The sequence below is a fragment of the Notamacropus eugenii genome, chromosome 6, assembly GCF_028372415.1.
Source record: "Notamacropus eugenii isolate mMacEug1 chromosome 6, mMacEug1.pri_v2, whole genome shotgun sequence".
NCBI classification, from domain to species: Eukaryota; Metazoa; Chordata; class Mammalia; order Diprotodontia; family Macropodidae; genus Notamacropus; species Notamacropus eugenii.
In genome coordinates this window covers 298,311,882-298,582,045 of record NC_092877.1, presented here as the reverse complement: position 1 = coordinate 298,582,045, position 270,164 = coordinate 298,311,882, and the positions used below count along the sequence as shown (strand labels likewise).

General features: G+C 39.0%; 2 protein-coding genes and 1 pseudogene across 3 annotated transcripts; 1 reads left to right on the top strand and 2 right to left on the bottom strand.

The window, feature by feature from the left end:
* Positions 1-25,485: 25,485 nt before the first annotated feature.
* On the bottom strand, positions 25,486-28,656 carry LOC140509618 (ribosomal protein eL22-like pseudogene; annotated as a pseudogene).
* Positions 28,657-32,683: 4,027 nt separating this feature from the next.
* SUMO1 (small ubiquitin like modifier 1) lies at positions 32,684-76,184 on the top strand. Its single transcript, XM_072617304.1, has 5 exons — positions 32,684-33,039; positions 62,326-62,400; positions 66,515-66,592; positions 74,874-74,945; positions 75,337-76,184. The coding sequence occupies exons 1-5, from the start codon at positions 33,028-33,030 to the stop codon at positions 75,403-75,405; spliced, it is 306 nt and encodes a 101-aa protein (XP_072473405.1). The 5' UTR covers positions 32,684-33,027; the 3' UTR covers positions 75,406-76,184.
* KIAA2012 (KIAA2012 ortholog) lies at positions 75,414-235,631 on the bottom strand. 2 transcript variants are annotated; one of them, XM_072617302.1, is made up of 25 exons: positions 234,819-235,631; positions 233,040-233,309; positions 212,568-212,730; positions 210,792-210,956; positions 205,320-205,477; positions 203,616-203,805; positions 202,313-202,443; positions 198,996-199,158; positions 195,660-195,806; positions 188,003-188,158; positions 186,012-186,140; positions 175,154-175,222; positions 157,731-157,807; positions 138,447-138,518; positions 128,144-128,216; positions 127,835-128,026; positions 106,304-106,397; positions 105,154-105,331; positions 103,810-103,927; positions 102,344-102,666; positions 90,219-90,421; positions 85,709-85,881; positions 84,608-84,827; positions 82,195-82,357; positions 75,414-78,047 (listed from the first exon to the last, which is right to left on the bottom strand). In XM_072617302.1, exons 1-24 carry the CDS (start codon positions 234,903-234,905, stop codon positions 82,198-82,200), a joined length of 3,711 nt encoding a protein of 1,236 aa, XP_072473403.1. In that variant the 5' UTR covers positions 234,906-235,631; the 3' UTR covers positions 75,414-78,047; positions 82,195-82,197. The 2 variants fall into 2 exon arrangements, with proteins under 2 accessions (XP_072473403.1, XP_072473404.1); XM_072617303.1 differs by lacking the exon at positions 210,792-210,956.
* Between the last annotated feature and the right edge of the window lie 34,533 nt (positions 235,632-270,164).

Sequence of the window (270,164 nt, the reverse complement as noted above, 5' to 3'; positions counted from 1 at the left end):
AACAGAACACTTTACATTTGATCCTGGAGATAATAGGGAGCCACTAGAGTTTATTGTATGTAACATGATAAGAGCTACACTTTAGGAAAATCACTTTGGCAGTTAAGTGGAGGATGGGTTGGAATGGGGAGAGACTTAAGGCAGGAAGACCAATTGAAAGACTTTTGGAACCTTTCACTCTGAATAACTCATCACTACCTCTACTAGACTTTCTCATAGAAGGGACAGACCCAACCCCAGCCCAGGTACTTCTACAGTGCCCCTACAATAGAAACTATGAACTCTCCTCATCTTCCACCCACTACTAACCATATGGCTTGTCCTTTTTCAGTCTTTATCCTTGTAATAATTAGTGGCCATTTCCAAGAAAATTGTCCCTTATCCCTTCCTCATGCTCTTTCATTCACACAGTTCTCAATCCGACCCTACTCATATCTTAATCCAACCCTTCCCACCCCTTCCTCTGGAATTCCTATTTAATACTGAACAAATTCTCCTTCCTGCACTTCTTTTCTTGTATGTTTTCCATCTTTAAAGCCCTTGTTAAGACCTGGCTCCTTTCTGAGACACTTCAGCTCTGATTATCCTCTCCGGCACTGATTGTACTTCCTCTCTCTCTCTCTCTCTCTCTCTCTCTCTCTCTCTCTCTCTCTCTCTCAACACACACATACTCAGTGGTTTGGAGGAAGAGTCAGAATATTCCTTGCTTCCCATTTTCACTTTCATACTTTCCCTCTATCTCCTTCACTCAGTAACCTGCCCTCTTTGGAAATCTACACAATTAAAATTTTCTACGCCATCAAAATTTTGATAACTGTAGTATACTGCCTCTCTAGTTATTCCATTGTACTTTTTCAAGGAGATCAACCCCAGGCTGACATCTTCACTTCTTCTCCAGCTCCTTTTCCTATACTTGGATACTTTAATATTCTTTAATATACTTTAATATTCATGTAGATGTGCATTTAAACTTCCTAATCTCCCATTTCCTTGAATTCTCTAAGTCCCATGACCTATTCTTTCATACCATTTAGCCACAAATGATATGCACTAGCTCTTGCCATTATTCACAAGGGTTCTATTTCTCTAATTAGAAACTCTCTCTCTGTCTGACCATAATTTTCTATCATTCCATTTCTCCTGCTTTTTCCCTCTTACATATATTCTTTGCTGTCATGAACATTTCCATTCACTCTACCCTTCGGTACTTTCTCAGATCATGATCTCTGATTTGACTTCATTCCCTTCCCTCTTCATTCTCAACCCCAAAATCAGCCATTTAAACTCTACCGTGTTCTTTGCTTTTGAAGCCCTTGTCCCTGTGTCCTACTCATTTTTCATCAAATTTCAGCATTGGATTAGTTTCACCATTTATTTCCTCCACTTCTCAAGAGCTTTCTTGCCTGGGTCCATTACAGATTCATGTCATTCATCCTCAAATGGGCCCTTGCTGCATTAAGGTAGTCCTTTTATTCCTCTCTAATGGATTCCTCATTCCTCCTAAAAGCTATTGCAACATTTTCTTCCCTCCTACAATTCTTCACACCTCCTCTTCTTTCTCAAGCTGAAGACCTTGTCTCTGATATTACTAAAAATACTGCAGCTATTCAGTATGAGCTCCCTCTTCTCCCATTTTCTTAATTTCAAAACCCTTTGACATCCTCATTTCCCCTTGATGAAGGCCAACCCTTCTACATGTGCACTTGATGCCAATTTTTTTCCCTAACGGATTACATTGTCAATAACTTGTTCCCCTTTCAGATCTTTAACATCTCTATCAACTGGTTCCTTTCTTACTGCCCTTCAAATATGTCCAAATCTCTTCTATCCTTAGAAAATCTTCATTAGACACTACCTTCCCCTTATATTATTCTGTATCTCTTTCCCTTTCTTAGATTCCTTGCAACACCTATCTACACTTGCTGCCTCCATTTTCACTCCTCTCACTCTTCAATCGTTTGCAATCTTATTTCTGACATTACTTAATCTGAAACTACTTTCTCAAAAGTTAGCAGGCATCTCCTGTAATGGAGTTTGGAGCATGCCCATAGTTTCTCAGATGGCATTTCCACACGAAGGACAATAGGGAAAACAAGCCATCTCGTAATAAGAATTGTCATGAAGTATAAGGGAATCTCCTATTCTTGGGTAGCTCATTTACTGGTAAAGGAAGTAGAGCCTATGATCTTGTGAGCTCAAAAGGTGTAGAGAGCTTCTCACATCTTATCTTTCTGGAGTTTGGGTTTGCAACTAGCAAACCATCTGTTCCGTAAGGAGCAAGGCCCAGTGGTGGCTCAGATACCCAAAATTAACACAATACTCCCAGTGAGATCTAGTGAGAAGAGAGTACAGAGAAGCTACAACCTCCTTATTCCTGGAAGCTATGCCTGTTTTAATGTAGCCCATGATCGCATTAGTTTTTTGGCTGCTACATCATACTATTGCCTAATAAATAACCTTACAAAGTCCTCTGAAATGCGTAGATTTTTGTTTTCAGACAGACTACTGTCTAATTATAACTTTTCTCTCTTGTGAAGCCAATTTTTGTTTCCTAGTACAGTTTACATTTATCCCTCTAACCAAAGTCTCAGCAGAGTGAACATGTGACTTTCTTGATACATGTATACAACTTCACCAAGAGTGAGAAGTTTGGGTATGAGCCATGCCTGTCTATTATTAACTTTTGGTTTGGAATCTCTGAAGAAGGAGATACTGCAGGAACTCACAATCAGTACATCTCTCAGCTGAGAAAGAAGCTAAAGGAAGCTTACCACCTAGCTAAGATTTCAAGCCAGAAAAATGCTCAAATAAATAATTAAATGTATGATGCCCAAGTTTATTGTTGAGACTTTCAACATGGTGACAGTTTTACTATGAAATTTTGATGTTCATTGGACACACAAGTTACATCAATGGAAACTCACTCCATACCTAGTTTTGAAGAGACTGGCCAGCTTACCTGTTTACAAAATAGTCCCAGAGCTTGGGGGAGGTGGGGGTGGGGGTGGGGTCCTGTAAAGATAGTCTAATACAATTACTTATTGCTAATAGATGAATTGGTTGAACTTTGTGAGGAGCAAGTTGAGAATGATAAATATTTATTACATTGGAATCTAAGTGAAAGATGCCACCTTCCAGTCCTGCAAAGATAATAGTTCATAATTGTATTTCAAGCGAAGACGCTTTGTATGCTATATTCCAACAACTAGTTCAAATAATGGGGGGGAATGAACCCAGAGATAATACCTTTTTTCCCTAGTACTTTTGCTATATAGATTTCTAGGTACAGATTTTTCTTTTGTAACATTACTTACCAGTTTGAGATCTCTATGAATTCAGATTTAGGAAGGCAGGACCCCTAGATTTGATTATAATTATGATTAGTCCATACCAACAGCTAGCACTGGAGTAGGGCAGATAGGTCAGTAGGTCTCAAGAGAGTGAATGTCCAATAAATCCTTTATACAGCCTTCCTGGTAACTCCACTTTCCTCAACTGCTTTGCTTGACTTCAACTCCATGGAATAATATGGAGTTTTGCTTTGTACTTCCTGGCCACCCTGAACCCCATTTTTCAGTTTTCTTTTGTGTATGGTCTCTTTAAGTCCTAAATCCCTACAGATTATACACATTGTAAGCTCCTTTATCGAATATCCCTTTTTTTCTATGAGAATAGTCATCGCTAGTTTCCCTTCCCACCACAGAAGAAAGATTTTTTCCCTTTCTTCTTTTCCAGTCTTTACATTTTTGCCTCCTTGCCTAAATTTCCTGTAGGCTTTCTTTTTACTGAGAGACTATTGGAGTTAGTTTCCCTTCATTGTTATTTTTTGACTTGATTTCCATATATCACATATTGATCTTTATTTTCCCCTCTCCCTTTTTATGTACCTTCCTATTCTGTAATTTTTTCTAACCAAAACCATTGATTCACCTGTAGATGTAAGGTTTAGTCCATGACGTTTCATGTCTATTTCTTCACCATGACTTCCCTGTTGTTATTATTCTTAGTGGCAGTATTTATTTATTACCCTTCTAGTATTTTTGCTACCTGAGGTTTTTTTAAGAAGCACATAATTTCTTCAGATATATTTTTTTTTCCAGGAATGTTTTGAACACCTCTTTGTTTATTGAATATCCACTATTTTCATTAATGGTTAGGCTAAGATTTGCAGGGTAGGCCATCTTTGGTTGCATCTTGAGCTCCTTTGCTCTACGAAACACGATTACATTTCATTCTGCATTTTCTGATAAGTACAGAATAATGTGTTATTTGAATTTCCTTTCCTTTGTATTTGAATTTCTTTCTTCTGATTCCATGTAGAGTTTGTTTTTTCCCAATGTAATTGTTAAATTTAAGCACTATATGTCTTGGAATTTGCTGTATATTTTTTCTTTCTGGAGGCAATTTATGAGTTTTTTTTTTTCAATTTGGGCTTTATTTTCTGTGTTGAGAAGTTCTGGACTGTTTCTTATAGTATTTCTTACTTTTACTTTTTACTCAGGTTTTTTGACTTGTATTCTTCTGAGGGCCCTGTAATCCTTAAATTATCTCTACAAATACTGTTTTCAAATTTTTTACTTTTACTTGTTATTCAGGTTTTTTGACTTATGTTCTTCTGAGGGTCCTGTAATCCTTAAATTATCTCTACAAATCCTGTTTTCAAGATTATTTTTACTTATTTGGTATCATGCTTACTATTAAAGTTGTTTTTTTGTTTCGCTTCTCGCAGATTGTCCTTCACTTCTGTGCATTTGAATTCCTAATCATTTATTGTCTCTTGTTTCTTGAATGAGACTTGCTAGCATGGATTCAAATTTTTCTATTCTGTGAATTTTTTTTTGATGTTCAGGCTCCAAATTCTGCTTTCAAAATTCTTATTTCTCTTTTACATCATCCAGGAACATCCTGCTGTGGCTCCATGCATTCTTCACAATTCACTGAGTCCTCTCCCTCATCAGGTGTTGATTCATTTTCCTTTGTCTTGCAATACTCATTCACAGATGCCATAGTTCTTATATTATTGATATCTTACTAGATTTAGAGGCTATTTCACTTTCTGTTATTTATAACTTACCTGTCAATTTATCTGCTCATACTCAAGGTCTTTAATTGAGTCCCTTACTCCTGAGATCTTTGGTAATTTCTGTCTTCTTACTTTGCTGTCCACCACTGCTCACTTTTTGACTCCCTTCCCTTTGATAGTAGTTTCCCAGGGGACTAAAGCTCAAAACTCTCAGCTCCCCCCTAGGCTGGCAGATTCATGGTTCACCAGCCTAATCTCTGCTCCAAGTGACTTTTGGAGTTGTAGAACTGGCCCCTGTTGGATGTAGGACTCATTCCCTCAGATTTTTATGGAGTGCCACATAGTCTTCCACCCATGTGTCTTGCCCCTCTGTTCCTTAGTTCTCTGTCCAAGCTCTGTTGCAGTCTAGAACACTATAGCTTGCTGCTGTCATGCTTCTCACTGCTGGCTCAGACTGAATTTATTTCTTCTGTTTGGATCTCTGTGGCACTTAATGGGGTGGGGAGGTTTGAGACATAGAGTTGAGTTCTATTGCAAATGTGTGGATTGGCTTGCACAGCCCTGCTACATGAGTATGGTGAGCTGTGGTGGAGGTGGTGGCTGAGTAAGCCATTAGAGGTTAGGAGTTAGCCTTCTCTGTTGTTCATTCATTGAGTTTTTGCCTTGTTTGTATCCTTAGTTGTCTAGACTGTGGAGGCAGCCAAAATGGCTTTATCTCTGGTTCATAATTCCTGTTTTGGAGAGGCTTGAGAGAGTATGAGGATCAGAGGAAAAGCTAATCTTTTATCTTGTTGGTCATGTGATCTGGAAGATAGGCATCCCTCACCCCTTCCCCAATTTTATTGTTTTTAACTATCTTTACTAATTAGGTAAGCATACTAGAAGGAAAAGAAATGTTGGTTGAATTGGATTGACTTGAAGACCCCTCTTGCCTATATCAGAGGGCAGTAAAGAGTGGAGTTTGGGGAATAAGCCCAGAAGGAGTATTGTATTCTACTCTTCCTCCTCACTGACCATGTCATTACACAGACTGGTATAATAACAAACAGTGCATTCAGCTAGGAGCTGAAATAGGACAAATTAGACACTTTAAGGAAAGGTAGTTTTATGGAGCATGAACTTTTAGGGAAGGAGAGTAGTGTAGGTTAGTTTTCGATGATCACCATTTTCTCCTGGAATTGGTGCACTTGCAATGGACAGGAAGCTGTATAATAGGCTAGAGAGAGTGTAAGGGCTGAATACTACTGTCTCAGGATTGACTGTCTTTCTATAATTTTTCACTGCCTTTGAGTTTCATACTTTCCATTCACCATTAATAGGGTTGTAGCATTCAATTGCTGCTGTTGAAAGTGAGCTTTCTGATCACCATGTGGGCAAACTGACTTTGAGAGTCACTTCTGAGTGGTTATGCAAGAGTTAGGGAAAGGGGAACTATTTGCCATCAGACTGAGGTTTTTGGAAACCAGACTGTGGATGTGATGTAGATATTGAAGTAGAGTCAGAGACCTGAGCTCAAGGAGGAAAGAAGACTCTACTGCTTAAAACTAGATGTTAAAGAGGGACAATATTCTTTTATTGCTCTCCTCCTAATTTTCTTTGATATGGTTGATGATTTGAAGCTATGGTCCTGGAATGTACCATCTCCTCCCCTTTTCCTCGTATTTGTAGGAACAAGTGGTTTGGAAATACCTTTCTGCAGCCCTGAATATTTGGAAGGGCAAGGAAGAAGAGGTTTTGGAAGCTATACAGCTCCATGTAGGAATTACTAATCATTTTATTTCCATTTTCAGTATAACCATACCATATTGATTTTCTGAGTCCTGGGAATGTTGGGAGATTATGACTATATAGAGGAGAATCCAAATGTTGGGTAGGGGAAGCTATGGACTTCCCTTTTTAACATTTAGTTTTTTATTTTATTTTGTTCTCAATTACATGTAAATTTTTAAACTTTTTTTATTCTCCTTCCTCTCCTTGAGAAGGCAAGATATAGATTATATATGTATAGTCACACAAAACATATTTCCATATTAATCATATTGTAAAAGAAAACAGATAAAAAAATAAAAAAAATAAAATTTAAAAAGTATGCTTGATCTGGTTTCAGACTCCATCAGTTCTGTCACTGAAGGTGGCTAGCATTTTTCCTCATAAGTCCTTCAGAATTGTCTCAAATCATAGCATTGCTGAGAAAAGCTAAGTCCTTCACATTTGATCATGATACAGTGTTGCTGTTACTGTGTACAAAGTTCTCTTGGTTCTGTTCGCTTCACTCAGTATCAGTTCATATAAGTCATTTCAGGTTTTCCTAAAATCATCCTGCTCATCATTTAGCACAATAGTATTCCTTCACAATCATATGCTACAACTTGTTCAACCATTCTCTAGTTGATGTGCATTGCCTCAGTCTCCAATTCTTTGTCATCACAACAAGAGCAGCTATAAATATTTTCCTTTTGGTCTTTGATCTCTTTAGGATACAGACCCAGTAGTAGTACTGCTGGATTAAATGTTATGCACAGTTTGATAGCCTTTTTTAAAAAATGTATTTACTTTTAGTTTTCAATATTCACTTCCATAAGATTTTGAATTCTAAATTTTCTATTCCTCCCTCCTCTCTCCCTTTTCCAAGATGACATGCAACCTAATATAGGCTCTACATACACATTGATATTGAACACATTTTTACATTAGTCATGTTGTAAAGACTGATTAGAAGCAATGAGAGGAACTATGAGAAAGAAGAAATAGAAAGAGTGAGCCAATAGTATGCTTCTATCTGCATTCTGACTCCATAGTTCTTTCTCTGGATGTGGATAGCATTTTCAATTATGAGTCTTTTGGAGCTGTCTTAGATCCTTGCATTGTTGAGAAGAGCTAAGTCTATCAAAGGTAGTCATTGAACAATGTTGATGTTACTGTGTACAATGTTCTCCTGGTTCTGCTCACTTCACTCATCATAGGTTCATTCAAATCTTTCCAGGTTTTTCTGAAGTCTGTCTGCTCATCATTTCTTATGGAACAATAGTATTCCATTACATTCCTATACCACAACTTGTTCAGCCATTCCCCAATTGATGGGCACTGCCTCAATTTCCAATTCTTGGCCACCACAAAAAGAACTGCTATAAATATTTTTAAACAGGTGGGTTCTCTTCCCAATTTTATGATCTCTTTGGGATACAGACATAGAAGTGGTATATATGAATCAAAAGGTATGTACAATTTTATATCCCTTTGGGCATAGTTCCAAATTGCTCTCCAGAATGGTTGGATCAGTTCACAATTACACCAACAATGTATTTTTCCCACATCCTCCCCAAGATTTATTATTTTTCTGTCATATTAGCCAATCTGATAGGTGTGATGTGGTACCACAGAGTTGTTTTAATTTGCATTTCTTTCATCAGTAGTAATTTAGAGCATTTTTTCATATGACTATAAATAGCTTTGTATTTTTTGTCTGAAAGCTTCCTGTTTGTATCCTTTGACTATTTGTCAATTGGGGAATGACTTGTGTTATTATAAATTTGACTTAGTTATCCATTTTTCATTTCATAATGTTCTCTATCTCTTGTTTGGTCATAAATCCCTCCATTCTCCATAAATCTGACAAATAAACTATTCTTTGCTCCCCTAATTTGTTTATAATATCAGCCTTCATACCTAGATTGTGTTTGGACTTTATTTGGTATATAGTGTCAAGTGTTGATCTATGCACAGTTTCCACCATATTTTTTTTCCCAGCACTGTTTTTGTCAAACAGTGAGTTCTTATTCCAGAAACTGGGGTCCCTGCGTTTATCAAACAGTAGACTGCTATAGTCATTGACTACTATGTCTTGTGTACCTAACTATTCCACTGATCTACCCCTATATTTCTTAGCCAGTACCAAATATTTTTTATGATTGCTGCTTTACAATACAGTTTAAAATCTGGTATGGCTAGGTTTTCTTCCCTAGCATTTCTTTTCATTAATTCCCTTGATATTTTGGACTTTTTGCTCTCCCAGATGAATTTTGATATTATTTTTTCTAGCCCTATAAAATAATTTTTGGTAGTTTGATTGGCATGGCACTGAATAAGTAAATTACTTTAGGTAGCATTGTCATTTTTATTATATTAGCTCAGCCTAACCATGAGTAATATCTCTCCAGTTGTTTAGATGTGACTTTATTTGTGTGAAAAGCATTTTGTAATTGTGTTCATACAGTTCTTAGCTTTGTCTTCGCAGGTAGACTCCCAAATATTTTATATTGTCTGCAGTTATTTTAAATGAAATTTCTCGGGAGCCAAGATGGCGGAGTAGAAAGATGCACATACACATAGCTCCGAAGCCACAACCCATAGAACATCTGTAAAGAGGAACTCATGGTGAATTCTGGAGCAGTAGAGGCCATAGAACAGTGGAGCGAAGGAGATTTCTGCTCCAGAGGGACCTGCAAACTTCTCGCAAAAGGTCCTTCACGCCATGGACTGGGCGCCGGAACTGGGAGCCGAGTACAGCCCTGCCGCACCCGCGGCACCAAGAGGAGCAGATCCGAGCAGGCTTCAGGGACGGGATCTCCAGCGGCCACGCGGGTCCCTCCACCCACAGGTGACAGGGGTCGGTGAGAGGGTCTCTTTGGCGGGTCGAGAGGGGAGTGGGGTGCCCCCATAACTCAGGCCCCCTTGGGAGGCAGCAGCTGAGGCAGCGGCAGACCAGGGCTCCCCAAGCAGACAGGAGCCTGGATCCATTGTTGAAGGTCTCTGCATAAACCCCAGGAGGGAACTGAGCCTGAGAGGTGGCCCTGCCCCCACCTGAGCACCTGAACTTAATCTCACACTGAATAGCAGCCCCGCCCCTGCGGAACCCCTGAGGCTGGGAAGCAGCATTTGAATCTCAGACCCCAAGCTCTGGCTGGGAGGATCAGGAGGCGAGGTGGGTGTGAGAAGAATATTCAGAGGTCAAGTCACTGGCTGGAAAAATGCCCAGAAAAGGAAAAAGAAATAAGACTATAGATGTTGGGGGTGTAAGCTCAGTTCCATGTGGACAGTCTCGGACGGGTAAAGGTGAGGACTTCTAAACCTTAGAGTTCTCATGAGGCCCCCCAGGAAACAGCAGGGAATTGAGGAGTGAGATCTCGTGTATTTCCGCCTCTTCCCGTGAGAACGTGATGGGAGAGAGCATCCCTGCCCTCGAGACTGGCCCGGATCTGGGCACACCTATTGTAATCTAACAGGCACAGTATTCAGGTGCAAACTATGCGGCAGGAGAGCTTAAGTAGGGTCAGGAAAGCCCGAAGGCGTTGTTAGCGCTGAGGGGCCCTTACAGGACAGAAGGCCCCTTTTCCTCTCTTCGCTCTTCCCTCCCCCCTCTCTCCCCACTTCCACTTCTGCTTTCATTCTCTTACTGTAAGATCTTTGCCTCCTTGGGAGATTTCTCTCTCTCTCCTAAGGAAGAGTTCCCCCTGCACATGTAACCAGGACCCTGAATAAAGCCTAACCCTTGTTCGACTCCGGAAAGTCTCTTCTCTCATACGTTTATCCGGTTTGGCCAGCTGAAGACCTGCGATAGGTAAGGTAAGACTCGGGTAGCCCTCAGGCCTCTAGGCCTGGCATATAGAAGGTTACTTTCTTGGTGAACAGGCATTTCCTCCCTTCCTTTCTGATGAGGAAGAACAATGCTTACCATCAGGCAAAGACACAGAAGTCAAGGCTTCTGTATCCCAGCCCACCCAATGGGCTCAGGCCATGGAAGAGCTCAAAAAGGATTTTGAAAATCAAGTTAGAGAGGTGGAGGAAAAACTGGGAAGAGAAATGAGAGAGATGCAGGTAAAGCATGAAAAGCAGGTCCACACACTGCTAAAGGAGACCCAAAAAAATGCTGAAGAAAATAACACCTTGAAATATAGGCTAACTAAATTGGCAAAAGAGGTTCAAAAAGCCAATGAGGAGAAGAATGCTTTCAAAAGCAGAATTAGCCAAATGGAAAAGGAGATTCAAAAGCTCACTGAAGAAAATAGTTCTTTCAAAATTAGAATGGAACAGATGGAGGCTAATGACTTTATGAGAAACCAAGAAATCACAAAACAAAACCAAAAGAATGAAAAAATGGAAGATAATGTGAAATATCTCATTGGAAAAATAACTGACCTGGAAAATAGATCCAGGAAAGACAATTTAAAAATTATGGGACTACCTGAAAGCCATGATCAAAAAAAGAGCCTAGACATCATCTTTCATGAAATTATCAAGGAAAACTGCCCTGAGATTCTAGAACCAGAGGGCAAAATAAATATTCAAGGAATCCACAGAACACCTCCTGAAAGAGATCCAAAAAGAGAAACTCCTAGGAACATTGTGGCCAAATTCCAGAGTTCCCAGGCCAAGGAGAAAATATTGCAAGCAGCTAGGAAGAAACAATTCAAGTATTGTGGAAATACAATCAGGATAACACAAGATCTAGCAGCTTCTACATTAAGGGATCGAAGGGCATGGAATAGCATATTCCAGAAGTCAAAGGAACTAGGACTAAAACCAAGAATCACCTACCCAGCAAAAATGAGTATAATACTTCAGGGGAAAAATCAGTCTTTCAGTGAAATAGAGGACTTTCAAGCATTCTTGATGAAAAGACCAGAGCTGAAAAGAAAATTTGACTTTCAAACACAAGAATGAAGAGAAGCATGAAAAGGTGAACAGCAAAGAGAAGTCATAAGGGACTTACTAAAGTTGAACTGTTTACATTCCTACATGGAAAGACAATATTTGTAACTCTTGAAACTTTTCAGTATCTGGGTACTGGGTGGGATTACACACACACACATGCACACACACACACACACACACACACACACACACACACATAGAGACAGAGTGCACAGAGTGAATTGAAGAGGATGGGATCATATCTTAAAAAAATGAAATCAAGCAGTGAGAGAGAAATGTATTGGGAGGAGAAAGGGAGAAATGGAATGGGGCAAATTATCTCTCATAAAAGAAGCAAGCAAAAGACTTATTAGTGGAGAGATAAAGAGGGGAGGTGAGAGAAAAACATGAAGTTTACTCTCATCACATTCCACTAAAGGAAAGAATAAAATGCACACTCATTTTGGTATGAAAACCTATCTTACAATACAGGAAAGTGGGGGATAAGGGGATAAGCAGGGTGGGGGGGATGATGGAAGGGAGGGCATGGGGAGGAGAGTGCAATTCAAGGTCGACACTCATGGGGAGGGACAGGATCAAAAGAGAATAGAAGTAATGGGGGACAGGATAGGATGGAGGGAAATATAGTTAGTCTTATACAACACAACTATTATGGAAGTCATTTGCAAAACTACACAGATTTGGCCTATATTGAATTGCTTGCCTTCCAAAGGGAAGGGGTGGGGAGGGAGGGAGGGAGGTAAAGAAGTTGGAACTCAAAGTGTCAGGAACAACTGTCGAGTAATGTTCTTGCCACTAGGAAATAAGAAATACAGGTAAAGGGGTATAGAAAGTTATCTGGCCCTACAGGACAAAAGAGAAGATGGAGACAAGGGCAGAGAGGGATGATAGAAGAGAGAGCAGATTGGTCACAGGGGCAATTAGAAAGCTTGGGTTTGGGGGGGGAGGGGATAAAAGGGGAGAAAATTTGGAACCCAAAATTTTGTTAAAATGAATGTCAAAGAAAGAAAGGAAGGAAGGAAGAAAGAAAGGAAGAAAGAAAGAAAGAAAGAAAGAAAGAAAGAAAGAAAGAAAGAAAGAAAGAAAGAAAGAAAGAAAGAAAGAAAAAAATTTCTCTGTCCCTTGCTGCTGGACTTTGTTGGTATAGAAATGTTGATGATTTATGTGGGTTTATTTTATATTCTGCAACTTTGCTGAAGTAGTTAATTATTCCCTCTAGTTTTTTAGTTGATTTCCTGGGATTCTCTAAGCATACCATTATATCATCTACAGAGAGTGATAGTTTTATTTCATTACCTATTCTAATTCTTTCAGTTTCTTTTTCTTCTCTTATTGCTATAGCTAACATTTGTACTGTATTGAATAATAGTTGTTTCATAATGGACATTCTTGCATCACCCCTGATCTTATTGCAAAGGCTTCTAGCTTATCCCCATTACATGGAATTCATATTTTTAGGAGCTTTTCATATCATCTGCTAGTTAAGTTCCAAACTTGTCCAATAATGGGTTTAAATTCTTGAGCACTGCCCCTTGAAGCTAGGCTCAGGCTGAGGCAATGCCTAAGTTGTGTAGGTGCCCTCTGGTGACTGAAGGGAATAAGACAACTGTATGGGAGTTTTTGGGGTTTTTTTGGCTACCGTATATCTCTCACTCAAATATCTTTGCCAAGAAAACCACAAATAGGGTCTAGCAGAGTCTGACACAGCTGAAAAATGACTGAATAATAACGAAAATATAGTATATCCTTTCATCCGAGCTAATTGATATCAAATGGTTAGTCACTATTAGAAGCAATCAGTATTGCACTCTGAATGGAAGGGGACTCATGACCTATAAAACTAGCACCTCCAACCCCTCTGGGTTGTCATTTTATAGCTGGGGAACCAGAATTCCTGAGGAAGTGGAATTTGGGAAAGTGAGCCCAAATGAGTGGGGGATGGAATCAGATATTTCTTAAGTTCTACTCTTGTTCTATATTTACTAAATTTTATTCTAGTGTAGCTTAGAGGTATCAAACACCTGGATAGCCCACAACATTCCTGAGTGAATCCTGAACCAGAGTAATATGGAACTGGGAAATATTTATAAAAATAAATAAAAATACAGTAAAACATATTGTTAGATACAGTTTTCTAAGGCAATGTGCGGTGGCAGGGATCTTTTTATTTGGTTTAGTGACCTGTTTTTATTTAAGTTTGATATAGCTGGTATAGACCAAAATACCTGAAGACAAATATGTTGTTGATTAGTCCAAATAATCCTTTCAGGTGAGTACTTTTCTCCTATTGGTGTCATAGAATAGCAGTAACTCAGGCCATTGGGGAACCATTTAACATAATAGGGTTATATTTTACAATAATAAATGGGCTGACCATAAATTGGAGAGTGGCTGAAGAAGTTGTGGTATGTGATTATGATGGAATGCTATTATACTATAGGAAATGATGAGCAGGATGCTCTTAGGAAAACCTGGGAAGCCTTGCATGGGCTGATGCAAAATAAAATGCAAAGTGTATAAAGTAATAGCTATATTGTTAGATAATCAGCTGTGAATGACTTAACTATTCTCAGCAATACAACAATCCAAGACAACTCTGAAGGACTTATGATGAAGCATACTTTTTTACTTATTTTTCTTGAGGTTTTTTTGATCTATATTTTCTTTCACAACATGACTATTCTGAATATGTTTTACATGACTACACATGTAGAACTTATATCAAATTGCATGCCTTCTTAATGGGGTGAGGGATAGAGAGGAAGGGAGAGAATCTAGAACTCAAAGTTTTAAAAACAAATGTCAAAAATTGTTTTTACATGCAACTAGGAAAAAATAAAATACTAAATAAAAGCTTAAAAATATATTAAATGATTATATGGGATAAAATGACATCAAGCCTTTGCAATCTGTACCAGTAAAAGGAAATCAACAATGAGAGGTTAACAGTTATCTAAATATCTAAGGATCTGATTCAATAAAATATCTATTAAGCACCTAACTATTCATCAAACATTTATGAAGAACCCACTGACTATTCAACAAACATCTATTAACCACAATATCTATGCTTAATAGAAAGCACTTAGTAAAGTACTCTATCCTTCTATCAATCTACTATATATAGGCTGCTGGCAGTAAGAGGAAAAATTCAAGTTTGGAGAAAGTTTGGCATAAGACCCAATAAAGCCAGATTCCAAAAGCAGAAAGATGAAAACGGAAAGAGGACAAAAGACAAAAGAAAATGAAAGAGATCTTTTAGCTTTGATATGAAATGCCATGCCATTTTCTTCACTGCTGAAAAGAGAGCTTCAAATCTGGGCACATCTCAGTCTCTGAAATGTTATATGAGGAATTATAAATAGCAGTAAAGAAAACAAAAGTGGGCACAGCACTGGACCAAATCATTTTCACAATCAATAAAATAATATAAATGAAATAAAACATTCACAAAGGAAACATGTACAAGAAGTAACAAAATTCCAAGGGCCCAGAGGTATTCATTCTCAAGATATCAAAAAGAGGAAGGAAGATACTGAAATTGGGAAGAAAAAAAATAGATGGTATTACTATAAAAAAATGTGACCAAAAGAATATCAGTAATTAGTAACCAACATATCTACTTCCTCACCTCTACAAAATTTTTATGAGCATAATCTGTGCACCCAATGAAAGTATCATTGATAAAAATAAAATTATTAAGTTTTTGCAAAAAAAAAATATGTATATATATATTAAATGGGCTGAAGGCTAAACTTTCTTGTGGTTAACATAAAAGAGCCAAATTATCTGGGTTGTAGTCTTGACTGTCACTACCTTAGGGAATATACAATCTCTCTCTGCCTCAGTTTCCTCAAATATAAAATAAGCAGATTGGTCTAGATGATTTTTAAGGTCTTTTTTAGTTTTAAGACTTGATATTTCTATATCTATTCAACTAATATATTGGACTAGCCACAGGTTTTCCTTACACAGTGATAAAAGTTGCTGAGATTACATTGTATTTTTTTCTTTTCCTTAAAATTTAGTTATTTTTACAAATTTTTTTCTTTTCTTTTTTTATGTGTAAAGATAGTTTTCAACATTCATTTAAAAAATTTATTTAGTATTTAATTTTTTCCCAGTTACATGCAAATAACACTTTTTAACATTTGTTTTTAAAACTTTGGGTTCCAAATTCTCTCCCTTCTTCCATCCCCTTTACCCCATTGAGCAGGCAAGCAATTCCATATAGGTTATATATGTGTAGTCATGCAAAACATATCCATAGTAGTCATGTTGTGAAAGAAAACATACTTTAAAAACAAATCAAGAAAAATAAAGTGGAAAAATCCTAAAAGTTGCTTTAATCTGTATTCAGATACTATCAGTTCTTTCTCCGGGGATGGATAGCATTTTTCATCCTAATTCTTTTAGAGTTGTCATGAATTGTTGTATTGTTTAGGGTAGCTAAGTCATTTACAGCTGATCATCCTACAATATTGCTGTTACTTTTTACCCATTGCATTTCACTTTACATCAACCCATGTAGGTCTTTCTAAGTTTTTCTGAGAGCATCCTGCTCATCATTTCTTATAGTACAATAGTATTCCAACACAATTACATACCACCACTTATTTAGCCATTCTTTAATTGATGTATATCCCCTTAATCTCCAATTCTTTACCCCCAGAAAACAGGTGCTATAAATTTTTTTTGAACATATAGGTTCTTTTCTTTTTCATTTTCTATCTCTTTTGCGATACAGATCTACTAGTGGTATTACTAGGTCAAAGGGTATGCATGGTTTTATAGCCCTTTGGGCATAGTTCCAGATTGCTCTATAGAATAGTTTAATCAATTCATAACTCCAACAACAGTACATTAATGACTCATTTTTCCAACTTTTGTCATTTAACTTTTCTGTTCTATAATCTAATAGGTATGAGATGGAATTGTTTTAACTTGCATTTCTTCAATCATTAGTGAGTTAGAATATTTTCTCATATGGCTATAGATAGCTTTACTTACTTCATCTGAAAACTGATACTCTCTTTTGGTCATTTTTGAATTGGGGAACGCTCTCATTTTTATAAATTTGGCACAGTTCTCTATATATTTGAGAAATAAGGTCTTTATCAGAGAAGCTTGCTTAAAATTTTTTTTTCACAGTTACTATTGCTAACTGTATTTCCCTCCATCTTATTACCCCTATCCTCGTTTATTCTATTCATTCTCTTTTTTCACCTTCCTCAAAAGTGTTTTGCTTCTGATTACCCCTTCCTCCATTCTGCCCTTCTTTCTGTCACCCTCCCCCTTCTCTTATCTCCTCCCTCTTCTCTTATTTCCTCCCTCTATTATTTTCCTGTACATGTAAAAACAATTTTTAACATTCTCAAAATTCATTTTTTATAAGTTTTTGAGTTCCAAATTCCTCCCTCTCCTCCCTCCTCACAAAGATGACAAACAATCTGATATTGGTTATACATTTAAATGAAAAGATCTTTCTCATTCATTAATAGGCCCATGTGATCTGCTTAAATCACCTGGAAGCCTAAGTCACATGTGGTAGGAGGAGCTTGCTGAGTGGGTAGAACAGGAAGGGTGGAGCAGAACTGGGAGGAAGTTAGTGAGAGCAGTTGAGGAGGAGGAGAAAGATTGCAGGCTGGCAGGCACAGCAAAGCTTGTGAGTGTTTGCTTATGGGAAGGCCCCAGCAGGGGTCAGAGGCTTGGGAATGCCTTTGTCCCCTGCAGTGCTACTGTGTATTGACTTCTTGGCTGCTATGACTGATTTGGCTTTCTGGTTTTGGAATTTGGCTTTCTGGTGTCTGAATAAATGTTTCTCTTCTATATGGAGAGTCTTTTATACTTTGTAATTCAGAACTACACCAGCATATTCATAGCCATCCTGAGTGCTGTGAATATTGCCTGAGTGATACATTTGGTGTCACGAAGAGGATCGAGGGTATAAAATCTCTATTTGGGGCAGAAAGCATTTAGAGGAAGAAATGTTTATCCTACCATGAGAGGATTTACCTTATTCCTCCCTAGCAAGGGGAATGGGCTAAAAGCACCAGGCCCCATGAAAACTGGAAACCAAGGTTACAGGAGGGGGAACCTAGAGATTTGGAAAGGTGTTTGCAAGGAATACCAATAAACCCAGGGAAAGAGCTGGCAGGGATATGTGGGAGAGACTGGATTTTATTAACAGGTTACTGTATTATGTGTAAAAGTAGAGATGAGCTACTGAAGCAAAAAATTCAGATGGAAAATGAGTTACCTAGTTTGCATGAGAATTCTCAGTGTTTGGGCTCTCCTTTAAAAGAGCAAGTTGAGGGGAGTCTTAGGTGGAAGAAAAGGCTGTCCATTTAGCTCAGAAGAAGCAGGAGACTGACAAAAGAAGTGTGCATATGACCTTTGTACAGACCTAACCTAGTTGCCACAGCAGTGACTGTCAGGAGAGGGTATGGGAGGAAAGTATAAGGAAGTCAGAGCAAGAAAATGAAACAATGTTAGAGGGAGAAGTTTTTGAGGCAGAAGCATGCCCAATACTAAGGCAGAAACAGGAGAACCAAGGTAACACAGTGTTTAGGGAAATAATTGATGGTTTTACTCAGTAGGAGGTCAGATATTTTGAGTGAATTCATTCAAAAGATGGAAGAATTGTTAATATCTTGGATGCTGAGAATCAGTGATGAAGGGGCTGGAGGAATATCTATAGATGGCATGGATTGCTTGAAATTTACAGGTATTAGAGTCCTTTTGTACAGCAAGCTTTTAGAGATTACAATCTACAAGGAGGTAACAATACGACTGTTAGCATTGACTATGGAAGGATGCAGTAGGCAGTATCCTACTGACTCTTTGTAGCCTAGTGGAGCTAGACCCTGGTATTCAATTAGGGACTGTATAAGAAAGTTAAAGGAGGAGGTAACGAAGACTGCCATAATGAAAGGAAATACAGATGCATACTATGATACCCCCTTAGCAGTTTGCCATAGGAATATAAAAGTGAAGATGGCTCCTCTTGCTTACAAGCACATAATTTTGACTCTAATAATTGGGGAACTAGGGTATCCTCTTTTGGAGGTGCTGGACAAGCTGTCTCAGTTAAGTGACTTAGGGGACTAGGGAAAAGATAAATTTCCTTGAGAGAGAAGAGTATATAGTCAGTGAATTCAAAATCACAATAGATTGACAAGGAAAGAATTGGTTATTGCTCTGTTGAGAGCAGGGGTAGATTTTGGAAGCATAGATGGTATTTTAACTAAAGAACTATACAGAATATACAGAGAAAAGGAACTTGATATTAGACAAAATAGAGAAGTAAGAACTACCCCTACAGATCCTCCTGAACCCTTGTACCAAAGTTTGTTTCACCTTCAGGGAGAATAGAAAATTGACCGAGCTCTAGCTCAGATTAAAGAAATACACAGACAGGATTACAGTCCCCATATCAATCTGACCATATATTGGAAAAATGGATCAAATATTGTAACTAGGGTATTAATAGATATTGGGACAGAGGCCTCCCTTGTATATGGGAATAAATTTAAACATGGAACTCCTATCACCATCACAGAACTGGGAAAGGCTGAAATATTAGCCAGACAAGTCAAACTAATGATGAAAGTTGGACAATTACTTAAGAAAGAATATGCCATGGTAATTGTACCCATTCCTGAGTACATCATTGGAATAGATCTATTGAAAAGTATGGTTTTAAATTTACCTGAGGGGAAATACCAATTTGCAATAAGGAAGATAAGAATCAATACAGTTTTAATGGGTAAAATAAAAATAGACCCAATCACTTTACCTGAACCTTCTAAAGTAATTACTTTAAGGCAATATCATATGCCAGGTAGGCAAGATGAAATTACCAATACTATAAAGGAATATGTTGAGGCAAGAGTGTTAGTCCCTATAACCATTTGATGGAATAATCCTGTCTGGCCAGTATGAAAGTCAGATGGGACATGGAGGATGACAATGGAGAGTAGACAATTGAATAAGGTGACTCCTCCCTTTTATTCTGCTGTTCCAGACACCATTAACTTAATTGAAAGGATCCAGAAATATGATAGGACTTGGTACACAGTTATTGATTTAGCTAATGCTTTCTTTACCATCCCAGCAGATTCTAAACAATGAGATTAATTTGCTTTCACTTGGCAGGGCTGGCAATATACTTTTACATGCTTGCTCCAAGGATATATGCATAGCCCCACTATTTGTCATAGGATTGTGGCTGAACATTTGGATGAATTAGAGCTACCTGGTGTACAGCTTACCCACTACATAAATGATATTATGTACAGTGAAAAAATGTAAAAGAAATGGAGAAGAGTTTGATGCTTTTAATTGAGTATATGAAAAACAAAAGGTAGGAAATTAAGCCTGCAAAGATTCAAGGGCCATTTCAAACTGTAAAATTTTGGGGTATACAATGGAATCAAGCTACAAGAGATTCGCAAACCCAACAAAAGATTCAGGATTTTCCTATCCCCACCAATAAGAAAGAAGCCCAAAGGTTTATAGGATTATTTGGATGTTGGTGACATCACATACCACATGTAGGACAAACTTTGAAACCCTTATATAAAATTACTAGGAAAAAATATGAATTTGATTGGGTACTTCAGCAGAGTAAGCTTTTGACAAAGCAAAGTCCGCTATACAATTGGCCATAGATTTATAGCACATGCAAAGTGACCTGGTGGAATTGTAAGTGATTATACAGGACGAATATGCAAACTAGAGTTTATGGCAAAAACAACAAAGCTGAAATGTACCTTTAGGATTTTGGTCTAGGAAACTCCCTTCATCTGGAGTTCAATATACCCTTTTTGAAAAGCAGTTGTTAGCTGTATATTTGGCTTTGGTAGAGACTGAACAGCTGACTTTAGGCCATGAGGTAATATTAAGACATGGAATTCTGATTATGACCTGGGTTATGAGTACCCCAGCTTCTCATAGAATTGGATATGCATAGGAGACTAGCATAATTAAATGGAAATGGTATATTCAAAATAGATCTAAAACAGGCAAAACTGGAGTTTCTGCTTTACATGAATCTATACCAAACATAGATATTGAGGGCAATGATACACCCTCTGAACCAATGCAACAGTTGCTACAGTCCTTGGTAAAATGGAATGAAGGATATGGTGGATTAACTGAAGAACAAAAGAGACATGCATAGTTTACTGATGGGACACCAAAATATTTGGGCCACAAACGAAGTTGGAAAGTAGAAGACTATAACCCATGTACTAGGTGGACTTTGGAACGTACTGGAGTAGGTAGAAGTAGTTAATATGCTGAACTTATGGCAGCTATCTAAACAGAACAAGGAGGACAGTATCATATATTCACTGATTCATGGGAGGTAGCTAATGGGTTAGCTACATGGATTCCCATGTGGAAAAATCAAAATTGGGAAATTCATGGCAAACAAGTCTGGGGCAAAGAATTATAGGAAAACATATAGGACATGTCTTTGGTAACTAATTTGTCAGTTTTTCATGTAGATACTCATGTGGCCCTCACCACACCAGAATGTGAGTACAGTGCACACGCTGATTGACTAGTAAAGATCACTACTCAACATATTGTCCCTACTCTGATACCAACTGATGATCTGGTACTAGCAAAATGGGTCCATCAAACAGCTGGCCATTTAGGGATCCAGACCACACACCAGTGGGCACAAGACCAAGGTATTAGTATCTCTCATTCATTGTTAAACAAATAGCAAAGGAATGTTATATATATCAATTGGAAAAGGAACGAACTGTTCCATGGGTAGTAACTGGAGAGAAAGCAAGGGAAAAGTACCAGCCCAAATTTGGCAAACAGATTATATTGAACCCCTACCCCAAGATAAAGGATGCAAATTTATCAGTACTTTCAGATGCACTAGTGGCTTGTCCCTATAAGAATGTGACCCAGAAAAACACCTGTAAAACTTTAGATGTCATAAGTCTATATTATGGAACCCCGGTGCAGAGTCAAAGTGACAATAGGTCACATTTTAAAGGTAATGAAATGAAGAGATATTGTGTATTAAACAACATAGAATGGATATATTATATTCTATATTATCTGCAAACATCTGGGTTAATTGAAAGAATGAATGGATTATTGAAACAACAGTTAAGGAAATTAAGTTCTAATAATTCTTATCAACATCAGAAAGATAATTTGTTCATTGCTTTATGTAATTTGAATAATACACCTTTGGGACAAAGTACGCCTCTAGCCAGAATGATGACCTCAAATATGCAAATTAGAAAGCAACAAACACATAAGATCTCAAATGTTGAAAATTGGGCTGTGAGGTCAAATGTCCCAGCACCTGGTTTGGCAGGATTTTATTTACATTGTTTAGAAGACTTTTGGTAAGATAGAAAAGAAATAAGAAAAATTTCTATTGGAATATGTATGAGAATCCCTAAAAATCATTTTAGGTGGATATTGCCTAAATTACAATCAGCAGCTCAAGGAATACATGACTGGAGTGATAGATTCTAATTATCAAGGAGAAATTATTGTGACATTCCAAAATTTAGGTGATGAACCCATGTAGTTTTCCAAAAATGATAGAATTGTTCAAGTGATTATTATTCCTTGTGAAACAATACCCCTTCTGAAAAGTGACCCTCCTAAAATAACTAGCAGGGGAAATGAATGATTGGGTTCTACTGAAAGAATAAAATTGGGAGCTAAAGTATAGGTAAAATGGAAGCCAGATGACATTCCAAAGGCTGCAGATATTATAGTACACAGGAAAGATAATAGCATAACTGTTGTTTATTCAGAAGAAGATGATTACCAAATTGTACCCTTAACTCATATATTCTACTGTGAATGAGGCTATGATAGTGGGTTCCTGCACTCCAGAAGCAAGGTTGACCCTATGCCTGCCCTGCTTCTGCTTATTGTCTCCTTGTTTCTTTTTGTCTTTTTATCTGTTAAACTTTTTTCTAGATTTGTTTCCTGTAGGTCTAATACCCTGCACCTGTGATGCCTGATTGCTTAAGCCAGATGTTACCCCTGTCCGCAACTGTGATGTGTCTTCTCTGAAACTGGTGTCAGCCAAGCTCCAGATGCCAGCTAAAGAACTGACCTCTTGAATGGGACCTCTTGGGATAGGGACAGATCTACATCCAATTTCAGCAGGAAGTAGCTATGGAAGAAGAGACCTTTGCCCCTTAACCCAAGATTTTGGGTCCTATTTATTCAAGGGGGGAATGATGGAGAGCTTGTACTCAAGTCCCACCCTAAGATATTGTTTTATATGCTTATTTTCTGTTATCCCTTTTACAATTCTGTTGATACCCTTGCCCCACCAACCTATGTAATGAATATGTAAGATCTTGGGGCCAAATGTAATGACAATTTCCCATTCATTAACAGGCCCATGTGACCTGCTTAAATCACCTGGAAGCCTAAGTCACATGTGGTGGGAGGAGCTTGCTGAATGGGTGGAACAGGAAGGGTGGAGCAGAGCTGGGAGGAAGTTAGTGAGAGCAGTTGAGGAAGAGGAGAGAGGATACAAGCTAGCAGGCACTACAAAGCTTGTGAGTGTATGCTTGTGGGAAAGCCCCAGCACAGTGGGGGAGGCTTGGGAATACCTTTGTCTCCTGCAGTGCTAATGTGTATTGACTTCTTGGCTACTATGACTGATTTGGCTTTCTGGTTTTGGGATTGGACTTTCTGATGTCTGAATAAATGTTTTTCTTCTGCTGCTTTCTATATGAAGAGTCTTTTATACTTTGTAATTTAGAACTACACCAGCATATTCATAGCCATCCTCAGTGCTATGAATATTGCCTAGGTGATGCTTTGTGCAATCATGCTAAACATATTTTCACATTTGTTATGTTGTGAAAAAAGAAACAGAACCCAAAAAAGTGAAAATAGTATGCATTAATCTGCATTGAGAGTCTACAGTTCTTTTTCTGGATGTGGATAGCATTTTCTGTCATGAGTCTTTTGGAATTGTTCTGGATCATTGTATTGCTGAGAAGAGCCACTTCAGTCATAGCTGATCACTGCACAGTGTTGCTGTTACTGTGTCTGAAGGACAACAACAGCAACTATTACTCTTGTGTATAATGTTCTCCTGGTTCTTATCACTTCACTAAGCATCAGTTCATGTGAGTCTTTTCAGGTTTTTCTGAAACCATCCCCTTCTAGCACATTAGTGTTTCATTTCATTCATACCACAACTTGTTCGGCCATTCCCCAATTGATGAGCATTCCCTCAATTTCCAATTCTTGGTCACCACAAAAAGAGCTGCTATAATTATTTTTGTACCTGTGTATTGTGAAGGCAATATTTACAGCACTTCTGGTGACTATGAATATACTGGTATAGTTTTCCATTGCAAAGTATAATAGACTCTTCATAAAGAAGGCAGAAGAAAAACATTTATTCAGATACCAGAAAGCCAAATCCCAAAACCATAAAGCCAAATCAGTTATAGTAACCAAGAAGTTAATATACATTAGCGCTGCAAGGGACAAAGACATTCCTAAGCTTCCCCCACCCTGCTGGGGCCTTTCCACAAACAAATACTCATGAGCCTAGCTTTCTGCTTGTGCTCTTTCTCCCTCTGTTCTAGCTTCTCTCAAAAACTTCCTCTCAGTTCTGTTCCATACTTCCTGTTCTACCCATTCAGCAAGCTCCTCCCACCATACGTGACTTAGGCTTCCCTGTGATTTAAGCAGGTCACATTTAAGCAGTTTCCATTAATAGATTAATGAATTTGAAAGATCTTCCCATTTAAATTAGCATTACAACTTTTAGGCTCTTTTCCATTTTTTATGGTCTCTTTGGGATACAGACCTAGAAATGGTATTACTGGGTCAAAGGGTATGCACAGATTTAAAGCCCTTTGGGCATAGTTCCATATTGCTCTCCAGAATGGCTGACTCAGTTCACAACTCCACCAACAATGTATGTATCTCAATTTCCCCACATCTTCCCCAGCATTTATTGTTTTCCTTTACTGTCATATTAGTCAATCTGATAGGTTTGAGGTGGTACCTTGGAATTATTTTAATTTGCATTTCTCTTATCAATAGTGATTTAGAGTATTTTTTCATATGACTATAGATAGCTTTAATTTCTTCATCCAAGTACTGCCTGTTCCCATCCTTTCACCATTTATCATTTGGGGAATCACTTGAATTTTTATAAATTTGACTAAGTTCTCTATATATTTGAGAAATGAGATTTTAATAAAAAACTCTGGCTGTAAAGATTGTTTCCCAGATTTCTATTTTCCTTCCAATCTTGGGTGCATTGGTTTTGTTTGTGCAAAACCCTTTTAATTTAATGTAATCAGAATTAGACATTTTGTACTTCATAATGTTCTCTATCTCTTATTTGGTCATAAATTCTTCCCTTCTTCATAGATCTGTCAAGTAAACTATTCCTTGCTCTCCTCAATTGCTTATAGTATCACCCTTTATGTCTATATCATGTATTCATTTTGACCTTATCTTGGTATATGCTGTGAGATATTGGTCTATGCATTACACTTTCAAAAGAGAAAAGGATATAACTTTATAACAGTGAAAATAAGTGTACAAATGCCACTGAGTACATAGTAATCTAATAATTTTGTAAAGTTATAATATAGCAACTAGAAAAGTTTTTAATGAAATGCAATATGTAGTGTAAAAGAAACTGCAGAGAATAGTTTCTTTCCAGACTTGACTCTAGCATCACCTTCTATATCAGTTGAGTATTAAACTCAAATAGAAGCAACTTCCTGAAGGATGTATATCAATTTAGAAAACCACAAGTTAACATCAGCAATGTTGTATTTCATTTTTATTTATTTTGTTAAACATTTACAAATTACATTTTAATCTGGTTCTGAGACCAAGGGGTCATGGATTTGACAACTCTATTCTACATGAACTTCCCAACTACTCATACCTTCTCACAATTTCTAAATTACCTATTATTTATTCTGCATAAACCCATATATGTATATGTTATTTCTCCCAATTGTATATAAGGTCCCTGAGGAAAGGGACTATTCCACTTTTTCTTCATGTCCCCAGCACCTAGCATAGTGTTTAGCATTTAATAACAATTGATGAACAAATGGTAGCTGATTGACTGACTAAAGGAACTTTCAGGCACAGTTAAAACTTTAAATAATAGTCTTTTTACAATGCTCATATAGCTACTTCCAGAGAAAGGCTGACTACATCTCCTCCTGAATGTTTTAGCATATGTCAGAAGGCTAAGGTATCTCATCTTTATTTTTTAAGCTCAAGCCCCCATTCTAGAACGTTTTCTTCCCACTGTTAACAGCCAGTGATTAGAGCCTCAGTTTCATTTAACTAATTAACATAAATTTGCTTTCACAAAAGGATGTTTACACTAAAGATGGAGCAAAACCAGAAGTTGGAAGCATTATTATCTCCCCTCCCCCAATGCCTAGGTGTTAAATTATCTCTATGTTACCTAAGTCCTTCAGTCGTTGCAGAGTGGGCTCAGACTTAAAGCAGCTTTAACCTAGCATTTGTCTCAAATTCATTTCCAAATACAGCATGGCCGGTGGGTGGATGAGTCTGCATAGACTTTGCTCCTCAGTGTTTATTTTCCCAAACTTCTTGGTGTGGACTCTAACTCCCAGACTTCTGGTGGCTCATTCTTTTGATATTTTGGAGCTCATCATGCCAAAGCTATCTCCATCATTCTTCAGGAAGGAATAAATTAACACAGAGAGAAGCATCCATATGTTCTCTGCTTCAGGTCAACTCTAGGGGAGTTGGTGAATTGGGCCTGAGGTCTTTTTCCAGCCTTGAAGGACACAGCAGCTCCTCTTCTTCCTCCAGAGACAGCCAAGCAATTGAAGGGCCAGCTCCAAGACTTGTCATTACTAATGTCTTTGAAAGCACACCAGTTCTGACAGTCCTATTCCTCATTATGTGGTGAGCAGACAAGAACCAGCTCCGCAAGTCTGTACATGCTCCAACTCAGGGAACGGGGCACTTCCATCACATTTCAACTTGCCTTTCCAGAAGCAGACTTCTCAGCCTCTTCTTTGTGAAGTATTGCATCATTCCCCATCCCTTATACTAACAAAGATGGGCAAACTGGCATTTTTTCTTCATAGAAACTGGGAGCTCTGAGTGTAGAGTAGGGAGTTCTTAATGTTTTTATGTACCTGTTCTCAGAATAATGTTTTTAAATGCTTAAAAATATAGGATTACAAAGGAAACTAATGGCATTGAAATAAATACTTTTTCCCCCGTCCAAATTCAGAAATATCCTGAAATCTATCTATGGACTCCCCCAAAAAGAGATCCCCAGTTTAAGATCTGATCTAGAGGGTATTCAGTTAAGAAAAATTTCAATATTGTGTTCAATTAAAATTTTTTGTAAAGGTAATTCTTTTATTTTCTAATGATTCCCTTTAAATTTTAAATTTCAGGAGTCCAGGAATTGTCCAAAGTCTATTTTTTTTTTGTGTCTCCAGTCACATTTAGTCCAAATGTGGCCAGATAATCCATAAGTATTTGTAGAATTGATTTAAACCTGCTCTGATGTGAGACTATTAAAAGCTAAGAAACTGCCTTGAACTTGAACGTACTAGTAGAATCCAGTCATGACTTTAGTTTGATATGAGAATTTTAAAAAGAAAACTTCTTTGTCCTCTTTTTCTCCCTAACTTATAGTTTGTGTGATTTGCATTGAACAATCAGTTCACAAAATCAACGTATTTTTGAACTGAAAATGTTCATAGAATTGAATGCTTATTAAATGTCCCTTTTATTTTATCTTTAAAATGATTTTAATTAAGGTCTTAGAAGGAGATTATCTTGAGATTTACTAATTTTTGGTTTATTACTAGATAAGTGGTTATTTTCCCTTACTCAGAATTTGTACCTGTTTAATTGTTGTTCCATCTCTAAACAGAATCAACGTAGAGACTAGAAAACCACATGAGAACCTGGACATAGTATTGTTTGTTTCACTACAGAGCAAAGCTCAATATAACATCTTTTAATCTGCCAACGTTTTGTCTTTTTCTCCTCTTTTCTACTGCTTTTAGTGTACCATATCATTCATGGATATTTCTTAAATTTCATTTGGGGGCAGAAGAGCTACTCTGGTCTTGAAGATACAATTTTAATTACCTAATCATTTCTTTATCAGTGCATAGGGTGCTAAACCAGGAGTTGGCCTGGGAAAATCTGTTACCTTGATCCTTTAAATTTTTTTTTTCTTTTTTAAAAAATTATTTATTTGTTTTCAATTTTCTTTTTCTTTTTTTTAAACATTGATTTAAGTTTTATTTGCCAATAAATTAAAGTATATTCATGTTTTATTCTTTTGGACACTTTTAAAATTCAAAGTCCCTAAGAAAAGGGCTCAGCTTCCCATTTAATCTTCAGATTCAGAACCTTCCTCATCTTGACTAATCTGGAAATAATGAAGTTTGTAAGTCTCCTTGTCAGATGCAACCACATGAAGCCAATCACGAAGATTGTACTTCTAAAGATATTTGTTGGTAAGATATTTTAAGTATCGTTTAGAAAATTGCTTCTCAGACACAATGGTGATCTTATTCTTGAAGCGTTCAATATGAACAACATTCCCTAGGTTCCCCGTTTTTCCATTGACTAACTTTCTCTTTCAAGAATTGCTCAAAATTTCCAGAATCAAAGATTCCATCTTTAACTGGATGAGTAAGGTCAAGGTTAAACTTCCAAGTTGATCTCTTAACCTTTTTATCTTTTGGCAGCGCCATCTTAGACATGCCCGTCATGAGAAATGCTTGTTTTCAATTTTCAACAATCACTTCCATAAGTTTTAAATTTTTTCCCCTCCCTCTCTTTTCTTTTCCCAAGATAACATGCAATCTTATATCAGCTCTACACATACATTCTTATTATGCACATTTTCACATTAGTCATGTTGCATAAAGAATGAAAATAAATGGGAGAAACCATGAGAAAAACATAACCTAACAAAAGAGAAAATAGTCTGCTTTATTTTACATTCTGACTCCATAGTTCTTTCTCTGGATATGGATGGCATTTTGCATCATGAGTCCTTTGGAAATGTTTTAGGTCCTTGCCTTGCTGTGGAGGACTAAGTCTATCAAAAACAGTCCTTTATCAAAAACAGTCCTCATACACTGTGGCTGTTACTGTGTATAATGTTCTCCTGGTTCTGCTCACTTTACTGAGCATCAGTTCACAAAAATCTATCCAGGTATTTCTGAAGTTTGTCCATTCATCATTTCTTTTTTAAAAATTTAATTAATTTATTTGTTTTCAGTTTTCAACAATCACTTCCATAAGTCTTAAATTTTCTCCCCTTCCCTCTCCCCCTCCTCCCTGAGACGGCATGCAGTCTTATATGGGTTCTACACAAACATTCTTATTAAACACTTTTCACATTAGTTATGTTGCACAGAAGAATTAAAACAAATGGGAGAAACCATGAAAAACAAAACATAACACAAGAGAAAAGAGGCTCCTTCATTCTGTATTCTGATTCCATAGTTTTTTCTCTGGCTGTGGATGGCATTTTTGCCTCAGGAGTCTTTTGAGGATGTTTTAGGTCCTTGCATTGTTGTTTAGGCTTAAGGGTTTAAGGGCTTAGTTTATCAGAAACAGTCTTGTCACACTGTGGCTGTTACTGTGTATAATGTTCTGGTTCTGCTCATTTCACTCAGCATCAGTTCATATAAGTCTTTCCAGGTTTTTCTGAAGCTCAACTGTTCTTCATTTTTTATAGTGCAATAGTATTCCATTATATTCATATACCACAACTAGTTCAGCCATTCCCCAATTGATGGGCATTCCCTCGATTTTCAGGCCACCACAAAAAGAGCTGCTATAAATATTTTTGTACATGTGGGACCTTTCCTCATTTTTATGATCTCGGGATACAGACCTAGAAGTGATATTGCTGGGTCAAATGGTATGTACATTTTTGTAGCCCTTTGGGCATAGTTCCAAATTGCTCTTCAGAGTGGTTGAATCAGTTCACAGCTCCACCAACAATGAATTCGTGTTCCAACTCTCCCACATCTTCTCCAACATTTATCATCTTCCTATTTTGTCATATTTAGCCAATCTGATAGGTGTGATGTGGTACCTCAGAGTTGTTTTGATTCTCATCTCTTTAATCAATAGGGATTTAGAGCACTTTTCATATGACTATAGATAGCTTTAACTTCTTCCTCTGAAAACTGCCTGTTCATATCCTTTGACCATTTATCAGTTAGGAAATCACTTGTATTCTTGTAATTTGACTCAGTTCTCTATATATTTTAGAATTAAGGCCTTTACCTCAGACACTAGTTGTAAAAATTCTTTCCTAGTTGTCTGCTTCCCTGCTAATTTTGGTTGCATTGGGTTTGCTTGTGCAAAAACTTTTCAATTTAATGTAATCACAATTATCCATTTTGCACTTCATAATGTTCTCAGTCTCTTGTCATAAATTTCTCCATTCTCCATAAATCTGACAAATCTACTATCCCTTGTGTTCCTAATTTGTTTATAGTATCAGCCTTTATACCTAGATCATGTACCCATTTGAACTTTATTCTTGTACACGGTGTCAGGCATTGGTCTATGCCCAGTTTCTGCCACACTATTTTCTAGTTTTTCCGGCAGTTTTTGTCAAACAGTGAATTCTTATCCCAGAAGCTGGTGTCCCTGGGTTTATGAAACAGTAGACTGTGATAGTTATTGACTACTGTGTTACGTGTGCCCACCTATTCCACTGATCTACCTTTCTATTTCTTAGCCAGTACTAAGTGGTTTTGATGATTGCTGCTTTATAATACAATTTAAGATCTGGTATGTCTAGGCCACCTTCCCTAGCATTTCTTCTCATTAATTCCCTTGATATTCTGGACCTTTTATTCTTCCAGATGGATTGATATTATTTTTTCTAGATCTATAAAATAGTTTTTTGGTAGTTTGATTGGTATGGCACTGAATAAGTAAATTAATTTAGGTAGAATTGTCATTTTTATTATATTAGCTCAGCTTACCCAGGAGCCACTGATGTTTTTCCGATTGTTTAGATCTGACTTTATTTGTGTGAAGTGTTTTGTAATTGTGTTCATACAGTCGCAGGGTTTGTTTTGGCTGGTAGACTCTCAAATAAAAATTAAAAAAAAAATTTTATTTTCAGTTCCAAATTTTCTCCTTCCCTGCTATCCCTCCCTCACCAATCGAGAAGGCAACAAATGTGATACCTATTATACATATGAAGTCATACAAAACATTTCTACTGTTAGTCATGTTGTGTGTGGAGGGGGAGCAAGAAAAATTAAGAGGAAAAATATGCTTTAATCTGCAATGAATCCATTAGTTCTGTCTCTGAAGGTGGATAGCAGTTTTCATCATGAGTCCTTTGGTATTGTCATAGATCATTGCACTGAGCAGAGTAGCTAACTTTTACACAATTGATTATTGCTTTTAATTAATATCGTTATTGTGTACAACGGTCTTCTGATTCTGCTTATTTCCTTTTGTATCAGTTGATATGTTTCCTCTTCATAAAATAGTGTCTGAGGCCAGATTTGAGATGAGTTGTCCTGACTCTATCCACTGGGCCACCCAGCTGCCCTAGGCATGTTCTGTCAAATTAGAAAAATTTCCAATCCAAATCTAGGACTAGATAATGCTTTTATCAGAAGACCTACCTCACTAAGGTCCCAGAATGATGTCTCCTAGGTGGTGGATTTCCTCTCTTTCTCCAGAAATTTAGATCATCCTTTAAGAACTGTGATCAGAATGAATAGAGGAAATACTCACAGAGAGATGGTCCTAGGTCCTAAAATAGGATACCTTCACATCTTAATGAATTACTCCTTCCAGGATTATTCTTATTTTGAAAAGAAACTCTTGAAATGTCTCAACCCAACCCTTCCCACTCTTCCGTTTGGAGGAAGGAAAGCAGGAATAGAAGGGAATAGTCTTGTTGCAGTCTGTTCTCATCAGATCTCTCTGGGGATAATGTTTAGTGTTGGAATCACAATTTAATGTCATCGATAAGCTGGAATGGATTGAGATGAGGGCAACCAGTATAGTCAAGGATCATGAATCAATGTCATTTCAGGAGAGGAGCCTCGGGAAAACTCGGGGGGCCCTAAGTACAAAGAAAGGCACCCCACGCACCCCCTGCAAAGGGCATAACCAGGAAGTAAATCTGGACTTGCCAGGAAAAACTCCTCATCGTTAGTGCTACCCAAAAGTGGAATGGGCCACCTTGCCTCTGACGGTCTTCACGCCGAGGCGCTGCCAGGTGCACGGGATGGACCAGATGGCCCTAACCCTCGACCTGCGTGACTCTGAAAGTAGTCTTCCTAACCCGTTCAAAGCTGCTCCTCGGAGGCTCACAGGTGGGGCCGGGGCCTTCTTAGAGAGAAGGAAGGAGCCCCGGCTGGAGACCTGGAGCTCAGAGGCGTTCAAGGTCATCCGGTCCAGGCCTTTCCTTTCATGAAACAAGGAAACTGAGTCCCAGGAAAGGCACGCATGCCTTCCCCAGGCCAGCAACCCCTGCATTTGAACCCGGGGCTCTCGGCCAGCCGAGCGAGCTGGGCTCTGGGCTCCGATCCCAGCACCGGGCGCCATCTCCAGACGTGGTGCCTTTTCCCCGCCAGTGTCCCGTGCCAGCCTTTGCGGATGGCGCTCGAGGCCGGCCTAGCGCCCGGTCTCCGAGCTCCCCTCCGCTCTGCCCCGTACAGCGCGTCTGTGTGTCTCGTTTGCACACGGCGTTAGGCTGAGCGCGCCGAGGGGCGAGGCTGCCTGCGCCGCCTTTGTACACCCTCTCCACTCCCAGCGCCACGCCTGGCGCGTAGCAGGCCCCGGGACGTGCCCGCAGACGGGCCCCCTCGGACGAGCCCCTGCGCTTCTCTGGGCCTCGGCTTCCCCACGTGTAACGGAAGGGAGAGGCGCGGAGCTAGGTCTACAGTCCCACAATGCGGATCTCATCACCCTGCCCCAACGGGCGGCGGGCCGTGGCCTCTCGGGTCAGGGCTCGATGCAGCCGTCCGGCCCGAGCCGCAGGCAAGGACCCGGGCCGCGGCGATCGGGCCCAGCGTGACCTCACCCGGGCCACCCCGCGGGGTCGGTTCGATACACTCCCCCCACACCAAGCCCCTCTTCCCGCTTCTCCCGCCGCCCCCTCTAACTCTTCGCTCCTTTTCTGGGCGGGGAACGGAAGTGACGTCAGGCGCATCGGAAGTCTCTGCCGCCGCGGTGTTGTGCTGTGGGGAAGAGAGGGACAGCTTTAGAAACCCGGGAGAGTGATTCTCGCCCTTCCGAGGCCGGTATCGCGCCGAAACCCCCGGAGAGAAGCAGCCGTCGCCATGTCTGACCAGGTAGGAAGCTTAGGGCAGCGGCTTGACGGGCAGTCGGACGCGGGGCCTGCGATCTCGCGGCCCCTCCGGGCCCGCGGCCGGACCGGGAATGGGGGCGGGGAGGAGAGGGCACAGGAGACAGGGGAGGGGGCGGCGGGCGCGGGGCCGGCGGCCAGCCAGGGTCGGCGTCTGGCACCCGAACGTCCGGGGCCCGGCCTCGCGAAGCCGGAGCCTCCTCGCCCCCTGCGAGAAGTCCGTGCACTTCCCCGTGACCCGGGGCGCCCGAGGCACGTCGGGTCGCCGGCCCCGCGGACCGGGTGTCAGCCAGCCCCGGAGCCGTGCCCATCGCCCTGGCTCAGGCCCCCGGGGAGCGTCCGGGCCCCGCAGAACCCAATCGCGCCTGACGGCGGCCGCGGGCGCCTAGGCCCCGGTTATATAACGGGAGAGGGAGCTCGCCGCGGCGGCCGGCAGGGCCTCGGGGGGTCGGGGGGGGCGGCCTGAGCGCGGATTCCCCTTCGGATGCCGGGGACGCGGCGGCGGCGGGGGCTGCCAGGTCGCCCGGAGCCCGGCAGCGCCGGCTGCAGCCTGGCGCCTGGGCCCGCGACAGGGCCGGGCCCCCGCGTCCGCGCCGAGCTCGGGCTTTTTCTCTCCGGATCCTTTTTCCGGTGGATGGGGTGGATGGGGTGGATGGGGGTGGCGGCGGCTCCCCTTGTTCCGTGAACTTTTCCTGTTTGTACTTCGGAGTGGTTCGGCGTTTCCGCGGACTGGGAGCCCCGGCTCGCCCCCCGCAGCCCTTTCCTAGGCATGGGCCTAGCGATGACTGCTGTTTGCGGCCGCCCCGGAGTAAAACAAAAGGACCGGACCCGAGGAGCTTCCCGCGGCTTTCCCCAGCTCCCACAGTCAGGATGCCCGGGCCAGTGTGTGTGGGCTCGGGGTCCGAGCGGAATCTTTGCGGGGGAGCCTTGCCACCCTTGCCTTGTGTTTGGGGCTGGTTTACAGTGCACTTGGTGAGGTCCGGAGTACTCGATTGATTAATGTCAAATGGAGAAATCGAGAGTCAGGTTGCTTGGATGAAAGAAAACCCTAAGATTTTTCTTTCATTTCAAAACACTGCGGCAGGGTTGGAATTTTAAATTTGGCAAACTTATCCACGTGTCTGTTTATTTGTCAGTTCTGTGCAGCATTGCTTGAGGGGAAATCCATCGGATTTTAGGAAATCGAGACATTTGGAAACATTTTTGTTATAAAAAGCAAGCCGCTATTTAGGTTAGCTCTGGGTGGTACTCAGCACTTTAATAGGCATCTGAATACCATTATAACGTATCTCATTAAATTGTTTATTCAGTTACTAGTTAGAGAATATATGTAAAATATGTTAGCAGTCTTTTGTTTGACATTTAAACATGGGAAATGTGTCAAATTTCTTATGTAGAAGTATTTTTGGGGGATGAATGAAGGAAGCAGACAAGCATTTATTAAGCACCTGCTATGTGCCAGGGGATTTACAAGATTTATGATACTCACAACAACCCTGGGAGGTAAATGCCGTCGTTATCTCTCATTTTACCGTGGAGGAAACTGAACTAAGGCAGACAGGTTAAGTCTCTTGGCCAGGATTACCGAGCTGATAAAAAGTCCTAAGGCCAGTTTCAGTTCAGGTTTTCTGGTTCTAGGTGCAGTGCTTTGTGTGCTGCGACACCTTGCAGCCTCAGAATAGAAAAGAATTGAGAAAATAAAAATTACCGTATCTTATCCAGAATAAAGTAGGCAAGTGTTATGAAATATAGGTAATTCCTTAGAAGCTAGGAGGTAAATTAGTAGTTTGAGATTAGAAATTTGAATTGTCTTCATCAGATAACATTTATTAAAAGACGAAAGATCTGATTTTAAAAAAGTTGAAATACCCTCAGGATTTAAAATCAAGAGCAGGAGCCCTAAAGTTTTCTAGTACAGTACCATTCAGTTTGTAGAATATCGTGCACAGTATCTGTTCAGAAATTCTACATTAAGTCCTGTTGGAAAGGCATATTTTTTAGGAACCTTTCAGTTATTATCAGTCATAATAGGAAAACTAAGGAATAGTTCTTACATTTCTACCTTTAAAATCAGAAAAGTTAAACTTTTTTTTAGTAAATAGTATTTTATTTTTTCCAAGTCCGTGTAAAGATAGTATTCAACATTCATTTTTATAAAGTTTTGAGTTCCAAATTTTTCTCCCTCCCTCTTTCTTTTCCTTTACCCCCTCCCCAAGACTGCAAGCAATCTGATATAGGTTATACATGTGCAGTCATGGCAACATTTCCATATTAGTCATGTTGTGAAAGAAGAAACAGAACAAAAAGGAAAAGCCACAAAAAACAGCAAAGTGAAAATGTGCTTCATTCTGCATTTAGACTCCATATTTCTTTCTCTGAATGTGGGTAGCATTTTCTGTCATGAGTCTTTTGGAATGTCTTGGATCTATTTTATGTTACTGAGAAGAGCTAAGTCAATCATAGTTGATCATCACATGGTATTACTGTTACTGTGTACAATGTCCTGGTTCTGATCACTTCACTCAGCATCAATTCATGTAAGATTTTCCAGGTTTTTCTGAAATCTGCCTGCTCATCATTTCTTGTAACACAATAGTATTCCATTATATTCACATACCACAACTCATTCAGCCATTGCCCAGTGGATGGGCATCCCCTCAATTTCCAATTCTTTGCCACCACAAAAAGAGCTGCTATAAATATTTTTGTGCTTGTTGGACCTTTCCCCCTTTTTATGATCTCTTTGGGCTGCAGACCTGGTGGTGGTGTATTGCTGGATCTACGGGTATGCACAGTTTGATTGCCCTCCAGAATTGGATCAGTTCACTACTCTACCAACAAATTTTTCCCACATCTTCTCCAGCATTTATCATTTTCCTTTTCTCTTGTATTAGCCAGTCTGATAGGTGTGACATGGTACCTCAGAATTGTTTTAATTTACATTTCTGTAATCAGTAGTGATTTGGAGCATTTATTCATATGACTATAGAGAAAAATTAAATTGTTAAAAAAGTTTATTGGGGTAGCTGTCATCACAGAGAGCAAATTACTTGCTTTTGGAGATAAAGTGAAACTCCTTTATATTGGAGATGTTAAGGAAAGCGACTGACACCCATATAGTGTGAATTTAGGAATCTCCAAATGATCACTGGATAATCACTGGGGAAAAAATGCTTTCTGGGTCACTGCATGGAAGAACCATTGTCTGCAATGACTGTAATGACCTTGATTTTTATGCTGTTTTAATTGTATTTTTCCATAAACCATCTGATCCTCCCCAACCTCAGTGTAGGATCATAAACTTGGAACTATGTGAGTACTTAAAGCTTCTCTGTTCTAGCCCCTACCTAATTTTTCAGATGAGGCACTTGAAGTCCAGAGAGGTTCAAAGACTTGCCCAAAGGTCCCAAAGTAGCAAACTGGGATCAGAACAAGTTATCTCCCTCCAGAGCCAGTCTCTTTCCATTATAACATTATACCTCTTAAAAGTCGACTGAAGTCCTCTATTAAAGCAGAACAACACAAAAAGATCTAGAAGTTGTTACATGGAAATGGAATTTTATTTCTTCATCTGTTAAAGGAGGGCTTTTGGACTTTGTCATTTCTAAGGTTCTTTTTCTTTTTTTCAAAAATTATTTTATTTGTTTTCTACAATCACTTCCATATATCTTAGATTTTTCCCCCTCGTTCCCCCTCCTTCCCCGAGACGGCCTGCAATCTTATATGGATTCTACACATACATTCTTATTAAGTACATTTTCACCTTAGTCATATTGCATAGAAGAATTAAAATGAATGGGAGAAACCATAAAACAAAACAGAGCAAAACATAATGCAAGAGAAAATGGTCTGCTTCATTCTGTGATCCAGTTCCATAGTTCTTTCCCTGGATGTGGAAGGCATTTTGCCTCAAGAGTCCATTGGGAATTTTTTAGATCCTTGCATTGCTGTGAAGGGCTAAGTCTACCAGAAAAATTCCTCTTACACTGTGGTTGTTGCTGTGTACAAAGTTCTCCTGGTTCTGCCCCTTTCACTCAGCATCAGTAAGGTTTTTCAATTGTGATGCTTTCTGAACATCCTTGGAAAGATTGAGGCAAGAGTGATTTCAGTACATCACACCCTTCATCCTAAGAGATGCAGACCACTAATTTTCTTTTCCTGTTTGATTACAAAGACGTCCAACATCAACTGTTTTGTTTCATTATTGCTGATGTATTGTTAACAGAGTGACATTGCAACAAAAGGATGTCTGGTGGAATTTGTTATACCAGAATTTTATCTGTGGATGTTACTTTTGGGGTGGAGTATCATTTGATTTGAATCTATTTTTAAGGATTTTCCTTATGTGTCATTAATGTATCTTCCAAAATGAAATTTCTTTCCTCCACAGAAGATTCAGGTATACCATGTAATCATTTTTTTCCCTGTGGGGATAGTAATATTCCTGCCAGTGTTCTTTATAGCTGTCTAATAATTGTTTATGCTACTTATCTTAGTAGGATTAGCTTGAAGTTGGAATGTTGAATTGATTCGTGAATGAAAATTTGCCAGTTATGTTTTGTATGTATAGGAACACAAGTATATCAGAATTTAGCTGTTATTTGAGCATGTAGTTAAGGTAATACTGAAAAATTACATTGTTGAACTCAAAATCTTTATACATAGGCTTCTTTGGGGCAAGGAAAATTTTTCACCTTTTTTCCTGCATGAGGCAAACTCAGGAGTTGCCACTTAGAGCTGCAGGTTGTAATTACAAGCTAGTCTGAAGAAACATCTAGTTAAAGTAGTCATTAATAGCATTTTGGAACCTGAATACAGAGGTCATTTTTATATCACTAGTGTAAGAGAGGTGAATAGTTCATTTTGGAAGTCTAAGACATGAAGGAGTTTAAGTATCTTGTATTTTGCCAGGTACAGCATTGATACCGAAGCTCAAATGAAATAAGATGTTAAATGCTTAGCAAACTTTAAAATGCTATTTAGTGTCAATTATTACCATTTTTGTTACCTTCTTTTTCAGTAATAAAATAGGGAGGGTACCTGGAAAGAAATGAGGCAGCAGGCATAGATTTTTGTACATGTGGGTCCTTTTTTCTTTTCTTTTATCTCTTTAGGATATGGACCTAGTAGTGGTCAAAGAGCATGCACAATTTGAGAGACCTTTAGATATAGTTTCATATTGCTCTCCATAATGGTTGGATTAGTACATAACTCTACCAACAGTGTATTAGTGTCCCACCATTGGCAGAATTGGAAGTTTTATGTGTAAATTTGCTAATTGAAGGTATGGGAACTATGAAATCTTAAAAAAAAAAGGAGAGAAAAAAGATAACCAAGCATAGAATTTATGGAATACCCAACTTAAGGAACAAAAAGCTTATAAAGACATGGAAAGAGCCATAGGATCATAGCTTTAGAGCTGAAAGCTCTTAGACCTTTTAGAAGTCATTTTATAGGTGAAGAAACTGATACTTAGAGAGTTTAAATCACTGGTCCAATGTGAACGGGTGTGTGCACATCTATTTCTAAAGACAGAAGTGGCTCTGGGGCTGGAATCCTGGTCTTCTGGCTCCCAGTCCAGTGGATTCTACAACATCAAAGGTTATGTGATTAAGTAAATGCTCATGGGTCACTAGACTGTGCTTTGTTAAATGTTATAGAGTGCTTTACCACATTTTGGAGACTGTATGAAAACAGTTGATTGTTTCTGAAGATCAAATTTAAGAAAAAATAATGACAGTCAAGCCACGTGAACTAGGAAGGGGAGAAAAAGGAATGGTATGTGAATGGAGATATGTTTGGCCCCCAGTCACTCTTCCACAGTGATGTTGGTGGAGTATATGAAAAAGGGGCAGGGCAATCTAACAATTGACACTCTAAATGTATAATCTTTTGCTTATAACCAGTAAATTGATATGTCATCGGAATAATTGAGTATCATCAGTGTTATTGACATCTTGTAATTAAAAAAATAGAAGACACAAGGAAGTTGCAGTTACATGAAAGGAAGGTTCTCCTTGGAAAGACAATTATCCAAAGACAGTAAAAGGTACCATATCCTGGTACATTTGGTCATCTCATCTGGCATTGCTTGTGATAATGACCATATGCAAAAAGAACACCACAGAACTCATTGTAACTTGTGTCCCAGTAGACCTGGATTCAAACCCTATCTCTTGTGGCCTACTACTTGTGACCTTGGGCAAATCATTTAAAATCTCTCTGAGCCTGAGTATCTTTCTCCATAAAACAAGGGGGTTGAACATGATGGCCACCTCCTAGGTATACCTTTCAGCTTTAGATCTATGATCCTAAGCCTTCTCCTATAAATCCTTCCTTAGAGAACCTACTTAGTGCACTAGAGGAATGTCTTTAGTTCTTTTAAAACTCCCAGGGGATTTGCATTGCACTCAGACTATCTCCTGTATGACTGTTCCCTCTCTTTTTCTGATCATACATTTCCTAGATATTTTTATAGCACTAATTGCATGCAAGTCACATGTATTCATTATGTATCTTTCCATTGCATTTTGGGTCATATGAAATTTTACTTCTTTGATTTGGTGGCCCATCATATGTAGCTATGTAAAATTTCTTGGAGAATTTTGGTATAAAATATAGGTTTTGGTGTCAGCTTGACATTGGGATTTTGAATTTTTAATTGTTCAAGGTTCAGTTTCCCAAATTTATGATCCTCCTCCCCCACCCCCACTCCCCACTTTTTAATTTTGAGGCTAGCTTATTTGTCTGTTATGGTGTCTGTCCAATAATAAGAGCTATAATAGTTAGCATTTATATAGCCCTGGTTTGCAAAGTGCTTCACAAATAATATCTTATTTGATCCTCACAACAACCCTGTGAGGGAACTATTATTATTACTATTATTATTTCCATTTTACAGATGAGTAGACTGAACTCAGTAAACAGATTAAATGACTTCTCTAAGGTCACACAGCTAGTAAATGTCTGAGGCCAGATTTAAACTTAGGTCTTCCTGATCCAGGCCCAGCACTAAACCTTCTGCATCACCTAGCTGTCCAAGACTGATCAATCTTGATCTGTCAAGTTTTCTCTCCTCCCTGCCTCCCCCATGCATTGCCAACACATATTGTACTGACTGTGACATAGTCTGTACAGTGATTTTTTTTTATCTATTTGATTTTTCCCCAGTGGATTATTAGATTTTATTTTTGATTGGTTGTGGATTTCATCTTATGATCCTATATAATTCTCATGGAGGAGGCCTTGTACTCTGTAACTTCCTGCAGTTAGCACAGTGTCATTTCAAATATAGCACTGGAAGGAGCTCACTATCTTTAGGAAAATTCTATTTGGACTCTATACAGGACAAAAGATCATAGATGGAAACCTGTCCTCAGTGATATAATATAGTGTCCAGCCTGCTTTTTGTATAGATGAGGAAACTGAAACCAGAGAGGTTAAGTATCTTGCCCAGAGACACATAACAACAAAACAAAGCCTTGATGTTTTTTGTAATCAGCAAAATTTTGCCTTCCCTTCCCTCCTTTCCCCCATTGACAATGAAAGCAAAACCAGACCTTTTACATATTATGTTACAAGCAGATGTGTAGTGAAGCAAAACAAATTTCTTAATTAGCCATGTTCACTGTGCACTATTGAGTACTTCACTTTTCTATCAGAAGGTTGGTAGCATGTCTCATCCTTAGTCCTCTGGAACTGTGGTTAGTCAGTATGCTGATCAGTCCCTAGTTTTTCAGAATTGTTTCTCTTTACTATGTTGTTATCTTTGTATCTGGTTCTGTTCCTTTCACTCTACGTCACTTCATACGAATCTTCCCAAGTTTCTCTGAAATCATCCTTTTCATCAATTCTTACAGCACATTCCATCATATTTATATATTCAGACCATTATTTATTCACCCATTCCCCAGTCTGTGGGTACCTCAGATTGCCATTCTTTGCCACCTGTATAAATATAAATAAATATATTTATATATATAAATAAATATAAAATTTCATGACCCAAAATGCAATGGAAAGATACGTAATGAATACATGTGACTTATAAATATATTATGTTCTTAGTTTATTTTGCTCACAATAGACCCCTCTCTTAATCTACTCTCTAATCCCCCCTTCTTCCCTTTGCCATCCACTTCCTTGTTGAGTAAAATGTATTTTTGTGCTGTGTGTTTGTGTGTGTGTGTGTGTATGTGTGTGTTTTCTCTTTCCTCCTTTGACTGGTTCACATGAGAGTGAGGTTTAAAGGTCAACCACTTCCCCTCCCCTTTTATGTTTGTGTAGATGCCTACTTGTGCATATTGATTATGTGAAATCATTTTCCCTAAACTTTATTTCTTTCATGTCAGCCCCCACACCCCCCAGGTGCATTCCCTTTCCCCTGTTTCTCTTCTCTTAAAATCATCAAGACATAACAGAAGAGAAGCCTTCTCAGTCCTTTCATCTTATTAGACTCCTGTGACCGTTGATGATAGGGTTCAGAGAAGACACATGCATCATCTCCTCATGTAAGAATGTAATCGGTTTATCCTTGTTTATTCTTTCATCATTGTTCATTCCTGTTTACCCTTTTATATTTCTCTTAACTTCTGTGTTTTGAACTTCTAGGTTTCTTCATAGCTCTCACTGGGGAGTCTTTTGTTTCATTAAAGGTCCATTTCTACCCCCCACCCCCAAATACGATTATACTACTCTGTTTTACTGAGCAATTTATTTTTAACTATAAGCTTATGTATCTTTTATTTTCTGGAATGTGATATTCCAAATTCTCTTCTCCTTTATAGTGGAGGCTGCTAAATTGTGTTTGATCCTTACTGTGATTTCTTGGTGCTTGAAGTTTTTTTTCTGGGTGCTTACAGTATTTTTTCTTCGAATTGGAAGTTTTGGATTTAGGATGTAATATTCCTTAGGGTTTCTTTCAAAAAGTGACTCGTGGATTCTTTCTACTATTTGTGCTCTGTTTCTAAGAGATCTGTGCAGTTTTCTTTTAAGATCTCTTGAAATAAGATGTCTAGATTCTTTTTATTCATCACTTTCAGGTGGTCCAATGATTCTTAAATTTTTTTTCTCCTTGATCTTTTTTCCGGGTCCGTTTTGCTATGAGATACCTACGTCAGCGGTCAGCAAACTATGGCGTGGGGGTCAAATCTAACCCTCTGCCTGTTTTTATATATCCTGTGAGCCAAGATTGGTTTTTATATTTTTAATATACAAACCAGTGGTGGGGTAGATTTGGCCTATCAACAGAAGGTAGTTCATCTGTTCTTACTTCACATTTTATTCTACTTCCTCAGTGGTTTGACTTTTTTTTTTTTTTTTTTAACGTTTTTCGTTGTTTCATAGCGTCATTTGGTCCATTCTAATTTTCAGGGAGTGTTAGTGCTTGCACAGGTTTATGTAACTCTTGCGCCAAACTGCTCATTTCTTTTCCAGTTCTTTCTTCCATAGCTCTCATTTCTTTTCTGATTTTTTTCCTCTAGCACTCTCATTTCTTTTTATTAAAAACACTTTTTAATGTTTTTAAAAACTCATCTCCTCCAGAAATTGTAGTTGAATTTGTGTCCAAGCTGTTGCTCTTGGACGCATTGCTTAAAGATGTTTTGGAGTTGGCTCTTCTACTGGGTTTTTTGACCTGAGTATCTGTCACCATAATAACTTTTTGTTTATTATGTCAGTGTCCTTCCTGACTTCAACCTTGTTGTTAGGGCTTGGCTTTGTTCATTTCTGGAGGGAAGCTCTGAGCTAGTCCTTTTAAGCTGCTTTCTTGGGATAATGAATGTTGTATCATTCCAGAATCTCAAGGGACAGCTTGACTGGGGACCTGCAAGCTTTCTGTGCTCCCGCAGTGCTGTGATCCAGGGCAAAGTGTGATCACTTCCCCCCACCCAATCCCCAGCTCTGCAAGTTCCTGAACTCCCTTTGGGTCTGTACAATATTAGGCTGCTGTTAGATCCAGGCTCTGGCGTATCAGCCAGCTGGGAAACTATTTGTTCAATGTGACAGAACTATAAGCTTGTGTTTAGATTTCTGTCTTGGTTATTCCAATTCTGCAGGCTTCAGGCTGCTAGAAGCTGAAACTGAGACCCCATCCTGGTTCAAGCCACGTGGTGCTCTGTTTCTGAGCTTGCCCTTTTCTCTGCACATAGAGTAGGGCCTGCCACTGTTCTTTACTTTGGATGCCGGTTCCCTCCTCAGTCTGACCTATATACATAACCCACTGGGTAGTGGACGACAGTTGCCAGAAGGCACCTGTTACTGTCTTGATGGCCTGCTATGGGTCTGGGACTTATTTTTTTTTTTAAATTAATTAATTTGTTTTCAGTTTTCTATGATCACGTCTATATATCTTAGATTTTTTTTCCCCTTCCCTCTCCCTCTTTCCTTCATCCCTTTCTCCCTCCCTCCCTCCTCCCTCCCTGGGATGGTGTGCAATCTTATTTAGGTTCTACACGTACGTTCTTACTAAATATTATTAATTAGTTATTATTACTAATTATTGAATTAGTCATGTTGCGTAGAAGAATTAAAATGAATGGGAGAAACCATAAAAAACAAAACATAACACAAGAGAAAATGGTCTGCTTCATTCTGCAGTCCAATTCCATAGTTCTTTCTCTGGATGTGGAAGGCACTTTGCATTGAGTCCATTGGTAATTTTTTAGGTCTTTGCATTTCTGTGATGGGCTAAGTCTACCAGAAAAATTCCTCCCACACTGTGGTCGTTGCTGTGTACAAAGTTCTCCTGGTTCTGCCCCTTTCACTCAGCATCAGTTCACGTAAGTCCTTCCTGGGACTTCTTTTGCCAGGGTGCACAGCCTCTCCTTGTGCCAGACTTAGTTCTCAGGGTCCATAGACCTCTCTATACTGATTGGGGTTAGAAAAGTGACTCACTGACTTGGATTTCCCCGTCAGGGTTTGGTCTGGTATGTTTTCTAGATTTGTTTTAATGAGCTGGGGGGATGAGGAGGAGCTTGTAGTATTGCTTACTGCTACTCTCGCATCTTGACTGTACCTCATTCTTTCTTTTCTACTGCACTCTGCTTTTACTGCAGTGGTGAATACCTTCAATGAACATACATTTCCCTGGTTTTTGCTTTGTGTAGTGGTACAAATCAGAATCATTGAACAAAGTTATCTCTGGTTGTGTTTTTCGTGGAAGCTTGTATTATAATTGCTGCATAAGAGACGTTTTGAGAGATGTTAAGGCTATGTTTTGTTCTGTTGAGTCAAATGCTTTTAAAAATAATCAAAAACTAAGGATTATGTCTGCCATATGGCACTTATTGTTATTGCCAAATTGTCTAATTGACAATATTATCTAATTGCTTATATTATCTTTTCTTTTTTTTTTTTATTTAACTTTTAACATTCATTTTCACAAAACTTTGGGTTACAAATTTTCTCCCCTTTTATCCCCTCCCCCCCCCCAAACCCAAGCTTTCTAATTGCCCCTGTGACCAATCTGCTCTCTCTTCTATCATCCCTCTCTGCCCTTGTCTCCATCTTCTCTTTTGTCCTGTAGGGCCAGATAGCTTTCTTTACCCCTTTACCTGTATTTCTTATTTCCTAGTGGTAAGGACATTACAGTTGATCCTAACACTTTGAGTTCCTACTTCTTTACCTCCCTCCCTCTCCACCCCTTCCCTTTGGAAGGCAAGCAATTCAATATAGGCCAAATCTGTGTAGTTTTGCAAATGACTTCCATAATAGTTGTGTTGTATAGGACTAACTATATTTCCCTCCATCCTATCCTGTCCCCCATTACTTCTATTCTCTTTTGATCCTATCCCTCCCATGAGTGTCGACCTTGAATTGCATTCTCCTCCCCATGCCCTCCCTTCTATCATCCCCCCCACCCTGCTTGTCCCCTTGTCCCCCACTTTCCTGTATTGTGAGATAGGTTTTCCTACCAAAATGAGTGTGCATTTTATTCTTTCCTTTAGTGGAATGTGATGAGAGTAGACTTCATGTTTTTCTCTCACCTCCCCTCTTTATCCCTCCACTAATGAGTCTTTTGCTTGCCTCTTTTATGAGAGATAATTTGCCCCATTCAATTTCTCCCTTTCTCCTCCCCATATATTTCTCTCACTGCTTGATTTCATTTTTTTTTTTAAGATATGATCCCATCCTCTTCAATTCACTCTCTGCACTCTGTCTCTGTGTATGTGTGCGTGTGTGCATGTGTGTGTGTGTACTCCCACCCAGTACCCAGATACTGAAATGTTTCAAGAGTTACAAATATTGTCTTTCCATGTAGGAATGTAAACAGTTCAACTTTAGTAAGTCCCTTATGACTTCTCTTTGCTGTTCACCTTTTCATGGTTCTCTTCATTCTTGTGTTTGAAAGTCAACTTTTCTTTTCAGCTCTGGTCTTTTCATCAAGAATGCTTGAAAATCCTCTATTTCATTAAAAGACCATTTTTTCCCCTGAAGTATTATACTCATTTTTGCTGGGTAGGTGATTCTTGGTTTTAGTCCTAGTTCCTTTGACTTCTGGAATATCGTATTCCATGCCCTTCGATCCCTTAATGTAGAGGGTGCTAGATCTTGTGTTATCCTGATTGTATTTCCACAATACTTGAATTGTTTCTTCCTAGCTGCTTGCAATATTTTCTCCTTGGCCTGGGAACTCTGGAATTTGGCCACAATGTTCCTAGGAGTTTCTCTTTTTGGATCTCTTTCAGGAGGTGTTCTGTGGATTCCTTGAATATTTATTTTGCCCTCTGGTTCTAGAATCTCTGGGCAGTTTTCCTTGATAATTTCATGGAAGATGATGTCTAGGCTCTTCTTTTGATCATGGCTTTCAGGTAGTCCCAAAATTTTTAAATTGTCTCTCCTGAATCTATTTTCCAGGTCAGTTGTTTTTCCAGTGAGATATTTCACATTATCTTCCATTTTTCCATTCTTCTCTCTTTGTTCTGTGATATCATGCTTTCTCATAAAGTCCTTAGCCTCCATCTGTGCCATTCTAATTTTGAAAGAACTATTTTCTTCAGTGAGCTTTTGAATCTCCTTTTCCATTTGGCTAATTCTGCTTTTGAAAGCATTCTTCTCCTCATTGGCTTCTTGAACCTCTTTTGCCAATTGAGTTAGGCTAGTTTTCAAGGTGTTAATTTCTTCAACATTTTTTTGGTTCTCCTTTAGCAGGGAGCTGATCTGCTTTTCATGCTTTTCTTTCATCTCTCTCATTTCTCTTCCCAGTTTTTCTCCACCTCTCTAACTTGATTTTCAAAATTCCTTTTGAGCTCTTCCATGGCCTGAGCCCATTGGGTGGGCTGGGACACAGAAGCCTTGATTTCTGTGTCTTTGCCTGATGGTAAGCATTGTTCTTCCTCATCAGAAAGGAAGGGAGGAAATGTCTGTTCTCCAAGAAAGTAGCCTTCAATAGTCTTATTTCTTTTGCCTTTTCTGGGCATTTTTCCAGCCAGTGACTTGACCTTTGAATATTCTCCTCACACCCACCTCGCCTCCTGGTCCTCCCAGCCAGTGTTTGGGGACTGAGATTCAAATGCTGCTTCCAGCCTTAGGGCTTTTGGCAGGGGCAGGGCTGCTATTCAGTGTGAGATTAAGTTCAGGTGGTCAGGTCAGGGCAGGGCCACCTCTCAGGCTCAGTTCCCTCAGGGGGTTTATGTACAGACCTTCCACAATGGATCCAGGCTTCCTCCCGCTTGGGGAGCCCCGTTCTGCAGCCGCCTCTCAGCTTCTACCTCCTGGGGGGGCCCGAATCATGGGGGCACCCCACTCCCCTCTTAACCCGCCAAAGAGACTCTCTCACCGACCCCCGTCACCTGTGGGCGGAGGGACTTGTGCGGCCGCTGGAGATCCCGTCCCTGAAGCCCGCTCGGATCTTTTCCTCTCAGTGCCACGGCCACTGCAGGGCTGTACTCAGCTCCCAGTCCCGGCGCCCAGTCCGCAGCGCGAAGGACCCCCCCCGCGAGAGATTTGCAGGTCTCTCCGGAACAGAAATCTCCCTCGCTCCAATGTTCTGTGGCCTCTGGGTGCAGAATTCGCTGTGAGTTGCTCCCCTGTAGCCGATCTGTGGGTTGTGGGTTCAGAGCTATGTGTATGTGCGTCTTTCTACTCCGCCATCTTGGCTCTGCCCTCTTATATTATTTTTTCACTGACAGAACTTCCATAGTGGTAATGGTGGTTTGTAAAAGGGCTGGAGTTTGTTAATAATCACTTTTTTATTAAAAGCAAAGTTTACTAAATATTTTAATTTGTATTCCAACATCTGTTGTAAAGGATGAAGTAGAACAATCCTATGAAGAACTTGCCTCCTAACTGTGTTTCTTATTTCAGAATGAATGTGGATACTGGAGAGGATAAAAAGATTTGGTTTCAGGTTAACAAATGTTTTAGTCGATAGTTTATAAAAGTTAGCACCACACAGCTGTGCAGACCTCTTTGAAAATTTACTAATTTGCCTGTCTCAATTCATTCACTTTTTTTTTTTTTTTGAGGCAATTGGCGTTGAGTGACTTACCCAGGGTCACATAGCTAGTAAGTGTCTGAGGTCAGATTTGAACATGGGTTGTCCTGCCTCCATGGCTGGTGCTCTATCTTCTACCTGCCCCTCATCACTCATGTCTTGGGCCCTAACTGGGTCCTCTAGTTTCTTAACTCAACATGATTTCATTAGCTCCCTTGGATTCAGCTGCACCATGTCTGGTACATAAATGCTTCTTGACTTATCTTTATGCAGATGCCTCATGGATCTGTGTATTTATCCTTAGTTTCTTCCTCTCTTGATTTTTAGTCCTGCCTCACTAACTGCTTATTGAGCACTTACAGAACAATATTCATTATCTTTATACCTAAATCCTACCTTTTCCTCCTTGTTTCTGTCAAGAGTGCCACCACTCTTCATTGGTTTGCATACTTGGAATCATCCTGGACTCTCACTCTCCAACACCTCATCTCTGTTCAATTGCTTGTGTCCTCTCAGTTCTATTTTTGTAATCTCTCTTGGAATTACACCCTTCTCTTTGTGGGGGTGGCCACTGCTCTGGTTCAAGCTCTTGATGCCTTATGCCTGGACTGTGGCAGCAGGTTCTTACTTGGCCTCCTCACGTTGGGTCTCTCCTTGCAGACCTTGCAGCCTGACTTCAGCCAGCCTTTTCTTTTTTATTGTATATTGCTTTTCTGCTTGTGCACTTCCAGTGAAACTGGCTTATTTAGGTCACACACTTCCAGTTTTCTACCTTTTTGTCTTTGAACAGGGTGTCCCTCATACCTGGAATTCACTTCTTTCTTACAGCTGCCTTTTAGCAGACAGTATGAGTAATTATTATTCCTGAAAGTCTCAGCTCATGTCACCTTCTTTCCTAGAGGCCTCTTAGGAGGCCCTAGCCACCCTAGTTGCTAGTGAACTCCCCCTTGGAAAGTACTTTGTTTTTCTATGTATTTTGTATTATTTTATCTGTGTACTTAATTGTTTTCTGCTGTCATGAATGTTAGCTCCTTGAAGGCAGAAACTGTTATACTTGTGTCTTTTGTATCCTAAGTGTCCATTGCATCATCCATTGCACAGTACTTGGCACAAAAAAAACCCCAAAGCACTTAAATACTCACTGAGTTGTATTGCATTGAATGACTGAACATAATGTGAAGCATGGTCTCAGCTTCCATGACTGGTGACCAAAAGGGAGCTTGAAGTTATAAGAAGAGGATGGAGAGGGTGGGGATTGCTGTCAAAGTTGATGGCTGAGTAAAAAGTGGTGATCCCATCTCCTGGGGAGGTTGAACTTGAATTGGATGAGTTGAGTAGTCAAGTGAAATTCCTAGAAAAATGATGAAGCCTGCACAGAAGACTCTTCCAAACTACTTTTTGTAGAGCAAGCAACCTCTCAGTTGCTAGCCTTTGAGTCCTCGGAAGCACAAGTTCTCTATTACTTTATTGTTTTGAGGCTAAGAAGGGGAGTTAAGGGAGTAGAACTAGTTCATTTACATTTCAGTGACAATTAGGATTGGAGGCAGCTAAGTGGCTCGGTGAATAGAGGGCTGGCCTGGAGTCAGAAAGACTCGAGTTCTAATTTGGTCTCAAGTACCTACTAGCTTTGTGACTGTGGTCAAGTCGTGTTTGCCTTACTCTACTGGAGAAAGAAATGGCAAACTACTCCAATATCTTTGCCAAGAGAACATTGTGGATAGTACAGTCCACAGTGTTACAAAGAGTAGGACACAACTGAACAACAACATAGAAGAATAAGGATTAGTTTGTAGGAAATAGACTTTGAAGAATTTTTGTAGCTTGAATCTTTTATTTTTTTCCTACTTTAAAATCCTGCTTCCTTGTTTTGTAACCAGGAAGAGCACTTAGAGGGAAAAATCCTGTTGCTTATTGGTAAGGGTGGCAGAGTCAGAAATCAGTCTTCCATTTCCATGTAAAGCTTGGGAGGAGAATTAGCCAGGTAGATAAGCAAAAGGGTAGTGTCAGGGAACCAGAGAGCACAGGTGTGATCTTCTGGGGTCCTGCAGGAGGAAAGAAAGTGTGGCATGGGGAGCTGGCCCAGGATTAAGAAGTGGCTCCAGGAGGCAAATACCGATTGATAGTATATATGTCTGTCCACCTTAGAATCCAGTAAGTTTTTCCCCAGTGAGGAGACTTTATGTTGTATGGCAGAGGGATAAAAGAGCTAGTATTAAGAAAGAAGCACACACCAGTTTATAAAATATATTCTGAGTAGTCAGAATAGAGTGATGAGGTATGTTACTCATTGTTGTATCTCTTTAGCCAGAACTCAGACAAATTTGAATTTCTAAGCTCATAGCAAATAAGAGAGAGGGTAAGGATTTGCTTCTGAAAGTTTACACTGATAGCAAGGAAGGGGAGAGAAAAACTATAAAAAGCAAAAAACACAGCAATCTGGATTCATTTACTATGGTCTAGGAATATACAACTTTAAATACTTAAACAGATTCCAAGGACATCACTGTATTAAAACCACAGTATGGTACAATTATACTACGTTTATAATGTGCAGCCAGGTGGTGCACTGGGTAGAGTCTGGGCAGCTTATCTTCTTGAGTTCAAATTGGGCCTCAGACATGTAGTAGTTGTAAGATCCTAGGCAAGTCACTTAACCCCGTTTGCCTCAGTTTCCTAATCTGTAAAATGAACTAGAGAAGAAAAGAGCAAACCAGTCTAGTATTTTTTGCCAAGAAGACTTCAAATGGGGTCATGAACAGTCAGACATGACTGAAATGACTGAACAGCAGTAACAAACATAATGTGTAATTGGTGTTTGTAATTGTAATCTTAAATCATTAAGAAATTATGGTTATTATTCTTGAAGAAGGCAGGGAAATATGTATTTTGTAATATATTTTAGAAGAATGATCATTCTTCTATACAAAGAATACAAAAAGAGGATTGTATATGAAAGCGTAACTATTCTATACCATAGGTTAAAAAAAGTATTAACTCAGCTTGTTACTTTCAAAATTGTCCTGCTCATCATCAGTACTTTTCTGTGGACTTTTGAAGAGTTTTAAATGGCCTTTTTTTCCTTTAGCATCACCAAACTTCCCTTCAACCCCCACACCCTAATTAAAAACAAGACCAAAAATATCTTATAACAGATAAGCATAGTAAAGCAGACCCCCACACAATGGCTATGTCTGTGTACTTTGAGTCTGCCACTTCTCTGTCAGGGGGCTGATGAACTTTGCCTCATTATAGGTCCTCTGGACATGCAGTTGGCTTTGATCAGAGTTATTAAATCTTGCAAAATTTCTTTTTTTACTATGCTATTATCGTATAAATTGCTCTTTTTTTGTCCACTTTATTCTGTTACCAGTTTCCACTTCCTAGAATTCTCTGAAATTATCTCTTACCATTTTTGTAGTGTAGTAATATTCCATTACTCTCACATACCACAATTTGTTCATCCATTCTCTAAATAATGGGTACCATCTTAGTTTCCAGTTGTTTGCTTTTCATTATTTCCTTTTCATCCTCCTTTTGGGAGTTTTGCTTGGGATTCTTCCTTTGCCAATATTATCTTCCTATCCCTTCCAGTTTCTCTATAGAGTTTGATATATGTGTGTTTGTCAATAATTATTAAATGCTTACTATTTGCCAGGCACTTTGTTCAGTTCTGGGAATACAAAGAAAGTGATCTGTAATCTCATTGGTCTGGATAGTGCCTTCCCTGATGCAAATCACAAGAATGCCTGGGCATCTCATGTCATTCTTGTCTGTGTCCTCTTGTATTGCTTGAGCAAGCCCATCTACCTAACTGGAGGTCTTCCAGGGGAGAACTCAGACTGTCCACCCAGGTGACTGGTTTTCATAAAGCTGTGTAATCTATAAAAAAAAAACAAAAAACAAACCCTCATTTTCAATTGCAGTTATGTTGAAATTCAATATTCCCATCCCCAAATCATTAGAATATAGCCACTCTGGTGTTAACAAATTAATGAACAATTATTTATTAAGTGTCATTCTGTGCCTGACACTGTATTAGGTGCTGAGAATGCAGGTACATAAGTAAGACAGTCTCTGCCCTCAAGGAGCTTACATTCCTTCCAGTCAATCAGTAAACATTTATTAAACACCTATTGTGTGCCAGTTACTTTGCTAAGTGCTAGGGATAAAAAAAAGAAGGAAAGCACAGTCTTTGCCCTGAAGGAGCTCGAAAACGAATGGGGGGGGAGGGGAATACAGCAAGCAAACATATACAAAAAACTATACAGAAGATATATAAGAAATACCAAGCATAAGGAAGGCATTAGAATTAAGAGGGATTGGGAAAGGCTTCTTGTAGAAGTTGAGTTTTTGGTGGAACTTGAAGACAGTAAAGCAAGGAGGGAGAGCTTTCCGGATATGGGACACAGCCAGACAAAACATCTGGAGGCAAGAGATGAAGTGTCTTGTTTGAAGCAACAACTAGGAGGCCAGTGTCACTGATTCAGAGAGTATGTGTGGGGTTGGGGGTGTATGATGTAAGAACATTGGAAAGGTAGATGGGCCAGGTTATGAAGGACTTTGAACAACAGAGGATTTTTAAATTTCATCCTGCAGATGATAGCAAGGTACAGTGGTTTATTGAATATGGGGTGACATCGTTGGTGTGTTTGTGTGTGTGTGTGTGTGTGTGTGTGTGTGTGTCTTCCTCCTTTTCTGATTCAAATAAGAATGATCTTACATTTTCCACCCCTTCTTTCATGTTTGTATACTCTTATTCTCATGAATCCTCACTGTGAGAAATGATAATTTCCACTATCTCCTTCTTCTTTCTGCAATAGATTATTCACTTTACCCTGCTTTTTTCCTTAGAACAGAACCAGTTGATCCCCAGGTCCTCTGTTTTTAATTAACTCCCTCAATATCCTTTGGAGACATTCAGGATCTGGAGGGGCCCTTGTTTCTTCTCTCTCATGTTAGCCCTTCCTTTGTCATTTTACAACCCTAAAAATTGCTCTACCCTTCTAAATTCTCTTGAATCTTATGTTTGTGTTTCAGAATTCCTTTTCAGCTTTGGGTTTTTTTTTTTATCAAGAATACTTCAAAGCCTTCTATTTCATTAATGATCCATCTTTTCCCCCTATAGAATTATACTTATCATTGCAGGAAAAGTTATTCTTGGTTGTTAGCCTTTGTTTTTTGGAATATTATATTCTATGATCTCATTTCTGTAATAGTAGAAGCTGCTAGTTCTTTTGTGATACTTTGGTTCTTGGTACTTGAATTCTTTCTAGCTGCTTTCTGGCTGCTTGCAATATTTTTTCTTTAGTTTTAACACTCAGGATTTTGGCTGTGATGTTTCCTGGGAGCTTCCTTTTGTGGTTTCAGGAAGTGATTAGATTATTTATATTTTTATTTAACCCTCTTGTTCTTTTCTTCCTCCCCCCTTCCTTTTTTTTCTTTTCCTTTTTCTCTTTATATTTTTAGTTCTTTCCCTTTTCCCTTTATATTTTCAGTCTTTTTATTTGTTCTAATATTTCTTTCAGTCTCATGAGATCTTTGAATTCTCTTTGATCTATCCCAGTTTTCATGGAGTTTATTACTTGATTAAGGTTTATCACTTTCATTTCTAAGCTATTTTCTCCTAATTCTTTTCTCCAGAAATTTTGCTTCATTAAAAAAAAAAATCTCTTGCTTTACTTTCTAGGTCCTTTTTCACATTGTGGAAAATCTATTTTTGGAGATCTGTTTTTCCTTCTAGTTTCTGTTTGCAGTTGTTACCAAGCGAATTCTTTTAGATGGAATTTTTGGTTATCTTGTTCTGTTATAAATTTAATAGCTCTCCCTATCTTCTTGTGTTTACTCATCTCTCTAGCTACAATCAAGCTCTGCCCCTCCTGTGTGCTTTTGGTTGGGGTGATCAGCCCTGCTTGATCACATGGATTCTGGCACTGACCTCCATCCTAACTCAGGGTTAGGCTTCCCCTGGATCTGTGAAGTTGAGAATAAATGTTAAATTTTCAGGTACCTCTAGCATTTCAGGATGTGAATGCTAGGGGACCTACTGATGAGTTTCTGAACAGCTGAGGACTTTCCTATAGTAGCTCTCTATTCTCACTATTTTCATATACAGAAATTTGCTGGAACCATTTGTCTATCAGTCTGTTTTTCTTAGTTGTGGTAGGAGGCTACATTTGTTTGAGCTAGGATGGAATTTTCTGGTGTCCCCTTTCAGTATTGCCATTGGGTGTCTGGCTGATATTTTGTGTAGTCCTGGAGTGGAGAAAGTTACTTTCTGTAGTTTCACGTTGAATTTCTTGAACATTATGAGATCTGATGTAATTTTTAGGTTTTTGCTAGAGTGGGTCTGCCTGCCTCTGTATAGGCCAGAAGTCTCATGTGTTGAATATTTTTGGAGATAAAGTACTGCATAAATGGCAAAGTTTTTGCATAACAAAAAAAATACAGCTAAAATTAGAAGGAAACAGTTAACAGGGAAAAGAAAATCCTGCAGCAAGTTTATTTGATAAAAGTCTCATAGCCAAGATATATAAGAAATTGATTAAGCATCTCCAAAAAGATAAATTGTTAAAAGTTAAAAAAAATAGGGTTTTCAGAGAAAGAATTCAAACTATCAGTAACCATTTGAAAAAAAAATACTCCAAATCACTCATAATGAGAGAATTATACACTAAAGTTACTCTGAGGTTCTACTTCATTCACATCGGATTGGTAGAAATGACAAAAAAGGTAAAATGTTAGTTGTTGAAAATTGTTACTTGTGGGGAAACAGGATACAGGTACAACATTGGTGGAATTGTAAATATATTCGACTATTCTGCAGAACAATTTAGAATTATGCCACAAAAGTCACTAAACCCCTTGATAACCAGAAATGTAGATGTGAGAAGAAAAGGATCTATATGTACAAAAATAATTTATAGCATCTATGTTTGTTATACTAGTGAACAGGAAACTAAGGGAATACCTATCAACTGGGAAATGGCTGAACACATTCTAGTGTATGAATATAATAGAATATTATTGTTTTGTAAGAAACGATGAAAGGACCATTTTCATCCATACGTGGGAAAGCTTGTATGAACTGATACAGAGTGGAGTGAGCAGATCTGGAAAACAATTTATACAGCAGGAGCAGGGAAACTGATCCAAGTGTGCTACTCATTTCCTGACTGAGGGGGTGACAGACCCTGTGCAGAGTGAGACTTCTTATTGGACTTGGGCCACGGTAGAAATTTGCTTTGCCTGATTGTACTTATTTGTGAAAGGGTTTCTTCTCTCCTCTCCCTCTGTTCTCCTTTGGAGTAGAAGGAATAAGGTAAAAATAAGGGAATAAGAAGGAAAACAGTATTACTGAAGCATTAAAAAAAAAACCAAAACAAATGCATAGAAGAGAACAGAAAGAAGGTCAGAAAGAAGCACAAACAGGACAGGTTCAGAGCTACATGTTGAATTTATTATGAATTTGAAAGAAAAGCAAACTGTATACATAATACAGGCTCATAGTCTGATAAACTATACTTTTCAGAACTGCAAATGTTCATGTGGATATTTAAGTTAAGAATAATGTTTTAAAAAGTCAACAAAGATGGTGAATCAGTTTATTATCAATTCAACAGATATTTCATCAAATTCAAGCTTTTATTAAGCACTTAAAATGTATAAGGTGCAAGTACAACTAGAAAATAGATACTTGTACCTGCCTATGTAGAGTTTTTAGGGGAAAGCTATTTCTTCAGTACATTTTTTTTTAAATTTTTGACCACTGCCTCCCTCACTCTTCCCTCCCTTCTTTCAGCCTCCCTCCCTTTCACTCCCCTTTTCCCTTATTACTTCCCTCCCTTTTCTTTCTCCCTTCCCCTCCTACTGCCTATAGAGCTTGTTGTATTTCTATACTTAACTGAGATTGTTGTACCTTCCTTGAATCCAATCAGATGAGAGTAACTCATCTCCCTGCCCCCTTTCTCTCTTGTGCCTCTTCTTGTGATGGAATGTATTTTTTTTGCCTCCTCCTTTTCACATCTCCCATTACAATCCCTTTGCACCCCTTAAATCACATTTGTTATCATCACATCATTTAATTTATACCCGCTCCCTCTATCTATGTATATCCCTTTTATATTTCATAATAAACATATAATTCTCAAGATTAACAAGTATCATCTTCCCTTATAGGGATGTAAACAGTTTGCCCATATTGAGTAATATTGAGTAATTGGTAATTGCTATCTCCCTCCCCTTGTTTTCCTTGAAGAGCCCAGAGAATATCTCCCCCAGGATAAATTCTGGAACAATGGGAGCAGCAGAAGGGGTGAGCAGTCTCTTAGCCCAAGAGGCTGGGAAGATCGCTAAGGTGATGGAAGGGGACCAGTGCAAGATCAGGACAGCCCCACCTCAGCAAACCGGGAGAAGAGCTCCAGGGGGGTGGAGCCTGCAATTGCCAACATCAGGCCCCCCAGGCCCCCAGCCGTGCCTTGGCACCCCAGTGGAATCAGGAAGACACTAGTGTAGACAGAATAGCCAACCGCTGAGCTTGCTTATGCTGTAGCTCAGCAGAGGAGAGGTCCTGTGGCCAGACCATCTCTCTCTCCCCTACACTTAACAAGCTAGCTCTAGGGTAACTGAGAGAAAACCCCAAAAGACCTCACCTGGCCTCAGCCATGTATATATATGTCATATATATGATGTATATATACGTGTATATATAATATATATACATATATGCGTATATATACGTGTGTGTGTGTGTGTGTGTGTGTGTGTGTGTGTGTGTGTGTGTGTGTGTACCAGCTCAGCACCGGTTAAGCTGCAGCATTTTGGTTTCCAGCTGAAAGAAACAGAGACCATAACACACAAAACTTCAAGTTTTAGGCACAAAAACTGTGGGACAGAGCCCCCTGCGCCCCAGACACAGAGATCTACTTTAAAAGCCAGGAAAAGGCTGATTATCGTGAGTAAGAAGCAAAGCAGAAAAGAACAAATCATAGAATCTTTCTGTGGGGATAAGGATCAAAATACAAATACCAAAGAGAGACTGTACTCCCATCTGAAACTTCAGAAAGGAATAGGAACTGATCTGAAACACAAAGAGCCTTCTTGGAAGAAGTCAGGAAGAATTTTAAAAGCCAAATTAGAAAAATAGAAGAAAAACTGACCAATGACTTTAAAAATATGAAAAGAGAAATCACAGAAGAATTTAAAAGAAAAATTGGACTAATGGAAAAGGAAGTACAAAACCTAACTGGAAAAAATAACTCCTTAAAAAGAACAATTGGACAGATGGAAAAGGAGATGCAAAAGTTAACTGAAGAAAATAATTTGATAAAAATTAGAATCTAGCAAGTAGAAGCTAATGAATCTATGAGACATCAAGAATCAGTCAAACAGAATCTGAAGAATGAAGAGATAGAAGAAAATGTAAATTATCTAATTGGAGAAACAACTAACCTGGAAAGTAGATCCAGGAGAGAAAATCTAAGGATTATTGGTCTACCAGAAAGCCATGATGAAACAAAAGACCCTGGACAAAATTATCCAAGAAATGATCAAGGAAAATTGCCCAGCAGTCCTAGATCTAGAGGGCAAAATAGTCATCGAAAGAATCCACTGTTCACCTCTTGAAAGGGACCCCAAACTAAAAACACCGGGGAATATTGTTGCCAAATTCCAGAACTATCAAGTAAAGGAGAAAATACTGCAGACAGCCAGAAAGAAACCATTCAGATATCGAAGAGCTGCAGTCAGGATCACACAGGGACTTGCAGCTTCTACATTAAAAGATCGAAGGCATTGGAATATGATATTCCATAAGGCAAAGGAGCTGGGACTACAATCAAGGATTAATTACCCAGCAAAGTTGAGCATAATATTTCAGGCAAGGAGATTGATGTTCAGTGAAATAAGGGCTTTCCAGACCTTCCTGATGAAAAGGCCAGAGCTCAATAGAAAATCTGATCTTCAAATACAAGTCTTAAGAGAGGCATAAAAAGGTAAACAGGGGGAAAAAAAAACTTCAGTACTTTTGAAAAAAACAAACTATCTTTTGTTTTTATATCCCCCTAAGTCATTCCATATAACAAAGAATATTTGAGTTTCTTTTTAAAAAGTTTTGACCAGTGTAATGATTTCATGTAGTTCTCAGTGATCTTATTACAAGAGATGGGTTGTTTCATTCTTATTAAGAGCTTCCAATGAGGATGTTACCTTTGCTGATGTAAAATGGCAACTGTTAGGCAGTTCTTGGAGTATTTCCTGTTTCACTGGGAGGTTGGGTGTCTTACCTAGAGTCACATTGGCTTGGAGAGGTGGGTCTTGAGTCCTGATCTTCTTGGCTTCCTGATTGAGTTCTATCTACTACCTCACAGCTATCTCTTCATTGAAATTATTTATATAAATTTATCACAGTCTTTCCAAATGGCTAGATGAACTCTGGGAAGTCCCTTTCTACTATATAGATCTATGTTCTATTAAAACATTCATTTTCCTAAGCATTCTTTTGAGTTAGAATGTCCATATAGAAACTTGACCAAAATGTGACTGAACATTTAGAATTGTCAGATAAAATCTTTTGGGTTATACGTAGGAATTTGAAATTGGAAATTTCATAATGGCCTTAATTATTATGTTAATTATTTTGAGACTTACTTTGAAATATTAAAAATTTGAGCTTTGATGGTTAAGTTTTTGCCATGCTTGTGTAGTCACAGGACTTTTATAATGTTGTAAGTGTTGTAAAATGTTAACATTGTTACAAATTCAGTAAAATAAGAACTTCATTAATATCTTTTGTTTTTACATTGCCTACATTTCCTGTCTTTCCCTGAAAGCAGTCTCTTATAACAAAGGAGAATAAAGAAGAAAAAAATCAGTTTAGCAAAACTAATATGATCATACCTCTGTTTTTGGATGATTGTTTTGGTAATTTTGAATATACATCAGAGTTTATAAAGGATATTTAACATTACATAGGTATTTAGATACAGATTCTTCTGTACATGAAATACCTTACTGGAAGGTCAGCACCTTTGTTAAAAGACTTGCCTGCCAAAAGGACAAAACTAGAAGGAGTTAGAAAGACCTTAGACATGATCTAATACAATCCTTTCCTTTTATAGATAATGTAACTAAGGCTCAGAAAAGTTAAAAGTCATATAACTTGTTAGTGCTAAAGTTAATCCTAAAATTAAACTGTCTGAAAGATGTAGATGACATAAAGGTCCCATTGTGATTCTTGTTTATTGATTATGAAGAAACATTTATTTGGTAGATTTATAAGCTCTTTTATAAGGAGTCTTTCATTCATGTGTTGAGATCGTTTAGGATTCTTTGGAAGGTGTAATGATGGAAATAATACTTTGCAGTGACTCTCTGATAATAAAAATCAGGTGAGGCATGAAACAGGAAGATATGTATATTTGCCAAAAATATTTGCCAATGCAGATTTCTTTGTTGGATAGGGATTCCCTGTGGATGTATGCTTGTGGAGTGTACTGTGTTGATTACATCAAGACTCAAGACATTGCAGAGCCTCATGAAAAAGATCACTTAAAGGCGTTTGTCCTGTCCATTCACACAGAAAAAAACAAATGGATGAACAGTATCTATTGCCCAAATTTCAAGATGAATCAGAATAGAGATCTAGGGTTTTCCAATAGTGTGCATGTCTGGGAGAGATACTACAGATGGAAAGTGAGTGGGTCCCAAAGTTGAAAAGGAAGAGTGCTCTGAATTGCTTTTGGGAAATTGCATAGGATTTTGATTGACCCCAGGCTTTCCATAACAGCATGATGTTACTGCATGACAGTAAGACCTGGGTCATGACAAACTCTGAAGAACTAAAGATGAGTATCAAACAGAAAACAGTGAGAGGGCTCCTTGGGGCTGTGATCATGTAACCAGTGGGGAACTACAAAAAAAAAACAGGAGTAAAGGATACCAAGGAATCATATGACAGGGAAGATGGACTTGTAATGTGGTGAGAGCAAAGTGCGACAGATGAATGGCCAGGGTGCTCATTTGGTCTTCTTTCAAGGACATGGACAGAAGTCACCCATGAATGTGATTTTGATTGTTGGAGGGAGCTCTGAAATTGGCTAAATCACAGATCCACTTGAATATTGAATGCCAGCTTGTGAATTTGAGGAGAAAACAATATTAAATTGAACAACTTTTTTGTAATTGTTTTAAAATGTTAATAATGTTAAAAAATTTACACATCTTAAATTTCATAGCAACATTTTTATATACTATTAACTTCCTATCAAAATATCATGTTTAAAATAAAATTACATCAACAATCAGGTTTATATATTTACTAATTGTTCTTACCTAATGCATAGCATCATTCTTTTGGTGTTTAGTTTCTGAGGATATTATGAGTAAAGTCTTGAGAGAAGAAAGAATTTTTAGGAAATTTGGGGAAAAGTATCCTCTTTGTTGCATTGTAAAAGATTATTATTTGTTACCGTAAATACCAGAGTAAATTGATGAAAACTGTAGCATTCTGGACCCTGCTTGGAAATTCAAGACTACACCTCACATATTCTTGTGAAATTCAAATATATTTCTTGTTACTCTCAGTAATTTAATGTAATAAATTTGATGAGATCTTTAGTTGATTATAATTCATAACTGTAGGTATAAAATAAAACTTTTATTTTGTGATGTTATACAGTGGTTACTGTTTTACCTTCTACTTCAGTAGGTTGAATGAAATAGGATCAGAATGGATATCAAAGGTCAGAGCAGGTAGTGAGGTCCAGAGTCCAGGTTTTCTGGCAAGACCCATGGTATTAAGTGGGTATCAGAAATTGTAGCCATGTAGGTTATCACTGTAGGGTGTAGCTATGTAAGTGTCAGAGTTGATAGTGACAGTCCTGGAGCCAGGAAGGCTCATCTTCTTGAGTTCAAACCTAGCCTCACAACTATTTGCCTCAGTTTCCTCATTGTAAAATGAGCTGGAGAAGGAAATGACAAACCACTGCAGTATCTTTGCCAAGAAAACCTCAAATGGGGTCACAAAGAGTCGGACACGATTGAAACAACTAAGCAGAATGACTCAGAACTAAGTAGGCAAGCTAAAATCAGGGTAATGCATGGGTGAGTCGTAAAAGTCAAGAAAAGTAGACAAACTGAGTAAGCACAGTGGAATCAGGAAGATTTAATTGAAGTCAAGAGAAAAATAAACACAGGTCTGTAAAATCAATCAGAAATAACATTTATAGAAGTTGAAGGACACAAAGGTCTTTATACAGGAAATCAGATTGGAGGTGACAAAGAGAAGATGACCTTTATAACTTAGACAGCATTTTGCTGTTTCAGCAATTTTTTTATTCTTTCAGACCATACAGTAGCTAATTGACAAGTGTAGTTTAGAGCTTGCAAGTGAAAATAAGTGAGAATACTTGGCTTACAGAAGGGAGAAAGAGGAAGGGGAGAAGGGACGATTCCTGTCTGTTACATCGTACAGTTTTAGTTTATTTTATTGGGCAGGTTAGTTAGCCTCTTAATGCCCCAGTGATTCCATTTTAACGTCCTCTTTTTCATAAGGTAAGAACTGAGTCATGTGAGGTGAATGTGCCAAGATAATATTCTGAATATTTTCTAAGTTTATATTCTTAGCTTTCAGGTCAAACACTATATCAACTAAAAAGGTTACTTTTATCTGCTGTGCCATTTTGCTGCAGTCAGCAAAAATTCAGAACACTGCAGCATGACAAGCAGGCAGGGGTTCATACTCATCAAGCCAGTTCTGTGATTTAAGCTGTTTTTATTATAGATACACAAGAGCTACAGTTTGTCTATTATAGTCTGTTAATTCTTGAATGTAAACATTTTGTTCTTTGTAAGATTTATTGGTTTAATGTCATTAGCATGAAGCAAGTGGATATATCCCATGTTTAGACTATGGTATATAGTTAGATTTTAGGGGAGAAGTGTTTGTTAAATTTCTGAAGAAGCAATGAAGGGTAGAAGAACATATATTTAAGTTTAAATGACTGAATAATATGGTGGTCAGAAAGTTTGTGGTTAGAGAACATAGGAATGACATTTCTAATGAAATAGTGAATTCTCTCATTAATTTGTATATAGTGCTTTCAAATAAATGCAAGAGATTCATTTCCTAAATGAATCATTTACTTAACTGCAGTGCATCATGATGAAGCTGTTTCTCATAATTCTGTTCATTTCCTTCCTAGTCGTCTTTTGTTTGGGATTCATATTTTATCTCTCTTTTCTACTCACCTTTCTAAACAAATTGGATTCTCCCTAATGATTTCTTTTATTGTATATCTATTTTGGTATCTATTCAATTCTTGATAATCAGCACCTTTACAGGGAGCACTGGTATATATACTGGTAGATAATCTCAAAGCAGTTTTTCTTTGACTTTGTAATGGATGTCCCTATTTTGGCAGCAGATTTTCCTTCTCAGTCTTGTTTTATTTTTATTAATATTAAGGTTAAGTGAGCATACACAGCCTGACCATGTAGCTAGTTGTGAGTTATAATCATGGTTGTCAGTGAGGGGAATATGACATAGGATTAAAAATATGAATGATATAGAATAATGTGAATAATAAAAAGTTGACTATATTTAAAAAAAACTATTCATAGAAACAAAACTATCATTTCTTCATTTCCCTTTCCTCCCTCAAATTAGTGCTTTAGATTAAACCAAATTAGACTCACTATCATTTTTTTGGACTGATTTCACATGCCAGAAGAAAGCTAATTGTATTTTCCAGTACAGAGTTTCTGCTGTAAGGAAAGATAATGGTTACTTTTCAGTAGAAAATGAGAAAATTACCATATTTTATTTTATTTTATTTTTTGTAGGAAGCAAAGCCCTCTGCTGAGGACTTGGGGGAAAAGAAAGAAGGAGAATACATTAAACTTAAAGTCATTGGACAGGTGAGTACCATCATTTACCCAATCTATCTGATGATCATGACCTCCTGTCCTTTCATTTCTTTTTTTTTTTTTTTAATTCCTCTTAAACCTATTTATTCTTATAGAGATCTGCAGTCTACAATCCCTTTTGGCCTCTCTTGGCTTCCTTAGCTGTCGTCTTCACTGATCTACTTAATACTGTCCTCTCCCTTTGAATTCTTTGCTTTCTCTTCATATCACCATTCGTACTTTGCTGTATCCAGCCCCTGGCTTAACCCCACCATACCTTTTCCACTCTTACTAGGGTGGGGGAACTATTGAATGGAGCCTGGGGAAATCACACAACTCTTCTTACTGGAATTTTTATAGCTTTATCTAAAATTTTAGTTTGTCAGGCCTTTCCAGGCCTTTTATTATTCTCTGATTAACTTTACCACAAAAGTTCCACACCTCCTTTTTACTTCTTACATTTTATGCCATCCTTTCACCCCCTTCATTTTAGTAGAGGACCTCACCTCATACTTAAGGAAAATATAGGTAATCCATTGTGAGTTCCTTCTTTTCCACTGTTTAACATGTCAGAGCCTTTTTTATCATTGTTCATTTTCCTTCTTTGCTTATTTCTTGCCAAAACCAAGGGCTCTATTTTTGCGTTTTATATTGTTTCTTCCTAAAAGATCATCTCCTTTTTTTCTAATCTTTAATTTCTTCTTACTTGTTGATTATTCCCTGCTGCCTGGAAGTACACCCAGTTCTTCTTCTGTGCCTGGTACACAGTAGGCATTTAATAAACATTTGTTGACTCTATCCCTCCAAAAATTTTCACTGACTCTGCTGTCCTCTTGACCTGTTGTCCTGAAAGTCTCTTCTCTTTTATGGCACAGTTCCTGAAAAAGGTCTGTATACGATTGACTCTATTTACTTACCTCTGTTGCCTTTCAATCCCATGCAGTCTGGTTTATGATATTACCACTCAACTGAAGGTACTTGCTCTAGTGATTTTTTAATTGTTAAATCCTGATAGCCTTTCTCAATCTTCATTCTTCTCAACTTCTCTGTAACTTTTTGTGCTTGACTGTTTCATCCCCTTGGATTCTCTCTTCTTTTGGCTTTTGTGGCACTACTCTCTCGATTCTCCTCTGACCTATTTGACTGCTGTTTCCTAATTCATATCTCACTTCCAACTATTTGCCACTGAGGCATTTAGGGTTAGGGTTAGGGTTTGGGTTTCTGGCCTGGGCCCCTTTCATACATTTTCTTGGTGATCTCATCCACTGCCATTGGTTAAATTATCATCTCCATGTAGATGGCTCCCAAATCTATATATCCAGCCTTAACCTCTCTTCTGAGTTCTAATCTTAAATCACCAGCTGCTTGTTAGAACTTCCTACCTGGTTGTTATGTAAACAGCTCAAACTCAACATGTCCATACAGAATTCATTATCTTCTGAAATCTACTCCAAACTTCCCTGCTTTCATTGAAGGCATCACCATCCTTTCAGTCTTCTAGGTTCATGGTATTGAAGTTATTCTTAACTGTTTTTTTAACTTAACTGCTCTTAACTCTTCTCTATCTTCCTCCCCATATCTATTCAGTTGCCAAATCTTGTCAATTCTACCTTACATTTCTCTCCCTCATTTTTTTTCCCACATGATCACCACCCTAGTTCAAGCCCTTATCTCCACTTACTTGCATTATTGCAATGGCCTCTTAAGGTCTCGCAGCTTCTGATCTTTACCTTCTCTAATTCATCTTCCACACAGCTGCCAAAATAATCTTCCTAAAGATTTTATCATTGTTATTATCTGATAGAAAAAATCTTCAGTGACTCCTTATTTATTGCCTTTGGATAACTCTGCTGCTTGGCATTTATAGTGGACAAAGAGCCAAGATTTTGACTAATGCTAGGAAACACAGATTGTTTCTAATTTTTCATTATTATATCAAAGCATCTATGAACATTTTTTGTGCAGAGAGATATTTTTTCTTTTAGTAATACACAGTCCTAAAAATGTGATCACTGGCTCAAGTGTTATGATAAGTATTGAAAGTTGTTCTCATGTCTACTAGTAATGTAATAGTAAGCCTGTTTTCCTGTAGTTCACCAACGTTGAATTTTTCTTTTTCTTTGAAAACCTGTTTACAGTGAGTGATCCTGTGTGCTTTCTTTATCTGGCTCATGTTTTGATGGGTATAAAGTAGTACAAAAGAGTTATTTTAATTTCCATTTCTCTGAGAGTTTGAACAGTTTTCAAGTAATTGTTAACTACTTGTGTTTCTTCCTTTGAGAATTATCTGTTCATATTCTATTTAAAAAACATTTAATGATCAAGGGATTGGTAGGATTCTAGAATTTAAAGCTGGAAGAGACTTTGGAGATCATTCGATTTATTTCATCACTTAATAGATTAGGAGACTGAGGCTCAGAAAGATTGAGGAACTTGTCCAAAGTGGCAGAACCATCATTGAACCCTGATCTTCCAGAGCCAGTTTTCTTTCTACTATAGCATATGCATTCTTATAAATTTGTATCAGTATCATGATTGAGAATGTCAGATTTTTATCAGGTAACATTTACCACAAAATCCCTCCCCAATCTACCTTTAAATATATTTTGGTGATATTTCTCTTTATTGTACAAGTGCTCTTACATAGTCATTCATCCATTTTTGTCTAGTAAATTTCTTTTACTTTTTGGTACAGTTTTCCTTTCCAAAATTGGGATAACCAAATTATTTCTCTTCTCCCATTTTAATGTTTCTCTCTCTTTTTATAAGATCATATATCAGTTGGAGTTTATTGAAATAGATGGTATGAATTGTGGGCCTAAACTTTTTTGTCCTGCTTTGATTTCCTTAGTGATAATACTCAGCTGTTCTTTTCTCTAGTTTATAATCTTGGGTTTATCAAATAGGATTTTGTTTTGCATGTTTTTTGGTTCTAAGGTTTTTGTTTCATTGACTTACTTTTCTGCTTGTTATGCAAAATCAAATAGGTTTTTTTCTTGCTCAAAAATTTTTATTTTAATCATTCTTTTCTTTTTAAATTTTGAGTTCTAAATTGTTTCCCTCCCTTCCCCCCACCCTCTCCCTCACCCACTGAGAAGTCAAGCAACATATTACCATATTAGCTATATTTAAAAAATAGAGTGAGAAGATTATATACTTTACTTTGCACTTCATTTTGCATATTTTGAGGTCATCAGTTGTTTCTGGAGGTGGGATAGCATTCTCCCATCAGCAGTCCTTTGGTGTTGTCTTGCATCGCCATATTGAGTAGCCAAGTCTTTCATAGTTGGTCATCATTACAGCATTGCTGTTAGAGTGTACAATGATCTTCCAGTTATTCTCACTTCATTTTGCATAAGTTCATATAGGTCTTGCCATGCTTTTCTGAAACCACTCCCTCCTCATTTCTAATCCTACGTCACCGACTGCCTGTATGTTAAGTAAATGGCTGAAACTCAGCATGTCCATACAGAGCTCATTATCTTCTGAAAGGCAGTAGTAGTCCATCACAATCGTACCACAACTTGTTCAGCCATTCCCCAATTGATGAACATTCCCTCAATTTCCGATTCTCTGCCACCACAAAAAGATACTATAAATCTTTTTGTACGTATAGGTCCTTTTTCTTTGATCTCTTTGGAATACAGGCCTAGTAGTAGTATTTTTAGGTCAAAGGGTATGCACAGTTTTAGTTTCAAATTATTTTTTTAGAATGGTTGGATCAATTCACGTCTCTATCAACAGTGTATTAGTGCACCTGTCTTTCCTCATCTCCTGCATTTGTCATTTCTGATAGGTATGAGATGAGTACCAAATAGTTTTGATAATTTTTTTTGCTTTATTTTGCAATCTAGTACTGTAAAACTTCTCTCCCCCCATCAGCCATCTTATTTTTCTTCATGGTTTCCCCTTAATATTCCCCCTTCATTTTTTAAGAAGAGATAAAGATTCACATTGGGGTAGCTTTTCAGGGGGTGGAGTGAGATGTGATTAGGAACTATGTTTACAAAGCCATTTATAAATATTTTTGAAGCATTAGTGAAAATATTACTTGCAATAAAATCATTTGGGACCAAATAAAAGAAGCCAAATAAAAAGAAGTAACTTTTTTCTTTTCTGTTCTTAGGACAGCAGTGAAATTCACTTCAAGGTGAAAATGACAACACATCTCAAGAAACTCAAAGAATCATACTGTCAAAGACAGGTTTGTATAGTACAATATAGTACAATTTCTTTTTATCAGGAAAAAAACTTTTAAAATTGTTTGAGAAAGAATAACTATAGGAAAAATTGTTTCCTTTCATTCCTTTAGCGATTAATAACTTGGGAAGGACACTAGCATTACTTTTGCCGTATTTGCTGGGATTTACTTGATGTGGGCCATTTTTTGTTGAGAATTTATAATAAAAGTGAAATTTTGAAATGTTAAGTGCTATTCAAATGCTAGGTATTAAATCATAACTAATTATTAAATTTTCTATATGTTGGCTCACTGATGCATTTAAAACTAAAGATAATTTTATTCTTAGTTTTTGGAATAGAATTTCTTAAGGCTTATACTTTTTTAGGTCTACCTGTTAGATTTAAGTGTTTATACTTTGAGTTGGTTATCCTCTACATAGCCCCAAGGATCACTACTTAATGAGTTGTATAATATTTGTTAGTGAAACTACCAATACTAACTGATACTACTATATTAACTCTAGATGTTTAAAGTCTAATGAAAATTTTGGTGCCAGATATTCAGAAATACTTGTATTTCCAGTATATATCTTGTTATTGGATCTATAGTTGATTTCTTTAGAGTACATTTTCTTTAGAAGTGTTTCCATAATTTTTAGGAGATAAATGGGCTTGGTAACTTGAATAAATGAAATTGTTTAGATGGCTAGTGAGCGTGACTCAATTTAATCAGTTATATTATAAAACTTCATCTTCGGTGTTCTGTATTACCTTGTGTAAATTCTTCATAAGTCATTTATATAGAGAGAATTCACAGAAGGAAAGGTAAGAAAAGTGGATAGACCTATTGGAAATGTCATTTCTGTTTACGTTAAAGAACTAGTTGTTAGGACAGAATCCTATTCATTCAGAATTTGTGATGAAGCAATTTACGCAGTATTACTAGGTTAGTTATTTACTTCCATAGTATGGAAAGGTCTGAAAAAACAACCTAGTCTCTAGAGTCAAGGATGATAGCTGTTTAAAATGTTGATTAAAACAAATACTTTTTAATCATCCATATCAACATGCAGTAAATGACATCCTAATTAAATGTATTCTTATTTGCTTAAAGCAGATTATTTAATGCCTTCTAGCAGGTTTCTAGTTTAGTTAATATGTGTATTCTGGTACTAAAACTTATTCCTTCTAAAACTATTTTGTAATTCATGCTTTTAAGTCAAACTAGGATCGCTCCCATTACTTCAAAAGAGTAAAAGCTTTTACTATGTTATCAGCCTAAGTGAAATTGAATTTCACCCATCCAGCTTGTACTTATTCATAGATGTTGGATGTGTTTCGGTTTTCTTTTAAAATTTTATTTACTCATCAATCCATACACAACTCTATAGTTTCAGCACACAAGTGCTTAATAAATACTTATCAATTTAAGGTTTTGAGGGAAAGTCACTTTTTGGGGGCTTGGTTTCTTCAAGTAAAATAAAAGTATTTGAGTAGGTGATCACTTAGATCCCTTCCGCTCTAAATCCTGTGATCTTCCGACATTTTCTTGTTCCCGTATTGTTTGAAGTTATGATTAATTTCTATGTGCATTCAAATAAACCAAATTTTAAATCAATTTTTTTGAGAAAATTTTAAATGATATTTAGAGCTAAGTGGGACTATCTATCTAATCTAGACTCCCTGCTATAGTTGTCAAGTAGTCATCATCTTTTAAATGCCATAGTGTTTTTAACTTTACAAAGCACTTTATGTACATCATCTCATTTGTTCTCCACAACAATCCTGTGAGATAGAAATTGCGGCTGAAAAACAGCTATTTTACATATTACTCACAAAATAGTAGTTCTTTGTCCACCAAAACATGTTTCACTTTTATAGTTTTATCAATATTACAAATGCATTCATTTAAATTGTAGTGCAGCAGAAGAATATTAGCGTGGGAGACACAGGATCTCAATCTAAATCCTTGCTTCCTGATTGACTTTGGGAAAGAGAATGAGTTCCTTCTAATTTGAAACCTATGAGCTTATCACTAGACAAAACACATACATGCGTGCGTACACACACACACACACGTGCGCGCACACACACACATACAGTGTTCTTCATTGCTTTTTTTGTGTTATATCCTGATTAATGAATATAATAACAAATAGTTCAGCAGAATCTGTCTTTCATTTTAGAGTTACAGAAATAAAGTCAGTTAGATTTTTTCTTCCAAACATAAAAATTTTTTTTAGTGTTTACTTTGCCCCCAATTACATGTAAAAACAATTTTTAACATTCATTTTTTAAAAATTTGAGTTCCAAATTCTCTCCCCCTATTGAGAAGGCAAGCAGTTTGATGTGTTAACACTTGTGCAATGAGGCAAAACATTTCCATATCAGTTATGTGGTTTTAAGAAAACATAACCACAACCTCCCCCTCTCCCCCAGAAATAAAAGTATGTTTTGATCTGTACAGACTCCATTAGTTCTTTCTCTGGGGATGGATAGCATTTTTCCATCCTTAGTCCTTCAGAGTTGTCTTGGATCATTGTGTTGCTGAGAAAAGCTAAATCTTTCACTGTCCGTCATGGTACAGTATTGCTGTTACTGTGTACAGTGTTCTCCTGGTTCTCCTCATCTCACTTTGTCATCAGTTCATGTCTTTCCAGGTTTTTTGAGAGCATCCTGCTTATCATTTCTTATAGCACAAAAGAATTCCATTGCAATCATATACAGCAATTTGTTTAGTCATTCCCCACTTGATGGGCATCCCCTCAATTTCCAATTCTTTGCCACCAGAAAAGAACTGCTATAAATATTTTTGTACATATAGGCCCGTTTCTTTTTTGTTTTTAATCTCTTTGGTATACAGACCTAGTAGTGATATTGGTGGGTCAAAGGGTTTGCATGGTTTTATAGCCCATTGGGCATAGTTGCAAATTGTTCTCTAGAATGGTTGAATCAGTTCACAATTCCACCAACAGTGTTAGTGTCTCAATTTTCCTACATCTCCTTCACCATTTGTCATTTACCTTTCCTGTAATATTAGTCAATCTTATAGGTGTGAGGGGATACCTCAGAATTGCTTTAATTTGCATTTCTCTAGTCAATAGTGATTTAGAGCACTTTTTCATATAACTGTCAATAAACTTCCTCTTCATATTCTTTGCCCATTTATCAATTGGGGAATGGCTCTTATTTTTATAAATTTGACTCCATTTTTTATATATTTGAGAAATGAGGCCTTTATCAGAAAAACTTGCTTAAGCCCCCCCTCCCCCCATCCTGTTTCCCTAGTTTATTCTTCTTTCTCTCCCTTACACCCTCTCCCCTCCTCCACCCGCCCACATCTCTGTGTCCAGTGTTCCATCCCTTCCTTCCTCCTCCCCCCTGACTGCGGTTAAGGAGATTTTCAAAGTTTTTATCCCTCTTACAGGCAGTATCATTATTCTTCTTTAATCTGTGAGAAAATTGAAAAACAAGTTACATAGCATGCCTAGGGTCTTAGTACGACAACTAGACTTGAAATCAAGTTTTATGACTTCATGACCAATGAAGTGGTTCTTTCCACTATTCCATACTGTTTATTTTAATTACATGTGACTGAATTCCAAAATGAGGAGGAATTATAACTTTTGGTTATTGGGATGTTTCATAATTATTTCTGTAATTCAGTGGATTTATTGATGTGTGTAATCCTTCCAACACTAAAGATTGCAAACTATCCATAACTTCATTGTCCTCGAAGTGTTCACCTAATATAATAGGGACTTGCTTCTAAATCTTAAAGAGTCAGCATGTGCAGTAGAAAAGGAATGAGATTGAAGTCAGAGGACCTGGTCAAATTTGAGTTTTATCACTTTCAAGCTGTGTGACCTTGGTCAAATCTGTTACATCTGTAATTCTTATATTGATCTAGTAAAAGAAGCAACATTCTGTTTTTAGGATTAAGAAAAACACCTTAATTTATAGAATACTACTTATTTCATAGGTTTTTTTTTGTTGTTGAGGAGAGTGTTGCATGTAACTTAAAAGACTATACACAAATGTACATTATTTTTATTTCTATTGTTTATATTCAGAAATGAGCATTTAACCTGGAAATCCATGTTCAGTTGAGTTGGTACCTTCCAGTTTTCCAGATTTTCCTTTATTTAAATAAGAAACTGAGACTTTTACAGTTCTGTTTTTCCATAACTTGATCATCCATCCATGATGCAAAGGAGGAACAAATTCTCCTATTTATGGTTTTAAAATAGAACATTCTTCACTTAGTGTATATACATTTTTGGTTTCTCCTTGAGAAGGAATTTTTCCCTCTTCCCATGGTGGTCTTGGGTGAGAAAAAAATGTACATTTGATTGCTTCTGGGCAAGTCATTTGGCTTCCAGGAAAGACAGTATAGAAGCACTCCGAAAAAAAATGTTCCTCAACTTTGTTGTAGGTTTAGACCCATTTATATTTTAAAACAAAATTTCTGATTTAATGTAATCCATTTTCCACCTATCACTATCATTACCTATCTGGATGCCTCTGACTGTCTTCTCTCAACAGTCTTGTCAGATTGTCATAATTAGGTTTATTTTTTAATTTCTATTAGCCCTTCTTGTGCTGATTTTTGCTACAGGAGGATTCTTCTTTTGAATTGGCAGTCTGTACAATTACGGTTCTTTAACACTGGTCGTTGGGCAGCTAGGTGGTTACGGTGAATAGAGTGCTGGGCTTGGACTCATCTTCAGGAGTTCAAATCCGGTCTCAGACACTTACTAGCTGTGTGACCCTGGGCAAGTTACTCAACCCTGTTTGCCTCAGTTTCCTCATCTGTAAAATTGGCTAGAGAAGGAAGTGGCAAGTCACTCCAGTATCTTTGCCAAGAAAAATCCCAGCGGGGTCAGAAAGAGTTGGACATGATTGAAAAATGACTAAACAATAACCTCTACCACCCTCGTCACCTGGGATTGGCAGCCTTCATTTTGCCAGCTCTCTTTCATAGGAAACATGCTTTCTACAGGTTGTTGCTTCTTTGATATTTCTTTTTTTTTCTTCCTCAGTGCCACTCAGCTAATGAGATGACCCCTTCCCAACTAGCTCAGCCTCTCTCCTTGGCCCAGCATCCATTCAAGCAGATCTGCTGACTGCAGGGCCAACAATGGCAAGAAGGGGAGGGGGAGATGTCTTCGCTAACCTTTCTGCAGGCTTCTCTAGTCTTAGAGCTGGTTTCCTAGGCAGCAGCCCCAGCCTCAGCCCCATTTCCCCAGCAGCTCCTTTCTGAGGGAATATCCAGGAGAATTAGAGTCTTACTCTGAAATAGAGCTAAATCTTATTTTAGCTTCTTATGTTCCCTGAAGCCCACCATTCTTTCCTACATATGTTATCTTTCTCTCCAGGGTTTAATAATTGTTGTAGCTCTCATGTTCACGTAGTAATATTATCCACACTCTGCCTCTGCTGAAAGCAGTATTTGAGGGGCGAGCTAGTGCAGGAGAGAAACAGCGTGGCTTATGTAAAGAGCGCTGGACTGTACAGGTCATGTACACGATGAGGATAATAGCCCTTGTCTCCCAGCTTCATAGGGTTTTTGTGAGGAAAATCCTTTGTAAACCTTAAAGCACTGTAGAAATATGTATGGTTATTATTGAGATCTGGGGAAGTCCACTATAAAGTCCTGGCTTAGCCTTCTTAGGCAAAAGAGAAAGGGGGAAGAGGGGATAGTAGGGTGGGGATTGGGTGATAATGGCAGCCAGCTGACATTTATGTAGCACGTTACAAACATAACTGTTTTGACTCTCACAATAACCTTGCACTGTTGTGAACTCCATTTTACAGATGAGGAAACCGAGGCAGACAGAACGAAACTGTTCAGCAAAAATATATATATAGTTATATATTTATTATATATTATATATATACATATATACCTATATGTACATATGTAACAATAACATACAATACACATATTTTCATTATATATGTATTATATATTAATAACATACAATATATATTATATAATATAACCTAAAATACGAAAAAAAAACCCTGACATTTTATACAGTGTTCCATACCCCCAATTTCCCATTGTTGCCACTAAGAAAAACCTTTAGAGAACTTCAAAAGGACATAGATTTGTTTCAGGGAAGGGAAAGTTGTGATTTGAGGAGGGGGGAGGGAGAAGTTGTCCAGGAGAAAGAAACCTTGGTTGGAATTTTCAGGAGGTGATTGTGGAAATGGAAGTGGGCTCACCAGTTCCTGGCGCTCTTGGCTCCTGCTGAGAAATGTACAACAATTGGTTTCCTAGTTTTATGCCCCTAACTCCATGAGGCAAGATTTTTCCACCCTCAGCCCCTGCGCCTCTTTGAGCCACTTCTTTAGTCCTGGATCTCCACTTGCTTAGAATTAGGAATGTCCTCATGGTTGGGGGAAGTGGGAAGGAGGGAAGGGCAGTCTCCTGCTCTGGTGAAAGAGAATGTGTTCCTCGCACACCAAATTGAAATTATGAATGCATTTTCCTGAAGAAATAGAACTATGTAGTTGTATTTTTAGTACAGCAGTAAGATTCAGTTATATCAAGGGCTAAGTAGGTTTTTGTGAGCTGACATAGGAACTTTAACCACCATTCACAAAAATGCATTCTGAGTTGCAAATACACAGGAATAAGTGTAAACTTTTTGGAAGACAGCCTGTTCAGACAAAATGAGTTCATTAATAGGGATTCAGTTTGGACAAATAAGTTAATATGATTAGTTTTAGGATGGTGACAATTGAGTTTTAATTTTTAAATATTTTAATAATGTTGGTATATTGTTGGTTATATGAGTCCGTAATGGGAAATAAATATTTTTAAACAAAGTATTAGCTTGTTAATTGGTAGCTTAACTCTGAAAGGAAAAAAATTTAGCAGATCTTTCTCATTTTTTATCTCTACACTGGAAAAAAATTGTAATATATTAACTTGTCAGTAACCAAGGGCAATTGATACTGTTTTCCTTTATTGCTGTAAAAAAAGTTTTCAAGGAAAGCCACAGAGCAAAGATGAAAATTGAGCCTCAATCCCAAATAGAACACAGCTAAGCAAGGAGAAGCATTTAATGCACAAAGGTCGCCTTTCTAAAAAGCTACAGCTTTTGAGAGCTGGTTCCATTTTTCTTTTTCATGACTTAGGATGTGTTTTCAGTGATTCTCAGACTTTAGACAATTCTTGTTTTTGTATGAAATGAATAGGAAGCTAAATTTATCAGAACCATGTAATAATGAGATTTCTTCACCCAAAACCCTAGAAAATAAATATTTGCATAGTGAATCCTGTTTTTCCATTGACTTCCATTGTACTTTAGAGTTTTATTTCTACTTCTGCCTTTGTCAGTTTACTTTCATTTAATTCTTTTGTGTGTCCCCTATAATTCATATGGATAATCAATTTACACGATCTCAGATTCATTTAAATGCATATATGTATTAAAATTTAATATAAAAAGCATACATAAAATCAAATCATGTAATTAAAGCACATATATGTTTAAATAAAAGAATTTTTTTTTTTTAAATATAAAGATCGCATGGTATAGTGGGTAGAGAGCTCGTCTCAGAGTCAGAGAAGACTCTGGTCCAAGTTTCACCTCAGACACATTCTGGTATGTGATCCTGGCCTTGTTCTTTAAGACTGTAAATCACAGAACCAGTGCTGATCTTCATCGGCTAAAGTAGTTTGCTCACTGGTGTGGATCCAAAATATATATTAAGTATATAGACCCAAAATATATTAAAATAGAGTCAGTATCTTTTTTTTTTTTTTAATAATCCTCTTTGACCTTATGGGTCTTGAATGTATAACTAGCCACAGTAGCTACGCCACTACCTTAGGTTATTAAGTAGGAATTCCTAGCCTAAAGATATTTTCTTGTTTGTAGATGATGTAAGTAGTCACTAATTTGCACCAGATAGCAAGTAATGTGTTCATTCTTTCCTCTCAGCTATTGTTAATTCTAATGTCTAATTTGATTGGGAGTGGTGTCTAGGTCACCAGGGCCTTTCTATAGCTCAGCTGGCAGCTGTTGGAAGACACTTAGGTCTGCTTAAAGTAAAATTTGCCTATAATGTTGGGAGTTTCTGAGTTTGACTTTTTACTAACATTGTGTTCCCTTCATTGCAAGGAGTATTCTTTTTGAGTATGTCAATGTTACAGTTTTAATTTTATGGCTGATTAGTTCTCTGCAACTTATTGGAGAATCAGAGTTTGTAATTTTATGTGAGAAACACTTAAAGCTAATGTGCTTTTCTAAATACCTCTTTTCAAAAACTTTTTTTTTTTTTTTTAGGGTGTTCCAATGAACTCACTCAGGTTTCTCTTTGAAGGTCAGAGAATTGCTGATAATCATACTCCAAAAGAGGTGAGTACAGTCTTTACTGGGAATGACCAAGTAAAATTTATTTTAAAGCTCTTTTATACTAAAATGTAATTTAAATTGTGATGACAGAGCAATTTTTTTGAATGAAGTTCCCTATTTATTTCTTTCAGAAAATACTATTTTTTAAAATACGGAGATATAATCATAAAGCTATGAGTTTGTTTGTATACTTAGCTACATCTGGCTCCTTTGGTGAACATGGCCAAATATTCCTCTAGTATGGCATGTTCAGCAGTGAGACTGTGGTTCAGTTCTATATCTTTACACATTTAGAAAATAGGTAGAAGAAATTTATATAATGCCATTAATTAAATTCAATTTAAAAATAGCTCTTTGTCCTACTATTAAATTACATTTTTCTTTTTTCCCACAGCTGGGCATGGAGGAAGAAGATGTGATTGAAGTTTATCAGGAACAGACAGGGGGTCATTCAGCAGTTTAGATCATCTGTTTTTTTTTTTCCTTTTCCCTTAATCCTTTTTTATTTTTAAACAATAGTTCTTTTGTAATGTGGTGTTTGACACTGAATTGAAACTGGCACCCTATCTCTGGGAGTCTTACTTTCAAAGTCTGGTATTTTGAATTCTAGTGCTCATTATACACTATCATTTGTTTTCATTGTGCTGAACTCTTGTGATCAAGCCGCAGCTCCCTTCCTACTTCCCTACCATCTTTTTTGAAATACGTGTATGTACATACATGCCACATTCACTAGGACTGTGCATTGCAGGCTTGAAGGTGATAAGATCTGCCAGAGCGAGTGTTCTAAATGACTTTCATATTGACCCTGAAGTTCTGGTGTGTCATTGCTTCACTCCTGGACTATAACTTTCAGTGGGCGATGGAAGTTTTTCAGAGGACTGAACTGTGGAAAAATGATGTTTCCTTAATTTGAAGCTACTTTTTAACAAATCTGATGGCCTGGACCAGAAGAGGAATATCAGGTTGGAAATGGAGATGATAGATCAGGTTACAGTCATGACTAACTCCAGAGGTGCTTCACTGAAGAGACAAACCATTTTACGATTTTAAATCTTGTCAGAAGAACCCAGAAAAGTTACTAATTTTCCATTAGCAATTAATAAAGGTATTGATGCAGAAATGTATGTAGCAGACCACTGCTATCTTTTGACTTTATTGTACTTTTTGGCCTGGGACATGGGTTTTAAATGGACATTATCTGTACCAGCTTCATTAAAATAAACAAAATATTTGTAAAAATTGTATTAATGTTCTTTTTCTTTTCAGATTTGCAGAAAAACTAAAAACAAACATGCCAGACAATTATTCTTAACAGTACAGTAGACATCTATTAATTTTGAGTCTAAATAGTCATGTTCTTCAGTACTCTGTTGTGATTGTTGTCATATTAAACCTACATCACCAGACTGTGAAATACCTTCTGAATCTGCCTACAAATACTAAATTGTGTCCAATGTAGCTTCTGTGTTAAGTATGTTATTGTATTCTGATTTTTTAAAAATTGGGTCTGTCTACATAGTAATTTTTCAGCTAACCAGAAATAGTACCTTTCCCAGTTCTAGATAAGTGGGAGTTTGCTGTAAATAATGAATGATGCTCCAAAGTCTTATGTAAATCCTTAATCTATAGTGATAATTTTAATACTCTTTTTAACACAGATTGTTTCCTGCTAAGTTAAAGTCTGCTATACTTATAGATTGTATACCTTTCTTTGATTTTTTTTCTTTTAGTCATTTGAAAGATTGACACTTTGTATAAAATTAAAAAAAAAAACAACTTGTTTCAGATTAGAGGACTGTTTTCCTGTGATCCATTCAACACACACAAAAAAATGTTTATAACATCTCATTTCATGTTGAGCTTGATTCTAAGTCACGTTAACCTTCCAGATTTGACAGGTAAAAATCAGCTGAACACGCTTGAAAAAAACAGATGAAGTGTTTTGGGCAATAGCTGAGCTTCAAACTTTTCTGCTATGAAGTACGCATTTCATAAACTATTATCTCACATATTCTACTAAACTCAGTTAATTGGAAAACAAAGGAATTGAACCATTTTGCCACATTAATATATTCCTGTATCTATGACTTTAGAAAACTTAGTTTTCTTCACACATACATAATATCTGAATAAGTTATTAGAGAATCGAATGCTGAACTGTTCGTTTAGCACCTGTAATTAAATACTTGGCAAAGTATTAAACTGTTATATAAGAAAGAATTAAACCATGTTTTTTAAAGCATAGAATTGTATCTTTTAAAGTCTCAATTGGTAATCTCAGTTGAATAATTTAACTATTTGGAAACAATACATTATTTTGCTACATTCAGGACTCGTATTTTGAATGTTTTGATATGCTGGGCAGTGGAAGGAAATTTCTTGATTTTAACTTAGGTGATCCTTCTCAAGACTTATTGTACGTTGACCCTGTGGTTAGATTTCAGGTGTATGTATTTGGTGTATTAAGGAGAAAATAAATTTCAGTGTAAACAGTTTGTAAAATGAAAGAGGAATTGGTTTTTCCTTAATTCTGTTTTGCTTGGTTGATTCATTTCACTGGCCCCTTCATAAAGTAGCACAAACCAGAGACAGGCTGTTTAGATCTACCTTTTCTATTTCTCAGTGTAGGGGCCATGAAGCCATACATATTGTCTGACCTGTTTTCTGGTCTGATCTACCTAAAGCAAGGTTGTCAGTAAAATAACAACATCATATTGAAAATTATGATTGCCCAGTAGTAACGTAACCTAGCAGCAATGTTAACTTCCATGTGTACACTATTAATTCCTCTTCAATTTGAGACTGTCACAGGAAAAAAGTCCTTGTGTAGGAATAGCATTGTAGAGGAAATGACATGCAGAAATGAACCTTAAAAAGAACATGTAATATAATCCCCAGATCACCTTTCCTTGAGGCTTTTACTCATTTGTTTGGAATGGCCTTAATGAATGAGGCGTCAGGTCTGTTCAGTGACAAATAATTTCCATTTGACCTCTACTTAAAATTTCTTTTTAGCATCTCTTCAGTTCAGGCATAGAAGAAGATCTGGATTTATGGTCACTTGAGCTTTAACTTCGTATAAGGAGTAGATTAAGAAGAATTCTAAAGAAAGACATACACATACATAGAAAATGCATACACATGTATAAACCTTATCTAATTCTCTATTTTATATAGGACATAAATTCATATTCTCTTTGGAGCACCTATTTTTTTAAGATGGAACTTCGAATGAGTCCCTTTTGGGCTCCACACATAGAAGAACATTTTGTCCAACATTAGAATGAACTGCCTCATGAAATTTTGTACTTGTAAGTAGAAGTGTTAAAGTTGTGGTGGGAATACCTCTGCTTAGGGATAGTATAGAAGGGATTCCAGCACTGGGTGGGCAGTGGGACTAGATGACCTCAAAGACCCCTGCCAGTTTGTAAGATTCTATATGATACCTAAAGTCCCAACTTCTACAAGAAGCCTTTCCCAGTCCTCTTTAATCTTGGTGCCTTCGCTCTGAGATTATTCGCAACATACTCTGTGTACATATATAGCTTTTTTGCATGCCATCTTCTACCTAAGAAAGTGAACTTGAGAGCAGGGACTGCCTGTTGCTTTTCTTTGTATTCTAGTGTTTAGTGCAGTTCCTGGCACATAGTAGATGCTTAATAAATGCTAATTGAGTTTATTTTCTCCTATTTTTTTTAGGAAGGATGGCAATTCCAAGAACACTTAGAAGGTACTTTAAAGTGACCTTCTACCAGTAGTAATGAAAATCTGATTTAGTGGCATATTAATGAATATTAGACAATTAAAGGTGTCAATTACAGTGTTCCTGTGGACTTTAGTTACCCGAGTTTCTTTATAATGATAGACTTCTAATGTCATGAGCCTGGACAAAACTCATTACTCCTTGAGCATTTGGGGGCTGAAGACTTCTAGGTTTCCCTTAAATATCCTATGGTACACAAATAGAGCAGAGCATTTCCTTATAAAATCAAGCTTAGAAAAAGTACCCTAAACATTCCTGCTTTTGACCAGAGTTTAGTAGGTTAATGGGGTCCAATGGGGCATAACAAAGACTGTCAACAATGTTATTTAAAAAGAAAGGCATTTTTTTTTTCTGAATTAGCTCCCAGGTATGATCTTAGAAGGTTTAATTAAATATGGATGCAAAGCAAAAAAGTGTCTATAGACACTAAAGTAAATTAACAAGGGCGAAGGGGGTTGGTACCAGTGTGTATCTTTGTAAAACACTCTTGCTTTCAATAGATTTCCCATAGCCATTCAATGTAATTTGATTTACAAATTTCACCTACATGTAATTTTTCAAGATTACATTTACAGAATAAAGCATATAATGGTAGTGGCCAGAGGTCAATTTTTCTGACTGAGCAGGTAGAATTAGCAATTATAGGACATCCAAAGTGCCAATTACTAATAGAGATATGTAAGCTGTAAAGATCTGACCATTACAAGCTGTAGTGTGGCTAACCCTTTCGTATTTTTGGGATTAGACTACTACAATATCTTGATAACATTTTGCCTCCTCTCAACCCAGTTCAGCCAGTAATACTCTTTAAAAGTGCCTAGTATGTGCAGAACATTGTATAAGTTACTAGGATACTAAGATAAAACAATGCTTCCTGCTCTCAAAGAGCTTGTTTTCTCTGATCCATTATTCATATTGATTGCATTTAGACTAATTTCATATATTGATCTGATTTTTTTGTTCTCCAAAACACTGAAGTGAGTCCTTAATAGTAAACTTTAAGTTCCTTAGCTTAGCATTCAAGACCTTTTACAATCTTGGTTGCACTCTACCTTTCCAGCTTAATAAGCGTTTATTAAGTCCCTACTATATGTCAAACATTGCTAGGTTTAGGGGATATGAAGGTAAAAATGAAACTACCTGCCTTCAAATTTTGTATTCTATGGGGAGAGAGGACATGTATAGATATAGGTCTACAAACAAAACCAGTACAAGGTAATTTGGAGGATGAGGCAATGAAGGATATCTGAGTTGAGTTTGACGAATACTAGGAACCGAAAAGTGAAGTGGACGCAATGCATCCCTGCACGAAGGCAGATGTGTGAAATGGAGTGCCATGTATGAGGAATGGTAAGGCAAATTTGAATATAGAGGGTATGTGGAGGGTTGGGGCCAGATTGGGAAGACTAAATGCCAGAGAAGTTTATATTTGATTCAAAAATTATTAAGGAGACCCTGGAGTTTCTAGTCAGACCTGTACTTCAGGAATATCATTTTGATAACTTTATGAAGGAGCCCTGGCCTCTTGAGATATGATTTCGTATCACCAGCTGCATTTTGGATATCTCCAACTAGATATCCTATAGACATCTCAAACTTGACATGTCCAAAATCTTCCCCAGCCTACCTGTCTTCTGAGCTTCCATATTACTGCCGAGAGCACTACAATCCTTCCAGTCATCCAGATTCAAAACCTAAGTGTCATCCTCGACTTCTCACCCCACATACCTAATCCATTGCCAAATCTTGTCACTTCCGGCATCTCATCTACATCCCTTTCTGCACACACAGAACCACCTTCATTCAGGCCTTCATCATCTCTTATCTAGAATGTTTAATTGTTCTCCCTCTTCTCTATTCAGTTACCAAGGTGAATTTTCAAAAGTGGAGGCCTGACCATAACCCCTATATGCACATGGACATGAGAGCATGTCTGTGCACATGCACACACACATACACTCAATATATTTAAGGGACAACCTATGATCTCCATGATCAAATAGAAAGTCCTTTGTTTGACATTGGAAGTTCTTCATAACATGACACCTTTCCAGTCTACTTAAACTTTATTCCCTACACACAATCTGCTATCTGCCTACATTGGTCTTACTTACTGTTTCTTCTACACATTTTATCTTTTATCCCTGAGGCTGAAGTTTACCATGCTCCTGACCTTTAAGATTCAGTTGAAATTCCAGGTTCTACAAGGTATCTTTCCTGGTGCAGCTGATAGGGCAAGGCCTTTTTTTTTTTGTATCCCCGGTAGTTGGCTTAGTGTCTGACATATAGTAAGTGTTTAACTGAATGAGAGAGAAAATGAAAATGACTGGACACATACCCCTGGAGGAGAGAGGATGGGATATTTAGGGCATAAATATAAGGGTTGCTTTTCTTGAGAAGGGCCATCTCTTTTTCAGACACTGGAATAAAGGAGGAAAGAATTTGGATGACGGCAGAAGGTTTTGAGATGCAGAGTAGAAGAGAAGGTAAAAAGTCTCAGTGGCTGCATAGAATATGAAAGAGGTCTTCTGACGGGACTAGGGCAAAGTTTGGGAACAGCCACAGTGGAGAATCTGTCAGGAAAAGTAAAAGGATGACCTTCCTGCAGTGAGTTCAGAAATCTCTCCAACTGAGTTACTTGCCGTCCTTAATATATGTTTATACTTTTCTACTTGGCTCACACTCTTCCCGTTACTATGGACATCTCCCCTTCTACTTATTGAATTCCCGCTTGCTAAAGCTTTGAGCTACTCTGAGAAACCTTTCCTGATTTTGTGCCCCATCCCAGTCTCCTTCCTGACCCCCGCCCCTAGAAGGTGGCCATCTTCCCTTGGACTGATTGAGGGTGTTACTTTATTTTTTGTCCCAACTGAAATTTCATTGGTATGAGGAACTCCTGTGGTGTGGAAACTCCCCCACCTCTGGTAACTTGCAATTCAAATGTAATTTATAGTCTTAGAGAATTGCCTGGGGGTACTGAGACATTAAATGAGTTGCTGGTGGCCATACTGTAAATGTTAGAAGCTTGACTTAAATCCAGGTCTTCTTGATTCTAGCCCTCTATCCAATACATCGTGCTATCCCTCATTCTTTATTTTTGTTTAAAAAACACAAATCTTGGATGAGTTAACAGCAAAGTTACATATAGACGCTTAACAAGGATGCATAATGCATTGATGAGCACAGCTCTCCAGGTCTCCGATAAGGATACATGCCCAGATTGGTAGCAAGAGTCATCCGCACAAAAGTGAGGAGTTTGTCAGGTCCAAAGAGCTTGCTGTCTCATGGATTATTTTGTACCATAGTTTATATGATACCCTGCTCAGTGAGGGCAAAGACTATGTTGTGTAAACTTATCTACCTTAGTACAATTTATGCAGTATGTTTTGAATGGATTGGCCAATTAAGGTAGAACTCATAATTTGACATCTACTTCAAAAGGAAAATGGAACCCAACCTTGTCATCGTTCCCACGTCCCAACTTACTTCTCATTTTTCTTTTCTAATAGCCTCAGAACCAGATATTTGTAGCAACTGGAAATAAGAGTAGACCCATGGTCGGGAAATGCTCTGAATATGCTTCAGTTCATTGGCTTCCCTTAATAACTCTTCACTGAAGTGCTGGTGTGCCTCCAAAGCTGCCTTCTCCCTGAGGAGACAAACCCCCTAGGATCACAATACTGATTCAGCACTGGGAAAGCAAGTGGCATTTCTTGGCCCAACCACCACCCCAGAACTGGGACTTCACATACTCCATTTCCAGTGTCTTAGGCTTGTGGCAATCTGTCATTGACTTCCTAGCTTCCTTGGTAAAAGGAGGTGTATACCTTCACGCACAACCACAGTTAAGAGTGACCTGTTGACCCAGGGAATACCTTGCCCAAAGTCACATTAGTTAGTTATATAAGGATTCTAGAGAGTATGTCTAATACTCTCCATCACCCCATAATCCCTTTGGTTAGCAGCCTTATTGTTTCTGCTTTCATGTGTTCTGATTGAGAGCTGCCCATAGATGATTATGCTTCTCTTAGAAATGTTTCCTTGTATCTTAATACTGGAATATAATGCTGAATTCTGAAGGTTTATTATTGGTTGGAGAAGTCTTGGAGAGGAGTTTCTTTGGCTCCTATCTCTTTCTGTACTACCATATACCTTGAAATTGTATCCTTTACCTATATTCATATCAAGCCATGGAGTGAATTTAAAGTAATGTACATATCACAGTTTTGTGGCAGCTAGGTGGCACAGAAGATAGAGTTCTAGGCCTGGGGTCAGGAAGTCTCATCTTCCTGAGTTCAACTCTGGCCTCAGACTCTTACTAGCTGTGTGACCCTGGGCAAGTCACTCCATTTGCCTCAGTTATCTCATTTGTAAAATGAGCTGGAGAAGGAAATGGCAAACCACTGCAGTATTTTTACCGAGAAAACCTCAAATGGTGTCATGCAGAGTTGGACATGACTGAACAAACCAATATAAGGGAATGTTTTCCAAATTCTGCTTCTTATGTCTCAATTTTGACATTGTATGTAGGGCAACTGCCTACAGCTATGCCTATGGGCAGGGCATAAGGTCTTTTTTCCACCTCAATCCTGAGATATGATAAGAGATGCTCTGAAGCTAGCTGCCTGAGGCACTATGGACAGCAGAAAGGAATTTACTTACTCTTACCCAAATATCAAGCAGACCTTGGGTACCCAAGTGGTGAAAAATATAGACTTCCTCCTTCAGGGACTTGAAGCTGCCAATCTAGAGAAGTGTCCTGGAGGCAGCAGTTAAGCCAAGAAGCAGCAGATGACAGTGGTCTCCCTTACCTTGGCAGCCTTATCTGGGACTTCCCCAACTCTCAAGGGCAGGGGTAGGAGGTTGGCACAAACATGCCATTTCCTCTCCATATGGTCTGTCATCTGGTTCTAACAGTCCATCTGTAACTGAAATATGAGCCCTCTGGTGGACCTGCTTAATTAACCCTTCAGTACTTCAGTCCTGATCACAAGAAAAATCAGACTAATCCTCTTAAGGACATAAAGTGAATAGGTTGTATTGTCTTTGTTGGACCCTGACCAGTCATCTGGGACTATTTTAAAGTGTGCAAGTAATTCAGCTATTTGGTACGTGGGTGCCTCTCCCATTCTACTATCTTGTGTTTTCCCTGGATACCAAGATTTCTTAGCAGAACTCTCTCCCCTGGTTAAAATTCCTGATGGCCAACATGAATATGTCACCACTTGTTTCTCTCTGAGCTTTCCTGAACTAGGTAGTAGGTCTTATTTCATTTATGTTTCAGGGACATGCTGGCTGTGAGTCTCCCTATATTTTCCATCTCCTGAGACTCCTAAATTAGTGGGTTAGCAGGGTTCTCACCCAGATATTAGCAAAAAGCCTTGTTTGGTGATATATCATACACATGCTAGAAATGCCACCTGCTGCTGCTTTGCTGAATTGCTGTTAGACCGCTTCTCTTCTTCCCAATGGCAATGTTTTAGTTTCTTTTGAGGCAGTTTATGCTTGAGTTAGTTTAGCCCTTTTGTGAGCTAGGCCCATAGCTGTCCCCCTTCTCCACCCCCCAGCAAATAATTCCCCAAGTCTGTCTTTTTAACAACTTGATAACCCACTCCTAGCAACCCTAAGGAAGAAGGGTGAAACTGGACACCTCTGCCTCTGCGTTCCAGCCCCCCTCCATGCCCGGCCACTTACCTACCCACTGTCACTGAGCGTTCCAGGGAGATCTCTCCCATGGGAATCCAAAATCTTAGGGAGGTGTCAAAAACCTGACTTCCAAGTTTTGCCTGGCTGAATCTAAATATCAAAAGATGCTTTTCCCCTCCAAAATCTTGGCAAATTTAGGACTAATAATTGAGGCCCCTGCTCCCTTTCCTCTGAGTCACCCAGTAACAAGTACCTTTCGAGTTGCTTGGCTTTTTTCAAGGCGTTCTCCAAAGCCCATCTAGCCATTTCCTCTTCTTTCTGCTTTTTTGCCTCAGCATCCCGTCTGGCTTTCTCTTCTTCTTCTTCCTTCCTCCTCTGGTACTCCAGGCGCTCCTCCTTGGCCATTTCCATCAACCTCTTCTGTTCTTCCTCAAGCTGCCTTTCCAACTCCTTTTGCCTTTGCTTCTCTGCCTCTGAGGGACAGGAAACAGCATTGATAATATTAATGACTATTTCATTTTGGACAACAACCTTGTAAAGTAGACGCTGCGGAGAGTATCCTCATTTTCAGATAATGAGACTGAGGTTTAGAGAAGATAAATGACTTGCCCTTTGTCACAGATCTAGTAATTATCAAAAAACAATTGCAAGCATTCGTAATCACTATCAGAGGTACCTAAGTGGTGGGCCTAGAGTCGGGAAGACCTGAATTCATATCCAGCCTCAGATATTAGCTGTGGGACCCTGGGCAAGTCACTTAACCTGTGCCTAAATTTCTTCCAAATGGAGATAATAGAAGAAACTACCTCTCAGGGTGGTTGGAAAGATCAAATGAGATATTGGTGCTATAAATATTTCACTTCAACATCAGGTATGAAATTACCAGAGACCCTTGAAAAGTTCAGCAATTTGGGATCATGGGATTTTAGGAACTTGAGTACCATTCATTGATTTACGTACCAGCATGTTGTCAACTTTTGGGAATTAACCTGAGTTGAATAAAACAAGCCAATTTAGGTGATTATTGGACAAAGAGGGAGATAACAGAAGGCAGCCTGTGGAGCTCTTTTCACATCAGTTTTTTCTTTTCCTTTTGAACCAGTCTTCCAATCAGTGCTGTCTATAGCACATACAAACAAACATAGTACAAGGCAGGAGAAGTGGGAGTACAGATCACAAGTCAGTGGGGCAGGGAGGAAAGATAACATTTCCGGCTTAAATTATTATATTATATTAATTATATTTATTATTGTATATACAATTGTGATTTCAAATCCTGCATGAATGATCCTGGGGATACCCTGCAAAGAGACTTTCCTCGGGGTTGCTCTGTTTCAAGGAGATAGGCTCCCACCTGCCCTTTTGGCTTCTTCCTCCTGCCTTTTCCTCTGTATCTCTTGCATCCTCCTGCGGAATTCCTCCTGCTGCTGCTTGGCACGGGCCAGAGCTGCTTGCTCTTGCTGCAGCCGCCTCCTCTCCTTCTCCTCCTGCTGTTGCCGCTCGTCTTCCAGTCTCTGTTTCTCTAAACTGAAAAATGCGAGTCTCAGAAAATGGAGGGAGAGGGATCAAGACGCTTCAATGGAACGCGCCCGTGTGAAAACACCTACTGTGTGCCAGGCCCATCCATGGAGAATGCACAGACAGCAACAGGAAAAAATGAGTCCCTCCCCTCTAGTGTCTTTTATTCATCTGGAAGATTCCTTGATAGTGCAGCCCCGGATTGTGGCTATGCTTTTTGCAAACCAAACCTGATATCCTGTCTATAGCATCATTTTTTCCCAATTTTTTCCAGAGTGAGAATCCTTTCTCTTGTCAAAACATTTCCCTGAACCCCATTTTATTAATTCTGTTATTATTATTCATTGATGAAAAATGCATCAAAGCAAACTACTATGAATTAGTATTAATTACTAATGAATTCATCATTACTATGAATTCATCAATTCTTGTAAGTGCATTTTTATTTTTCCTTTTAGAAGCCCAAATGAAACTCTGAATGATATTAACATTTAAAAGTGGAGTCACTCTCATCTATGAGGTTGGCTTTGCCTTCATATGATTTAAGGAGTGCCAAAAAGGCCTCCTCCCCTGGAATTCTACCAAGTAAAAATCCTTTGGAGTTTGTAATTAACTTCTTTTAAGATATTAATCTGGCTTTCAACCTCACGCTGAAAACACTTTCTCAGAATTTATCAGTGATCTCAATTGTCAAACCTGATGGCTTCTACCAAATCCTCATTCTTCTTGGTCTCTCAGAAGCTTTGGGCACTGTTGATCACTTTCTCTCCTTGAATGCTTTCTCATCTGTTGGTTTTTGTGACACTATCCTCTGTTTTCTTTTTACTTCTCTCACAATTTCTTCCCTTTCTCCTTTTCTGACTCCCCCAGGTCCCACTCCCTAACCATGGCTGTCTTCCAAGACTGTCCTGAACCCTTGTCTTTATTTTCTCTATATTCTCTTATTTGGTGATCTCATCAGCTCTCCTATATAGGTTTAATAATCATTTTTGTGTATATGACTCCCAGGTCATATGACTCTGAAGCTTTAGTCCAACCCCCACACTACCCACTGCCTTTTAGACGTTTCAGACTAAATGTTTCCTAGGCATCTCAAAGTCAACAAGCCCCAAACACAACTTGTTATATCTCCTTCCTCCCCTGTCTCTTGTTTCTGTACTTATCTATTTCTGCTGAGGGCATTACCACCTTTTCAGTTACCAGTTATGCCTGCCTACAGCCTTCCTTAATTTTTCATTCTCCACCTCACATATCCAATCATTTGTTAAATCTTGGGACTTCTCCCTTTAAAACACCTCTTGTGTTTGTCCCCTTCTTTCTACTCACACAAGGTTATTCCGTGGGGTTACTGATGCTCAGACCCTCATCACCTTTTGCCTGGATTATTGCAATAGACTCTCTTTTGTTCTAATTTTTCTACTTAATAGTATTTTTTCCAATTACCTGTAAAGATAGTTTTCAACATTTACTTTTCTAAGATTTTGAGTTCCAAATTTTTTTTCCTTCTCTCCTTTCCCCCCTCCCCAAGATGGCATGCAATCTGACATAGGCTATACATGTACAATCATATTAAACATTTCTGCATTAGTCATGTTGTGAAAGAAGAATCAAAACAAAAGGGAAAAATTGCAAGAAAGAAAAAAAGAGAGAAAATGATTTGCTTCAATCTGCATTCAGACTCCATAGTTCTTTCTCTGGAAAGCTTTTTCCATCATGAGTCTTTGGGAATTGTCTTAGATCCTTGAATGCAATAGCTTCCTAATTGGTTTCTCTTTCTCTGGTGTTTTCCCCTTTCCAATCCATCTTCCACACAGCTACCAAAATGAGATTCCTAAAGCATCAAGTCAGACTTTGACATTCTTCCTGCTCAAGAAACTCTAGTTGTCTCCCTAGTACCTCTAGAATCAAATACAAATGTCTTTCTCTGGCATTTAAAACCTTTTACAACGTGGCTCCAACCTACCTTTCCAGGCTTATGACACATCACTCCCCTTCATACTCTGTATGTTCCAGCAAAAGTAACCTGTTATTGTTCCTTATACGCCATACTCTATTTCCTGCCTTTGTGGAGTCTGATTCTCAAGCTTAGAATGTATTCCCTCCTCAAAATCACCACTTTGAATCCCTAACTTAAATGCTGCCTGCTACCCTAGAGGTTTCTAAACTTATTTGGCCTACTACCCTTTAAAAAAAATTACTCAAAGCCAGCTTGGAAATCTATTTTCTTTAAGCCTTTAATGCTTTTTTAAAATTTGCATCATTTCAAAAAATATATATTTTTTAAAAATGATGCATCTTAAATTTAATAATTTATTGTAAATTTGTGTGTTTTTTCCTGCATTGAAATTTTGATGATGTAATATTGCATCATGTAACCATATAGTATCGTATTGTAAACAAGTCATTATGTGCACATATTACTGCTGAAGCATGCTGGACTTCCTAACAATGCCCAACAGGCTTGCCTGCCAACACTTGCTTGTTAAGGCTTGTTGGAAGACTTGACTACTGATTGGTTATAACTTGCATTTTGTGTGTTTATCTGGAAAATAACGTAATCACTGTGACTTTCTGTTACATAACAGATGAAAATGTACGAATGGTTTTTCAAAATTCTCTTCTTTCCTTCTGCTTCCACCTCTCACTTATTTTTAATTCAGTGCTCCCCAATTGCAACTGAGGTGACTACCACCCACCTGGATTGTTTCAGTGCCTCCCAGGGGGTGGTATCAACCACTTTGGGAACCTCTGCAACACAAAACTTTTCCTGTCTCCTTCTACTTTCTTACTAGCACCTTTCCACCCTGAAATTCTCCTACATTTACTTTGTATGTATTATGTTTTCTCATATGTATATAAATTTTTTGCCTCTAAAAAATTAAATTTGGTGAGGGCAGGGACTCCTTCTGACATCCTTTCTTTTTTGTCTGTATTTTCAGCACGATGCCTGGTACATAGTAGGCACTTTGTAAATACTTATTGATTGATTGATTGATCAGTTTCAAGGACTTGAGTTCAAAATCAGCCCCAGACACTTACTAGCTGTGTGTCCTTGAACAAGTCACTTAACCTGTATTTACCACAGTTTCCTCAACTGTAAAATGGGGATAATAATAGCACCTACCCAACCAGGGATGTTGTGAAGATTAAATGAGATAATATTTGTAAAGTGCTTAGCACAGGTTTCCTCACATAGTAGGTGCTTTATAAATTCTAACTATTGTTAGCTATCATATGATTTCTCTATAAAAGTGTGGTTTCTATTAGGTAGCCTTTCAGGGTCATCTCCTTAATCTAGAGCTAACTTTCCTAATATTACAAACACCCACAAAATATTAATACAGGATTGAACAGAAGTAAGTTATTCCTCTCCATACCCTAAAGAGCTCTTCTATCACTAAAATGAGGCCCTGATTCCAGGGTGTCTTGGTCCCCCAAAGAGTCTTCATGAAAAGAGTTCTCTCTGTGAAGGGTTTCACAGTTCTTTGTAAACTTCTTTAGCATTTAGAATTACTAGGGTCCAATGGGTGAATGGAAGCTGTTGGACCTTAAGACATCATCTCCTCTTTTATTCCTCTTTTTGGAAGGACATCACAGAAGCTATGCCAATCAGATGGTAATCTAAACTTTTTTAGAGGTCTACCAAGAAGGAGATTCCGCAACTTTTTTTTAGTCACCCATTCTAGCACTTAGTGGTAATGACGATGTCTTTCTAAGAGATGTTGTGGCACCGTGAGAAGAATACTGGACATGAAGCTCTAGGTTTTCCTCCTGGCTCTGCTCTACCCCTCAGTTTCCTTCTCCCCTGTGCAATGGAGATAAGAGTACCTGTACTTTGTAACTCAGAGGTTGTTGGGACTATAAGATACTCTACTAAATGGGAGCTATGAGTAGCTAGGTGGCTCAGTGCATAGAACATTGGACCTGGAGTCAGGAAGACTTACTGAGTTCAAATCCAACCTCAGACATTTACTATCTGTGTGACCCTGGGCAAATCATTTAACCCAGTTTGTCTCAGTTTCCTCATCTGTAAAATGAGCTGGAGAAGGAAATGGAAAACTACTCCAGTATCTTTGTCAAGAAAAGCCCAAATGGGGTCATGAAGAGTCGGACACAACTGAGCAACAGCAACAAAAAAAGGGGGCGCTATCACTACTAGTACCCTAAGTTGGTCGTTAGGTTCTCTTGGGATAGAGACAAATCACAGCCCTTTACTCCACGGAAAGAGCCAAGAACTCAGACTTCATGAGGTTGTTGCCAAGTCATCCCTTGTCCTTCTGCTTCCTACCCGCCCCCCACCCCCGCCCGCCATGTTGTAACCAGCCTGGTACATGAGGCCAACCAACCGCTTCTCCTCAGCTCTCCTCAGCTGCTCCTGCTCCAGCTCCTCCTTTAACTTCTCCAGCCTCTGTTGCTCTTCTAGCTCTTGCCTTTTCCTCTCCTCCTTCTCCTTTCTCCTCCTTTCCACCTGTTGGAGCCTCATCTCTGCCCTTTCTGCGAGGATCTTCTCCCTGGGCACTCTCTCCTGCTGCTGCTCGACAGGGAGGGCCTGGGAGAGCACAAGAGAGAAGCAATGGGGCAGCAGGTCATTCACCTGCAAGTTATTCTTCCAAGATCTTCCTTTCCCGGTCTATGTCAGGCTGACTGTGAGGGCATCCTTGGGGAGATGCAGTGGATGGGCCCACCTTACACACCAGCCTGGTGCACCTCACATGCCGTGCGCACAGCCAGATTCGACAAGAACTTCAGAGGGTCAAAGAATGAGAGCTGGAAGGGATCCCTTCATTTTACAGAGGAAAAAATTTGAGGCCCAGGGACTTTAAGTGACTTGGCCAGAGACTCCGAGAAGGTAAATGGCAGAGGAAAGATCTGAACCCAGGGCCTCTGGTTCTAGAAGCAGGCAGTGTTCTTGCCTCTACACCACAATGTCTTCTATTTACTGATATACACACATATGCACATGTGTGCATAGGTATACACATACAATACATACACATACCGCATATATATACATACATACATTATGCCCATATACTTGCACACACAGATAGATATACTCATGTGCACATAGGTATATATACACAACACACACATGTATCACACATGTAGATATACACACGTATGCATAGGTATACTTACCATACATTTTATATATACATGTACATATTATATAATAAATGATCTATGTAATAGATCACATATTAATATGCACACAGACACATACAGTAATTACACACACATATAACATGTGCAATGTGTATCTTGTATGCCACCCATATGCACACACATACATATACAACATATACATACATGTGTGTATACATACATACATGCATATGCATAATCTATGACACTAGACTAGGCATTGGGGATATGGAGACAAAAAATGAAAAGCTTACGTTGTATTCTGGAAACAACAGGTATGCATATCAGTGGGTACAGAATAAATATATTCAAAGTAAATACAAGGTAATGGGGAGGGGGCCCTCTCTGCTGGGGAGACTAGGAAAGGACTCTTGCAGGAGGTGACGCTCAAGCTGAGCTTTGAAGAAAGCTAAGGATTTTAAAAGGTGTGGGCAAGGAAGAGGTGTGTTCCAGACATAAAGGAGCAGCCTGCGGAGTTAGGAAATGGGATGTAGCAGGAGAAAACAAAAAGCGGGCTGAGAATAGGAAGAAGAACATGTGGGTGGCTCCCCAGAAGCAAGCTCCCCGTTTTCTATTGGGGTCTCCTAGAGGCACTGCTCCCGCTTCCAAGTACTTTGTGAATCTGCAGTCCTGAAACTGCAGCTCAGAGGCTTCAGCCTGTGTTTATTCTCAGCAGTCAGCTGGAGAAAAGAATTAGTTCAAAACAAGGGCATTTACTGGAACGTAAAGAAGGAAACAGTAATAAAAGTAGCAATGTGTTCTCTCCATGAGACCCGGGACTCCTTTGCCCACAAATACACCCAGAATCGAAGAAGGGAGAGGACAAAATAAAGGTCACAAGTAGAGAGGCCAAGACGCACAGGTGCGTCTGACCAAGGTCATGTCCCTGATGCTGCCCAACCAGCTCTAGGGTTGCTCCTTCTGCTGCCCTTGGTCTTGGAGTCTCCTCTGGATGCTTCTGGTGTTTCCTGGTTATGGCCTCCCCTGTTCTAGATTCTGGCTCAACCAAAAGTCTTGACTAGGGTGGTGCTGTGTTCTTTTACCCAGCATGTTTAGAAAAAACCCCCCCAAATTATCCTTATTCTAGGACCAGCAGAACCTTTTCCACTTTGCTCCCTCGGAGTCTTGCCTCTGAGGACAAATATTGAGCAAAAGATTCTCAACTCCTGGCACCAACTTTGCTGGAACAAAGAGAATGGTTGTCTAGGAAAGCTAATGCCCTTGTGCCTTTCCATTCACTCTTTATTGAACTGAAGAGTCTTAGCAAACTCCATGTTTCCTAGTTCTTAGACAACCTGAAATTTAATTGCATTCTGTGACTCTTCAAACCTGCCATAGCTTGTAGCCTGGGAGAAGTTCACTCACTTCTGAATACATGATGATACAAATTAAAAAAAAAAACATTTTACAAAATTCTCATAGGTTATAACTTGTCTTGGTGCGTATAAAGGCCTGCCCTAGCTTATAGATAACTGGAAAAGAAAAAAAATATAAGAATAGCCCCCCCACACACACAAAAAAAGAAAAAGTTAAAAATAAGCTTCCCCTTTCTTAGGGAAAGTCTGGTTCTAAATGAGCTCCCAAATGAGGCATTTTTAATAAGAATTAGGGACCTGAGGTTGAAGTTGGAAGTCCTTGGTAAAACAAAATCCTCTAGGCTGTTTATTCAGGCCATCCATAAATTTCTCTCTTGGATCCCCATAAAATCATAAAACATTCCAAATTGAAATCTAGCCAAACATTTCTCCAGTGGATCCTTGCAACTACACAGGGCACCTGAAATTTCTCCAATGGATCCCTGTAACACATTAGGCATTCCAAATGGAAGTCTGAACTCATACCATACTAGGATAAGTAGGCTAGCTAGAGAAGAAATCAGACAACCTCGGAAAAGGACCCACTATGTTTGGAGCTTCCAAGAAAGGTAATTAAATACTTGGGTCAATATGTTCAGAGTTTGTAGGCCATTAGACAGACCTTACCCTACAGATCTTCAGTCCATAAGGCACTTGGACAAATTGTCCATACCCATTTTATAATACAAGCATCTAACTGTGCTTAAAAATAAAATTAAAAAAAAATTTAGCTTGGCTGAGTGAATCCCCACAGAATGCTCTTAATACCTTTATGTCTTAAGTCATGAGATACTTCTTTAACTAGAGTCCTCTCTGTGGCTCTGGAATCATTTCTATGTACCCAAAGCCAAGGATAGAACATATACTACTCATAGCCCCTTCCATATTCATAATGGACATCATGCAACAAGTATTAGTACTTAAGAATTAAACCATGCAAAAGTTATTGCAAAGCACCTGCTCTGATTTATAAAGAAAGCACATCAGAAAACTGACTAATTACCTGAAAACTAAAGAAAATACCAAGAGATCCCCTTCTCACCTGGTTGTACTCAGGAAGACATGCATAGGAAAAAGGTAAAAACAAAAAGCCAGTTTCCAAGAGCTCAGAGTTTCTTCAAAAGCTAGGTCCTTTCCCCAGAGTTGATTTCTAAGAGCCCATAGTCCCCAGAGTAGGGCCAGTTTGCTTTTGAAAGGCCACAGATCTGTGTGGCAGGATCCTTAATTAGCCAGTTACTGGAAGTTTTACATGTCTTATCCAGTGGTCATCCAATTCACTCGCATGTCATGGCATCACCTCCCTGATGTCATGGTCTTCTTCAAGAACGTAAGACAAGCAGCAACAATTCTATTATGTTATTAAAGGACACTTCTTATATTCTGTTATTGGGTTATTTAGGAAAATTCCACTCTAATAAGAGACTTACTACCTTGATTATGTCTTCTACCCTAACAATTCTGGAAAGAGATGTTAAGATCAGATTGTGAAAGTTTTTAAATGCCAAAAGCAAGCAGACCCTTCCTTCCCTGCAGCCTTTTCAAAGGCAGACTGTCATAGACATAAAGACCATGGTCATAAAACCAGAAGATGCATAAAAAAGTGTTCTTTAGAGACTTTTCTTTGCCAACACAAAGACAATTCCTTGGGTTGGAATCAAGGTGTGAACAAGTTTGGCATCAAGTTCCAGGCCAAATCCAAAGGTGATGGATCAGGATTTCTACCTGACCTTTAATTCAAAATCAGCATCAAATGAACACCTATTATGTGCAAAGCACAAAGCCTAGGTGGAGGGGCTACAAAGACAAATTTAAAATAGTCTTTGCCCTCGACGAACTTATATTCTGTGGGATCTTCTTTGAAGATAGACCTCTCATAACTTTGAAAAGAGAGAAAATGTCCTGGAAGTCTGGTATTCTTTTTTTTCTTATGAACAGAATTTTTATTATGATTATGAACATGTGAAAGCAAATCTATAATGCTATTATAAATATACTCAGGTTAAGAGATCATTTCCCAGTGGTGTCCTCAGTGATGCTTACGTATACAAGATGTGACATTGTCAGCAATGTTTTCTTGCAACAGAAATAAAAATTTCTACATTATAAATGTAGGTGGTCAGTAAATCTTAATTTTTCTTTAAAATCACCTATTCACTTCTTTTTCAAATATATTTTATTTTCCTTCCAATTACGTGTTGAAAAGGTTTCTTAAACTTTTTCTTTCAAAGTTTTGCGTTCCAAGTTCTATCTCTCTCTTCCTTTCTCCTCTCCCCCCTCCCAGAGATAGTAAACAGATATAGGTTATACATGTACAATCATGTAAAACATTTCCATATTAGTCATTTTGTACAAGAAGACTCAAAGAAAAGAGAAAGATTGAAAGTGGAAAATAGCACACTTTGGTCTGTAGTCAAACTATCAATTCTTTCTCTGCATGCAGATATCATGCTTCAGTCCTTTGGAATTTTCTTGGTCTTTATATTGCTGAGAATAACTAAATCATTAACAGTTCTTCATTGTACAATATTGCTGTTCCTGTGTATAACGTTCTCCTGGTTCTGCTGATTTCACTTGGCATCAATTCATGTAAGTCTTTCCAGGTTTTTCTGAAATCATCCTGCTTGTCAGGATGCACAATAATATTCCATTACAATTATGAAGTCTGGTATCCTTTATAGCCTGTTATCTCATCAGAAGAGTTTTCTTACTCATATTTTCTGGAACCCAGATCTAAAATGACCAGTCTAGAGCTGCCTTGGAAGGGTTTATTTATTATGTCTCAGGCATATTACAAAGGATACCTTGAAAAGTTTGAAAACTTCTTAGGACTTCTTATGCACTTAGAGTCTCAGCTAATTTTACCAGCTCTTTTGTTTAGATTTTTTGCAGCTTTTTTCCTTTAAAACAAAAATTAAAAAAAAAAAAAGAATACTGTCTTTTCAGAATATTTATCACTTGGACCATTAATAAAACATAGCTGGCTATTTATCAATGTCTGTAGAAATCTTAGAGGTGATTTAAAAGAAATCTTAAATCATCAAATCATAAGGCATGTAAGACCATGAACCAGAATAACAAAATGATAATAACATATTTACATTTTTTACAATTTACAAACACTTTTATAACAACCCTGGAAGGCAAGTAGTATAAGTATTTTTATATCCATTTTTTAGGAGAAATCAAATCTCAGAGACATTATGACTCCCATAATCACACAGATAGTAGGCTTACTAGTCAGTAGTAGAGTCAAGATTCAGCTATGCCAATTTTTTAAAAAATATTTTTAGTTTCAAATACTCTTCCTCCCCCACTCACTGAGAAGGCAAGAAGAATAAAATCCATTACAGATATGATTAATCATGCAAAACAAATTTCCTCAGTAGCCATATCCCCCCTAAAAAAAACCCAATAAAAAGAAAGAAATAGAAAATATGCTTCAATCTTCACCTAGCCCATCAGTTTTCTCCAATACTTGGCACATAGTAAGTGCTATTTAAATGTTAGTTATTATTATTACTGTTACCTGGAGGTGGATACAATGTTTAATCATGAGTCCTTTGGAATTTTTTTGGTTATTGGGCTGATCAATATCAATGTTGATTATCTTTATAATACCACTATTACTGTTTCAATATTTTTTTGTTCTGCTCATTTGATTTTGCATCAGTTCAAATAGATCTTCCCAGATTTTTCTAAAACTACCCCCTTCATCACTTTACAGCACAATAGTATTCTGTCCCATTCATCCATTATAACTTATTTAGCCATTCCCCAATTGATTAGCACCTCCTCAGTTTCCAATTCTTTGCCACCAAAAAAAAGAACTACTATAAGTATTTTTGTACATATGGATCCTATTATTCTTTCTTTTATCTCTTTAGCTCTTCGTAGCAGTATCTTTGGGTCAAAGAATATGCACAGTTTAATAGTTTTTTGGACATAGTTCCAAATTGCTTTCCAGAATGGCTGGACTAATTCACAGCTCTACGGACAGTGCTTTAGTATACCTATTTCCCCAAATCCTCTCCATCATTTGTCATTTTCCTCTTTTTTTCTTGTCATCTTAGCATAATTCAATTCTGGGCCTCATAATCACTTGTTTACTCTGCTATGCTGAAAACCAAATCGTTTTCAAGTGGAAGAAACAAGAGAGAACGACATCACATCATCCCCTCGAATTTAATCTATGAATGTGAATTTTTCATTAGGAAGAGGAATGACCAAAACACTATCTAAAAGGTGTTTGTAAAATCTGGTTAGATTAAGAAGTGTATCTGAAATTAATTTCCAAGTTATTGCTTTATAAAATTATTATTTAATAAAATCTGTACTTATTTGAGTCAAATATGGGCAAAGAAAAGCCACTTGAATATTCCATACTGCCATATTTACCCATGGAGAGAGGGTTTGTGCCCTTATTTAGAGGGGGAAGTCCTCCTATATGCAGTTCTCAAGGCCCATTTGTTGCTGTAGCTTTCAAGTTGTAGACCCTTTAGATAAAGTGATTAGAGACTTTTGTACAAAGGATTTTCAATTCATCAATACTCTACAGTTACTGTTATTTTGAAAGGCATAGTAGTACCGTAGAGATACGGCAGACCATCAGAAGATGTCAGTCACGTCTCTGACACTTACCTCCTGTGACACTTTGGGCAAATTTCTTAACCTCTTTATGCCTTAATTTCTTCATTAACAAAATGAGTAATAATACTTGCCCTATATACCCCACAGGCTTTGAGGGGATGATCCAAAATAAGTGATGTATGCAAAAGTACTTTGTGAACTCTAAAGGGCTATAGAAAGGTGAACTATTTGTTATGACTGTCATTATTATGACTATTTGAAGTTGAGAATAGTAAATATGTCTGCACACAGCACTTGTTTGGTAAATACTATTAACTAAGTTCTATTTTGTAAACTCTTTGCATTAAAGAGAAAAAAGTTGAAAATGCAGCTCTTCTTTTCCCCCCTAAGTTAGGCTAAGAGAAGACTTTTTTAGTCATTTTCCCAAATCTTCAGGCTTTTCCACCTCTACCTCAGAAGCCTCACCCCAAGGTATGCTGGAGCCAAGCCCTAACCTGTGAGACTTCATTGTTAAATTCTCAGTGTGAGTCATTTATGCCTTAGAAATTGGAAGTCCTAAAAATCAGGGCTTGATTTATTATTTTGCTGATTTTCTAGACATAAGAAAGTTTTAGTAATTCAGATTAAACTTGAAAAAGTGTTTGTGAATGCATTTTTCTTTTGAGCCTGATTGTTAAATATTTATCAGCACACCTCTGTATTGCTCTGTAAACAAGGTTTGAGGTCAGCAAGAGTACAGTAAAAGGCTCAGGAAATGAAATCATCTCCAGTCTGGAGTGACTGTAGGCTAACTACCACCACCACCACCAACCACCACCATCAAAACAACTGGCATTTACATAGACCTTTAGAATTTGCAAAGTGCTTTACTCTAGGCTATCAACAACAGTAACAACAGGCATTTGTATAAAACTTAAAGGTTCAGAAAGTGTCATATATGTTATCTATTTTGAGCCTCACTATACGCCCTGGTGCCCTCTCCTCAGATTGTCAAGTTCCTTTTTGGAGCTTCCACTTGAGAGACCAGTTGCGTTCTCTTCTTGGACCTTCCCTTCACTTCTGATTCTTCAGTCTCTCTAGTGAAAGTGCTTTGAAGGTAGGGATTGTCTTTCTTTTTGTTTGTATTTGTATTATCAGAGTTTAGCATAGCATCTGGCACACAGTAAGCACTTAGTACAGGCATACCTTGAAGATATTATGCGTTTGGTTCCAGAGCACCACAATAAAGAAAATATAGCAACGAAGTGACTTACATAAAGTTTTGGTTTCCCAGTGCATATAAAAGTTAGGTTTACACCATACTGCACTAGTAAGAGTGCAATAGTACTATGTAAAAAAACCCCAGTGTACATATATTAATTTAAAAAATGCTTTATGGGTGAAAAATGCTAAGTATCCCCTTAGCTTTCTGCTAGTTGTAATTTTTTTGGTGGTGAAAGATCTTGCCTCCGTGTTGATGGATGTTGCCTGACCAGGGTGGTGGTTGCTGAACGTTGAGATGGCTGTGGCAATTAAAATAAGACAACAATGGAGTTTGCCATATCAATTGATTCTTCCTTTCACTTGAATACTTGAGAGGCCATTATAAGGTTATTAACTGGTCTAATTTCAATACTGTTGTATCTCAGGGAATAGAGAGGCCGCAGGAAAGACAGAGAAAGATGATTGGCAGAGCAGTCAGCATGCACACATTTATCAATAAGTCTGTAGTCTTACATGACTGTGGTTTGTAGTGCCCCCAAACAATGATAATAGTACCATCAAAGATCACTGATTGAGTAGCTAATATGACAAAAAAGGAAACTTATAAATGTTGGGGGGATATGGAAAAACTGAAACACTAATGCAATGTTGGTGGAGTTGTGAAATGATCCAACCATTCTGGAGAACAATTTAAATCTATGCTCAAAGTGCTATAAAACTGTGTATATATATCCTTTGATCCAGCAATATCACTGCTAAGTTTGCATCCCAAGGAGATGAAAAAAGGGAAAAGGACCTATTTGAACAAAAATACTCATAGCAGTTCTTTTTGCGGTGGCTAAGAGTTGGAAATCAATTGAGGAAATGACTGAACAAGCTGTGGTATATGATTGCGATGGAATATTATTGTGCTGTAGAAAATGATGAGCAGAATGTCGTCAGAAAAACCTGAAAAGCTTTATATGAACTGATGCAAAGGGAAGTGAGAGGAACCAGGAGAACACTGTACACAGTAACAGCAATATTGTATGATGAAGAACTGTGAATAACTTAGCTATTCTCAACAATATAATGATCCAAGATAATCCCAAAGGACTCATGATGAAGCATGCTATCTGTCTCCAGAGAAAGAACTGATATTGTCTGAATACAGACTGAAACATACTATATTTCAATTTTTAAAAAAATTTTAATTATATTTTCTATTTGTTTCTTTTGGTTTTTGAGTCTTTTTTTTTTGACAAAATGACTAATGTGGAAATGTTTTACATGATTGAACATATATATCAGATTGCTTACCATCTTAGGGAGGGGGAGGTGTAGAATTAGGAACTCAAAAATATTAAAAATTGGTTTAACATGTAATTGAGGAAAAAATAAAATAAACACAAAAGATTAAAAAAAGAATCACTGATCACAGATTACTGTAACAGATATAATAATAACAGAAGCTTGAAATATTGTGAGAATTACCAAAATGACACAGAGACACAAGGTAAGTATGTGCTGTAGGAAAAGTGGAGTTGATAGAATTGCCTGATGCAGGATTTCCACAAATCTTCAATTTGCAATAAGTGCAATGTTGCAAAGGGCAATAAAATGAGGTATGCCTGCAAATGCTTTCTCTGTCTTTCTATTTTGAGCCTCTGTTATTTAACCTGTAAAATGGAGAGACCAATCAACCAACACTGATTAAGCTCCGGATATGATCCAGGCATTATGCTTGGTGTGGGGGATGCAAATACAAAAATAGGACAGCATCTGTCCTCCAGAAACTTCCATTCTGCTGAATGAACACTAAAATTCAGAAAGCAGCATGGCACAATAAATGGAGTGCCAGTCTTGGCAAGTTGGATTCAAATCATATTCCTCACGTTTATTAGCTATGTGACTTTGGATGACTCATTTGGTTGGACTTCTCTGAGTCTCAATTTCCTCATCCATAAAATGAAAATAATATTACTAATAATACCTGTATATATAATAATACATAGAGGCCATATCTTGATCCCTTCTGTTAGTACCTAACAGAGTTTTTGTGAGGCTCAAATAAGATAGTGTTTGTAAAGTGTTTACCACTAAAGCTCTTTATAAATGTCTATCTCTTCAGACTTTAGAAACCTCTAAGTTATGGTCTCTCAGATCTCAAGATCTGACTCCAAAATACTACATTTAGGGACTCTCTCACTGCTTCTTTCTTATTTTCTGACTGCATAGACCACATAATTTATGCAATATTTTGAATGGGATGCCATGGAGGGGCATCAAATATCACTGATAAAAGTGAGATATACAAAATATCTAAAACTGACACAAATGTGTAACACTAAGAATCATTCCTCAGTAGAGAACGTAGTCAAAGGTAAGAACAAGAAAATTTCAAGAGAATTGAAAATTACAAATGATCACATGAAAATATGCAGGGAGGTGGCGCAGTGGATAGAGTGCCCATCTTCCTGAATTCAAATCTGACCTCAATGATTGCTGTTTGTCCTTCATTCTCAAAGGTATCATACATATCATATTATGTAATCTTTGACTAATGAAATCAGGAAGATGATGCCTTAAATTGCAAGTGACTTGTATTTAAGTGAGGCAGACCTGTGCAAAGTCCTCAGCCCCACACTCTCCTCTAGAGCTATCAGACTCTAGTGGGATCCTGGTGATAGCCCGGTATGTAGTGGGAGACCTTGGCCTTTTTAAGCTGTTCTTGATATCACTTTGGAATTATGCAAGAAAAATGACTTAACTGTCCACACCCTTTGATCTAAGGACCCCATTATTGAACCCGGAAAAGTCAAAGATAGAAACAAAATTCTAATATATACCAAAATATTCATACCAATGCTCTTTGTCTTACTAAAGAACTAGAAACTAAATGGGTGCCCATCAGTTGAGAAATGGATGAAAAAAAACATATGGCATGTGAATATGATAGATTATTATTATAAAGTAAGAAATGGTAGATATGATAAATTTGGAAGATTTGTTTGCACTGATGCAGAGTGAAATAAGCAGGACTGAGAGAAAAATATATCCAAAGATTAGTAACTAACTCATTGTAGGTGTTAATTAAATATTGATTGATTGATTAATTATTGATTGACAGCAACATAAGTGGAAAGCTCACTTTGAGGAAGCTGAACTCTGAGTACCTGAAAATCAATATTACTCCTGGGAACAGATAATGAAAGGCACCTCCCCTATCATGGCAGTAAGGACAGAATAAGTTCAGAAGGTTTTGCTCAATGATTTTTCCTTGTCACAAAGGGAGGGGAAGAGGGTGGAAGTTTAGAAAGACTGATGAAAAGATAAAAAGCATCCAGAAAAACCTATTTAAAATAAAAATTTTAAAATGATGGGGAAAAATCTTTATCATCTCAGATAAATTTTGCTTTAGTTTGGCATTATAAGGCCTTTCTCAGTTTAGTTCCTGCCTACTTTTCTAGCATTTCACATTACTTTCCATCATATAACTTTGTGCTCCAGCCAAACACTACTGTACTCTCTGTTCCCTACGTTCTACATGAGGAAGAATTGTACAGAGTGCTGGGTGTGGAGTCAGAAGATTCTGGTTCAAATCTCAGCTCTGCCACTTGATTTTTGTGTGACTTTGGATCCATCATGTTACCTCTCTGTAAAGTAAGGGAGTTGGAGTAGATGGCCCTGAAGCTTCCTTGCAGCTCTAAATGACATCTGTGTCTGCAAGGTCTGTCTTTCCTCACCTCCATATTTCAGAATCTTTTTCACCCATTTGAGACTAAGTTCAATTGTGAAGTCTATGACATTAGAGCACATGTCTGGATTCTCCCAAGTCCAGGTCCCCAAGGCTGAAGGTACTTTCTCTTCCCCTAATTTTCCTGGAGAACTTTGTGTGGCATCTTCCTTCCCTCTCCCAAATCCTCAGAAACTCCCCATACCACTTTCCCTTATGGTGCATTTCTCTGTTCATGTTATATTCTGCCCAGTAGAATGTAAGGTCAATGAAAGAAGGAATTAGGTTGTTTTTCATCTTAATTTCACCAGCCTCCAGTGTTGTGCCCTACACAGAAGTAATAGTAAAGGCAATACTGGATGCAGAGTCAGATGAAAGTACTTTTCTCTTTCCAGAGTTCCATCGATATATGAAGAGAGATTCTAGCCCCCATGCTCTGTGAGAATTAGAAAACACCAATTCTTACCTGGGAAGTATCAGCACTTTTGTCTTTTTCAGAACCTGTATTTTCTTTGAAAGTTATGGACTGGATAGGATATAATCTTTCATCTCTGGAAACTTGACTTTCAGGAGTTTGATATTTTGGAGGAAGCATAAATTCCTGTGAGCTGTAGCTTGAGAGAGAGCCTTCTTCATCAAATTCATCCCCAGTGGATAAAGAGTTACTTAGCTCTGCCCCTCCCCCCAGAGTCCTTTCCTTCTGCTCCACCTCTTTCTTCTTGGCTCTTGGCTTTGTTTTCTTGGAGACTGAGGTTGTCTTATTTTCAATTTTTTGTATCTTTTGCTTTCCTGTAGACACACAATCAAGATGTAGGTAATCAATCAATCATTAAGCAGTTAGTAAGTACCTACTATATACCTGGCACTATGTTAAGATCTGGGGATACAGAACAAAGTGAATCTTTGGCCTTGAGTAGTTTCAGTCTAGCTGGAAAAGAAAACATATTTAAAAGCTTTCATACCTTAAAACAACATTAAGATTTTTATGACACCCTATATTAGGTACAAACAAGAGATAGAAGGCGATTTTTTTGGGGAAAAGGCACTAGCAGTTGTAGAGATCAAGGAAGGTTTCGTAAGGAGATGGAATTTGAGCCAAGTCTTGAAAAAAAATAGCCTAGGGATTTTAAGAGGTGGAGGTAAAGAGGGAATGCATTCCAGGCAAGGTTCATGGCTAGTACAAAAAAAGCATCGATATGAAAAGAATACCATATATGAGAAGCAGTGACAAGGCTAATTTGGCTAGATTGCATACATCTCTTCCACATTTCAGGAGTTATAGGTATGACACCCCTGAGATCTGGAAAATCTGCCTAAAATTTGTTGGTCCTCCCTTTGTACCAGAGAAGTCTGAATTATTATGGCATTAAAAGATAAAATACATTGATATAATATAATACTATAAATGTATTTTATGCATTTCTGAGTTTCTAAAGTTTTTCTGTGTCCTCTGTTGACTTTTGCATGTTGTCATGCTTCTGCAAAACTCCCCCCAAATTCCCACTTAGTTTCTTATGCTGATCCAAGATATAGCAGAACCGGGATGGGGAAAGTCATGATGTTGAAGGCATAATTGTAGTTTATAGGGAGGAGAGTAATGTGTAGTAAAGCTAGAAGGTTAGGGTAGGGCCAGGTCAAGAAAGGCTTTAAATGATGAATAAAGGAATTTTTATTTGAAAGATACAGTCAATTCACCCCAAGTATCATGCCTATTAGTCAACTGAAATTCAGCAGGCTTGCTATCAGAAATGTCTCCTTTCACCTCGAGAGTGAGATGAAGGGCAGTGTTCTCGAGGGAGTGGTCCTGTTGAGAAGCTCTCCAGAGAACGGTTCTCTTGGGTTGGATGCCAATTCTCTTCAGAACCTTCTACATACTAAGGATCTTCCATTCCACCAAGTTTTATTTTTTTCTTTATGTACGTATTTCCTTACCTCCAACAACCTCTGCTTTGTTATGGGACTTTTCTCTTTTGTCAGCATTAGGAGGAGCCTTAGCCTTGTTTACCTCATTTCTTTTCCTCCTATTGGTTTTCTCAGGTATCTGTCTCTCCTGGAGAAGAAAAATCAAAGGAAAAGAAATATTGAGAGACAGAGATACTTCTGTTAGCTGGAGTGGGGAGGTTTAGGTGAAGTAATGGGAGCAGGTTATGTTTGAAAGGCAATCCCCATATTGGGGACTTTAAGACTGGTGAGATAAACAGGCAATATTCAGTTTGGGGTTTAGGACAAAAAGCGGTATCCTATAGAGGTAGGGGCTAGGGAAGAGATTTGAATATGGTCCATTTCCTTCTGATTTTTTAATTAATTTAATTTTTAGTTCTCATTTTTTAAAGGGAGTTATTGGACTGCATCACTAGTGTCCTCTCAATGTCTGTTTCCGATGATGATGGCATCATATTCCCCCAAAGTGGACCAGAAGTTCCACCTATATCACAGGGTTGTGAACAAAGTACTTTGTCAACCATAAAGCTTTATAAAAATAAGAGCTGTGATGATGATGATGATAACGATGCTGATGATGGATCTGAACACCAGCCTGGCTAAGTGCAGAGGGCCATATTGCAAGAAGTATGGTCACTAGGTGCTATAGGCAAAGAACTTGCTCATCCATAAAATGAAGATAATACAGCATCTATTTTCCCAGGATTGTTGTGAAGATCAAATGAGATAGTAATTCTAAAGTACTTAACGTAGTTCCTGGCACAGAATAAATGCTGAACCATGTGCCTGGCACTGTGCTAAGCGCTTTACAAACCTTTACTACATATTATACTCCCCTCTACACACTACAGTCCAGCCTATGATGCAGGTGGTATATGATTACCCCAGTTTTACAGATGAGGAAACTGAGGCCCAGAGAATTTAAAGCACTTGCTCATCATGGTAAGATCAGTCCAAGCTTGTGCTCTACTTTCATAACCCTTGAGGATTCAGGGTCCACACCATGATGAGACATCACAGTGGGTCATGGAGACTATTGCTACTATTTATTAAATTTTTTCTAATCGGGGCAAGTAGCTTTCAAGGCTACAGCATCCCATATCTCCCCAAAGCACGCTTTCCTGGATTCATACTTAGGAACAGGGAAGCCCTTCTATAAAAGATGAATTTTTCTGGAAATTCCAAGCAAAAGACATTAACTTAGTTGTGGCTGGAGGGCTCCTGAAAGCTTCACCTTTCTCTGTGATGGAAGTTACTATGAAGGTTCTTCATAGAGGAAGAAAAGAAGAAGGTAGGACTCAGCCTTAGCCTTTGGACCAGTCCTCAGATACTTACAGGGCTGATGCTTTCTGCAGCCAGCTTGCTGAGCTTTGGGGAAGCATCTTTCCTTTTTGTACTTTTTGACAGAGGTTGCTTCTCAGTAGGATTTTTCTTAGTTCCCACCATCTTTGGTGCCACTGGGGCATTTCCTGGAGGTCTTGTGACATGGTGCAGCAGTTCATTATCTCCACCTCTGTGAAAACCAATGGGGCTTTCCTCAAAGGAGAGTTCTCTGGCTGGAACTAGGACACTCCCCTTCTCTTAATCCTCCTTTAGCTAAGAAGCTTTAACGGAGCTGATCCTTCACTTTCTGGATTCTTCCTGTAAGCCTTGACCCTCACGGGGCAGGGGAGGTGCTATATTCTGAGTGTTAGTTAATCAAGCACACAGTTTGTGCCTTTCCCAGGGCAGCTGGGACAATTTTCAATGAAATTCCTCAGATAGCTGCCTCACGCCACTGAGCTATCTCCTCTATTTGCTTCCAGAGAAAGCAAATCTTCTTTCTGTGCTCTGAATAGCCTTCCCAGACTCCTTTGCAGGTGCAAGTTTTTGAGTCACAGAATTTGCATCTACTCAGCTCCCAAAGCTAGACTCTGTGAGAGAACAAAGGGAGAACAGAACCCAGGTTCTAGGAAGTGCCAGGTGCCCAGGTGGGAGGTGGGGATGGGAAACCTTCACCAGTTACCCTGCTCTTGCCCCGAATGGCTTTGGGTTACTTTGTCACATCACTTTTCCCCTAGTTTAAGGAGTTTTTCTTCTTTAACATAGTGTCTTCTCTTAGGAAAGGACAACGAGAAGAGAGAGACAGGTGCTAATTTGAGGATTTTCTATATAAATTTTACATTGTTTCTATTGATTTTCCATTAGCAGCAATTCTGAGAGTAGTTTCTGCTGATGGAAAGAGGATCCTTCGGAGATCCCCTCTGGCTTTTACTCTCTGTCCACTAGACACAAAGAATAGAGGCTTCCCTAGCAAATAAATCCTCCTGGTGGGACTGTCCAATCATCTTTTATTCCAAGGCTAGAATTTAATTCTAGGAGTGTAACTGTTTGTTTAGTTGTGTTTTTTTTTATGTGCCTCATCTCATAGCAACTAGGAAAAAAATGCAAACTGAAAAACAAAAGGAAGGAGAAGCCAAGGCCATTGTTTTCTTTATAAACTTACAGTTCTTTGCTGGTTTCTGCACAAGGGATCAGGTTTTGTTCCAACCCTGAAGTGCCAAGTGATCCAGAGGTTCCACCCCTCTGCTTATCTATGTCTGTGAACACAAAGAGTATCCTTAATCTGCAGGAAGGACCCAAAGAAGGCATTACAATTATATTTGCTGGATATTTGGGGGAGGGGGGCAGGAGTATCATACTCAATAGGGACCCTTGTAGGGTCCTATGCAATAAGATCCTCAATAGGACCTTGTGTTGGGCCTGGGCTCGCTCCTTCCTTCTTTTCTTCCTTTTTTCTTCTTTTCTTCCTTCCTTCCTTCCTTCCTTCCTTCCTTCTTTCCTTCCTTCCTTCCTTCCTTCCTTCCTTCCTTCCTTCTTTCCTTCCTTCTTTCCTTCCTTCCTTCCTTCCTTCCTTCCTTCCTTCCTTCCTTCCTTCCTTCCTTCCTTCCTTCCTTCCTTCCTTCCTTCCTTCCTTCCTTCCTTTCTTCTTTGAATTGGGTTAAGTGACTTGTGTAGGATCACCCAGCTAGTAAGTGTCTGAGGCTCAATTTTAATTCAGGTCCTCCTGACTCCAGGGCCAGTGTACCACCTAGTGTGGGGCAGCTAGGTGGTGCAGTGGATAGAGCACCAGTGCAGGAGTCAGGAGGACCTGAGTTCAAATCTCACCTCAGACATTTGAGACTCACTAGCTGTGTGGCCTTGGGCAAGTCACTTAACCCCAATTGCCTCATCCTGGGTCATCTCCAGTCATCCTGATGGATGTTACTGAATTCAGATGACTCTGAAGAAGTGAGGCTGGTGATCAGCACAGCCCTCACTCAAAACAAAGTCAAGTGCAAGTCATGTCACCATTTCTCTGATGGCATGGTCTTCTTTGGCAACGAAGGACGAACACACACACACACACACACACACACACCGCCTAGTGTATCCACTGAACCACTTAGCTGCCCCCTGCTTCTTATATCTGGAAGATGTCCAATGAATTAATGTGAAATCCCAAAATTTGAGATGGAGTAGCCTTTACTTTGAAGTTCCTAAGTTTCTACCTACCCTAACTCCTCCCCCAGAGCTTTATATTTACTGTTTTCTTTATAGGTTCTTGGTGGTATTTCTATGGAATAAAACCATTCTACGACGTTATTACTTTTCTAGAATAGCGAATTATGGTTTGCTGGTCAGAATGAATCTGTTATTATGGTTCCAGCTAAGTATGTCACATAACCTGTATTTAAAAAAAATATGATAGAATTCTCTTCACTTGGCTATTCTCAGCAATGCAGTAATCCAAGACAATCCCAAAGGACTCACGATGAAAAAATGGTATCCGCCTCCAGAGAAAGAACTATGTGGGCTGAATTTAGACTAAAGCATACAAAAAAAATGATATGATTCTGTAATGGTGCATTTTTACATAAGTCTAGATAAGCTATAGATGAATTTTGTCTGCAAAACACAACTATATCAACAAGCGTTTATTAAAGATATACTATGTGTCAGGCACTGTGCAAAGGTGCTTGTCTCTCCATTCCCTTCCCCATTTTTCCTTTCCAATAATCCAATCATTTTCACATTCTCTATGAGGACAACTCTCAGGTATGTAGTTCCAAACCATCAGTGGGTTAGTCCTTCATCTCCACTTAGTCACTTAGTCTTTTTAGGTCCTCTCAAACTTAACAAATCTAAAATTGAACTCATTACATGTGCCCTCAAAACCAGTTCTTTTCTCCTCTCTCTGTCACTGTTACTTGGTCTCAGAATCTTGTGTCACTCTTTCTCTTGACTCTCAGATCTAATAAACTTCCATAGTCTACCTGTTCTTCCTTATCCATTCTTTTCTTTCTTTTCTCATTCTACCTACTAGTCCTGATCTTTTGTTGTAGGTCATATCTGAAATACTTCAATAACTAGTCTCCAATCTCTTTCTCTTTCAGTTCATCCTACACACAACTACCATCTCAGTCTTCCTGGATGACTACTTTGGGTTATCATCACAAGAGTGGTTGTGTGGTATAGTGGATGTCACTCAAAAGACCTAGGTTTGAATGCTTTCTTCTAACATTTCCTGATTGTATGATCATATAATTGTATTATCATCTTTAATTCTTTAGTTTCCTCACTTGTAAAAAGAGCTGTAGTAGTTGTGGGAAAGTGCTTTGTAGACCTCAAAGATTCATGTGAATTATTTTTTATTATGCCATGTACCTATTTCAAAAATTTTTGGAGGATTCCTACTGCCTATGAAATAAACTCTTTAGCTTTATCATAATTACTGCCTCCTCGTATAACTAAGTTAGTTCCAATTTACATTTCCAACCTGACCTCCCACTAGGTCCCTCTCTTCCATTCCAATCAGAGTGGTCTATTGACTGCCCCCCCTTCCCTGAAAGTACCTTCCTTTTGCATTTTTGTCTCCATGTTATTGTTCATATTTTGCTTCACCATTCCCCTTCCCCATTGTCATTTAAGTGAGATAATGTTTATAAAGATGTTTGCAAACTTTGAAGCACTATATAAAAGCAAGCCATCATCATGATCATTCCTCCTTCCAATGTTCTCTTATTCTTTCTCACTATTACTTACTATCCATCCTTCAAGCCCTGGCTAATGCTTCACTTTTTCTGTGAAACCTTCTCTGACCATTCTGGCCCATGGTAGCAATCTTTTCCTTCTTTTTATTTTTTCATTATCTGCCCCAACTCATTTGATGCATCATATAATGTACTTATAATTGTGATTCACTTTTTGGGATGGATATTCTCTCCCTCTAACCTAGCTGTAAATCTTCTTGAAGGAAGAGCTATGGTATTGGGGTATGATGGGAGGATCACTGAATTAATTAAAACCTCAGCTTTCTCATTTACAAGCTTTTTGACCTTGGATAAGTCACTTAACTTCTGTTTTCTGGTCTACACAATTGATATAACAATGCTGGCATTGCCAACCTCACAAGATTATGGTGAGACTCAAAGAGACAATGCACATAAAAGACTATAAATGGTGAACCACTATATGAATATGAACTGTTATTATATACCAGGGAATACTATTGTGTGATTGCTTTGTAATTCTGGATTTATTTTCATATTAAAAGATTAGTTATATTGGAAGACAGCATGGATGAATGAGAACAGTTAAGTATTGTGAGAAATTCAGATGCTAACTCTGGGAAGTTTTCTGTCTTTTACTTGGAAGGAACAGGGAGAGCTAAGTCAGAGAAAACTGTTCATTCTTCTACTTTGGACTCTGGGATGGGGCATCACTTCACCAGCAGAGGGTACTGTTGCACTAGACATGGGCTCTCAAGCTAACTTGAAAAGATTACTTTGAGGGATAACCACAATGTTTTGGATAAGGATAAAATCACGAGAAGACCCACATTTGGGCAGTCGAAAAAAAGAGCCCAATGACGGCTTTAGCAAATAAAGGCACAAGCCAACACAATGACACTGATAACACTAACTTGTAGGTCTCAGCTGTGTTTTGGGTGTTGGCTATTTGTTGTTGTTGTTGTTGTGGATTTCAGTCTTCATAAAAATTAGAATCTTGGCCTTGAGGAAAGCAAAGAGTTTCTCTTTAAAAACAAAATCAATTGCACAGAAATGATCTCATGGGCTAGCCTGCTGGGTTAGATTCAGAGCTGGAGGATTCCATTTAGTCCAGGCCCTCCCAGAAAATTCAATAGCTTGTTTGGGGTCGCACAGATTGTAAACGATAGAAACAGGGTTTGAACCCAGAGCATAAGATTATAGATTTAGAACTTTAAGGGCATTTAGAGGTTATCTAACCTTCTCATTTCACAGATGAAGACCCTAGGACCAGGTGAAATGATTTGTCTAAGGTCACAGAACTGGGATTTGAATTCAGGTCCTGTTTAGAATTCTTTCAATTGGACTATACGGTTCCTCGGTATCTTTGGCTGCAGTATTAAAAAAATCCCAGGTTGGACTTGGGGTATCTTGATGACTCTAAAAGTTTTCAAAGTATTCAGCCACCCAACATCCAAGAGACCAAAGAAGGGACAGAAGCAGAAGGAAAGTTAACATTTTACATTTGTCATAAACCAGTGACAATCCTTGGACTGTAAATTCCTTGAGCATAGGGACTGGATTTTGTCTCTTTTTATATTCCCAGAACTCAGCACATAGTAGGTTCTTAATAAATGTTGATCGATTAGTTGATCACTTCTCTGGCCTGACCCCTCAAATCCAGTGGCCACCTTCCAGATTTATCTCTTCTATAACCAGGACTTAAGATGAGTTATAATAATTATGCAAAGAGCTCAGTATGAACCTGTTGTGTGTGTATGTGTGTGTGTTGTTTTGCTACATGCCAGTGGAGAGTATACTATATTATGGCTCTGAGGCAGATAGGTTTGGAAAGTGGAAGTCCTCTGTCCCCTTGGAGTGGACATTTATAAGGTACTGTAAGATTTGCAAAGCATTCAATAAATGTTATCTGTTATAAAAACCCTGAGGCAAGAATCATAGGATACATTATCCCCATGTTAAAGAGGAGGAAAATGAGGTAGGATTCAAACCTAGGTCTCTCCCATCTCTGGATTCAGCACTCTTTCTCTGTACCTTGTGGTCCCTCCAAAGTAAGTGCTATATGATTTGGAGTCAGAGTTAGTGCAGTGGAAAGAACTCTCCTTTTAGGAAACAGAGGCTGTGGGTTCAAATCCCACCACTTATTACTTGTGTGACCTTGAGCAAATCACTTCACTCCTCTGTCCTCACTTTCCTTATCTCCAAATGAGGAGTTTGACCTAGATGGTTTCCCTTCCAGCTCCGTCTCTATAGACCTGTGAGAATTATATTCCTTGTTCTGGGAGAGGACTAACATGCCATCTTAGACATTTATAATTCTACCAAATGATGCCCCACAAAGGATTCCAAAGTGTAATTAGGGAAGAAATGGAGGAAGCAAATGTTTAGTGTGTTTTGGTTTCCTAAAGTACTAAATGTTACCAGGCATTCAACTGAACACACTTATTAAATACCTATAATGTTTAGGTGTCTGAAGCTACTTAGATGAAAAATGACATCATTCCTGCTCTCAAGGAATTTGTTATCTACTAGAGGGATGAGACATATAAACAAATAACTATTAAGATGTATGAAGGAGAGGTCAAACAGAGAGGTGTGAGTGATCACGGACAGAGGATCAGAATCTTATGGAGATAGCCCTGAACCCGGAATCTAAAAAAAAGAGAAAGTTTTCAGTGGGTAGAGTAATATGATACAGGTATGTTACAGAATGGGGGGATGGCACTGCACAAAGGTTATATCAAGGTGGCTCATTTCATTTTGTCCTAAAATTAATATTTCATCGTCAGATTTAGATCTGTAGCAGAACACAGAGTATCTGAAAAGAAAAAGTATGAAAATAGGGTTGAAGCCAGACCATGGAAAGTTTTGAATGGCAGAGTAAGGAGTTTGTGTGGGTTTTGGAAACCCACCAGTGGTTTTTGAGCAGCAATGATAAAGCCAGTCTGGTGTGTTAGGAAGGTTACTTTGGCAATAGTGGGAAAGATAAATAGGAGATAGGAGGCATCAGAGTCAAGGAGACCAGTCAGGAGACTATTGCAATAATCTGGGCCACATGTGAAAGAGATTACAGATAGAAGCACCAATTGACTGAATGGGAGAGATGAGGGAAATAGAGGAGTACAAAATAGAGTCCCTCAAATATTGAGCCCAGGCACTGGTAAGGATGGTGCCAGCAGTAGAAATAAGGAATTTAGGTGAATGTGTGGACTTGGGGATAAGAACTTGAGTTTAGTTTTGGACATGTTGAGCTTGAGGTGCTGGTGAGTTATCTAGATGAAAATGGATTGCATGTGATTGGAAATCTGAGACTGAGTTGGTGATGGAGATTGAGATTTAGAAGTCATCTGTACAGAGGTGAAGTTAATGCCATGGGAATGGATGAGATCACTAAAGGGGAGAGAGAATGGAGGGAGAAAAGAAGAAACACTGGAAAGGAGAGCTCAGACACATACCAAGGATAGTTAGGCATCCAATATCAACCATGAAAGAGGAGACCCTTATCTAATTTCAGGTTTTTGAGCTATAGAATTGGGAAATTGTTAGCCCAGTGATTCTGCCCTTCCCTGTTACGAACTGTGCATTTTTATATGTCTGGTTCTGCCCCTTATAAAATACTTCCAGAGTTCAAAATAAGCACTCCAGTCTCAGTATTTACTGAATAGATTAAGGGAAGAACTTTTTGAAGACTTTGTTCTTAGCCAGATGGTAAGGAATTCTTTCAAATATGTTTTGCTTCTTGATTTGGGAACTGCTCCAGGCAGGAGAAAGGCCTCTAAGATGGTGCTTTCTCCTGTCTTTTTAACTAAAATTTTCCTCTCTAGGATGCAATACATTCTTAGAGTTACAAAGTATTAAATGTTAGAAAGCTAAAGGTTTCAGATTTTTAAAATTTCTAGCCTTTCAATTAAGTCTTGGCCTTTGCTTTTATACCCTGATGTATAGCAAGAAATCTTGGGCTTTGTGATGGGGGACTGTCACTGGAAAGAAAAGAATAAAAAGGTGGCAATACATACAGAGAGTGGACCCCTGGCATCCGGCAGTAGGGGGAGTACCAAGGACTGAATTCTGTATGACTGTTGTGGGCTGACTAACAAGAGATTCTATGGGGGATGAGTTCAGAAGGGAGCAGGCAGGCCTAGCCCATGCTGTGTGGAAAGGTGTGCTTGAAGAACTTCCCTGGGGAGCTGGAGCCATGGGGAGCTGGAGGAGGTGGAGGCATTTAACTAACAAATGCTGCAGAACTAAAGATAAGAGAAATAAACTCCCTTCCTCATGCTCTGCTGGGAGCACACAGACAACACAGCACCATTTCCTTTAGTGGAACCGGCAGCAGGAGAGACAGCTGGTGTTTTCTCAGCTGTAGTTCGTATTACCCAGAAACTAAACTGGTCACAGGACACCCAGGAAAAGCTAGGCTTGTCTAGTCCCACAGTCTCCCTAAAATCCAATTCCCCCTCCCTAAAATTCCCTCTCCAATCTCCTTCTGCTCTATAGCCCTTTGCTCTTGGATTTTCCACCTAGATTCTCCTCTGTTTTATAGGTCAAGTGATGAAATTTCCCCAAATTGTTTCTATTTCCCATTCTTTACAGGAGGAATCCCCAAGAAATGCAGAATTTCCTCCTGATATAAGAAAATAAGTAGAATGATCTCTTGAGTAAACTAATGGAATTCACCCTTGTTAATAGTTTATTTAGTAGGTCTAGACTAACTGTAGCAGGGAAGAGAATATACACCTATGAATTTAAGCGTGGATGATATTGGATTATACTAGTGTTCATGTCCAATCTCCAGGAAATCTCACCTAGTCTGTGCTGTGTGCTATTGAAAGTCTTCCTATTTACCTTTAATCTTAAGGTTTATAATATTAAATGTGATAATGTATTATATAGAAGGGGCAGCTAGGTGGCACAGTGGGTAGAGTGCCAAGACAAGAGTCAGGAAGACCTGACCTTAGACACTTATTAGCTGTGTGACCCTGGGCAAGTCACTTCACCCTCTTTGTCTCAGTTTCTTCATCTATAAAATGAACTGGAGAAGGAAATGGCGAACCACTCCAGTATCTTTGCCAGGGAAGTCCCAAATGGGGTCGCAAAGAAACAGACACAACTGAAAAACAAGTAGAATTTCATATTTGGAAAAAATCACAGTGACTTGTGGATTTGGAGCTGGGGAGACATGAGTTCAAATCCTGCCTGAGACACTTAAACTGTGTGACCCTAGGCATGTCGTTTAACCTGCTTGCTTCAGTTTCCTCATCTATAAAATGAGCTGGAGAAGGAAATGGCAAACCACTCTAGTATCTTGGCCAAGAGAACTCCAAATAGGGTTACCAAGAGTCAGAAACAACTGAAATGACCTTACGTTATTTTATATAAAGTGCTATATACATGCTAACTATTTTTATTAAACATTTTATCCCTCAAGTCTCTTTACTCTCCATTTCACCCTCTCCATGGATGCAATTAGTGCAATTAGTAAAGGGCGGGTTTGATGAAGACATTGACACTCAGTTAAACTCTAGGGGCTTCCTATTACCTTACTTAGGCCAGGCACTCTTAACCTGAGGTCTGTGAATTTAGCTCATCTATGTGGGTGTGTGTATATGCATGTATAAGTAAAACTCTCTATATAAATGGAAGTGTTATATGTATATATGTATATATAGGTAATTGCATATGTATATAGATTGAACACTATATTTCAGTACTTTTGATTTCTTTTGTAATCTTGTGTATTTTATTTCATGCTTTAAAAAATATTATACTGAGAAGGTATTTTGTTGGGGATTATAATGAGGAGGGATTTGCAAAGGGGTCCATGACAAAAAATGGTTAAGAACTCCTGTGTAGGGTCAAATAGAAATTTCTCTGGTATTTAAAGCTCTTCACAACCTGGCTCCAGACTTCTTTGCTAGGTCTGTTATACATCACTCTTGTTCATACACAAGGCAGTACAGTCAAACTGACCACCTTGCTTTTCCTCAAAAGAAAACACAACATCTTCCCCACAGTTGACCTCCTATCAGTGGAATGGATTCCTTCCTCACCTTACTTAGTCCATTAGATCCCTAGGTGCCTTCAAAACTCATCTCCAGCACCAGCTCCTATAGGAGACTATCTAGAGCAGCTTGGCAAAAAAGGATCAATATCGCTACTTCCTTTGCCAATGGCCTCATTTGCATTGTAAGTAGCAGAGAGAAGGTCACCTTCATCTGGACTCTTACCTAGGTATAAAAGGAGAGCCAGCAATCCCTGTGGAGTGAGATATTGCAAATGAATTGGAGATGCTCTTTTGAGGTACCTCTGATTCCCTTTTCTTCTTCTCACAGCAGATTTAAAAGAAACCCCATTCCCCCAGGTGCAAAGCAAGGGGATTGATCAAAGAGGAAGCTGCACCTGAAGGTATGAGTTGGAATGAGTGGTGCCAGCAACACAGGGATAGGGGCCACCCAAGAGGAAGTAACTGGTCACTTGCTAACCAGCCTTTCACCATATACCACAGACACCCCAAGACATGAACAAACCCTCTATTAAAAAATGGACTTGTTATCTTCTCTAATTGAATGGAAACTTCCTGAGGGTAGACACTGGTTTTGCTCTTTGTCTTTTTATCCCCAGTGCCTGGCACATAGTAAGCTTATTGATGCCATGTCTAAAACAGAACTCATCATCTTTCCTTTCCCAAACCTACTCACACACTAAACTATGTTCTCAAATATTTTGGTTTAAGAATCTCTTTACACTCTTCAAAATGAGTGAGGATCACCCATGAGCTTTTGTTTATGTGGATTAGATTATGTATCACATTAGAAATGGAAATTATTATGTATTAGTATTATGAAAATAATTTTGGTTTCATGGACCACATGGAAGGGTTTTGGAGGCTCTCATTGGTCCTCAGACCACATTTTGAGGACTTCTCCTCCAAACTATCTTATTTCTGTCAAGGACATTACCAGCTGTATAAACTCAGAGTCATCCTTGGTCCTTCCCTCTTCCTTACTTCCATCATTGACCAAGTCTTTTGATTCTATATCCATAATATCTTTCAAATCCATCTCTTTCTCTCTATTCAAACAGTCTGTATCCTAGCTTAGGTCCTTATCACCTCTCACCTGGAAAGAAAGTGAGTTCCAGTCAATTTAGAAATGACCGAATAAACGTATTTACTATTGTGATAGTAAATAATGAGGGTCCAGTGAAGCCTGGGGAAGCTTTTTTAAAACTAATTCAATGTGAAGCAAAGGGAACAATGTACACAATGATTACAGTAATGTAAATGGAGACAACAATGAATCTTGCTACATTCTGGTTTAATATATAACCCAGGGCTCCTAACACTGTGTCATCATAGTTAAAAAAAATTAAACAGTCCCTGCTTTCTATAGGTTTACATTTGATTGAATGGCTATGACCCATCTTGGTCCAGGAGAAGAGATGATGAAACACTTCCCTACTGTGTGTGGGGAAATATGGAGGTAGAATGTCTCATATATTATCAGATAAAGTCACTGTTAATTGGTTTTGCTTAACTGTTTTTCTTTTTCCTTTTTTTTCCTTTTTTTCAAGGGACAATGAGAGGAGAAAGAATATATATAATCGGAAATGTGAAAACAAAAGGCATTAATAAAACTTTTAGAAAAGTTGCTAGCTGTTGCTTGAAATTGACATTCAGTTCCTTGCCTTCAATACATTTTCACAATCCCTCCCTCATGGCTAGACTGTATTGCCCCCAAATCATGGTTTCTTGGAATCTTGTACTGTGTCTTCAAGGTTCAGCTGAAGTATCACCTTGGTGCAGTGGATAGTCACTAAGCCTGGAGTCAGAAGGATTCCAACCTCAAATCTGGCCTCGGACGCTTCCTAATTGTGTGATGACTGTCTGCCTCATTTTACTCAACTGTAGAATGGTGATAATAATGGCATCTATCACTCAGGGTAGATGTTGTGAGGATCGAGCGAGATAAAAAGTGTCAAGCTCATAGCACAGTGTCTGGCATAGTAAGAGCTATTATTACTCTTATTATTTTCTGATTCCTTCTAGTAATTAAGGCTCTCTTTCTCCTCAAATTACCTCTTGAATATGGATCTGTATACATGTTGTATCTCTCCCTTCCCCGGTGAAATATAAACTTCTTGAGGGTAGGTAATATTTCATTTTTGTCATTCTATTTCTAGCAACTCAGATGGTACCTTGTACCCAGGAGGCACTAAATGTTTATTGAATTGCTGTGGAGCTGAATTCATTAAGGAGCATCTAGGTAAGTACTGGACCCAGGGTCAGGAAGAGTCATCTTCATGAGTTCAAATCTGGCCTCAGACACTTACTAGCTGTTTGAATCTGGGCAAGTCATTTAACCCTGTCTGCCTCAGTTCCTCCTCTGTAAAATGAGCTGGAGGAGGAAATGGCAAACCATTTAACAATTCCTTTCTATACCGGCATGCTCTTTGAATTCTTAGGTAAAAGCTGACTCTGACTGGCTCAGTTCTAAGTGTTAGCCAAATAGAAGTAGCAGAGAAAAGAACTTTGGATTCAGAATCAGGAAAGGAACCTGGGTTCTAGTCTCAGTTTTGATTTTTCCTTCCTACACGACTTTGTGCAAATCACTAAATTTGTCAGAGATTAATTTTCCTTATCTGAACAATGCACTATCTGTACTACCAATATCATAAGGTTGTGAGGAAAGCCCCTTTTAAAACCTGAAAATGCTAAATAAATGTGAGTAGTTATTAGTAGTGAAATGGTTGTGGTAAAAACTGTGCTCTGATCTAACCAATCATTCAACAAGCATTTTGAAACATCTACTGTGTATATCAGGCATTGTGCTACATGATAGGGATACAAAGATGGTGGAGACTCCAGAAGCTTAGCAAAGAGGTCATCTCAGTTATCAGTCATACATAGGAGAGGTCTCATGAGAACCTGGGGTGGGTAGGAGAAGAATTGGGAAGCAGCAGGAATTTAATAATAGAAGTATTCTTAGAATCAAAGACCTGGAGGAGACTATAAAGAACATATAGATGTGCAATAAAGATGATGATGATGTGGGTGGTGGAATCTCTTTCCCTGAAGACTCGATGAAACACGCTCTTACTGGCATTGTGATGTTTTAGGATTAATGTTTATGACAGCTGAATCTTGGTGGAAGTGGATGGAAAAATATGGGCAGCCAGATGACACAACCGTAACATTTCTTTCTATTTTGCATCGCCTTCTCCCATCCTTACCCCCAGCCCCGGAATTTCTACTTATTCCTCATGATGTATGGGATTAGACACAAGTCTGGTGTGTCTGTTGCAAAGCCATCCAGACTGACTACACGGTGGCAGGGAGGTGATGGATGCGGAGACTTTCACAATGGAGGAAGGAAAATGTCCTCAGAACCCTAGTAACAATGTAATGGAATCACCTCTTTCATATTCTGTGTCCAGAGTCTGACTGACTCTTCAGTAGGCGATAGAGCTCAGAGGAGAGTGGAGACAGGGGAATTGATTTTGCTTGCTTATAAATTCACAATGAAAACCCAGAAGATGCCAACAACTTACACCATGAGGGGTACATTTGCACAGTGGAGTGCACTCAGCCAGGCGGCCCCTAAGTAAGATCAATGATCCTCAAGTGATGCTGTTGAAAGCCCCTACAGCTCTGTCCTTTAAGAAATTATGAGGCAAAATTTCAGGGGTTTGTGTTCTTCAAGTGCAATGGAAAACATTTAAAAAAGGAAATGAAAAACACCTCAGCTTCTCTTAGTGGACAAGACTACAGAGACTGTGCTGGGATTTGTGACTGAGGTGGAGAGAGGGACCAGAGAGATAGCACTAAAAGAAACAAGTGGAGATAAATTACATGGCTTGAGGGTCCCAGATCTGAGAGGCCCTGAAACAGGGGCAGAATGTCAGTCACTTTCTCTGCCTATAAAGGTCCAGAATCTCAGGGAGTATAAGAATAGATGCAGTAATGGTCAGGCAGACTTCCTACCACCTCAGCAAAACTTATCAGGTTCTTTCCCTCCCTGCCTGGAAGCTTGCTCATTAGTGACCTTCTGCACAATAAATAGGCCACCCCAAACCAAATGTTTTTAACTGGCCCTGCTGCATTCTGAGTGGTTTGTGCCTGGTGAGGTGATCATTTGCTTCGTGCTAGGGCTGGGGATACTGCTACCTTATGCAAATTCAGGCTGCTGCAGGCTTGAGCTAGAGAGAGGCCCCCTTGATTAAAGGGGCCCAGGGAGATAAACAGATGGAGATGGTGGGATGCTGAATCCCCACAGAGGCCTTTCCTTCTCTAATGCCAGAACAAACCCAATTTAAAAAGTAAAGGAACCGTCATCTAATTAACTCACAAGGAAATGAAGACTCTCTTGACTAGCTGTAACTCATAACTACTGAAATATATCACACACATACATATGTTTGTGTCCTTAATCAGTGGCTTAAAAAAACATGGAAAAAATTAAATTGAATAATTGCTGCATTCAAGTAAATAAACCCTGGAAGGGGAACCTAGAAAATAAACAGTAGCAGTCATATGATAATTTGTTTGTAGGAACTGGGAATGTTTGTCTGGGAGAAGAGAAGTCTCATGGAGGTACATGATAGCTCCCTTTGAGCCCTTGAAGGACCATCCTGTGAAAGGGTTTCAGTTCGTTCTGTTTGGCCTTAGAGAGTGGAACCAGGAGCAGCGGGTAGAAGTTGCCAAGAGGCAAATTTGGGCTTACTGAAAAATTTCCTCATGATTGGAGCAGTCCCACAGTGGAATGGGAAGCCTCAGGAGATGGTGGTGGGGGCTCCCCCTTACTTGAGATCTATAAGTAGAGTCTGGAGGGCCACTTATCAGGTGTGTGTGTGGGGGGATGACTGCTAGGGTCTCCTTCCAACCCTCAAATTCAGTGATACTGAATTTCTTTTCTTTCCTTTTTTTGAAGAACAAAAAAGACTTTAATAGAAAGGAAGCCTAAATGAATGTCTTTTCTTTTCTTTCTCCTTATGGGCTGAGGAGAGGAGGATTCCTTGAGGCAAGCTGATAGGATAAAAAAGAGCATTGGATAGGGAGCTGGGATGCTTTGGGTTACCCAGAGCTCCAGTTGTGATCCTGGACAACTGACTTAACTTTATTGAGCCTTGGTGTCCCCATCTGTAAACTGGGAATGACAACATTTGCCCTGCCCATCTCAAAGGGTGCTGTTTTGTGAGGAGAATGCTTTGTAAACCTTAAAATACCACATAGTTTTCATCATTATTATTCTTTTGATTCAGTACAGCAGGAAATTATCAAATACTTGGAAGGAGGACAGATGACCTTCTTTAGACCTCCAAATCAGTGCTGGAACTGAGGTCTTTTGCTGAAAATCTGCATTCAAGATTCATATAAATAGCAAAGATTTGTGTCAGTGTTTTTGGAAGTGTTTTGGGATGCTGTAAAGTACTCTATTTAGATCCTTGCCTAATTTAAAATTGCAAAATTACCTTAAAATGGCCCTCAAGGCCTAAGGAAAATTTGATCCTAAAATCAATGAATATATTCTGACAGCCCATTATTTAGATCTGGAAGGAAACTCAGAGGTCATCAAGGCATAGGATCATTGGCTTAGAGTTGAAAGTGACCTTCGAGGCCATCTATCTAGCACACGAATCAACTAAAGCCCGTGGAGGATGTCCAAGGTAACCTGTATGGCAAGCAGCAGAACCAAGATGAATCCAGGACCTCGGACTCTAAACCAGATGCTCTTTTCACTGTGCTACATCTCTTCTCTTTAAAACACTTCACTTTTCAGATGAAGAAACTGAGGCCTGGAAGGGTTCAATGACTTACCCAGGATCACAAAAGTATTAACTGTCAGAGTCAGGATTTAAACTCAGGTCTTCAAGTCCAGATGCAGCATTCTGCCCACTGTTTGATGGGGCTTGTGATCCATTGCAAGCATTAAACTCTAGCACTTGGGCTGAACAAATGTCTGTAGTTCATTCTTTACCAGGAAATTTCACTGTGACCAACTTCATGGAATAAAGCCAGCCTATGGCTCTGTTTCCATGAGATAGAAAGTTTGTTTTGATCAACGTTGTTAAATTCATCAAATGTTTTGGGTTGCACAACCTCCAAATGTACTTGGCTAAGCACTTGAGTTATTAGTATTTAAAAACCTGCATATTTAATGTACTAGAAAATATGTGTAAGGACTTTTGCTTGCTGGTGTCATTCTACTCTGAGTTTGGAGGTGACAGGACCATCACATATCAGCCTGTAATATCACATACCTGTATAAAAGCCTGAGCAGCCACAGTTGTCAGGATAATATGATGCTGTTTTATCTGTAGCAGTAGGATGCCTGGATCATTTTGGAGTAGTTTAAATATATTTTTAAAAGTTATTTATTTTTCCTTGAGGCTAGAAAGTTGTGGCTTAAAAATGGTAACATATGAACAGTAAATAGATTAAGCTCTGTGGGAAGTCATAAATTTATGATATCATTGTTAACATAGTCAGGACCAGGGGTAGACAAGATAAGCTGCCAAATGGGACCCTTTTTAATATGACTTTGTTAAATGCACATATTTGTAATGACAGAAAATCTGGTTCTCCATGGTACATGTGTATTTGTTGGTATCATATTAAATCATGTGTTACAGTGAAGCCTTAAAGTCTCCTGTAAGACATAGGGAATAATGTTGTCAAACCTTGGTTAAATAGGCTAATGCCTTGCCCTGGTTGCGTGGTAAGATATCTTCCCACCTCATCTTCCGAAAGAGATAGGATGTGTTAACAATGCTTATCTGCAAGTCCTTCAAAATTCTGCGTCCACATTCTCTGCCAGCGTGTTACACACAATGCTCCAGGGAGGGATTCCTCTCCTGGGAAACCATTCATAGGATCTTGAAGCAAGTAGCCAAAAGATTGTGGTGTTAGTTTGAATCTCTTTCAATAAAATAGTCATGGCCTTCCTCAAGAAACCAAGAGGAGTGTTTAAGAAGGACTTATAAATCCATGGAATTCAGGGAAATTTCTATTTCATCTATCAAAAATGACTTCTAAAATTCAGAATGTAATTTTAAGCACTAATCTTAAAGGAATAGTAAAGTTATAGGGGATGTAGGAAAAAAGGCACATTATTGGTGGATCTATGAATTGATCTAGTATTCTGGAAAGCAAGTAGGCTACCTAGGTGACCAGAAGTTCTATATACCCTTTGACCCAGAGATCCCAGTGCTTTGACCAGGTTGGTTAAAGACAGAAAGAAAAGGCTCATGTATAACAAATGTTCATAGTACCAAGGAAAAGACCTACTTGTAAAAAAAAGTTATAGCAACTCTTTTTGTGGTGGCTAAGAATTGGAAATCAAAGGGATGCCCATCAATTGAGGAATGGCTGAAGAAACTGTGGTATATGATTGTAATGGAATATTATTATGCTATAAGAAATGACAAGCAGGATGATTTCAGAAAAATCTGGACTTACATGAACTGATGCATAGTGAAGTAAACAGAACCAGGAGAATATTGTACATAGTAACAGCAATATTGTTTGAAGAACTGTGAATGACAGCTGTTCTCAGCAATACAACGATTCAACACAATCCCAAAGGACTAATGATGATGTCTGCTATCCACCTCCAGAGAAAACTGATATTGACTGAATACAGACCGCAGCATGCTATTTTTCATTTTTTTTCTTTTATTCAAGTCTTCTTATACAAAATGACTAATATAGAAATGTTTTACATAATTGCAAATGTGTAAGTTAAATATGATTGCTTACTATCTCAGGGAAGGGAGAGGAAAGGGATAGAATTTGGAACTCAAAATTTTAAATAAAAATGTTTAATAATAACAGAAAAAATGTTCATAGAATCATTCTTTATGGTAGCAAAGAATTGCAAATGAAGTAGCAGATGTTCATTCATTGGGAGAATGGCTAAACAAGTTGTGGCTCATGAATATAATGAAATATATGACTATATATAATGAATATAATGGAATGAATTGATACAAAGTAAAACAGAATCAGGAAAATAAGATGCATAATGACTAGCAAAAAGCAAGTGGAAAAACAGCCACAAAAAGAAACTGAACTTTGTAATTATAATGATCAAAGTTGGACCCAAGGGATAAGAAAATTGAGTCTGATTCCTTTCTTTGTAGAGCTGGGAAGATATGGATGTGGAACAATGCATATATTGTCAGATTCAGTTGATATATTGGTTGCTTTGACTGACTTGCTTTTTTTCTCTTCTTTTTTAAAATTCATTATTATGGGGATGGTTATGTGGATAGGGAAGGGGAGGGAGAAATACTCAGAAGTAAAAACGACCAAAAGACAAAAGATATCAATAAAAATGAAAACAAAAACCAATATTCCTAAAGATATAGACACACAAGAATTCTTGTGAAGATGACAGAATCAAATTACAAATAAGTCTTTTTCCTTTTGGGTTTCCTTGATAAGACTTACCAATTCTAAAACCCAAATATGACCTTGAAAAGAAATGGGGAAAGAAAAGAAAAAAAATGGAGCAGTAGCAGGGCCCCTGGTTAGATTAGAGGAAAAAAATTAATGAGCAAAAGACATTGTTTTCTCTGGCCAGTGGTATATGGCATAGAGAAACAGGTCTAGGGGGGATCCTGGTCTGGAAAACATTCAGAGAAAACAGGAAGAGGCATACTTGATTCACTGCTTTGTCCACGAGGACAAAAAAAAAAAAAAAAAGGAAGTCCTTTCTGAATCTTCCCTATATCCTTCCTATTAATTTATGTCTACTCAGATTGTATGGAGTTTATCTTCCTACTTGCTAGTCTGTGCTTTATTTCTATTAAGAGTTGAGTGTAAAGTTACATATTCTTCATTTTTACGTCTAGGCCACTTCTTCTGGTAATTGTTGACTTTGTAAAAAGTAATAGATCAGTTTTTTAACTGAGATGGTCCAACGCATGTTAGCAAAAGAAATATGCTTCCTCAATCCAGTCACATAGCCATTTTGTCTAGAGGTGTGTGTGTGTGTGTGTGTGTGTGTGTGTGTGTGTGTGTGTGTGTGTGTGTGTGTGGTATGTGTAGGATACATTGTTTCATTTCTCTTCCAAATAGCTAAAGGGCAACAAGATATCTATCATAGGTTCATAGTGTTTAGATACACAAGGGACTTTACAGATCATGTTATCAATGTTCATAATGTTAAGAACTTCCCAATAGAAGGGTCATACTGACTATTTCAAAGATGGGCAAATTAAGGCCTGAGTGGCTAAATAACTTGTTCTGGATATTCATTGTCTATAAACATCATAACCCAGAGATACTCGGTGAGCACCAGATCATCTCTAGGGCAGAGTCATTACTAGCCATTTTTGTCCTTAGGGTGTGTATATTTTTAGAGTCATGGTATAAACACACCCTCAAGCACAGTTACAGAGGCCAGCGATGGAGGTTGGGGAGGGATGGACTGACCCAGAGGGCTGGGGTATGTATGCTATATTTTCCTATTATAACTAGTCATCCTTGCTTTGTGGTTCAGTTATTTCAATTTTGCCTGACTCTTTGTGACCTAATTTGGGGTTTTCTTGACAAAGATATGGAGCTATTTGCCATTTCCTTCTCAGGCTCATTTTACAGATAAGGAAACTGAAGCAAACAGGGTTAAGTAACTTGCCTAGGGTCACACAGCTTATAAGATTCTGAGGTCAGATTTGAACTCAGGAAAATATCTTGACTTCAGGTCTGGTGCTCTATTCACCATGCTACCTACCTGCCCCATTATCCTTGCTGACTATATACTAAGTTCTGTTGTTTTTTCACTGGTGGAGGCCTACAGGCACTACCTAATTCTTGGCACCTTGGGACAAAGCCCCATTGACTCCACTAGTTATACAAGTCTTCTAGAGGGTCTGTCCCAACTCTAAAAATCTATGATTCCTTAAGTTATCTCATCATTTTATTTTTATTCCTGTACCACACAGAAGATGAGACAGAATTCTAATATTACAAATTAAATAAACATCTGTTATTTACTTGCTGTGATTAAGATGTTGGAAATTTGTCAAGGGTATTTGATTATGGAAACTTTCTATACCAGGGTAGATTGCAACCAATCTATAATTTGTGCATATGTCTCAGAGAATTTCCTGGGATTCAGAAAGAGTAAATTGTCTGCAATCACCCAGCTATTAAATGTGTGGATTTGATCCCAGGTCTTCTAAGTTTAATACTCTAAACACCATGCCACATGGCTTTTCTGGCACTAAGGATGCAAAGACAAAAAATAAAGGATCCCTCACGCAAGAAACTTAACATTATGTAAGTGACATGGAGGGACTAGTAATGAAAGACCAGTCCTTGGAATGTGTGCAAGAGGCCGAGCCTGTACATTCCAAAGTGCATGCTTATGTGAAATGGGCTGGGGCTGCCCTTAGTTCAGGACATGCACAAGTATTCTAGGACTGGTTATTGAGAGGTGAAGAATGGTGGCTGAGCAGAGCTGAGAGTATGTTCAAAAGGCTCCACTGGAGAAATTGGCTCTTTCCTTCCTGCTGGCCATTCAGCATAAGGATGAGTCTCTGAGCTCTGGTTGACCCAATTTCCAAACATGAAACAGGCACAGAATTCCCTATATATTCTGCCATTCGGGGACAGAGCCCCATTTGAAATTTCCATATCATCCTTCACTTCCAGAAGAACGCTCACCCCCTTGCACAAGCTCCTAGAACTGAACCCTCATTGGCCAATCTCCCCATTTACAGTAATACTAGGGGGTAGCAAATATATACAGAAAAATAAAGGCAACTGAAGGAGGTAGAAGGCACTAACAATTCAGGGATTCCAGGATGTTTATGGAAGGGATGATGATACATGAGATGAGTCTGAAAGAGGATGAAGATTTGATGAGGAAAGAGTGAATCCCATGAATGGAAGAGGCCTTCTGCAACCTCATGGAAGTACAGAATGGAGTGTTCAGTATGGAGAAATCTAGCTTTGAAGAGTGCATAAAGGGGGAATGATGTGAAATATGGGTGAGAAGGTAGATTAGTGCCATGTTGTAAAGGGCCTTTAAAATCAGCCTGAGTAATTTTTGTTTTATTGTGGAAGTAACAGGGAGTCACTGAATATTTTTGAGTGGGGGAATTATAATCAGACTTATACTCATAAAGGTAATTTTGGCAGTGGTGTGAAGGCTAGTTTGGAAAGGGGAGAGAATGGAAGCAAGGAGACTTAATTAGGAGGCAGTCATATAGTAGTTCAGATGAGTGGTACTGAGGGTTTTGGCAGTGTGAGTAAAGAGAAGGGGGTGGATTCAAGATGAAGCAGATGTGGTGGACGTAAATTTGACAAAATTTGGCAACTGATCAAATGTGGGAGTAAAGGTCAAAGATGACTGTGGTATGTCACAAACCTGAGTGACTGGAAGGATGGTGGTGCCTTCAAAGCAAATAAGGAAGTTTGGAAAGAGGGTGGGAACTGCCAGCATGGTGCAGAAATTATCTAAACTTCAGTACTATTTTTCAATTTAAGAGTTAAACATACTAGCCATCTTACTGGTATTAGAGACCATGCTTTGGGGGCTTTAACCCACTTAGGTTTCTCCTGGGGATCTGCTGTCTAGATTGGTGAGTACCTCACCTGGTCCATTATTATGGATAGCCTTGACCAGCCTTTGTTTCCTACTCCTCAGGTTATCTTCTTCTAGCCACCTAGCAGCCCTCCTCCTTTCCCCGCCATTTTTTAGGATCTGGAACCATAACCAAATCAATACTGCCATTAACTTCTCCAATCTGCTCCTTCTAGCTCCACTCACCATACCTGTCAACTTTGAAAGCAAAATACTTTTCCTTGGCCACCAATCCCTCGTTTGTGCTGTCTGTCTCATTAGAATAGAAATTCCTTGAGGTCAGGGACTATTACTACTTTTATATTTGTATCCTCAGAGCTTAGTATGGTGCTTGGCACGTAATAAACACATCATAAATGTTATTCATTTATTCATTCATTCAGTACCAGGGCTTTAGTGGAAAAAAAATCACCTTGCTATTCTGACAGTTGCCTAATTCTACAGGGTGTCTTCATGCAGTTTTAACCTTTATTTGCATAAAACTGCATGAAGAATTTTGAAACACCTTCTGCATTAACTTAATACCATATTCTTAACAGAACATGTTTATTGTTGAGTCACATCCTTGGCCTCTGGCTGCTACCAAAAGGGAATCTAGAACCACTGTGAGACTCAAGATCTAGACTTGGTGGGATATGGAGGACCCATAGCTACCCTGGGTGATACTTCTATATGACTTCTTACTGATCCTTTGGCTTGGAAGTTACTCAATGGGGCGGGGTTGCCAAGCAGCCTGATCTTGGGATAAAGCTCTAGTTCTAGAGACATGAACTGGGACAAAGAGTCCAGGGATTTGATCTCTAACTTTCCAAGAACAAAAGAATCCTCTTTCATTTCCATAAGGCATCTGAATGAACTATTTCTGTGTATTCCATTTGGGCAGTGTGGTAGGAGCAATATTTTACCAGGTAGTCTAGGCTCATTTTTCCTTAAAAGGTTTCGAAACCATTCCCAAGTTTTATTTAGCTCAGAGGAACAAGGCTCTGACTATTAATATGGCTTCCTGGTGGCCTAAGTACAAGAACCAGTGTCCAACCATTCAGCAGCCCCTCCTTTGGGCTTCTGATCAGCAGACCCTCATGGCCAGTACAGAGTCAGGGATTGACTCAGCTGAGTCAATGTGGCATCCTTTCTGATATTCTTTCACTGATATAGTTAAGTAAATCTCCTTTTGCTAAATTAGTAAGATGGTCTATAAGTATCTCATTTTATTCTGATTTCAAACCTGAAGCACTCTATTGACCAGAATCAGGCCCAGCCTACAATAGGTAGCATACAGTCTACAAAAGGGAATTATTTGAGCCCCTGTCCACAGACCCAAGCCTACAGTAAATAAAGGGAAAAATAGGAGTCCTTCTTGAAATGGGTACCCTGGGTTAACTGATTAGCTTTTACCTTTTGTTGCACTTCCATCAACTTGAGGCTTGGACTTCTCTGTTTCCAGGACAGAAAGGGATCCTGCCTGTGGCTCCAGGGGCAAGGGAGCATATCCATCTTGTGCTGGTCTCTGGTGTTCTGGAAATGTATCAGCATTTGAACACGGTTCCTTAGTCTGCATTCTAACTTTCATCTCACTTTCTCCATTTCCTAAGAGAGATCATGGAAGGGTAAGTGGTAGGCGGCATAAGTACTGTACCTTTAACAATATAAATTAATTCACAATCTGTAGTGCTAAAGTCAGGAAATAAGAATGACTAATCCTACCAAGATCATGCTGATTGTTTTCTTTAATGGTTCTGGAGTGTCTTCTCTGATATTCTTGTCCTTTTGCTTTTTCCTGTTAAGTTAATAATGAGATAAAGAACATAGAAATATAGCATTTATATGGTGCTTTAAGGTTTGCAAAGTTCTCTGTATAGGTTATCTCATTTCATCCTCACAATGGTGCTGGGAGGGAGGTGCTAGTACTATCATTTTCATTTTACACAGGAGAAAGCAGGTTTGTTCAGGGTCAGATAGCAAGTAAGTATCCGAGGTGGGATTTGATCTCAGGCCTTGCTGACTCTAGCTGCATCTAGACCCATTGTGTCACTTAGCTACCCTTCCTCACAGCCTATATTTTTTGCAAATCTTTCTACTATAACAGGTTGCCTTCTCTTTCCCTGAGGCATGGAAAATCCCCCTCAAACTTAACTCCCTAAGCTCCCCAAATCCTTCCAACATTCTCTGAAGACTTGGTCTTTGGTCATGTGAAAGCTCAAGATAATGATCCAAATAACTGGGGATAAAAATTCCATCTGGCTTGAAATTAGCGAGAATTTCCCCTTTAATTATCTGGATTATTACTGAGTTTCCTACTTCACTTTGCTAATGAAAGCCTGACTTTTACCTGGAGGTCTCCTCTAGCCTGTCCTCGCCGTTAAGTGATGCTTTTTCCACTTTATTGCCAAATTCAGAGGCTACTGTGGATAGGAATGCTTAATTAGCAGCTAACTTGATATTTCTCATCTTAATATCTCCTTTGAGTTTCCTCACTTGGTTTGCTATCATTCTGCATGTTTCTTTAGTTATTAGTTCATTCAGCATTCACAGATGATAAAATTTTCTGACTTAAGGGTTGAAATTTGGTAAGGGAGATATATATTTATCTGTCTCTTATTTTTCTCAGTTTTGCTGGTTAAAGATGGAGCAGATGTATTCTACTGGCATATCTGCTTTTGTATGTAGCAAATATAGCTTGAATTTTCTTAGTTGTGGGTTCCTGAAAGTTATCCTGGGTTTAAGGCACATTTTAGGTGAGTATCCATTCAAAACCACAGCTTGTGAGCCCCTTCCACTATTTCTCTAGCCTATCTGAATTTCTCAGATCACTTACACATTCATCATCTTACTTAATCCTCACAATCCTACCTTGAAATAATAAGGTCAGTATTAGGTATGTAAATGGATATGAAAGCCTAAAGCGACATGTAAATGTGAATTAGTATAACCATTCCAAGTCCCACAATCTGTTCTCTTATTCTCTTACATAGAGTCCAAACTGAGAACTCTATTCAAAGCAAAAAGAATTTTTTTCAACAGAGTAGAAAGATCATTGACCAGGATCATCCTACACTGTGAGATCTTTGAGGTCCAGGGTTAGCTTTTGCATGTCTTTGTATCCCCAGTGCTTAGCACAATGCCTGGTACACAGTAGGCACTTCATAAATGTTTATTGATTAACACACTCTGACACAGATTCTCATGCCATTAGCAGGAGAGGAAACCTATGGAGAGAATACGTAGAGCCGTACCACTTCGTACTCTTTTCTGCCTCCAAATCCCCATTACTGATGTTATCCTCTGAGATGCTTTCCCTGTCCAGCTGTGAACTGCTTTCTCCTCTGATGTGTGAGCGGCTGGCATCATTTGCTGGACTATTTTCTTCCTTTTGCTACCATCTATTGATTCTCTGCTTAGCTGCTACCATTTATTTCTTCTCCTTTACTATAGAGCATATATTATGGATATTAAGTATCCTCTCCTCAAAAAAGCAAAGGTTACAGTATTAATTTTACTTCTAACCCAAAACTTCCAGACCAATAATCACGTCTAGAAAACTATTAAGGACTCTTAGGTTCAATTGGTCTTTTGAGTTCATTTGTACATGTCTTAGCAATCGCTCCTCCAGGCTTGCCTGCTCTTTGGGGAAGGGTGAGAAAATTCCACTCATCCTCCATCATGACCCTGGCTGCCAGTCCTAAGGTCATGCAAATTACCCTCTATCTTCATTTAGCAAGACGGGGAGGACAGAGTGGAGCTGGTGACTTTTGTCCCACAATCCTAATGGCACTACATCAATGCTCTCCCTACAGAAGGAATCATATATGATTTTAACATGTGTGTGTGGGAGACTCCTTGTTGGAGCAGAGCCTTTAAGGCTAAAGTCTTCCTCAGTGAACTGAATTTTACTTTCAGGTCTTTCCTCCCATTATAGACAAGGGAGATAGAACAATAAATAGTGTGTCATGACAGTGGCTGCTCCCATTGAGAGAAGAGACAGACTGAGTTAAGGTCAGATTCTTCTCAAAAACTGGAAAAGACTGGAAATCTAAAGCTAGAAAACTTTAACTTCTCATAGATTCTGATAAACTTTTTATTTTAATATCTAACATCTGCACGATGCTTTAGATACTTCTCAAATAACTTTTATAACCATTATCTCACTAAATTCCCAGAATACTACCTTGAAATAGTTAGGTCAGTATCATGTATGTAAAAGGTTCTGAAAAATTAAATGATACATAACCATTCCAGGCCCCTTTCCTAACACCTGACAGCTAGGAGGTGTGTCAGATTTGTTTTCTCAGAATTAGTTTAGTTAAGTTTGGAGAAGCTCTTCTCCAACTAACTGGCCATTTGTTGTTGGGGCAACCATTTAAATAAAGGAAGATATGAAATGACCTGAGATGTCTCTCTGCGGGTCTTGAAGACCCTTGCAAGAAATCCTTTTACTCATCTCCCAATTGGTAAAGATGGAGAACTGAATTTCTGGGTTAGTGCTAGTCCTTAGGCTGAGAGGTAGGAGATAGAGAAATATTGACTTCTGTGTTGATAGGGTTTGGTAGTTTAGGGAACTGAATAGAAATGTTAAATTGGGTCTAGGAATTGAATAGAATATATGCTTATATCTATTAAAGTCAGTTTGCTGGTGCAGTGGATAGAGTACCAGTATTGAAGTCAGGAAGACTCATTTTCCTGAGTTCAAATCTGGTCTCAGACACTTACTAGCTGTATGACCTTGGGCAAGTCACTTAGCCCTGTTTGCTTTAGTTCTTCATCAGTAAAATGAGCTAGAGAAGGAAGTAGAAAACCATTCCTGTACCTTTGCCAAAAAAAATCCCCAAACGAGGTCAGGAAGAGTTGGACACAACTGAACGACAACAATGTCTGTGTCATAAAATTAATACTTTTACTTTTATTACCTTTGCTTTAATCCCATTAAATGCTTATGTCCTTGAACTAGAAGTAAACCAATTAGGAAGCATAACAGAGTAAAGGGTAGAAATGTGTTTTCCTAGAATAGAACCTATGAGCTATTGATCTGGTTGTATAATTCACACTAACCCTAGACCAAAGAGAGAAAAGAGTTTGGGTCCACAAAGGCAGCCAGCATTCTGAGAACCCATTGGGATTTAGCAAATGTCCCAGAGAGCCCTCTGGTGTTGGATGTTATGCATGACAAGTGGGACTGACAATTGTTGAATAGGACCGGTCATCACTCATATCATGCTAGAACCTCACAGTTTTTAGACCATCTAGAAATATAAACTTAACTGTTAGGACTCTAAATGTGAGATCCAGGTTTAGTAGGCAATAATCTGATATAATACTGGGAGAAGTGAATTACATAAATCTTGATACTCTCCCTATAAATGAAATAAAAGATGCCATAGAAATGTTTGATTGGGAAAAGAAGTGGGTCTGTCATATAGTAAGAACCAGTGGATAGTCCAAGTGTTAAGCTCCTTAAACATCCATCACTCTAACTCCATGGGATTAATAGGAGCTTCAGAATCCTATGTGTACCCTGAACAAAACTTTGGGCATGGTATATCAGAGGCTTATATCTGGCCATTCAATCACCCAAAGCTCTGTTTCTTCCACACCACTCTTTACCCACCTAAAAAATTAATCATGAAAGCATTTCTAACTACCCCTAAGAAGTAAAATATTCTGTCCCGGGTCTAATTCACTAGTACAGTGATTCAGGCTTGGGGTTAAATGCAGTAAACATGAAACAAATAACAGAGAACACAATTTCTAAGATAGTAATTCAGACAAAATGCCAACTCAAGCACTGGCCACACTAAGGGAGAGAAGCTTTCTCCTTGGTATGTCTGAAAACAACTTCTCATGGTCTGGACCTTTTATGCCTCAGGTAGAAAGGAAACAAACCAGTCACAATCCTGAGGATGGTATCCGTTCTCCCTTAAAGAGAACCGGGCCCAACTTACACAAAACACTGATTCTTTCACAGAGTGTAGTTATTGAGGTTTTCTTCATCACCTTTCTGAGATGTCTTTCAGACATCTTGAGAACCAGTCCCTCAAAACTCTCAAAACACTGTTCCCTCCATCACCAACCTTTTATCTCTGGGTATTTGGCCTTCCCATCTTTTTGATGAATGCCATTTCTTGAATTTTTTTTTTCTTATTTTCTTGAATGTTTTCAAGAATGCCATTTCTACTTTGTTGGAAAGCATATCAAGGACTATGATGAGGAGGCTTGTTGTTCATTTATGGAGAAAAGGGTTTGTTCTAGAGATATTTGCAGACACTTTACATTTTTATCTGTTCCTTGTCCTACTTCCATCTTTAAATGCCCTTAAAATAATCTGGCTTTGTTGAAACTCTCTTGAAAATTTCTGTAAATTCGGTTTTTCTCCCTACTGTTCAATGAGGTAATACCACTCATAATCCTTCTTTTGTTCTCAAGGAGATTTTTGCAAATGAGTTTGTGTTCTGAATGGGTACTGCTCTTGGCTACCATCTTTCCTGCTCATCTGGAACACCAACAGTCAATTAATAGAGGTGATTTGCAGGCTTTTTTTTTGTTTTTGTTTTATCTTTGGGACAATTGATTTACCTTGGATAAGCTTCCTTGGAAAATGAAAGCTATTTTTTTTTAATATTTTAAATTGGGCTTAAGGCATTTTTGATATGTTTGTTTTTACATTAGCTATTGCTTTTGATAAGTTACTCTACGTACTTAGTACTCTAAGTAGTTAGGTACTTAGTACAACCACCGAGCCTAAAGCTTTCCGGTGAAGTTAAAGCCTGTTCCTGATTTCACGTACAACACTGACATTGAATTTTCTTTGGTCTCTGGGCAAGAACCCTAGGCTTGAAATCAAGGGGAACTTAAGCCTTACCTCTGATAACAGATATGACCTTGAGCAAATACTTTAACCGTCTATGAGCTACTTTCCCCATCTGTAAAATGGGATTGATGATAATAATAATACTCATAGTACCTACTTCATGGATTTGGTGTGAGGATCCAATGAAATAATATCCATAAATTCCTTTTATATAACTCGAAAGCAGTCTTTAATTGTTAACTATTATTTAAGGCTTCACCTAATCATAGCTGGCATTTATAGAGGATTTCAGGGTTTAAAAGTGTTGTACATGTATGATTTTCTTTGATCTTCACAGCAGCTCTGTGCATACTATTATTAGCACCTCCATTTTACAGAAGGGGAAGCTGAGGACAAGAGAAGTGACTTATCCAGGGTCTTATAGCTATGAAATATTTGAGGTAAAATTTGAACTCAGGTTTTCCTGAGTCCAAGTCCAGTGCTCTTATCCATTGTACCCCCTAGTCATCTAAGGGTTCAGGAATTCCTAGTGAGGAAAACAGTAGATACTTTGAGGGAGTGATCCAAAAAGGAGGGGTGATCTACTGGACAAAGAACTTAACTGTGGATCAAGAGACCTGTGGGCTGCTCCATCACTGATGGATGGTAAGACCTTTGACAAATAATAATTTCTGAGCCTAAAATTTGTTTGCTATAAAATGGGTATGATGACATCCTACTGAGAGTGAAGTGGACAGAGTACTAGACATAGAATCAGGAAGACCTGGTTCAAAGTCTGCCTTGGAATCTGTTGGCTGTGTAACCCCAGGCAAGTAACAATCTCTCTAAGACTCAGTTTTCTCATTTGTAAAATAGGGATAATAATACTCATACTACTTATCCCAAGAGCCATTCTGAAGATCAAATGACATCATGCATGTAAAGTGCCTTCCAAACCTTGAGACACGTATGTGTTGGCTGTTATTATAATTACCTCATGCATAATGGGTTTTTAATAAGTATTTTTGAAGGAATGTGATTTGCATACAGTAGACATTTAATGTTTTTTGAACTAAATTGAGTGAATAAGTGAAAACACAGAAAGTTTATACACATCAAGTATTTTCATCTGTACAGAGCTTATTTAGAAATCCTTGAGAATAAGTCTAGAACAGAGCAAATGTTTAACAAATGCTTGCTGATTGCTTTGTGTAAACTTCATCTCGGACCCTAGGTGTGACTGTGACTCTCCTCTCTGAGCTAGTTTCCTCATCTGTAAAATCAGGATTTTGATGAACTGGGTGTGATTAATTAGATATTATGACTGGCTCTATAATAATATATGTGGGCAGCTAGGTAGCACAGTGGATAGAGTACTGGGCCTGGAGTCAGGAAGACCTTTGTTCTAATCTGGCCTTGGATACTTATAGCTGTGTGATCCTAGGCAAATCACTTAATCCTATTTGCCTCAGTTTCCTCATCTGTAAAATGAATTGGAAAAGGAAATGGCAAACCATTCCAATATCCAAGGAAAGCCCAAATGGGATCACAAAGAATTGGATATGACTGGAATGACTGGATAACAACAAAAATGTAATACTATCTTGCCGCTCGGAGTGCCAACTAGGATTCTGCAAATATCAAGAGAGACAGAGCGTCACCAAGGTAAGCAGGAAGTTCTAGAATTCATAGAATTTCCTCAGGTGAATAAGATCATAGATTTGGATCTGGAACAAACTTCATTTTACAGAGGAAAGAATTGAGGACCAGAGAGGATAAGGGACTTTTACAGCTCCCTATAGGCGATAAGTAACTGAGCCAGGATTTGCAATCTGGTCTTTTGACTTCCAAGATCATTCATTTCAACACACATTATTTTACAAAGGAGGGAACATCCCGGTTTGCAGTCTCAGAGACATCCTCAATTTCTTCACTTTGCCTCACTGCACAGTTTCAGTTCCTTGCCAAGTCTTGCCTTTTCTACCTCCATGACAAATCTTACAACCAACCATGTTTTCCCTTCTCTGGACTCATATCATAATTGCCCTTGTTCAGGCCCTTGTCACCTCTTGCCTGAATTGCTGCTGTAGCCTCCTACCTGGTTGCTTCCATGATTTAAGCTCTCTAATCCATTCTACACACAAAAGCCAAAGGGATAATCTGAAAACACAGAACTGACCCTGTCACTCCCTCATTCAGAAAAAGACTCTCCTGGCCTTTTTTTATCGTCTCTAGGAGAAAATATAATCTCCTCTGTATGGCTTATGAAGCTTTTCACAGCCTGGCTCTAGAATACTTCCCTGGATTTATTACATGTCAATCCCTTTCACACATTCTACATTCCAGTCAAACTGGCCTATTTGCTTATTCCTCACACGTGACATCCATTCTCTCATTTCTGTGCCTTTGTACAGACAAGAAAGGTGCTTTTTTTATAACCTCCCTGCATTCTAAGCTCTATTTTCCTTCAAAGCTCAGCTCAAGCATTGCCTTTCTCAATCCCTTGGTGCAGTGCTCCATTCCAAAATTCCTTTGTATTTCATGTCTCTCAGTCTCGTCGGTCATTTCTGCCTTTGTAATATCTCTTGGACAATTTCTCTCTTTGGATGTCGCCTGGTCCAGCCCTTCATCTTCTCATACCTAGATTCTTGAAGTAGTCTGCTGGTTGTTCTCTCTGCCTCAAGTCTCTCTCCTCTCCAGCCCATCCTCCATTCAGGTGTCATATTCATCTTCTTAAAATGCAGGTCTCACCACATCACCTTCTCTTTCAATGAACTCCATTGGCCCCTTGTTACCTCTACTGTCAAACAGAACATCTTTTGTTTGACTGTTAACATTCTTCATGACACAGCTTCTTCCTAATCTTTTCCAGTCTTTAATACTTTACTCCCCTCCATTTACTGTTCAATCTAGTGATATTGACCACCATGACAGTCCCTCTCCCTCTTTTGGGCAAGTTCACTGACTATCCCCCATGCCAGGAATTCTCTGTCCTTTTCTCCTGACTTCTTTGACTTCCTTCAGGTCCTCGCTAAAATCCCCCTTCTACGAGAAGCCTTTTAAATCACCCTGAGTGCTTATGCTTTCGCTCTGTTGATTCTCCCCAGTTTTCTCTGTATGTAGTATGTTTGTACATAATTGTTTGCATATTAAACTGTGACCCCCTCAAAGACAGTAGGGACCGTTTTTGTATCTTTCTTTGTGTCTCTAGTACTTAGCATAGTGCCTGAACATAGGAGACTTTAATAAATGCCTGTCAACTGACTCATTAATAAAGTTAAATTAATATTAATAAAGGAGGCAGCTAGGTGGCTCAGTGTATCGAGCTCTGGGCCTGGAGTCAGGAAGACCTGAGTTCAAATCCAGCCTCAGACACTTAATAGCTATGTGACCCTGGGCAAGTTGTTTGACCCTGTTTACCTTAATTTCCTCATCTGTAAAATAAACTAGAGAAGGAAATGGCAAACTGCTCCCCTATCTTTGCCAAGAAAACCTCATGGACAGTATGGTCCACAGGGTTATGAAGAATCAGACATGACTGAACGAAAACAATAATATTAATAAAGTTAAAGTTAGCGGCAGAGATCAAATTAGAACCCAGACTGACAGTCTAGTGCAAGGGTGGGGAACCAGCAGCCTCGAGGCCACATGTGACCTTGTAGGTCCTCTGGTGAGGCTTTTTGACTGAGTCCAAGTTTTATAGGACAAATCCTTTTATTAAAGGAATTTATTCTGTGAAGTTTTCACAGAATTTAGTCAAAGGGCCACACTTGAGGCCTCATATGGCCTCAAGGTCACAGGTTTCCCTCTCCTGGTCTAATGCTTTCTGCGGTATGTCTTCACTATGTTACTCGGAATAAAACACTTCCACTTGGATTGTTTTCTGAACCTAGTTAGAATCCAAAGCTCTACCAAAAAGGAAATTGTCATTATCCTTCATTTTACCTGCAGTAAAACCAAGGTCACGGTAGAGAAAAATCTTCTTAAGTGTTACTTGTTTTTGGTTATACTCACACCTATTATTTACTGAACAACTCCAGGTTATACATTAGTTTAGAGGGGTTCAGATGGAGTGAATCAGATGCATTAGATGAGTTGACTATACACAGAACAAAGAACTCAGCACCTCCTCAGGTTTTTTAGCCTGAATCACCAGCTGGCACCATCCTCAAGACGTTTAAAAGGTTTGGGTCCTTAATGATTCTATTTCAGGGAATTTAGAATGTCAGGAGCCTAGCCTGTCTTACAAGGTCCTTTCCAGCTTTAAATCTATGATTCTGTGATTCTGAGAGAAAAGAGGCAGCAATAGATTTCATCTGGTTCCACCATCATTATCACCAGAGTGGGACCAGATCCTCTGATTTCCAGATCCATTTCTGTGTGGCACAGAGCCCGACTCTACATAACCCCATTTGGATACTCTTGGCAGAGAGACTGGAGTGGTTTGCCATTTCCTTCCCTAGCTTATTTTACAGATGAAGAAACTGAGGCAAACAGAGTAGATAGGCGGTATAGTGGACGGAGTGCTGGAGGTGGAGTCAGAAAAACTTGAGTTTGAATCCTGCCTCAGGAACTTATCAGTTGTGTGACCCATGGACAAGTTCCTTAACCTTTGCCTGCCTCAGTTTCTTCAACTGTAAAAGAAAGATGATAATAGCACCTATCTCACAGGGTGGCTGGTAGGATCAAATGAGATAATACATATGAAGCTCTTTGCAAACCTCAAGCATCCTATAAAGGTTAGCTATTATTATTATATAGTGCCCCATCATTTTGTCACTTTACTCTCCACCCCTCCCTGCATCAGGAAAACCATGCATTTCAAGAGAGGCCTACAAAGTATTAAGAATTATTGTAGCTATTGTTAAGATCAGCAAATGCCCCCTTCTTAGGAGGTGGTTTATGATTTCCCACTTCCTTGTCCTCTACCAGACAAATCCAGACATTTCCTTGATCTGTACCCAACAGGTGATGCTGATTACCAGCCTAATTCATCCTTTCTTGATGTGCTATAAACTGCCTGTTTTTGTGTGTGTTCTTTCTGATAAAACAGGAGATCTGAGGGCTTCTGAAGCTGTTTTGATTCAGTACAGGAATGTAGTAACTGAAATTCCTGTATGTGTGGATATAAAACCCCTAGTATTCTCAGTGTGAGATCACCTTCAGTAACGGCATAATGTCAATGTACTGTTCACTCATGTAAAATTCTTTCCTGTTTGAACATACCAGCTCTTTATTTATAAAACTTTGAGACTCCCATGTCTTCAGCACAGCTGCCTCCAAGGACTGAAGGGCTCCCTGGGAAGAGAAACAGAACGCCTGACTTTCAGAGAAATGATATACAGCAGGACAAGAGCTAGTCTACATCCCCAAATATTTATAGAAACCAATTTTCATCATTGAAATGCAAATGGGAGTGCACATTTTAACCACTGAAGGCACATAAGAACCTAAGCATGAAACAGAGAAAGTTGAGCTTGGCTGCATTGCTATCCATAGAGGCTGGAGTGGGGAAGGTAGGGAGAGGGAAGAGAAGGTAGATAGGGATCTGGTCTAAGGGACCATCTTATAGGTTAGGCTGCCTTCTAAGAAGATCCTCTTGGTACCACAATGGCCACCCAGTATGACTTTGACTCTGTAGGAAAAAGGGTCATTGTAAAGTCTCAGCTGGATATGTAATGACCAGTCTTGACCCCAGAGAATAGATGATGAAGAATACCACCTCTAGAGATGTGGGGAATTGTGGGTGCAAGCACCAGAAAGAGTTGCTATGCTGGTTAGTTTTGCTAAGTGGTTTCTTACAAAGCTTACAGTGAGTTACTACTCATTGCATTGGGGTAAGGAAGTATAACTAGATATGACTATGCTATAAAAACAAATGTCATCAATAAAACATTTAAATAAAACATCAATAAAACATAAAAAAAATTAGCTTGTCGAGAGGGCAAGGATAGGATAGTGGAGCCCTAGGAAGGTCCACTATAATTATTCAGGGACTATGTGCCACTTTGTACTTAATCATCCTTAGTTGTTTTCCCATGTTAGTCCATAAAATATGGCATATGGATATATAGTGGAAAGACTTTGAATTTGACCTAGGAGAAGCTCTGGCTTCTAATTTCTGTGTTTACTAGCTGAATGATCATGGACAAGTCACCGAATCTCTTTGAGCCGCAATTCCTTCATCTGTAAATGGGTGATTCTCATATCTCCCTATTTCATGGGGTTGTGAGGATCAGATGAGATAATGTTGGTAAAGTGCTACATAAATACCCGTTGCTATTGCTGTTATTATGTTGTGACTCAAAGCAACTTGGGAATGTTATCCCTACTTTACGGAGGGCCAAAGTAGCCCTGGAAACTCACCTCAAGTCATGAATTGAATCACATTTGTAGCCAGGCAGAATACATCACACCTCTAAGGCCAGGTTGCTTTCCTGTTTCCACCAATGTAAAAATGGCATCACTTTTCAAAGGTTGGAAAGGTCATTAGAAGTCACCATATTCAATTCCTTCATTTTACAGATGAGGAAACTGAGGCCAAAGGAATTTAAGTGACTTGCCAAGTAGTAAGTGGGAGAGCTGAGTTTGAACCCAGACCTTCTGATTTCACATCCATTTCTCTGTCCATGGTATCATACTGCCAATATAACAATTGTATCCCAGGGGTAAAAGCTATACATAATGATCAGCCTCAGGTGGACTTGGCTAGGGAGGGAGGGTAGGGAAGAAACAGAGATTTATGGGAAATTTGCATCAACAACCAGAGGACAGTCTTACCCACAGTATTATTCTCTTAATTCAAGAGGGAAAAGTTGATTTTCCTGGCCAATTTGTCAACTTCTCAGGTCATTGCAGGGGCCGCAAACATTCATATGCTATGAGATCATAATGGGTGTGTATTCCATCTTTTCTATACTTTCTAAGAGACTATCTATCAGATGTCTCCCCATCCAGTCATAAATTTTCTCTCCCCTTCCTCAACCCATGACATTTTGTGTTATTTTTAAAAATTAGTCATGAATTAGCAATTGTTAGGCCTCCACAAGCCACCATCCTTTCAATGAATGGTCACACCCATTTGTTTTGAAATGTGGCTAGAGATGGAAGGTTTTCAGGACAGATTCCTATCCAATTTCATGTCATCTCTACCATATATTGGGTTAGGTTCTCATTTTGAGATGAGTACCTCCCCTTTTTCAGATCAGATGAGCCGAGCGGGTCCAAACTGGAATTAGACAAAGGGTTCTCATTTTCCATCCCGCCAAACATCATGCATGAATCATAAGACAGAATGTTTTAAGTCAGATATTGGAAATGGGGAGAAAATTTTCCACTTCTTTTGATGGCAACAGTAGTATAGGCTGAAGGATGAGGAAAGAATGTCATGAATAGTTCCCATGAATGTGACCATCCATCTGTTCTTTCACTGGCTGGAACAGCAGGGGCTGGGGAAAACGTGGCGATATCTCCCCTACATGACTAGATCCATATTTTTCTCATAAATAAAAATCCCTATCCATAGAGTAGTTCTCTTTTTATTGAATAATTTTAATACTTGATATTAATTAAACAATTTATTATTTAATAATTATTTATAAATTAATAATAAATTTAATATTTAATGTTAATTAACTATTCTGTTGATGCTTTTTCAAATGTTTGCTGTTGCTGAGTCATTTCATTTGGGTCTGACTCTTTGTGACCCATTTACTGTTTTCTCAGCAAAAATACTAGAATGGTTTGCCATTTCCTTCTCCAGATCATTTTATAGATGAGGCAAACAGGGCTAAGTGACTTGGCCAGGGTTGCACTGCTAGCAAGTGAATCCAGGAAGGTGAGTCCTCCTGACTCCAGGCCTGGCACTCTATCCACTGGGCTACCTAGCTGTTCCAAATGCTATAGCTTCTTTAAAGAGATGAGAAGAAACCCTTTTGAAGATAGGGATGAGAGGCAGATGTTATAATAGAGAATAGATAAGAGTTGGCTTTAGAGTCAGCCATACTTCGGTTCAAGTCCTGCCTAAGATATATCCTGGCTATATAATCCTGGGCGAGTCATTTAGCCTCTCAATACCCCAGTCAACTCCTATAAGACTATAAAGTGTCTTTGGTAGGAATTTCTTAGTTGGCAGTTCCTACAATTATGAAGTCACAGGTATGGACCAAAAAACTGTATATAGATGATACTTTTTCATGTAGAGTCTGTATGACCAATGAAATATTTATAACTGATGATGGGAACTGTGCTTGAGTGCCTAAAAGATAGATGGTGGTTAAAGGTATGGACGGATATGAGACAGAAGAATGCAGCAATGGGATGGAGAGGAGAAAAGTAGAGACTGTTAAAGATACTATAAAAAAAGAAAAAAACAGAAACTGGGAAGACTACCACCATGTTATTTTTTTAAAAATAGTATAATAACACTTTCTATTTCTGTAGTACTTTAAGGTTAGCAAAGTGCTTTCCTCAATAAGGTAGGTGTGAGGTAGCTACTACAGGTTTTATGATCCCTGTTTTACAGATGGAGAAATCAAGGCTTTGAGAAATCAAACGACTTGCCCATAGTCACACAGCTTTTGGGTATGTCAGGTGAGATCGAAGACCATGTTTCTAGACTCTAAGACCAGTGCTTTATCCACTATACTATGTACTTTTAAATAAAAATGATAGCCTTAATTACTGAATGGGCACAGCCTCAGTCAGACTGAGGCCTGGGAAAGACCTTAGCTTAAAAATGCCAAGGTCTCCCATTTCATTGAGGGCCATCTCCAGGCACCTTGATCTATATCTTGCCACTGGTCCCAGATGGCTCCGGAGGAGACAGTGAGACTGGCAAATTTACACAGCCCCTTCCTCATTTCAATTCAATTCATTTTGCAAGTCATGGTATCACCTTCCTGATGTCATGGTCCTCTTTGAGAATGAAGGACAAACAGCAGCAATGATAAAATGGATATTTTCTATAGTGGCATAGTTGCCACAACTCTTTAAAGTCTGACATCATTCCACAAGTACATGTAGAGTCTGGGGAAAGTGGGCTCAAGTGTAGTGAGTTGCTAGGAGGAATTCATAGTTATGGTTGTTAGAAGTCCTTTACTTAAGGCACTCATGAATCCTCCCCTACCATCAGTATTGATATAGCTTTTCTGCTGGGTTTTTTGGTAGGGTCTTCAAGGTACCTTTCCTCAATGGGTCTACTTCATCAGCTATTCCTGTGATACTACTTGTATTGGGACACTGATGAGAGCAAAGCTCTTTTATCTCACAAATTCACAAGGTCCTTTGGAGAGCGAAGAGACCAAGGCTGAGGCCAAGGATCTTCTCCTTCTTCTTGCCCACTCCTTCTCTAAAGTTATTCCTTCTTAGGAGTTTGCCTGGCATAAACCCACCAGATCTTTGAATGCTTGATTCCAAACTACCTCACTGCTATTGTACATGCCTCACAGAGCATGACTAAATCCTTCAACCAATCCAAACAGATTTTCACATCTTGTTGAAATGTCACTGATTGATCGATGCAACAGAGGTGCCTGGGTCTTGTCCACACCTTTGTTTGATTGATTCAATCAAGATGTATTTTTACCTGAGAATGGCATCAGAGCTAAGTTCGCTGGTATGATTTGTAGAATGAATTACAAAGGATTATGGGAATGATAGGATGAGTGTTTAACAGGATAACGGTTTAACATTTTAAACAGTGTTTAACTGAAAGTTATTTTCCACATAGGTGTTTGTTGTTCATATGTAAACTGTTTCCATGTTTCTCCTTTAAAAACACATATAAATCTATTTTTTCAAAAAAAAAAAAAGCCAAACAAATCAACAATCCCATGAAGATCCATGACTGAACTTGTCAAAACATATTTGAATAGCACATGGGAGGATAATGCTGATATTTAAAAGGAGATTTTTCCTAACTGCTATAAGAACTAATAAGGTTTCTTGTAACTCTAAAATATATGATCTGTAATCTTCCCTGGCATGTGGGTCCTCATACACCCTATTAGAGTTGAGTGCTAGTCCTTATACTAGTTAGGAGAAATCTCCTTTAGTGGCTATCTTTGGGTAGGTTGAATGTCACTATCTTCCCACCCTTTTGTGGTTATGTAAATAGCCCTTCCAGTAATACTATGGCCTGTGGGGGTCATGATGCAATCCCCACTTTCCCGCTCAAAGAGCCAGAGCCCCCACTCTGCAGCCCAAGTGGCACAGGGAACAAAGCACTGGCCCTAGATTCAGGAGAACCTGAGTTCAAATGTGACCTCAGACACTTGACACTTACCGCGTGACTTGGGCAAGTCACATAACCTCAATTGCTTTGCCTTCCTTCATCAAAAAAAGGATGTAGAAGTGTCCTGAGACCCCAAAAGTTTGAAAACCTCTATAGTAGATCTGGATCTAGAAACAAGACCTTGGATCTTCTTATCCTTAAGGAGGAAATGAGGTTCTAAACACAAGTAACTAAGGCCTGTATCTGCCCATTTTTGGCTTCGTTGGGACTCCTTATTGGGGTTCCCCATCTTCATGACTATGGAAGCAAGAGAGCCTCTTGTCACCTAATTAAAGAAGTTGTTAACACTTGGTGTCCAAATACCTCCCACTCAGCTCTCACTGATACTAAGCTGACAGACTTCTGAAGCCCCATGGGTATGCTTGGTGTACATGTTGCTAATGTCTGCATATCCCCAGTCTCAGAGGTCCTTCTCCATTATCTCTAACATACCTTGAGTGAGGAAAGAGGGAGATCCTCTGCCAAAGCTTTTGAATCATTCCTACCACATCAAAAGTATTATGCACACAAGGGAATTCCCAACCAATGAACAAGTAAGATTTGCTCCACCGATCATCAGAGATATCCACCAAGCAGTCACAAAGTGAAATCTCAGCATTTTTCTCTTTTGCAGCTATGAAATCAGCATGGAGTTTGGACAAATTCAAGTTAGTTTGTCACTTTGGGGTGGAGTTATCACAATCGAAGAGGCAGCTCTGGTACAATGCAGTGGGCTCTGGCCCCTCGGGCAGGGAAGTGGGGGTTGTGTCATGACCCCCACAGACCATAGCATTACTGGAAGGGGTATGTAATAATAAGATGAAGGTTGGGAAGATGGTGATGTTCCACACACCCAAAGATAGCTACTGATGGGAACTATCTGTGAGATGACCAGATGAGGAGCCCTTCTCCCATGAAACCCTAATGCTTTCCTAGTCCAGTTCTTTTTCTGCTATGGAAGTGCCAAACATCTTCCCCTTCTGAAATGGTCCTTTTAGAAAAGTTATCATCTAATCCTGACCCACAAAGCAACTTGGCAGGTGACTGGAAAATTTCTCCCCCATTCAGGATAGCTACCTGCTGTCCCCAGATCAGAGTTGTGGCAGGGGGTGAAGGGCAAAGGGACGTGACTGGGGAGGAAGGACCCCAGCCCACTTTTTCACTTTGGATGGGACATCACACATGATGAAGAGGCAAGGAAGCGTTGTTTTTGCACTACATGTCTTAGTATATTGTTGCCCCTTCAGGAACTTCCCTGTGTCTACTGAGAACATCACTCTCTTTTTAGCTGTCTAAGGTTGTGAAGTTCTCAGCCTCTCACTTTTATTCATCTCACAAGGTCAAGCAGTTGCCAAATCTTATCTCCATCTTCACATCATCTCTTCCATCTGTCTTACCTGACTATTGCAATAGCCTCCTATTTATTTGGGCAGCAAGGTGGTGTAGTGGGTAGAGTGCCAGACCTGGAGTCAGGAAAACTCATCCCCCTGAGTTCAAATGTGGCCCCAGACACTCCCTAGCTGTGTGATCCTGGGCAAGTCATTTAACTCTATTTGTCTTAGTTTCCTCATCTGTAAAATGAGCTGGAGAAAGAAATGGCAAACCATTCTAGTATATCTGCCAAGAAAACCCTAAGACATGATTAAATAGCAACCAACACTTATTCAGCATTCCTTCCTCAAGTCTCTTTCCAATTTTTTTTTTTTTGGTTCCATGCCACATCACTGGCTCATATTTAGTTTGCAGTTCACTAAAACCCCTATATTTTTATCTATATAACCAGGCTTCCCCTATAAAAAGCTAGAGGTTCAGTGGATAGAGCACCTGGCCTGGAGTCGGAAGATTTGAGTTCAAATCCAGTCTCAAACACTTACTAGCTATGTATCCCTGGGCAAGTCACTGAACAGTTGCTTGCCTCAGTTTCCTCATCTGTAAAATGAGGAATAGTAATACTCAGATAATAATGATAATACCTATCTCCCAGGGTTGTTGTGAGGATCCAGTAAGATGTAAAGGACTCAGCACAGAGTCTGGCACTGACATAGACTGTGTGTTCATCCTTCGTTGCCGAGGAAGACCCTGCCATCACAGAAATGATGACATGACTTGCATTGGACTTTGTTTTGAGGGAGGGAGGGCTGTTCTCCTCCAGAGCCACCTGAATCTAGTGACCAGATGTTCATCAGGATGACTGGAGATGACCCAGGATGAGGCAGTTGGGGTTGTGACTTGCCCAAGGCCACACAGCTAGTGAGTCTCAAGTGTCTGAGGTGAGATTTGAACTCAGGTCCTCCTGACTCCTGCACTGGTGCTCTATTGGCTGCACCACCTAGCTGCCCCACTAGCAGAGTAGACACTATATAAATGATAACTATTTTTATTATTATATTTAGAGCTGATGATTTCGTACTTAGTCCAAGACTACATTTATCCCTATTGGATTTTGTCTTATTTTATACGACCCGTTGTTGTGGTATACTACATTAGCTCTCTCTCCCAGTTCTGTGACATCTGCAAATCTGATGAGTCTATCACCTATACCTTTATCCAAGTCACTGGTATGAATGCGAAGTGATTCCTGGCCAAACACAGATTCTCCCTAGGGTACTTCACTGGAAACTTCCTGCCACATAGACATTAAACGCTTAACTCTTTGAGTCCAACCATCTCACTAGTCCAGAATGTAACAAATTGTGTGATTGTCTAACACATCTCTCTCCATCTTCTCTACAACTACAGTATGAAATGCTTCATCAAAAGCTTTTTAAAAATCTAGGTAACCTACATCCACAGCATTCTTTCCTCATCTACTAATTTAGTCATCCTGGAAGAGAAGGAAATGAGATTAGCCTGGCATGGCTTCTTGACGAAGCCCTTTTTACCTCTTTTTAATCACTGCTTCTCATTCTGTAACCCATCATCTATCTCTTTAATGATTCATGCTATAATTTTCCTAGAAACTGAAGTGACTGGGTTATAGGTTAGACACTCTTCCCTTACATTTTTTTGAAAACTAGGTCATTTACCCTTCTTCCGTCTTGGAGTACCTTTTCAGTTTGCATTGATCTTTCAAATATCTTTGATAGTGGGCTCAGCAATCACATCCCTGCCTGGATACATAGTAGGTACTTAATAAATGCTTATTGACAGATTGACCCAGCTCAGAATAGACTGGCAGCTCAGTACAGTTCTCTGATTTCTTTTCAGTCGAGGTCCTTGTGTTGCTGTGTTCCTCCGTCCATGGATAAATTCTAAGTCATGGGTGGTGTTGGAAATATTTAAACGGTGAGATAGCTGTCACCTCAGTTTGGTCTTCCCTAAGATCAGGGAGGGTCACCCCTAGTTGCCCTGTCATCCTTTCACTTTCTCCGTCACTAAAAACTACAGTTATCATTCAGTATCACAATATATTAACAGCTCCCAAGGGGACCTAGACTATGAGGAATCTCATGTTGCTATATAAGGTTGCCAGAAGTCTGCAATATTCTGCGTAGGCTATTACTTGGGCCCTGGTTTTCCTGGCTGTTAGCAGACAAAGTAAATGGTGGCTTTTAAGGAAGCTCCAACTGGCCATATTGACCTTTTACCAAAGTCTGAAGTGAAAAACGAGGAGGAACAGAAGGAGGAGGAAGAGGAGGGAAAGGAGAAGAACAATAAGAGCAAGGAGAAGGAAGAAGAGGAGGAGGAGAGGAAGAAGGAGAAGAGGAGGAGGAGAAGAGGAGGAGAAGAGGAGGAGAAGGAGAAGAGGAGGAGGAGAAGAAGAGGAGGAGAAGAGGAGGAGGAGAAGAAGGAGAAGAGGAAGAGGAGAAGAGGAGGAGGAAGAGGAGGAGGAAGAGGAGGAGGAAAAGGAAGAGGTGGTGGTGCTGTTACGTTGATAATAAGAACTCTCTATGAGCAGCCTCACAAACTCCCCCTCCCTTCCTGCCACCACCTATCTACCTATTTGATTAAGTTCAAGTCAGGTGGTTAAACTGACACAGACAGGAAACTCTACTTTATCTAAAAAAATCTTCAAATGAAGATTTTGCATTTCCCCTGTTACCTTAATAAACAAATCCCAGCCCAGAGAACGTGCTAGGTTGGGAGAAGAAATCCAATACCTTGGTCTCCTAGATCTAAGATCTCCTTATCTTATCTCTACAATGAGAATAATACAGAGTTTTTGACTAATAGCTCTTTGTCTGTCTGTCTCTGTCTCTCTTTCCCCCCCACCCTTCTCCCAAGATGTGGAACAGTTCCATCCAAATGGGCTAGTTTTGCTTTAGGCTACAGATTTGCATTCCTCTGTGGGACAATATGGTACATTCTCTGAATGGAGTGGGGAGCAGGGAAGAAGGAAAGTCCAGACACAGACCTGGCATATCGCCAGAGCTGGACCTCTACTGTGTGGTTTGGTTGGAATGAGGATAAAATGAGACCTTGTTTGTAAAGTACTTTGTAAACCTTACAGCACTCTATAAATGTCAGCTTTATTATTATCATTATCCTGCTTCAGGTGCTGCAAGTGTCCAGATCAAATATCGACAGGTCAGCCCTGTTCTTACTAAAGTCCAAAAGTTCTTTTGTAAGCCAGTTTGAAATTCTAGGGCATTTTCCCATAGAAACAATGACTTATAGAAACAATAAGTTAGTAATTGGCTTCCAAGGCTAGCTCACAGAAGTCTATTCGGTTCATAAGCCTTGGTGTTAATATTGACTTGAATTCTGAGAGCAGGAGGTAAACAGGTGGCGCCTTAGGAAAGGCCAGCAGAATACCTAGTGTCTATCTACCTCATTTAAAAAAAACCCTTTAAATGAAGATTTTACATCTCCCTTGGTACTTTAACAGATAGATCCCAGCGTATAGAATGGACTATGTTGGAAGAAGAAATCCAGTGCCTTCATCTCCTTATCTCTAAAATGAGAATAATATCGGGTTTTTGACTAATGAAAATCTATATATTCTTTGTCCTTAGAAAGCAGATCTTATTCTTAAATTCTAATTAGCGTACACATGACAGTTCCATTCACGTCAATAAGCATTTATTAAGTACCTACTATGTGCAATGCCCTGAATTAGGTGCTGGGCATAAAATTAAAAAAATGGGAAAAATAGCCATTGCCTCCAGGGAATGTATGTTCTATAATTCATCCTCACGTGGAATACTACATGTAGCTCTACTGAGTTTAAAAAAGACCTTACTGAAGATCTCAGAACAGAGCTGAGAGACGGGGGCATAGCCAATGAGGAGAGATGAAAATGTCTAGGACTCCTTGGTCTGAAATGATGAAGATGGAGGGGGAATCTGAGAGCAGTATATGGAACACAGGGTATGAAATACAGACTTAGAACTAGAGAGTCCTGAAATTTGAAAGAAGCAAATTTAGGACAAATATAAAGCAATAATACTGAATTACACAGGTGCTAAGCTTTTCATTTCAAGAAGTGGTAAATATAAACTTATTCCAAAAAAGATCAAGAAATTCATGAATAACAAAAGTTATCAAATGAGTGATTCAGAGAAGTCAAGAAAAGTTTAAATAAAACGCAAGGTACATGAGGCTTTTTTCATTTCTGTCTTTGTATTCTCGGAGTCTAGCTAACATCATCCTGTAACCTAGGGACATGGTAGGAAGGGGACAGGAACAAGCATTTTCTAAGTGCCTACTATGTGCCTTACAAATATCACCTCATTTGATCCTCCCAATAATCCTGAGAAGAAGGTGCTAATATTATCATACCCATTTTACAGCTGAGGAAAGTGAGGCATGTAGTGGTAAGTGACTTGCCCAGGTCTATACAGCTGCTTAGGGGCCTGATGCTAGATTTGAATTTACGGCTTCTTGACTCAAAGTTTAGAGTTCTATCCTCTGTTCCAATCAGGAGCTATACATATAAGCCTAGGGTAGCTAAGTGGCATAGTAGATAGAGTGCTAGACCTGGAGTCGGGAAGATTCATCTTCCTGAGTTCAAATCTGGCTCTTACTAGCTGTGTGACCCTGGGCAAGTCACTTCACCCTGTTTGCCTCAGTTTCCTCATCTGTAAAATGAGCTGGAGAAGGAAATGACAAACCACTCCAGTATCTTTGCCAAGAAAACTCCAAATGGGGTCACAAAGAATTGCCCATGGTGAGTTAGTCTGTATGTGGCAAGGAAAGACTTTAACCTAGTTCTTCCTGAATCCAATGGTTGTAGGGGAGGAGAAGATAATGACCATACACTACATTATGCTACCTCATTGATGTAGGGATCGTGGCTACTTAATTTTATCCGCATTTTATAGATGAAGAAATTAAGAGTCAGAGAGATTAAATAATTTGTTCAGCTATTAATTGAGGTAGGATTTGAACCTACTGTTGATTCCTGACTGACTCTCTATCTTTGCAAGTTAAACACATCCCCTCTCCCCCGCTTTTATGCAATTGGGGTTGAAAAGACTTGCCCAAGGTCACATAGCTAGTATCTGAGGCTGAATCTGAACCTAGGTCCTCCTGACTGCAGTGCTCTATCTGCTGTACTACCTAGCAGTCCTCCCTGCACACCCCCTCCCCCAATCTCCTCTTAATCTGACTGCTTTAGGCCTGGAGTCCTGTTGCTTAGTAACCTCAGTACAGTATTTAATGATATAGTCTGGCATAGTGGAAACAGCACTGGGGTAGGAATTTAAGTCCCAATTTTTTTACTAACTAGCTGTGTGACCTTGGACAAGTCTTTATCTCCATAGGCGTCAGTTTCCTCATCTGAAAAATGAAGGGATTGGACTAGTTCCTCAAGGTTCTCTCCAGCTCTGAAATTCTGCTGAATTCCATCTCTTACTTCAGTATTCCTTTGAAGAGGCTTGATAGTCCTAAATCCCTCAGCTTCAACATGTGCACAGTCCCTAAACATGTATTCATTTGTCATTCTATTTTTACAGTTAGAAATATGTCACAATATTAGGTCAACTGGTTTTGTAAAACTATAAAAAAAAATCCCAAATGCAAAGATGCTGCAAAAGTTTTAAAAAAGAATTGGTGATGATTTGGTGATAAAGGGTTGTTTGGTCACCCTTACCTAGAGATAGAACAAGTGAAGGGAAACTTTAGAGTGGTGAGGAAGGTTAAAACCAGTGATCTAAAAAGTGGATGAAGTCCTTCCTTCTCTTTTCAAAGGGGAATGCTGGAAGAGGAATGGACCAGGGGAAGCCCCATTAAAGTTTGGCTCTTCTCTGTGGAATTCCTCCCTAACAACGTTTCCAGAGAGTTCTGTACCTACTCAGTGCCTTCTCTGACAGCCGTATAACCACTTGGCCCCAGGAATCCTTCAGCCCGCGATCACATGGCTAGATCTGGGAAGACACAGTGATACTTTCCGATCTTATACTTAACACTTACAAGAAGATTAAATGCTTTTTCTCCAAGCCTTCTTCGAGGAGTTAAGATTAAAAAGTTGAAAATAAGGAATAATTCCTTAAAAGGAAGTTTTTGGCTTATCTTGTTCAAGACTCCAAGAAAGGCCTGAACAATGGTGATTATTATGGGGGGAGAAGAAGGACCTTTATTGTCCCTTTCTGCTCTAAATCTGTGATCCTATGGATTAGCCTACTGTATCCCCTAGAGGTTTTTCTGCCAGACTGGTATGCAGTCAGTCTTTTCCTTATAGGCTTGTATTCCCTTCTTAAACTTTTTGAGCTACTGTAAATTCTTACACCTTCAGCTGAGGGCAATTTCACTTTTGGCAAGTGACTTCACCTGCTTGGGCCTCAGTTTCCCCACCTAAAAAACAAGAGACTTGAACTGAATGCTTTCTAAAGTCACTTTTACCTCTGACATCCTATAACGATCCTATAATGCCATAGCTGAGTCAGAAGGGGTAGAATCACAGAGTCTCCATCCTCGCCTTTAGAGGGGCTTAAATCCCCTTTAATTCTCCCTTTAGACAGAGAATACAGAACCTTTTGAAACATTTGGATGACTTGAAAAGATTCTCTCCCCCTCCTCTACCCCCCAAAAAAGGCCAACATACCTTTAGGACTTCAGAACTTGGCATGTTCCATGTGCAGTCATTAATATGCAAAAAATGCCTTCATAAATACTTGATTCTGAACACAGTAGGGAATCAGTTCATTTGAAAGAGGAAATGGGAACTTGGAGCTGAAACATGTCTGCTTGTCTTTTTTTCATTGCTCTTTTCATCTCCACATTTCCCCTTGTAGTTTCACTCCCACCCCGTCCCTCATAGCTCCTCAGTCCCCCACCTCCATCCCGAGCATCTCCCGGGCTGTTGTTGATTTCGGTTTTTAATTCCACTGCTACTTCTCTTTGCATTTGATTTAGAGTCCACACCTCCATTGGCAGATGAACAGCTTCTATGATGGATATTCTAATAATTTGCTACCCTTCTATGTGCTGGACATGAGGGTCCAGCACTTTCTTGCCATCTGTGAAGGTAGCAGAGATGGCTTGTTAAAAACTCTCCTAGCAACCAGTGAGGGGTATCCTAGAGCAGCATCTTGAAAATGGTCATATTCACAGAAAGTCAATGACCCTGTTTTATCCTGACCTCAGGAAGCTTTCTGAAATTCAAGTTCTTTTTACTCTCAATAAAGGGTGGATGGAAATACTAAATGATGTCCCTATTCCTCTACCTTTCCTCCCCCCCCCCATGGGTAAATTAAAAAGTAAATTTATTTTTCAAGACTAAATTCATTATAATGCCAGCTCCTAAATAAAGGGAAAATGTGATAGAGTGAAGGAGAAAAATAATAGCAGCCAACCCCTCCCCCCAAAACTTCTGGTGCTGATGAAGATTGATTTGGCATGGTAGCTGCTGCCTTAATAAAGGATGGACATGTCAGTGAGATTCACCAGACAGAGACTGGAGGCATCTCCCTGAATATTTGCCAGTGGCATATCAGGGTACTGTAAACTAAAGTCTGCTAAGCATGAAGCCTTAACCCTCAAATTGATCCCAGATGGTTTAAATGGTAAACATTAAATTACCCATTTACATCAAGTAAGGATAAGAAAGTAGTTAAAATGGATGTCTGGGACTACATTGGGGTAGAGTGGAAATAATGCTGGATTTGGGGTCAAAAGACCTGGGTTCAAATCTTGGCTCTGCCATTTACTAATCTGGGGTAATGTTGGGTTAAGTCTCTTAATATTTCTGGTCTAAGTTTCCTCATTTAAAAAAAAAATGAAGGAGGGGCATCTAAGTGGTGCAGTGAGTAGAGCACTGGCCCTGGAGTCAGGGGGACCTGAATTTAAATTTGGCCTTAGACACTTGACACACTTACTAGCTGTGTGACCTTGGGCAAGTCACTTAACCCCAATTGCCTTGCCTTCCACCCTCCAAAAAGTAAGTTAAAAAAAAAAATGAAGGGATTGCACTAGCTGGCCTCTATGGTCTCTTCCAGTTCTAAATCCAATGAAATTTAAGTGGGGATTTGGTAGCCAGAGGTGGTTTGGGCCCATGTTAGGAAGGATATTCTCTGATCGTTTAAATTATCAACTTGGTTAGTGTCTGGCTGCTTCAGTCATCATACCTTTTCTCATAAGGAGATGGCAGTCACTGTGGAGATCTTTCTCCAAAAGGGATTCCTTCAGTAAATATTAAAAAATACCTGTGAAATCCTTCAAGATGTAGGCTACCCTGCAGAAGCAAATCAATAATCATGGACCTTCTGCTTGGGCCTTAGAAGGTAAAGAGAAAATTCAAAGCTTTGAAAAAAGTATCTCTGTGGCGAGATGGCCAATAGCATATGATTGTAGATTTAGAGTGGTAGAGGACCTTAGTGGGTATATAGTCCAGCCCTCTCACTTTATAGATGAGATAAGTGAGACATAAGCAATTTGCCCAAGGTCATCAACTAGTGACAGAGGCAGAATCTATACTTTGATTTTCTTGACTCAAAATCAAAAGTTCTTTCTACTGTCTGATGCTGCCGAAATGGTGGGAGACAGCATGGTACAGAGGAAAGTGTGCCGGATCTGAAATTAAAGCACCTGGATTCTGCCACTTATGACCTGTGACTATAACTTTAGGCCTCAGTTTCTTCATCTGTAAAATGAAGGAGTTGGATTTAATGGCCTCTGATGCATCATTTTCAGCTCTAGGTCTATGCTCTTGTGATTACTCATTGGGTCACTGCAGGGACGCCAGGAGAAACTCCAGACTGGCATTCTGTTAGACTTGGATAAGCAAACCCCTCTGTGGAATAATATAACACAGTGACCTAACACATTTGGCTCGCTGCTTCTGCCATGGTTGCGTGTTTTTCATCTCGTTCCTCTCTTAGAGGACGATCTTGCTTTTCCTACTCTGCCTGGCACACAGTAGGTACTCAACAAATCTTACGAACTGAACAGAATTCTAATTTAGCCGTTTTCCAAAGAATAATTCTGTTAATAATAATAATAAAGAATTAAAATGCAAAGGTGTCCTCCAGGATTCTCTTGAAAGTAAGGATGCATTCATTTCATATGTTTCTCACCCTTTATTTCTATCCAGTTGTAGACTGATAGTAATATAGGGTCACTATGAACTAAAGTTATTCTGAAAATTCCCCTGGGGAGATTTTATTTTTTGCCAAGAGATTTCATCCATGTGTCTGTGTAGCTTTTTTTTTTTTTTTTGTCTAGACCTGTGATTTCATCCATTGAGGGAACTCCTGGTATGGACATTTCCTCCATCAACACAGACTGACAATTCATCTGTCAGCTGTAAGTTCCCAGTTGTTTGTAGCAATGAGAGATTAAGAGAATTGCCCTTGGTTTCACAGTTGGTATTGGTCAGAAGAGAACTTGAACCCAGGTCTTCTTGACTCCAAGACTGGTCCTCTTTCTTTTATTCCACAATGGTTTTCCAGCCTTTTAATGGGGAAATATAAATCAAAAATACATTTTCAACTCTCCTATTGACTTACAGTGTGATGCTATGCTGGCTGGATGTAAGAATTAATTTTGTTCAAGGACACTACTGGTTTGCAAAGCCCCTCCATAAATTCAGCTTGGCAGTTCATAATTTATAGTCTTAGGACGTTGCTGGGGCAGCTAGGTGACAAAGTGGTTAGAGTGCTGGGCCTGGAGTCAGGAAGATCTGAGTTCAAGTCTAGCCTCAGACACTTACTAGCTGTGTGACCCTGGACAAGTCCTTTAACCTTTGTCTGCCTCAGTTTCCCCATCTATAATACTACTTCCCTCCTAGGGTTATTGTGAGGATCAAATGAGATAGCATTTGTAAAGCACTTGTTGTGTTTGTCCTTCATTTTCAAAGAGAAATTATGTCATCATAGAAATGATGACATGAGTTGCACTTGACTTTGATTTGAGTGAGGGAGGGCTGTGCAAGGTCACCAGCTTCACTTTCTCCTCCAGAGCCATCTGAGTCCAGTGGTCAGGATGACTGGAGATGACCCAGGATGCAAGCACTTAGCACAGTAGTAGGAGCTTAGTGATTGCTTTTTCCCATCCTTTCCCCTCCCCTCTGGGGTTTAAGTGACTTAGTTACACAGATAGTATTTGTCAGATTCAAGTTTTGAACTCAAGTCTTCCTGGCTCCAAGGAACAAACTATCTCTCCATTCTATTATATTTAGATGGTTAAAAATAATACTCTTATTATAGTGTCACATTATGTTATTTGGGTTGAGATTAACTTTCTTGATGCAAGTGTGACCTTTTGTTATTCATGTGGTCTGTGGTGGATTTAGAATGGTTTTAGATAAAGTCTCTGAGGTACTACTATAAGGCATTTGGATTCTGATAACCAAAAAAAAATGTATTAATTTTGTATTTCCCATTGTCACAAAGTCTCCTTCAAAGAGTCTCTAGATACTGACTTATAAAGGCAGCTTCAAGGTAGGCATTTTTAAAAGATGAAAATATTGTTCCTATGATAATTCCTTTCCTTATGTGAACATTTCTACTTTGCTTTGTCTTATCCTAGCAGCAATCTCCCCAGGACCTCAGACCAAGGGACAATTGAAGTGACAGCTGATATCTTTCCTTGACCTTAAATAACAACAACAATAAACTTTCAGATGCAGAAGGGGAAAAAAATGAAAGAGATAAAAAAATTGGAGAGAAGAGGGGAAGGACTAAGGGGGCATGTGATTCAGAATGGCGGCAAAGCTAAGTCAGGGAAGGTGAATGTCAGCTTTTCACTTTGCTCCTTCTCCAGGTTTCTCAGCTCTAGAAATTCTTCTGACCAGAGCTTGTACTCTGCTGTCATAGTCTTTGAGAACTGAGAACATTTGAATATAATCACAACCTAGTAGCTTCCACCGGCAGAACAAGTTTATAAAAATCGGTGAATGAATAGCTCTAGAGCTTTAGGAAAATGGGCACTCATATTCTTGGTAGGGCAGCAAATGAGTCTAGCCATTCTGGAAAACAGTTTGGAACTATGCAAGAAAAGTGACTTTACTATTCACATTCTTGGAGGAAGTAATGCCATTATTGGACATATATTCCAAGCAGGGCAAATACAGAGGGAAAAGTCTTTTATGTGTCAAAAATATGCTTGGCAGTCTTTTTTGTTATAGCAAAAAGAAATAGAAATAAAGCAGGTACTCATCAATTGGGGAATGGCTGAGCAAATTGTGTTATGTGAATGTGATGGAATATTATGCTTAAATAAATTATGAATATGGAGAATTCAGAGAAACTTGAGAAGATTTATTTGAACAGATGCAGAAGTAGATGAGCAAGATCAAGGGAATAAAATACCCAGTGACCATGATAATGTAAAAGAAAATAACACTAAGATACCTCAGAATTCAGATCTACACAATGACAAATCTTACTCCAAAGGACAATAGGATCATAGATTTAGGAAGGAACCCTAAAGGTCATCTAATCTAATCCTCTCACTTTACCAATAAGGAAAATGAGGCTCAGAGAGGTTACTTTGCCTACTATCTATCACACTGGTAGTAAATAGAAGAGCTAGGATGTGAACTCAGGTCCATTGACTCTAAACCTAGCATATTTTGCTCTGTAACATGCTGACTGATGAGGAGATACAACTTTTTTTCTCTCAGCAAGTTGGTGGTGGACTGTGTGTACAGAATGAGGTATATATTGGCAGACATGGTCAATGTGATTATTTATTTTGCTTACCTACACTTCTTTGTTATAAGGAAAGGGAACACAGTGGATAGAACTCTGTACTTGGAGTCAAGGAGAGCCTAATTCAACTTTAACCATATACATTTAGCTATGTGTGACCTTGGGTAAACTCCCTCAGATTCAGTTTCTTTATCTGCAAAATGGGGATAACAATAGCACCTATCCCTTCTGAGTTGTTGTGAGGATCAAATGAGATAATATTTGTAAAGTGCTTTTCAAACCTTAAAGTTCTATATAAATGCTAGCTATCATCATTATTATATTGGGAAGTAACCACAATACGAAAAGATATAATACCAATCTCGAAGCATAAAAGAGTTAAAAAACCCAGACATGTCCTTGCATAGAAACATTTCCAGACAAACTCTTCTTTTGCTCGTGGTCATCTTTTGTGGGTTTTTCCTTCACTTTCTATTTTTATTTCTCTCTTTGTTTCCTACCTAAGTACACTGACCATTTAGTCTATAAAAAAACCAACAAGTCTTACCTTAGAGTAGTTAAATGCTCAGTGTTTTAATGGAAGTTGTCTTTCTGTCTATCCTTGTTCACTTACCTGGCTTGCGTTTGGTAGGTAGGGAAATTGTCTATTCAGCTTATTTGCATACTGGAAAAAATTATTGGATCTAGAAGGGACCTTAATGATTACCTCCGGGGCTTCTTAACCTAGGGTCCAAGAGCTTCATTAAAATTTTTTTTTGATCACTGTATCTCAGTATAATTGATTTCTTTGTTAATCCTATACTTATATGTATATTTATTTTATGCATTTAAAAACATTATTCTGAGCAGGGTCCATAGGTTTCACCAGACTTCCAATGGAGTCTATGATAAAGAAAAGGTTAAGAAGCCCTGCTCTAGCTCACATTACCCCCTCATTTTATAAATATATTTATAAATAAATTAAACAAACAAATAAATAGTAAATAACTTCCATCAAATGCTGGAGAAGTGAAGAGGCTCCCCTAAAATCATCCAGTTGGTGGAAGAGTTAAGAGTAGAATCCACAGCCCACACTATTCCTTTCTCTGGCTGTTAAGCTAATAACACATTCTAGCACTTGTGGGTGTACCATGATCCTCTTGTGCCTGGAGCCTTATGATTCTTTATTAAGTTTAAAAAACAGGGAAACAGGGTCAATAACCATACCTTTTCTGCTGGCTCTGGGGTCGAGGATGAAGTTTGACTGGTATTCACATGAAGACTAGTTTCTGAATGAATATTTCCTTTAGTGAAAAGCAGAGAGAAAAAAAAATCAGAAATTTCAGCTGTATCTTTCCCCTGTTTTTTTTTTTTAACATATACATGATACAGGATCTTAAATCTAGAACCAGAAGGAATGTCAGAGACTATGTAATTCAACCTCCATGTTTTGCAGGTGAAATAAATGAGACCCAGGCTGTGACCTCCCCAAGGTCACACAGGTAGTAAACTTCAGAGAAGGGATTTGAACTTGAGCTGTTGGCCTCCAGAACCAGTACTTTTTGTACCGTTCCACAACCCCCCCCAAATCCATACACATGCATATACGCATACATGTGTGCACACATGCATGCATGTACATGCACACATGCATTGCGCATACATGTATATATGCATGTGCATGTATGCATGCAGTGCACACGTATGGGTATATAGCATGCACACACATGCATGCATGCACAGACATGCACATGTGCAATGCACACACGAATGCATATGTGTATGCATATATGTATATGTGCATGCATATGCATGTGTGTATATGTGCATGTATGTGCATATGTGTATATATGTATGCACGTGTATATGCATGCACACATGTGTCTGCATGTCTGTATATATGTGTGTACATATGTCTATATATGTATGTGCATGCATGTGTGTATATATGTATATGTGTGTACACATATACATACATAACGTATATATAAATATGTAATGTATAAATGTGTAAAACATCCACATGTATTCAGAACATTTCTACATAGCAACATTCCAGAAACTGTTTATATTAAGTGATGCTGAATCTCTTAGATACAAATAAGTATTTTTCTTGTTTCTGTTGTATATTGCCACGATAAAATGGAATTCTTTATATGACCAAAGTTCAGAGAAGGGAAAAATGAAAGAGAAAGATGTTGATTGGGAAAATTGCTGATGTTGGTAAAATATAAATGTTGTCTGATGTCAGCTCAATCCTGCAGGAAATCCTCCAGACAGAGAGAATAGAAATCTCTCTTTTCAACTGTTGGGGGAAGATCTTCAACAAAGTATTATTCTGAGGCTTCATTGTGTCATAGAGGTGAACATGGGTCCTTAAAGGCTGTGTAAGCAGAGGTCATGCTCTGATAGGCTGCATCAATTTGGAAACTTTTAAAGTATTAGTAGGTGGCAAATGGCTGAATGGCTGATGTCTAAGGACTCTCTTGGCTAAATCTGAAGAGATTCAGTTCAATTTAGCTCAATAAACATTTTTTAAAATTAATTTATTTTTGGTTTTTAACATTCACTTTTATAAGATTTCGAGTTTCAAATTTTTCACTCTCTCTCCCTTCCACCTCCCCAATAGAGCATGCAATCTGATATAGGCTATACATGTACCATCATTTTAAACATGTTTTCATATTAGAAATGTTGTGAAAGAAGAATCAAAACAAAAGGGAAAAACCATGAGAAAGAAAAAGAGAAAGTATGCTACAATATGCTGTCAGACTCCATAGTTCTTTCTCTGAATGTGGATAGCATTTTCTATCATGAATTTTTTTTGAATTATCTTAGATCAATATATTGCTGAGAAGAGCTACGTCAGTCATAATTGATCATCACACAATATTGCTTTTACTGTGCACAGTGTTCTCCTGGTTCTGCTCACTTCCCTCAGCATCAGTTGATGTAAGTTTTTCCAGGTTTATCTGAAATCTGCCTGCTCATTATTTCTTTTTTTTAAATTTATTTTTAGATTATGACATTCATTTCCACAAAATTTTGAGTTCCAATTTTTCTCCCTATCTCTCCCCTTCCCCCCACCCCATAACACCTTGCATTCTGATTACCCCCTCTCTCAATGTGCCCTCCCTTCTATCACACCCCACCCTTCCCTTATCCCCATCTTCTCTCTTTTCTTGTAGGGCAAGATAGATTACCTGTATTTCTTATTTCCTAGTTATATGCAATAACAATTCTCAACATTCATTTCTAATACTTTGAATTCCAACTTCTCTCCCTCCCTCCCTCCCCATCCCCACTGAGAAGGCAAGCAATTTAATACAGGCTGTATATGTGTCATTTTGCAAAAGACTTCCATAATAGTCATGTTGTGTAAGACTAGCTATATTTCCCTCTATCCTACCCTGTACTCCATTTATTCTTTTCTCTCATTTGACCTTGTCCCTTCTCAAAAGTATTTACTTCTAATTACTCCCTTCTATCATCCCCCTCACCCCATTTGTCCCCTTCTCCTCTACTTTCCTGTAGTGTAAGCTTGATTTTCATACCAAATTTAATGAGCATGTTATTCCCTCCTTAAGCCATATGTGAAGAGAGTAAGCTTCACTTTTCCCCTCTCACCTCCTCCCTTTTCTCCTCCATTGAAAAAGATTTTTCTTAACTCTTTTATGAATGATAATTTGCCCCATTTCATTTCTCCCTTTCTTTTCCCAATGTATTCCTCTCTCATCTCTTAATTTTATTTTTTTATAGATGTCATCCCTTCTGATTCAACTCAACCTGTGCTCTGTGTGTGTGTGGATGTGTGTGTGGGTGTGTGTGTGGGTGTAATCCCTCCACCTACCCAAATACTGAGAAAAGTCTCAAGAGTTACAAATATTATCCTTCCATGTAGGAATGTAAACAGTTCTTTAGAAAGTCCTTTATGATTTCTCTTTCCTGTTTACCTTTACATGCTTCTCTTGATTCTTGTGTTTGAAAGTCAAATTTTCTCTTCAGTTCTGCTCTTTTCATCAAGAATGCTTGAAATCTACCCAAATTAATATACTTATTTAGTGCCATACCAATTAAACTATCAGACAATTACTTTCTAGAGCTGGATAAAATAATATCAAAATTCATTTGGAAAAACAAAAGGTCCAGAATATCAAAGGGACTAATGAAAAGAAATGCTTGGGAAGGTGGCCTAGCGCTACCAGACCTTAAACTGTACTATAAAGCAGCAATTATCAAAACCACTTGGTATTGGCTAAGAAACAGAGAGGTAGACAAGTGGAATAGACTTGGCACTCAAGATGCAGTAGGCAAGGAATATAGCAACCTTCTGTTTGATAAACCCAAGGACCCCAGCTTCTGGGATAAGAACTCATTGTTTGACAAAAATTGCTGGGAAAACTGGATAACAGTGTGGCGGAAATTAGGCATAGACCCATACCTGACACCGTACACAAGAATAAAGTCCAAATGGGTACATGATTTAGGTATAAAGATTGATACCATGAATAAACTGGAGAAGCAAGGAATAGTGTATTTATCAGATCTATGGAGAAGGGAAGAATTCTTTACTAAAGGAGAGATAGAATGCATTATGAAATCCAAAATGGATAACTTTGAGTACATTAAACTGAGAAGTTTTTGCACAACCAAACCCAATGCAACCAAAATCCGGAGGGATGTAGTAAATTGGGAAAAAATTTTTACAGCTAAGCTCGGGGATAAAGGCCTCATTTCTAGAATATATAGAGAACTGACCCAAATGTATAATCATACAAGTCATTCCCCAATTGATAAATGGTCAAAGGATATGAACAGGCAATTTCCAGAGGAAGAAATTAAAGCTATCTATAATCATATGAAAAAATGCTCTAAATCACTATTGGTTAGAGAGATGCAAATCAAAACAACTCTGAGGTACCACATCACACCTATAAGATTGGCAAACATGACAGAACAAGAAAATGATAAATGCTGGAGAGGATGTGGGAGAGTTGGAACACTAATTCATTGTTGGTGGAGCTGTGAGCGCATCCAACCATTCTGGAGAGCAATTTGGAACTATGCCCAAAGGGCTACAAAAATGTGCATACCCTTTGACCCAGCAATATCGCTACTAGGACTATATCCCCAAGAGATCATAAAAATGGGAAAGGGTCCCACATGTACAAAAATATTTATAGCAGCACTCTATGTAGTTGCCAAAAACTGGAAGTCAAGGGGATGTCCATCAATTGGGGAATGGCTGAATAAATTATGGTATATGAATGTAATGGAGTACTATTGTGCCATAAGAAATGATGAACAAGAAGATTTCAGAGAGGCCTGGAAGGACTTATATGACCTGATGCTGAGTGAAAGGAGCAGAACCAGGAGAACTTTATGCACAGCAACAACCACAGTGTGTGAGAGCTTTTTCTGGTAGACTTAGATTTTTGTAATAACACAAGAACTTCTGAAAAAAAAAAAAAATCCCAATGGTGGACCTCAAGGCAAAATGCCTTCCACACTCAGAGAGAGAAATATGGAAGTCACTCACATAATGTAGCAGATCATGTTTGTGTATGTGTATCTGTTTGTGTATCATGTTCTGATTTGTTATACGGATTCTTTCATTTATCTTAGTCTGACTACATAGCATGACTATAGTGAAAATATACTCAATAGGAAAGTATATGTAGAATCTATACAGAATTGTATGCAGTCGTGGGGAGGGAGGGAGGTAGTGGGGGGTGGGTGGGGAGGGATAAAATCGCAATTGTATGGCAGTGATTGTTAAACATTAAAAAAATAAAAAAATTAAAAAAAAAATAAATAAATACCTGTTCATGATTTGAAAAAAAAAAAAAAGAATGCTTGAAAGTCCTCTATATCATTGAATGACCATTTTTTACCTTGAAGTATTATACTCAGTTTTGCTGGGTAGGTGATTCTTGGTTTTAGTCCCAGTTCCTTTGACTTCTGGAATATCCTATTCCAAGCCCTTCGATCCCTTAATGTAGAAGCTGCTAGATCCTGTGTTATCCTGATTGTATTTCCACAATACTTGAATTGTTTCTTGCTAGCAGCTTACAATATTTTCTCCTTGACCTGGGAACTCTGAAATTTGGCCACAATATTCCTAGGAGTTTCTCTTTTCAGGTCTCTTTCAGGAGGTGATCAGTGGATTCTTTCAATATTTATTTTGCCCCCTGGTTCTAGAATATCAGGGCAGTTTTCCTTGATAATTTCATGAAAGATAATGTCTAGACTCTTTTTTTGATCATGGCTTTCAGGTAGTCCCATAATTTTTAAATTGTCTCTCCTGGATCTATTTTCCAGGTCAGTTGTTTTTTCAATGAGATATTTCACATTATCTTTTATTTTTTCATTCTTTTGGTTTTGTTTTGTAATTTCTTGGTACATCATAAAGTCATTAGCTTCCCTCAGCTCCACTCTCATTTTTAAAAAACTGTTTTCTTCAGTGAGCTTTTTGTCCATTTGGCTAATTCTGCTTTTTAAAGCCTTCTCCTCATTGGCTTTTTGGACCTCTTTTTCCAATTGAGTTAGCCTATTTTTAAAGGTGTTATTTTCTTCAGCATTTTTTGGGTGTCCTTTAGCAAGTTGTTGACTCACTTTTCAAGCTCTTCCATGGCCTGAGCAGAATTGCATATTCATTTTGGAGGTACTGGATGCAGAAGCTTTGACTTCCTCTGACAATATGCATCATTCTTCTTCATCCAAAAGGATGGAAGGAAATACCTGTTCACCAAGAAAGTACCCTTCTATGGTCTTATTTTTTTCCCCTTTTTTTGGGGCATTTTCCCAGTCAGTTACTTGACTTCTGAATCCTTTGTTAAGAGGAGGGTCCCTAGTTCTCCTCCTCACCCTAGGACCATGCTCAGGACTGAGATTCAGATAAGCTGCTCAATTCCTCCAGGGGCTTTAAGCTGAGTTGCTCCCACAATGGAAGCTGCTGCCCAACTCAGCCACTGCCACACAGTGCTGCCACCCTGCTGCTGCTACTGCTGCTGCCTAGGACCTGCGCTGGAGGGGACCCTACTGCCCTCTCGCCCAGCTGGGAAAGCCCTCTCACTGACCTTTGAAGCTTTCTGTGGTGCTTGAGGGTTGAGGGATCTGAGACCCTCACTACTGGGAATTCTGCCCAAGAGGCCTATTCTGGTCCTGTTCCTCCTGGTGCCATGTGGCCAGGGCTGGGTTCCACTCTGCTCTGCTCAGTGCTCCATGGGACAGATGTTTCCTGTTGGCCTTCCAGGTAATCTTTGGCTAGAAATCTCTTTCACTCTGTCGTTCTGTGACTTCTGCTACTCTAGAATTTGTTGAGTTATTTTTTACAGGTATTTTATGGGCTGTGGGGGAAGAGCAAGAGTATGTGTATCTTTCTACTCCACCATCTTGGCTCCACCCCCCCCGCCCATCATTTCTTATAGCACAATAGTATTCCATTACATTCATATGCCACAACTTGTTCAGCTATTCCCCAATTGATAGGAATCCCCTCATTTTCTAATTCTTTACCACCACAAAAAAAGCTGCTGTGGTATAAATGTTTTTGTACATGTGGTCCTTTTCCTTTTTTTATGATCTAGTAGTAGTATTGTGGATTAAAGGGCATACAAGATTTTATAGCCATTTGGGTATAGTTCCAAATTGCACTCCAGAATGGTTGGTTCAGTTCACAACTCCACCAGCAATGCATTAGTTCAACAGACATTTAAACACATGGACCTGTGCTAGGCTGTTGGGAATGCAAAGCCAAAAAAAAAAAAATCCAAAACCCAACTGGTTTGCATCCATGGATATTATATTTAGGGTTGAAGGTGAGGAAGAATACAGTATGTACACAAATAGATAAAGACAAAGTAACTTAGTAGGGAGAGAGTACAAATATGTGGGAAGATCAGGGAGGTGGTACCTGATCTGAACCTGGAAAAAGATAAGGAGTCTTAGAGAGATTTTGAGGAAAGTAGGCCCAGGAAGGGGGAACAATTTGTGTGAAGGCATGTGGAACAGACAGAATACTGAGTTTAGAAAACAGTCATTAGTCCAATTTGGCTTGACCATGGAGTGCACAAAGGCTGTTGTATGAAAGTAGACTGGAATGGTAGATGGGAACCAGATTATGGAGTGATTTGGGTGTTAGGCTAAGAAGTTAGTATTTTATTTTGTAGGGAACAGGAAACCACTAGGGTTTTTGAGTAGGAAAGTGACATGGTCACTTAAGAAATGTCACTTAGTAAAATAATTTTACTAGCTGTGTGAAGGATGGAGAGGAGAAGAAAGAGCTATAAATCTAGGTGAGGGATGATGAAAGCCTGAACTGGGGTGGTAGCTGTGTGAGAGGAAAGAAGGAGAGAAATGCAATTTTCTGGAGATATGTTCTATACTGGTCCTGACCTAGGTTAGTCCATTGGTCCCAGACTTGGGACTGTAATTCAGTGAAATACTCATGCACCAAGTAACATTTACTAAAAAGAAACTTATTTAACATTAAAAAGGATACACAGAGGGTGATGGAGCCAAGATGGCTAAATACAGGCAGCAAACTCACTGAGCTCTGCCTTCCAATCAACTTAAAAAATACTCAGATTTTGGAGCAGCAGAACCAAGGTCAATGTGAGACATTTTTTCTAGACTAAGATAACTTGGGAGGTCTGCAGGAGAGGTCTGTGATGCTGAGGTGGGTACCTGTCTAGTATGTGGCAGTAGCACCAGTGGTGGGCCTTGGAGGTGGCTATTTTAGCAGCAGCAGAAGCAGTTCTTGGAGTTCTCTTCCATGAGACAGTCATGGGGTCAGCAAATGGTCAGAAAGAGACTACAGGGGACCCTTTGCTGGCACTGGGTACAGCTGGTGCTGATTGGCAATTCTATTGTCCATAAGTAGTTCTAGGTTGCAGTTGTAGTGTGCATAGGAGCACTTGTGATCTGTCACAGAAAAGCAGGGGACCTAGTCAAAATTCCATAGCCAAGAGGAGCACTAGAGCTTATGGCTGTAGGGTTGCAAGGTCCCTTCCTGGGTAAATATAAGAGTGCAGACCAGGAGAGCATTGACCATCCCTGTCCTCAGATTATATCCCCTAGAGGGCACCAAAAACTCACAGACCCCCAGAACTAGTTCTCAAAACAGAAGCATAAAAACATCTGAAACTTGGGACAGTATATCTCCCCACCCACAGGTGAGCAGAACCCAACTTTAACATAAGGTTCAAAGTCAAGAAATAGGAGAGGAAAATGAGCAAAGGGCAAAGAAAGAACTTGAACGTAAAAAAGCTATGATGGTAGCAGGGAAAAGACCAAGACATAAACTCAGAAAAAAATAATGTAAAAACCAATCCCAATAAGAAATCCTGGAAGTGTTAAAGAAAGAGATGAGTGGTAGAAGAAAAAGTGGGAAATGGAATGAGAATGATACAAGGAAATTATGAAAAGAGAATTGACAACTTGGTAAAACAGGCACAAAAGTTAATAAAGAAAAAACCTTAAAAAACAGAATTGGCCTAATGGTAAAAGAAACACACAAATTCACTAAAGAAAAGAACTCCTTGAAAAGGAGAGAATGGGTCAAATAGAAAAGGAGGTACAAAAACTCACTGAAGAAAATAATTCCTTAAAAATTAGAATTGGGCAAGTGGAAGCTAATTTATGAGACATCAAGAAACAATAAAACAAAGTCAAAAGAATGAAAAAAATAGAAGAAAATGTGAAATATCTCACTGAAAAGACAACTGACCTGGAAAATAGTTCGAGGAGAAATCATTTAAGAATTATTGGACTACCTGAAAGCTATCATTTAAAAAATCCTAGACATTATATTTCAAGAAATTATCAAGGAAAACTGCCCCATTATCTTAGATCTAGAGGATAAAATAGAAATTAAAGGAATCCACTAATCACCTCCTGAAAGAGATCCCCAAAAGAAAATTCCTAGGAATATTATAGCCAAGTTCCAGAGTTTGTAGGTCAAAGAAAAAAAACACTTCAATGATCCAGAAACAATTCAAATATTATGGAGCACAGTTAGGTTCACACAAGATTGAGCAGTTTCCATGTTAAAGGAGTGGAAGGCTTGGAATATGATATTCCAGAAGGCAAATGAGCTAGGATTACAACCCAAAATAACCTACCCCACAAAACTGAGTATAATCCTTCAGGGGAAAAATTGATATTTAAAGAAATAAAGAACTTTCAAGCATTATTAATGAAAAGACCAGAGTTGAATAGAAAATTTAATATTCAAACACAAAATTCAAAAACAGCACAAAAAAAAAACATGAAAAAGTAATCATAAGGAACTCAATAAAGTTACACTGTTTACATTTCTATATGGGAAACTGATACATGTAGCTCCTAAGGACTTTATCATTATTGAGACAGTAAGAAGGAAGCTACGTAGACAGGGGGTATAGGTGAGTTGATTATGTTGAGACAATCTCCCCTCACCATGCAATGAAGGGATGAGAAAGAGGGATGCACTGGGAGAAGGAAGGGAGGATAGAATGGGGAAAATTATCTCACATAAAAGATACATAGGGAAGAGCTTTTATAGTGGAGAAGAAAAGGAGGGAGGCAATGCTTCAACCTCACTCTCATGAGAATTGGTTCAAAGAGGGAAGAATGTATATATTTATACATATACTATATATATATATACACATATATATATATGTACTCAGGTATAGAAATCTATCTGACTCAATGGGGAAATAGGAGAGGGAGATGAGAAGAGATATGGTGGGGAATATGATAAAAGGGAGGATAGATTAAGTGAGGCAATAGTCAGAAGCAAAGCAGACTTTTGAGGAGGGATAGGATAAAAAAGAGATAGAAGGATAAACAGAAGAAAATAGAATGGAGGGAAATACACAGTCATCGTAACTGTGTATGGCAATAGGATGAGTTCACCCACAAAATGGAAGCAAAAAGCAGAATGGATTAAAAACCAAAATCTAACAGTATGTTGTTTACAGGAGACACATTTGAAACAAAAAGACACACACAGAGTAATAAAGCACTGAATCAGAATCTCTTATGCTTTAGCTGCAGTAAAAAAGGCAGTGGTAACAATCATGATCTCAGATATAGCAAAAGTGAAAATAGACCTAATCAAAAGAGATAACCAGGGAAATTTCATAGACAATGAAGCCATACAAAAAAATTACAGCAAGGGTCTCTGATAAAGGCTTTATTTCTCAAATATATAGGGAACTGAATCAAATTAATACAAATAAATACTATTCCTCAGTTGATAAATACTTAAAGGATATAAACAGGCAGTTTTCAAAAGACGAAATCAAAGCTGTCTATAGGCATATAAAAATCATTATTGATTAGAAAAACTGCAAATTAAAACAGCTCTGAGGTACCACCTCACATCTTTCAGAAATGACAAATGCTGGATGGGATAAGGGAAAACAGATACTCTAATAATAACCTGTTGATGGAATTGTAAACTGGTCCAATCATTCTGGAAGACAATTTGGAACTATGTCCAAAACACTATTAAATTGTGCGTTCCTTTGATCCAGCAACACCACTATGAGGTCTGTGTCCCAAAAAGAAAAAGGATCTATATGTACAAAAATATTCATAATAGTGCTTTTTTTGGTGGCAAAGAATTGGAAATGGATAGGATGCTCATCAGTTGGGGGATGGCTGAACAAGTTGTGATATATGATAGTGATGGAGTACTGTTGTGCTATAAGAAATGACCAGGAGGATGGCTTCAGAAAAGACAAGGCAAGATCTAGATGAACTGACACAAAGTGAACTGAGAAGAAACTGGAGATCATTGTGCACAATAACAACAATGTTGTAAATGATGATCAATTATGAAAGACTTGGCTTCTCATCAGTACAATGACCCAAGACCATTCCAAAGCACTCATGAGGGAAAAAATGCTTTCCACTTCCAGAGAGAGAGAAATGATAAAGTATATACTTTTCTTGCTTTATTTATTATTGTTATTTTCTTGATTTTTTGGCGGGGGGAGGCAATATGTTTAACATGGAAATGCTTGTGCATGATTTCACATGTATAAATGTTAGAATTTTGCTTCCCTTTTTGTTAGGTGGGGGAGAGGGTGGGAGAAAGAATGAGAATTTGGAACCCAAAGTTTAAAAAGAAAAATATGTTAAAAACAATAATTTTTTTAAAGAAGGAGAGAATAAGAATACAACACTTCTTCAGTTGGGCAGAGCTAGTCTCTGTATCCGTATCTGACAGTGCTTGGTCAGAAAGGTATGTTAACTTCAATAGCATTGGAGATTCTGACAAGCCTGAGGAATGTGAAGTTAATTGGGCTTTTTAGGCCTCAGGAGATCAGGAAGCTACCCCAACTGCTCAAGCCCCAGATGCCTGGACTAATTAAATCTTGAGGGCAATTTCTCTATCCCTTTAAGGAGAAACTGGTCCAGCTTACATGAACCAAATATTGTTCCTCCTACAAGATGTATTGACAAAGGTCTGATGACTGATTGGATGTGGATAGGGTTAAGAAGAGGTTAAAGTCAAGGATGACTCTTAGATTACAAATATGGGTGAAGGGGAGGATGGTGGTACTCTTAAGAGAAGAACAGAAACTTGGAAAAGAGTGAATTTAGGAGGGAAAAGACAATGAGTTCTCTTGGACGTTTTGAGTTTGAGATGTGTGTGAACCATTCATAAGAAGATATTTCCTGAAAAGTTGATATTTTTGGGGGGGGAAGGGATCACAGCAACTCCCAAATCTGAGTGCTAGAGTAAGGAGGGATTACAGTAGAATATAGACTCCATAAGGGCGGGCAGAATTGTTTAATTTTTTTCTATATGTATTCCCAACATCTACCATAGTCGTCAACATAATAAATGCTTAAATAAATGTCTGTTGAATTGCAGTTTTCATTGGTGGAGGGAGTAACCATGCAATGATATCATGGCTCCCTGAAGTATAGCAAAGGGGTCTGCTGGGGATGTGGGTAAGAAGAGGATCCTGGGAATTCATTCATTTTTTTTCCCATTAAACACTGCATTTAGTGTAGAGAAAAATATCTGGATCAACAGAGAAGGAGTTATCAATTTGCTTGAGAAGTAAACACAATTAAGCAGATACTCATGTAAGCCTGGTCGTTCTATCTATCTATCTATCTATCTATCTATCTATCTATCTATCTATCTATCTATCTATCTGTCTATCTATCATCTATCTATCTGTCTGTCTATTTCTATTGTGGTGTTTCATCTCTGAAGTTGAGGTTGCTGCCAGTGATTATGATCTGCATCCCCTCAAGTGGCTGAAAATACCAATGGTCATCTAAAGGTTTTTCCCACATTCTGTACTTGTGAACATTCTCCTTTTAAGTTCTACTCTAGTGGTTCATTGGAGGTCTTTTCATTATTTGGGTCACTATAACCTGGAATACTGATTGACCTGAAGACTTTACTTTGGAATGACTTTCCCACTGCTTTTTCCTCATGGTCTGATCCAGTCCTTCTGTTGTCTTCCAGCTGTCCATATTAGGAGATCACAGGATGACAGGATCATCCATTTGGAGTGGAAAGGGACCTCAAAGTTGATCTAGTCCAATCTTCCCTCACTTTACAAATGAGAAAACTGAGGACTAATGACCACAGGGTGTTTGCAAATGAGCTTCAATACATCTTGAAAACATTTGTCTTTTCCTGCCTAATCCATCTTGCCATACAACAGTTATTTGGCCATGGTTCATTCTTGAGACAGATTCGGCCTGCAGACTTGTGTCCCTTCTCTGTAGCTTGAAAGGCCTCATTGATAGCCTTGACATAAAACTTATGAATTCTAATAAATAGTGGAAAGGCTTGTTAACACAAGCAGAAGGATTCTATCACCCAGGGTTCAAGAAATGTAAACATGTTTTAGACACAAGGCTGAAAAATCACTTAGGACTTCGACATCTCTTGGCTATGTGACCCTCACAGTGCACTAAAGGTCTAAGTTGTCAGAGAGGAGAGACTCTTAACTGAAACCACATTCCTAAGAGATAAAGCAATGGACTGGTCAAACATCCTCTCTGAACAGCAGGGCAATCTCTAACACTATTATCAAGGCCAAAGAAACTAACTACATTTGCCAATTTACTGGGGCAGGGCCTGTGGAGGCAGGGCCCACTCCTTCGTGAGGTACAGGGGTTGATGTACATACTCACAGATTAGGAACTAGATGACAGGAAGTTATGCCTAAAAATAGAAGAAGTACTGCCTTTCTGTGGTGAGCATTCCTATTGCTCAAGAGATAAACTGTGAACCCACTCAGTAACTGGCTGCCCACCATCTCATCTATGAAGGCAAACTCACAGGCCCTAGAATTAATTGGACCGCAGGCTTTTAGCTCAGAGATAGCATTCTTGCTTGATAATCTGTCAGCTTCAGTGATGACCCTTGTTAGAATCTCATCCCAAACCTCCTTTTTCTTCTTTTTCCAGAGCATGGAATCCTTCATCAAACACTCAAAACTTGAAAAGCAGGATAGAAGAAGAGATTAGTAGTTCAGAAGACAGATCCTGAGATGTCCTGTAATCCAAATACTTCACCAAATATGCTTAACTCCCAAGTTTGGTGTCTATAAAGAAAGCTTAACCAAATTTCATTCTGAATTTTTATCTGTCTTTTATGTTTTCTTTCTTCCCAGGATGGGAGAACTCCCAATCCCCTACCACCCCCAACCTCAATCGGTTTGTCAATATGTAGATGTAGCACCAAGAGGTCTACTTATCAGGTGAGGTAAGATATCTGACTCCTTCCAAGATCTTTGTCAGGGCCTGGGAAAGAATGCTCAGACAGGCAGGCTCCAAAGTTATAACAGTGGGTGGTGAGGAAGACAGAGGCACAGTCACAAGCTTTCACAGAAATCTCATCACAAGGGTTCAAGGCCAACCCTTTCCAAAGCCGGAGGTCTCTAAGCTTTACTCTGTGAGAAGCAGGAGGATCCATTTTAGAACAAACTGCACCAAGGTCAGGCACTAATTCCTGTTTCTAACTGTCTCACTCAGGTACTGGGCTTCTCATGATCGACAATAGAACCAAGTCAGAAGAAACTTAACCTGTGATTTATAAAGTGTTCAATATATAACCAGCCTTGCTGGTTGTTGTTTTTTATGTTAGTTTGGTAAATTCAAATATCACTCAAGTCTTCTGGGTTTTTTTTTAAAGTGATTTTCTTTCTTTGGTTTCTTTTATCATACAAGAAAAAGGGGAAAATGCAAATGCAGATAATTTTAAAAAGTTTTTTCCAGTGAAAAGTTAGCCATAAAAGGAAGGACAACCCTCATCTCTCTGCATAGCCTCTTAGGGCTTTCCTCAAGAGGAAGACTTCTAAAAATACTTTATTTTATATGCTGTGACTCAAGAAGCCAATGACCTATAGAGTGTTTGTCCTGTACAATAAATCTCAAGTCTCTACTTGTTTAGCCCAAGAGACTAAGACCCAAGATAGCCATTTTATATACCAGTCATTATCAAATTTTTGGGACAAGATTTAAGATCCTGCCTACACCAGGCATTTTCACTTGGAAACTTCTTTGATGGGGAGGGGAGGATGGGGCTCTATGTAAATAGTTCTTAGACCTGAAAAAAGTCTCAGGGCCAGATTCAGGCCCTAGGGAATTCTATCAAAGGATCTCAAAGGAACCATCGAGAAGACATAAGTCAGCCTGAATTTAAATATGGCAGTGCCTAGTAAATCTGAGGGAGATACTTTTTTTCTTCCAAATTGGAATAAAATATCTTTTTACTCAACTTCTGTTTTCTTAGACCATAGTAAGCCCAGTCTCAAGGGTTTGGCTATGTCTTGGGAATAAGAGCTTCTCTCAAAAGTTAATAAATTATTTTTTATGGCAACATTTGAATGTAAATGGCCCATTACCAAGCTTAAATTGGAAGAAGGAAAGCTTATTAATGGAGTTTTTAACTTGAGTTGGGGGAGTAACAGAACATAAAACACAGGAGAAGCCTTCCAATCAATCTGATATGATTAGAGAAGCAGAGACCAGTGGTGTTAGCCTGGGTAGAACTGTCAAGAGAGACTGAGAGTGGATCAGCACATATAGCCAGTTGGAATGATTTGGGGGCTCTAATAGGTCATTGCAAATGTAGGAGCAAGGGGAGCTTAGAGGATTTCAGACATCCTGGTCTATGTTCCTTAGACGCAATCATCTCCCTGGATTTTGTGAAATTGGACTCAATGAATTTTTCAGTTGGATTAATTATGAGGCCCAAGAGCATAGATTCATTTTCAAATGAGGAATTGTAGATCACATAATTCACATAAAGCATAGCAAAAACTTCTAGAGCATGGAGAATTGCAAAAAAAAAAAAAAAAAAGTGGGGGAAGAGGCAAGAAGAAGAAAAGATGAGTACATCCTTAAGTCAGATAACTGGAATGTCTGAAGAGTAAATCTAGGCTGTAGTATCAGCTATTGTAGTCATAACAGAATGAAAAAAAACTTAATGTATTTGGGATTGTATACCATGTAGGATGCATAAGGATATGCTTGGGTACTTCTAATAACTTGAGATGATGATATAATCACCTTATTGGCCACCAAGCAGACCTTCTGTCTCTCCATTCTGTTTTCTAGCTGAAAATTCATTCTGGGATTTCCCGTGAGGGATAGGGAAGGGATACCTTCCTCTACACTATTAGCATGATGAGTTGCATCCACTTGGCATCAAGAACAAAGACTCAGCAAGGGGAGCTCTGGTTGCTTCTCTGCTTTGTGTGTGTGTGTGTGTGTGTGTGTGTGTGTGTGTGTTGTCTTTTTGTAGATTACCGAAAATTGATTTTGAGAAGGATATGTCTAGTTTTTGAGGCAGTCTCATGAGATGAGATTCTGAATCCCAGTCAATACTGTCTACACAATGCGAGGTGTCCTTTTTATGTCTACTATAATGCTTCTTGATGCAGGTAACCATTAGCAAGCCAGGTGAGCCCAAACTCTGGCTTGGCTTGCCAAAGACATGGACTTGGAGGAAATTATTTAGACAGTGCAGAGTTGAGGTAAAATATAACATATCTATTGAAAAGTCTTTCAAACTACTTCATGTTTAAATGTTGAAGTCTCAATTCCTGGGAAAGTATAGCAGCAGGTATAAGCTATGCTGCTGCTTCATGTTTTGAGCTTTTATCAATACATGGCTGGGAATCCTTGTGTTAAGGATTTCTTCACTGTAAAGGAAATAAATAGCTGTCCCAACCTGATTTAGGTTGTATATTGAATATCTTTCTCTTTTCCCCTTTAGAGAGACTCTAGACATGAAACAAACCAAGGTTTTCAGTAATTTTCCTTCAGTTTCTGGAACCAAGGAATGTAGGAAAATGCCTAATCCCTCTAAGTAATGGCCAAAACTCCCCCAAGACTTAATCCAGTCTCTGTGTGTGCATAGCTACAGTGTCTAGAGGCGTCTGTTAATGTACAAGGTGTGGTCATCTATTGAGAAAGGCGGCTGAGGAGAGAGCAAATTTCAGGTACCATCTGCTTCCCTCCTCCTACTCACTTGATGCTGAATGAAGCTGGAAGAAGTCATGGAACCATGATGGCTGGACTTACTATAAATGTTTGTTACCAAATTTTAATCAGGTCTCTCTTTGTATCCTCATTTAGCACAGTGCCTGAAACTTAATAAATATTTGTTGACTGATTCTTGATGAGGGTATTTGTAGGGAAGGAACATAGGCTTTTGCAATCAAAATTCAACAGCGGGTCCCATCTATTTCACAACTCCCTGAAAGATGTAGGAAATATAAGGAAATCTCATGGTGTTTATTTCTTGTTGATTATGAAAAAGTATTTGATTTAGGAGGATAAAACGCTGCTCTATAGGCTCCATACCTCAAAATCATTTAAAGTTCCTTAAAAGATATAACCATAAAGATAACCTTGTTCAAGGAATCTCTTATCATAGACATTAGACAAGGCATCATATAGGGAGAGGTATGCTTGCCAGAGGTATTCACCACTGTGATGGAGGAAATCCAGGGTCAAATCAAAGTTGAGGAGGGAGTCTCTGTGAATGGTGAAATGCTTCAGATGCTCATGTATGTAGATAATATTTCACTGGTTGTATCAAGAGACTCCTGGAAGAGATCTGTAACTGCTCACCAAAGTTTGGCTTGATCTTCCATACGGGAGAAATGGATGAAGAATGTCTATCGCTCAGATTACAACATGAATTTGGATGGACAAGCTCTAGAACTTATGGACTGATAATCAAACTTATGGACAACTAATACATATGGGCAATGAGTTAGGTCCATAACTGAACAAGAGAAGCAGGGTCAAGGCCTATAACTTACACAATAACAATATCATAAAATCACACAGCTTTGAAAGACTTAAGCACTCTGATCAATATAATAACCAATCACAATTCTAGAGGACTGATCATGAAGTATTTTATTACCAGTTCTCCTTTCTTTCAGTGAGATGCGCTTGGACATACATTTTTGGACAATGCCAAGGAAGAAATTTGTTTTACTTGTTTATATATATTTATTACAAATGTTTTATTTTCCCTTTTTTATTCCAATAAAGGTAGAGTGAAAGGGAAAAAAACCCAACACTTGTTAACTGAAAATTAAATTAAATATAAAAAAGTCCTTGGAAACATATGTAGGTTTTCTGGAGGGGAGGAACCTTACCTTTATTGACATGCTGATTACTTGAGCATGCTTCACCAAGACTGGCACTTGAATCTACAAATTGATATGCTGGAGAGAAAATAGGGGGGTATTAAATGATAATCTCAATTTGCATTGTGAAAATTGTCATGCACACACAAAATGGGGGGATGGACTGAACAAATTATTGCTTTGTTAGTTATTAATAATAAACATCAAGACATGAAAGTAATGGAGTACTATGGCACTATTTAAAAATGATTGAAGGGATGGTTTAGGTAAACATGGGCAGATTTGTATGAAGTGTCTCAGGATAAAGTAAACAAAACCAAGGAAACAACAATAACATTATAAAATGAGCATCTTTGAAAGACTCAAGAACTCTAATTGATGCTATAACCAACTGTGATTCCAGAGGACTGACGAGGAAGAAAGATGATGGATTAAATATACAGAATGAGACATAGATTTTTGGACATGACCCATAAGGGAATCTATTGTTAGAGGGGCTTTTCTTTTCTTTTTTCCATTGTAGCAGGGAAGTGGGAGGGAGAAAAAGTAAATGCTTGTAATTCGAAAAAAATTTAATTAAAACATTTTTTAAGGGAGGATACTGATCATGGACAGAAATACTGATTCTTAAGTCCAGTGATGAATTAGATCATTTGGAAAACTTGTGGATGCTGTCATGGAGAATAACCTTTTCTAGGTCACTGTTTAATGATACCCCAGAAAGGGATAACTAAAGTATTAGGAATGTAAAAACCTGGAGCTAAAAGCTTTCGTTAAGAGAAGAGCATTAAACAGTTAATTCCAGATATAAAATCTAAGTAGATAATGCAAATTTGAACAACATATGTTGCATGAGGGAGTAACATGAACAGGAGCAGCCTCACTGTGGATGACAGTGACACTGTGGTATCGACAGTCTCTAGTTGTAGTCCAAATACTAGAGGTGGAAAAGTAGAGTCATGGGGGAATTGGAAAATTACACTGGTTATCCAATTCTAGCAAAAAAGACAGTCAGGTTCTCTCAAAGTCTCTCTCCTCCGACCCTGCCCCTTTCTATCATGGATGTCTTGAGTGAAAGTTACTCCCGTTCCTTGTTTTCCAGTGACTTCAGTCTTATCTGACTCTCCATGACCCAACTTGGGGTTTTCTTGACAAAGATACTGGAGTGATTTATATTTCCTTTTCTAGGAAACTGAGGCAGACAGGGTTAGATGACTTGCCCAGATTCACACAGCTAATAACTGTCTGAACCCGGATTTGAACTCAGTAAGATAAGTCTTCCTGACTCCAGTCAGTCCCAGCACTCTCTCCACTGTGCCACCTAGCAGCCCATTCTCCCACAGCTGTCATTTTCAGACAAAGACTCAAGCCAGAGGTTTTTATGTTTGGTCTGATGTAAAGATAATGGACCCGAGTGACAGAGAATTCTGTATAGAGATACGCATATATGCTTACATGTGTATGTATATGCATGTATACATATATACTGTAAGCTATACATACATACATGTATATATGTATATGTTTTCACGAACAGAATATGAACTCCTTAAAAATAGTACTTGTACCTGGAACATAGTAGGTGCTTAGTTAATGCTTTGTTCATTGATTGACAAAGGAACAGTAAGGAGTTCAATGAATGAATATTTGGTTGAAAAGAGGTGGTTTGAATCTTTCTTAAAAGAAACAAATAAATGTTGTGGGATGGAGAGAGCAAGAGAAGAGACAGAGTCAGAGTTGGAAATGGCTTTAGAAGGCATCTAATGCAACCCCTAGAGAGTCAGTGTGGTATATGGAAAGAGGACTGGATTTGAACTCAAATCCTCTGAGTCAGAATTCTTTCTCTGCTCTTTGGTTATCCTTAGGTAAGTTATTTACAGAAAGTTCTTTGTACCTTTGTTTCTTCTTTGTAAAATGAAGGGATTGAATGAAATGATCTCTAAGATTTTCCCCTTTTGAAGATTTCAATTCAAAGTATTAATTCAATTCAATAAATATTTATTATCCTTAAATCATTAAAATGTTTATTGATCATTGAAAGGCATCCTGGGTTAGATGCTTTACTCAGGAAGAATTGGGTTCAAATCTTGCCTCTGACATGCTGTATCCCTCTGCACAGGTCACTTAATCCTTTGTGCCTCCAAGGGAGTCTCTAGAGGCTATAAGCTATAGAACAATTGCTGATCTGGGAGGGAGTTTCCTTAATGGGAGTTCCTTATGCCAAAGAAATCCCATGTCTATATTAAAAAAAATAAATAAGCATTTGAAGCATTTAGGTTATAAGGCTAAAAAACAAAGATTTCTGCCCTGAAGGAGCTTACATTCTCATGATAGTGGTGGTGGTGGAGGATGGAAGAAGAATAAGACTTGTATTCACATGAGTATGAAACAAGGATAAATGAAAAATTCTAAGTTCCCTTCTGTCCCCAAATGCTGTGGTCTATGTTCAATTGTGACTCTTCCAGCCAAATTTGTTTACAAATAATCATGCCTTTGTTATTCTAATATTGATGATAAATACACTAGTGAATAGGTTGGAAGAAAAATGTTAGGGTTTGATTGATTTGTTGACTGTGGAGGGGCTTGAAAAAGAGTATTTCTTAATGATCCTAAGTACCAGCAAGCGCACATGTATATACACGCATCTAGATAACTTAGGATAAACAGGGTAACTTGGGATTCTGGGAACTAGCATTGTAGAGAGAAAAAGCCATAATTAGTGTTAATTGTTGACCCTACAGTTCAAGAATAGATGCTCTTGAGAATGGAAAATGAGAACAGACATTAATTATTGAGCATGGACCTTGGAGACTGACATTCTGGATTAAAAGCGGAGAGATAAATTGCATAATGAATGTTAATTTTCCCTCAAAGAATTGAGTGATCCTGGTTGAAAGGGAAAACGAGGCTAAAACAATCATGAAAGAGAATGCTCAGTATGTGTTGGGGGCAGAGGCTGTCTGAGGGTTACACAAACAATTCACAGCTTCTAGTCGTGCCCTTTGCCTCACATCTCCCAAGAAATCCACTATCAGGTTTTCTTTTCAAACTTGCTTACCACAGTTGTCTGTATCGAAGCTCAACCACTTCCTTTGGAACCCTCAAGACTGAGAATAGCCACATTGTATTAATGGCAATTGGAGGAGAATGTGACATTCTGTGTGTGTGTGTGTGTGTGTGTGTGTGTGTGTGTGTGTGTGTGCGCGCGCGCATGTGTGTTTTGGATTTTTTGCTGGTGCTTGGGAGGGATTTGGCTCGGCAGAGACCAGCTGTGCATGCCACGTAAAGAATGAATCTGTGGTCCCTGTGCAAGTTGCTGAGCAAAGTCTGTCTCTTTGACGTCTTTAATTGCTATCTTGTCCCAATTAGAAGTGGCTGGATACTTGGGGGAAAAATTATCAAATGAATCCTCTCAGTTGGGAGGGAGAAGGGAGATAGAAAAGTCCTCTGAACAGAGAATTTCTGGCTCAAGAAGTGTGGTGAAATTGGTCGGTTTCTAAAAAAAAGAACTAAAATGACAAGATGCTCTGCAAATAGGTTGCTATTAGTGCCAAAGCAACAGGTCCTCTTCAAATGCCATTGAACTCCTGTCTCCTGTAACACCTGCGATAACAGTTAGTAATGATAATGCTTTCCATTTCTTCAGTGCTTTAGACTTTATAAGGCACTTTCACAGCTGTTATCTCATGGGGGCCTCCCAATAAATCTGGGAAAACAGTCAGAGAAAGTATGAAGTTAGAAAGGCCCGGGTTTGAATTTTGCGTCTGACACATACTTTCTGTGTGACCATAGGCAGGTAACAACTTCTCAGTGCTACAAGCAACTGTTCATGGGAGTCACTGTTTAGGAAGGACATTGATAAATTGGAGCGTATATACTAAGCAGGGCGACCAGGATGGTGAAGGAGCTCAAATTTATGCCTTGTGAGGAACTGGGGGTGGTTAGCCTAGAGAAGAGACTTATGGGGATCTTGAGAGCTGTGTTCATTGGAGGATAGATGCAAAGTTTGGAGGGAGCTTAAAGGCCAGTTAGTCCAATCTTCTCATTTTATAGAAGAAAATCAGACCTGGAGAAGTTTAGAGACTTGATCAAGGTCATACAGGTAGTAAGAAGCAGAACTGAGATTTGAACCCAGGACCCGTATCTCCAAACCCATCACACTTTCTATTGCACCATGCTGCTCCTCATGTGTGTTCAGATGTGGGAAGAAGCATTAGACTTGTTCTGTTCGTACTTAAGAGACAGGACCAGGAGCAATGGGTCGATGTTGAAAAAGAGGCAAGTATAGGTTTGATTAAGTAGGAGAAGCATCCTAACAATGAGAGCCTTCTAAAAGGGAATTTAGACTGCCTAGTGAGCAGTGGGCTCCCCATCATGGGGGTCTTCAAGCAGAGGCTGGATTGTCACTTGTCAGCTCTGTTATGGTAGTGATTCCTTTTGTAAGTACTGGTTACACTGGATGGCTATCCAGAGTTCTGTGAAGTTACAAATGATCTGTTTAATAGAGGGAGTTCTCTATACTGATGAAATCATGAGAACAGCAAATATGTTTTGAGGGATTTCTTAGACCTTGTGATGATTGCATCTCCCATTCTCCACCTAGAATACTATGGGACCTCCTCAATGAAATCCATGACCATCCAAAGGACAGCAGCCTAATAATACACAAAGTAAAAACTAATGGCTGAAGAATGCATATTATTCAGACTTTGAATGCAGTTGTATAGGCAGCCTACTGAGCGAGTCTCTCAGTACATATATCTTGGACAAACACTGCAGATGGACAATGAACTGGAGCCAGAAGTGAAGAAAGAAATAGAGCAGGCTGGACTGCATCTGGGAAATTGTGCAGTGCTTTCAACAATCCCAAGCCACTCCCTGAGACAAATATATATCCTTTTTAATGCCAATATTCTGCCAGTAACATTAGATGGCTACAAATCATAAAAAATGATGGAACAGAAAAATCATTTTTGTAAGTCATTGGAAAGACAATGGAGACATGCAGGATAGACCTATGGAACATTATTATTTTTTTACCTATATGCAAGGAGTGGCATTAAAATATGATTGAGGAAATTTATAATTGGACCATTCTAGTCCTTCATTGGTACTCTATAAATATAAATTTAAAAGACCTAAAAGAATCTCTCCAACATATTGGGTAGAGCCTCTACAAAGGAATTATAGGAGGGCATATTCAAAAATTACAGATGATGAGAAGGTTTGGGTGAGTGGCAACCTGTGCTACTAGAGGGAATACGTACAACGTGGAGGACATGGATCCATTGATGCCTGTTAGGTGCAAGGCATAGTGTCAAGTGATGTGAAGGAAAAAGATGTATAAGACACAGTCTCTGCCCTCAATAAGTTTGTATTCTAATTGGGGTGACAAAATATACTCTGTTATTTCAATCTTTTCATGATTTGGTGATCTCATGAACCTAGAGCTCTCTCCAATGGTTTAGATCATGACCCATTTAAATCTTCTCATCCTGTGCTACTTTTGTCCATGTCCTTCCATAAATCCTTCACAATGGGACCACCCAATGTGCTGGGGGCCTTCCTCTAGGTCTCTTGACATTGCAAGGATACTCATACAGCACAAAAGCTATTCAGCTCTTACCCTTGCTCTCACTACATGACTGGCCACCTCCTTTTCTTGTCATATGGCTCTTTGAGGATATCTTTTACCCTACTTCCTGTGTGCAATTTGTCAGTGCTAATATACTGCAGCCCACCATGTGTCTCTCCATTGCCCTTTGAATGACCCACATTTTGATTTTTCAGAGATTGCACTATTCCATGATTCACAGCCGTAGAGTTGAGTCATCTCAATAGGTTTTGGTTTGGGGGAGGCTTAGAGTCATTGTAAACAATGCACACAATTTCTCTTTTTTGCATTATCTTTTAAAAAGCAAAATTTTATTGATATATTTTTGCTTTTACATCACTTTTATTTCCCAATATTTCCATCCCTTGCTTTCTATCAAAGATCCATGCTGTATAATAAATCATAAAAAAGAAGGAAAAAAACCAGTTCAGCAAAAGTAAACATTGAAACATCGTATGCAGAATACTGCACAGTTTCCCAAATGCACTTCACCCTGTCCTCTTCCTCTGCTTCATCTAAAAGTCCAGTTTAGTGTTCATCTACAACGTTTTTTTTATTTTCAAAATACACTTACTCATGAGCCAATTCAGTGGCTTGTTCGTATAGCTGCCTATCGGAGTCTGGATAATATGCATTCTTAGTACACTTTCATAGAAAATACAAATTCATGCAATGAGAGGGTGGGCTGAGGTGGGCTTCTTAGCAGAGATGGGATTTAAGGTGGGTTTGGAATGACCAAGGATTGGGAGAAATGGAAGTAAGAGAGAAAGAAACCAAAAGACAATAAAATGTGTGTATATAAATGTGTGTGTGTGTGTGTGTGTGTGTGTGTGTGTGTGTATAATGAGAATGAGGTAGAACTTAAGCAAATATTTTACTTTTCCTGTTCTCTTCATTAAAAAAAAAAAATGATCTCAGGCAGACTCTGATCTCTCAATGTTTGGGTTTTTTTTCAGATCCAGATACTGTGGAAATAGCTTTAGATTCTCAGCCAGATTGCTGGGGTAGAGGACTGTCTTTGCTACGTTTAGCTCAGGGGTGGGGAACCTGCAGCCTTGAGGCCACATGTGGTCCTCTAGCTCTATTAAGGGAGTTAAGTGTCCTCATTCAAAATAAGGTACTAAAAGATAAAAAATAAACAAGCAAAAAAAACCAAGCAATCAGGTTGAAAATGAATGGCTTGTTCTTGGCCAATAAAAGCATTCTCCCCTCCTCCCCGCATGAGGAAAAAACAAATAAAATAATACAAAATAAGACTTATGAAAAGGTTTTCTTGTCATGGGGAACTCAAATTGTCTATGATTTGAATAATGGGTTCTAAGGAGTTGCCTGAGAAAAAAGAAGGAATGTTTAACTCAGAGTCACACAATTAATAAGTGTCAGAAGTGGCATCTGAACCCAGGTCTTCCTGACTCTAAGCCCGACTATGTCATGCTGGGTTTTTTTCCCCCTAAAATGTCTTTCCTGAATTCTGCTCATGTTGGTGGTATCTGCTGATGTTAGTGCTTGTGACTCAGTGGCCAGAAACAACTGGAAGCAAGGAGCCATGTCAAAGTGTTCTCAGCAATGCCCTCCTTTGCACTCCCTATCATTTCCCCCTCCACGACTGGAAGGAGACACCCCTTTCACAAGGATTGATGGTTAGGGTGCTGGACTTGGAGTCAGAAAGACCTGAGCCTATATCCCATCTCAAACACTAGCTTTGCTCCCCTGGACAAGTCACCTGATTTCTCTTAGTCTCAGTTTCTTTATCTGTAAAATGGCAACAACTGTAATAACAATAGCACTTATTTCACAAGGTTGTTATGAGAATCAAAAGGAGATAATAAATGTGAAGTACATTTCAAACTATAAAGCAGAACATAAATTGAGCTATTTTTATTATTCAGGTTTGGAGAACTGTTTTGAGGAGGTCCTTCTTAGAAGGAATGGTACACTTTGATTCAGTGACATTGGCACACAGAAACAACTCCATATAAAATCCCTATGCATAGACATTAGGGAGAACAGTTTTTCAGAAAATAGCTCCTGAGGAAAAGCTATTTTTTCCCCAACAATCCCACTAATGAAAGTAGACCTTCTATTCCAGAGAACCCAGGAAGTAGTAAGGGAAGTAAGATGGATGGGTGGCTAAACAGACTTCCAACCAAAACACTATTTTAAGTGGCAAAAAGGGAGGAAAAAAGCTAATCAACTGGGAATATTTTTGCTTTAATAGTCAAAGGTAACCTTGGGTCAGCTAGAACATTTCTTGGGTCATTCATTCAGTTCCTTTAATTCTAGGCCCCTAGAAAATGATACATTAGAAAAATTTAATAAATGCAGCTATCAGAAAGAAAGACACATTTTTGAAGAGACAAGTCAGAATCTTAGGTGAGGAACAAACTACCAATGGAAATTATAAAGAAAACTAGGGATATAGTTCACGTGAAATCAAAACTCCAGCCTGAATTGTCAATGTGCAGAATAAAAATGCTTAACAGCAAGTTGGAACCCAAGATAAATGAAGAGATGGTTGTCCTCAGTAAATTCATGTCAACAGTCTCAGATAAACTATATCCCGGGGTACTGAAAGAAAGTGAGGATATAATCGTTGAGTCACTTAGAGGGTGCTTTAAAAAATCATTGATAGCAGCAAAGATATTAACGGAAAATGAGGGGGTTGGACTCCAAGGTTGTTAAGTTTCTTTCTAGCTCTAAATCTATTATGATTAATAATAACCCTCAGGGAAATTTGTAATGGAGTACATTTACTAGAGGGTTTTCTTGATCCATTCTGTTCAACATTTCTATCAATAACTTAGATAGAATCATACATAGTATACTTTTCTAAGGACAGTTAGATGGTGCCATAGTGCATAGAGCACCAGGCCTGGAGTCCAGAAGACTCATCTTCCTGAGTTCAAATCCAGCCTCAGACACTTACTAGCTGTGTGACCCTGCACAAGTCACTGGATCCTAAGATGAGTTGGAAAGGAAAATGGGAAACTTCCAGTATCTTTGCCAAGAAAACCCCAAATGGGATCACAAAGAGTCAGACGTGACTAAAAACAACTGAACAACAAAAATACTTTTCCAATTTGTAAATAGTATGAAACCGGAAGAGATACCTAACACTTTAGATGATAAAATCTGGATACAAATATTCTCACCAGTTTCGAATGATGGACCAAATTGAATAAAATGAAATTTAATTGGGACACATGAAAGATTCTTTACCTAGTTTTAAAAAATCACCAGTGCAAATACATGATGGGGCAAAAAGAACAAATGGTAGATAGTTCATGTGCAAAAGTCCTAACAGTTTTAATCAAATAAGCAGAATGATGTAGAATTTCAGTTGGAAGAAGCTTGAACGGCTCTCTAGAGCAACCTATACCTTACGCAGCTAAGTGGCATAGAGGGCTGGGCCTGGAGTGAGAAAGGACTGATTTCAAATCTGACCTTCAACATTTGCTAGTGTGACTCTGGGTTAAGTCCCTTCAACTCTGTTTACCTCAGTTTCCTCAACTGTAAAATGGGGATAATAATATCACCTACTTCCCAGCATTGTTGCAAGGATAAAATGAAATATTTGTGAAACACTTAGCTTCCCGTCTGTTCTCTTCCCCTTGAAAAAACAACATCCTCATGACAACATACCTACCAAGTAGTCATTCAGCCTTTGACTGGAAGACCACCAAAGAGGGAGAACCTACTAACTCCTGAGAGAGCTCATTCCCCTTTTGAATAGCTCTATTTGTTAGGAAGTTTTTCCAGACATCAGACTCAAGTTTGCCCATCACTGTAGCCAGGCAAAGTCTTTTTGTATTTTAATTCTTTTATCGACTATGTTCTCTTCCCCTTACACCATGACTCACAATCGACAAGTCATTGTATTTTGTGAATCATTGCAAGATTCTTCTTTGAATGTGCCATGCTACCATTTGTAGTGTGACTTAAACTTTAGTGGCTCAAATTTTGCCCTTTGCCCTTTGACCATCGCACCAGAAAATATGATTTGGGCTAGAATGATTTCGCTTTTAATGTCCTAATTTACTATGCTACTTACTACTGATACAGTAGGTTAATAGAATCACATTTTCTTTCCAGCTTTTATATCAATCAGGTAATGTTGATGGTGATTAACCCCTGTCTAATTAGAATGTCCACTGAAACCAGTATAAAAATTGCAGAGTAAAGTGGTATTTACAGTCACTTCAGAATATAACCCAGGCAGAATAAGATTCAGCAGCTGTTGTCAAGTCGCACATTCATAGGACTAGAAAGAATATACAATTGAACTTTTCAATAATATATCATTCAAAGGAAACAGCCGCTAACTATGAACCCCTGGGATCCCATAGACCAAAAGTGGTGATTTCAAGAGCAGAAAGTACCTCTCCCCTAAATGTGATGTACCATGATAGAAAATAATGGGACATTTGAGCTGGAAGGAACTTTATTCATTTATTCCTTCCTTTATTAGAAGGAACTTTAAAAATCACCTAGTTGAGAAACTTAGACCCACGAGTATGTGCCTTATTCTAGTTCACCCAGCTAGACAAAGAGCTTGACTTTCATCACTTCCAAAGCTATGACATCAGCCTCCTAGATCGCTGCATTCTTTATCTCCACCATCAACGCTCCTGATGGCAATATTTATGCAAATATATCACAATATTTACTGGCCGTCTGACACTCTCTACTGTCTGCCTTCATTTTTCTCTTTGCATACTGCTGTGCAAAATGGCTCTAAACCCAAAATCAGCTCTCCTCTTTCCCAACAAGCTAACATGCCAGAAGGGTTTTTGGAAATTGCTTTGCATATCTGTCAAGAGCCAGATGATTCACACTGGTGAACCGACGCACATAACATGAATACCTGACCCGCTTACCAATTAGCCACCTCTGATTCTAGAGGTTAGTTGGAAAGAAAAGAAGGGCAGTGTTTAGTTTGGGCAAATACCAAAGGGGCGTTATCATTCTCATCAAGGAATCAACCATGTACATTAGACCTCCTCCCCCTCCTCCTCCAAGTGAGGCCCAGGACTGGAACTTCTCTCCCAGGATTCTCCAGCGTGAGTAAACTTGTTATGCAAACATTAGCTTATTGTACTGAGCTGCAGAAGCAGCACTGTGGCAGTGAGGGGGGAAAACTGCTGACTTTGGTCTGATTTTAATGATGTCTCTCTATTGCAGAGAAGTTTTAGGAGCTACAGGCAAAATTTTTTCCCTTTGAAAAAGAGACTGACCTGGAGTGTGTCAGCTTACCTTCACCTGATGCAAAATCAAGCTGGAGAGGGAAGTCCATGCTTTGAACAGAACCCAAGAGAGGCTGGCAAACAGTATCTCCAGCAGGCCCCATCAAGATATTTCCAAGTGCTGGGTCCTGAGAACATCCTTGAAAATAAACACGAGGCATTAGCCCAGGGGCTCTAACTAAAACCTCTTTTTGTGTTGTGAGCCCCTTTGGCAGTCTGATGAAGCCTATGGACTCCTTCTCAGAATAATGCTTTTAAGAGCATAACATAAAATACATAGGATTACAAAGGGAACAGATTATGTTGAAATACAGTCATCAAAATATTTTTTAAAAGAACAACCAGGTTTACAAGTCTCAGGTAAAGAATCCCTGAATTAGTAGGATTAGCAATACCTGAGGGAGGGAAAGGTCAAGAGACCATCCCATTCACAAAAAAAAAATAAAACAAAACAAAAAAAACATGTTTTGTAGCCCTACAGGTGGTTACACATACATTTGTATGTTTCTGGGTGCCAACAAGAATCAATTGTCCATCAAGGTGATGACTTTAAGCCATTGGTTTTGGGGGAAATGCTGGGAAGAAGGAGATCAGCTAGTGCTTAGGGAAAAAAAAAAAAGATTTTGGAGGCAGTTCTATAAAAATTCCCTGACTGTCACCGAGGCAAATGTTGGCAAAACTGGGACTGGCTGCCTAGCAACAGTGCCCCGTCTTTCCTTTCCTACAAACAGCCCCCTCTGGCTGCACACTGCCCTTTTATCTTCTCTTATTTTCTTTCCTTTACCACACTGCCCTTGACTTTCATTTTAACCAAGATTGTGCCTGTATAAATATGTTGAAGGGTAGGTGGGACAGCTCAAGGTTCCAGGACTTAATAATAATTGATATGTGCATTACTATAAGGTTTACAAATGACTTTACATTTGATCTTCAAAAGAATTCCACCAAGTGGATACCATGCGTACTATTATGGGGAAATGAAGTTCAGGGAGGCTACGTGACTTCCTTATGGTCATTTAGACAGTAAATGTTAGATGTGGGATTGAGGCCTATGTTTTCCCTAATCCCAAATCTAACTCCTTTTATACTGTTCCTTGTCGCTCCTTCATAGAATGGTCTTAGTGAAGGCATATGTATCCTCAGGGGCACCCAAAATTTGTTGTTCATCATCCTCATCATCATGGTCATCATCATCAAGACTAGTCATTTTGTCTTACATTATGGGCCAGATGATGTTCTCTAAAGTCCCTTTGGCTCAAGTCAATTCTATGACATGACTCCTGATAGGGAAACTAGGAAAGTTCTACCTGATCAGAAGGGAGCTAGGAAGGTTCTAGTGGCTTCTAAGGGACAGTAACTCCTTTTGAAGAAATTTGACTTTGACCTCAGGTGTGGACTATAAAAGGTAAGATGAAGGCATCCATTCTTCCATTCAGGCAAAAGTCAACAAATAGCCAATAAACCAAGCTAATTAGCATCAGCTGGCATCATTGATAAATAAATAGTGTTTTGGGGTCATATTTTTTTCTATAAGAATGACTCCTAAATTCTATAATTCTTAGATCTGCCCTGAGTTAATATGTGGTTGGAAGAAATCTCTGGCTTTTCTGGATCACTCTAACATTCACTATGTTTATTGGGCTCACTTTCACCCAGAAGGCACATGATAACTCTGGGTGGTGTGTGCTGGGTAAACAGGGTACCTAATGCCTTCTCCATTAGCGCACAAGGCTATGTCATCACATTGCTTTTGCCAGGGATGAGGAAAACCCAAACGGCTTGGCAGTGCATGTTGGTGCAGTGAACCTTCAAACATGTACTGACTCTTTAGGAATGAAGCTGCAGGGTGAACGCTAACCCCACTGGCATTCCCAAAGTTGATGCTGATTTTCTTTGTCAGTGTAGTGACCATCAGAGATCTCGCGGCTCTGACCAGGTGCACCATTTTGTATCCCTGTCAGGCAACAAGCACACATCAGGCAAGATGGAGTGGTTGGCTACCTATGAGCTCTTCTGGGAGGCCTCTCTGGTTGATTCCATCATTCATAAGGTCTTTGGAACTTCCGGGATCAGATGTTTTCTGCTGAACCTTTCTACCCTTTGTCTCTGAATCTCTTGTTTCATGAGTACTTGGTTGTGGGTGAGAAAAATCATTACCTGGAAAAAGCAGAGAGAGAGAAACAAATGAGAAAAAGAATATTTATTAGTAAGAAGGAAATGAAAGACTACGCACGAAGATTATTGGTGACCAATGTGGGTTATCTCCTATCATTCTGAATTCTTTTCCTCTTTGGTTTTGCAAAGGGGTCAGTAGATGAGTGCTTTATGTGGTTAGGTGAAATATAATTGGTAAGACCATGTGCCTTTCCTCTGGGGAAGAGTCAAACCATTATCTATAACCTATGGGAAAGCGATAGACTTAGAATGGAAAGAGACTCCAGAGATCATCTAGTATAATCCCTTCGTTTCCCAGATGAGGACCTGAGGCTTCATCTTAAATTAGTTAGCTGATTTATTGTGGTCATACTGTTTCTAAATGTCAGGGATAGGATTTGAACAGTGGTCTACTGGTCCCAAATCCAGAACTCCAGAGAATCTTCAGATGAACCAATCTGAGTCTAATCTGAATCTAAATAAACACCTTCTCTGCCACATACTTGAGAAGTGGTCATTCAGCCTTTGCTGAAAGAGCTCCACTGAGGAGGAACTTCTGCTTGAGGCAACCTATTTCACTTAGATATAGGTTTCATCATTAGGAAGCTTTTTCCTTACATCAAGCCTAAAGCTGCCTCTTAGTAGAAAACCCCATCCATTCTACTCTTTTGGGCTAAGTTAAATAAATCTAAGAATAGCTAACATTTCTATAGTGCCTACTATGTGCCAGGCACTGTGCTAAACACTTCACAAATATTAGCTCATTTGATCCTCCCAACAACTCTGGGAGGTAGGTCCAATTTTTATCACCTCCATTTTACAGATGAGAAAACTGAGGCAAATAGGGTAAGTGACTTGCCCAGGGTCACACAGTTAGTAAGTGTCTTAGGCCAGATTTGAACTGAGTTCTTCATGACTCCAGGTTGGAACTCTATCCATTGTACCACCTAGCTTCCCCTCTTTCATGTGACAGCTTTTCAAATACTCAGATATGTTACTCCTAAGTCTTCTGTAGGTTGAATGTACCCTGGGTACATTCAGCACATGACATGAATTTGAGAACTTCCACCAAACTGATTACTTTCCTTTGGATCTTCTTGATGGTGTGCAGAAGTGAACACAAAACTCAAACAGAACATCATACATTAGATGAGGTCTAAATGGAGCAGAATGTAGCAGAACTGTCACCTCCTTTCTCAAGGAAATCCAAGACGGCATTAGGTTTTTAGCCACAACATCACACTATTAACTTATCCACTAAAACCTTTCTGGCTAAACTTTTTCCTAGTCATGACTCCCTAATTTTGTTCCTGTGAAGCTGATTTTTGCTGCATTTTATCTCTCTTTATTTCATCTTATCATATCTGGCTCCATGTACTTACCCAGTTTAGGACATTTTGGAATAAATAATTCAATTATTATCTTTATGTCATCATCAAGATTGGATGCTCATAATAATTATAGTAATAGCATTTATGTAATATTTTAAGGTTTCTAAAGCACGTGTGTTATGTGATGTGATCCTCACAACAACTCTGTGAGTTTGGTACTATTATTATCCCCATTTCATAGGTGAGGAAACTCACCTGAGATTTAAGAGACTTGCCAAAGTTAGTGGTTACCAGCTGGTTAGGGTCAGAGGCACGATTTGAACTCGGGTTTTCCTGACTGCAAGTTCAGCACCTTATCTATTCTGATATGTAACTGACATTACCATGTTTATCAGGGCACCTAAGTAGCACTGTGGCTGGAACACTGGCCCTGAGGTCGGGATGACTTCAGTTCAAATCTGACCTCAGGCACTTACTGCTTGTGTGACCCTGGGCAAGTCACTTAACCCTGATTGCCTTCAAAATGCAAACCAAAATAAAACAAACCCACCATGTTTATCAGTGAAGCAACTTCTGAATAAAAGCCTCTGTCCTAGAGATGGCTAGCACTCTGGATATAACACATTGAAACTAGAACATCTCAGGCTCAGGGGTTCTGTAGATACAATATTCTAAATCTTAAAGATCCAGGGGAGCATAATTGTGGGAGGTAGAGATCAGCACTGGGACCTAGGTGACTTAGCTTTAAGTCAGGTAGAGCTAACCATTCTACCTACAAGTGCAGCAGAAAGAGAATTCTGGATTTGGCATAAAGCCTCAGTTCAGAAGATGAAGAAATTAGTAAACACAATATATAGAATGCTATTCAGAATTATAGTAGATCCAAAGATACCCAAATGTCTAACCCAGGAAGAAGAATAACTCCATAGCTATTATAAGCAGAGACTCAAAGGAAAAATGGATTTCCTGCATGAATACCTAGAAGAAATGGAACAAAAGATTAAAACATGAAATAAAGTTGACAGAGGAGAGAAAGAAGGAAAAGAAAAGGAAGGGAAATCAAGTAGCTCAGAAGAGACAGTAGTAAACCAGACCCAAGAAATAGACTTCCTGAAAACTAGAATGAACCAAACAATAATCAACGGCTTTATAATTCAGTAAAAATATTAGAATAAAATCAAAAGGCTCAAAAACTAGAAGAAAATGTAAGGCATTTGAAATTTAAAAAACTGACTTGGGAAGTAAGTTAGTGAGAGGTAATTTAGAATCATTAGATTCTTAAAAACCATGATTTTAAAAAGTCTGGACACTAAATGTCAAGAAATCATAAAAGAAAACTATTCAGAAAGTTAGAAAGAATTCATCAATCATCTCATGAAAGAAACCGCCAAAGAAAAAGATGAAGGAATATCATAGCCAAAATCTCAAGCTCCCACATCAAAGGAAAAAAATATTATAATCATCCAGAAAGAAGCAGTTCAAGCATCAGGGAAGTATAGTCAAGATCACACAAGCCCTAGTAGCATCTGCAATAAACGAGAGAAAATCATGGAGAATAATATCACAAAAGGCAAAAATATTGGCTTATAATCAAGGATAACTTACCTTGCAAAGATATTCATAATCCTACAGAAATAAATATGGATCTTTAATGGATCAGAGAATTTTAAAGCATTCCCAATGAAAAGATCTGGGTCAACAAGGAACTTTGAATTACAAACTCAAGAATATAGAGAAACTAAGAAAGGTAAATTTAGCTGAGCAGTCATAAGCAGGCAGTAGGGGACTATATGAGGATGAAGTGGTAATATTATAAAAGGGGAAAAAGAAAACAAATATCCTTTCAACACCTTGATATCCTCAAAAGATACTGAAGGACTTAACAAAGCAACAGAGGACTTGAGTTGGACTACTTTTGTTCTGAGGATTTTAAGAGGTAAAAGGAATATACTGGCATAGAAAGGAGAAAGGATGATATGGAACTTGCTCTTTTCTTACTTGGGGGTACATAAGAACATACAAACATGGAAGAAGGGGTAGGGAGAATGGCACTGGCGTATGACATTGGGGGACCATACCAGAATGGGGGCTTGATTCAACAGAACACCCTCTGAGTACTCCTAGAACTCTGAGGGTGAGATGTAGACAGCACAACTCTGGGAACCAGACCTGCTAGTGTGCATGAGAGTAAGTCCAGAGTGTATATAAAGACTATGCTTATATAAGGCATTATCAGTCATTCAAACAGTTCGGAATCTATCTAAATAGACTGTTATCTAGTCCATTTCTCTTTGTCTTGAATGAGAGACTTTATCAAATATAGTTTATATCTACAGTACTACCCTAATGTACCAATTATCATTATCAAAAAAGGAAATAAAGTTAACCACATGACCTAATCTTTATGGAGCCATATTGATTTTTGGTCATTCCTGCTTCCTTTTCTACATGTGAACTATCCATTCCTTTAATTTTTACAGGAGATGAATTTCAACTTCAGAGTTGGTAGATTATCCTATTCTATTTCTTAAATATCAGAATATATGTCATTATCTAGTCTTGTGATCCCTCTCTCTTTCATTAGTGTTTCAAAGATCACCCACAATGGACCAGCAGACATGCCTTTCACTTCTTTCAGTAAGTTAGGATATAGTTAATTTGAACTCTTAAAAGTCTAGTGAGTTAGGTGTTCTCTTGGTATCTCTCTTTGTCTTGAGTATCAACCCTCTATTAGTCAATTTTGTTTGTTATTTCCAGTCCAAAGATCACTGGCAGAGAAAGATAAGTAAAATTAGAGCTGAATGTCTCTCTCTTCTCTTACTCCTTGATTATCATTATTCATCCACCCTAAGCAATATCTCTATTGTGTCTTTGATCTTCCTCATTCTCCTAATTTAACTAAAACAACCCTTTCGGTTGTTCTTAACTTTTCTCCCTAGACTTAGTTTATCCTAAACTTCAGTAATCTGGATTATGAGCAACTAAGTGACACAGGAAATAAACACTAAACCTGCATTTGGGAGGATCTGAGTTTAAATCCTGCTCCAGACATTTACTTAGCCGTGCAACCTAGAATAAGTCAGCCCAACTTTGCTCATATATAAAATGTGAGTAATAGCTCCAGAGCTTTTGTGAGGATCCATTAAACTAACATGTATATAGTATTTTGCAAAACCTAAAAGTGCTTTGTAAATGTTAGTCATTATTATTGACACTCTTTTCTCAGTACTGTTGTATGCTTTTATGACTGTTCAATTACTTGCTCTTGCTTCTATATTCTGTACAAGTCTTTTAAAAATCTAAATTGGTGTGCAAAATTCTCATTAGAAAATTCCTCTTTTTTCTCTTCATTGGAATTATTTCTTTTTTGTGTCTTCCTAATTTTCTTGAAAGTTATCCATTTTTCCTGAGGTGACTTCCCTTGTACGAGGTCAGTCAACAGAATCTATCCTATCCTTTTTTTCTGAACCCCTTGAAATCTCTCTCCAATCCTAGGTTGTATATCAGACTGTGCCTATCTTTCTTCTCTTCCACCACAAATTGTAAGGTGGAGTAGCAACAACCTCAGAAGGTTCTCATCATTTATACTCCAGAATCCAGTACCTTCTTTTTGTTGAGAAATAGATTAGAAATAGAATTTTATAGGGTCACAGACATAGAGTTAGAATGAACCTCAGGGGCTATCTAGTTTAATCTCCTCATTTTACAGGTGGAAAGCTCAGAGTGACTTGACCAAGATCTGAATCCAAGGCCAGTACTCCTCTCACCATACTAGCTACCTCCTTGCATCTTCTACCTTTTGAAGGATGAAGTTATCATTCAGGTAAATCAAGAAATAGCTGCTCTGCTTTTGTCCAAGAAGACACTCCAGTAGATCACTGAATAATTGAAGTGTCCTATCTCTTTCATTTCATAACTCTTTCTTAGGCTTGTGATTTATTTCCCAAACTCCTCATATATTTCTTCTTTCTGAACATAATCCAATCGTTTATCATATTCTCTGATGCCAATATCTCTTCTGTTTCTACCCAGATTCTCTCCACTATGTTTTCTCCTTCTAGTTCCTGGATTTTCTCAATTCAGTATGTCTTAATTTACAATGATACTCTGCCTACCCTTTTACCTCTCCTGATTCTTTTTGAGATGTAATTTATTAGGTGTCTGCTATATGCAGAGCATTGCTCTAGGTATTGGGGAAAAGAAACATTTTTTAAAAATTAGATTTTATTTTCTGATCTTCATTCTCTCCTTCCCACCTCCCCCTCCCTAACTGAGAAAGCAAGAAAAACAAAACACATGTTGCAAACATATAAAGTCAAGAAAAACAGATTCCTGAATTGATTATTTCTTCATATCTACCTATCTATACATCCACATACAAATATAAAAACAACAGTAACTGACTATTATATTATAAGCTCCATGAGGGGAGGAATTATCTTTTGCCTTTTTTTGTATCCACACTGCTGAGCCCAGTGATTGGCACATAGTAGGTGCTTAATAAATGTTTACTGATGACTGGTTTTGTATACATCTATCTACTATGTTCTTAGATTCATAATATATGGTCCAGTTTGATGGGTGATTGGTTAAAACATCTCTCTCCTACCTTACCACCACAATATGTAAAATTCTACTTTAAGAAATTCTAGGTTGCTCTCCTAACCAGATTTCTTTTAACAAGCTCATTGTGAGTAGGAATGGTTTAATTTGTTGTGTTTGTATCCATAGCACCTAGCATATTGATGTTTAGTTGTTTCAGTTGTGTTCAACTCTTTGTGACTCCATTTGGGGTTTTCTTGGTCAAGATACTGGAAGGGCTTGTGCTCATTTTACATATGAGGAAATTGAGGCAAATGGGACTAAGCGACTTGCCCAGGGTCACAAGCTAATAAATGTCTGAGGCTAGACTTGAACTCAGGTCTTTTTGATTAAAATCTGAGTGCCACTGAACTGCCCAACTTAGCGTATAGTAGGTGTTTAATAAATACTTGTTGATTGTTCTATTGATTTAACCAGTTAAATGAGAAGGGGAAGGGAGGCTGGGAAGAGTAATACTGGACTGAGAATCAGGAAATCTGGGTTCTAGGCCCAGCTCAGCAACTAACTAGCTGGCTAACTTTGGGTAAATCACTTAACATTTCTGTTCTTCAGGATCCTCACTGGAAAAGGAAAGAAACTGGACTGGATTACCTCAAGTCCCTTCCATTTTTAAATTACAGCACAGGCTATCAGAATGGACCACAGAGCCTTGTTGTCCAATTCATACCTGAACAAGAAAGTCCTCAGCACCAAGGAAAGGTCATCTAGCCTTTGAGGGAGCTAAAAGGTGCAGTGAAGAGAGGGCTGGACTTAGAATCAGGAGAACTTGAGTTCAAATCCTGCCTTAGACACTTTCTTAGCAGAGTAACCCTGGGCAAGACAACTACTTTCAGCCTGAGTTTCTTCCTCTATGAAATGGTAATAATAATAGATAATAATTCTATGATTATCCTTTTGTTGTGAGGATCAAACAAGATAATGTTTGTAAAGTGCTCAACATAATAGCAGGCATATAGTAGGCCCTTAATAAATATTTATTTCCTTTCCTTCTTTTGCTTGAAGACATCTAAGGATAGGAAATATACTTCCTCCCAAGGCAGCCCACTACACTGTTAGAAGGTCTAACTTTTAGGATGTTTTTTCTTTGTTGGTTTTTACCCCAAGCCCAAATTTGCTTCTTTGCAACTTCTACCCATTGCTTGTGGTTAAGGCTTCTGGCCAAATCATGATCTATGATCCTATGAAACATTCTTAGCTATAGATAACCTTTAATTTGTAACAAGAAATTGTTAGCAGAAGGGTGATTGTAAGATCATGGATATAAAGCCTTTAAGGTCACCAAGTCCAACTCCTTCATCTTACAGATGAGGAAACTGAGACCCAGAGAAGTTCAGTGACTTGCCCAGAGTCACACAATCTGAGGCAGGATTCAAACCCAGGTCTTGAATTCAAGTCCAGTGTTCAATCCTCTACGCCACTGATGGGCTAGGAACAAAGTTAGCTCAAGCAAACTTGATCTAAATATACTAATCTCTCCCTTAGATGCCCTGCTGAGGGAGAATCTGTTTTTCCTGTCTTCCTTCCTTCTAGAATAAATTATCTAAAGTATAACAGAGGGAGGAAGAAGGCACCTGAAATCAATGGTGAGCTCCTACCCACGTCCCTTGGAAGATACACAGTCAATGGTGACTGGGAGTAGCTGGCATGCTGCACAGATTGTCTTGGCAAAGATTTCCCATCTACGTTAGCCTTGGGTATGCATTCGGTATTCCAAGATTCTAGAAAGTGAAGACAGAGTAAAATGAAAAAGGAACCAACCAGGGCTCTATTACTAACTACTTCTACTTGTAAGATTGAGGATGTATTTTCCTTCCAGGAGGATGTGTTTCTCACTGGTTTTCCTGATCTTCTGGAGGGATAGGGCAACCTTTTAGAAGCCCTTTGGTACAACCCTTTCATTTTAAAGTGAAAGGCCCATTGAGGCCCAGACAGGGGAAGTGACCATCTTAAAATTAATTGGTGGCAGAGCAGGGATGAGAACTAAGGTTTCCCAACTCCCAATCTAGGGGAATTTCCAATACGCCAGGTTGGCTATGGCATTTAACACACTAGTTCACAGTCCATGAAATGGGATAGGCTGGCTAGATTCCTCACTTACCTGTTAGGGTATTCATAAGAAGGAACATGGAATAGAGAAATCTTTATTTCTTCCCATCCCTTCAAATAGCCCTGATGATCCTTCATGGTTCTCCATGGCTGAATAATCATTTCCTCCCAATGAGGATTCCTCTTAGCTTTAGAGATATCTTGTTGTGGGCATCCCTAAGATTTCAATCTCTCTCTCTCTCTCTCTCTCTCTCTCTCTCTCTCTCTCTCTCTCTCTCTCTCTCTCTCCCTCTCTCTCTTTCTCTCCCCCTCCCTCTCTCTTTATTTCTCTTTCTCCTTCCTCTCTTCCACCTCTCTTTCCTCTGTCTTTCTCTTTCCTTCTTTTCCTTTCTTTCCTCCTTCCCTCTCTCCCTCCTCCTCTCTCTTTCTTTCAACAAGCATTTATTTCCTTTCCTTCCAATTCCCCCCAATATTGAAAAAAGCCCTTGTAACAAATATGCATAGTCAAGCAAAATATAAATCTTATATTTCCATGTACAAACATGTGTATCTCATTCTGCATATCAGTCCAGGAGTTGGACAGCATTCTTCATCATTGGTCTTCTGGGATCATGGTTGATCATTGTTTGATCAGAGTTCTTAAATTTTTCCAAAATTGTTCATTTTCACAATGTTGTTGTTACAGTATAAAATTATTCTCCTTGTTCTTCTCACTTTACTTTGCATCAGTTCATAGAAATCATCCTTTGTCATTTCTTCATGTATTATATTATTCATATTCTCCAAATGATGGAGAATTAATTTCCATTTCTTTGCGACCACAAAAAGAACTTCTCTTCTTTCTCTACGCCCTTTCCTTAGTGAGTTCATTCACACCTATAGCTTTAAATATCACTTCAGTGAGTATGTCTATGAGGCATTTAAATCTTTACGGCCAGTCACAAGCTCTTCCCAGAACTCTGGATATGATTTACACTTCCAGCTGCCTGCTACGTGGCTCTGATATTCAAAACATTGCTTCATAAAAACCTTACTCTATTTCTTGACTTGCCTCTTTCTGTTAATGGACTCACCATTTTCCTAGTCACTTTATATGAAGTGAAGTCATCTTTGTCTCTTTTCCTTCCCTCTCCCCCTACAATTAAATCCACTCAATTCTCTCCCCAATTTCTCTTGCTTCTGTCTTTCCTTTCCCTCTGCTACCACCCCAGTCCAGGGTCTCATTACCTTTTGCCTGCTCTATAGTATTTGCTTTCTGATTGATCTCCCTCCTTCCTGGCTCTTCCTTTTCCAGTCTATTTGGTAGTCTATTGTCATTTAGGTGGTGCACTGGATAGTGCAGGAAAACGAGTTCAAATCCAATCTCAGACACTTACTAGCTGTGTGGCCCTGGGAAAATTGCTTAATTTCTCTCAGCCTCAGTTTCCTCAGCTATAAAATGGGAATAATAGCAACTGCTTCCAGAATTGTTGTGAGAATAAATGCCACTTATAATATTTATGGGTAACATAAATATTATCTTATAAACCAAGATGTTTGTAAAGTGCTTAGCAGAGTTCTGACACATAGTAGGTAGTTATATCGATGTTTTTTATTCTTCTGTATCAGTTTTGTTAAGAAGGCTTATTTCCTTTCAGAAGGAAAGGAAATCTATAGAGAACTGTGATTATAGTACTCCATTGTCAAAAAATCTTTAGCAGCAGCTTAAAATATTTTGAGTATAATTCAAACATCTTCTGTAGACCTTGAAGGTTGTGCAGGATTTAGATCTAATCTACCTTTCTAGCCTTGTCTCAAACTGTCTCCTGTCTTATGCTCCCTTTTCCAGACAAACTGGCCTTACCATCTCCCAAGCATGCTCCCCCTTTCCACCTCTCTTCCTTTCTTTATACTGTTCCCTGTGCCTGGAAGGTCTTCCCCATCTGTCTCACAAAGCAGCTCAACTACCCTCTGGCACATGATGACTTCTCATCACTCCCCTCAGCCAAGAATGACCTATCCCCTCCCCTATGACTTATTGTATCTCATAAGTACATCTCATGCATTTTTTATATTGTTTTGTACTGTCATTATCTGTGTCTAACTGTATTTTTTTTTGTTTAATGAATGAACCTCATGATTCCTTAAATGACTCCAAATTCAAGTCTCTTAGAGAAATGATAGTCAATTACAGTTTCTAATGCTATTCCTTGCACTTATTTTAATAAAGGTTAGTTGAATGATTGATTCCCAAAAAGGGGAAAAACAGGAGTCAGATACTCAGGGACAGTCATCTTATTGGCTGGTCAACTCGCTGAGTTGATTCATTCATTTGGACATTTACCAAGAATCTATTATATGAAAGGGTGGCTAGGTGGTACAGTAGGTAGCATGCCAGGCAGGCCTGGAGTCAGGAGGAGTCATCTTCCTGAGTTCAGATCTGGCCTCAGACACTTACTGAACAAGTCACTTCATCTTGTTTGCTTCAGTTTCCTCATCCATAAAATGAGCTGGAGAAGGAAATGGCAAACTATTCCAGTGTCTTTCCCAAGAAAACTCTAAATGGGGTCATGAAGAGTCAGATACAACTGAAATGACTGAGGAACAAAAATTCCATCAAAAGGACTGTACAGATCCCACACTGAAAGGAGTACAGGAAGTACATAAATTACCAAAAGCAAATGAGTAGCTAGAATAGGATGACTTAGGGAGAACCAGAAGGAATCTTTCCTTGGGTCACAGGGCTAAACATTTGCACTGATATATGTGACCCAATATTAAATCCCTCTAGATGCATTCTGTGAAGATAAAAAGTTCTTTTTAGCTGGGTCATCTCTAAAAGCAGATTATTTTTGAGACTGTCCTATCCCCAGCAGACTTACCTCCTCTTTGGCCTCTCTCTTTGGGCTCAGCACATAAACGAACATGCAGTGGGAGGATGAGCAGCTCCTCTGGGATGCCATAGTCGTTAAGCTGAGTCCTCAGGGGTTCCTGGGCTTGGGGTGGCTCTTCTGTGATAGCAGGTAACTTAAAAGCCTTTGGCACCTATGCAAAAATTGCAAAAAAACCCCAAACAACCAAATGCAATATAGTATACATCCAAACACTGATGCCTGATACACAAAGGATATTGTAACTTTCTTTTACATCATTTCATGACAATGCTAATCTTTATTTTAATGTAGCTTGGATAGATACTGAGAGAGCTAAAGCCAGGTCTGGGAGTCAGACACTCTAAGTTCCAACTCTAGTCATATGTCTTCATATTCAGTGTCTCAGTTTGCCTAACTGTAAAATGGGAGTAATGAAGAAGCCCTGTTTCAGCACAGGCAGATAGAATGATTTCATGATCTTAGGACACTTTTGAGAGGAAATGGTTTTTTTAATTGCATTTGTGGATAACAGAACTGAGACAAAGTGAGATTCAGCAACTGGTCCTGAGTCAGACTGCTCAACAGAAGAGGTTTCAGCAGAACCTAGGCATTTGAACTTATTTTTCTAGGCAGCTAACTTTTCATTCTTTCAGAGTTTAGACCAACATCTCTGTTGCCAGGGTGTCAGAATCAGTCACAGGCTTAGCCCAGATTTCTTCTGTTTAAAAAAATATGTGAAAGAGAGATAGTAATAAAACCTTCTGTTTTCAATTATTCAGAAGTTACTGAAAATTTCTCCTTTTTGGTTCGCTGTTTTTGACATATGGTCTCTGTTTCAGAAATGTTTGAATGTGAGGTTTCAGGGAACTTGGTTTCACAGGAGGAAAAATATACACTTTTTTCCTCTCATTCTCAAAAAAAGGAGGAGAGTCGGCTGGGGGCGGAGGTGGAAGAAGTAGAACCATAAATGTGTGCTTCTAATGAAGTTAAATTTGAACAAGGAAGGTAATTCAACCTAAAATGTATAGGGTAGTATTTATCACTGTGAAATATTAAGAAAAGTATTAGCTGAACACAGACACATAAGTTCTTTATACTTTTGGAGACTTTGACAACACAGGTGCTCACTAGCCACCAGTTGCATTCATTGAGTACAGAGATGGCATACTGTCTTTGACAAAGCATACATTTAGAACTCCCAAGTAGAAATCTAAAACATTCTCTTGAACTGTGGGTGGGTTTGTGTGACAGTCATTCCCAGTCTTAATTTCTTCATCCCAATTAAAATGTGCAGAATTTGTAGTTTTAATATTTAGCATGAGAATTTTCATTCCATAAATCTTGGCAATGAAAAAGGGGTGGTGCATTCTTTCTCTTGCCTAATGACTTCTTTCCCTGGTTTGGATCAGAGGATCAAGAGCTAAAAAGACCCTTAGAGATCATCTAGTTTAATTGCTTCTTTTTATAGAAGAAAGCTAAGTGATTTGCCTAGGGTCACAAAACCAGATTTTGGACCCACATTCTCTGACTCCAAAGTCAATATTTCATTCTTCCTATTTCACTAGGCTACCTTGGCATATTTATCCCCATTTTTCAAATGAGAAAACTGAAGGTCAGAGATATTTGTTTGTGGTCATGTGTCTAGCTCTACTGTAAAGTCCAATTGCCCAAGCTGCTCTGGGTTGGCCCTGGGTGGGGGGAAGTTGGGGGTTAGCTTGGGGGGAGCAGATCCAGCTTGTAGAGTTTCCTTAGATTATTCAGCTTGAACGTGACTCTTGGGGCCACTTCAGACTGACGCAAATTCCCACCCCACCCCTAAATCAACCAAAGCTGAAACTGAATCTGAGAATGAGGTCAGGCCTAAGTCAGCCCATCACTCAGGGAGAGAGGGCTACGAAGCAGCAGGTGAACCAGTGTTTGGCTCCATAGATTATCTGCTATCCTTTCCCAGTCTTCTTCATTAGACAAGAAACATATGTCCTCAAGTTTTGGAAAGTGACACCAAGCTGATCTCAAGACTACTTCAGATTTAAGTTTCCCAGGATTTAGTGGAGACCTCAGGTTTGGCAGAGGTCAGTTTCTACAAGCTCAAATTCCTATGTGGACAACATATTGCCTTGTCTCCTTCCTACCCCTCCAAAAATAATCCTCCCTCTTCCCTCTTGACCCCTAACCTTCCCCAACCAGTCCCTCTGGTCCCTTTGAAAAGATATTTATTGCTGTTACTAAGATGGCAGTTGTATCATATACTTTAAATGCCTTCATCTGTAAAAGGATAATAATAGCACCTACCTCAAAGGTTTGTGATGAGGCTCAAATGAGATGTAAACCTTAAAAAAGAACTACTTAAAGAAACCGATTTTAGGGATAGATTGAAAGTCAGTCTAAATTTCTTCAGTTTTATTACTTGTTATTTACTTCTTTCCTGGAAGCCCTACACTAATTGTGGTGCAGAAGTGAGTTATTCTGGACTGTCACTAGAATAACTAGGCTACCTAGCAGGAGTTGGGAACCTGCAGCTGTGAGGTCACAAATTTTTGAAACTGCTAAGAATTCATTTCAGTTAAGGGGTGAATTGTTTGCTGTTGTTTTGTCATTTTTCAGTCATGTCCAAAACCATTTTGGTTTTCTTGGCAAAGATATTGGAGTGCTTTGCCTTCTCCAGCTCATTTTATAGATGAGGAAACTGAGGCAAACAGGGTTAAGTGACTTGTCTAGGAATCACACAGCTAGTAAGCGTATGAGGCCAGATTTGAACTCAGGAAGATAAGGTTTCCTGGTTCCACTCCTGATATTTTATCTGGCCGCACTATGTCACTGAGCTGCCCTGAATTATATATTAAGAGACACTAATTCTCTCTCCATTGAGATAAATACCTTAGGGCTTATATGATCTTAGATTTAGATCTAGAAGAGACCTTAGAAGTCATGTAGTCCAAGCTCCTCATTTTATAGTTGATGAAACTGAGGCAGAGAGAGGTAAAAGGGGCTTGTCCAAAAGCAGGTTATAGGTGACAAAGGCAGGATATGAACCCCAGGTTCTCTGATTCCAAAGCCAGTGTTCTTTTGATTATACCATGCTATAACAGTGGGTAGAATGCTCCTATGGATTCAGGATGACTTGGATTCAAATTTCACCACTGACACTAGCTCTGTGACCTTGGGCAAGTCACACACCATCTCTGAACCTCAGTTTCATCATCTGTAAAACAATTTTGGACAAGATGACTTCCAAGTTCTCTTCAAGCTTTAAATCTATGATCTTATGCAAGCAAGAACTTTATTCACTGAGTTTCCGAACACTGATTAATTTTATTTCAACAAACCTTCTTTTTCTTTACTTTTCTAGGCACCTTCTGCTCTGGGTTGATGGTGGTTTGAACAGGTGGTAAGGCACATCTTTCAGCTGAAAGTTCTGGAAACATTTGGTGTCTGCTTTTGGAGATCCTCACATTCCCTTGTGAATGAATAAAAGAAGATGAAGTCACTTGAGAAACATTGATGTACAAAGAAGTTCCTCCTTGCTTTGGGGAATAAGAAAATCAAGATGTGTTCCCTGCCCCCACCTGTAGCAGGGGGGTGAAGCCAGGTACACAAAAACCTATAATACAAAAGAGAATATGAAAGTGCAAGTAATGAGGCACAAAGGAAAAAAAAAGATTATTTTCAGCCAAGAAGTAAGGGTAAGGGTAACACAGTCAGGAGTGGGGAACCTGAGTAAGGCTCCAGGCCACATGTGGCCCGCTAGGTCCTCAAGTGCAGCCCTTTGACTGAATCCAAATTTCACAGAACAAATGCCCTTCATTAAAGGATTTGTTCTATAAAACTAGGACTCTGTTAAAAGATCACACACAAGGACCCAGAAGGCCACACGTGGCCTTGAGGCCACAGGTTCCCCACTCCCAAAAGATGAAAACCTGTTTGCCACAGGTGGTAGAATGAAAGGTAGGCATGTTAGTATTCTGTTCCCTAGAAAAAAGGCAGAGGGTGATGTTGCAGACATCAGGAAGGCTCAGGTCATGTTTCTGGACCTTTAGCGTCTTGTTGGGTGGGAGAAATGCTGGAATGGATGCTTAGGAAAGAAAGGCATGTTCCCCTAAAAAGGATTCATTATTACTAATACATAAAAAATAACTACAAATAGCTGAATTATTATTAAATAATAAATAAGCTATTGGTATTTATTATTTAATCAATAACTATTAATATTTATAATTTATAACACGGGGCATTTGTATAGCACTTTAAAGTGTATGAAACACTTTCCAATAGGTAATCTCATCTGGTAGAGACTATAGATATTATTGTCTTCATTTGGCAGACGAGGAAACTGAGGCTGAGGCTAAAAATGACTTGCCCAAGTTTACATGGCTAGAATGATGTCCAAATTTGGATTTTTATCTAGTCCTTCCAGACTCCAAGCTCAACATTGTTTCTGCACTGTACCATGCTTGCCTCTTAGTCAACCAGGTGGAATTCCATGCCGACCCCCCTCCACCTCCCTCACCCCCAGAGTTCTAGTTTTACCCTCTATCCAACGACAAAATAATACGTTTTTAGTGGTTTTTCCAAAGCAATCAGATTCACACTTATGTAGAGACCTAGAGACAGGGGCCTCATGCTTCTTACCACTGAAGTGTGTCTTTCTGTCTGGGAAGGTACCTCCATGGAATGTACTATGGGATCTTTGACTTGAGAGCTGAGAAGTTTCAACTTCGGTAAACACAGAGTCACCCCCTAAAGGTGGGTGGGATCTTCCACGATGTCCCTGGCTCTTTTTTAAAGCTTGTATTTCTTGGTGACCCTCTATCCACGTGTCCTAGGAAACATCAGACAAGCATAATTATAAACATGCCTCCATGAAGATCCTGAAAAGTTTCTTTTTAGCAAGCAGATTTTGTTACTTGACTTGTGGAATTAAGGATCACACATTCCCCTCTTGATTATGTTCAAAGCACAGGGATATGAGCAAAACCCTTTCAGTCAAATTTTCTGTTCTGCTGCTATTTATTACAATCAAAAGTATTTATTCAGCATCAGTTGGTAAATATGTTGGACCAAAAGGTTTAAACAGAAATGGTTCCTGCTCTCTGAGCATTTGTGATTTAAATTTAAAAATTGTCCTGGTAATAATTACTTTGGACATTTCTATCAGCATGCTCTACTTCTAACTTAATATATGACCAGGGTAAGTCATTTTAAACCTCTTGCAAATCTTTAAAGACTGGCCCCTTACAGACTGAAATCCATGATCTTATGAACACATGAACATCCACGGTCTAAGTTAGGGATGGTTTTTCAGACACCCCATCACCCCTTGCTTATATTATTGGGAGAGTTTCTTATTAAGACTCCCTATCTCAAATCTTTCTTTTGTGCAGCCCAGCCTACAAATTCCTGTCAAAATTCCTGATTTTCCTTAAGCATGTATCTGACCATGTGAATGAACTCCATCAATGCTGGTGGTTTCCTATTGTTTCTAGGTTAAAATAAAAACTTCTTTCTTTAGCTTTTAAAACCCTACACAAACTATTTTTCCAGCTATATTGGACATTCTTTACTTTCTCTCTCTCATACTTTGTGATCCAGCCAAATTGACCTTCTCCTCACACTTGACACCACATTTCCCATCTCCAGGTTTTTGCATAGACCATTCTTTATGCCAGGAATGCAGTCTTTTCTTACGCCTACCTTAAAGCGTCCTGCTTTTCCTTTAAGATGCAATACAAGTACCATTTTTTTTTGAATGAAGTCTTTCCTGATCCTTCCAACTGCTATCTTTTCTTCAAAACTACATTGTATTTATTTATGTGTATTAACTTTATGTTTATATATTTCACGTTTTTGTCTCCCCGATTTAGTACCTTACCAGCAGGGATTGTATCATTCTTTGTACTTGTATTCTTAGCATCTGGGAATACAGCGCCTGACACATAGTAGGTGCTTGCTGATTCATTGATTGATTTTGACCCTGACAAAATCATAGGATCATAGCTGTCATGAGCCAGCCCACCCCACTTTTTTATATATGAGGAAATTGAGGCTTGGGAAATTTGAGTGGTTTGTCTGTCCAAAGCCACACCAACAGTAAGTATCATGGGTGAGGTTCAGATTCAGGTCCTCTGACTCTTGACACTTTCCACCATGACACACTTCTTCCTTAATTACAGGTTCTTGTTAAATTAACATTTTCCCACAGTTATATGTTTTCTGATACGAGGTGAAGGGCTGAAGTTCAGAACTCCCAAGGAACTTGTAACTAGAAGGAATAGTATTTAATCTGAAGAAAGAAAGAACCATAAAAGATAGCCTATATGAGATTAGAAATGATACCTCTGCACAGACTTCATTATCCAGCCTAGTGACCTTCCCTGGAGGCTTCCTTCTCACCCGAGGGAATGGAACATTTTCCTCCTGGTGTTTCTCAGCTCTGGAATCTTCCTTGTCCACATCACTATCTCCAGATTCCTCATTATCAAAGTCCCTTTCATCTGTAAGGCAGACAATAGATCAGTACTGAAGCAGAATACATGGACATGGTGAAGGCTGCTGGGCTAAGCTGGTTTCCTAGAGCTGCCAGCTTGCTGCTTCTCTGAGTTCCAGAACTGGCATTCCATCATCACTTTCCAAATTGAAAGTAAACAACACATCCTCCCATTAAAGGCTGTCCTCCGCTACCCTCTTTTCTCCATTTCTCTCCTGTCTTCTTGTCTGCATCAAAAGGCTGTGGAGACTAAAGTACTTTATAAACCTTACAGCACTTAATAAATGTGCGTTGTTTCTTCTTCATTACCATTATCGTCATCATCATCCACCCCTTGGAATGTGAGAGCTAGAAAATGTCATAGATCACCTAGCTTAACCCTTCGTTCTGCAGATGTAGAAACTGAGCACTAGGAGTAGTTCAGATTTGCTTAGCATCACCCATGGATTAAGTAGGAAAACTTGTCCTCTGTCACCAAGTCCAATACTTTTCATCTCAAGATTCCACATTGCCTCTCTCATATTAACTAATCAATCCATAAACGTTTATTAAGTACCTATGTGCCAGGCACAATTAATGTTAGTATTACTATACTACTAATCAACTGTAATTCATTAATGACTAATTACTATACTATTAGTTTGCCTCAGTTTCCTCCTCTGTAAAAGGAGAGGAGAAGGAAATGGCAAACCACTCTAGTATCTTTGCCAAGAAAACCCCAAATGAGGTCACAGTCAGACACACCTGAAAAATGACTAAACAAATTCTACTGATTAATTACTCTTCTATTAATTTTAGCATTACTAACTGTAATTATTGCTATTATTATCACCATTATCAACTATGGAGTGTTAGAGCAGATGGAGATTAGAGAATAAATAGTTTAACAAGAAAGGAACCAAAGCCTAGATCGGTCATGCAGAAAGTCAGTAACAGTCAGTTCTTATACTTTTTCAATAGGATGAATGTCAACCCTACCCTATAGGCAGTGACAGCTCAGTATGAAATAAGCTATTACTCGGATTGACTGTTACAATTATTTTTACATGGGGTGGAGGATGGGGGAAAGACTTACTAATATTAATAATTTACCATTTGCAAAGTACTTTACTGATAATACCTCATTTGATCCTCATAATCCCCCAGGGAGGTAGGTGCTATTATTATCCCCAGTTTACAGAGGAGCAAACTGAGGTTGACAGGTTAAGTGACTTGACCTGGGTCCACAGCTATTAAGTGTCTGAGGCTGGATTTGAACTTACGTTCTCATGACTCTCCACCCAGCACTCTAGCCACTGCACCGCCTAGCTACCGTTGGACCTCAACTATGGCATAGTTAAGAGCGTTCTGGATTTGGAGGCAGAGAGGATGGATTTGAATCCCTACTTTGCTGTTAACTACCTCTGCAACGTTGGGCAAGATACTTCATTTAACTGGGTCTCAGTTTCTTCCTCTGTAAAATGAGGGGATGGATTAGATCAGGGGTGGGGAACCTGTGGCCTCTCTGACTGAATCCAAACTTCACAGCATCTTTGGGATTTATTCACAGAATCTTTTGGGAATTTGGATTCAGTCAAAGGTCAACCTTGAGGACCTAGAGGACCACATGTGGTCACGAGGCCTCAGGTTCCCCTACCTCTGGATTAGATGATCTGTAAAGTCGCTTTTCAACCTCAACCCTAAAATTTTATGAACTGTATAGAATCTCTGAATTACCCTGTTACCTTTTTTTTTTTTACCTGCAAAACACACAGGAAGGATCTGAGTCAACAGATGACTGAAGCACAGTTAACAAATCTTTCAACAGTGGTTTAAAGGGTCCTGCAGCAATTTTCATCACTTACTCAAGGTAGATTTATAGATGAAATAATCTGGCAAACCTGCCTCGTTTGGAGCCAGTCTTTAGCAACACCTCCACTCCTAGGGGGCGGATCCTGAAAACAATGTGTGGGTTGTCTTCAGACCTGAGGCTGTCCTGGGATAGTTGTGCTGACTTTCTGATGACTTCTCTCCTTTCCCCATGTCACTCTGTCTCCTCCTCCAGGCGCTCCCTCCTTGTCTGTCCTCATCCTCATTGGCAGTCTGGACTCCATCGGAATGGGTCAGGTATCTGTTTGGCAATCGCCCCGTTCCCACCCCTGTCCTGCTCCCACTTTGGAAGACCAAGTCTGACTTGCTGCCAAAGCATTAAAAACTGTAAGCTCTCTGTGAAGTCTGACGGAGCCTGGGTCATTCTCAGTCACTTCACTCCCAACTGTCTGGCCATCTTCTGTCTAACTCCCTTTGCAGAGCGGAGAACCTTTCCCTCTGGAGCTCCACTTTCCAGACTGGTGACCACTGTTCCTTTGTAATTATTTCATTTCACTCCTGACTCTCTAGCCATCTCCTCTGTAAACTTTACGAGGACTTTCCCCACGCCCCAATCCGGTTCTGCAATCATGATTTAATCCACTCTGCCACTGCTCCTGAATGATGTGCTGGGGTACCTCAGTCTGCTACCCTAAGATCCCACTCATCGTTCCGGGAACTTTCCAGACCAAAGGGTCTCTTCCATTCTACCATGTCCTTTATGGGTTTGACTTCTCCCATAAGAATATAAACTTCTTGAGGGCAGGGACTGTATTTATTTGCATTTCTAGTACTTAGCACATAGTAAGTACTTAATAAATGCTTTTCCATTTCATTTTAGTCTGGGGAGATTGCATTGGTTTTAGGACCTTATCTAGCCTGCCCTAGAAGGGACCCAAACCCTGACAGTGATCTCTGAATTAACCTGGTCATATTGGGTCCTTTGAATATATCACCTGGCACGGAGCCAGATCTCCCAGAGCTTTTCTAGGTGCAGAACTTGGACCCAAACTATTCTCTTTTGAGTACAGAAAGGAGGTAGAATGCTGACCAAATGACCCCTCACCTCATTCAATTTTCTTCCAAGTGAGACTAGGGAGAGAGTTCTGTCCAAGGGCAGAATGCTACAGGTGTGACTGAATAAATAGCTCCATCTGTGTGATGGGAAAACCTGGATTTTTCTGAGTAAATATCACCACCTGTTTCATTGGTTTGTGCTTAATTGCAACAGGCTAACCCAGGATGTTGAAAACAAAAGACAAAGTCTTGCATCACTACATCACACACAAAAAAGGATCCAAAAGAAATGCCTGCAAAGCAGGAATGGAAGGAGAGGGGGACTCAGGTGAACTTAGGTGAGCTTCCACTGATGTAAAAGCTGCTTGTTGTCTCATGAGGCTCCCCATGCCTTCCAATTAGGCAGAAGTGATGTGTTGGAGCAGGTAAACTGAGTGCTGGGATTAGGTATATCTCTCTTTCCTTTCTGGCCTCTTCATCCCTCTTGGCCTGTTCCAACAGTTAGACAACTCATAATGGTTCCGCTCTGCTTAGGGTTAAAATGATGGGATGGTTCATTGTGTGTCCTTTCCTTAAGAAGTGGCAATGGGCCATTGGGGTACCCTGGGATTCTGTAGAAATGGCCAGTGAGATCCTCATAGCAGAAGGAAGGAAGCTTTTTATTTAAGGAAAAGTTAAGAATGAAAAAACAAAAGACTTTTTCTGTTCATGAAAAGGTAAGATCAATTAGTAACCCACATCAATTATGTTCTAATACTAAATGGTAGCCTTCTTTATGTGCTATTTATTAGTAATTCAAAGAAAAGCTGTCTCCTACTGAAATGTCTTATAAATGGATTCCTCACTGGGCTCTCAGAAATTCAAGACAAAGTTCCTAGGAGCTAGCTGGTCAGTAGAAATTAAGTTAGCACTAGATCAGAGGTGTCAGACACGAGACCAGGCTCCCAACCAGATTAAAATATAATTGGGAAATACTCAACAAAAGAAACAAAAATAGAATAAGATATAAATAAAACGACGTTTTAAAACTGAGGCAATATATGACCAGCAGAGATCCTATGTGTGGATTAGTGGGCTCATTTCTATTTGAGTTGGACATCATGGATTTAGATGACAGAATCTCAGAGATACAAGGACCATCGGGCTGCTGGCGTCAGCTGGAGGACCAGCTTTTGAGAGCTAATCATTCAGTTTTCAGTGTGAGCAATTAGACTTCAGAAATCAAGCAAATGCTATAAGGTAGGGCTTCATATATTGTTTTATTTATTTTCTACACTTAAGAAAGTGATGGAGAAAGTGTTAATGCTGCTGATTAAACTTAAAAGTGTGTCTGTGAAAAGGAAGACATCCTCCCCCTCACCCCACACACTGGATGGGATTCTGAGAATTATTTAGTTCAACCCTCTCGGAAATTCCTAACAAGTCTCCACTCCAAAGAACAGGAAGTTTTTCCTTACAGTGATCCCTAATCTGCCTCTTTATAATTTCCTCCATTATTTATTGTTTTGTTTTCTATGGGCAAACAGAACAATTCTAATCCTTCAAATACTTGGAGACAGCTACCATGTCTCCTCTTCTCCAGGCTAAACTTTCCCAGTTCTTTTCAAATGACCTTTGTATGACTTGACATAGTGTCTCCTTGTCATCTTAGTCACCCTCCTCTGGATGTACTTCGCTTTGTCCAGGTCCTTCCTAAAATGGAGCACCCAGAATTAGGTGCCAATTCTCCAGATATTATCTAAGCAACTGGCCTACCTGGTTTCTAAGACTGTTCTAATCCCATGATTCTAAGCTTTCTTTGGGGAATGATATGGGCAGCATCTTTACAAACAGGCATTATTAGAGGCAGAAACCACACTGGCCTTAGAGTCAAGACTAAACCTAGTCTCAGTTCCCCAACTTAACTAGGTGTGGTAGACCATGGGCAACTCACCTCTGACAGTCTCCTCTCTAGTCATCCCAGTCTTTGGCATCTCAGCAAATCTTAATGAGAAGATGATTAATGGGCTTTTTCTCTTAAAGTTTGTAAAATAAATGCTCTTCCTTTCTAATTTTTATACTTAAGGTTCCCCTTTCCAGCATTCTCCACAATTAATGCTTATTTTTATCTTTATGATACTCTAGACTCTTTCATTCTTTCTCCCCAGAGATACTATTGTACCTGCCCTTGTATTTTCTTTCCCCTATGATTGCCTTCATGCCTCACTCTTGATTTATTTCTTCCACCCATGTCACTCCCCAGTAGCAACTTCTGTAACATTCAACACACCATTTTGCCATACCACAAGTGGCAGAGTTATAGATTGCTAGATCTGGCAAGTACATTAGAGGTCATTCATTTCACAAATAAGTAAACTAAGATCCCAGATCCTCAGGTTTTATTTTGAGAAATGCCAGTAGAAGAAACTAAGGGCCCAAATGCATTTGAGAAAACTAGCCCTAAGTTCACCACAAACCTTCATCAACCAGTTGTTCTTTCTGAGTCCAGAAAGTAGAGACTGATGGGTAAACAGGCAGGAGATGGTATTTTGGTGGTACAGCTGAGAGATCCTGTTGCCTCCTGATGTGATTTGGCAAGTAAAGCTGATTGTCCTGGAACAACCTAGGGTCCCTGATATACCCTGAAATAATGGAGCATATTGGTTATCTGGCTGTGGTAACCATTCAAGCACTGGAAAGTGGGTGGGAGGGATGATTAGAGGAGCCCTGATCAATTTGACTGTGAGATTACAGACTGTGAGAGAGAAATCTGGACCTGGCCATTCCTAGTATCCCAGTGAACTGCAAAGACAGTGAAGGTCCAATTGGAAAAGGGGTTGTTTCTTTGGCAAACTGAAACTATCTCTCCCTTCCCATGGAATATCCTAGACCAGTGGTGTCACACTCAAATTAGAACACTTGAAAATAGCAAATCAACTTAGAAAACCACATATTTACATTATCTATGAACATTTCATGAAGGTTAAGTAGACACAGCTACCTGGATCCTGGAACTTAAACATAGTCAACACCATGGTTGCAACCCATTGCTTCTTTATCTTGGGAAGGCAGCTGCCCTCTTTTTACTCAAGCATAAGCCTACAGGGTGAGAGAAAGGTTATTCTCCAGGTGATTTTTGAGCACCAGAGGGAAATCATTTAGTTAGTGCTGAGGTAAATTGGTAAAGTGTGACCTTGGCTGATTGCCAACACACTCCTACCCCTCCCAGCAGCAAATGCCACACTCCCATCAGCTTCTTCATTTTTTTTGCAATGAGAATGTGGCTTCTTTCATGGTTTCCATCTTACTTTGGAGCTATTTCCACTGGGAAATTGCCAACCTTTACTACAGGGGTCCCTAACCTTTTCTTATGGAGAGAGAGAAGTGACTTCTTACTTCCTTGAAGTTTTGAGATCACCCCAGAGCAAGGGCAGAAACTGCTGATAAGGAAGTATCCAAGTGGGATGATGTCGATAATGCCCAGCAATGTGGTGGCGCTGGACAGAGAGGGGCACCAATGGCAGCTGTGTTTGCCTTGTCAGCTGGTGGATAGACTCAAAAATTTATGGGGGAGTTGGTAGATTTTGATCTACTTGTTGGGCACCCCTGATTTAAAGCAAAATTGACCCCGTACTTTAGATAGAGGGAAATATGGGGGTCATAGGATCAGATATGGAAAGGACCATAGAGATCACCTAGACCAACTTGATCATTTTCAGATGAAGAAGTTGGAGTTTTTGATTTCTTGAAGTTTTTCTGAAGTTTGATCCCACATCTGAAAGATTTCAGATGCTTTTTCTCATATTTCTATATCATGTGCAGAAAATTTTAGTGCACAATGGTCTTCTGCATATGGGTTACCAAAGACATGCCTAAAATCACCAGTGATGGTTTAAGTGGAAGAGTTGGGATTTAAACTCCTCCAACTCCACTGGTGTTTTAGGAGCAGCTAGGTGGCACCATAGTGTTCTATGGATTGGAGTCAGGAAATCACATCTTATTGAGTTCAAATCTAATCTCAGATACTGACTAGCTGTAAGACCCTGGGCAAGACATTTAACCCTGTTTGTCTCAGTTTCCTCATCTGTAAAATAAACCAGAGGAAGAAATGATAAACCACCCCAGTATCTTTGCCAAGAAAACCCCAAATGGAGTTGCAACACACAACTGAAAAGACTCACAACAATGACACCGGGACATTTGGGTTAGATTTATCCACACCGCCCCCCTCACTCACCAATCTCATCACTGACCTGAACATTGGAACTTGTACAAAGTACCCGGAGTCCAATTTTGAAAGAGTCTGAAGAGGTACCTCTTGGCTGAATAGCCTGGACGAATATGCTGCTCATTCTGGCTTTTTGGCTTACTTAGGAAATGTAAGTATGGTTGCCAGCCTCGGTCCTTCTGATCCTTCTGTAGAAATAACAGACAAGAGACAAACTCATCTGTTAGGGGCTCAGAGGCCTCATGTAGCTGATAGATTTGGGTTTGCAGATTCCTCATCGATAGTCTTAGGAAACTCCCTAAAAGTGCCCGAAGGCACCAACAGTGCGCATCTCAGCCAACAGACACAAAAACTGAGAAGCTGCAGGATGAGGTTCTTAAAGGTCCCAACAGATTTGGAGATGGAGGGAATAAAAAAAGGATGACAAGCGCCAGATACTGAGTTAAGATAAAACATCAGAGAGTAATAAACCCCTCAGAAGGATATGATAACACGCTATGGAAGTTATTTCTGAAGGTCCAACTTATGACCACTCCCACTTAGTTTCTAGGAGGAGTGAGGACCCTGACTTTGTGTTTCACCTCTGTCACTTACTGTGTGACCATGGATGACTTTTTTCAACTCTCTAAGTCGCAGTTTCTTCATTTGTTAAGTTTCTACCTCACAAGGTTACTACGAGGAACAACTCATATGTGAAAGTGTTATCCTGTACCTCAGCCCCTTTATTAGGATATTTGTCAAATTAATAATGCAATATTTTTCATGTTTTTTTCTTTTGGTCTGTTTTTCTTTTATAACATGACTAATATGGGAATGTTTTACATGATTATGCACATATATAACCTATATCAAATTGCTTACCATCTTAGGAAGGTGGGGAAGTGAGACAAGGGGGGAGAAAATTTGGAACTCAGCATTTTAAAAAAGTAAATGTAAAAAATTGTCTCTACATGTAATTGGGAAAAATAACATATTATTTTAAAAGTTTAATAATGCAATAATCAAGCCATACTCCAAGCCCGTGTACTCATATCTCAGAATCCCTTCCCTCAAAGTATAGTATACTTAATTTTTTCTTCTGTAGGCTAATCATCCTCAGCTTCCTCAACTGATCCTTACATGGTATAATTTCAAGTCATCTGATAAGCCTTTTTAATCTCTTCTAAAAGTTTTCCTACTTTTCAATGTCCTTCCTAAATATGGTACCACACCCCCACAAAAGTGAATACAATTCTGCAGATGTAGTCTAAGCAGGACAGAGGACAATTCAACGGTCATTGTCATAGTCTTACCAACCCTTATCCCTCTCTTATTAAGCCAAAAAATTAGCTTTTTGAGGTCCTGTATCTTACTGTTGTTTCATATTGCAATCTACTGAGACCCCAAGATTGTTTTCAGATGAACTATCTCCCACCTTGATTAAAAAACAAAACAAAACAAAATTCCAGTGTAAGAATTTACACTGATTTCTATTAACTTAAATCTTTTTAGATTCGACTCAGTGTTTTATCCTGACATGATCTTTTTGGACCCTAACTCTGTCATCAAACATGTTAGCTACCCTGTCCAGCTTTGTGCTATCTGCAAATATAAGCAAGCCCTTTGGGCTTTGGGGCAGGTCATCAATGAAAATGTTAGACAACTCGAAGCCAAACTCAGATCCCAGGAGCACCCCCACCAAAGACCTCCTCCCATGTTGACATTATATCATTAATTATCATCTTTGGATATGGCCATTACACCATTTCCGAATCTACCAAATCAAACTACCAGCTAGCTGGTCCATGTCTCCCTGACTTTTCCACAAAAAACAGTAGGAAAAACTTTGTGAAGGGCTTTGCTGAAATCTCTTCTTTTAAATTTTATTTGTCTAAACCCTGAACCCAACTATTATGGAAGGAGAGAGATTTGGAAACAGCTTCCAAATGGAGGGTTCTACGAAGGCCGAGTCTGAGCTCAGACTTAACCTAATAAAGTAATTTGCCAGGGAAACACCAAACTGGGAAGATGAGAGGAGAAAGGTAGTTAGTTGTCTGTTGCTTAGGTGCCAAATTGGCTTAATTAGATTGTGAAAATCTAATGCTGACCTTGGTTTTAATTATGTTGCTTGGTGGAACCAATTCACACCTAGAAACCATAAACCCATTTGTGCTGGGGAGTTGGGGGGGGGGGGAGGGGAACAGAAGAAGCTTTCTGCCAACTTTCAGCCAGACGAAAAACGGTCTGCCATTTAGCTGATGAGAAACTGTCTGCCTGTAGTTGTCTTAAGAAGGCATGTTTGGCTTCAGAAGAGGTGTTTGTAAAAATGTCCTGATCTGTGGCTACAGAATGGAAAAAGTCCCTGAAAGTAGATTTTTGCCTGAAAGAGAAAGAAGGTGTGAATTTAGGATTGGCTTAAGGAAAAACTACCTCATAATCAGAGCTATCCTAACCTGGAATGGGATGGTGGACCGTCATTAAGGGTCTTTGTGGAAGGCAGAATGAACCCTTCTCAGGTATATGTATATAGAATTCTTACTCAGATATGAGCTGGAGTAGAAAGCTGAGCTCCCTTCCAACTGTGAATGAGAAACATGGAACTTGCAAAGGAGATATGTGTACATATTGGGGGTGGGGTAGGATGTGGGCTGAGCAAGGCTGTTTCTCAGTGTGTCTACCCACAGAGGGTTGACACATGGCACTATCTGAGAGAGTGGAAGAAGTCATATAAGCCCTGACCACCCATAAGACAACATGTCCAGAGGAAAGAACATTGAGTTCTTTCTGCCAACTCTGTTATTGTCTGTACAACCTTGAATAAGCCATTCATCTTATCTGGGTCTCAGTTTCCTTATCAGCAAAATCAAGGCCTTGAGCTAGATCAGAGATTCCTAATCTGGGGTGAATACAGGGAATGACCAAGTGGTTTATGGATAGATTTCAGGGGGTCTGTGAACTTAGATGGGAAAAATATTCTACTTTATTTTCACTTAACTTTACTTGAAATTTGTTATTTTTTTCAACTATGAATGTGGGCAACAAACATTGTTTTGAGAATGGGTGCTGCCAATCCATAAGCTTTTATGAACTGCCTACTATGTGTGAGTTGATTGGCTCAGAGTAAATGTAAATAGCAATTGTTGCTGTTTTGGTCAGAAACCCGGAGGGTCTTCCCCTCCTGGACTGATTTTTTTTTTTTTTTTGACTAGCTAAAGAGGCCATTCTTTGCCTTATTTCTCATTTAGCCTTAAGCACTGAATGGGTGTTGCCTCAGTCAAACTGAGACCTGTTAAGAGAACTTAACTTAAAAGGGTCAAGGTCTCCCATTGCATCTTGGGCCATCTCCAGTAGTTCTGATCTATATCTTGCCACTGGACCTAGATGGTGCTGGAAGAGAGAGTGAGGTTGGTGACTTTGCACAGCCCTGCCTCACTTAAATCCAATTCACTTGCAAGTCATGGCATCAGCTCCCTGAGGTCATGGTCCTCTTTGAGGACAAAGGACAAACAATTAGTATGTGGGAAGCATTGTGCCAAGCACTGGACACCCCAGACTCCCAAAGGGGTCTAGGATAAAGAAGAAGTTAAAAACTCCTCAACTAGATGATCTCTTAAGGTCCCTGATTTTATGAGCTTTGAAATCCTGAAGGGAGCTGTGCAGATAGGGAGATTCCCCTCGTCTTATGGAAAGCTTTTCTCAGTCTTATCTTATCCCATTCTGTCACCAATGTCCACCTACACAGAATAATCACCGACATTTCCATAGTACCTTAAAGTTTGCAGAACATTTTATGGACATTATTTTATTTGATCCTCATGACAACCCTGTGAGGTAGATGCTACAGGTTTTATTATCTCCATTTTATCGATGAGAAAACTGAGGTCTGAAAGATATGCTAATGGGTATCAAAAGCAGGATTTAAACCCATTTCTTCCTGATTCTAAGACCATCACCCTGCTTTTCAGGCTGTGAAACTCCTCCAACATAAAAAGACTGGCGAGAGACCTTACGAGCTTCTAAAGTAAAGTTATAGAGGGTGTAAGGGTCAGGTAAGCACGTACTTGACTTCAGCCCACATGTGTCCACTGTGGATTGAATGCTATAAAGAGTGGGGGTGTAGGAGGAAAAGAAATACAATTCCAAGAATGGCGACAACAGCTATCAGGGCAACATGCCTAGAGAACAGAGGATGCCAGTAAAGGGGTTCAGTGGAGATGGGGAGCCAGAAGCATCTCTGAGGTACACAGGAACTTCAGAGTCAGGCTGTCTTAGAGAGATGTAACAGAATCAAACTGTGGCACAGGCAAAGATATGTTCGGGAGGTGGTGGTGTGGGGAGAGGGATGAGGGGTTGGTGACATTTAACTAACTTTGCTCCTGGCATGAAGAATGTTACTTCTATCTCAGGGTTCAGGCATACTTGAGCACAGGCCTATCTTCAAACTGTGGTCCACATGACTGAGCTAAATATGAAAGCTTTGATGTTCATGTACTTCCTTTCCACTTAGATTGTAATTCTTCCAAATGTAAGAGCTGTGTTTTACACTAGTTATTTTACCCACTGTAGCTAATGACTTACTACCTGTGTGAACTTTTAAGGCACTTAACTTCTCTGGGCCTCATTTTTCTTATCTCTAAAATGAGGGGGTTAGCCTACGTCCTTTCTAGCTTCAAATCTATGATCCTATTAAAGATAAACTACCAGCACAGGTAGAGATAATACATAATATTACATGTAATTACATGGAAGTGCATTGGAGGGTTTGAGAACAAATAAGGTCCTGGGGGGATGACCCTGATCCATCAAGGAAGACTGGGAAGAGACAGCATTTAAGCTGAATAGTAACTTAACAGGCAAAGAAGTAAGAGGATATTAAGACATAAGAAACATTGTGAGTAAAGGTATGGAAATGTGAGAGCACAGGGAAGGAAAGAAGGGAACAAGGATTTGCTAAGTACCTACTACATGACAGACACTGTGCAAGCACTTTATTCATATTATCTTGTTTGATACCCACAACAACACTGTGAGGTAGATGTTCTTATTATCCTCATTTTATAGGGAAGGAAACTGAGGCAGACAGAAGTTAGGTGGCTTGCCCAAGGTCACACAGCTGATGTGTCTGAGGCTAGGTTTAAACTTAAGAACAGAGGAAGAAAAATGCAATTCAAAGACTGGAAGGGGAAGCAATCAGAGCAAGGAGCCTAGAGAGAGCAAGAGAAAAGTTTCAGTAGGGACTGGGGAATGAATTTGGTGCTTGAAGAGGAGTAATATGAGATAAAAATGAGAAATTGGGCTAGTTCTAGATTATGAAGAACCCTATCATAAGTATAATGCTAACATTAACCAACATAGCTATTGGCTGTGATCTCTGGAAGTCTAAATTGCATGAGATGTTTGGGATCTTAGTACAGAGGATTAAGTAACCTCTACAAGGGTCTAGACAGCTTATATAGTACTAGGTGTGTACCCAGTACCACTGACATGCAGGAAGAGAATGGAAAAAACAGCCAGTCCAGTGTAGGAATTATCATGGCCCTTTTCAAAAGGCATGTAACAACAGTGAAGGAAGATAGTGGTGATGGATTCCAATGACCTTAAAATTTGTTGTCTTGTCTCTTAGTTCCCAACACAAACCCGTAAACACAGGCTTTACAGATATTACTAGTTATACAAGTCTAGTTGCTAGATAGTGCTGTAGCTAATTTTCCTTCAACTGGTCTTTTCCGCGGTGCATCAGTATCCCACCTCTCCAGAGAGGCCTCTGTCAGTTTAAGGATGGGAATGACACACAGTATGGGTTCGGGCAAGCCTTCTGCTGTTATGGTTCTCATTATTTAGTGTTTCTGGAGCGCAGCATAGTTGCAAAGTGCTTTATTGTAGGTAGCTTGTGCAATAGCAGTGTCAACTGCCAAGAAAAGTTTGGGGAATCTCTTTTCCTGGGGGCTAGAGACCATCAGCTGTACTTCTGCCTGAAGTGGGAGGCTGCTATTGACCTCCTGAAGTATTTTCTAACCTCATTCCATTCAAAAACAGAACATATATTTAGTGCCTACTATGTGAAAAGTATGGTGCTAGGTGCTAGGGATAGAAAGATGAAAGAAGTTATAGAACTTAAGAAACTTATCATTTAAACGGGGACGGGGAGAATAATGTAAGTTTATAGCTCTTATACAAGCGTGAGATTGTGGCAGAGAAAAAGTCCACACAAAATATTGTGAGAAGTTTAAGGAGAGAGAATTTTTTCTATCTGGGGGAATTGGTGAAGGCTTCATGGATGTGTAGCATGTGAGTTGGACCTTGAAGGAAGGGAATATTTAAACAGGTAGAACATGAGAAGGGGGTTTGAGGGGCATGGGGCACGGTCCATCCCAAGGCAGAATAGACCAAGCAGATAATATAAGTGTACAATCTGGCCCAAATGTAAATTCTGTGAGGTGAATGCTGAAAAGGAGATTAGAATCAGATACCAGTGGTCCTGGTTTTTGAATAGAGTGATATAATCATTATCTTATATTTAGGAGATTATATGGACATTGTGAGAGAAAGAGATTAGGAACAGGAAGCGTAGTTAGGAGGAGACTGTACAATGGGAGTAGTTCAAGTGAGAGGCTAAGAGTCTTAGTTAGGATGGTTGCTGTAGAAGTAGAAAGGAGGGGGCAGATGTGATAGACATGGAGTTAGAAATAACAGGACTTAGAAACTGATTGGAGGTTGGGGCTGGGGGACGAAATGAAAGTTAAGGATAAAGCCGAGGTTTCAAGACTGAGCGACTTGGAAAAGAATGTTATGAACGGAAATGGTTAGTTAGTTAGTAGGAAAGACTGATTAAGAGAGAAAGAGGATGAATTTACTTTTGGACATATTGAGTTGAAGGTGGCAATGATATATCCAGTAGGAAAAACGTAACAGGAAGTTGTTTTTCAAAATAATTTCTTGTGTGCATTTTGAGATATTAAGGGGATTGATTTCATCATACTCCTTTAAAAGAGGAAAACAGAGAGAGTTAATTAGGGCCACACAAGAAGTCAGTCCCATAAGAGACAGTTTATTCTGAAGAGAGGAGGTAAAATGACTGTGATATAAAGACAACAGGTATAAATAAAAATTTTTTCAAAGTGTTTATAGCATTTAGAATTGAATTCATGTATTCCTTAACTTGTAGCTAGGTGACACAGTGGATAGAGTGCCAGGCCTGAGGTTAGGAAGATTGATCTTCCTGAGTTCAAATCTGGCTTCAGGCATTTACTAGCTGTGTGACCCTGAGCAAGTCAGTTAACTCTGTTTGCCTCAGTTTCCTCATCTACAAAATGAGCTGTAGAAGGAAATGCCAAGCCACTCCAGTATCTTTGCCAAGAAAACCCCAAGTGGAGTCATGAAGAGTTGGACACAACTGAAATGACTGAATGACAACATTCATTAACTTGCATGAGGAATTTTCCAGTTGGAAAGGGGCTCTCTAGCCTTCCCTGTTCCAGAAAAAAGAAAATAAGAATCCCCTTTACAAGCTACCTAATGAGTAGTTATCCAGACCTTGCTTTAAAACTTCCAGTGGGGGGAACCCACAACATTCCAAGGTATCTCATTCCACGTTTAGATAGAATTAATAGGAAATTTTCCCATACATCAAGCCTAAATCCACCTCTCTGCAACTTAAGCTCTATGCCATATATAATACCATGAAACACCTGAGGCTTCCCCCCTCACCCTTGAGGTCCCGAGAATACCACACTCTTGATTTAAGATCCTCTGTGCACTTAATTACATTCAGAATAGCTCACCAGTCCCCACCAAAGTGCCAATTAGCTCCACTTTTGTTTTGCCACTGGACTGTGATGACTGGAGTGAAGCTAATGACTTTTCAAAGCTCACTTACATTCAATTTATTCACCATTCAGTCAGTTAAGACATCACCCTAGTGATGTCACTGGTCCTCCTCAGAAAATGAAGGATAAACAACCATATTTTTTTCTAGTCTTCCAAAGGATACAGTTAAGATGTTTAATGAAATCGTATATTTACAAAAGTATCAACAGGACTTTCCTTCATAAATCTGGGTTATACCCTCCCACAAATACATACACTATCAGTCGGAAGAGTAAACATGGAGAGAAATAATACAGAGGGGGAAGGGCAGTGTGATTGAATTACCAACATGCAGCCCCTTCAAATTAATTTCAGAGCAGCCTTCCAATAAACCACAGAGGGCTTTTTGGGTCTGGAATACCATGATTTTCTTCAGGCCTCCTGAGCCCTTTGGGTTTTGCCTTACAAATAAATCCGAGCAAGTACAAAAGGGAAAAATTCATTATTTTCTTCCTGTCCCACATTCCTGCTTTATTATGTATGCATGGCCACCAATAAGCATCCCAGGCTTTTAGTTGCCTTACTCATATGACAATCCTTAAAATTCCTAGTCAGTGATCATATTTCCATAAATCTGCTTTTCTCCAGGACAAATATCTCTATTTCTTTCAATCAATCCTCACAAGGCGGGATCATCCAGGTAGCCTCTGGCTGATCTCCAGCTTGTCAAGGTCCTTACTAAAAAATGGTGCTGAACAAGATCCTCCAGATGTGGCCTGACCAAGCAGAATACAGAAGGACTACTGCTAATCACCTCCCAGATCTTGAAAACTAGATTTCTTAATGCTGACTGATCACATTATCTTTCTCTGACTTTCACATTGTGGGTTTGTATTACCCTTGTGGTACCATAAAATCTGGAAATTTTTTTTTTTAGTTTTTTAGATCCCAAATGTAAGAGTACATTTATCCAATGTTAAATTCCATCTTAAATGATAAAATATGGAAAGTATGGGAGGAGCCATGCTAAGACATGTACACTAATACCCTGTGAACTGGTCCAATCATTTTGGAAAATTATTTGGAATTATGCAAGAAAATTCACTACGTTTTTTATATATAGCTCCTACTAGGTGCTACTAACCAACTTTTTACAAATATTATCTTATCTGATCCTCACAACAACCCTGTGAGGTAGACACTATTATTGTTATTACAGTTGAGGAAACTGACACAGAGGTTAAGTGACTTTCCTAGGGTCCTGTAGCTAGGAAGTATCTGAGGTCACATTTGAACTCAGGTCTTCCTGACTCCACTTCTATCTACCATGCCACCTGTCTCTACTGGGTATATATTCCAAAGAGCTTAAAGACAGATGTCAGATAGATGAAAATATTTTAAAGCAGTTTTGTGGTAGTAAAAATATTTGGAAGCCAAGTAGGTTCCCATCAGTTGGGGGATGATGGAAGAAACTGTCTTCTAAGATGTACTGGGTCACAAGAGCTGATTATTAAATTTTCGTTGTGACCATTTAAATTTCAGAAAGTGACAATCATTACAAATCAGGACTCTATTGTTTTGCTAATTGTTTAAGAAAGGGTTAGTAATGCAGAACAAACTGAAAAGTGGGTGTGTAAACATTTTGGGGAAGGAGTGAGTACCTGGTTGTGAAACCTTTATCAGGGCAATCCTATATTGCTTTGTATACGTTGATTGAGGTCAGTAGGAGCACAGTAGAAAGCTCAGGGAATGAAGAAATCATCAGTAGACCGAAGACCTGCTATCTCTAGGCTAACAATAGCTGTAACTCAAATTCATATAATGCTTTGGGCAGCTAAGTGACTCAGTAGATAGAGCTCCAGGCCTGAAGTCAGGAAGACCTGGGTTCAGATCTGTTCTCAGACATTTACCAGCTGTGTGACCCTGGGCAAGTCACTTAACTTCTGTCTACCTCAGTTTCTTCATCTGCAAAATGGGTTGGAGAAGGGAATGGCAACCACTCCAGTATTTTTGCCAAGAAAACTCCAAAGGAGTCACAGACTTGAATTGACCGAAATGACTGAACAACAACAAATATGGTGCTTTAAAGTTTTAAGTGCTTTGTATCCACTATCTCATTTGAGCCTTACAATATCCCTGGGTGTAGTAATTCAGAGAAGCATGGGGAGACTTATGTTAACTGATGCAGAGAGAAATGAGGAGAATTAGGAGAAAACTCTACTCAATGCCTACAAGACATGAAGACACTCCATGCTAAAAGATATTTTAGCTTAATTGCCATTATCAATCTTGGTCCCTTAGAATAAATGAAACATTCTTCCTTTCAGTATCAAGGTGAGGAGTTGGGAATGAGGAGTGTTGCATAAATTGTCAAACAGGGTCAGATAGAAGGTCAGTTTTGCTTAACATTTTTCTCCATTACAAGGGAAAATTCAGTGAGGAGGGGAAATGATTATGATTTTTTCAATACAAGTTTTAAAAAATCATCTGAGACTGGGCTTATAGAGACATTTTTGTGTCATGTCTCTGTCATTGAATATGTTAGCTATTTCAGCTTTCCCTTCTCAGCAAATTTGAGAAATATGCCACCTATACCTTTATCATCTGATAAAAATGTCCAACAGCTTAGGGCCAAGGACAAACCTTGGTTGCTCCACCAGTGAGTTCCTTCCAAGATACCATTTATGATTGATTTTTGGATCCAGTCATTCAAATCAATTCCAAGACCACCTCATAGTACTTTTATCTAGCCGTCATGATGCCATCTTGTCCTTGCTACGAGCATAAGAGTATTTTGGTGAATTTCTCCAGTCCTGTAAACTAGGTAGACAAACTATACCTATAGTATTGACCTGACCTAGCAGTCTAATAGCCCCCTCAAAAAAGGAAATGAGTTAGGTTGGTAAGATCTGTTTTTGATGCAGCAATGCTAGCTAACTCTTGGGATCACTTCTTTTTCTGGACATTTATTAAGCCATCCCTTTAATAATTTAGTCTATAATTTTATTAATAATTGAAATAAAAGTAATTGAAGCAAACTAGCTTATACTTTATAGACTTTATTTTCTTCCCTAGTTTGAAAATCAGAACATTTGCCCTTCTCTGGCCCTATATCACCCCTCTATCTGTATCACCTCTCCCACTATCCATGATTTATTGATGACCATTGTCAATGATTGACTCTACAGTCACACCAGTTTTCTTCCATCCATAGGATGGAGTTCTTTTGGTCTTAATAACATGAACTCACCAAGGACAACTAGATGCTGCTTTATTATCTTCTTACTTATCTCAGGTTTTAACTCCTTAATAGTCATTCTTTCGGGTTCTATCCTTTGAAGTCCAAAGCTTATTCTTCTTGTCAGAGAAAACATAAACTAAATAAGATATGAATAGCTCTGTGTTCTTCCTCTCATGCATTATCATCATCTCTTCCATGAAAACCAGCAGATTCGGTTCTTCTTTGATCCTGCTCTTTGTCTCTGACATAGCTAAAAAAAAAATCCAGTGCTATTTGTTGTTTAGCATTAATTACCAACCTCAGCTAATTCAAGGCTTCAGAACTCTTGATGTGAATTTTACAGGACCACTTTACTTGTCCTTACTTCTCTCTACTGTATAGTAGTAGTAGTAGTAGTAATAGTAGTAGTAGTAGTAGTAGTAGTAATAGCAATAGTAGCAGTAGCAGTAGCAGTAGTACTAGTAGTAGTAGTAGTAATAGCAATAGTAGCAGTAGTAGTAGTACTAGTACTGGTAGTAGTAGTAGTAGTGGTGGTGGTGGTGTTAATGTTGTTTGGTCATTCAGTCATGTCTGACTCTTTATGACCCTATGGACTATGAGCCCGTATTTTTTTTTTCAAAGTATTGGAGTGTTCCCATTTTACAGATGAGGAACTGAGGCAAATAGGAGTTAAGTGTCATGCCCAGGATCACACAGCTAGTAAATTTGAAGTAAGATCTTCCTGACTCCCAGGTCTGGTGCTCTATCCAGTGTGCCACCTGTAGCCCTTACTACGTGCTAGGCGTTATGCTAAGCATTTCACAATTACCATCTCATTTCATCCTCACAACAACCCTGGGAGATAGGTTCTGTTATTATCCTCATTTTACAAATGAGAATATATATTTTTTCAAACCTAAGTTGGTTAATCAGTCTCTCAAAACAATTCTCCTTTCTTGCTCTCTAGAATTATTTCTTCCTTCCTTCCTTCCTTCCTTCCTTCCTCCCTCCCTCTCTTTCTTTCTTTCCCTTTCTCCCTCCCCCCCCCCCCCAACATGTATCTGTCCTCAGTTTTGAGTTTCTTTACAACAATTTCTATTGGTAGAACTTCCTCTCTCTTCAGACTTAGAATTTTTGTCCATGGGACTCTTACTTATCCTTTCTCTGAACCCTTTTAAATCTGCTCTCCAAAAATCCAGGGTGTGGTTCAGACCATTCCTGGCTTTCTTTTCCTTTTCTATTGTGAATGCTAAGATGGAACGATTACTTCCCCAAAAGGTTCCCATAATTTCTGTTGTAGCAACCATTCCTTCCTTGGTGACAATAAAATCTTCAGCAGCAGTTTCCCTCTGCCCTCAAACTTAACTTTTTACCCCCTCTCCAACCTTAAAAGAACAAGTAAGAGAAAAGTTGGAATACACAAGGGAACCTGCAAGACAGTTTCTGAAACAGGGAAGTAAACAATGACAGGAGAGGAGGTATTGGCTGTGGATTTGATTCAGATTGCTCAGACCTGCTATTGTGGTGTTTGCCAATCAACTTTTGGCTTCTAGTTTCTACTGAAATGACTAATTAGTGAGCACAGAGCAGCCCATTATCCAAACTCCCACACCACGTGCTCCATTTACCAGCTGGCCTGTACGAACCTGTCCATCTTTCTGAATGCCAGGTGTAATGAATGGCTCCCAGGGTCCTGATGACTTGGGAGATGCCTGACCTCAGTGACTCTCTTGACCACACTCGCCAAGTGGCATCTGAAGTAATGTTGATTTTAGAAAGACCGCTTAAAGACTTGGTAGGGCTCATGTTCCCACTGAAAAATCAAAGGCATGTCTAGTACCTGAGCTCCTAAGGGAAAAAAAGGCAACAGGAAGCTAGCTTATTTCTTGTCCCTGAGTCACAAGGTAGATAGCTAGGCTAAGGGTGGAAGAAGAGCTGCCAACTTGGTATAATGGAAAGACTTCTAGATTGAGAATCAGATGACCTGGGTTTGAATCCTTCCTTGGACAATTAATTACTTGTGTGACATGAAGACAGTCACTTCATTTTTCTGGGTTTAAGTTTCTCTATTTACCTAACGAAGAGGTATAACTGTGGTAGCCCATGCCAGGGATCCCTGCTGCTGGAGTGACTAAGGCTGGCAGATCTCTTGAGCTGCATTGGGCTAGATTGATCAGGTGTCCATACTAAATTCAGCATTGATAAGCCTCGTTGCAAGGGAAGGGCAAGCTGGGCAGGGAGGGGAATCAGAGCAGGTAGATCTCATGCTGATCAAAGTGGGGACCAGGCTATGAGTAGCCCCTGAATTTTAGCCTGGGCAAGACTGGAAGACTCAGTATTAAAAAAAATGATGATGTTGGACTAAGTAGATAATAATAATAACAAGCATTTATATAGTGTTTTAAGCTTTTCAAAGTGCTTTACAAATATTTAATTTTTTTCAACAAATCTAGGAGGTCACTTTTACAGATAAGAAAACTGAGGCAAATAGCTGTTAGTGACTTGCCCAGGGTCACACAGCTAGTAAGTGTCTGAAGTCAGATTTGAACTTAGGTTCTCTTGACTCCAAGTCCAGTGCTTTATCCATTTTGCCATTTGCTTGACTCTTTCTGAGTCCCTTTCAGCTCTGAACCCTATAACCTTTGGCTCTTATGATAAAGAGTTTGCCAAAATTATACCAGGAAGATGATTAGAGAGCATTTAAGGTTTGCAAAGTGCTTTATTTATATTATCCTCACAACAACTCTGGGACTTAAGTTGTACAGAAGGGAAAAGGAGAATGAAAGAAATTGATTACATTAGCTAGTGTCTGAGGCAGGATTCAGACAAGGTACTTTCTGACTGTAAGTCCTGGAGTCTTTTCCACTATACCCTACTGCTTCTAGAAAGTACGGACACTCCTCAATTGATAAGTGATCTAAAGATATAAACAGGCAGTTCTTAAGAGAAGAAACCCAGGCTATCTATAGTCATATGAAGAAACAACTACTTCCAATACAAATTAACTCAAATACAAATTAACTCAATACCTTATGCCGTGAGATTGGCAAAGATGACAAAAAAAGAGAAAATGACAAGTTTCTGAGGGGATGGGCTATGATAAAAACTCTTGGTGGACCTGAGAATGGGTGCAACCATTCTGGAAAGCAATTGGGAATTATAGACAAAAGGTTATTAAACACTGCATGGTCAGTGACCCTGGTTTACCACTGCTAGATGGTAAAAAGAGATCAGAGAAAGAAGAAAAGGTCCCATATGTCAAAAAATATTTATAGCAGTGCTTTTTGTGGTGGCAAAAAACTGAAGACTAAAGGAATGCCCATCAATTATGAAATGACTGCAAAGAGAAAAGGACCTATTCCTAGAAGGGTATTTATAGCAGCTCTTTTTGTGGTGACCAAGAATTGGAAACTGAGGGGATGCCCATCAATTGGGGAATGGATGAACAAGTTGTGGTGTATAAATATAAAGGAATACTATTGTGCCATAAGAAATAATGAACAGAAAGACTTCAGAGAGTCCTGGAAAGACTTATATGAACTGATGCTGAGTGAAAGGAGCAGAACCAGGAGAATGTTGTACACAGTAACTGTGAATGACTTGGATATTTTCAGCAATACAATGCTCCAAGAGAATCCCAATGGACTCATGATGAAAAATACTATCTTCCTCCAGAGAAAGAATTAATGGAGTCTGAATACAGATTGAAGCATATTTCATTCTCTCCCTTGTCTCTCTGTCTCTGTCTCTCTGTCTTGGTTCGAGTCTTTTTTCCAAAGAATGACCAATATGGAAATATATTTTACATAATTTTCATGTATAACCTATATCAGATTGCTTACCATCTCAGGGAGGAGAGAGGTAAGGGAGGAAGGGAGAGAATTTGGAACTCAAAATTTTAAAAAACCCAAATGTTACAAATTATTTTTACATGTAATTGAGGAAAAATAAAAAATTAAAAAAAATAAAATGTTGTGATCCTGGAGAAAAGGAAATGGATTCATAAATTGTGGTATATGAATATAATGGAATCCTATTGTGCTATAAGAAATGAGGAAATGGATGATTTCAGAGACATGGAAAGACTTGCAGGAACTGGTGCCGAGGGAAGCAAGTGGAACCAGGAGAACGATTTATAAAATAACATCACCATTATAAAACAAACACTTTTGAAGACTTGTATAAACTGATGACAAATGAATGAGCCGAACTAAGAGAACAATTTGTACAGTAACAACAAGACTGTAAAGACAAGAACACTGATCAATGCAATGAGCATCCATGGTTTTGAAGGATTGATGATGGAAGATGCTATCTACCTCCTGACATAGAGGTGATAGATTTAAAGTGCAGAATGAGACATACATATATATATATGTATGTATGTATGCACATATGTGTATGTTAACATTGCTAGTAAGGAAACTTATTTTGCTTGACTATGCATGTCTGTAAAAAGGAATTTGTTTTTCTTTTTGTTTTCTCAACGGGGTGAGGGGGTGGGAAGTAGATAAAATAGATTTTTGTTACTTAAAAAAAATTTGGAACAAAAAAGCCAAGTATCCCTTGTTCCTCAGGTGTATAGCAATGTTCTTGCCAAAACATGCTGCTCACACCTGAGCTCTAAGACTCCCATGCAATCATGTTCCAAGACTTCTTATGCTGTGGGTACAGCTCATTGGCACGCTCAACCTCTTCAGGACTGGTACTATTAGAACTAGCATGTGCCCAAGAAAGGCCAAACCTTAAAAATTGCACATCTGTGGTGGCTGCCCTTATAGAGGTTCAGGTGAAACTAGAAGGGTCCTATAAGTACAGCCAGCTTAACAGAATTGGAAAAGGAGTGACAAGGGGAAAAAGGTGTGAGTGAGGTCTCTTGCTTTAGTAAGCTGTTGAAAGCTCAGGTAAGTTAGTAATGCTAAGAAAATGTCATTTGGTATCAGCCATGTTTCCTCCCAAAGTCATAACTTTGTGTGTGTATATATAACTCTTTCCAAAAAGCCTAATTCTCCCTATGTTTAATGTGGTTTAATTTTCAGGAGTCTGAAAGATATCCTATCTCCCATATGTATGATAACCACTTCCCATAGGAATGACGTCCTCCTCATTTTTTTTTGTAGAATGCATTCTAAGAAACCATGATGTAAGGAAAACCTGAATTCAAATCTGACCTCAGACACTTACTAGCTGTGTGACCCTGGGCAACTCAGTTAACTGCTGTTTGCCTCAGTTTCCTTATGTGTAAAAGAGGGATGATAACAGTACCTGCCTCCCGGAAGGATAACCAAAATACTGGATGACAATCAGAATTTGCAAAGATCTGACAGGCTAGAAACATTGTCAATAGAGTAAATGTAAAGTACTGTGCTCAGATTCAAAAAATCAATTTCACAGGTATAAGATGAACGAAACATTGCTCTCTCGTGATCCTGAGGTTTCTTCCAACTCTGAAATACTGTGACTTTGTTGTTCTCAGAATGAGCAGGTAAACTTTTTAAGACCTGAGATATTCTGAGAGCATACGGTAGATGTGACAGTATAAATTAGGAGAGGTGGGGAAAGTGCTGTCAGTGTAATGACACAGAAAAGATAAAGGCTACATTAATAGTACTGAAGCTTAAATAATTTACAGTAAATCACTTTTTTGCTGTTATGGTTTAAAAAAATATGGTATTTGGGCTACACGGATATTTTGGTCTAGTGAAACTTACCACATGAATATCACTGGTTTGCCAATTTCCTGAGCATTATAATACAATAAAACATGATACTGAAATTATACTGATCATAATTTAATCTCTTTGATGATTCATAAGGCATATTTGGGATCCTACAGTGCCTGAGGCTCATACTTTTGTATGTTATCAATAGAGAGTACTGTGAAAAAATTCAGGTTATTTAAATTTTCAGATTGTTCATGTTTTGAACCTACTGGAGGCAATAAGGGAAAGGAATAAGCATCCAGATAGTGCCCTTATGTGCCAGGCATTGTGCAAAGTGCTTTTTTGCAAATATTATCTCACTTAATCTTCACTGTAATTCTGAGGGGTAGGTGCTATTATTATCCCCATTTTACAGCTGAAGAAACTAAGGCAAACAGAGGTTAAGTAACTTGCTCAGGGTCACACAGCTAATGAGCATCAGAGGAGGTATTTAAATTAGATGGCACCATTGGCAGAGTGTTGTTCTTGGAGTCAGGAAGATCCAAGTTCAAATCTGGCCTTACTAGCTGTGTGACCCTGGGCAAGTCACTCAAGCCTGTTTGCCTCAGTTTCCTCATCTGTGAAATGAGCTGCAGAAGGAAATGGAAAACCACTCCAGTATCTTTGCCAAGAAAACCCCAAATGGGATCACAAAGAGTCAGACCCAACTGAAAAAAAAGACTAAACGACAATGACCTCCTAATTGCAATCCCATTGCTCTACCCACTGTTTCATCAGCCGTCCACAGTATTATTATGTTTGCGTGAAGCTTTGGTCCAAGAAGATAGTGCTCACTTTACGAATGTTTGAAAATGGTTGCTTGTGTTTGGAAAGGAAAAAAAAACAGCCAACAAAATGACATTTCTGTATTTCCCTGGAAGCCTGAAAGCTTTGACATCTAACTTTTTGGTTTAGCATTTATCTTTACTCATTAAGAAGTTGTGTCATCAAAAAAGTCAAGGAGTAGGTGTGTATTGAGCTATCAAACTGAGACATATTGCCACATCTATTTCAGCAGATCCGTATATAGAACTCGAGATGATGTAGGATGCTTTAAAATTTTAATTGCCACCTATTTGAGACAACCTCATTTCCCACAGGTTTGAGTGGAGACTAAGTTATGTAGGTCTTCCTAATTAATAGTTAAGTCTTTATAGATTTTTCTCTAAGCCTCATTTCACACTGAGCTCACTTCCTTTCTGCTACCCCCTCTAACCACCCTCCCCCCTCCTCCATTTTGGTTCTATTATTTTGGTTTTAGTGCTTTTAACTGCTGATCCTTCATTTTGGGGTCAAAGAAATAATAACATATAGGATTGTTTGGGAAACAATCAGTTTTTTTCAATTGTGGGCTTTCCTGTTTCCCTTAGCGTCATACCTCTCTTGGCTCTCCCACCCTTTTCTCTCTCCCTTCTTCCCTCCCCCAACTTATGGTTTTTCAAATCAAATGGTTCAATTTCATAGCATTTCTTCTATTCCTCCATATTGTCCTTACTTACTTTGTACCTGTCTTCCCAATGAAGTAATGCAAAATCAGCATAGTGGACCAAATCTTTTTTTAAAATAGAGTGCCTGAAATCACCTCTCTTAGCCAAAAGCACCTTTACAACCCTACGGTGTTATAATTTGTGTAGACAGAGAATATTACAAGCAGAGCCATGACCAGTAATTTTTATGCCTCAGGTAAGCAGCATGAAACAAGCCCTCAGTTCAACTGGCCTGGAGAGGAGGTGAAAACTCCAAAATACTGCAAGGTGGATGAGGTAGACATAGTGTGGGAAGGACTGGGAATGCCAGGGTAGGGGAGAGCTCACCTGTGTGGCTGCTGGGGAGGGAGCAGTGCCACCTGGTATTTTCCCATTTTTAACTAATTATCTTTGTTGAATTCTGTTACTTCTAACTTTTAGGACTATGAGCACTTTCAGCACCCTCTAAATTCCAGCACCCTGCTTCAAAACTCCAGTTCCTCAGCCCTAGTTATAGTTCTGATGAAAAGTTTCAAGTGTTTACAATATTTAAGCTCCTATAGGTTAATTTAAATATTCCCTTCATGTATTCATACCTTTAAGGATATTTTTATCAGCTCCATATCTGTAAGATATATACACATCATTATATTCATGTTCTATGAACATGCAAGCAAATTTCCTTTGATATAGTTAGACAGACTAAAATTATGTAGGAATATCATAGAATTAGTGAGACATGCTTGTTTTGCAACCTCTCTGAAATGTGGGTGATGGATGCTTTCTGTATAATGCCTGTGGATCTCAACAGGATCCACCTCACCAGCATGGTTACTGTGCAGTTTATCAAAATGAACACAATGGAATTACAAATTGGGATCTGACCCAAGGAAAATGGAGAGCAAGACAGCCCAGCTTTGTGCCTGCTTTGCCCTCATCAATTTGCTGCCAATTATCTTCAGAGTTACTGGCTAATCTGTGATTGCACAGAAGATGAGGTAAAGCTTACAGGTAAGGGAATCAGGACAAAGTTAGTTAATCTCCTCCAAGCAGGCCAGGTAAATTCATGTGATGTGAAACTATATGTCAGAATTTCTGAGAGTGACCATGGCCTGCCTCTTCCTACCTCTCTAAGGTCTGAGAAGTCAAATGGATCTCCATAAGCCTCTCTGGGGAGAATATTGATGAATTTTTGCAGTATCATAGAATGTTAAGACCTGGAAAGAATTTTAGAGGTTGCCGAATCCAGCTCTCTACCCGATTCAGGAATACCTCCTGTAAACATCTCTGACAGCTGGTCATCCAGCTTTTATTTGGATACCTCCAGGGATGGGGAGGGGGAGAGTAATTATTCTATGAAGGGGCGCATTCCATCAGTGGACAACTCTAGCAGTTAGAAAGGTCTTTCCTGGGCTTATTGAAAAGCTGCTTTCCTGTACCTTCCATTCATGGGTCATAGTTCTGGCCCTTGGAGCAAAACAGAAGAGAGGAGTCTAAGCCTGGCTGTGAGGAAGGGAAAAGTATAGGGTAAGTGTGACAGGGAAGGAGGAGGCATGGAGTAAAAAAGGGAAGGATTTAAGACATGTGGAAAAAGACAGTCACCAGAATAGGTGCCTTGCATTTGCATAGTGCCACATAATGTTTCTTTCTAGTTCTAAGATTCTGTTATTGAACAGAGCATCATTTCATGCTTTATGTTTTTCAAAGAGATTTGACACATAGCTCATTTGAATCTCATGACAACTCTGCAGTATCTAGCAAGAGGGTTGATAACATCTGCATTTTATAAATAATCATGCCTTAAGGTTTACAAAGAGTTATGCTTACAGTATCTTATTTGATTCTTGAAACAACCCCATGAGGAAGCGTTCTTTCCATCATAGCTGGAAGGGACCTCTGAAACCATATCTTCATTTTATATATTGGGAAAATGAGGCCTAGGGGGTGAAATAACTTGTCTAAGATAGCCAAAGTAGTAAGTGTTAGAGGTAGGATCTGAACCCAGTATTTACTTTTTCTGCTGTACCATGGAAGTAAGTGTGTTAGCACCCACATTTTATAGAGTAGGAATCTAAGAATCAAAGGGTGATTTGCCCAAGGCCATCTGACCAACAAGTGACAAAGCTTAGATTCAAATGTAAGTCTTCTGACTTCATGTTCAGTGTTCTTTCCCTTCCATTATACTCAGAATGAATGAATGAGTTGCCTGAGGTTGCATAGAACGTTACTATCAGAGCTGGGATGATAGCCAGGATCTGCCAATTCTTCTTCCAGCACACCTCCTGAACACCTGCAGAACCAGCCTTAACTCTGCTTGTACTCACCCCTTCACTCCCATATGCCAATATAGCGGCCGTCAGGTCTTTGAGTGTGTGCAGCACAAAACCAGACTTCTTCTTTCGGCGACAGTAGGGATGGGGACCTTTATTCCTTTCTTCTTGTTTCCATGATGGCTCAGCAAAGTCTTCTGAATAAAGAATTAAGACCCCCTTTCTGGTGCTGTAAGTTTTAGGAAGGGGTCCCTGTGTAACTTTTGCCCCATTCTGGGACTTGCCAATCAGGGTTTTGTCTTGGGGTGTCCAATTCAAATAATCCTATAAAAAAAAGCAACAACCACCAGGATATAGCCACCTTAAACAACCACTTTGTATGGCATCACAGAGGGCATGCATTTGTATAATGTTTGATGTTTTCCTGACACTGATCTGTTCCTGTTAACTCTACCTAATATCAGATATCTCAGTATAATCCATAATAGAATATAATCCATATACACAATGTATAATAGAATCCAATATAATCCACAATATAACCCAAAGTTGCTCCTTACTACTAACAATTATTAGATAGAATAACTAGATTCTAACCCATAAAAATAATCCAGAATAACCCATTCTAACACATAATTTTTAAGTGAGATATTCATCCTAGCAAATTTTAGTAACAGTAAACGTGGGTTGAGAGGCAATATGGTAGAAGTAAACAGAGAACTGGACTTGAAGGCGAGAAGACCTGGGTTCGAGTTCTGTCTCTGACAAATACTGGCTAAGTGATTCTGGATGAATTACTTAACTTCTCAATGTTTTAGGTAAACTCTCTAAGCCAATAAATCATGCAGAGGTGATAACCTGCATTGCTAGAAGAAGTTTCCTCACTTGGTGAATTAAAATCACAGATTCAGTCCTTGTCCCTATCCCCTAAACGTGGGCTAAAAGCCTGATGGAAGGTCATATCTTTGTCTTGGTGGTCAGCAGGTAACTGATCTCAACCATCAGTATGTTTAAATAATAGGGTTCTCTGTTCTGACCACCATCACTCTAATTAACCACTTAGTCAGAATAAAGGCACCCACATCCTCCATATGTTATATAACGTTATCTATTTTGCCTCTATAGAAGGTTATAAAGGTCTTCTGTTGGTGAGTCTCTAACATCAACCATGAAAGTGCTCTGCAATAGGGGCTTCCAAGCCGATACCAATGTAATGAACACCATTGTAACTGAAATCTCTTTATGATGCAAGACATTCCAAGACCCCTCTAGTGTCTCATTTGTCTTCTGATAGCACCTGATTCAACAAAATCCCAACCCAACAAGGAATCTGGCCACTTCCCTATTCCCTTCTTAAATTTGCTGTTGTAAAATGTTACCTGCATTAAATGCTGACTATGAGACAAGCATCCCAGAATATTAGAGAATGTCATAAATTGTTGCGCAGGTTCATATCCCTCCAGCCGTAATAGCATACCCTGTTCTGAAAACCCAATCTATCAACATATTTGGAAATTTCCTAGACGGAAATTCTGATCTGGGACCAAGTCCTTTTAATTTCTGGTTTCTTAGCCTGGCCACACTAATCTGACAAGAGCAGATGAGCAGACTGGAGAAGGTGGGGGGCAGGGGAGGGGGAGAATCCCTCCTGTGATAGCTCTTATTTTGCTAGGCAAAGTAAATAACATCACAGATTTTCTCAAAAAGAGGGACAACCACAGCCACAGAACACAACTGGCCACCACTCCAGGAACCACGAAATCTGGAGACCGAAAGGACAGCCTGCTCTCTTCCCGTTCCCAAATGTACTAGGCTCACAGCTGCAAGACTGACCTCTGGTTCCAAGTAGACCTCCAACCTCTTCTGTTTGCTCTGGACCACTTGCCCATTTCCACGGCTCAGGAGGGAGAGAGTGAACATGTTTCATTACCAGCCTCTTCTTTTCAGAAGTCATTCATCTTGCTTTGGAAGGCTGGAAGTGCTTACACCTTAAGGTTTCATTAGGTCAGCAGTGAGTCCCAGAACTTTACACACTGGGCCTTTTATTAGATGCATTTTCCCCCTCTTACAGCAGCTTCTCAATGACACCCTGCTCCACAATTTATACAGTGAGGGTCTTTGTCAGAAAAAAGAACTCCCCAGATCCTTCCAGTCCTAAACCTTCCATCCCTCCCAACAGACTCTTCCTCTCCTGCCTACTACGAGAGGACTTGTTGATGTTCTGTCCTGGTTGCTTTGCTACGGGATTTGTGCATCCAGAGATTCATGAAACACCACCATCCTTCCCTTTGTGCACAAAGGTTGTTTCCCGGTTGCCATGGCAGCAAAGGGAAATTAAGTCCCTTAAATCAGCATGGGAAAGCAAAATAGTAACTGAGAGCTCCCTCAAGGAGAGCAAGGACACTGAATGGGCCAGGCTCCAATTTCAAGCCCTTCTTATGGAGCTCATCTTACGTTTATAGACCCACCCAAATCCCAGCATGTGAGTGTGCTGCTCTCAACGAACGATTAACTCACTCATAACAATTTTACACGGGTCACCTAGTTCAAACCCCGCCCCTTTGATGTTTCTCTTGATTGGACTCCGGTATCGCTGGTCTGGACTCACGGTGTCATTTTCATTTGTTACCGTTTCAGGGGCTCTTGTGTGTGGTGTGTGTGGTGAGTGCAGAGGAAAGTATACGGCTTTGCTAAATTCCTTTGCAAACAGGCTCAGACCCCTATAAACCCATGTTCTTTATTCCAGGGGTAAAGTTGTTGTTAACAGCCTTGTGACTGACGCTGCTTGATTTGTCTCGACTCTTTGGAAATAGCAAAAGAGAAAAAGAGGAGCAGACAAAAGTCGCTGGCGAAGTGTGGCACCCTCACTTGGGCCTTGAGATCACCCAGACCTCTCATCCATAAGTGGTCTTTCCCCATCTTTCTCATAGGCGTGCCCCCTGCCGACTTACATAAAGGTGTACAGCGGGCAACAGTCCTGTTTACTTTGAAGCTTATTTTAAACAGGGCTTTACACAGAAGGCAGCCTTGATGTGTGTTATACGAACAACAGTAGGTCGCACACAAAACAAATGAGGCCTCGGTAGAAGAAGCCCATCTAAGTTCCTGAGCAGACAGAACTAGCTAAGTTCACAGTGCCAAGTTATTAGGAGATGTGAGCAAAAATTAACTTTCTCGGGCTTCATTTTCTTCATCTGGAAAATGAGCAGTGAGGACTGGAGGACACCCATGCTCTCCTCAGATTCTATGATCTTATGTTTCATATTTCTGTGCTTTATTGAAGAGAATGGAATTGGATATAAAAGCAAGGAAAAAAGGAGAAAGCAAAAGAGAAGGAATAAAGATCCAGGAAAACAAAGAGGTTTTGCTGCTGACAGGTATATGTAATAAAGGCAGGAATCTGGGCTATGAGGGTAGATCATAGGATCATAGATTTAGAGCTGGGAGGGACCTCGAATATCATCTAGTTCAACCCCCTTCTATTGTGTGAGGAACTGAAGCCCAGAGAGGTTAATTCAATTCAACTAACTTCAATCAACATTTATTAAATATTAATATCTACTGCTATGCCAGACACAGTGCTAAATACTGAGTTAAGTAACTTGTCCATGGTAATAAATCACAAAGACATGATTAGAAGCCAGGTTCTCTGATTCCTAAGGCCAAATGTCCTACCTACTGTATGACACTGTCTTTTTCAATGAGCTTGGCTTTTTGACTTTACCTTTCAGTGTTGTAGCTCACAGTGCCTAGTTCTAGTTAAACTTATCTGCATATTAAGCCAAGGAGGAATCTGGGGATTTCTAACCTTAAGTTAGATAGTTGTTTGATTCAGAGGAATGTGATCATTCTCCTAATAAAGCAGTTGAAAAACTTAATCTGGGGACATTCTGCTTTATTTTTGTTGTTGTAACAAGTTAATTAGTTATGTTAAAAGAACTATTTGCCTGTCCTTATGAGGCTTAGCTACCTGGAGGGGCCATCTGCAGTTATCCTAATGAATATCTGGCCACTGGACCCAAATGGCTCAGGAAGAGAAAGTGAGGCTGGTGACCTTGCACAGCCCTCCTTCACTCAAATCAAAGTCAACTGCAAGTCATGTCATCATCTTGATGTCATGATTCTCTGCCAAGAACGAAGGACAAACACAACAACTCAGACTAAACAAATTAACAGAACTTAAAGCATTTACTTGAACTGCAGCAACAAAACAGAAGTAATAGGAAAACTCAAGGAGTAAAATCATTCTTAACATGGAGGCAGCATGACCCTGAAAAAAGAATACTAGATCTGGAAGCCAACTTGAGTTTAAATCCTGGCTTTGTCTCTTACTGTCCGTGTGAACCTGGCCATGACACAGCCTCTCTAGGTCTGGTTCTTTTTCTATAAAAAATTGGAGGGTTGGGCTAAATGCCCTCTAAATTTCCTTCCAGCTCTAAATCTCTGAGTTCCCTCATAAACGAATATAAAATAGTTCCTCCCACAGACTTGTGTGGAGAAACTCACTTAAAGAAGTCACTAGAATGAGGCTGCCTTGAGTTGCTACCAGAATAGCTATTCAGGTAACTTCTTAGCTTCTTTTACTATCATTGGGTCTCTCCATCTCTGTATCTGCCACTATTAATCAAAGCTACCTCAGCCTCAGCAACCATAGTTCAATCTTAAATCTACATCTTTGTCATCTATGACTGAAGCATATACACCTTTATAGCTCCATCCCAAAGCCATCCCCTCAAAATATTTTTGCTGCCATCCCGAGAAGCTTTGCCTTTATTCTGTTTTCTAGTACATACTCTTCTGGCTTTAGATCTTCTAGAAAGCAGGTGTAGACACTGTCATTTAATCATTTTTTAGATTCAACTTGCCTAGATTTAGGCCCTGAATGTTATTACTTTCTTAAAGTCAAATCATCTAGAGTGGTAATTAAGATACATCCTTGTTTCTTTTCCATAGTCTCCAGCACTAACTCTTAGCTAGGTTAGGATAAGTGACTTTCTTTCTCCCCTTCCCTAGTTCAGACAAAGGGGGGCCATTTCCAGTCATCCTGTTTTATATCTGGCCATTGGACCCAGAAGAAGAAAGCGAGGCTGGTGACTTTGCACAGCCCTCTCTCACTTAAGTCCAATTTGCTTGCAAGTGATGGCATCATCTTCCTGAGGTCATGGTCCACTTCCTGAAGGAAGGACAACCAACAACTTCAGACAAGTGGAATATCTTTCCTTTACTGCTCTTACTTCATCTTGTGATTTTCTGAGACTATAGATAAACAGAGACAATCCTTTTCTTTATTATTTCTGACTCCCATCATGCTTTGCTATAGAAATTCTCTTGAAGTTTGATGTCTCAAGGTGATACCAAAACACTCGTGTCAGGGCAGGAAACATGTCTTGCTGGCATTCTGGCCATCACAACAATGTTCCTGTTCTCTTTACAAAGGCAGAAATCAAACTGATTACAACCCTGGCCTATATTTCCCCCTGGGTTTAATTGATCTTGTCAAAGAAAGCACAGATGATTTCTCTCTGCAAGGTCTTTGGGTGACATATCCAAGGAAAAATGTTAGTGTAAGCTGAAAAGAGCCAAATTTAACAAAATTTCTCAACACAAAGGGCTAGTTAAAAGTGAAGTAGATTTTCTCTCACTTAGTGTTTTCAAATAAATGCTTAATGATAAATTGTTAGGTAATGATAATTATTAATAATAATATCTAGCATTTATGTAGTACTTACTATATCGGGGCAACTAGGTGGTACAGTGGATAGAGCACCAATGCAGGAGTCAAGAGGACCTGAGTTCAAATCTCACCTCAGACACTTGACACTCACTAGCTGTGTGACCTTGGGCAAGTCACTTAATCCCAATTGCCTCATCCTAGTCATCTCCAGTTGTCTTGATGAATATCTGGTCATTGGAGTCAGATGGCTCTGGAGGAGAAGTGAAGCTGGTGGCCTGCACAACCCTCCCTCACTCAAAGTCAAGTGCAAGTCAGGTCATTATTTCTCTGATGGCATGGTCTTCTTTGGCAAACAAGGAGGAACACACACAAAGGGCTTACTATGTACTAGGCACTGTGCTAAGTGCTTTACAATTAATTGTCTGAGGTCACACAACTGGAAAGTATCTGACTGACAGAGGATCTGAAGTCAGATCCAAAGGACTCCAACCTCAGTCATTCAACAAAAACTTCCAGTCATAGTGTTAAGTATTGGGGATACAAAGAAAGGCAAAAAACATACAATTTCTGCTTCATGGTCTAATGGAGCAGACAGTGTATAAACAATTATGTACCAATAATATATATACAGAGACAATTGAAACTCGTAACCCTGTGTGGTAGAGAGGATTCTTGTTCAAAGATGGGTTAAAATCAATGACCTCTGATTTTTTTTTTTCCAACTCAGATTCTGTGATTTTTTTTTTAACATCAGAATATTTCAGACTCCCTACCTCCTGTCCTCCTCCATAATGGCAGTTATAAGATTAGTGTCTATTGATTGAGAAAATATATTAAGACAAAAAGTTATTATAAATTCAGCAATTTTTTAAAATGGATGTCTCTTTTATTAATCACAGTATCATCTACATATATTTAAAAAGTTTCCATACGTATATGTGACACATTATATATTCAATCATCATTAGGTACATTTGCTTACTTATCACATTTTTTTTGGTTGGGGCTAAATGAGTAAAATTGTAATGCTTGGTTAGTATATTGTTTGTAGACTCCTTTCAGTAACTCCATGAATCCCTAGGGGTCTTCAACCCACAAGTTGGGTGGTAGTGCCATATTATATGGAATAAAACTTGTTTGAAAACATTTTCACATAATAAGTAGAGAAAGGGGTGAAGACAGAGACAGGTTAAGAGGAGTATGATGGAAAACTGAAATCTATAGGATGAGTAGCAGGCCTATTGGCTCTCCCCAAAGGGATTTAGGGATTGACAGCCACAGAATTCACTCCATTTTTGAGAGGTTAGGTCATCCACAGTGACTGTGGAGTCCCAAGGAAGATGTCTTGATGGGCCTAGGTTGGTGGGTGAATCAGTATCCTGACCAAGAGAGGAAGGTAAGTTCTTGAATTTCCTAACTCTGGAGGCCAATGCTCTGGGCCTCTTGTCCCTGCAATTTGTAAGCAGTCAGACCAAAGTCCAAAGTGAGCTGCTCCTAAACTGTCATGTTTACATTCATGCTGTTTAATACAGACAATGAACAGATGCAGAGATCAATTAATAGACATTTAAAAGCATTTACTCAGTCTCCACAGCAGTTTATGGGAGGCGCATTTAGAAAGCAATAGAAGTTATTGCTATTATAAAGTGCTTGGGGATCCCAGATGAAAGCCCCTCGTAACTAGAAAGTATTTATAACTCAAGAAGAAACCCTCCACACCCATGTTATACAACACCAACACCACATCCTGGCATGCTTGAACTGTCAGCCCATGCAGCCTGTCTGTTTAAATTATACTGTAAACCCTATAGGGTGGAGACCTTTTATATATGTATATATGATTTGCAAAGTATCATGCACAATCCTGGCATATTCTGTAAATAAATAAAAACCACATGAAACAAAGAAAAAAAATCTTCCTTCTTAGTAGAGAGTTGAAGATGCTATTCAACTACCTTGTCATTAGCACTTCCAGGGGCATGACACCAAATGATGCACTGGAATGATTAAGGCAATAGTTGAGGAAGTCGTTTGAGAAATATTGTAATCATCATGTAGCCTTTATAAAACATTTCAGATTAACTAAAGGCTTTATAATCATCCTACTCATTGTTCCTCACAAGTCACCCATGAGATAAGCTAAATCACTGGTATTATTCCTTTTGTGCCTACATGTGTGTGTATGTTCAGTTCTAGGGGCTGTGTTTTAGGAAACATACCACAAAGATGGCAAACATCCAGGCAACCAGAATGGTGAAGGCCAACGCCAAAAGAGGATATGTTCAAGGAACAGGGAGGGGTGTTTGGTTTGAAGAAGATAAGACTGAAGGAGCCTATTACAATCACCATTAAGTACTTGAAAAGTTATCATGTATGTAGAAAAGAGTTTAGGTCCCAGAGAGCAGAGCAGGAACTATAGGTGAAAATGACCAAGAGGCATCTAGGCTTGACATGAAGGCCAAACTTTCCATGACTTAGAGCTATCCCAAAATGGCAGATCTACATGCAGTTGGAAGGGGAAAGAGTTCCCTTTCGTTGAAGGTCTTCCATTAAAAGTTGAATGAGATTCTTTTCAAGTATAACTTGGGATTTGGTGTCTACTTAAGTTCCTTCCAACTCTGAAATTCTGTGATAGATAAACAGATCAGGATGCAGAGGGATGAAACAATTTACCCAAGGTCACATACAAGCAAATCACAACTTCCGTCATTTAAATATAAACAGCGTAATTTGCTTAGCGTCTGTCTCCAGATTCCACCATATTGCTTCAGCCCTGTAATTCACATCACTACCACAATGTGATAATTGAATTATATGTATAACAAAATTAGTATGTAAAACTTTATTTAGTGGAAGATGAGAACTATCTTTCCCATTAGGTCGCTCTTATTTGTTTGACTTCAGGTACACTTTTATAGGTGGAGAAGCTATGACACACAGTTTGTTCAATGCCAGGGCATGAATCTCACTGTTTGGTATAGAACTCCACAGTAGACTTCCCAGAAAGAAGCAGCTAGGCAGATATGCTCCCTAAAATGTCCTGAAGTATTTTGGGACAGGAATTCAAAATATCCCTCAGGTAGAATAGTTTTTCTGGGTAGCTGAATATCTGAAATCCTTTGTTTCTTTATACAATGCATATCATAATACAAGAGTGAAGGTGATTTTGAATGAGAATGTTTATTTCCGCAACAAAGAGATATAACCCAAGTTGAAGCATAAGACTTAGGATATAACCTCACAAGGGGAAAAAAAACAACAACGTTTTTAGCGAAGAAATAAATCAGCACCTAGGAAAAGTGACTGGAGTTTTTGAAATGAAAATGAGTCATTCTCTACTTTTCAAGTGACACATATATCTCCTTGGATGTAATAAAACCTTAAAATGAGGGCAAGCAATTATATAAAGGTTGAGAAATATGCTGAACTGCAACTAACAGTTGACCACCAAAACAAACTTCACAAAATATACCCAGGGCAAGAAACATGACCTAAAATTAACAACTTTGTAAGACAAATTCAGTTGAGGAAGGGAGAGAACCCAGGGTTATGAGACCCAGTAGAGGAGATACCCCAGGACACTTTGAGGCTGCTAGTTGGTAGTGAGAGAAGACAATACGACCAGTATCATGGAAAAGTTACCCTTCTGGAAGGAAAGGGGGAATCAGTATTCTCTCATAGTTTCCTATTTAGCTGATTAACTAAATAACTAATTATTCTTGCTGGCTAGGTGCTACCTTCACTTGTTCACATGCTTCTAAAGGAGCTTAAATGCTATCAGCACCCTCTAAATGTTGGTGGCCTGGGGTTAAGGCTAGCTTATCCTGCCCTAGTAATTGTTCTTTACCTATAAGATACTTTCATTGAACCATATGAAAAAGTAATAACAAAAGGTATGGATTCTTATCAATAAGTATGGAAGACAGAACAGAAAAAGGGTGAACAACAGGTAGGTTTCCAAATCCTAGTAGCTAGTCACTTGCCTGCATTAGGTGTGACTACTTCCAAACAGACTCTGCAAGGATTGGGGGCCCAGAGGCTGAAGAAACACCAAGAGATCAATTGGGAAGACACAGTCCAAGACAGTGGGACCAACACAAACAAGCAGGACCCTATCAGAAGGTTCTAGAAGGAATACCTAGAGTGTTGTTAGAAATTCTCCGGGCTCCATGTTGACGCTACCCCTGACAACCTGATCACACCATTCCTTCACTTCTTTAGATGCCAATGACCTTTTCTAAGTCACAATTCACTCTCACAAGCACATGGGCAGTCCTTGGATCTTACTTTCTCTCAAAACTGTAATATCTCCAAGATTCAGAAATGACAATTTTTTTTCCTATTAACTCCTAACATAAATCTTCTACCAAGTTCAGAGAAGTGGGATAACTTTGAAAGTAACATATTGATTTTAAAAATTTTATTTATTTTTAGTTTTCAGCATTCATTTCCACAAGATTTTGAGTTCCATATTTTCTTCCCATTTCTCCCCTCCATCCATCCCAAGACAGCATGCATTCTGATTTCCTCTTCCTCCAATCTGCCCTCCCTTCTGTCACACCCCTCCTCTCCCTTCTATCACACCCCTCCCCTCCCTTATTCCTATCTCCTCTATTTTCTTGTAGGGCAAGATAGATTTCTATACCACATTACCTGTATGTCTTATTTTCCAGTTTTTTAAAAATAATTTTAATTTAATAAATTTTAATATTCATTATAAAAAAGTAAGTAACATATTGGATTTATTATTTACTTAAAAATTTAAAATTCTATTTTATTTTACTTTCAATTCCAAATTCTTTCCTGCCCACTTCTCTTTCCCCCACCCACCCAATGAGAAGGCTAGAAAAACAAAATTTGTTATATAGTCAAGCAAAACAAATTCTTTCCTTAGCTTTATTATATACTTTTTACAGAAAAATATTCCATATATCAGAGGCTCAAAGTTTCGCATGAAGTTTTCTGTTCTGTTCCTTATGTGGAAATGTTCTTTTTGGTTTGTTATTTGTTAAGTTTAGAATTTTAAAAATTAATATAGTGCTTTAAACACACAAACATTTAAACTCTCCGCTCCAGTGAGGCCACTGTCTTTAGTATCCCTGGTGCATGCAGAACCTTATCATCTCATGTCTGGACTACTGCAATAGCCACTGGTGAGTCTGCCAGCCCGAAGTCTCTTCCCGTTCAGCCACCAAAGTGGCTCTTCTAAAGTACAGATTCAACCATGTCACCCTCTTGCTCCAGGGGCTCTCTACTGTCACCAGGATCAAATACAGAATTCTGTTTGGCACCCAAAGCCCTTCATGACCTAGGCCCATCCTTTCCAGTCTTCTATGTCTTACTACCCAAAATGTACTCTTGGATCCAGTGAAACTGGTCTCTTGGCTGTTTCACCAACAAGACACTTCATCTCTTTGGTCCAAGCCTATTTTTGGCTATCCCTCATGCCTGGAAGGCTCTCCCTTCTTTGCTTTGACCTCACTGGCTTCTTTTAAGTCCCAACTAAAATCCCCCCTTCTACAGGAAGCTTTTCCCAATGTTTTCTAATTCTGGTGCCTTTCCTCTCTTGTTTTACTTTATATCATACCATATCAATCTATCATCTATCTATCATCTATCTGTCTATCATCTGTCTGTCTATCTATCTATGTCTGTCTATCTATCTATCTATCTATCTATCTATCTATCTATCTATCTATCTATCTATCTATCTATCTAGTTTGTACATATTTACTTTTCTGTCTGTCTCATTAGATTGAGTCCCTTGAAGGTAGGGATTGTCTTTCATCTTTCTTTGTATACTCAGTGCTTAGCATAGTGCCTGGCACATAGTAAGCTTTTAATAGATGTTTAATGACTGACTGACTGACTGACTTCAGGCTTGCGCTCCAGCTGATCCCCCCTCCCTCCCTTTCTACCAGTGTAAATCAGCCAGTCAGTAAAACAATTATTAAGTGCTTACTTTGTGCCAGGTACTAGCACAAACCCTCAAAAAAAAAAGAAAAGAAAGGCAAAATCTAGCCCCTGTCCTTTAGGATCAAAAATTCTAATGGGGAGGGTGGGTAGATGATATTTGAATAATTAATGATATAACAGATATATATTATATGAAATGGAAAAAAATCTGAAAGAGGAAGACAGTAGCTAAGGGGATCTTCTCATGCAGAAGATGAAGTTTGAGTTCAGTCTTGAAGGAAGCCAAGAAAACTTAGAGGCAGAAGCAAGGGCACAAAGAATTCCAGGCACGGGAGACAGTCAATGCAAAGTAACAGAGATGGGAGATGCAGTGTTGTCTTCTAGGAACTCTAAGTAGGCAGGTGTAGCTAGATCATAGAGTACCTCTATAGTAGTAAAGTATAAGAAGATGGAAAGGTAGGAAGGAGATAAGCTTTAAATGTCAAATGGACAATTTTGTATTTGATCTTGAAGAGGGAAGTGGACAGACCTATGCCTTAGAAAAATCACCTTGATACCTGAGAAGAGGATGGATTGGTGTAGCAGAGAGGTTTGAAGTAGCCTGACCAATTAGAAGGCTAGAACCCTGGAAATGAGGGGCAGAATTAGGGTTGTGGTTGTTTGAATGATGAGAAGAGAATATATATGAGAAATGTTTGTTACGAAGATAGAAACAGTAAGATTTTGAAAAAGGTTGGACATATGAGTTTTAATTATTTCAGTCATGACCCCATTTGAGGTTTTCTTGGCAAAGATACTGGAGTGGTTTGCCATTTCCTTCTTCAGATCATTTTACAGATGAGGAAACTGAGGCAAACAGGATGAAATGACTTGCCCAGGGTCACACAGCTAGTAATTGTCTGAGGTTAGATTTGAACTCAGGAAGATGAGTCTTCCTGACTCCAGGTCCTATGTTCTATGCCCTGAGCCACCTAGCTACCTAGAACCTAGCAGCCCTTCTCTGACTCTAGAGCTTGTGTTCTATTTACCTTTGTAACCTTTGGTACTTTGAGATCACTTTCCACTTGTGCATACACAGCTGTTTGCATATTGTTTCTCCAACTAGAGCTTGTTGAGGACAGAGACCACCATGTTTTTACCTTTCTATCCCCAGCACTCAGCACAGTGCCTGACATATAGTAAGCACTATACTATGTGACTCACTAGTCCAGTCCTCTGCACCAACTCATTTTTTACATTCAGCCCAATTCCATCGCAATATTTTTATCTTGTGCGTGTTTTCTCTTCCTAACTAGATTATAAGCACATTTTGGATTCCCCTATTGTGCAGTTTTTTATGCATTCAGTAATACAGAGTTGTTGAATGGATGCATCCTCACTATGATGAACACTTGTGTGTGTGTTTTTGTTTCCTTCTGGAAGGTAATGAATGTGGTTTTAATTGCACAGCTCCTCACCTTCAAAGCTAGAGTATCCTTCCCCTTCCTCCACTGTATTTATGAAGTCTGAATACAACAATCTTCTATCCCCAAGCTATGCTTTCTGTCTCTGTAGTTTTGGAGGTTAAGGTCAATGCTGAAGGCCTAGCAGCAGAGTGATTCTAAGTAATACCATGTTATTATGATATGACTTGTGACTTAAGCAGGTAACCTTAGCAAACAAAAACTTTTCTCTGCCACACCTCTGGAATAGCACTTCTAATGAGGAGAAACACTGACAAGCAAGGAGCTTTGGCCCTTCTTATGGTTCCATAAAACACTAAATGCCCTTTTCAACACCCTGCTTGCATGCTCTGAGGAACTCAAAGAGTTAATGCTACACCATTTCAGGCCTCAGCTGCCAAGTGCAGTTAATGCTCAGTCCAGCACTCACATGGTTTGTATTCTTACCCGGCTGGAGTGGCCTGCTCATGGCATCTGGTTCCCTGGCAACAGCTTTCATTGGCTCAATCAAAGCCTTTTCTTCTTAAGAAAGCTCACACTGTGACTCCCCACCACCACCACTAATCACCATCTTAACTCAGTGTTTAGGATGCAGCTGGTATGAAAAATAGCATTTGTGAATGTGAGAAGATTGAGTGACTGCTACATTGAGTACACCTGCCCTAAGTGGTTCTCTTACTGGTCTCTACTGGGTCGCTAGGGAAGAACCTAGTTTTCTGTGGAGGGAGGCTAGGAACCCTGATCCAGAAAGTTTCCTGTAGATAGAGTTCTTTGTTCCGCCATACTCCAGAAGCCTCTGTGATTCATGACTAGCTGTTTTCTGTGTCTAACAGTTGTAGAACTGTAGGCCCTCTGCTTTTGACAAGGGGCGCTGGTGGGTTAAGGGAGATCAGACAACAAAATCCATATTGTAGGAGCCTTGTCCCCAGTCAGCAACAGACAGGAGGAAGAATCTGCCAATGTATGAACCTGGGGAGAGTAAAGAATCTGCTTCAAGACCTGTCAAAAAGTCACACTGCTCCAGCATTTGCAGGAACAAACCAGGATGGAGAGGAAAACCATATATGTAGGCACACTCAGAAAGAGTTTGTTTGAGTCTGGACGAACTGATCAAGATGGGAATTCTCTGGGAGGGTTAGAGTCTTTGTTTTTTTTTTTACCTGAAACATTTTATTTATTCATTCATGCACTCATTCATTCAGTCCTTTGTTTGTTTGTTTCTGCTTTGGGAAGAAATAAAATTAAAAGCAGCAAATAAGATTTGGGAGACAAAACAAAAGCTCTCACCTTTGACTCGCCCTAATGGCTCCAGCCTCTCTTCCCTGGACTCCCCCCTTTTTTAGGGTGGGGATGTGGAGAGGGTTTTAATCACATTTCTCTCTGCTGTGGTTATGCCAACGAGGGTCTAAATACAGAACCAATTCAGGATGAATGATATCAGTAACGACTATCTCCTTTCTACCCTGTTGTACCACCTGGTGCTTTGAACCAATCTATAGTGGGGGAGTTAGGTGGCACAGTGGGTATAGCACTGGACTTGAAATCAGGAAGATCCATCTTCCTGAGTTCAAATCTGGCTTCAGACACTACCTGGATCTGTGACTCTGGGAAAGTCACTTTACCCTGTTTGCTTCAGTTTCCTCATCTGTTATGTGAACTAGAAAAGGAAATGGAAAACCACTCCAATATCTTTGCCAAGAAAACCCCAAATGGGGTCACAAAGAGTTAGGCACAACTGAAAGGACTGAATGGAAAGTGGTTCCTTTCCCTGAAGCTTTTCAAGAGAAAACAATTACCTTGGTCATGGTGCTGAGACTAAGCAGGAGGAACTTCAATCCAAAGAGTAAGTGGCAGTTCTACTTGGGGACTGAAATCCTAGGTATTGAAGAAAAGACATGGCTCCTTCAGACACCAAGCGCACTAGGATCAGCCTCCAATGGTTGGTGATAGCACAAATAATAGTAGCAGTAAATTTGCAGTGTGTTAGAATACGGCTCCTACTTCACCTTTTTTTTTTCTTTTTTCTATTTTTAAAGCTTTCTTTTTTAAAAAAATTACTTATTTATTTTTAGTTTACAGCATTCAGTTCCACAAGTTTTTGAGTTCCAAATTTTCTCCTCCTCCCTCTCCTCTTCCCTCCTGAAGATGGTTTTCTACATATGTATATATGTATATATATATACACACATTCACATTAAGCATATTTTCACATTAGTCACATTGCAAAGAAGAATGATAACCAATGGCATGAACCACGAGAAAGATGGAAAAAAAACCAAAACAAACCAAAAAAGAGGGAGAGCAAATAGTCTGCTTCCATCTGCATTCACACTCCTTAATTCTTTCTCTGGATGTGGAAAGTATTTTCCATCATAGACCTTTTGGAGTTGCCTTAGCCTTAACAAGAGCAATGTTGCACCTGCTTGGTTGGAAGTAGCCTGGCTGTTCTGAAATTTGGGGCAATAGGTTTGAAGTTTATCTTCCAGGCTAAGACCTTCCTCCCACATTAAGGCAGGAAAAGAGAAAGGTAGATTTTATCCAATTGATTTATCCTACAGCCCAAAGGCAAGAGTTTGGAGTCAAAGGATTATAGAGCTGTAGTATATTCTATATTATACATAGAAGAAACATTATTTTAGAATTAGAACTTGAAGGCCATTTAATCCAGAGGTATCAAACTATGGACTCATGTGAGGAGACCAGAACTAGATTAAAAAATAATTGGGAAATACTTAACAATATAAATAAAATGATAATATAAATAACGTTAATTTGTGGCTTTCTAAGTCAATGTGTCTGATCTAATCCAATCCCCTCCTTTTATGCCCTGGAAACTGAAACACAGGGAGATTTGGTGATTTGCCCAAGGAAAAGTGATAGAGATGAATTTTGAACTCAGGTCTTAAGCTTTTTCCACTACATGATTAGCTAAAGTCTAGTAATTCTAAGGAGGTTTTCTCTTCCCTCATCAAGGTCTAAGTAAAAGTAACTAGTGCATGAAAGGAAAATCTCATGAGCAAGTGAAATACTTACAGAGCTCCCTTCCCAGGAGTGTAACTCCATCCCTTTTTCTATTCTTGCTCTTTCTCACCTCCTCTCAGGTCCTCCTTTCCCTCCACTTTCTGGTTATTTCCTTAAAAAAACCCTACCTTTCTGGTTTCTATTTTTTCTCACTTCCACACCTCTTTCTGCTTAATTGGAATCCCAGTGTCAGTAGCCATTTGGGCATTCTTCTCTGGCTGACATTTGGTAGGGAATAAGGAGGAAGGGAAGAGATGGTGTTTTAGGGATTTAGATGTAGGGATAAGGATATCTCCTAGGGAAAGGGACAGATGGCCCAGACCATGAGGGAAAAGGCTCAGCAAAAGCTACTCTCTGTAGCTTTGGATTCTGACCTAGTGGCACTCCTGTGGAGTCAGAGAGGCATGTGTTCACAATATCTTTGCTTCTCGACTGCACGTAAAACCTGCAATCCCAGTTGAGTTTTTATTGTGGCACAGGGCTTAAGTGTATTTAAGCATAGTATTAGCAAATTCCTAAGAAAGGCAATTTGGCCATGAACACAACGTTTTTGGATTCAGGAGCATGAATTTTCATGCTAGAGAGGGACTCCTATTTCACAGGTTTATAGATTCAGCACTGGAAAGGATATTAGAGGCTATTTAGTTCAGTGGTTACCAGTCTAGAGGCTGAAGAACCAGAATCACAGACTCTCAAAGATGGAAGGGATCATCAAGTCCAACTAGTACCTGAATAAGAATCTTTACTGTGTCATGAGAGGTAGCATGGTGTAGTGGATAGAGAGTTTGCTTTCGAATCTAAAAGCTCAGGGTTCAAATTCTTCCTCTGATGGATGTTGGCTATGTGACTCTGGGCAAGTTACAACCTTGTAATCCTCTAACCAGCTCTTTGTGATGGCTGGGCAAGGGGTGTATTGGAGCCAACTCTAGCTAGCCTGGTATAAATCAGAATTATAAATCATATCGTATATTATACATAATAATGTCATAAATCATATCAAATTCTAAATTAGAACTACAAATAAAAATTGATTTTTTGTTGATTGTCTGGACTTAAGAAAGTATAACAATTAGATTAAACTTAAAAGTGAGTGTGAACATTTCCTTCCCAGAGAACCTGATTGTCAACCATTTACTAGCACACATCTACATTGCTATATAAACATTGCTTTCACTCAACAAGAACATAGTAGAATGTTCGCAGAATAACAATAGCTGGCTATGAGATTATAAATTCTTTAAAGGCAAGAACTGTCTTTTGTCTTTTTTTGTATCCTCAATACTTAGCATGTGCCTGGCATACTGTAAGTCCTTAATAAATGTTTATTGATTGATTGATTTAAATAGAGCTTTAAGTTTTGCAAAGTACTGTATATCCAGTAGCTCATCTGAGCTTCACAACGTCCCTGGACAAGGGTTCTTAACCGTTTTTGTGTCAGGGACCTCTTTGGCAATTTGTTGGAGCCAATGCATCCCTTCTTAGAACCATGTTTTTAAATGATAGAAAGAAATGCTAAGTTTTAGTTACTAATTAGTTAAAATAAAGACATATCTTTCCCCATACAAATTCAGACCCTCTGAAATCTAGCTATAGACCCTTGGGAGTTGGACCCAGGATAAGAACATCTGCTCTAAGACTATAAATTATATAGAGACTACTGGCCTGCATTGGTAGAAAGAGTTTCTTCCTCAAGAGCATTTCCAATGATGAACACATCAATCACAAGTTTGGTCCCTGCCAATAAACTGTATTTTACTGTATAATTGTCACAGATTTTATGCCAATTTTTTTTTTTGCAAAAAGTGGGATCCAACCATTATGTGAAGCTTTTTTTTATTGTCCTGATATTATCTAAACATCATTTATTATTAAACTGTCTTTTGTGCAAGATCAGGATGCATAGAATACTCATGAAAATGTTAAAATTGGGAAGATGCAAGTCTTACTATAGCATGTGACTCACTCATGGCAGCAACCCTTATACCTATGGCTGTTCACTGGGCTGAGTGACAATACCTTTAGCTTTGCAGTGCTCTAAACAAACCATCCAAGTTGGCTTTCAGGAGTATACTGATAATGCATGTGTGCTGAGAATTCTAGGCTTGAAACTCAAAGTGCACAAAAGATAAATGTGGATCCATATGCCACTGGTGAATACATTGCTGCTCTGTTTACCTTTTAAGCAGCATGGCAAACAGAATTATACCATGAGACGATTATGCAAAGAAAGGTTATAAACCAATTTTTTGGACAGATAAAATGGGGTACAACAATTATGTGATAGTGATGATTATGGGTTAAAATATGGAATCATACCAAGAAATGGTCATCTGGCTTTGCATGAAGGGAAACCCAACATCTCCCAAGGCATCTCCTACTTTTGGGATATCTTTAATTGTTAAGAAATGGTTCCTTTTAGGACCCATGATCTTTATGGTCATCCTAAGGAGTTTGGGCTCTTACAGCTCAGTCTCCATCCTGGGGTTTCACCCCAAGGGTCATTTTCTTTTTTCTGCTCTTTGGTCCATTTTGCCACTAGTTATCTATGGCTCATGTCTAGGTTTTCCCCAAAGGGAATGACAGGGTCCCCAACTAGCATACAAGCACTTAATTAACAATATGAGTATTAGGTGAGAAACAGCTTTTATTGTCACCTCTATGCAGATGATTCTCAGAACTACATGCCCAGCCCCGAGCTCTCCATTGAGCTATATAAATACATATCACCAACTACTTAGATGAGTAGAACTGGGATATCTGTAGGCATCTCAAACTTAACATTTTTGTAATGAATAAAAATACAAATTCATTTCCTAATGCTAACTGAATTCATAGTAACTTTTTGTCATTATGGATTTTATCACTTAGCAAAGTCAAGTGCAAGTCATGTCATCATTTCTCTGATGTCATGGTCTTCTTTGGAAACGAAGGACGAACACAACCACAACGACTTAATGGACATCCTATGGAGGAGGTGGTCTTTGAAATATTTTGACTTTGGAAATAGATCCTCATACTACACCCCCAAAATGACTAAACCCTGCATTCTTTTTGACCCAATGAAACTATTACCAGACTTCTAATCTAAGGAGATCAAAGAAAGAAGGGAGGGACAAGAAGTAGAAATATTTCTATGTTAGAAATGTTAATGCTGTTTCCAAATCACAACTGTCAGCTCATGAAGCTGCTCACGCTGTTTTTCCTATACTTCAGGGGAAAATATATGGTTTCCATAACACCTTCTATTATCACAAGGCTGGTAGTTCTATACTGGAGTCTCTTAACCCACCCTCTAGCATTGCCAGTGGCTGCTCCCAGGTCAACTGACCTCTGGAAGCTGGTTGTACTCGGCTATCAATTTGCATTTTGTCAGAATTTGTTCAAACCCTGCTTATAGGCTGGGCTTGAAATGAAAGTCTAAAAGCTGCCCCTGGAATGTGAGGTTTTACTGGAAGCTTTCCATAATGCCTTTTAGAGAACAGCAGGTGTCAACTTATTCACACTGAGAGTCAATGAAAGAAACCCAAATTATTGCCATTCTAATAAACAAGTATTTCTCTTCTTCCTCAAAGAAACTTGTCATGATGAACTAAGAGCCAGAACGAATTAAATGATCTGATAGTATAAATCTGATTAGAAGCATTTTATCTACTCTAATTAATTTCCTCCTGTGACCACAATTATTTTCAGTAATTCTTAAATATATTTTTAAACAGGTTCAATTTATACCTTTTAAAAAGAAGACTGTCAGGAGTCCCTTTCATCCATTTTCCTCTCTTTTTTTTTTTTTTGATGGTACATGAATGTTTTTAGGGTTATTATCTTTAATCTTAGGAAATATTGAGACATCCCTTTCCTATATAACTCATCCTGTCATCTAGAAGAATCTATTGTGAGTATAAATAATTATAGTAACGTGTGTATCAGAGGTTAACAAGAGGGCAATTTTTATCTGGTTTTGAGAAAAGGAAAGCTGAATAGAGGAAGTGCTAGCAACAGAGATCATGGAGTTCTTTACATTTTAACCTTTTCTCTCCTGGCTTCAGGGGCAACTCATATCATAGCTGTAGAGCTGGAATGAAAACTTAGAGGTTATCTGCTCAACCTCTTCATTTTACAGGTAAAAAAAATTAAGGGCCAGAAAGGATAAATGACTTTCCTGAGATCACAAAGGTCATCAATAGCAGTGGTAGTATCTGAACCCAGATTCTCTGATTCTAACATACTTTCTACTGTGCTCCCTCTCATTCAAAGTACAGCCATTCTTATAATAAGCATCTCTCCTCTGACCTGAACAACCACCACCACACACAAAAAATGTTCTTATTAAATACACCACACGTGTTGAGGCTAGTCTCTTAACTCCTACTGCTCTAATGAGTCTCTTCCCTAGAGCTTGGCCATGACATTCCCCCAGAATCATAGGAGTAGCCATAAGACATTAGGGATGGTCTTTTGAGGGTTCTAGAGTCCATAAGCCCTCGCTGTTTTTCTTGTTCCCACCATGAATCAGTCAGCCAGACTGAAATAGATTTTAGAAAGGGTATCTAGTAAGGCAGTACAGTAAAGATAGCTGGTATGAAAATCACTTCAAAAGCCTATGACTCTCTCACCAGTGCACATAGAGTCCAAGGGAAAGTAAGTTCAAGAGATCAAACGTGGCAAAAGAGGTAACTCGTAGCTCCTGGAAGTCTCTTTACTGGCATCTTCAAGATGGTCCCCTTAGCTAAGGTATGGTATCATTCTGGGCTCTTTGTAGAGCTATGAATATGAATCCAGTCTGTCCTAGGCTCTCAAAGCACAATTGATCTCTGTTTATTCCAGAGATCATTCTAGGATGCCAAGGGAAAGAAAGGAAATTCTACAAACCTACAGAATTTACTAGGTTGTCCTCTGGTCAGTGAGAAGAAGGTGGGGGTGGGGGAGGGGACTAAGGCTGAAATGCTCTCTTCCTCATCCAACTCCCCCCAAAGAACTTCTAATTCTAGCTGATAAGCTCTCTCCTCATTTATTCCTTGACTGTAATCTCCATGTCTCTAAGTTTTTCATTACTTTGCTATTTTATAGAGGAACCTTGGGATGTGACCAAGTTTCCTTAGCCAATCCACTCTTCCTGCGCATTCCAGTTCACCCAATGGCTCATGAGAGACATCTAAATTGACCAAGGTCTTTTCATACTTAATTGGAATACCTTTTGTTGATTGCATTCAACTGAGACATTCCCACTTGGTTAAGATACAAGGACATAGCATTTTATCATTCACTTTAGGTAAGATGGGGTAATTTGATTTATCTCCTTATTAAAACCTTTCAGGAATACTTTAACCAATTCCTTCTCCTTATGGCTACTAGAATTACTGAGATTTTAAATAGTTTAAGTACTCACATTGATAGAATGAAATTGAGGAGATCCTGTCCCTTAGACTACAAAAAACGGCAACCAGTTTGACAGGTAATCAGTCCTTCAGGCTGGAAGGCAGAGACTTTCATTTTGTCTTTGCATGCCCTTTGATTAGCATAGAGCCTGGCACATAGTAGGCATTTATTAAACCCTTGTTAAATCAAGCAGCATTTGGTACAATTTGGTGAAGTTTTAGCTTAGCAATGGTCCAGTACAATGGGGTGTTTATACTTTAGGATCTTAATCAGACACTCTCTTGTGTAGGTGTTGGGAGGAGAATAACTGTAGCTAAACTGGTTTTTCTTTGCAGGATTTCTTAAGGGTATGAGTTAAGGGTCTCTATCATCTCCTGCTGACGAAAATTATTGCTGCTATTTTCCCTTGATACCAGTTCATTTTCCCTTGACTGATTCTACCAGTGGAAACAGGTCTCTTGAGACATTTTTGAAAAGCATCCTCCAGAATGGAGAAGGACTAGAGCAGTGTTGAAAGTAATGATTGTGAAGCATTGCATTCTGACCATCCTCTCCAGAGAGGAGACATAATAAGGTTTATCTTAAAAGAGGGTTTGAATGTTCCATAGCAAATACCACTAAAATGCACTTTACGGCCCCTGTGTGCATGTTTTTTGGTACTGAAAAGCCATGGAGACATTTTTAAACAGACTGATTTAAGAAATTTTTCAAAGAGGCAAGTCAAGTGAAAATAATAAATTATGCATTGATTAGAATGCCTTTCCTCTATAGATCTGAGCACTTTGCAGACACTTCCTGACTTTTAAGTCTGCCATATTTGCTTCATTTTAGAAAATAGCCTTTGGATCATTGGGCTAAGTGGTCTGCTAATGCAGACTATGCCTGGTCCCGCCATTTTGAATACCTGTTTGATGGTGGTGTTGATAGGCCATTGTGTTGAGCACAGATTGGGCCTATAGCTGATCTCTAAGTTCAGAGGATTTACTTTCAGAAAAATAATCTCTAATAATAGAAGAACAGAAAGTTAAAAACAAGGCTGAAGACTGCGTAGTTGTAATTACCAATCTTGGCCTAAAGGAGAGATGAGGAAATTCTTTTTGTTAGAGAGGATATGAAGTTTGGCATATATAAATAGATATGATCACCATGTTGGTGGGTTTAGCTTAATGGTTTGCTCACCTGTTCCTTGGTAGTATTGGAGGGAGGCAGAAGAAAAAAGACAAGCTAGGTGGCACAGAAGATAGAGTGCTGTGTCTGGAGTGAGGAAGACTCATCTTCCTGAGTTCAAATCTGGCATCAGACACTTACTAGCTTTGTGACCCTAGGCAAGTCACTTAGACCTATTTGCCTCAATTTCCTCATCTGGAAGAAGAAATGGCAAACCACTCCAGTATCTTAGCCAAGAAGTTTAGGAAATGACTGAACAACAATATAGTTAAACAAAAGCATAAAAACAGAGCCCTATGCAAAACCAAAAGGCATAAATATTTTTTTAAGGTCGTGTGAATTCTGAAGGTATCTGGAGGTAGCAAACTACTAGTGTTGTAAGAAAGTTTACCATTATGCCCTTTTTTGGAAGTTCGTATAATCAAAACAGTATCGAAGATGAAATAAATTCAATGAATCCTCATTTCTTTGCCTATTAAAATTATTTTAAAGAGAATATTTTATTTTATATTTAAATAATATTATTTAAATTAATTAATTTAAATTAATATTTAAATACTATTTAAAGAAAAAATATTTTAAAGAGAAATAGGTATAAAGTCAGGGGATGGGGGTATAGAGAGTATGTAATCATTCCTAAGTGGTAATAAAAAGTCATAGCCACTGAGCATAAATTGAGATTGACTCTCCTGTTGATATATTTGAATAATTCACATTGAAGTTAACACACACACACAGAGTGAATGGAGAATTCCCAGATGATTATTACTTCAATATGTATGTAAGAAGAGATCTGGGGATAGCTGTAAATCTGGGCTGGAGGTCTTCAGTCAATACAACCAAATGATCTGTTTACATTGTTAAAGGATAGTTGAAATCATTTTTACTTGCCAGAATTCCCAATTGCCAGCCAACGGGAGACCTGTAGAGAGAAGTCTGACCTTATTGAGAAATTCTAATTAGGTCACAACAGATAAGGATGACGACTCATGACCATGGACTGGCCAGACTCAGGTTAATGTCTACTAATTCCTTGAGTTTAATGTGAGGGCCATTTTCCTGGACCGTTCACAATGCCTCATATCTCTCTATCTCCCTAACCCTCCCTATGACCGTGACATTATTGACATTTCCATGGAGAGGGTGAGATAGGTGGAAAGGAAGTCTTAAAAGACTTTCCTGTGATCACATATCAGGCTAATAATAGAGCTGGGGCTAGAACACAGGTCTCTGTGCTTGGGGTCTAGTGGTGTGCCAATTTTGCCTCATACCTGTCTTCATATGACCAGATCTTTCTTCTCCCCTCCCCTTCTTTCCCTCCCTTCTGAATAGCTCTCTGTTAGGGATACAAGAAAAGGTGAAACGTTAATCCAATTTCGCTGAGAGTGGGATTCATGACTTAACAGCTTTCTTCCTAAAGACAATGGTCCATTTAGTTGGTCCTAAACAACAATCCATCTTTGCATATATGCAAATAAGCTTCCCTATATGGGGCTTTATAGAATTCATTTTATTCTCCCTTAAGAATTTACACCGCATTTGATAAAACTTCAAAATTAAGGAAGGAAAAACCAGAATGGAAAATATAGCAATTGCAAAGTATTTGACATGCGTTATCTTTATTCATACAACAACCTTGTGAGGGGCATTGCTATTATCTTCATTTTAAATGTGAGAAGCCTGAGTTTCAGAGAAGTTAAGTGACTTGCCCAGGGTCTCGTAGCTAGGAAATATCTACAGCAGAGTTCAAAGTTAAGCCTTCCTGATTTCAGGTCCAATACTCCATTCATACTGCCTCCACAAGTAGAAAGGCTATATTTATATTGTGTTGGATAAACCATATTCCTAGCTCTACCTAATAGAGTTTCTCAAAAGTATTCATTTAATTATTAGTAAAATATAGTCTCCTAAAGGATAAGGGCAGGTTTTTTTCTTGATATTCCATCCCCATGACCTAGGACCTTACCCCACACATAACAGATGATTAATAAATAATTGTGGAATTACTATGGGATAGAGTGGAGGGCTGTAATATTAGAGATATCTGGGATTTGAGATTTCTTCCTTTGATCCAAAATATCAATGTGTATATGCATGTAGAGTCAATTCCTAGTGTTTTGGTTTTTTTTCTTAATAAATCTGTATTGATGTCTTCTGGTTGTGTTAGTCGTGTCTGATTCTTTGTGACCCCATTTGGAGTTTTCTTAGCAGAGATACTGTAGTGGCTTGCCATTCCCTTCTCTAGCTCATTTCACAGATGAGGAAATGGAGGCAAACAGGGTTAAGTGACTTGCCCAGGGTCACACAGCTAGTATGTGTCTGAGGCTGGATTTGAACTCAGGAAGATGAGTCTTCCTGATGCCAGGCCAAGTGCTCTATGTACTATGGTTCCACCTAGCTGCCCCCTTTGTTTTTTATATCAGTAATATTTCCCCATATAGTACCCCCTTCCCCTTCCTGAGAGCCTTCTCATACAGCAAATTAAATTTTAAGACATAAAAAGAATAGAAAAAAATCAGCAAAACTAATCAATACATTGCCAAAGCCTAAAAAATGTGTGGAGTGGATCTCCCTCCTCTTTCAACATTCACTTTTGATGTGTTTATGGTTGTTCTTCCTTTCATTATTGTCATCATTGTGTATGTTATTTTCTTGGCTCAACTTACTTTACAGTTCTCCCTTTAGATCTTTCTGTGGCTCTCTGTATTTATTATATTCATCATTTTTCGCAATATAGTTCTATTTTATGATGTTTATGTACCACAATTTATTTAGCCATTACTTGATTAATGGGTAGTTAGGTGGCACAGTAGACCTGGAGTCAGGAAGACCTGAGTTCAAATCTGACCTCAGACACTTACTGGCTTTGTGACCCTGGGCAAGTCAATTAACCCTGCTTACCTCAGTTTCCTCATCTGTAAAATGAACTGGTGAGAGAAATGGCAAATCACTCCAGTATCTTTGCTAAGAAAACCCCAAATGGGGTCATGAAGAGTTAGAGACAACTGAAAATAACTGAAAAAAGCATCTATTTGTTTCCAATTCTTATCTGTCACAAAAAGTGCTGCTATACACATTTTGGTATATATGGGATCTTTCTTTTTTATCAGTGACCTACTTGGGGGTAGAAGCCCACCAGTGGAATCTCTAGGTCAGAGGGTATGGATATTTTTAGTCACTTTGTGTGAATCATTCCAAATTGCTTTCCAAAATGGTTGTACTGATTCACAGAACCACCAACAAAGTACTAGTGTGCAAATCTTCCCATAACCCTTCCAACACTGACTTCCCATCTTTTGTCGTCTTTTCTAGGGTGTGTGATAACACCTCTGATTTGTTAAATCCCTAGTGTTTTATTCTTTTCAAATAGTCTCAACCTAGAAGAACTGAGCTAGAATAAGAATATTTAAATAAAAACTTTTAGTTTACAATATATCCTATTCTCCTTCATTGGGAACAATAACTTAACAACCAGCCAAGGCTCTGTCTGTAACTTTTCTAAATTGTTGTTGGTATGCTTTGTGAATAATAAACTAGTAAGTTTGAACAAAATAAATGAACAGTTTAGTGTTGTAATCAAATAAAACTTATAACAGTTAACTTGGAAGGTATAATCATTATTATTCTTCACGGTCATTAGATATAAATGGGAAGTAGTTTGGAAAAATTACTGTAATTAGTATTACATTACCAAACCTGGTATTTTGGGGGGGTCAGCTGATACTGTTTACTCTTCTGTAATATGAAAAGGTTGGACTAGACCTCAGATTTAAAGCTGGAAGGGACCTTAGAGACCATCAAATTTAACCCTATCATCTTAACAGATGAGTAAACTGAGATACAGAAAGGTTGTGCAATGTGCTCAGCATCACATGGCTAGTAACTGTCTGAGGTGGGATTCAAACCTAGGTCTTCTTGATTGGTGGTGTAGTTCCTTAACCACTAGGCATGCTGCTTCTCACAAGAGTTATCATCCACTAAGCTCTCAGATTTTATTACAGAGTTGGAGAGTGTAGAAAGAATAGAAAGTCACTCTGAAGACCCGCTGAAGACTCCAGGAGATGGAGATGGGGTGAGGGATAGGAATTGGCCTCCCCACTTCTCAAACAAGGGCTACCTACAACCTAGGTGTTTTAGAATCTAGGGATCATCAACCCCATTTTCCTCATGTGTTCTCTCAAGTTTCTCACACTGAAAGGAGAAGAATGAATACTGAAATTTAAGGAAAGACCTTTTGCCCTTGTCAACCCATTCCCACAATGGAGATTTTAATAAACCCTGGACATTCTCAGAGGTTCTATTCTAAGTGTCCTGGGAATAGAGAAAATCCCTGAAATCCTACTATATGAGACTAATAAAAACTGATTTCAAAAAAAGGGGGAGGGAAGAAGCAGTGTGTAGTACATAAAAGTATATCTCTTCCTCCTTTATTTTTCTGCTCGTTTTTCCTCTTCCTTCTATTCCCTGAACTGGTCCTGGTGTTTTGAGTAGGGCACACAACAAAATTTCAAAGCCCTTAGATTTTCCACCTTTCAGAGGGAATATGGACCCCATATTCTCTGCCTGTCCCTTCTCCACTTAATCTCAACCTCCTCCAAATTTTTTTCCCTTTCTGCCTAATGTTCATTCTCAAGATTTTCTTGATTTGGGGAGATTTTGTGGTTAGAGTAATTTATACTAAGGCATGAATGAGATCTAACCCTCCCAGAGGGTACTTAGATTAATAAGAGGTTCTAATCAACCCAGAAAACCTTTTATTTGGAGGAATTCTGAGAATAATTCATGAGCAACCATCTCCATTATCTATTTAACTAATTGACTGGTCCACTCTCTTCTTCTCCCAACTTGTGACCCATGGCTCCTTCATTCTTAAAAAACCTTCACTTGATCTAACAACCCCATGAGCTAATTTCCTACATCCTTTCTCCCTTTGGTAGCTAAACTGCTCTAGAAGGCTGTCTATAATAGATACCCTCTACTTTTCCTCTGACTCTCTAAATCTTTGTAGTCTGTCTTTCAACCCCATCATTCAAGCGAAATTATTCTTTCCAAAGTTATCAATGATCCCCAGTTGCCAAATCTAATGGTCTTTTTTCAGCCCTCATCCTTCTTGAGCTCCGAGAAGTTGGACACTGTTGGTCATTGTCTTCTCCTTGATGCACACACTACTCTATCCTGGTTCTCCCCCTACCCTTCTGACTGTTCTTTCTCTGTCTTCTTTGGTGGATCTTCATCCATGTCACACTCAATAATCACAGGGTTGCCTCAAAGCTTTATTCTGGGCCCTGTTCTTTCCTTCTATGCTATTTCACTTGGTGATGATAGCCTCTGCTCTGCTCATCTCTACAAACATTTAGATTTACTTATCTACCTCTAACTACTCTCTTCAACTCCAGTCTTATATTTCCAACTGCCAAATGGAAATCTCAAACTGAATAGCCCACAGACATGTTAAACTCAACATGGCTAAAACTGAACTCGCTATTTCCCCCCAAACCCTTCCCTCTTCTTAATTTCCCTATCACTCCTGAAGCTACTACCGTCATCTTCTTGGTCACTCAGACTTGCAAACTAGAAGTCATCCTTAACTCATTCTCTTTTTACTTCCTATATCCATTCAATTGTCTATTGCTGACATTTCTACAATTGTGACATTTCTCCTATAGGTCTCCTCTCTTCTGACACTACAGAGGAGTGTAGTCCATCATCACCTGAAATCTGGACTATTGTAGGAGTCTGCTGGCCTTCCTGCCTCCGTCTCTTCCCACAGTAATCTGTCTTCTGTTCAGCTGTAAAATTGGTCTTCCTAACACAAGTCTGACCATTTCATCCCTGTATTCAATAAACTCCAGTGGTTCCTTGTTGCCTCTGGGGTCAAATATAAAATCCTCGGTTTGGCTTTTTAAGTCCTTCATAATTTGGTCACTTCCTGTCTTTCCAGTCTCCTTACACCTTATTCTCTTCCCTATACTTTGCTCTGTGATTCAGTGACATTTACATAGATTTGGATCCACAGATTTTTTAAGCTAGATCCAAGCTCAGTAAAGCTCTCCCCACCAATCACCACCCCAAAATCTGGAATGGGAAAAATCCTCCTGTAACTTGATCAAATTGCTGTAGTAAACAGGCTGGTGGAAGTGAGCTTAATGAGGGCACTCTGTGGTGAACATATCATGGGTCAGGCACTACCCAAGGCCCTGGTAAATATACAACGACAAAAACAAAAACAAGGCAACCCATACACTATAGGAGCTTATATTCCATCATGAGTCAATGAGAAAAATAGACATCTACCTTCCCTATCAAGTACAACGTGTTGGCATAGATACATGATGACCTTTAGGGCTGGAGGAGTGGTCACCTTAATGAATGAGAATTATCCTACTTATGCCTTATTAGGAGCACTCTGACTTTGCCTCATTTTCCCCGGTAGTCAGAGTGGGTCTGCCCCTGACTCAACCACACTTCTTCAATTTGTTTGTCTGGAGACTAACAGAACACACTTGTAAAATGAATTCTAATTCACTTGCTATCAAAGAATCGGGTTTTCCCCTTTGATTTCAAAGTTGTGGTCTTGACCTCACTATCACCTTTCACCAAAATAGTGAGCTAACGAAAGTGACTTTAGATTTTCTTACCATGACTAGTGTTCTTAACCTGGGATCTATGAACTTGTTTTTTTTTTTTAACAATAGAATTGTTTTCCTTCATAATTTTATGTATTTTATTTTATGCATTTAAAAACATTACTCTGAGAAGTAGGGGTCTGTGATGGGAAAAAAGCTTTAGAATGTCTGTACTAGAATAGTCAAAGACCTAGTCTCTTCCCATCATTTCTAAAGTACTTGGTGGATTTTGGCATTCTCTCCTAGCCTCCCTCCTCTTAACAATGGATTTAGAGAGCTCTACCTGGGAACAAAAAATTGTGTGTCATGGATTCAAATATTGCTCCACCTGAGGCCCTTTTCCCAGGGGGACAGGAAAGGCTATCTGGTTGTGAATGAAAACTATCTAGATGACTCCAAATCTTTTATTTTCCAAATTAAGAATGAGAATATTAATAAAATAATAATAACACCTTGCACTTATTGTGTGCTTTAAGGTTTGCCAAGCATTTATACGTTATCTCATTTGGTCCTCACAATAATCTTGTGAAGAAGGTGGTATTATTATCCTCCTTTTATAGATGAAGAAATGGAGGCTGTGGGGAGTAAAGTGACTTCCCCAGGGTCACACATAGGTTTCTGAGACCATACTTGAGCTTCCATCTTCCTAACTCTAAGTCTAGCACTCCGACATCTTCCTTGACTCCCTCATCCTCCACAACCACAGTTCCATCATGGTTCACTCACATGGGATAAAGTCATTAACTTGATCATAGTATAATATTGTTGTTATTCAGTCATTTCCAACTCTTCCATGACCTCATTTGGGGTTTCCTTTGCAAAGATACTAGAATGGTTTGCCATTTCCTTCTTTGGCTCATTTTACAAATGAGGAAACTGAGGCAAACAGAGTTAAGCAGCTTGCCTGGGGTCACATAGCTACTAAGTGTCTGAGGCTATACTTGAACTCAGGAAGATGAGTCTTCCTCACTCTACTATGGTATAATGATAAAAAGATAGAGTGTTTTCATACTCCTAAGAAAACTAACTTAACTGGTCAACTGTTCCTAAGCCTGACAATAGAACACTCTCATGGGTCCCAGCAATTTCTCTATAGATACTAGTGGAACAAGGTGCTTATATAGCTGGGTTCATAGAGGCATAAAGAATGGGATCTGTGAAAAGGATGGTGATGGAGGATCAGGGCCAGGCTCCCCCTATCTCCTCCTCCTTCTCCCACACTTTTCCTTTGATCTCCTTTTTGATACATTTGGTCTCAGTGTCAAATTTTTTCCTTCATTAAGGGTGACAGGTAAGAACCTCTCTAGAGTCAGAGAAAAAGTTAAGAATCAGCCCCTGTGGAAATTAAAAAGCTCTCTTCTGGCTTTTTGAAAAGGCTAGCCATGTTTAAAAAGGGAAGCCAGACATTTGCTGGTTAAACTCTTTCATGGAATCAGATACTAACATGGATCTTCAGGAATACCATGATCTCTGGATGTTTTTCCCTTCCCCTTTCACCAGTGTAACAGCAAATGCTGTTGATTTGGAGCACTGAACGACTTGGAAAGCAAACCATTGTCTAGAGGTATTCATAAACAATTCTTAGCAAACTGTCCCTCTGACTGGTACAAGGGTATAGTCACTCCTTTGAAATCAGAAAATTGCTCATTTAAATAACCACCAGATCCATTTTTTTTTCCTGAATAGTAACTGCTTTTACTGCTCAAACAAAATCCTCCAGCTTACTTGAGAGCCAATAGGACAATTCTTTATAATAACAGCAACCTTCTGAAAAGGAAAGCCAGTGGCCTACAGTAAACATTCTGTACAAGCCTCAGCCCAAACACACCTGGTGAATAGAAGGGTTGTCCTGTCATCCCTCCCCAACCCCCCTTGCAGGGGATGAACCAACTTAATTTCTTGGCTGCCCTGCTTTACTCTCAGACGCTGAGTCTAACCGTTTTTTTCCCCCACAGAAAAATGAAATGTGAATCTGCTTTCTCTAGAGAAGGTTGGCTAGGAGGACTATGGCTCTGGATTCATAAGCCAGAATGTGAAAAAACTCATAAGCCAGAATGTGAAAAGACTCATAAGCCAGAATGTGAAAAGACTCTTCTATCCGGAACTCTCTTTAAGCCTCTGCCTTAACTTGTGAAACAAAGCTTCTCTTCATAACAGGATGATTTGGGCTTGAAACATTTGTTCCCTCTCTTTCTCTAGGCCCTTCTGCCTTCCTCAAGCCATTTGGTCATTTAGAGAGTGCAAGGAGGACTGTCCTAAGGCTTTGCAATCTTTGGAAGCCTGTGGAGTCTTTCTTAGAACAATGCCTTTAAATGAATAAAGTAAAATACATAGGATGACAGAGGAAATCAATAATACTGAAATGCAGTCACTAAAAAATTTTACTTTTAAAACACACACACACACACACATGTTCATGGCTCTCCAGGTTAGGAAAACCTGGAAGGGAAAGAGTGATAGGGGAGAGCTTTGCCTTCTGCCTGGAGAAAATAGCATTTGCTAACTTTACTTCATCAGGATAGTAAATGCAGGTGGGAATAAACAGTATCAGTATCAAATAGTACTTGCCAGAGATTCATGTCTGCTAAAAAAAAGAGAGAAAGAGAGTAGTCTTGTTTCAGACTGGGCTGCATTACTTTGCAAGGGTGTCAGGTGACGTTCCCTTTTGCCTGTTCCCCATGGAATGTTGCCCAGGAAGTGACTATGGGGAATGCTGCTTAAACTTTTAAATTTCAATGTTAATTAAGAGAGAGGGAGAAATAGAGCACTATGAGTAAAAAGTGATCTTTTCATCATGGATTAAATTTGAAAAAAAAATTTCCACCTTTACATTTAGATTACCTCCCTCCCCCCGTAAGTCTGGCTCTCTCTTTAGATAATCAAAGCCCACTTTGAACTAACTCTCCCACACAAAACTCCCTTTTATTTAAAAATAGTCCTATAGATAGATATACGTATCACCACCTTTCATTTCTTTTCTGGATGACTTCATTTTCTGTGAGAATCTAAACATTCTGAGCAAACTGAAGCTCACCCCAAGCCCTGTAACAAACAGGAGTGAGAATCCACTTACCCTCTTGCAATTAACACCAGTGTTTAATTAGCGGCCGACTGCACTGGGCAAAGTCTTTTGATTTTTTTCTCCCCCCTTCTTTGCCAGATTTTGATGATAAATTCACCTACAGCTATAGCTCTTCTGGCAGGGACTCAAGCTAGAAATTTTTCTGGCAAATGGTGTAAGATACAGGGAGCAGAGTGGGGGAAACAGGGAGAAGAAAGAATGAAGGGAGCTAAGAGGATCCCTCTGTTGCCTTCATTCAGCAAAACTAGAAGTTAGATAAGAGTTTAGTTCTGCTGCTCTCACTAAAAATGCATTTCAAATGTTTGCCATGAACTTTATTTTAAATTTAAAATGGACAAATAACTGGTATCTACTTTCAGAATTCTAATGTTTTGAGGGAGGGCAAGAATTCAGGGGCATTTGATTTTTCTTTCTGTGAAATTCAAAGTCTTTTTTACCCTAAAGGATAATTTATTAGGAGTTAAGAAATGAGGGCTCTGGTTCCAATCTACCTCTTGCGACTGCTGTGTAGCCTTTTCTGCAAATTGTGATTAATACTTTATCTGCTTGATGACAAGAGACAGTCTGGACCAGACCAGCTCTTGGGGTTCCCCCTTATTCCCCCAGTTCTGAGATCTATGGTTCCTTGATTATACATTGACAGGTCTTCCCCTCTATAGGCCTCCAGGGACTGAGTAAAGCATTTAATTCCTTTGCTGTGATACATGACAAATCTTACCCACATAAGGGGCGCTTCCTGGGATTCCCCCTTTGTTTTCCAACATGGTCAGGGCAGCTGACATGTTCACTGCTGGAGCTAAGACACCATGTATTGGTCACCCACTGGCATGGGCTTTCCCGCTGCCCTCTTTAACACATTGTGAACCTCTCTCCTCTTGTTCAGTACTGTGATTTAGCAGGGAAGAGACCCCCCCCCCCCCCCCCCGCAAGAGAGAAGGCCTTCAGGGCAGGGGATGGTTCCTTTAAAAATCATACTTTGTATATGTAGAGACTACTCCTTCAGACAGTTGTAGCCCCAAATTAGAAACAGAACAGACACAGAAGTCCTAGGATTGTTTTTTCTTTCTTTCTATGCATCCTTAGCAGCATGCCTGGCATATAGTGTGGTTGTTGTTCAGTCATTTCAGTTGTATCTGACTCCTAACCCCATCTGGGGTTTTCTTGGGAAAGATACTAGAGTGGTTTGCCATTTCCTTGCCTAGCTCATTTTACAGATGAGGAAACTGAGGCAAATAGTTTAAGTGACTTGCCCACTAGTAAGTATCTGAGGTCAGAGTTGAACTCAGGTTTTCCTGACTTCAACCCCAGCACTCTATCCACTGCCCTACATAGCTGCCCCCTGACATATAGTAGAAAACAATATGAAAAGCAAAATCTCTCTGATCCTTCAGAACTTAAGAGAATGTGACCTCTGGTTGTAATTAAAAGAATATTGGGGAATAACATTGAAAATTCTCTTGTCTACTGCTTATACTACTAAAATTAATTAGGTGACATTTTTCACACTTTCTGATAGATGTGGATTAAATCCGAAAGAATGTAGGAAAGTAGAAATTGATAAGACCTCAAAAAAACCCTTTAAATCCCTTAGGAATCCTGTGAAGAATGTGTTCAAACATTAAAAGCTAATGGAAATTAGCAACTATTTCAGAGTGGCTGCCTAGGTTCAGTTCTAATGTTAGGCCTTGCCATATCTCAGAGTAAGGCTCCAAAAGCCCTGGGTTCAGAGACATGAGATGTGGACCCTGTCATGACCTGAACAATGATTACCTGTGCGCACAATGAGAAGCTCACTTAACCTCTGGGCCCCAGGTTCCCTATCTGAAAAATGTGATTGAAGATAACGTTATCCATTAATATTTGTAAAGCATTTTAGGATCCTGACTAAAAGACACTCTGTAAACATGAAAAGAATGATTTTAGCCCAATGATTTTTAGCTCAAACCACACAGCTGGCTGCCTGTTCAAAGATTTTACAGATCAAGCCTAAACTGAATTGGTAAGAATGTTTCTGTTGTATCATCCCAACACCCAGCATGATAGGGGGTTCCATAGACTGGGAAATAGTTAAGTTGCAGTACAGGAATGCAATAAAGCATTACCATGCTGTAAGAAACTATGAATATGATTAACATAGAGAAGCATGAAAAGACTTACATGAACTGATGCAGACTGAAAAAAATGTGCCCAGTGATGACAATATAAATAGAAAACAGCAACAATAAAATAATAAAAAATGAATGAAAAGTTACAAATGAGGAATCCAAAGAAGAGATATGAGAAGATGCCTTTCCCTTTGCACCTACTCTGTAGAGGTAGAGAAGAACACGAGCTGTGGAGGATGGTATATATTGTTAGATTATTTTTTCTATGTATTAATTTTACTGATTATTTTTCTCTTTTTCCTCTTAAAAACATCTTTGTTATAAGAAATGCTTCTTTAGGAAAGGGAGCCAGGATAGGGGAAAATCTAGGCAATCATAAAAACAAAAGTGATTGGTCTCCAAAAGAGGGCACCTCCCTCATTTCTTTGAAGAAGTGGGGGATTATGGGTGAATTACTGTGAGACATTTTCCATTATTCTGACTAGTTTTGTTTAACTTCCCCCCACCTCCCCGACTTTTTATTATGTGGTAGAAGAGATGACTCTGGAAGGGCAAGGGAGGTGGATACACCAGGGAATATACCAAAAAATTCTTTTTTAAAAAGACCTCCTTGTTTTATGGATGAGATCCAGAGGCTGCCATTTCTGCCATGTCCCACCTCCCAAATCTGGCTTATGTAAAACTTGAAAGTGGAAAATGTATTATTTTTAATGTATACCCACATGTCTATTTTTCCCCTTTCAAAGAGATCTCATTATTGACTCAAGACTGATACTTGGGCAAAAAGGTAATTATTTGTATAAGTTGTTCAGTCATTTTACAGTAGTGTCCAACTCTTCATGACCCCATTTAGGTTTTCTTGGCAAAGGTACCAGAGTGGTTTGCCATTTCCGTCTCTAGCTCATTTTTACAGATGAGGAGATGAAGGCAAATAGGGATAAGTGACTTGTTTACACACAGCTAGTAAGTGTCTGAGGCCAGATTTGAACTCAAGAAAATGAGTCTTCCTGACTCCAGGCTCAACACTCTATCCATTGTGCCACCTAGCTATTCTTTTTGTCTATGACAGAACCCTAAAATTCCCCCCAAATGAAAAAAAAACCTATGATTTTTAGTGTAATAACTCTCATTATAAAAACACAACATACTGTAATTTACAAAGTGTTTCCCTCACAACCTCTATATGAGGCAGATAGTACAGGTATTTTAATTTTTAATTTGTGAGTCTTCCTGACTCTGGGCATAGTATGCTATCCACTTGCACCACCTAGCTGTTCTAAGACTAGCAGAACATAATGAGACATATCAATACCGATGTATTGATTGTTTTTCTTATTATGCTTATTTGTTGCAGAGGAAGGTTCTATAGATTGGGGAAAGTCTGGGGAAGTGTTAGTGATGTTTAAAAGAAAGGAGCATCAATAGAACATTTCTTTAGGAAGAAATCCAAAATCTAATTCAAATCTATCATTTTAGAGATGAGGAATTTGAAGCTTAGAGAAGTTAAAGTGACTTATCCAAGGCCACACACATAGTAAGCAGCAAAGCAAAGTATCAGACCCAAATCATTTAAAAAGTATAATAATCATTCAAAAAAAAATGAATCAGCTAGGTGGAACAAGGTTTAGAATGTTGGACATGGAGTCAGAAGGAACTGAGTTCAAAACCTGCTTCCCACATTTAGTAATTATGTGATCCTGGACAAGTCACTTTACTTCTATATAATGGATTTGAATGAGATAATGAATGCAAAATGCTTTGGAAGCTTTACAAAGCTATTTAAATGGTAGCAATTATTAATACCAGTGCTGCTAATGTCATGGAGTGGTTGTGGGTATCATATACAAAAAATTTTGTAAATGTAATCTATTGTTAATAGCATCTACTTTGGTTTGGGATCAGGGATGGTCCTCTAGATCTTCAAGTGCGGCCCTTTGAATTAAAAATTCACAGAACAAATAGGATTCAGTCAAAGAGCTGAACTTGAGGACCTAGAGAGCCACATGTGAGGCTGCAGGTTCTGCACCCCTGGTTTAGGTAAACAAAGATCTCTATCCTATTATTTCAGATACAGAAAGGCTATTTCAGATGAAGTCTTTACTGAACTTATTAAGCAAGAATCTATTGCTCATCAAAATGAAAGGAAATCCCAAATTAATCATAGTGACTGATTTTGACTTTGGTAAAAGAAAAAAAGAATTAAAAGACAACTTAAAACCAAACCTATTTGGTGTTAGAAAAGACTTACTATTGGATAGGAATTTTATCCATGCAGCAGGGGAATGGTTTGGTGCAAAATCCAATAAAATGGGCAACCCCCAAATACACACCATTACAAAGTCAAATATATTATTTTTACAACAGCAACAGTTTGATCTTACTAATTACTTATTTAGACCAGGGAGAGTCCATGAACTTAAAAATTTTTACAAAAGATAATAGTATTTCAATATATTTTGTTTCCTTTGTAATATTATGTATTTCATTGTACGCATTTAAAAACATGCTGAGGAAGAGTCCATAGGCTTCATCAGAGGGCCAAAGAGATCTGTGGGGGGAAATAAAGGTTAAGAACTATTGGTTTAGACTAATATTGAAATTAGGAATAATAATGTGACAGGGTGTAGAGGTAGTTGGACAGACAAAATTAGTTTGTTTAAATTTTTATCTGCAAATAATTCACAAATGAATAGTTAAGCCAAGTCATTTTAAATATTGTCTTAATTTTCAGGGATTTGCTGCTTCTGAGAAATTTGCTAGATATAAACTT

Excerpts from the sequence above, each read along its gene's own strand:
- SUMO1 (XM_072617304.1), top strand. Across the intron at positions 66,593-74,873 it reads AATCATACTGTCAAAGACAG|GGTGTTCCAATGAACTCACT; the intron begins GTTTGTATAGTA and ends TTTTTTTTTTAG. Across the intron at positions 74,946-75,336 it reads ATAATCATACTCCAAAAGAG|CTGGGCATGGAGGAAGAAGA; the intron begins GTGAGTACAGTC and ends TTTTTCCCACAG.
- KIAA2012 (XM_072617302.1), bottom strand. The coding sequence starts at position 234,905 with ATGTTCACTCTCTCCCTCCTGAGCCGTGGAAATGGGCAAGTGGTCCAG. Across the intron at positions 210,957-212,567 it reads GTACAAGTTCCAATGTTCAG|GGTATATCAGGGACCCTAGG; the intron begins GTCAGTGATGAG and ends CCATTATTTCAG. Across the intron at positions 203,806-205,319 it reads ATAATGAAGTCTGTGCAGAG|GACACGTGGATAGAGGGTCA; the intron begins GTATCATTTCTA and ends GATGTTTCCTAG.